Here is a 288,358-nt window from a genome sequence, read left to right as displayed (position 1 = left end):
CCTCTCTGAGGTTCATTGTTTTATTGATTAAGTGAGGAGGTTGGATTAGAAGAGGTAGAGCAAGTATGTGCCACATACTCGTCTAGCCAAAGCCCAGGCAGATATTACTAATCAATCACAGGACCCTTCCCCAGCAAGTGGGACAGCACAGTGCTTCAGGTAATTGCTATGAGCAGACCAGAGCTGGCACATGAAGTAAATAAAACCTATCTGCCATTTCTGAGCTAGAGGATTTCTAAAGCAGAAATTGGGAAATCTGGGGCCTAGTCCTCACCCTGCCGTGGGCTTTTGATACCTCTAAGAAAGTAAAGCAAAAATCTTGGTCTTTGTTTCCTCATCTAAAAATTAAGAATAACAATTTTAGGGTTTTGTTTTTTTTTTTCAGGATCTTTGTGAATATAAATATTAAAATCAAAACATGTGGAAAAGTTTCCTAAACTGAAAATCTGCTAATAATTGTAGAAGACTAACACTAATTAAGTACCATACTAGGTATCTTGAATTTATTTCTTGTCTCATTTAATCCTCACAGCACCACTGTAAAGTTGGGTTTCTGGCTCTTGCAATCAAAGAAGATCTTACTAATACACTGTGAACTCCTCCAGAACAAGACTTCTTCATTCACATCTTTGTCCCAATGCTCAGCCTGGAGACTTCAGTAAATATGTATTGATACATATATTTCTCTGGAGAAAATTGTGTGACTACTGAAAGAGTAATTACAGACATATCTTGGAAAGCGAAGCATGACTGTTAGTATGTGTTGGGCTGACCTAACAGTGGTTGCAAATCCTAATGGTGGTTGAGGTTATGGTGCGTGGTCTTGACCTCATGATCCCAAGATGGCTGCTGCAGCTCTAACCATCCCATTCTCACAATGAGTTTCCAAAGCAAGAAATCAAGGGGTTGGCCAAGGCAGGGAGAGAGAGCTCTCACTGAGTACTTATCTGCTTTTATCAGGGAGAAAATCTTCCCAGGCTGACTTTTCCTTATGACTCACTGGGTCGCATGGGAATCCCAAAGGAGGCTGGGAGTATAAGCACTTGGGAGAAAGGCAAGAGAGGAAGGTGTTAGGACCAATCATTAGGTAGCCAAGCAGTAGGGTTTGCCATAGGAAGTATCTCAGCTATTCTCCATGTATTAGCTTCATACTGCAACTATAACAAATTGCCACAGACTTAGTGGTAAAACAATATACATTATTATCTTACAGATCTGGAGGTCAGAAGTCCAAAACAGGAAGACTCAAGTATGATTGTGTTTCTTTTGGAAGCTCCAGGGGAAAAGCCACTTTCAGCTTCTGCAAGCTGTCTTTTACAGCCTCTTCTGCCACCTTCAAAGCCAGCAGCATAGCATCTGACTCTGGCTCCTGCTTCCATCCTCACATCTTCCCTGATCTAATCTTCTGCTTCCTCTCCCAGTTTTTAAGGACCCCTGTGATTACATTGGGTCCACCAGGATAACCCAGTATAATCTCCCCGTTTAATCACATCTGCAAAGTCCCTTTTACCATGTAAGGTGACGTAGTCACAGGTTCTGGGAATCAGGATGTGGTTACCTTTGGGGACCCATTATTCAGCCTACCACACCCCACATGAATCTTTGCAAACCTCTTCTTCCTGAACACGGGCTAACTGTTCCTGTAGCTGAAAAGAAAATGAAACCACAGGCTCACCAGACACGTTATACATCTATCCACTTAAACGAGGATGCTTAACATTCAAGGAGCACAGAACGCTAGGTCAGGCCATTGTCCACCTTGCTACATTCTCCAGCCAGTTCTTGAGAGGAGAGACACAAAATAAGACTTGAAAATAAAAAGAAATGTCATTCCTGGGTTAAGGGAAATAACTACTTTTTAGACTATCCGACAGCACCCCCCAGTGCCACGAAACAGAAAGAGGAAAAGAGGTGCTAGCAGTTTGCCAAAGAAGCAGAATACTTAGCCCTATGGGTTCACTGAGGCTCAGGTGCCCAGGCCTAATCTCAAAGATTCAGATGCAAATGATCTAAGGCTGGTCACAGGAATGAACGTCTAACCACCCACCCACCCCCCAAAGTGACTGTATGTTCAGCTAGAACCTGACTTCAACATAGCACTAAAAATGGTCTGAAAGGCCACTAGTCCCTGGGTTTTCAAAAATATGATAAGGTTCCTTCCCCCATCAAATAGCTTCCAGTCTAGATAGAGTAGGAGAGCTGGAAGAGACACTGGCCACAACTAACTCTGTGACATAAAGTAAATTACTTAAGCTCTCTGTGCCAGATTCCTCATCTGTGAAATGAAGGTGAGGCCCTGCCTTACAGGGTTGTTGAGAGTTACATGATATACTTCAAATAAAGCGCTTAGTAGGGTGTCTGATACAACATAAGCACACAAGTGTTAGGGGTTCCCAGCAAGTGCCAAGGATAGAAAATACATGACCCATATGCTGCCAGTCCCCTATTATCAGGGCAGAAACCACTGACTGGACGCCCTTTCCTACTGAAGCTGGACAAAGCTTCTGAATTCTTCTCCATGTACTTCTCCTTTGAGGGGGGTGGGGAGGAACCCTGCCATGCAAACTCCCTCTGCATTTTTTATTTAAGGAAGCAGAGCCCAGGAAGGCCAGGTTCATTGGATGAGCCTATGCAGAACTGGGAGGAGGGTCCAAATTTTCCAGGCCAGGTTCTCTGTGCATTCGACTTTTCAGCTCTCACCAGCTTGCTGGACTCTTCTTCAGCTACAACATGTTATACTCACAGGCTCCTTCTGGAGAGGGCTCCTTGCTATTCTTGTGCTCTCCACCTGCTGTCTCCTGGGTGTTAGAGCCTCAGAGTCTCTCTGTGGGCCACACACCAGATGTTGACATTGTTAAGAACTCACACCCAGGGATTAAAACCACACTCCTACTAACAGAGCCCTGGCACCTGCAAGTGTATCTGATATATCTCAGGTAACTTCATGTTGATCCTCCCAGGCAGGGGTTTTCTTAACCACTGGTATAGATTAAAAACAAAAAACAAAAAACTGAGGCTTAAAGAAGTTTAGTGTTTAACCCAAGCTAAAATTATTAAAAGATAGAAGAAGATTCAAACCCAGGCCTGATACCACAGAGCTTAACCATTGCTGCATACATTTTAGCTGTACATATCCATAAGTTCCTGAAGCAAATTCATTAAATTTTGTCACGTTCCTCAAGCCCCAAGGCTTCCCCCCTCCATCATAACATTCACTACATTACATTGAATTTGTCCTGTCCATTTAAGGGTCTCCCCAATAAGACTGAGATCCTTTAGCCACTACTCCCTGGCACCCACACATGTATGGCATACACAACTTCTCTCCCTATAACCTACTCATCTTTCAGTTTTATGCTTATAAGTCACTCCTCCTCCAGGAGGCCTGCCTAGACTGTTAGATGTCTCTGCTGCATGCACCAGTATCAACCTGTATTTCCTTTGTCTCAACAATTGTCAAACTATATGGAATATGTTCTCTGAATTCAGTGTAACTAATCTAATTATTATAAGTACTCATAATGTGAAAATTAAGAAACTGACAAACATTGCATAATCTCACTTATTTGTGAAATCTGAAATAGCCAAACTCATAGTAACAGAGAGTAGGATGTGGTAGGGAAAATAAGAAGATGTTAGTCAAAGGACACAGACTTTTAGTTAAAAGATTAATTCATTCTGGAGATCTAATGTACATCATGGTGATTGTAGCTAATAGCGCTGTATTGAACACTTGAAATTTGCCAAGAAGGTAACTCTAAAGTGTTCTCACCACACACACACAAATGGTAGCTGTGTGAGGTAACAGATATGCCAATTAGCTTAATTTAGTAATCATTTCACAAGTTATACATGTATCAAAATATCATGTTGTACACCTAAAATCTATACAATTTTTATTTTTCAATGATCCCTCAATAAAACTGGGAGGCAGGGAAGAAACACTAAATTATACTTAGTTATAACAGCTGCCACTTACTGAGCTTCATGCCAGACACTCAGTATACTAACCACTATATATGTAGACACACATGCATTATATATACTCTCATTGAATGATTATGCCAAGCCTCTTAAGTGACTATTATCACCTCATTCTACAGGAGGCGGTGGTGGAAGTCAGCAAGAATGACCCTGTGAGCGGTTAAGTGACCAGCACAAAGAGGTGCAGATACATATGTCTCAAAACCAGAATTTGAACCAGGTCTGGAGCCCTAGCTGTGGACGCCCAGGCTACATGGCCCTGGCCCACCATGACTTACGCTCACAGCTTTGCTCAGCGGCCCTCTGAGCACGGGTGCAAGCCTGGGAAGGTCTCCTTTCCTCCTCTTCTTGCCATGACTTCAACTACTAGAAAAGTTACCAAGGCTGTGAATGGTTTACTGAACTCAGCGTCAGAAGTTGTTACTAAATAATAAAGTATTCCCAGAAATGGATCTGAAAGAGATCACATGTTGGAGGCAGTGAAAGACAAGGAGCTTCCAGGCTTGTTCCCAGCTCCAAACCTTGAAGAGGAGCTATTGAAGCAAATAAAGATCCAGCCCATCAGACTACCTATACATTCACCTCCCACTAGAAGCTGGGCTTGATGAGACATGAGATGGCTTTGCTCCTGGCTGCCTCTGCAGAGCCTCGAGAACTGCCTGACACAGAATAGGTGCTCAAGAAAAACCACTACTGAGTAAGGGAATAGACTCCTATTAACCAGTTCCGGCAGCACAGGAGTGGTGGTAGAGACCACGGGTAACCCAAAACCACTGTTAAAAGTTGTCCAAATGTGGCACAAAAAAATTGTTTCATGTAAATTTAAAGGTCAAAATTAAATCTACTTTTTAGGAACTACTTTGTCATCTTTTCTTATATCTTCCCTACCAAAATAATAAAAGTTGTTCAGTATCAAATACACTGATAATACACAATACTTTCCATCTCACATCCTCCCTAACAACAGTAATAAAATGATATATACATAAAATAAATGCATAACAGATCACATTAATTGATGAAAAACAGCTAACAGACCGCTACCATCTTTCTTGTGAAAGGGCCAGTGAAACTCTGCTGAATAAAACGGGACAGAAGCAGGTGTGCGATAGAAAAAAAGGCCAGGAGGGTGCTCAGAGGAAGCATCTGAGCAAAGGCTCAGAGATGTGGCAAAAGGTGGGGGTTGGGGGGCAAATTCCAAGCAAGTGGCAGATTAGGAGATATTTGGAAGGGTTGTCCAAGGGGAAGGCAGGCAGCACATTCTCACTAACTCAGCTGGATGCAGAAACTTTACTCCCTTGTCCCCAGGGCCCGGCCTCTGCTCTGTTGGCTCTGCATCCTAGGGGCTGATTGATAGCCTTTAAATTCTTTTTCCTAAATGCTCTGCCTTATTTTTAATTATGGCTATTCTGCAAAGCAATTAATGCATCCCCTTCCCCTCATCATGTAAACAAATTAATGACCTCAAAATAAGAATGCACAGGAGCTAAGAGGAGGTATCTACTGAGGGACGCCAGGAAAAGGGAGATGGCCATCTTCTGAGAATGGGTGGTGCAGCCTTTCCTACAATTGATTGAGCCACCTCTTGAAGTCTCATTCAGTCCTGACAGTAGATGACAAAGAAAAACACCCTACAGGGACCATAAAGTGACACTTCAGCCACAGTCACAGCTGTGCTCAGGTCCACAAGAGGGCAGTGGTGCATACAGCCAGAACCCAAGTCCTCAGGCTAATATCCTCATTAGGGATAGCAATTATAAGATCTAGCATCAGGAAGACAGGGATCTACACCAGACACATAATCACACGTACACATACATATACACATGTACACGTGTATACACTCATATACATGTACACGAACATTATACATGCAGGTATGCATGTACACACCTGCACACATAGAGGTGTGTGCATACGTACCCACAATAGCACACACATGTGCATGCACATACAAGTTACGGGTAAGGCATTGAGCCCAGGGAGGATTTGCCTATGTTCTCACAGAAACAAATTACAGAGCCAGACCTGCTTCCTGCATTAGTGGTGCCCATGTGGAGTTTCTGGTAATGCAACACTGGGTCCCACCCAGACCCAGTGATCAGAGGAGACTCAGATATCAGCAGTTTTTAAAGCACCCTTGGGTGAAAAAGCCCTGCTCATTGCTGCCTCTCAGTGCAAGGGGTGCAAAAGAAAGAAAAATGTGAGTCTTCTGTACTTCAACAAGTCTCATGACACAAAATGGAAAAAAGGCAAGAAAATAAGCAACATAATGAGGAAATGTATAAGAAACAGCATACACGTCAAGGTCCCAGCAGAATACAGATGCCTCACTCAAACTAGGTAACTTGGGGAGAGGTAATAAAGAAATTACAGAAGTATAATCAGGGAGTGGAGAAACCACAAAGAACAGTGGATCAGTACCTACGGGGACATTTTCACCCAGGCCAAACCAGAGGACAGAGTGGGTATCAGAACGCTGAGACAAAGCGGGCCACGGGGAAGGGCCCCGTGACTGGAGCTGCGGCTCTCAGAGGGAGGCAGTCAAGGGAGTAAACACTGTAAACCCACTCCCTCTGAGCTCCTTCCAGTCCCTCTCATTGAGCCAAACTCAACCTGAAACCAAAAGGCAAGGAAGCCTTGAGAGAATCCTAGAAGTCAGCTTCTGGGACAGAGAGTAGATCTGGAGTCCAAGCAATCACACATCATTCAAGCAATTGATCGTTCAACAGAAGCTGGGTGAGCAGTACTGTATAAAGACACTGTTGGATGTAAAACACCTTGACTTTAAATCTCTGTGGATGAGCAATAGATATATTCTTTGCTGGTTTGAATACAATCTAAGCAGTGTCACTTCTAGGAAAATGATAATAGGGTTTTAGTTGGAAAAAAAGAGGAACTCCTACACAGTCTTACTTCTCTCTTTTTAAAAAAATACAGCAATCAGCAGCTTTTCTTAGAATTGGACAACAGGAGAAATTTTCATTAAATTATAATACAATGGAGTTGGTAACTTCCTAGCTGGAACTATAGGATCTCCTTTTTGAGGCTTAGAAAAAAATAAGTTTCTTATATTTATTATTCAATACCTGCCTTTCAAAGAAGCATCATATCTTATGCCAATTTTAAGGTAGTATCCTTATTTACCATCTTACAGATGAGAAAGCACATATACAGAGAAGTCAGATCATTGTCAAAAGGTCAGCAACAGAGGAGGAGACAAGGAACAAGGCCAGTCCCTCTGATCCCCTACCCCAGACCCCCAATACCCCGTGCACTGGGGTGGTTATCTGACCCTGGAGGTGGGGTCAGGGGATTACAGTCAAGAACTCAGCAAAACTGAGTCCCAGCTCTAACATGACCTCAGTGGGTGAACTTGGGTCAGTCATTTCCTTCTTTGGGCTTCAGTCTCCTTAACCCTAAATGAGGGAGTTGGACTGGAACCATAGTTTTCAAACATTTTTAGCAGGAAAACTCTTCCCAAATAAATCTTACATGACAACCAACAATATAGTAATAGATTTCGTAGCTCTTTTTATTTAAAGCAGCATCCCCTGCCCCCTGCACTGTTGCCCCTCAGGAAATTCTAGAGGACTTTTCAAAGTCCATCCAGGTCTGTGTTCTGTGAAATATCAGTTCCATGACATAGTAATATAAGCATTTAGGGGAACCAGCGAAATTCAACAGATTCCTTTACTGCAGACATTTTCAGGGCCTTCAATGCATTAACGTTCTGTCATTTTCCAAGCTGGAGATTTAAAATACTGTATAGCTGGGAAAACCATAATCTAGACAAATGTTTCTTGATCTGTGTGTTAGCAAATCCAGTCACAAATACAATTTATATCATGACCCAGCACACATGCAGGTGTGTGTACACATGCGCACACACACAGAAACAAACATTTTATCAGACAATATTTATCTTTACTGCACTCTGATACTGTATAGTCCATTTTATTTCCTTTTCCAAATGTGTAAATTATATTTAAGAGCATACATGAATGTATCTGTGTGTGTCACTAGATCATGATGCAAAACTTACTTCTCACTATAGGCTATAGTCAAAAATGTTTGAAAACTGCTGTCATGGCCACTCTCAGCTCTCTGACTCCAGCCACAGAGGCCGCAGGCTGCTTGTGTGGAGGTCTTCGAGACACAAATTAACTGACCCTTTTTAGGGCTTAAAACATGGGAGCCTCTGTGCCTCTCCTCACAGCTGAGTTGGACCAGAGACTGTGGATGGGATGGAGTGAAGACAGCTGGCACTGCCCTTGTCTGGGAGGTACCCCTCGGGGACAAAGAAGGAGTTTGTCTCAAGGGCTGCCAATCCCGCCTCATTCACAGGCACTAAATTCATCCAGCCTCCACTGGCCTGCAGGCATCCCCTCTCAGCCTGTGGGCCTGCCAGCCACTTCTACAAGGGGTTAGTGTCAGATCTGGGCAGCTCTCCCTGCCTGATGCGACGGGCATTCAGGTCGTCCGTGAGAATCGGAAACGAAGTCGCTAGTGCCCGTTGAAAAACAACATCCCTCCCCCCATCACCCCATGTTCTCCCTGCTCCCATCCTCACCCTCAAGGAGACCCAGAAACAAGCATATCTTGAGATGCACATCAGTCGTGGGAAAGGTCTCTGGCTGGCCTGGCCACTGTGTGTGGGTCACCAGAGGTCATCACTCTCCACTTCCCTTCACCCCTCTCCTTCCTTCTCACCCTGAAAGGGCTGCCTTTCCACTTAGTCACTCTAAGCAACAGGATCAGGAGAGGAGGAAGGACAAGGAAGAAATCCTACCTTGTGCCAGACAGCACCCTGGGTATCTTATATCATAATCTTACAGTATGCCCCTTTTTGTATAGATGAGGAAAATGAGGCTTAGTAGGTTTAAGATCTACTAATCCATGGGGAAGAAGGGAGGAGCCAGGGATAGCAGATCAAACCTGAGTCCAGGGATGCCTCAGACTTAGGCACACTGGTCAGCCACTCACAGAATGAAGACCCAAGGAGTCTACATGTGGACAGTTGAATACAGGCACCATGTGAGTTGTAAGCTGAACACTAGTGATGGGGACAGTGGCGTTAGGGCACTCATTTTGCAACCACATAGACTCAGGATTGGGTTTTTTTTTTTTTTAATTAATAGACAATTTTTTAGAGCAGTTATAGGTTCACAGAAAAATTTAGCAGAAAGTACAGAGTTCCTATATAGCCCCGCCCCCTCCCCCACAGCTTACCCCACCCCCCTCATCAGCATCCCCCATCATAGTGCTATATATGTTATAACTGATAAACTGCACTGATCCACCATTATCACCCAAAGTCTATGGTTTGTATGAAGCTTCACTTTTAGTGTTGTACATTCTATTGATTTTGACAAATGTGTAATGACACGTATTCTCCATTATAGTATCAGAGAGAATATATTTACTGCTCTAAACCTCTCTGTGCGCTATTTATCCCTCCCTTGCTCCCCCTGAACTTCTGACAACCACCAATATTTTTACTGTCTCCATAATTCTGTCTACTAAATGAAACTGAATTTATTTAAACTCTCCAAAAACAAATATCCAGGCCTGAATGTTTTCACTGGATAATTCTACTAAATGTTTAAAGAAGAATTAACACTAGTTCTACACAATCTTTTCTGTAAAATAGAAAATGGAGTAGGGAACACCTTTCAGTTCATTTTATGAAGCGAATATTACCCAGATATCAAAGCCAGACAAAGACAATACAAAAGGAAAGAAACTACAGACCAGTATTCATCATGAATACAGATGCAAAAATTCTTAACAAATTATTAGCAAATATAATTTAGTAACATATAAAAAAGTACTATATACCATGACCAAGTAAAATGTATTCCAGGGATGCAAAGTTGGTTTAATACTCAAAAATTTACTCTGACAACAGACTAAAGAAGAAAACTTACATGATCTTATCAATCAATAAAAAAAAAAAATCTTTTAACAAAATTCAATACTCATTCATGATTTAAAAAAAAAAAGAAAGAAAAGAAAAGATAACCTCTCAGAAAACTAGGAATAGGAATAGAAGAAAACTTCTCCACAAGAGCAACTATTAAAAACCTACAACTAGCATTATAGTTAATGGTGAAAGGATGTGTTTAACACCATGCTGGAAGTTTTAGCCACTGCGATAAGGGGGGGAAAGGAAATAAGAGGCATATAGATAGACAGGCAAGATGTAAAGCTGTCTCCATTCGCAAATGACATAATTGACTATGTAGAAAATCTCAAGGAATCTACAAAAAAACACTATTTTTAACTCTTAGAACTAAAAAGTTCAGGAAAGGCATAAAACATAAGAAAACATACAAAAATCATTGATAATTGTATAAACTAAAAAATTACAAAACACATTTCCATTTACAATCACTCAGAAAAATGAAGCAGGTATAAATCTAATAAAACATGTATAAGACTTGTGTGCTGATAATTCAAAATTATGATGAAAGAAGTCAAAGACAAATGAGAGACGTACAGTGTTCAGGGATTGAAAGACATAAAGATGACAGTTCTTCACATATTGATCTATAAATTTAATGTTATTCTTACCTAAGACTGTAAATTTAGAGAAGCTTAATTCTAAAATTTGCATGGAAAAGCAAATGAACTAGAAAAGCTAAGACAATTTTTTAAAAGAATCATATGGGAGGACTCAGACTATCTGCTCTGAGACTTACTCTATAGTTACAATAATCAAGACTGTGTGGTATTTATTGGCAGAGGGATAAACACATAGATCAATGAAACAGAATAGAGAACCCAGAAATAGACCCACATAAATATACCCATATGCCAAAGTCATCCAAAGGAGGAAAAATAACCTTTTTAACAAATGGTGCTGGAGTAATTGAACATCCAAAGGAGGGGAAAAGTGAACCTCAACCCAAGTCTCACACCTTATATAAAACTCAACTCAAAATGGATTACAGATTTTAATATATAACACTAAGCTATACAACTTGGGAGGCGGCAGGGGAGGGGGACATAGGAGAAAATCTTCGAGAGCCATAAAAGAAAAAATGGATAAAATGTACTTTATCAATATTAAAAGCTTTTGTTTTGCAAAAGATCCTGTGAAGAAGCCGAAAAGACAAACTGCAGACTGTTAGAAAATGTCTGAACCACATACCTCACCAAGGGCTAGAATATACACACACTGTTCAAAATCCAACAGTTAAAATAAAACAATTAGAAAATAATTCAACTAGAAAGTGGCAAAAATATACATAGACATATTTCACTGAACAGGATATATAGATGTTAAATAAGCATATGAAAAGATACTTAACATTGTTAGCCCTTAGGGAGATGCAAATTAAAAGCACAGTGAGCTATTCCTACACATCTAATCAAATGGCTAAAATAAAAAAGAGTGACAACACCAAATGCTGGTAAGGACTCGGAGAAAATGGATCATGTCACACATTATTGGTCAGAATGTAAAACAGCACAGCCACTCTGGAAAACAGGTTAGCAGTTTCTTTTAAAATTAAACCTGAAACCACCACATGAACCAGGAATGGCATGCCTGGGCATTAATTCCAGAAAAAAATTAAAATTTGTATTCCTGTAAAAACCTGTACACAAATGTTTTTCAGCAGCTTTAGTTGCAATAGTCAAAATAGAAACAACCCAGATGTCAGTCCAAACATTTTACAAATACCAACAATGCCACAGTAATGACCATTCACGTGACAGGTCTCCCTGTACACACATGAGAGCTTGGCAGCCACAGCTGGATGCCTGCCCACAATCCAGTCTCACCTTCTAAGGTTATGTTAATGAGTAAGACAGACATAATCCCTGCTATTATAGAATCACAGTTTGGGGGAGAAATAGACAAATATATACAATTGACTGCTTCAGTAATGGGTTGTTATAAGCCCCTGTTTATAACTGCTACCCCAACCCAAAAAGGTGCCAAACTCAGTCACTGACTTCCCCACTTTGAACAGAGGAGTTTAGAATTGTTTTATATTTTTGTGTGAAACTCATCACAAAACTTTCCAAAGAGGTGGTAGGAACCCTAATTAAATTCATCTGACTTAATTAGAAATCCAGATGCTGTGAGGGTATCTGATCAGTGGAGCAAGAAACAGTTTGCCCAATTTAATTATTTTGTAAAGTGTCTAGCCTTTCACCTTCTTCTTGGATCCATGTTAGTGAGTCCATAGAGTAAGTACAGCTATTAAGGGCCCACACACCACAGTCAGATAATCCCACTTTCCTCACATCTTCACAGTAAGTAACCTTAACTTCTTGAAGCCTCAGTTTCCCCTCCTGTAAAAAAAAAACTTTATGAAAGTACCCATGTCATAAGGCAATTATATAGATTAAATGAAATAATGCATATTAATGTACTCAGCACAAAGCACATAGCAATTTCTCTGTACTTTATATGATAATAGTGATACATTTGGATTATTTCCTTAGGATAATTCTTAGGACTAGAAGTACAAAGCAAAGAGTGCAAACATTTTTAAATCTCACGAAATATACAATAAAATTATTTTTTAAGAATAGCTGGGCTTATCTACATTCCTGCCAGCTCTATAGAGAGCACCTATCTCTCCTTATCCTTGCCAGCTTTGTGCACTCTTATTTTAAAGTCTTTGTAATTTGATAGATGAAAATTTATATATTCCTTTCCTTTGTGTTTTGTTGATGATCAGCAAGTTTGAATGATTTTTTAGATGTCTATTAGCTGTTTATTTTTCCCTCTCAGTGGATTGTTGGTTAATACCTTCTACCTATATAATTATCAGGGTCTTGGTTTTTCATTGTTTTGTAGGAGTTCTTTATATATTAAGGATGTTCATTCTTTGTTGGCAGTGTGAAATTAAATAACTACGTTTGGAAGGGGTGAAATCAGTTCTACTGCTTTGTCACAGGAATGGTGAGTAATGTTTATGAGCTGATGTATGTGACCTTCAAGTCTTTTTAATTCTTTCTTTCTACCATTTCTTTCTTTCTTTCTTTTTTTAAATTACCTCTACATCATTTTCCATCCTTCATAGACCTAAAGATACAACTTCGTTTATCATGTCTCAGGGGCAATAGTGGGTCATGCTGGTGCCTCTCTTCCTACCCAGTAAATATGAATACTGCTGAGAAAATTCTGCCTCCCTCTTCTAGACAGAATGGTCCTGGACCAAACAAGAACATCCTCATTAGAGAGGCAACATCCCTCCCTCCTCCACCCCACCTGTTCACAGACCTCAGCCAATAAATGATTGGCATTTGGGGACAACAGGCCCACTCCCTTACTGAGTTGAGACTAACTCTGTGGCACCATTTGTGCTCCAGAGCTTCCCCCCAGGAGCAGAATGAAGCCCACGTTCCTGCTTAGTTTTCCTCCCCTGCCCTATGCCACTTGCCTCTCTCCCATTCTCCTTGTCACAGGCTCTGCTTCCAGAGAACCCAGCCTAAGGCACCGGCTTTTTCAAGGAATAAACATTCCTCCCCAACCATTCTGAGCCGCCTTTTTTTGTGGTCACTCTGAGTATGTAACTACTTGCCTTTCCTTGATGGTTGAGTAAACCAAGTGGTGAGTGCTTTTGGTAGCTTGTCCAAGAGCAGCCAGTATGTTGGTTAATATTTACTGTGACCTCTGAGGCAAAGTAATCTGAATGTGAATTTTTGGCCATTGGCAGCTGGAGTCATTGCTCGGCCCCTTCCCTGATGCACTGAAATCTCACATCTCATTCCCAACCCCACGATTAGCCCCTTCTGAGCAAAAAATGATTTATACCAACTCAGCAGCTCCAATACAAAAGGTACTGAAAATGTCTCACCTACAGGCCAAAGAGGCTAGAAAACACTTGTTTACACAATTTTACAGTTAGGACTGGGGAATACCACAGTAATTCTGTAACTGTACAGATGGGTAAACTGAGGTCCAGAAAGGGAAAATTAGTTATGGTAGTAATGCTATTGCAGGCCATTCTGGTCTGGGGAGAAATACAGACCTGACCATATGTCTTTGCTGTTGATGCATCCACAATCTAGTAATCTAGCAGCCCCCTTTCTGCCCCTTCCTTGCTACCCAAGCTCAGCCCATGGTTAGTTGGCTTGAAAGAGACTCTTCACCTCACCACCAACCTTGCACTCCTCCCTCAACTGCCTCAATTGGTCTTCTTGGTTCCTGTACCCAGCTCCCTAGCGCTGCTGGAGAAACGTACGGGCAGACTGGTTCATGGGCTCCCCTTCAGCTGATCTGGAGTTTGACAGCCTTTTGCCCATTTGTAGTTGGCTCTCCCTCTTATTCCCATCACTGCCTTACCACCTAACACACATACTCAGAACAACTTCTTTGAGGAAACAGAGGCAACAATGTATGCACCCTCTGAGCCTCGTCCTGTTGCAAGAGAATTTATATCTGCACACAAGTACTTCATCTTTCCTTGGCCCTTTTCCTTTTACCCCATCAGCTCCTAGTCCCTCGAGGCCCAACTTCCTGAAATATACCATATCCTCTCCTTGTTGTCTCGCCTCTCCTTTCAATAATAATAACCGTAGAAAATTGCTCAAGTTCCCCCTATCCTAAAAACAGACCAACAACAAAATGCACCCTTGTTAAAAAACCCTTCACTCAAAGTCAGTGGCCCAGGGGCCTAATCAGGTCAGAGTGTTTCTGACCTGGTCCCTGCCTCCTCCTCAGCCTCATGTGCTCCCGGGCCCCGCCTCATACTTGCTCTTCTGGTCCCATTGACTTGCTTTTAGTTCCCTGTGCACACTAGGCTATTTCTTGCCTTACCATCTTTGCCAGTACAGACGTCTTTTTCCAGAACATCCTTCCTCTCCTGCCTTCTCTCTTGGTTCAGCTGTTTTTCCTCCAGGAGGACTTGTTTGACAGCCTATGTCCTTTAACTGCCAAGCTCGGTGGAGTGCCTCTCTGCCTGAGTGTCCTGCTATACAGACCACCACCCATCCACTTCCTGCATTGTAGCAAAACTTTATTTCTGCGTCTGCCTCACCCACTAAGTTAGAAGCCCCAGCGGGCCAGGGCTGCGGCTTATCCCTGTTTGAGTAGGGTTCTGGCACATGTACACGGTCAGGTCTCTGAAACTGGCTTTCTCCTTGCCTCCCTGTTAGGTAGTTTATAGGACCCCTCTGCCTTGTTGCTGTCACACCCTGATGCTGTGACAATGCTGTGACAATACAAGTAACACCATTACCCCAACCCTGCTACAGAGTGCTGCCACTGTCATCGGCACTGAGCTCAGCTGCCAGAAAGTGATTTCTAAATACCTCAAGCCTTTTGTATTTTCTAACACCCTGAAGAGTATCTGTGCAATGAGACAGTCTTTGAAGTCATTTCCCTTTTTCTCTCTTCCATGTTCCTGATATGTCACAGCTGCTTCCATACTAATGTCTTCAACCCTCCTCACCTTTGCTCTCACATTCATGTCCTTCTCACATCCCAGTGGCTCCAAAAAATGAGACTGGCAAAACCCCAGCCTCTGCAGGGCAAAGAGGAAGAGAGAAAAGTGGCATCTTTTGCTTGGGTTGGAGGCGGCGGACAAATTGAATACACATTGAGTTTTACAAGTATATCTGAACTTACCTACCTATTTGCCTGGTACTTCTGGTGTTTCTGATGTTTTGCTGTTATAAAATATGTTTCAAAGAACATCTTTAGCTAGAGATGTTTGCTCTAGCGTCTCCACTAACTAGCTTTTTGATTTTTGACCTTGAATGGGTTTTTTAATCCTCTCTGTGCCTTATTTTCCTTGACTATAAAATGAGGATAATAATGCCTACCTCACAGAGTTTCTGTGAGGATCAAATGAGACCAAAAATGCAGTTTTTGTTAGGTGGTGGTTGTGATTGTTGATTTATTATTATGAAGCCTTTCTTTCCTGGTCTGACATTTCATCTGACCACAGGCTGTTATCTTGATTTGAATATCCCACCGGCATCTCAAATACATGATGTTCAAGATTCCGTTATCACCAGACACTACCTACCTCCCCTTCTGCTGTACCACCCATGAACCACCTCCTTCTGCATCCTTCCTCTCAATAACTGCCAGTGCCAAACTCCTCCTCTCCCAAGTGCTGAGCCCAGGAGATGCCAGCCGTTCCAAGTTCCTTGGGACCAAGGAGGTTCCCAGGCTATAGGACTGTGCCATAAAACTGGTAAAGTTCCAGGCAAACAAGGCCAAGTTGGTCACCCAATTCTTGACCTTCTCCCTGACTTCCCACATCTATTGGCCACTAGCTTCTGAGAACTCAACCTTCTGAATCCATCTCCCCATTCCGCTGCCACCAATAATGCCTTATGACAGAACTTCTTGTCTCCTGTCTGTGGTTTCCTTGAATCCTCCTGTCACTTCCCCTAGAGCTACTAGAGTGACCTTTTTAAGAGCTGTAAGTCTCATGGCATAAATCTCCTACTAAGACTCTTCAAAGACTCCCCATCATCTTACCATTAGTCCCAGCTCATTGCTAACACTGGGCTTCTAATTTACCAAAACTCTACTAATAGACCACTGTTTATAAGTACTTTTATATATTTTTTATAACTACATGTTTTTATAAGCACTCCTTTTGCATAGAATGGCAATCACAAGTGTTGTATTGGCCTAGCACTCGTGAAGGAGAAAACGTTTTAATCTGAATTTCTCTTAAGATGAGTAAACTTAATCTCTATTGGCAAAGTACAGTGATAAGTGCTTGGGTTGAGGTTGATTTGTTGCCCTCACATAAAACAGAGGAGGAATGTATATGTGGGCCAGAAGGAAGACAACGGAGGAGGCTAGAAAACTGGAGGAAATGGAACTAGGAGGAGCAGACTATATGTCTAGGATGTGACCCCAAGTTGCAACATTTGCCCATATAATAGCATTACTGAATTTATGAAAGGATCAGTGTGTGTGGATTATTTCTGGAACTGGGTGGAAGGGCTGGGCTTTGCCTCTGTGTTGACTTGGGCTAGTACAAAGCAGTAAGTACAAGAAGAGGTCAGAGCCAGAGATAAACTCTATGGAGGCCTTGTGAGGTCATAGGCTATAAAATTCGGGTTTCGGTCAAGGTTACCCAGACTTCCTAGGGATGGGGAACCTCAGCTGCTATCTAAATTGCACAATCCCCTACTGAAACACATTTTCACCCCTGCAGGTCCTGGTTTGGATTCAGATGTTGCAATCTACCATCCAACTACAGCACAGAGAGGAGAGGACAACAATCTATCTTCAGGAAGGGTCAGACCTCAACAAAACGTGACCCTCACTAACTGATCCTAGTGAAAGCCTGTGGTGGCTGCAATTTCCCCGTCTGTGCTCTGCTCAGGTCTCCCACTCTCCTCATCCTTATCAGACGTATCTCTCTTGTGTCTTCATCTTCAGATTTCATCACCGAAAATCCCTGTCACTTCTCCTCCCCTCTCACCCATATTCTGAAAGATTTTATTGACTGATCTGCACTTACTCATAGTTCATCAATTTTTCCCATATTTTGGCAATCAGAAGTTTGTACAATTGTCAATGGAGACTTCAGATTTGCTTGAGATAACAAAATTACAGCTAAGCTGTTACAACTTCAGATCAAATCAAAAGAGCTGTACAGTTTAATAATAGCTAATGTTTATAGAAATCTCACCATGTGCCTGGCAGTGACCCACTGAGACAGGCGTTATTACTAACCATGTCTTACAGACAAGAAAAGAGAATAAATTAGTTTGCCCAGCATCACTTAGCAAGTAGGTCACAAAGCTGGGATTTAAACTCAGCTGATTAAATAACAGGGCCCAAGCTCTTACATCCTTTACTGTTGCCAAATTTACTAACACACAGTTAAAATATACAATTTCTGTTATGTTTTGTGAATTATAGCATAGATTTCGAACCCTCAAATTCCAGGTGAGAAAACACTGTGATAATATCTCCCTGAAGACAGTAATTATCTTCTGTTTCAGTGTTTTCTAAAAGCTACATTTACTGATTAGCAGATATTTGGTCCTGTCCAAATGTTTCGGACAGAACATTTTGGTGTGACCAAATGTCCTGCAAGAGTTTTAACATTTAAATCTAGTTAGATTTTTTTTAAATCTATCTCCTTTTGTTAAAAACTTGGTTCAATATTCTTTATTTCTTTTTAAATGAATACAATAATTAAACCGCTCTGCCCCAAAATACAAAGAAGCTTCATCTACTAATCATTTGCATGACTAAACACTTCTGGTCCTTATTGGTAGACATGTATGAATTTTCTCTAAATTTGAGAAGTATGTATATACTTCTTTGTGGTACTATTTTGCATTCCATTCTTTTTGCTAAATATAGTTTCAGATTTTCTCTCATGATATGATTCACGTATTCCTAGTTTGAAGTCAGGTATACTGCTCATGTGTGGCACCTCTCCACCTTCCAGTTTGGGATTATATGGCCATGTGATGAATAGAAGCTATAATTTTTTTTGTTTGTTTTGTTTTGGTTTTAACAATTGACCTTCTTTTCTTTACAGTTTTTACTTGGGACATTTTCCCAAAAGTGGGACTGCCAGGCCCAAAGTGCAGAAAGGCCTAATAGGGTAAGTATGGCTATTGAGTTAGGCTGTACTTGAATTCTTTTCCCAACCACTTACTCTCTGGTTGCCTCAGACATGTTGCTTAATCTCTTCCTAAGCCTCATAAATCAAGTGATAATAATACCATCCCCACAGCATAGCCACCAGGATTAACAATAAAGTAAAAGACATTAAACGCATAATAGATCCTAACTAAATGGAGGCAGCTGTTGTGAATGTTACTAACCTAAAGCTTGTTTTTTTTTTTTTGTTTTTTTTTTTTTTTTTGCGAGTTACCATCTTACTTTCCAGCTTGCACAATAAATATCTTAATGATTAATTAAGAATTAATAATTTAAGATTGATGATAGTTTAATATGTTTTCCCTTTAAGATATACCTTAGCTCAAATGTAAACAGTGGAATTTAACAGCTAATAATAAAATTGGGGGCTAACAATAAGTATTTGGGTCTTCCCTTTATATCAGTGACATATTAATAGTTACCATTTTTTGTCATTATCTACATGCCAGGCATCAGAAGGTTTATTATGTTTTCTGACTTAATATTCACAACTACATGAGTTATGAGTCACAACCACCCTTTTAATGATGACAAAACTGAGTTACAGTGAGGTTATATAGGCTGTATTGGGCTGTACAGAAAGAAGAGTGAGTTCAGTTTCAAAACCAGGTCTCTTTGACTCTAAAGCTCATGTTCTCTCTTTTACACCAGACTGCACCCCAATGAACTGGAATAAGCATCTGCAAAGTCATCATTGACTCATGGACAGTTGGCGAATACCCTGGGTCATGCTTGAATCTCTCTAGATTCCGCTATTTTGATCATTACTCTTTACTGGACCCCTGCACTGGAAACCAGAGTGTGATTTGATAATCTCATTCCCAAGGGAAAAGTTTGAGCAAGGACTCCCATCTTCAGCTATAAGCCCATCTCTGCCCTTTTTGACCTTGAGCAAGTTTCTTAACCTCCTCAAACCTCACCTTTCTAATCCAAAAAAGTGATAATAATAAAAGAACCTAACTCAACGTGCTGTAATTAAGAAAATTAAATGAGCTAATATATGTACAAATCTCCTAGTATAGTACCTAGGACCTAGTAGATGTTTAATAAATGTGAGCTATTATTATAAAGATACCATGATTATAAAATGAGTGACTAACCTACTTTCAGCTTTGGTGCCCTTACACTGATCTTTTCCTCCCCTACATGGTGCTCCCATCCTATCCCCCATGGTACAAAAGCTGTTTGGAGACTATTTCTTCCCAAGGATAGGAATTTGAAAAGAAAATATAATTAAACCAATCAGGCTACAAAAACTCCTCTTTGCCAAGATGGCTTTGAGCCAGGTCTGCTGGCAGTCAGAATGTATGAGCCAAGGGGAGATGAAGGGTACAATTCCCTTCAGGAAATGCTGCTGCCAGGATCAATCTCTGGCCTGAAGTCAGAGCTCACCTCCTCCATGACAGGATGAGCTGGACTGGACACGTGGCCTTTGTTGCCCCAGAGGCCCCTATAGAGGTCGGGCCTAAATCCTCAAGTGTCAAGAAGCCTGACTTTTCTACAGGGAGAGAGAGAGCAGAGCCAGGGCCACCAGGTGAGCTCCCTCTCAGGCTGGGCAGGCCTGGCCAGCATGTAACATCCATTCCCAAGCAGGGCAGAGGGGTGCTTTGTCCATGTACCAAGAGGCAATGTAACAGGGTAGTTCTGCAGCATAGTCATGACCAGAGCCGAGGTCAAGGTGGGGAACCAGAGTCCAGCCTTTCAGGTAGAAGAAAAGCAAGTGAAAACATCCAGAGGGAGAAAGGTGGATAGAAGAGTGGACAGAAATCTCTATTAGCTGGACAGCAAAGAGCTCAGAGGAGAGCGGTTCCAGGTAAGACTAGTGTGGTGAGGGACTGATCACGTGGGAACTTCTCAATGTGTTGGGGATTTTAGTTTTTATCCTAAGTAAATGGAACATTTTAAGCAGAGGAGAGTCATGATCAGATTTGCATTTTTAAACAATTCACTCAACAAATATTCTTAAGCACCTACAAAAGTTACGCAACATACTAAGAATAGTAATAATGGGGGAAAAATGACACTTGAGTGTTCAGTTTAGCAAAATAATAAGACTACTAACCAAATAATCATAATATCATGTGGAAAGATAATGTGTTATTAGAAAAGCATTGTAAACGGTATCTATGGAATTCAAAAGCAGAGAGAGTATTTCTAAGCGAGGGATCTGGAAAGCTTCACGAAGAAGATAGAAGCTTTTATACACGTAGGTATACCGTAGCCTAGTGTTGCAGTGTAAACACTGCAGAGTGTAGACACTAGCGTTTGATGGCCTGAGCCCGAAGGCTGGCTCTACCACTTACATGAGAGTTATGAGACCTTTAACAAACTGCTTAAACTCTCTGCTCACTACTGTTATTTTTATTTGAGAAGAATGATTTGGACATACAGAGATGGGGAAAGGGCGAGTCAGGATGGGGGAGGGCAACAGGAGCAAGAACATCAGTAAAGATGCAGAGGGCTTAAAGGCAAAAGAACAAAGCAGCTCCATTTGGCTGGGACAGAGTGCGTTAGAGAAATTTTGGAGTAGAAATGGGTATTCACCATTTCGTCATTTTTACCAGGTGCAAGAACTCTGCACATGTTAAATACACTTAATCTTCACAACAACCCCACAAAGGGGAGGTGGGATTTCCTGCATTTTACACACACCCAAGAGTCTGATGCTCTGAGACACTGAGCTTATAAGTGAGAGAGAGGAGATCTGAACCCAAAGCATCTTGCTCCAAAACTCAAGTCAGCTCACGGTGACCATGTTTCTGCCTCTCCACACCCTCCATCAGAACGGGCTAGAATCTTCTCCGGAGCTAACGCCCTAAGCCCCCGCAGCACATAAAGCTGATCTCACAGAGGACATTCGAAAATCTGATGCACACCTGGGAAGGTCATTCTGAAAAAGGTGTTCCAAAAAATGTTTTGAGAAAAAAAAAAATACTGTCAGATCAAGGACACTGCTCTTTGAGGAGTTGCACATTCATTTGTTATGTAGGATCTCCGGTGGTTTTTAAAACATCAGTCACATTATTTTATATTCGCACCTCTATGTTACCTTGGAGGAGTAGCCAATTAAGCCAGAATTAGCTATTCACACTGAATGACTTTATAAAGTTTGCTTGCTCTCACAGCTTGGCTACTTTAAATGCAAGCTAAGTGCCTAAGGGAACAGATACGGCGGAAACTGCACAGATCACCCAAGATCCCGGATCCTTTACTTCCAGAATTCCTTTCTCGCCAATTCTCTTAGCATTCAGTCAAAGAAAAAGGAGTACGGGTGAGAAAATCAATATTACTTCTGTCCAAAAAGACCCATTAATGACTGAAGTGTGCCTTTTACATTGTAGAGTGAATTCTGCCAGGAAAATAAATAAACAAACACACCAGCATGTCTTTGGAGAATGAGAATTGGCAGTTGAGAGAGAATTGACATTTGGCAAGTTTAAAAATAGATATTTCAACAGAAAGCACATCTGCTGCTGAAAATATGAATCAACACGGGGGCCTACTGCACTCTGAGGGCTCTGACCGGGTTATTAGGCTATTCGATAATGCCCTATTTTTAGGGCTGTGGATCCAGGAAAAACAGGCTGGCTTCCGTGGCTCAAGTTCACATGTAATGCACGGACATGCGGAGTATGTCTCCACAGTACCCAGAAAGAAGGACTTATAAAATGGAACTGAGTTTCTGTGGCAAAGCAATGATGTTGTAGCTTTTGCAAGGTGCTGAGGTTCATGGAATGGGAGCTGAGGTGATAACTGGATCCATTTTCATTTTGCTGGTGGACCCATGGATTGTCAGCATTCAAGGGACCTTAGAGACTGCCTAGTGCTGACATTTGAAGTTGATCAGCTGCCCAGGATCTAAACCCTCCAATTCCTACCATGGGGAAACTCTCCATTTTAGTTAGGCGTATTGATCAGCAGATCCTGCTTCCCTCTCTATGAAGCTCTACTTTTCCAGTTCCCCTGGCAGCTAGGGATCTAACGTATGACGGAGCTGGGGGTGGCAGGTGCACCTGCTCAGGTTTCTGAGTCAGAAGTTAGTGACGCCAAAAAGCAGGGAGAGTGGAGAATTCTTTCCACGGGTAGCAGCAAAGGCAGCAACATTCAGTTCTCAAGGGCAGTACAGCCAGGGTGTCAACAGGTGTGTCCAGTGCCTGCTTCTGGGAGGGGCAGGAGCTGTGACGCTCAGCATTTAATGGCACAATGGCTACAGTGGCTGGTGGGAGTCTGGTTCCGCACTGAGGTTCCAGCCTGGGTTTTGCTTGGGTTGTCTTCCTTGTTCTTACCAGTTCTCTAAGTCTAGTTCTTCAGGCTTCCTGGTAATCCTGTGAGCCAGCCAATATCCTCCCAATCAATGCATTTTCTGTTTAAACTGCCCAGAGGCAATATTTGTTTTTTGCAACTAAGAACCCTGACTACTATAATAATCCAACTCTGTTATTTTACAGTTGAAATTTAAAATGAGAGGGAAAAACACACAGCTCATTAACAGCAAATCTAGGCCTTGAAAGCAGGTGCCCTGACACAGTTTAGTGCACTCTCCCCCACATGGCCCCACCTTATAGAAGCATAGAGAGGGTGCCTATGGCCTCTGTCCTTGATATGCCCTCTCTGTGCTCTCCTGCCCAGGAGTCACTACTGTCGTAGCCCACCCAACAAAATGTCTACATTTTTTTCAAGTCTTTCCAAATGTCATAACCTCCCAAACTTCAGTCACTTTCCTTCTGGGCATTTCCAGGTTACAAAGTCTTTTTAGGCTTCTTTCTTCCAAAAATAATAATAATTTTTAGATGTAAATTTTTTTAATTTTTCAATTATAGTTGACATAGTATTTCATCTTTGTTTCAGGTACACAGCATGGTGGTTAGACAATTATATAATTTACAAGTGATCCTCATCTGGCACCAAACATAGTTATTACAATATTATTGACTTAATTCCCTATGCTATACCTTACATCCCCATGACTGTTTCATAGCTTCTTGGTCCTTCCACCTTTTTCACCCATCCTCCAACCCCTCAGTACATCCTATAGTGAGGAAAACAGAAATGGACTCATATATCATGAATATTACATCATCAAGTTGAAGCCAGATATGAATAAAATAATCATGCAAGCATCTAATTAAAGACAATAGCTTTAAAGTATATTGACTGTTATAACAGCATTAACTTACGTAGTCTAGAGTTCAAGAACAACACCCTGAGGAGGTAATATTTAAGCTGAGGTCTAAAAGTCGATTAAACCAATTTTGTGAAAAGAGGGAACAGAGAATTCTAGGTCCTAAAGCAGAATCACAAAAGTAGGAATAACTGAAAGAAAGCCAATGTGTCTGAGCAAGGGGAAGAATGAAAATAGCTGGGCTACTGTGTGGGAGGGCAGAGCTGGGTCTTTAAGGGCCCATCAGCTTTGTTAAGAATTTTGCTCAGGGTAGCAGGCAGCTGCTGAATGATGGTAAGCAGAAGAGTGACGTGATCAGCTGTATTTTGAAAAGGTAGCTGTGGCTGCCCTATGGAAAATGAAGGAGAGGCAAGAGTGAAGGTATGCAAACAAATTAGCAGGTCATTGCCATTGTTCAAGGGAGAAGTGGTGGCAGCTTAGAGTTAGGATATTGCATTGAAGATGGAGATATACAATCAGACTGGAGAGATATTCCAGTAAAATCAACAGCACTTAGTGTTTAGAAGATTGAAGAGAAAATGTTAAGAAAACGCTACATATCTGAATAGATAGTGGAGTTACTCTCCACAGTAGTCACAATAGAAAGGCCAGGTTTGAGATGGGATACCACGCATCTGGTTTTAAATAAATTGAGTTTTAGACATTCCATTGGAAATGCCAAAATATACGGACCTGACTCTCAGGAGAGAAGACTGAACTACAGATACAAATGTGAGTGTTATTATTGGCTAGAAGATCATTGAAGCCATGTGTGCAGGTGAATTCACCTGGGGAGAGAGTACAGAGAGGCAAGAGAAAGAGGCTTAGGAAAAAGCCTTTAGGAATTATAACATTTAAAGATGAGATAGAGGAGGATAGTCTAGCAACATTATTAAGAAGTAAGTGAAGAAGGAAGAAGAAAACCAAGAGAATGTTTCACAAACGCCAAGTTAGGAGGGGAGCCACTGTCCACAGCATCAAACATTACTGAGAGGCCAAGGAAACTGAGGACTGAAACATTGCCAAGTAGCTCAAGCAACATGGAGGCCATCACTAATTTTAGTGAGAAACATTTTGGTGGCATGACAGGAGTGGAGGCCAGGAAGAAGCGAGCTGAGAGATGAGAAGGTCATGGAGGAGAGGAAGAAGACAATTCTTTTGAGAAGTTTTACTATGCAGGGAAAGGAGAGACATGGAGTGGCGGGGAAAGTGCACTCAAGAGAGAATTCTTTGGGATGTATAGGCTTGAGCTTACTTACATGCTGAAAGGAAGCATACATAGGAAGAAAGAGGTCAAGTACCTTCTATAAAATTGATCTGAAAATTGTGAATGGGTAAAGTTAACACCACCCACCTCCCAGGAAATATTGTTGCTTTTATATGGGTGTTTGGTGACTTAATTCAAGTAATAGATGATGTGGGATTTCCTAGTGCCATCGCACTGCCTCAGGCAAAGTTAACAGCTCTTGTCATCTGTCACCAACATTTGATTTGTGTCTGTTGCAATCCTCCCAATGTGGCAATGTGATTTACCATCTGTCTTTCCCACTCATTCTATATTCCTAATTTTGTGTTTTGTGCATTGTATGTTCTGCATTTTATTTACCTTTATACCCCTGGGCCAAGTATAGAGGCTAACAGGGTCATGACATTGCAAAGGTCAGGGTATGCTAGGACTGAGTGATACAGTGGCCCTGCCTGACCCACTGCATTCTAAATATTTATTGAATGAATGAGTAGATAACAACAAAAGCGAGGTACAAATAGGTCCTCTGAATGAGAACACTGGAGTTCAGAAGGTACTTTCACCTTCCATGTAATCTTACCCACCCAGATCAACTCTAACTCCATCCATACAGCTAGCCCTAATGTAACAGAACCCTTGGGCTGCTCTGATTGAAACAGAACCCATGGGCTGTTTAGTTAGGGGCCCAATTGCCCGCCGCCAGAATTATAACTCTCAATACCAGAATTTAGTGAAAAGAAAATGAACTGTTTATTTAACAGTTATATAGATTTAATTATTTGCGGATTTCTGCCATTAAGTCTTATGTTCTTTAAAACACCCACAAACACATAGTTCTGCCTCCCCCTACCAAACCAAGCTAGTTTTAGAAAAGTTAGAAATACCGTTTCCCTACTTCCTAGATACAGTTCAGCTTTACCGGTAGCTGCCAATCATTCAATTCTGATTGGGGAGGTCTTTCTGTGCTGTGGTGCCCGCCAGCTTTCAATCCAAAACCATGTGGGTTCTCAGCCTCCTTGTAAACTGCCTTCTCAAAGCCACGTGGTATTTCCCTCTCAAAACAGCATGGAGAACGTTCTCAAAACCGCATGGAGAACTCAGCTTCTTTAATCCGCATGGGGAGAGAGAGCTCCTTCTTCCTGCAAACCGCGTTGATCTCCTCTCCTTCCCAAAACTGCGTGGTGCGAACCCCTTCTTAAAGCAGCATGGAGAGCCCCGTTAAAATGTCTGCAGCTGCTTTTTAGATCCCTGACTGCGTCCTCTGACACATTGGTGTGGCAACAAGTTCTGACCATTCACAGAACCCTATGCAGGCTCTGTAAGCTCTTTCAGTACCATCCCACAGCCCAAGACCCCTCCCATCTTCCTGGGCCCGGAAGCATCAAAGCCATTTGCACAACAAAGTTACCAGCCACTAGCCCCAGGCATGCAAAGGCATCCTAAAAGCTACTTCCTTTTTCCCATCCACAAGCTCTGGGGATTTTTTGGACACCCCTATTCTGTAACACTAATGGCAAGGTAATTCCAGTCCTTACTCTAAACAGTATGACTTTCGATCAGCACTCAATAACCATAACATGTGCTTGTCAGGCTCTGCGATGGGTGCCCCAGGGAAAGGATGCCACAAGGCTTGTCTTCAAGATGGACAACATGTGAGCTAAGTCGGCTCTTCTTTGGCCAAGACAATTTCTCAGAGAACCCATGCCTCTTGCAAAATGGAACCATGTTTTAGCAGGAACAGGCCAGAAATTCTCCCAAACTTGATCCAATTTCTTCACATCTGGACCACCTGCTGCCCTTGGAGATCACTCTATAGTGTGTCATCTTCTTTTCCTCTTTCATTACTCACATAGCCCAAGTCTAGACAATTTCATTGCTCTTTTCTCATCCACTTTTTGAAGAGTACAAGTATTTAAAATAATGACTGAAAATTAGTTTGTTTTCATTTATTAGTTATTTGACATAAGGTGGTGATCAATATCTTATCAAAATGTGCAATTATGAAAATACTGGGAGTATCAGTCCGAAATTTAAACGATTACACTTTCTAAACTAAGTTCTTGGAATTTTTACTTTAAACAGGAAACACAATTGTTATAGAACTGCTTGTGAAATGTCACTTGATTTTCAATAAACAAATTATTTCAGACAATGCAGAAAATATGATGTATTATCCTGTAACAATATTTTACATGTTTAAATCCTAATCTAAAATGTTTGCACAAAAATTTATTTTAATAAATTCTGAAAACTTATTTTAAAAAAATACCCTCCTGAATGGTACTATCCAGATGGAATCTGCTGAGTCCAATTTTTCTCTCACCTGGAATACTAAGGGTACTGATATTAATTGGCAAGCTTCACTCATTTTGCCACCCCCCCACCCCCCGGTATGCTTGCCACCCTCTTGGGTGCTTTGTGTCCCAGGAGCTAGCTGCTATGGGCCGTATCCCCTGGGCTCTCTTGTCTGGGTTCCTTGGGTTTGGCTAATGGGAGACACTGTAGGGAGTTTGAAAGCTTCACACATGGTTCTGGTAATGGTTGTGTCCCTCCACAACTTCAGCATCCTCCCAGGAGTCTGCCCTTACAAATACAGCTCTGAGGGACCCTAACAGATGGCAGAGACTTCCTTTGTGGCTGCTCCTGGGAGGCCTCAACAGCCCTTGTGTTTTCCTTAACTTGCCCTTCCTCTGAAAATCGCCCCATTGTCCAGTTCCCTTCCCAATTCTGAGTGTGCTTGTGCTTCCTTCCAGGACCCTGACAGACAATTGTATCCCTAATGAAAAGGGGGCAAGGGGATAAACAGTTTTAAAGTTGTATGGCAATATGTGTCCAAAAATAAAAAAAATACATGAGAGGAGATTAAACACCTGTCAACCAGGTGTTTCATCTTTGTACCTTACAGAAGTGGATTCCCAAAATCGGCCTCAAAAAATATTTTATTGTGGGTTATAGGGTGTCACTTGTGTTTTTCACCAATGTGGACAAGTTTCTGACTAAAAGACATTTTCAAATGTTAGCTGATTTAGTTTTAGTTGGTTTTTTTCTCTCCAACACTAATCAACATTGACTAATACGGAACAATCTGTAAATTTTCAGTGAATTGGTTGCTATAAATAGGCATTAAGTAAAATTCTGAAGCAAGTAAAAATCTGTGGTTGCCTTTTCTTTCCCTCCCTTCATGCTCCTCTGGGGTTCTGGGGCTCTTCCAAAGGAGAGCAAGGAGAAAAACTAGTACACCAAGCTGTTAGTGACTTGTGACAGCTCTTCAGAACCCCAAAATGATGCCAAAATAGTGTGTTTCCTTTCATACAGCAACCTCTCAGTCTTTTATTCTTTCGGTGTTTCTTTCTCCCTCAGTCTCACTCTCTCTCTCTCTCTCTCTCTCTCTCTCTCTCTCTCACACACACACACACACATACACACACACAAACACACACACACTGAAGCAGTTGACAAAGCAAGGTGTACAGGTGGGCTTAACCTCGTCTAGTGGGCACAGGCGAAACCAGAGACAGAAAAAAATCATGTATATATGTAGTCCGTCTGGAAAAAGTCCAGCCATTGTTAATATAATGAGAGCAGTTTGTGCAACAGAGTGTACTGGAATGCACACGCGTGAACAATGATGACTTCACTGTATTAGACAGTGGGGGTGGTAGATGCCATTGAGTGAGCACGGGTACTGTGTAGTCATCACATTTACTATGAGCAAGTAGAGCAACGGATCTGCATCAAGTTTTGCATTAGGCTTGAACATCCTCTGTGGAAACTATTCAGGTGATTCAGAAGGCCACAGCTATGGGCAACTGGTGATTGACAGCTTCATCACAACAACACACCCACTCAGGCATCACGTCTCGTACAGAGGTTTTTGGTGAAACATCAAATCACCCAGGTGACTCAGCCCCCCTACAGCCCAGATTTGGCACTGTGCCACTGTGTTTTCCCAAACTAAAGTCACCTTTGAAAGGAAAGACTTTTCAGACTGTCGATGAGATTCAGAAAAATACAATAGGGCAGTTGACGGCGACTGGAAGAACTGTGTAAGGTCCCAAGGTGACTACTTTGAAGAGGACTGAGGCATCATTGTCCTATGTACAATGTTTCATGTACCTTTTTTCTTCTTCAATAAATGTCTCTATTTTTCATATTACATGGCTGGATACCTTCTGAACAGACACACATATACACACACATACATGTATATAAACTATGAAGAGAGAGAGAAATAATGTAGAAACAGTCAAGAGAAAGTTGCATGTATGTGTTCAGCAAGATTGGGTCAATATGATCATTTGGTTAAGAAGAGAGACGTCATTTCAGCTTAAAGGTTTTCTTTTTTAAGGTTGCTAAAGTTAGGGGCACTCTTTATCCCTCATACTTTTGTCTATCTCATATTCCACCTAACCCATACTCCTTTCCTCTGATTCTGCTGACAATTACTTTTTTTTTCTCTTTTATTCATAGCTATAGCAGACTGTTCCAGACAGTATATCTATTTGTCTCCCGAAAACTCATTTTCCATTAAAGGAAATGTGGCGGTGGTTTGTTACTCATATATTTTCTTTTATTTTTTCAATTCCACTTCTGATTAATATGGCACCTTAAACTAGCTGACAAGTAGACATGTTAGGTGTGCTTTTATTATTTTAGAAACAAGAGAGTTGTGGTAAAGACAAAAACTATTAAGGCTGATGGATTGCTTAATACTGTACCGGTGCTGAGTACTGAAGTGAGCTTAGTCATAGAAAAAGCAATCACTCGTACTTCTTGCAAATACTGAAAATAGCACGTAGGTAAATGAGCAGATGGAGGTGGATAAGAAGGTGTACGACCACCCCAAACTTCACCTTGAACAGCTTCCCAATGCCTTGGCCTGGCATTTGAAATTTTCAGCAGGCTGCCTCCTCCCCGTATCTCTAACCTTCCTTACCGTGGTTTGCATCTTAGCCCTGTACCCTTAGATCAGCAGGCCAACCTCTACACCTTCTTCCCAAACCCAATATGAGAGAAGACTCAGGAATTCATCACAGCCCTTATGTGTTCCCTCTTTAATTCACAAAATATTTATCATGCACCAATGTTTCAGGCGTTGAGGAAGGAGGAGCTAATCCAGTGCAGAGCTGACTAGGACTCAATGGAAAAGGCTGCCTAAGTCCATCACCAGTAAGGAGTCCACTGCCTGAACTAAGCTTCCAAATTAGCCCCTATCAGTAATAAAGGTGATAGTTTCACCCTGTCTTTACCCTTTTATCAAATTTCTTGAAATTGTTCAGAACCTAAAGGAGGAAGAGAGGTGCTACTTATTGAGAGTGTGTGGAGGGGTGGAGTTTCTTTTGGAGTTGAGTACCAGCCACTGTCTAAACCACAAGAGATAACGCTATGAATAAGATAGAACGAATGTAGGATAATGGACTTTACATTCTAATGAGGAAGACAGTTGATGGACAATGACGAAAAGTAAATTCAGATGCCGGCTGGAGTTAGAAAGAAAATGAGCTGTGTGATGGGATGGAGCGTAGCAGAGCAGAGGAGAATGAACACTTCTGACAAGGCCTAAGGGGAAGCTTCTCTGAGGAGCTGATGTTAACATAAGGCTAAGTGATGACAAAGCATGCAGATGAGATTTGTGAGGAGCTTCTCAGGAAGGAAGCAGCAAGTGACACATCGCGGAGGTGAGAAGGAACACAAAGAGCACCATGTGTACCAGGGAAGATTGGTGGGGCTTCGGTTTAATTAATAAGATGAAGAGAGAGATGAGGTCGGAGAGACAGGCAAGGAACAAATGACATAAAGGTACTTGGATTTCCTTCTAATTGCGATAGGAAGTCTTCTAATAATTTTAAGCAAGAGATCTGATGTATACATTTAAATGTTTTCATTTCTAAATATTACACATTCACAGGAATTGCACAAAAATGTACAGACAGTTCTCACACACCCTTCACCCCTCCTGATTCAATATTAGCATCTTACATTACTCTAGTACCATATCAACACCATACCATTGACATTGCTATGGTCCCTGAAGCTTATCCGGGGTTCACCAGTTATGCGTGTACTCACTTGTGTGTCTATGGTTCTGGGTAATTTTATAACACATGTGGCTTCACATAAGCAACACCACAATGATGACGCAGACCTGTTCCATCGTGTTACCTCTTTGCAGCCAACCCTCCTCCCTCCTCCCAAGCCCTAACCCCTGGCAGCCACTCATTTGTTTTCCATCTCTATAACTACAACATTTCAAGAATATTATATAAATGAAATAATATAGTATATAATCGTTGGGAAATCCCCCTGGCTGGTTTGGCTCAGTGGATTGAGCGTCGGCCTGCGAGCTAAGTGTCGCTGGTTCGATCTTCCAGTCAGGGCACATCAGAGAAGGAAAACTCTGACTCCAAAAAACCTCCGCTGCCTTGCGGCATACCTCTTCAGGGGAAAGGCTAAGGGAGTAAACCCCGACAGAAAATCCGGAGCCGGAGTCCCTAAGGCGGTTTGACGTTGTAGTCAACACCGGCAACTCCTGCGGCGCACCTGAAGCCAAGCTGTATTGACTCCGTCTTTCCCTTGGACCCTTCAGCTGCGAAGAGAGGGGGGGTCTGCTGCATGGGCAACAGCAGACCCTCCATATCACCCTGCCCAGGCTCTGTAGCTTCAGCTTCACTGGAGAGGACACTCCAGCGTCATCGCAAGATGTCAATTCAACACGGGAGGAGACAGATACCGTGTCACTCCCGAGTCGGACTGCACAGCCATTCTCGGCGGTGCAGATAGACTCTTAAGAAGTTACACCATCGTCTCTCGAGACGGACGGCTGCCGACAATAGACATTGAGAGAAGAGAGCAGTTAAGATAAGGGCTATGAAGAGAATGTACAAAACATAAACTCCTTGAAAATAGAGACCATATTTGATGTTGCCTGGTTATACTCAGAATCTAACCCATATTAGGTATTCAGTGGGTGTTTATTAATGATGATAGCAGCAATGAGAGAGAACAGTGTTGTCTGAGAATGACTATTAAGTATCAGAAGCTGAGCAAATTACCCTTTCTTTGCATTCCTGCAAAAAGAAAAGCAACCTACAGAAGGCATTTTTATTATGCTGGTTTAAAACACAGGAAACCATCTCTTTGTGTGTTTTATCTCTGGAAGAGCTCTGAAATTTGTTTTGAAATGCCTACCCACTTGACTCAAATGTGCATGCATTTCCATCTTCTCTCAATCTTCTCTGCATAGTGGTGTGCTGGTAAATATTTAACAACTGACTCTTTCTCAAGAAAAAAAAGTTGTAGCATTTGCCAATACTCTCACTGTAGCAATTTGAAGTTATCAACATGCTGTTACTAAGCACAGAGGTGGGAAGAAATGAACAGTAGCACATTTTTAAAATACCATGGATAGACACAGTAGACATGAACTCGAGAGAATAGTAAATAAAATGTAGTAAAATATTAGGAAGTAAGAGTTTTAAGTACTTATTATCTTTTTCAATGTAATGTATTTGAATATAAATTCATATAATTCCATTTTTAATAATGACTATATTTATCATCTAGCTCACAATATTCCTAAAAATTTAACAATTGGCTCTCAGGAGACTGTAGAAACCAGCTCCAACACCCCACTGACTGTGTAGCTTAATAGACCCATATATTTTCCAGATGGGATCCAACTATGTAAAATTGGGTCTTCAGTTAGACAAAGGGGAGAAAGCAAAGTTGAATCTTGCTAACTGACACCAAACTCCCTTGCCCAGCTCTGCAGAACAGCTGAGGGTCATACTGAAAGCTTCACTGTGACATTACTTTAAGTTAGCTGACCAAAGACCCCTTCTTGCCCACCACATTCCACAGGGTGTCTGCCTCCACTGTAAAGGCTGGGAAAGCTTGCCTTGATTTTGCATGAGGCTGAGTGCTGAGAACTGCTGAGGATAGAGAGTGGCCTGGAAAAGCTTTTTGTTTTCCTGATAAAAGGACTAGATGGGTCTCTTACTCTTCCTTCCTGTCTCAGATGTGAATATGATGTCTGGAGCTGCAGCAGGCATTTTGGGGGCAATACGCATGAGGAAAGGCCAAGAGAATTGAAGAGCTATTGGCCATGGTTTCAACAGGCTTCCAGATGAAAACTAAACCATGCAGATTCTGTCAGACTTAATGTTGTGTGAGGGAAAAAGCTATTTCCTTAAGCTCTTATGTTTAATGCTCTGTTATTTACAGCCAAAAATCAATCCTATCCCATACACATAGGAATTTCATCTGTTCTGGCTTCCATTACCTTAACAGCTGGAAAGCAAATAAGAGGAAAGGCAACTGATATGCCAAGCATGGTGCTGGGTGGTTTCCACACTTCATTATCTTTAAGTTTCATAACAACACTATGAGAGATGGCATTTATAAAAATGTATAATTTATCAAGGCTAGTCATACTTTATGTTTTAAAGGAAGATTTGACAGAGCTGCAGCTATATGTATCTTAAAATTTTAATTTCAGTGTAAATTTGCAAAGGTTTGAACACTTGTCCTCCTTTAGCAAATTAAAAGTACATCACTTAGACATTGCTTCTGGGTAAGTTAGATGCAAACTGCCTACTAACTATATAGCATTGCATCCATACCTACCTCCTGCCAAGGGACTAAGGACACTGTGTTTGATTAACAAACACTAGGAATACTCCCTTTTATCAAAGGTAACCTAGGTTTCAAAGAGATTAAGGCAAAATTTCTCTTCCTTGGGGCTGGGTGGTAGCAACCACTATGGAAGAGGAGGAAATGGTGATTTTTGTGGTGTGTGCTGATCATCTTGTGGGCAGACCAGAAGCCTGTGCTTCCCAGGGACCTGGAACTCTCCCAGTAAGAGTCCAGAAAGAAATGAAGGAAAGAACTGTACTTCCAGAGCTCAATCAGTCAGTCAACATGGGTCTTCATTATGTATGGAAGGTGGAGCTTTCCCTGGTATGAGTCAGGGTGACTGGTAAGCTGCAGATGATGCCAAGGGAGAAAAGCAAGGGCAGGATGTCAGAAGCCATATCAGAAATTATATAAACAGCAAAGGGTATATTCTATCTTGAGCAGTGAAGACCTGCTGTTCAGTCATTCCTCAGTCATTCTTCAGTCATTCCGAGTGTCTACTATGAACTAGGTCCTGGGGATGGACCAGTCAATTATTAAGCAATCAGTGAATTACTAAGCAAACATAGGTTCTGCTTTCATAATGTTTATAGTCTAGTGGATTAAAAAAAAATAGTTAAAACAAATTATAATAAAGTGAGACGAGTCTTACGATATATGAATGTTATTATTTATATTCATCCTCTTCCCTATTTATTGTGTTATTATGTGGTAACATGGAATGAAGAGCATTGGACAAAAGCATCAAGTGAGTCCTGGTTAGTTTGGTTATAGATAGTACTCAGTTGTATGTCCTTGGGTAAATCTCTCCACCCTTTCTGTGTTTCTTTTTTGTCAAACTAGATGGCTATAACTCCATTATTTTCACTAAAAGCGATAGTTTTGCCTTCTAATAACAGCTCCCACTTCTGCTTGTGATCTCCCCATTCTAACTAGTACCATTTATTTTTTTATTAGTGTGTTCCAAAGTTTGTTCCAAGGAACACAATATTTTCCAAGCCTTTTCTCTGTCTACCTGCCTCTGACTTGGGTTTCCTGAGCCTTCCTTGCTAATACTGAAAGAACCATATCTGAAGTAATCAGTTTGCTGCTGAAGATACCAATATTTCACAGCAAAGCTAGATCTTTTGAACTGGGTTTTCTAGATAAGTACATTTTCAAAGCACTAATTCTTTATTTTTAAGATTTTATTTATTTATTTTCAGAGAAAGGGAAAGGGAGGGAAAATGAGAGAGAGAGAAACATCAACATAAGAGAGAAACATCAATCAGTTGCCCCTCAAACACACCCTCACTGGGAACCAAACCTGCGACCTAGGCACATGCCCTGACCAGGCATCAAACTGGCGACCTTTCATTTTGCATGATGACACCCAACCAACTGAGCCACACCAATCAGGGCTCAAAGCAGTAATTCTTAACTCAAATTCTTAAGTATCTTGGAAAACTATGGACACCTTTAACATGCACGCAAAAAGAAATGCATGCAAAATTTAGCATGTCTGTGTATGTGTGTGTGTACGTATTTGGGGGATAAAGAGTTCACAGGGTTCATAGATCTTCAAAGGTGCCCATAATCCAAAATAACTAGGAGCCTCAGTCTGAAGACTATGGTATGATCATGATATGATCTCTCCATCTTTTGAATGCCCACTGCATGTGTACCTTTCACTACTCTTACTTCAGGGATATGCATTTTTCCAACAAGGTTATTTCTTCCTTAAGAGTGCAAATAGTATCTTATTGAAACATCACAATGTAGAAGAAATATATATACTTTGGGGTCAGGTAGTCCTGGGTTCAAATCCCAGTTCTTCCACTTACTGGCTATGTGAGCTGAGACAAGTTAACTTTCAAACTGATTTGTTTTGTCTGAGTCCCTTTCTGATCTTTTTCTGAAAACATCTTCCTTGTCCATAGCAAAGAGCATGAGATTCAGTCTAAACCAATCGCAGTACCATTTTCCCAGCCAAGGAGATAGACAGCAGAAGAGCAAATGACTGCTGCTGGCCAATAGACTTCCTCTCCAGCACCTGGCTGTGTCATGCTGGCAGAGGGGAAACATCCTTTCCTTTCTGGCTACAGAGTGGTTGGGGAATGAGCTGTGCAGTAATGTCTCCATTCTTGTGAGGACATCTGTCTGTGAAATGAATGACTAGCTTGGCAAACAGAGAGAAGCAGAGATAGGAGAAAGAGAACCTTGCCGGTTTCAATGTTTCAAGCTTCTCAGTTATGTGAACTGATAAACACCCTTTACACTTAAGTAAGTTTGAATTCAGTCTGTCATATGAAACCAGAGTCTTGAACTCATCTGTAAGTAAGGATAGTAATATTTACTCCTAAGGTTTTGTTAAGATAAAATAGCATGTACTGAAGAACCTAGCAGTAAGATTTCACCCTGCTTATGACTGCCCCATTTCAACAGGTACCTTTTATTTGTTCTTCAATGTGTTCCAAGGAACAATAATTACTAAGTTTTCTTTAAGTTGAAAGAAAAATGATGAAATACTTTGAGAAATGCTTGGTTAAAAAAAGGAAGATTCTTTCCCTGGGGACTTTTCATTCTCCAGTCTTCTAATTTGCCTCATGCATTCCCAACCGGACCGAGTAATATGGCCACAGAACCCTAGTCAAGGAGGACCTCTGAACACATTTTGGGAACTACTCCCTGTGGGGTTAATTCAGTAATTATACTTTGCAAACACTGCTTCAGTGAGAGTTTGTCATCGCCCTGTTCCTTTTCTATGCAAGACTAATTCCAGCAGATTCTCATCCCAGTTCTGATAATTACTAGCTGTGGGACATGGGGAATCCCTCAAATTCTCTGAGTCTCAGCTTCTTCATCTGTAACTTGATGATGTTAGATTCCATGACCTTTAAAAACCCACCCAACTGTACAAGTCTGTGCTTATGGGATTATAAAAGGTTCTGGGAAGATTGAATATAGAGTGAGTGTATGGCTACTCTGGGCCTATGAAGGCCAGGAAAGGCCCAGGCTGTTGAGTGGGGAGAAGAGAGGGGACCTGGTGTACTGCAAGGAGGGCCCACAACACCAGAAGTAGCTCCACTTTGTAAAGGTTTTATTCCAATATTCTAGCTTAAACAATCTCTGCATTACCTCTATTTTTTTTAAATTAAGGTTTCTAATGCCACTAGATTCTATGAGCTTATACATTTTAGGTTTAGATGGAACAAAACTAAAGCCTCATAAAACAAAATATTGTTGTGACTGAACACCTGTCCCATGGAACTTCAAAGGCCAAGGAAACCTAACAGAGATAGGTGGAGAGAGAAGGCCAGACAATTCAGACTCTGACTCCTGTACAACTCTGGGTTCTTTACTTTCTTATTCAGTTCAGATTTAAGTAAAATAGTTGGGAACCAAATCCTCTTCTCTTCTATTGTCCTCAGCTAACCAACAGGGAACCTTCTTAGAGATGCCTAGTAAATATATAAAAAAATGAAAATGGAGAGGATTCTTTGAAAACTGCAAAGCACTATACAAATATATTATTTCTATTATTCACAACATTTAAAGTGTAATTTTGGCTTTACCACAGACATGACTTCAGGCAAGCAATTCATCAGCTCCTCCCTTCATATAAAACAAATACAGTAGTGGATGAGAATGATTAACTAGAAAATGGTAGTGGACACCTTTGAAAATTGAGGATCACTGCAATACTTACTAATTAATAGTCATCATATAATTGTGAAGTTATAAATAGCTCTGCACCCGAGCAGAACCTGGAGTGTCCTGCTCCTTTTACACTTGTGGCCATTTGATTGAGTCCATTAGCTTTACTAGCCTATAATTAGCACATCACCCTGGAAAATTAATCCAGTCTGGTGAGTCAACATTAGGGAAATGAAACAGACTTCTAAATAATGTTGGAATTAAGCTGAAGCCTGAGAGCCAGGTCCTCCTGGTGTCAGAGGGAACTAAAAGCCTCAAATCCTGATTTTTCAGCAAGAGATAGGGGAGCCCATCTTTCTATTTTCAACAACTGAGTTTCAACATTGCTAGCAAAATAAACATTCTTCTCTGGCTGGTGTGGCTCAGTGCATTGAGCGCCAGCCTGCAAACCAAAGGGTCACCGGTTCAATTCCCAGTCAGAGCACATGGCTGGGTTGTGGGCCAGGTCCCCAATGGGGGACATGCGAGAGGCAACCACACATTGATGTTTCTCTCTTTCTCTTTCTCCCTCCCTTCCCCTCTCTTTAAAAATAAAATAAATAAAAGTTTTTAAAAAATATAAACATTTTTTATTAGAGTTTTCAATTAATCAGAGAACTATAAGCTATTACATTATGCGTACATATTCCTCATAAAATGTGGCTTTGGAGAAACTAAGCCTGATAATGTAATTAAAATAAATTGCCCAAATCTCTATCTACTGGCAGAGATTCTGGAGTCAGACTGAGCACAAGGGTTATGGGTAGCTGCACTGGCAGAGGAAGCTTTTTATTAGAAACTGTGAGAATGCCAAAATCTGAAATACCAGGGATAAACATATTCACCATGCAGGAAGGGGAATTGCATGTTACTATAGTCAAGAGGCCACAAGCAAGTTAAAAGCAATATGGAAAGCTGGCATATGGAACAGGCTAGCTCCTCACAAACAGGGAATGAAAATGAGGAGCAGTGGGGTAAAAATGGGAGTGTGCATTTGGGGGCACTTCTCCCAGAATGAGCTTTGCTTTCCTCAGCTGGCATGTAATGTCATGTGTAGGTGAGTGTGGTGAGTTAAAGACCAGGCCATCAGAGAAATAAATGGGGCCTTTCATCTAGTTCTTTTTGTGAACTCTTTCAACTTTCCAAATTAAATAGCCCCAGTGTCCTTTCCTTGTAATGCTTATCACCTTTAACTGTTTTTATTTCCAATTGCATGCATGTGATATGATTAGGGAAGTCTGCAGACAAACTTTTCTAGTTAAATGTCAACTCACCGAAGGCCAAAGTCATCATCTTTCTTTCTAGTCACACCCTAACTTCAGGATCACCCAGTCTTAAAAAATAGGAGTATTTCCTTGTACTTGATCATCAAGTCCAATTGCTAAAACCTAAAGATCTACTTTATTTCTGCATATTTTTCACTCTCACCCATAGTTGCTTATCTGCTCTCTTATGTTCAATACACTAATGCCAGTATAATATTAAAGCATATCTTTAATCATTCATTCCCTGACTCAAAATATTTAGTGGCTGCCCACTGCCTAACAAATTAAAGAAAATTCCAGTTTGGCAGTCAAAATCTTGGCCTTCCCTCCCATGTCCCTCTCTATTTGACAATCCAGTAGCACACATTTCTTTCTACTGTGGCCTGCTGAAGTCAGTCTGCATGTCCAAGGGATAACTTGGCCCATTAGTCATAGGGGCTCATGAAAACCTATTGCTGCTGCTGGAAATATACCCAAAGTACCTGGATTAGCATCAGGTCAGTTGCATCATTTTCTTAAGTGAACGATGATACCACATTAACTTTTAAAAGATTTCCCATTTGGCAAAATATTCTCTTAGTAAAAGGGGTGGAAGGAAACTTGAACTTAAAAATTATCTTTTCCTCTTCTTTCTGCTAGCTTTCTCCCTTCTTTTTATTTATTTATTCATTTATTTATTTATTTATTTATTTGCAGCAAATACTTAGAAGTTAGAGTCCTGTAAGGGTAATTGCTTTCTCTCTCTAATATTACCACTGTATTTTTAAACAAAATATTAGAAAACTGAAGACAGTAACATGTATAAAGTATTAAGTACCATGACCAAGTGTAATTTATCCCAGAATGCAAGTTGGTTTAACATCTGAAAATAAACTGAAGCACTACATCATATCAATGGAAGAAAAAATAGAAACCACACGATTATCTGAAGAAAAGAAGAAAAATCATTTGACAAAATCCAACGCCCTTGTATAATAGAACACTCAGAAGACTAGAAATAAAAGGAAACTATTTCAACATAATAAAAGCATACATGAAAAACCCATTGCAAACATCATACTTAAAGGTGAAAAGTTAGATGTTTTCCTCCTAAAATCAGGAACAAGACAAAGATGGCTGTTATTGCCACCTCTATTCAACACTGTACTGGAGGATCTAGGCAGGGCAATTAGGCAAGAAAAAATAAATAAAAGGCATCCAGATTGGAAAGAAAAAGGTTAAAAAAAATCTCTATTCACAGATAACATAACCTTGTATAGAGGAAATTCTGAGAAACCCATTAAAATATATTAGCTTTCCTGGCTGCTGTGGCTCAGTGGATTGAGTGTTGGCCTGCGAGCCAAGTGTCACTGGTTCGATACCTAATCAGGGCACATTATTAGGTTACATGTCAGGTCCTCAGTTGGGGCACAAGTGAGAGGCAACCACACAGTGATGTTTCTCTCCCTCTCTTTCTCCTTTCCCCTGTCTCTAAAAATAAAATAAATAAATAAACAAAACAAATAAATAAATTATTTAAAATATATATTAGGTTTAACAAGCAAGTTTAGCAGGTTATAGGTTACAAGATCAATGTATAAAATTCAATTGTATTGAAATAAAATTCATTTGCAACCAAACAATTCAAATGTGAATTAAGAAAACAACTCCATTTATGGTAGCATCAGAAGAGTAAAATATTTAGAAATAAATTTAGCAAAATAAACATAAGACTTACACTCTGAAAAGTATAAAACACTGCTGAAATAAGTTTAAAAAGATATAAATAAATGGAAAGATATCCCATGTTCATGGATTGAAACACTTAATATTGTGAAGATGGTAATGCTCCCCAATTTTGTCTATAGATTCAATCCAATCCCAATCAGAATTGCAAATGACTCCCTTGTAGAAACTGACAAGCTGATTCAAAAATTCATATATAGTTGCAAGGGACATAGAATGGCCAAAACAATCTTGAAAACAAGGAACAAAATTGGAGGACTAACACTTGATTTTAAAACTTACTACAGGAAAAACAAGATGGCGGAGGAGTAAGTGGAAGCTACACTAACTTCCTCCTAGAACTAGTCTGGATTTACAATGTAATTTTGGAGAAATCATCTGGAATAACGAACCGAACACCAGCTGGAGAGAAGTCTTATAACCACGGAGAGACAGAAAAGGCCGCTACATCACAACGTGACCGGTAGGGAGTGCGGAGACGTGGAAGGGCTGGCTGGGCTCCCACGGGTGGCAGCTGAAGGGGCTGAGAAACAGCTCAGCAGCCGGGGATTCCCCCTGAGAAGGGCAGGGTCTAAACCCCCAGCTGGGCTTCCCAGCCTACAGCGACAGAGTGGAAAGTAAAATAGTATCAGCTGTGAAAAGCGAAAAGCCACAGGCTTTCTTGCTAGCCGGAGAGAAACAGCTGGAGAAAAAGAGCTCTTAAGTGGATCACATACGAAAATATTTTGGCCACCACTTACCCTGGGCTCAAGCAGAGGGAAGGCAGAGAGGACTGGAGACACTTGGGGAGAATTTGGCACGGTGGCTTTGAGGGGAGAACTGGAGGAGCAGCTGACTGGGTCCCAGTGCTGACTCATCCCCAGTACTGCGGGTAGACCATTCCCCTCCAAGTGGCGTCAGCCTGAGGGGAAGCAAAAGCCCTGCCTACAGGAATTAAGCTGCCACACCCACAGTCCTTAAGCCTGACAGCTAATCACAGATTGAATAGATTAACAATCAAAGAAGACAGACAACAGCAGTAGATCCCTGGAAGTCTCCAACAGGCTGCCTAGGGCCAGACTGGTACATGATCTGACGCCACCAGAGGCAGATCCAGGAAGTGCAGATCATTCCAAGAAGCGCCAACAAACAATAGGAGTCAAAAAAATGGAGAGACAGAGAAACAACCTCCCATCAAAAGGAAAGGTAGAATCCCCAGAAAGAGTGCTAAATGAAATAGAGGGGAGCGAACTATCAGATATGGAATTCAAAACATGGATTATGGAGAAGCTGAATGAGCTCAGCGGAAACTTCAAAGAACTCCAGAAAAACTACAAGGAACTCACAGAAAATTACGTGAGCATGAAAAAGGACATAGAAGCTATCAATAAGAGCCAGGAGGAAATGAAAAATACGATCTCTGAATTGAAGAACACAGTAGAAGGAATTAAAAGCAGGCTAGAGGAAGCAGAAGATCGGATCAGCGAGCTGGAGGACAACCTACACAAAAACTCCCAGACAATGCAACAAAATGAAAAAAGACTGAACAAGACTGAAGAGGTTCTAAGACAGCTGCAGGACAACATGAAACGTAATAATATCCGTATCATAGGAATTCCAGAAGGAGAAGAAGAAGAGCAAGGGATAGAAAACCTCTTTGAAAAACTAATGACAGAAAACTTTCCTAACATGACGAGAGAAAGAGTCACGCAAGTCCAGGAAGCACAGAGGGTCCCAATGAAGATGAACCCCAACAGGCCCACTTCAAGACACATCATAATTAAAATGCCAACATTCAAAGACAAAGAGAGAATCCTAAAAGCAGCAAGAGAGAAACAACTAATAACATACAAGGGAGCTCCAATAAGGCTATCATCAGATTTCTCAGCAGAAACACTACAAGCCAGAAGGGAATGGCAAAAAATATTCCAAGCAATGAAAAACAAAGGCCTACAACCAAGAATACTCTACCCAGCAAGGCTTTCATTCAAAATGGAAGGTGAAATAAGGAGTTTCCAAGACAAAAGAAGGCTAAAAGAATACATCTCCACCAAACCAGCATTGCAAGAGATGCTAAAGGGTCTGCTTTAAGAAGATGAAGAAACAGAGAGACAGAGAGGAACACGAGTACAAAGGGGGAAAATGACAATGAATAAGTACTGAAAGAAAGAAGGAACTTCTACCATTTGCAACAACATGATTGGAACTAGAGAGAATTATGCTTAGCGAAATAAGCCAGGCAACAAAAGAAAATTACCTTATGCTGTCACCTGTTACAGGAAACTAATGAACAACACAAACAAATGAGCAAAATTGAACCAGAGGTATGTAAACAAGGAATAAACTAACAGTAACAAAGGGGGAGATGGGAGGGAGAGAAGGGGTAAGAAGGGGAAGGGTCTAGTCAAAGAACATGTATGAATGACCCATGGACATGGACAACTGGGTGGGGACTGACTGTGGGGGGGGGCAGGGTGCAGGGAAGCAAGAGGGGGAAAAAAAGTGAGACAACTGTAGTGGAAAAACAAACAAACAGAAAATTTTTTAGTGGGGGGGGGAATAAAAATATAAAGAATAGAAATGCAAGTTCAGTGAATATTAGAAGGACAAGGATTTTCCTTCCGATAAGACAGTCCTACAGATTTAGAGACTTGTATGTGGGTTATGTTACATAAATTAACATGTGTTTTCTGTTTTCAAAGGGCATAAGCCTACAATCTCATTACCTGAGTGATTATCTGTATGCATAGGCCTCACTTAATCCTGTCTGCATTGCTGCCTCCTGAGACTCAATGGTTTGGCTGAACTAAGTGGCTGGGTTGGTGAAGAACGGGGTGGTCTGTGGGCTTCACTTTAAAACTGGTTTCTCTTTTCTATCCTAATGGCTTGGACAGAAAAAGCCCAGAGGCCTGAGATGGGGGAAACCTAAAATATTTCCCTCAGTCCAAAATAAGTATAATGGGCAAAAGGGTTTTGGACAGGTGAGATGTACCTGGCACACCTTCCTCTAAAGAAGCCCTTCTTTTCCCTAATGTGGGACATTGAAAAATTAATACCTGTCTTTTGTCATCTAGTGGTTACGGATTAAATGATGTCCTTTAACCCTGTTGCCCCCAGAATACAACAAGGATGCCAGCCTGTCAAACCAAGCATGCCGTTGTCCAGAGACAGCCAACCAACCTGGAGTCTGCACGATCCTTCCCCTTGTGGGAAGGCCACCCTCCCCTCCACATCCCCACTCTTATTAGGGATTTCTTGACCCACGGGTAGGTAGGACGACGACCATGTCCAGCTTGAAGCAGCTAGAGGAGCTCGAGACCTTCATCCATTGTCCTTTATAAGATTGTAAAGGGTCTTAAGTCTGAGAGGGAGGAATTGTTATTTTTTATTGTTAAAATATTTAACTAATTAATTAATTAATTTTAAAAAAAGAAGAAGAAGAATATATGAAAGGGTGAGGCGGGAGAGCTTGTATGTACGACCCATGGGCATGGACTTGGAGAGGGGATTGTTGGGGAAGGGGGGTGCTGGGCGGAGGGGAGCAAAGGGGAAAAAAAATTGGAACTATTGTAACAATATAATCAATAAAATATACTTAAAAAAAAAATTAAATAAAAAAAAAAAATCCAATGAAAAAAAAAAAAAATAAAACTTACTACAAAGGAACAAAAGAGTGTGGTATAGGCATCAAGATAAACATAGAGGTCATTGGAATAGAATTGAAATTCCAGAAGTAAACCTATGCGTTTATGTTTAATTTGATTGTTTGACATGAGTGCAAGACCATTCAATAGAGGAAAGGATAGTCTTTTCAAAAAAAAAAAATTGAGACAACTGGATAGCCAAATGTAAAAGAATGAAGTTATCTCACACCACACACAAAAATTAACTCAAAATAGATTAAAAAAACTTGAATTATGAACTAAAACAATAAAACTCTTAGCAGAAAACATAGATGAAAAACATCATGACACTGAGTTTGGCAATGATTTCTTCAATGTAACACCAAAAGCACTAGCAACAAAGGGAAAATAAAAGACAAATTGGACTTCATCAAAATTTAAAACTTTTGTGCTTCAAAAGACACTATCAAGAAGTGAAAATACAACCCACAGAATGGGAGAAAATATTTGCAAATCATACATCTGGTGAAGGACTTGGACCTAAAATATAAAAGAACTCTTACAACTTAATAATAAAAGCATAACCCAATTCAAAAGGGGCAAAGCACTTGAATAGACATTTCTCCAAAGAAAATATACAACTGACCAATAAGCACATAAATAGATGCTCAACATCATTAGCAGGGTAATACACATCAAAACCACAAAATACCACTTCACACCCAGGATGGCTATAATCAGAACACCAGTTTATAAATATTAGAGAAGATGTGGAGAAATCAGAATACTCATACACTATTGATGGGAAGGTAAAATGGTTAGGGCACTTTGAAAACAATTTGGCAGTTCCTCAAAAAATTAAACATAGAGTTGACATTACACCCAACAATTCCACTCTTAGGTATATACCCAAGAGAAACAAAAATATGTACACACACAAAATTTTACATCAATGGTTATAGTAGCATTATTCACAATACCCGACTGGTAGTAACGATTCAAATGTCCACTATTAATTGATATACAAAATGTGGTATGTCCACATAATGAAATATTATTCAGCTGTAAAATGGAATGACATATGGATACATTCTACATAACATGGATAAAGCTTGAAAACAGTATACTAAGAAAAAGAAGCCAGACCAAAAAAGACCACATATTGTAAGAGCCCACTTACATCAAGTTTCTAGAATAGGAAAATTTACAGAGACAGAAAGTAGATTAGAGGTAGTTTGCTCAGCACTGGGGGGGCGGGGGGCGATGAGACGAAAGTAGAGGAATAGTTGAAAGGTAATGGGCACTATTTCTGAGGTAATAAAAATGTTCTAAAATTATTATGGTAATAGTTGCACATATCTATGAATATACTAAAAACTGCTGTACACTTTAAATGGGTGAACTATGTGGTATGTGAATTACATCTCAATAAAGATGTTATTCTTCATCTCTTCCCAGAAAAATTAATGCCCAAGAACAGTATTTTTTTTTTTATTTTTTTTTGGGGGGGGGGTTACATTTTTTTTTTTATTTTGGTTTTTCAATTACAGTTGTCCCCTTTTCCCCTAATTTCTCTCCCCCACCCAACCCACCCCCTCTCCCGCAATCATATCCCTCCCCGTTGTCCATGTCCATGACTCTTTTATACAGGCTCTTTAATTAAACCCTTCCCTTACTTATCCCCCCTCCCTCCCTCTCCCCTCCCCCCTATTGGCTGCTATTCTGCTCTTTGTTCTATTTAGTTCCTTTGTTTGTGTTGTTCTTTAGTTTCCTGTATTAGGTGATATCATATGGTATTTTTCTTTCTTTGCCTGGCTTATTTCACTAAGCATAATTCTCTCTAGTTCCATCCATGTTGTTGCAAATGGCAGGAGTTCCTTCTTTCTTTCTGCTACATAGTATTCCATTGTGTAAATGTACCACAGTTTTTTGATCCACTCATCTACAGATGGGCACTTAGGTTGTTTCCAGCACTTAGCTATTGTAAACAGTGCTGCAATGAACATAGGAGTGCATAAGTTCTTTTGAATTGGTGTTTCAAGATTCTTCGGGTATAATCTTAGTAGTGGAGTCGCTGGTTCAAAAGGCAGTTCCATTTTTAATCTTTTGAGGTAATTCCATACTGTTCTCCATAGTGGCTGCACCAGTCTGCATTCCCACCAACAGTGCAGTAGAGTTCCCGTTTCTCCACATCCTCGCCAGCACTTGTTGCTTGTTGATTTGTTGATGATGGCCATTCTGACTGGTGTAAAATGGTATCTCATTGTGGTTTTTATTTGCATCTCCCTGATGGCTAATGATGTTGAGCATTTTTTCATGTGTCTATGGACCTTCTGTATGTCCTCTTCGGAGAAGTGTTTGTTCAGGTCCCTTGCCCATTTTTTAATTGGGTTGTTTGTTTTCTTGATGTTGAGTCGTATCAGCTCTTTATATATTTTGGAAATCAGTCCCCTGTCTGTGATGTCATTGGCAAATATGTTTTCCCATATGGTTGGTTTCCTTTTCATCTTGCTGATGTTTTCTTTTGCTGAGCAGAAACTCTTCAGTTTGATGTAATCCCATTTATTTATTTTTTCCTTTATTTCTCTTGCTTTAGGAGATGTATCCATGAAGAGATTGTTACGTGAGATATCTGATATTTTCTTGCCTATGTTTTCCTCTAGGACTTTTATGGTGTCGCGGCTTACATTTAAGTCTTTGATCCATCTTGAGTTTATTCTTGTGTGTGGTGTAAGTTGGTGGTCTAGTTTCATTTTTTTGCAGGTCCCTATCCAGTTCTCCCAGCACCATTTGTTAAAGAGGCTCTTCTCACTCCATTTTATGTTCCTTCCTCCTTTATCAAAGATTAGTTGACCATAGAGGCCTGGGTTTATTTCTGGACTCTCTATTCTGTTCCACTGATCTATATGTCTGTTCTTATGCCAGTACCAGACTGTTTTGATTACAGTGGCTTTGTAGTATTGTTTGGTATCTGGTGTTGTGATTCCTCCTGCTGTGTTCTTCTGTCTCAAGATTGCTTTTGCTATTCGGGGTCTTTTTTGGTTCCATGTGAATTCAAGAACAGTATTTAAAGTATGGCTGTTGATGCCAATTTTCTGGTGGTTTAAAAAAAATATGTCCTAATATATATAATGGATGTGAATTTGCATCCATCAAAATCTGGTACATCAAATATCATTTTACATTAATTTTTGAAACAAATTAAATCTAATTTCAACCCTTATTTGTCAAAGTATCAAGATGTTAAATTATAATGTACATATGTGCAACTATCACCAGTCAATTTTAGAACATTTTCATTATAATTAGGGTTCCCTCCTCTGCAGCTGGGGGTATTTATACAAGTTACAGGGGTCTTCTGCAGTCTAGAGCATCAGGAAGGGCCCTCTGGCCGGCCCTTGGCCTATACTATTCAGCATTGAAAATGTCACAGTCTAAGCCTGCACATGCTAAGGTCCTTTGAATGAAGGTCGTTCTGCTGTTTCCCTGTCCTGCTAGAGATTGGGAGAGTATGGAAAGGTGATAATCCGGGGACCCAGGCAGTCATTTCTCTTTGAGCTCTTTCTGCTTCCCGAAGCACTGTCAGGCAGCAGGGTAATGATGCAATCTGTAAAATATTAATCTCTTCCCAGTCTTGCAAAATCTTCTTCTCTGTCAGGGCCTGCTCCTTTTACCTACCCCCTATCTTGAAGTGTTCTCCATCTTCTACGCTTTTATGGGATTTCTGATCCCAACAATGAAGATATGCTTAAGATCATCCCTTCTTACTGAGAACAACTAGACAAGCTGGTCAGAACAGAACAAGTATCTGTTTAAAAGAATTGAAATGTTTTTAAGTAAGAACTTGAAGGGTCAAATTCCAAAAGAATGAAAGTACAGAGAGGTTAGCCCATCATTTGGCACTGCTTTTCCCTTTGATATATTGGCTGATTCTTAATCAGCAACCAAGAGAGCAAGAAGCGAAGGAGAGCTTTGGATAGTCATACAAGAATTCCAGAGGTGGTGCGTGGTAAACACCCCTGGCTTTCATTTCGATTGGTCATTTGTTACATTGATTGTTCCCCCCGACTCCCTATTCCACGCCAGTAAACCATACGTTTTAGTATTCATACCTTTCAGTGGTCACTCTTCACATTGGCTTTGGGGTTGGCCAGGTGATTTGCTTTTATGAATAATCCATCAATAAAAGTGACACAGAAAGATTTGATAAGCATTTACCCAAAAGGCTTTGTACTTTTGGAATTACTCCTCTTAGAAACCAACCTCCATGCTTAAGAAAGTCCAGGTTATCCCAATGGCGAGATAGGTCATGTGGAAAAGCCCTGGAAAATGGGGTATGATGCGGAGAGAGAGGTCATGTGGAAGAGCACCAAAATATCCCCTGCCAAGCTCTCAGATGAATGCAGCTTTATGAATGATCCCAGCCAACACCAAAGAGTAGAACTGTCCAGTCAACCTAGAGAATTATGAAAAATAACATGTCGTTGTTGTTTTAAGCCACATGTATTGGGGTGGTTTGAGAGACAGTCAAAAAAAAAATGTTTGGGACCCTAAAGAATACTAAGAGTAAGGGTTTAAAAAAAAAAAAAAAACCCTTACAAAGCTGAGGGCTGAGGTCTGGTTTCAAAAGAATAGAAAAGAAAAGAAAAGAAAAAAACTACCCCTGGACACATTATAGTAAAACTGCCAGAAACCAAGGGGGGTTGGGGGGGAATATTGTAGATTGGATAAGAAAGCAAAACAAAAATATGCTTATTAATAATATTTTTCTATTTATCTGAATCACTTCAAAATAAAATGCTTTAAGCAAAGAAGTTTGTTTCTTTTTCTTTTTTCCTATCCCCCAACCCTGCCCCTTTGGCAATCATCACATTATTCTCTATTCGAGGGGTCTGTTTCCATTTTGTTTATTCATTTGTTTTGTTTTTTAGATTCCACATATAGATGAACTCATATACTATGCCTTTCTCTGATTTATTTTACTTAGAAAATACTCAGTACTCAAGTCTTCATTTCAAAGTGGTTACCTAGGAAGGTTGGTTGGTCTAATCTCCTAACCAGATTCTCTACCTTATTCTTCCTCCCTTCTAGACTATTCTGTATGCTGAAGTTAGGTTGATTTAAAATTTAAATAATAAGACCTTCTGTGTGAATGTTTAGTGGCTTTCCATTCCCTCAGAATCCAGCTCAAACTTCTTATCACAGTTTAACTGGCCCTCTCAGATCTGGTGTCTACCTTTCCAGATTCCTTTCTCACTACTACCTCTCTAGAACACTACACTCCAGCCATACTCCACTGGCTTTTAATTCCTCTAAATTGCTTTCCTCTCACCTACTCCAGGGTCTTCCTGCATGCTGTTCCTCTTCTTTGGAACTCTCTCCCCTCATCTCATATTCCTTTTCCTGGCTTTCCTACTTCCTGTCAGATTATAGTTTACATATCATTTGCTCTTGGAAACTTTCCAGAATTCCTAGATGAGGTAATTTACCCCACAGAGGGCAAGAAATTTGCCCCTTACATCCTCAAATTTCCTCCTCACACTTTATAATTACTGTTTATTTGTCTATGTCCTTGTAGAGACAGTTCTAAAAGGGCAGAAACCATGCATGTCTGGCTCACAGTTGTCTCTCTAGTCCTCAGCCTGGTTCAAAGCAAGCATTCAACAAATATTCTTAATTAATAACTAATGTTAGAAAACCCTAACATCTTATCTTCAAGAGAATCTATCTCATTTCTCTTGCAGACCTAGTCATTTATATTTTGTCTTCTATGAATTGAATGTTATTTAACTCTTCTGTCCTTTTAACATTTTCAAGAGTTTGCTGCAATAAATATACAAAGTAAAAAAATAAATAAAAATGTAAGTGAAAGTTTGAATATTCATTCCATAGGCCCTTCCTCTGCTATGCCAATTCAAGAGTTTAAAGTGCTCACTTGCTTTCTTACATGCAAAAAAGTGTAATTATACTACTTGCATCCTCAAATGACACTCTGGCTTTTCAGTCACTCCAGGATCCAGTTCAAAAATGGCCTTCCTTGTTTTTTGTAGCCTTGGTGGCTCCTTTCCAATTTTTATCACAGAGTTTGTTTTTCTCTGCTTCCTCTTCTCAGCTCAGCACAGCTTCCTCTGTCGTGTTCTATAAACCTGCCACTGTTGATGAGTCTTTTTACGCGCCATCTGAATTGGTCGGCTCTGTCTCATTACCTCTTGGGTTCTATTTTGAATTTTAGTGGCAAACAATTTTTTCTTTACTTGTTACTTTTCCTCCCCTTGCAACTCATTTTTTAACTTGGTCACTTAATTAACTGTTCATCTGACAAAATTGAATGCCACCACTTTGCCACCATCAAATTTTGTATGCTTTGTTTTCTGTTGCCAAGAACAGTACCTACCGGGCACCTCATCCATACTCAGTATATATTTGTTGAATACATTAAATAATCTTGGCATGTACTCTATGATAGGCCGCTTGGGCTGATTTAATTACCTTTGTTCTTCATATGCTACAGATATTTAAAACATTACTCAGTACCTAAAACTTGGTAACACTTATAGAATTTCATTTCAATATATACGTTGTGCCCTTGCTGGATGGCTCAGTTGGCTGGAGCAACACCCCATGCACCAAAAGACTGCAGTTTCAATCCCAGTCAGGGCGCATACCGAGGTTGTGGGTTTGATCCTGGTCCAGCAGGTGCACGAAAGGGGAAGCAACCCATCGACGTTTCTCTCTCATGATGTCTCTCTCTCCCTCTCCCTCTCTCTCCCTTTCTTTCTCTTTAAAATCAATAAACATACAATCTGGTGGGGATTAAAATATATGACACACACTGTGATCTAATCCAATTATAGGCATTATTCCTTTAGAAGGTTCTTTCCTGCTGTTCAGAAACTGAGACTTTACTTCCTTTGGATATTAAACCTAATCTTTGGTTTATAATCTAGACTTTAATCAGTACAACAAATACAGATACTTCGTTTAAATGCAAACAACAGTGATACATTCACCCTGTAAATCAAATTCCTGGTGTTTACAAATATAGGCAGCAAGTACCAAGCAAGAAGGGTCCATGATCCAGGGGGAAAGCTGCTAACGGAGAGAGAGTAGAGAAAATTTATCAGTACTACCTCTGATTTAAGACTTGGGATAGTGACTGCTGGGTTGGCAATAGGAGGGGTTTGATGGGATTGAAAAGAACGGTTCGTTGGTGGCCCTCGGGGTTCTGGGAGAAATGAGGGTGAGGGCATTAGAAGATGAACTAAGTTAGCAAGTACTCGGTGAGATAAGAAAAAGGCATGTGACTTTGGAAGAGAGTGAGGCAAGGACCTAGAACCAGCATGAATTCAAGGAAATTGAAGGGGGTGGGGGGAGACAGCAAGCGCCAGAACTTAGATGGTAGAGTCAAGGGGAATGAAAAAGATACGGTCCTTGAGCTCTAATGCCAACGGTGGAACGAGAAAGCAAATAAAGCAAGTCTTAACCGAGAAAAAGACTGCTCAAAAATAGAAGGAAACAGGGAAGCCCCCAACAAGGACTGCAGCAGTGTGGTGGGTGGGTCAGCATCAGGTGGGGAGCAGAGTCGGTGGCTGAAAGAAGGGGATGCAGTCCGCTTTTTTTGTGTGTGGAAATTCTCGTAGAAAGCATTGGGATTTAGAGTTCAGACTCTCAGGGGATTCAGAGTTTGGTGGCCACTCGGTGTTGGTTGGAAAATTTAGTGAGGGTTGGGACTTAATTTCAACCGGTTTAGGGTGATTCCAGTGAGATATATGGAGGAACTTGGACCAAGTGTACGTGGGGGGTACATTTCAACTTGGGTATGCCGATGTGCCTGGTTTGGGGATGAATTATGTAGACGTTGGGGTATATTTCTGGCAGCGTGGCAGGTGAATTTCCGTGGGGATCCGGTGAATTTCCTTCTGGACAGGGGACATTTCGGGGGGGGGGGGCTGCAGGTGGAACACGGTCGCGGCCAGTGAGTTGCATTCAGGACCCGCTGCGTTTCCGACCGCGCTGGGGCGAGCGAGTCCGGGACGGGGTATCTATTCTAGCGGGGACTCCAGCGCTTCGGATGCGAAGCGGAGGGAACCGCGGTCAGGGCCGCGCTGGATTCACTGCTTGGGGACGTCGGGGGCGCTCCGCGTCGCGAGGTGCACTGCGCTCCCGCCCCTCCAGCTCTCAGGGGAACCTGTTGCTGGAGAAATGGGCGGGCGGCGGCAGTCACAACGGAGGGCCCTCCCTCGTCTCCGGCGGGGCCTGTCTCCGGCCCTTCTACCGTAGAGACGCTCTTCGGCGTGGCCCTTCCTTATAGAAAAAAAGCCACCCCCCGCCTTCGCCCAGGAGCCAGCCGGGAGCCGGGTGGTGGCTCGTGCCGCTTCCGGGAGCGGAGGCGCGGCCCCGCGGTGGGAGGTGGAGGAGGTGGCGGCGGCGGCGGCGGAGGAGGAGGCGGAGGCCAACATGGCGGCGCGCAGGGCTGGGCCGGACCGCTGCCGCGCTTGAGCGCCCCACCGCCCTTGCTTGGCTCGCGGCTCCCACGCCCGCACCCAACCTGGCCGGGCGGCTGCAGAGGGCTCAGGCTAGGAGCGCAAGGGCCCGCCGGAGCTCGGGGACGGCGCCGAGGAAGCGTCGCGCGGCCCTTCAGGCCCGGGACCCGCAGCTTTGCCGCCCGCCGGTCGGCACGGCCCGGAGGCCGAAGCCATGGAGTCGGAGGAGGAGCAGCACATGACCACGCTGTTGTGCATGGGCTTCTCGGACCCTGCCACCATCCGCAAGGCCCTGCGCCTGGCCAAGAACGACATCAACGAGGCCGTAGCGCTGCTCACCAACGAGCGGCCGGGCCTCGAATACGGCGGCTACGAACCCATGGACAGTGGCGGCGGCCCCAGCCCTGGGCCCGGCGGGGGCCCGCGGGGCGACGGCGGTGGCGACGGCGGCGGCGGCCCCTCCCGCGGCGGGAGCACCGGGGGCGGGGGCGGTTTTGACCCCCCGCCCGCCTACCACGAGGTGGTGGACGCCGAGGTGAGGAGCGGCCACCGTGACTCCGCGGGAGCGGCCAGTGGGCTGGAGGGGACACACCCCACTGGGCCAGGAGTGCGGAGGTAGTATAGTGCCGGGGGAAGGCCCAGAAAGAGAGCGACTGGAGCACCGGGCTCGTCGGGGCGGAGGTCACCGCACTGGGGTCTACTGGGGAGACGGGCCCATTGGACAAGAAGGGCCGAATGGGACTTGGGGGTGCCGGGCGGGGCTGCGCGGCCCGGTAAGGAGGGGGTCTCCTAGACTTCGGGCTAAGCCCGCCAACGGAGCGAGCCCGGGTCCGGGATGGGCCGGGGATGGGCCGCGCCGTCCGAGCCTAGCGTCGGAGGACGCAGGAGCCTGGGGTGTGCGAGGACGCGTGTTTCGGGAGTCAAATGGGGTACTAGAAGACTAGGTTAGCGGCCAAGATTTCATGGCACCCGGTTTCAGTGCATGAGTGGGAGAAGCACCAGATTCAGAGTCGGAGAAAAGTAGGATGGGCTAGCCGGAGTAGTGGTCCTTTGCTAGGGACAGAGGAGGGGTGCTAGGGTGAGGAATGGGGTTTGGGTCTTATTTGGTCAAGAACCAGGAAGAGAGAAGATGGGCAGGACCTAAAATGAAGAGGCACTGTCAGGGACTAGGAATGACAGGTCTTGATAGAAGGTGGGGGAGGGGCACAGCTGAATAAAGTCTGGGTTGTGGGGACAGGCGTGGATAAGGTCAAGCATTCAAAACGGTAGGGATTGCACGGAGGGAGGTTAGAGGTGAGAGGAGGGACTGGGCAGTGATAGGGACTGGAATTGAAGGATGAAGCTAGGGCCAAGTGTGGGTAAGGGCAGTACTTGTCATAAATGAGGGAAAATCAGCTTGGGAAAGGAACTGCGTGCCCAGGAACAGGGTGGGCGATACATGGGAGTGAGGAGTCTGTTAAGGAGATAGTGCCAGCGAGGTGAATGGCTTTGATGATAAATCTCGAGTCTGGGTAGGACTGTTTGGTTTGGGATGGGAGCAAAGAACATGGCGGGGGCGGGGAAGGTGGAATGAACTTAAACTGCAGTTTAAAAAGCGGTGAACCAGAAGCAACATGGCAGCTCGTGGCAGGAATTTTGGTCAGTTTCGTTGGTTAGGGTATTTCGAAGGGTCCAGTACAGCAGGTGGGCATAATCACAGAAAAACACAGATTTCCCGTTAGTGTTTTGTGTTCTTAAATAGATATAGGAATTTGGATAATTCTTAATGAAAGAATTTTTCCTAAATAGCGTTATAGTTTTTAATTAGATGCTTTGCAGCGTTTGCTTGGGCTGAAGTAGCTTGGGAAAGAAGGCACTTCAAAAAACCAGATTTCTTCACCAGATTTCTTTGGTTTTCAGACTGCCATTCACGTGATTGATTGCTTTGTGTTACCCAGTGTCTCAGCTGTATCAGTGACTAATGTGTGGAAGTAAAGATTGTTATTCCTACTTAGGGAATTTTTTTAAATTCTATATCATTAACTAACCATACCTAAGTCACTTAAAGAAATGAACTTCTTTTTGCAAGCCCCCATTACTCCTCTTCCTGTTCCTTCCAGTTTTGACCCAGTTTTGAAATCAAGAAGAAAGCCATTGCTTTTACTGAAGACATTTGTTTAATTCTGCAAAGCTCACTGTCTTCTCTTTTTGTGAGAATTTTTTTTCTTTTGTCACATTTTAATTTCCTGTAGTTGAAAAGTTAAATTAAATTATAATGCTTGATGGTATGACATTAACTGTAGTGCCTGTACATTTAAGTATAAAGTATTGGGACTGGCTTCTTTTCACGTGATTGTAAGCTGAGGAGTTTGCTTTCAAGTAAAATCCATAGAAACTATATCTTTTTGAGGAGTTGTGTCAAGCTTTTATTTCCTCTTGACCTGTCGATTTGGCAGGGGGGAGGCTGCAGCATTTAATATTGATATCTCCCAAGGCTGGTGACCTGAGGCTGCTTTGCCCAGAAGCATTTTGGCAGGAATGCAGGCAGACACAGGAACCTGGTGAAAATGTTCAACCCAATTTCTTCCTCTGTAGTTTTATAAATTTTGTGTGCCACCTGTGCAGTTTGTTGGTCATCTTTGCTATAGTAAGAAACTAAAGGTTTTGATCTTGGGAAATAAGGAAAGATGCTGATTTTTCTTGAATATCTACAGCATGTCTGGCACTGTACTATCAGTTAATTTATACAGTTTATTTAATCCTTAGTGAGATAGTTAATAACCATTTTAAAGATATCATCAGTTAGTGGCAGTCTGAATTTAAACCTAGTCTCTAACTTCGAGTGTGTTTTTCATTCTGCTCAACTCATTCTTTTAGGAATGCATTCATTTTAGGATAAGAAGGAAAAATAAGGAAGGAAAGACATTTGGGGGCTCTTTTATAAGTCTAGGAATGATGTGGCAAGAACTGAATCAAGGCATTAGGAATAGAATAATGGGTAGAATGAAAGGAGAAGAATAGATTTTTAAAGCAGAAGACTTTAAAAATTAATAATTAGTTCAGCTGCCTTGTTTTACATATGCAGTCTTGCAGGCGCCAAGGGGAAGTGGCTTGTCCCCACAGATCCAGTTAATGGAAGAGGGGACTAGAGCTCAGGCCTTCTCACCGCAGGTCCAATGCATGTTTTCTTTCAAAGGAAAGAGGCAAGACACAGTCGTAGGTTAAAGGAGATGAAGAAAAGGGAAGTGTTACAGACTTAATGAAGTTTGTCACTTCTTGCATGATTTACCCATTTTATTTCTAAAAAATGGGAGAAAAAAAAAGATTACCTTTAAATTATAAAGCTTTATTTGTTGAATAGGAACTTTTAGTTTCAGTGTCCTCTTAAAAATGTTTGGAAATATACAGATTATAATCTAATTGTTAAAAAAGAAAAATGATTCCATTTATTTTTATATTTGTAGTTTGGAGACAGGAATGATCCTGTCATTAAGTAAACCACAAATGCCTTCCATGTACTGGGGCTGGCAGTACAGTGGTGAACAGAACAGGGAGATAATATTCTAGTGGATCCTAGGGCAAGTCCTCTCATTTTACAAGAAGTGACCTCCCAGAGTCATGTAGCTCATTAGGGAAATCAGTTTAGTAATTGGGGCCCATAATATAATCAGAATTTGTTTTAAAAATTAAAACTTGGAAAGTAAAAGCAGTTAACTTCTAGTTCAGTAGAAGCCAGGAGATTGCAGATTTGAAAAGACCCAAATATCTAGCAGAACACATAGAACTGCACAGAAGGCCACCTTTTAGATATCTTCCAATTAAGTAAAGGTATTGTTTTGCGGAAAGTTGTGTTTGGTTGTTACTGTATTGTTGGATGTAGATGTATATATACGAGGTCTATCCGGAAAAAGTCCAGCCATTGTTAATATAAAGAGAACAGTTTGCACGACATTGGTGTGACCTGGCAGCCAAGGATAGTGGACTGGAATACGGATGTGTGAACAATGACAACTTCATTGTACTAGTCAGTGGGGGCAGTAGATGCCCTTCAGTGAGTATGTTTACTCTTTGGCCATTGCATTCAAAATGACTGAGTGAGCAGAGCAATGAATGTGCATCACATTTTGTGTAAAGCTTGAACATTCCTCTGCGGAAACTATTCAGATGATTCAGAAGGCTTGCAGTTATGGGCAACTGGTGACTGGCAGCTTCATCACAACAACACTCCCACTCAGGCATTACGTGGTACAGAGGTTTTTGGCAAAACATCAAATTAACCAGCTGACTCAGCCCCACTGCAGCCCAGATTTGGCGCCCTGAAACTTCTGGCTTTTCCCAAAACTAAAATCACCTTTGAAAGGGAAGAGATTTCAGACTGTCAGTGAGATTCAGGAAACTATGACGGGTCAGCTGATGGCAGTTGGGAGAACTATGTGAAGTCTCAAAGTGCCTACTTTGAAGGGGACTGAGACATCATTGTCCTGTGTACAGTGCTTTATGTATCTTGGATCCTCAGTAGATGTCTTTGTTTTTCGTATTATATGGCTGGATACCTTCTGGACAGACCTCATAATTCTTAGTCTCTTGAGTCTGGAAGGAACCTCAAGAAGCTATCCAGTTTTGATTTTAAATAGCATTTTTTCAGAACCTTTCCAAGGCTGGTATGAGTCTGTTCTAATATTAAAGAGAGTGAGGTCTTCCAACTGCTCTAAATAACTTACCCTGATATTTAACAGTCCCGCCATCAGAGCTCTTTACTGTTTCTTATAGAGCTAATATAAACCTGTCTGGCCACTGCTCATGCCCCACAGTTCTGCCCTCCACAGAGCAGGGAGAGTTGGTCCTTTCAGAATTGTGATCCTGATTCAGGGACCCAATAGAAATCAGAACCAAGCATGGCTGTGGACATCTTAGAAAATTTAACAACTGTGAAGTGTATCTTATTTATTATTAAGTCTCTTTATTTGTCTTTAGAAAATACTAAAATGGTTTTTTTTTGCAAGGAGATTGCAATTAACAGCTTAGAAATACTTTCCTGTGATAATCTACATTGTTAGAAGTGACATTTAATAAGGTGGTCTAACAATATTGTGAACTTGTTGTGTTCCTGTTTTAATGTGGACATTCCTTCTGGAGTTATTTTGTCAGAAGTGTTTGCGAGATTCCATTGCTTTTTTAAAGAGCCCCAAGGTTGTTCCTGCTATAATATTAATAGATCTAAATCACATAAAAATAAAAGTCACAACAATTTGTAGTCCCATAACTTATTTCTGCCTCTCTTCCCCCCCCTTTGATTGTAAGTCGTAGTTGTAAGTAAATTAAAATTATAATACCATCAATATTTATATTAAAGTATATATTAAAATTTATGTTCTTTTTTCCCTAAGCCACACAATCCTAGTATATTTAAGTATGATGTGACTATCAAATAAATTTTAGTTAATTATTAGAGATTTGAATATATGGCCTATAGATTATGATTTCTTGTGATTTGGTAATATTTTTAAACGTCCATTTAAAGGTTTTACAGTAAAAAATAAGATTTAAAAATCAGTTGAAAGGAGATGAAATAAAAATAAGGAGTCTGAAAGATGTAGTCTAATTTTTTAAATAAAAATTTCTTTATAATTTAGTGTATGTGTGTCTATGTGTGTGTGTGTGTGTGTGTGTGTGTGTGTGTGTGTGTATCCTTTGGGAATTAGGCCTGTGAGTTCTTCTGACAGGTTCTTACCTTGTGATTACCTGGCCATATACTATTAGAATGAATGTGATTTGTAATGAAGGAAGTACCTTTAGTGCGTCAGTCAGTGTGTAGTTGTAGTGAGATCGTAGTAGGTAGTACAGCTATATACAGCCTAATAGTGCTGTTAGCTTAGAATTTGAAACCAAGTAAGTTATGAGAAAAGTAAATTAACGTTTTAACAATCTGAGAAAACACTTCAACTCTAATACAATTAAATAGTAGTCTTCAATGTACTACATATTTTCACGCCTACTGCTCAAATATTATATAACATTTATTTGAATCTGAATGTGAAGGTGGAAACTTTTGACCTTTTATTAAGAACAATTATGTTTAGAAAAATTTAGTTAAATAATACTTTTCATATCTGGAGTTCAGTTTTTCAGTATATTTTTTTAACACCAGAGATAGAAGTTAAAATCCGTAAGAATAAACCATTTCAAACCACCCACATACATTTAATGGACTGAAGCTCATACTTCTCACTCATTTGTGTTTTAACTTTTTAAAAAGGTTTTGTTTATTTATTTTTAGAGAGAGGGGAAGGGAGGGAAAAAAGAGGGAAAGAAACATCTATGTGTGAGAGAAACATCTATCAGTTGCCTCTCTATGCGCCCCAACCAGGGACCTGGCCCGCAACCCAGGTATGTGCCCTGACTGGGGATGAACTGAACTGGCAACTTGACGACCTTTCACTTTGCTGGACTTTTATTTAAAAAAAAAAAAAAAAGTTCAAATAATATTTAGTATTAGGTTTCTTATCAAGTTAGAAGGGTTTTGTAGTAAGTAGTCCAAACATGAGGTGATGAGCTGTTAGAGGCAAGCACATTGACAATAGAAGTGAGGGAGCAAGCTGCTCAATGGTGAAGGAGGGGGATAGGAAAACTTTAGAAGCTGACTCCATAAAACAGGCTAGCCAATTTGTATAGAGCAGTATGAAACAGCTTTCTGGGCTTCGCAACCCTGAAACGATAATTATTTTTAACGTGCCACACTCAAGAAAAAGGTTCCAATATGCTCTATTTAAGAAAGGTCAGAATGTGTAACACATTTTAGAAAGGTTTTAGTTTAAAAAATATATAAGAAAGAAGTTGGGCACATAAAGAAGTAAGCTTCAGGTTTGGAAAATTCTGAGGCTACTAGAATGCATGGGCACTACTAAGAAAATTAGGCTTCATTTTCAAAAGAGTCAGTGTTTTATCGCACTTCCTTCAGGGGAGTTTTACTTTCTTTCTTCATTTGTTTTTTTTTTTTTTTTCTTTTTATTTATTTATTTTTTAATGTGTTTTATTGATAATATTACATTTTTGCCAATTTCCCTTCCCTCTGCTCCCCTCCACCCGGTGGCCCCCCTCCCTCCAGTTGTCCCCCCCTTTTAGATCATGTCCATTAGTTGTGCATACAGTTCTTCTCAATCTTTCTTCATTTGTATTTCTCATTATCATAGGAACTTTATCATTTATTATTGAAACATTTTTTAATCACAACTGACAAATTTTTTCTTACGCTTTTATTAGTAGCAATGTTACTGTTGATAATCGCTGTGATGAATTTTTGAATAGTATTTATATAATTGTTTCATTTTTTATGATATGTTTGTGAGTTCACTTCTCTGTCCAACAGTGAAAAGTCTGGTTTCCACCATCGGTGGCTGACATTTTTGAATTTCTGTATGTGGCGGAGGATGAAGGAAGTGGAATCGACTTGTTTTAAAGATTAACCTTAAATTAGTTAATGGAACAAATCACTGTAGGTTTGGTTTATTTTTAAGTGTTCTGAAGAAAAGAACTAACACAATTAAGTCAAAATTTTATTCTGATAATCTTTCCAGAAGTTGAAATGCAAAGATCTGTGGAATCTTTTTTTAGGGCTGACTTGAAGATTTGATTTTTTTTTTTTTTCTCTTAGAGATAAATAATATCTTAGGTGCCCACCAAAGTCTTCTCACTTACAAAGAATAGCTTCATTGTTCTGGCACACAGGTTGCTTTCCCGTGTTAACTTAGCTATTTGTATTGTGAAATTCAGTTTGACACTATTTGATATGCTTTCACTTAAGTTTAAGGTGTTTGAGTTAGAAACATTTTATTTTGAATATTAGATAGTTTCTAATTAGTTCTTGTTGTAAGAAAATTGGCTGGGAAAATGTGACTCACCAAGACTTTCCAAATTTGAGTCACAGTTTAAGCTTTAATGGAATTTCTATTTAGTTGCTTTTCCTGCCTTTCTCTTTTTCTGCATGCTTTCCCCAGTTCTCACCTAATATCTTGTAGCATTTGGTCTTATTCATTGCTTTTAGGATAATATTGTTATTTATGACTCCAGTGTGACTTGATTGGCCTTTAGATTACCTGCCAGCTTTTTAGTACTCTCAAAGGTCTGTGACTGTATTTTAAAAACAGCTATAGGCAGAGCATAAATTTGCTTTGCCAAAAGGATGCAAAAGAGATACACACCGGGCCATCATGGTTTTCTCTTGTCACCTCTGTTTCCTGTGACCTATAGCAGTGTTGTGATGGTTGGACTGTTGGTAGGCTCTAGACTCAATCTTACCTGTTGTTTTCAAGAAGCTTTCTATACACTTGGCTCTGTTCTATATACTTTGTCGTGTCTATTCGCTCATTTTTAAGAGGGCAGGACAGCTTTTTGTGGTATTTTCATTAAATGGAAAATACTATTTTTAACTCTAGATTTATATTAAATAGTAAAAATCACATTCCAATGATAAAAACTAAAAATGTCAGAGCAACAAAACCAGTTCATAGGCCATTTAAAAAAACAGCCATTCATTTAATAGGTTTTTATTAAGCACTTAACTGTGTGCTAGCCACTGAGCTAGGTTTTAGGAGTACAGTGGTGAACCAGTCACACATAGTCCCTTCTCTATTACAGTTTAAAGGCTGTCTGGATTTCTTTTGCTATGATTCTAATAAATTGTAATTCAGAAACTAGAGGCCTTGAAGAGTTGAGGCTTAAATATGAAAGAGCTTAAGTCTATCAAAATCATTTTAATAGTGCCTCAAGAATTTTTTGTGATGTAATTTGACCTTTAATGGTATCCATTGCCAGAAACCAAGTGATTTTTTTTTTCCAAGATATATTTGTTCGGTGCTATGGAAACGTAGGTTGATGATTCTCTCAACTAGTATTTTTTTTTAATTGTGCTAATTATTTTAATTAACTATCATTACATTTTTTTGTTCTAAAATCATTAACGTTAAACATTTCTCCCAGAAAAGAGAAATTACTCTAGGAACTAGTCTTATTGTAGGCTAGAAATCTCTTATGATTGTTAATAATACAAATAAACTATTTTAAAGCTAGAGGAATATTGTTGATTTTAGAAAGACTTATGATAGAAGTATTAGTGGCTCTATAAATGAAAACTGGTCTGGCATTAGTAATATTAGAAATCCTTATGTTATGTTATTTATTATTAGTTTGTGTGTGTGTGTGGTCAGTTTTATGTTAGAGTGGACTTTCTTTGCTAAAATAATACTTTGAAAGTGTTAATTTTCATTTTTTAAGATTTACTTCTCATGATGTCTACTTCAATTGAAATGTTTTGGTGAGTTGTAGTAGCAATAGGTCATCCTACATATCATATTTGTTTTTGAGAAAACATCAGGTATCCTTGAACAATCAGTACTCAGTGTTGAAATTATGCCAGGCAAAGATCTTAAATATATATAAAAATTCATATCATAATGACAATTGGTTCATGATATACTGACATCTGTAGAGAATAACAAGCAATTCCTGTTTGCTTTTCATTACTTTGAGAGTATTATGGTTGGAGTATAAAACTTATCTTGGGTAGTTATGGCCAGGTGGGTCAGTTGGTTGGAGCATTATTACATACACTAAAAAAAGTTGTGAATTCAATTCCCAGTCAGGGTACATACCTAGGTTATAGATTTGATCCCCAGTCAGGGCATGTGTGAGGGGCAGCCAGTCAATGTTTCTCTCTCACATTGATGTTTTTCTCTCTCCTTTCCTCCCTCTAAAATCAATAAAAACATATCCTTGGGTGAGGATTAAAAATAAAAACAACTTATCTGTGATAAAGGAATTCCAAGCATTTTTACAAAAATTAAAGATCAAAATCAATTCAGAGTTGTTATACTTTGGATTCTCCCAGTTCATAGTGATTATAATATGGGAGAAAAATATCAAGAATACTTAGCAAGAGCCACTCCATAAAACAAAAATACTCTCTGTAGAACTGAATTTCCTGCCTTCTGCTTTCCCTATTCCAATAAACAAAACTAAAAGTTGTAAATTTAAGGATTAAAATTGAAGAGCTGGAAAGGACCATGGGGATCTTATGGTACTAAATCTTGTCAATTCAGGGAGAGGACCTCTTGAAACATTAGCAAAGTCAGGAAGGGAACCCTGCCTTCTGCCTCACAAGATATATTTTGTATACTTTACCACACTGTCTTTCCGACATGAGGAAGTCTTTTTCTGTAGGTTATCTTTAACACACCATCCTTCTTCATAAATTTGCTGTATTTTAATAACCACCATTTCCTTTGTTAGATATTAGTTTGGGTGAGGGGGACAGAGTAGACATGTGATTTGTTTTTCCCCCTCAGGGGTATGTATCTTGTTTATCTTGCTTTCCTATTCACCTTTTTTTAATGTCTACAGTTATTAATACATTTTTTAAAGGTGGTGGGGGTTGAGGGAGGGAAGGCTGAGCAAGTGCTGTCGCTTGTGAAGGTGCTGTGTCTGTCTACTTAGTATTCTTGTAAACCTGGCAAGGATTAGCAAACTCATGCTTGAGTCTATCCACAGCTGCACATGGGTACTGGGTATTTAAAATAAGCTTAATAGTCACTGTATAAATCTCTTGAAATCTGTTTCAGGGTGTATCTCTTACTGCCTTAAAGTTGTCCTTTTGTTCTCTATCAAATATGGTGTTTATCATAAATCTCAATTAAGACATTATATAGTTGCAGCTTTGAAATAAACATTTTGAATGATACCTTGGAAAAGTGTTAATATGCTAAAAACAATAACAGTTGTCTTAGATGATATATTTTAATGAACACCAAAAAACTTGGTGTGTATTGATTAACTCTTAGGGGATACCTTTAAAAAAATTAGTCTTGAAATATGCCAGGTCCTTTTATGACTCCTTGCCTGTGTACATGTTTTTCTCCTACCTGGCATGTCCTCTTTATCCCTCTTCCCCCTTTTCTTACTGTATTAGATTATGAGAATCAGTTCACAACACTGTGACATCAATTTGACCCTTGCACTTGATCCTTTCTCCATGAAGTAGGGTTAACACTGGCTTGGAGTTGGCAGAGATAGGTAATGAATAACCCTTACTTCAGTCTAGCAAGTCCCATGAAACTTCAAATGCTAACATACCGCAAGCAGTGTTAATCAGGTTTGCTTGGTACCTTGCATTTTACTTCTTTCCATTCATTGTTCCCCTCCTCCTAGTTAAAAGTCCCTTCTGAACTTGGAATAGAAACCCTTTCATATCTCTGTCTTAGCATTTATTGTATTTTATTGGGATTACTTATTTGTCACCCAGACTGAATTTTAAGTCTTTTGAGAATGGGTTCTGCTCTTCTGTATTTCCCATAAAATCCAAGGTTATACTTGACACAGCAGGTGCTAAATGAAATGAAAGAGTCTTGTTTGGAAAATATTTGCATTAGCATTTTGGAACACATTTTCCTCCATTCACATATATCAAATATTCTCTTAAAGCTAATTTTACCTAAAATAACCTAAATTGTAGCTTGGAGGTACACATATTCTGGTAGTCTTTTAATAGATTTCTATCATGGTTTTTACTTCTTTTATAGTTTGTGAGAAGGAACTTCTTTTGAACTGTTGCCTTTATAATGGGCACTATTTTGTACATAACACATTAAATCAGAACTTTGGTATTTGGTAGCACTGCTTTGTAGTTTTTTCCCATAGATCACATAGAAGGCTATTGCACACAGGAAGGAGCATAATACATGCTAAAACAGGCAAACTTAGTCAGCCTTTGGTAGGACTGTTTGCCAGTCTGTTTTTAATATAGGGTTGTTACATGGCATATTGAGCTATACCTTAGTAAGGAGAAAATTATTTGCAGAGATTGTCATTTCTGGAGAAGAAAGAAAAACACGCCATGGTATAATTAAAACAGAAAACTGATTTTTAGAATTGTTTTTTTTGTTTTGCGTTGTCCTGTTTGTTTCATTTATTACTCTAATAATGATTAATGATGTTACTATTAATTCGAATTTATTTTGAAGTAAAGCTACTGAGACACTGTTCATTTTTTTACCCCTCCTTTCTCACCCCAGTGTTAAAAAGGTGGGGGTGGTGTAAAGGGGAAGGAGGAGGAGGAAAGAAACATAGTATGGGAACCCTTTGTTTAACACTGAACAAATATTTATTGAATGCCTTTGACTGTGGTCTGGCTTATGATTACTAAGTAAGACACAGTACCTGCTCTTAGGAGTTCATAGCCTACTGCAGTAATTCTGAAGAGCAGGGATGGCCAGCACCTGATCAGAATCACTGGGGTTGTTTGTTCAGAATAGCGTGTCTCCAGCAGCGCCTCCAGCCATCCCAGGAGATTCTGACACAGTGGGGAGTACTGGGTAGAGTACTTAATAAAGTGCTAGAAAAGGTGTGTGTGTGTGTGTGTGTGTGTGTGTGTGTGTGTGTGCGCGCGCGCGCGCTAGAGTCAACTAAAATTCCAGTGAGGACATAATTTGATTTGTATGCTAGATGTGTTTTTCCCAAGTTTTTATCTTGAATAATTAATAACCTATAGAAAAGTTAAAAGAATAATACAAAGAACACTTGCATACCCTTCACCTTGATTCAACATTTGCAAACATTTTGTCACATTTGCTTTATCTCTCTTCTGTCTCTAAAGACATACAGATGCACACACACATGCACACCGTTACTTTTTTTTTTTTTTCTTCTTTAACCCTTTGAAAATAAGATGCAAACATCATGGCACTTGACTCTTAAATACTTCAATATAAATCTCCCAAGGACTAAGACAATTCTCCTACAGACCTACAATACCGTTATCTCACCAAAAGAATTTAACAGTGATACATTAATACTTCTTATTATTTTGTTTATATTCAGTTTCCCACTTATATCAAAAATATCCCTTATAGACATTTTAAAAATTAACCCAAGATTTAATCAAAGATTATGCACTGCATTTAATTATCATGCCCCGAGATAAATAAGTAAAATGTAGATTCTAGAATAGTCTTTACATCATTTTAGTCTTTTAATATATTTTTGAAAACATATTTTTATTATATTCTCTTTTATTATATTTTTAAAAGATTACATGAGTGAATCATTTAAATTATAAAAGGAAGTTTTATCATTACCTATTAAGGTAATAAGGGACACTGAACAAAAATATTAACTTTTTTCGTGACATAACTTGTTCCTGCTTAATAAGACTGCACTTTTAATCATCTTGATTCAGATCTTTTATATAACTAGCATTTTTAGAGCCAGAAGGGATCTTAGATCTAAAGGTAAATGTTTTCATTTATAGTTGAAACTGAAGTATGGGGAGAGATTAAGTCTTATATAAGACAGTGGTTCTCAACCAGGGTGATTTTGTTCCCAAGAGCTATTTGGCAATGTCTGAATGGAGATCTTTCCTGTTGTCACAATTAGAGGGGGTCCTACTGGCACAAGTGGATAGAGTCCAGGAATGCTAAACATCCTGCAGTGCACAGAGCAGCTCCTCTCAGTAAAGAATTGTCCAGCTAAAATGTCAGTAGGGCCAAGGTTAGGAAACCTTGGTCTAACATCACACAGCTGTTGGTGGGTCTTAAAAGCTGTTTCCTGACTCAATTCTGTGTTCTTTGCACACACACACACGTGCGCGCGTACACACATACACATAGTGCCTTGCTTTCATTCTCATCATCTTCATCTTCTAGCTCTTCACTTTGAACTTTTTTGTTAAGCCTGATGAATTATTTTATGGCTATAGGGACTAAGCTGAATTAGAATATAGTGCTAGAAGGAACATGGAGTATCTTTCTAAAAGAGAAATATAAAAGTGCTTTCAGTGGAGTTTTATTCCTTTAAGTAAAAATTTATGCAGAATAATAACCTTTTAAAAGCAGTTTTGGTAACTATAGTAGCACTCTACTTTTATTTATATGATGTTCGAATTTACAGAGCATTTTCACATAATCTTATTTAGTACTCACAAAAATCCTTTGTAGTTATAAGCAAAGCAAATGGCAATCTCCTTTCACACATGAGGAAATGAAGATTTACAGAAAATAATATATCCCATGTGACTGGTCAGGTAGGTATTAGTCAAAATTACATAGAGAGAGGTTTTAATTGAACTTTTATCTGCAAAAAGATCAGCCAGTCTCAAAATGTCATAACTGCCTAATCACTAGACATTTAGGCAGAGGCTCTGGGATATTTCTAGAGATGTAAGAAGGGATTTGGGTATCAAATAAAAGTTAAAACACTGAAAGTAGGAGAATTAGCAGCTTTCCTCAGTGAGTAACAATCTAATTGGAGCACCATACCTGTAAAAAGTTTCATACAATTCAGTATTTGGTGTTATGGAAATAGAGGAAAATACTTTAAATGTACCACACGCTCTCTTTTGTGGCAGACCCTCACACATACAATTCTCAAGAATTCCTTCCCCTTCTCTTTCATTTCATAAGTATTAGGTGCTTACCATTTATTCATTCATCAAGTATTTATTAAGCAACCACTCTGTATCAGGGACTATTGGCGATAATGCAACAGACAACACAAAAATTATTCCCTGGTGGAGCTGTCTCCCTGTCTCCTCCCATGTTGAATCGACATCTTGCGATGACGCTGGAGTGTCCTCTCCAGTGAAGCTGAAGCTACAGAGCCTGGGCAGGGTGATATGGAGGGTCTGCTGTTGCCCATGCAGCAGACCCGGGAGACAGACAACAACCAAGATAAGTAAAATGTAGGATGTCAGATGATAAGTGCCGTAAGGAAAAACAAAGGAAATAATGGGGAGGGCATTCTGGGCTAAGGTGGTGGGTATCACAGGGCTGTTTTTTAAGGCTTCCCTGAGAAGGTCATATTTCAGCAAAAACCTGAAGCAGGTAAGGGAGCAAAGTGCATGGTTATTTGAGGGAAAAGTGCTCTAAGTCAGGGGTCAGCAAACTTTTGGTAAAAGGCCAGATAATCTGTATTGCAGCTATCCAACTGCTATTGTAGTGCAAAAGCAGCTATAGACTATTTAACCAGAGAAGCAGATCTGTGTTCTAGTAAAGCTTTATTTGCATAAAGAGGCCATGAGCTGTATGTACTTTGCTGGCTTCTGCGCTAACTAGGCATGGCTGCCACCTTTGAGGAACAGCAGGAAAGCCAATATGGCTGGGACTTAATAAAGGAATGGAAGAGTGGGAGATGAGGTCAGAGATGAAGGCGAGGGCAGCTCCTCTCTAGGGCCTCATAGGCAGCTGTAATGATGATTGAGTGTTCTGAATAGGGAGGTGACATAATCTGGTTGGAAAGCCTGGAGTTTGTTTTTGGGCGTGTTAGTATAAGATGCTTATTAAATATCCTAGTGGAGATGTCAAAGAAGGAGTTGGATAGATGTGTGGAGTCTAAATCAAAAAAAAAAATCCGATCGCAGGTAAGAGCTAAAAGGTGAGAGCCTTCAGCTTAGAGATGGTAGTTATAACCATTAAGACTGCGTTCTCAACAGGGCTAGTATCCCTCCAAAGGGTGCATTGGATCTTGGGGAAGGGAAGTGGGAAAAAATCTTAGGTATTACAATGGTTTGCTCCGGAACTCACCCTACCCAGAAGAATCTTTATTCTTTAATTAATGGAGATGGGATAATTGAGGGAAAAAATGTTTAAAAGGCTCCTTGAAGGAGCACTAATAAAAACAAGATTGAGAAATATCGTGTTAGATTTGACTCAATGAGGCCACAAAGGAGAGTATATATAAAGAAGAGGCCTGAGGACTGGCCTCCAAGTTTTTCAGTATTTAGAGACTGGGATGATAATGAGGAACCAGTAAAGGAGATTGAGGAGTGACTAGTGAAATGTGAGAGGAACCAGGCAAGGGTTCTGTCCTAGAGGCCAAGTGAAGGAAATGTTTCAAGCAGGAGGGATGGTCAGTTCTTTTAGATATAGTTGATGGGGTAGGTGAAATGAGGACCAATGATTAACCATGTATTTGAAGTTATAGTGAAGAAGTTAGGTGCTTACTCAGGTCTTAGTTTAAATGTCATTTCATTTTATAGGCTACCTTTGACCATGATTATACTAGGTTCCCTTCTTATTCTTCTCATTTTTTAAAAAATTATTCTAAAAAACATAATATAAAATCTGTCGTAACCATTTTTGAGTGTACAGTTCAGTAGTGTTAAGCATATTTACATTGTTATGAAACAAAGATCTCCAGAACTTTTTCATCTTGCAAAACTGAAACTCTAGACCCATTAAACAGCTACCCGTTTTCTCTTGCTAACCACTATTCTACTTTGTTTCTATGAATTTGACTACTTTAGATACCTCATATAAGTGGAATCATACACTGTTTGTCATTTTGTGATAGCTTATTTCACTTAGCATAATGTCCTCAAGGTTCATCCATGTTGTAGCATGTGACAGATTTCCTTCCTTTTTAAGGTTGATATTATTCCATTGGGTTCCCCTTCTTCTATACTTTCATAGCACTCTGTTATAACATTCCCCTTATAAAAAATTGTAAGTTCTTATTTGCCTTCTGTGCTAGGCAGTGTTCACGCTTTAGTGATAGAATGTGTTTATCTTATTCATTAATGTAGTTGCAGCCAATGGAAAATACTGAATGAGAATTCTGTATAAAAATAGCACAGAAGAGCTTATTTTGCAAGGAGGAATCTTGAAAATTTTGTTGAAGAGGTGATGTTTGAACTGATTTTTAAGGATGTCTTAAGTCTGTTTGGGGTTCTGTAACAAAATACCATAGACTGTGTGGCTTATAAACAACACATTTATTTCTCATAGTCTGCAGGCTAGGAAACCCCAGGTTACAGCCCTGGCAGGTTCAGTGTCTGGTTAAGGACTTGCTTCCTAGTTCATAGATGGCTGCTTTCCCGCTATAACCTCACACATGGTAGTAGGGGCAAAGGAGCACTCTGTGGTCTCTTTATAGCAGAGCTCTCATGACTTAACCTCCCAAAGGCCCCATCTCCAAATACCATTACATTGGGGATTAGGTTTCAACATACGAACTGGGAGAACACAAACATTCAGTCTCTAGCAAAGAACCAAGGCATTCTAAGCACAGCAAGGGCAGAGGAAACAGCACAGAGCTGTGTGTGGTTTCATGACAAGGCCTTGTGTACTCAGGAGCTGAGAAGTTCAGTGGGGCTGTTTGCAGGGTCTAGTCAGATGGTGAAGAACCTTGCATGCCAGTGCAGGAAACTTGCTTTTATTTTCAAGGCACCTTTAGGCAGCTGGGACCTAATAGAGGTTTCTGAGCAAGTGAGTGATGGGATCAGATTTCTTTTTTTGGTTTGGTTTAGTTTAGTTTTTTGTTTTAAAAGATTACTCTGGTGGCATTTTGGAAGGGGCACAGAAGTGGGATAGAACCAGGGCCGGGAAGACAGTTACAAGAATGTTGCAGCAAGAGCAGCAAGCAACCTAAGCAACATACAGCTAGGACCTCAGCTAAGGCAGTGAGTGGTTGGCTAGGAGAGACTTTTGTGGAATATTTTTTGAGGTAGAATCATTGTGGCATGGTGACCAACTAGGTGGGAAGATGAAACAAAATTTCAGAGATTAGGACTATTGGAGAAGAAAGAGATTTGAAGCAGAACACTGAATTCTTTGTGTATGTGGTAAATTTGAGTGCCTTTGGGGCACTGAGATTGAAGAGTCTGACAGGGAGATAGAAACGCTCAGCTGAAGCTTGAAGAGAGGTCTGGGCTACTGTTTAAGGGGTGCCTGTTTGTTATAGTTGGCCTTCTACATGGATTAGCCCTCATTGGCCTCTTAATTCTGCAAAGGAAACACTAGTCGGTTGTGTTGTTGTTGAGAAAACTAGGGCACATAGAGAGGTTTAAGAAGCTTCTTCAAGATCACAGCCAACAACCAGTAGTGACAGAATGAACATTTACCTCTGACGTGTAGAAATATATAGCCAAAGAAATTTCAACAAAATTAAGAATAAAAGGTAATTGCTTATGCTACATAACTCCTTATTTAGAATTTTAGGAATATCAATGGATTAAGAAATACTAATGCTTTGAGGGGAAAAGAAGAAGTGCCAATTGGTAACCAATCCTCTTTTTACCTTCCCAAATCTTGGTTTAGGGTACATATATAAGTTTATTTGTTTCATAAAAAATTTTACTTCCATTCTGGAGTGGACCTTTTGGGGGCTGTGCCGGGTGCCGTTCTATCAGTTTTGGGAGAAATTGGAATACCTTCAAGTATGCTTGTTCTAGAACCTGAGATTTGGAGAAGCCTTTACTTGAGCTCTCATCCTATTCTGAACACATGAATGACTATTGGTTTTAGGCAAGAGGCCATAAGAAATATGACTTGGAGTGAGTAACTTGTCTTAATTTGAGCCTGGTTTGCTAATCTAAAAAATGGAGGTGGTAATTCTTGCCTGGAGGGGTTTGGCCCAATTCCTGGCACATAGTAGCTAAGTACACAGTAGATATATCAGTTCTCCGTTTCTCACTCACTTCCTTTTTCTCTCACCCGAATATATCAAATTCCCTTTCCATCTCTCTCCTTCCTGCTACTGAAACTGAAGGTCCAATTCAGCAGCTCTCTACATTTTGTTCCTGGACCTCATGATCTGTAAGTCCCAAACCTTAAATCTAAATGCAAGGATAAATTTTATATGTAAGATATCACCTTTGAATTACAAGACAACTTCTCATGAAAACCTTGTTCCTATGTATTATAAATAAATGAATAGCCACCAAGGATTATGAAAGAAAGGGATCACAGGAAATGTCAGCCTTCATAGAAAAGTTAAGAAAGTATCTATTTATGACATGGAATGAATATGAATTCCAAGAAAACAATTTGCACCCTTGAGACACAGTGTATTAGTAACTTGAGGACTGCCTGCATTTGCCCATGTCTTTTTTCCAGGAAGCTATGTTTTAGGAATCATTTCCTCTAACCTGAAATAAGAGAAGGAATATCAGATCTGCATATAACTATCTCTGAATACTTTGAAAAAATATTTAATAAATAAGACTAACAATTTCAAGAATTAATAAAATTATTATAAATTAATGACTTGGAATTAAATGTCCATGTTTTCATGTGTTTCCTTAACTACTTGATGTATATGGTACTAATTGCTTATTTTATGTAATAGACAAACTCATGTAAAATCATCGTGGAGAAATCAATTTGGCATCTTCATTTTTCTATACAGTAATCAGGAAGAAGCTCTTTTGAGTACATTGTTGGCTAATAAAATAGTTCAACAGTTGAATTTAGTATTAAAATAATCTTTTACAACACTGTCAGTCTCATACCCGTTAAGCTGAATAATCTTTATCTGTATTTGTTGAGTCAGTGGGCAGACAGGAACTTATCTCTAAACTAACAGGCAGTACCCAGTCCAGTAGGTTTTGCTTCTTTAAACAAAGAAGGATTACATTTTAATAATATAGCCTTGTTGAATTCAAGAGCAAAGGGTTTGTTCTCTTTTTTGAAACTCAGTGAAGATAGTTTTCAATATAAATATTAAACTTTATTACTAACTTAAAAACTCATGTGATGATATTTTACAGCTCATTTGCAAGGGTTAAGTAAATTACGTTGTTTTGTGTACTCAGTTATTACCTGCACTTACATTGGTTCATCTGTATTTTTCAGATATGGGTAGTGACATGTATTAACGTGCCTTATTATAAATATAAAAAGTATTTTGTAGAAAAATATTTTTCCCAAAATAATCTACATGTTAAATCTAAAGATTTGTGCTAAACTCTGGAGGGGTAAATTCACACTTTACAATGACAACATGTATCAATTTCGTGAAACACTTCTTCCAACAATTAAAAGTCCTCATTTGTCCTTTTAAGTATGTAAATAGTAAGCCTTTATTCTGAACAGTTTGCCAAGTAGATAAAGGTATAATCACAACTATCTTAATTCCTAGTATGTTTCTGACACTATCAAGTATTATGGGAGTTACAGAGGACTTGTTTATGTTTTCACTATATAGGCATAAGGTTACTTACTTAAGAAATAGTCTTAATTATGTATCCAGCAGTGTTAATGGTTTGGATTTGAATTCTAAACTGGCTACTTAGGAAATCATAATTTAATATAGTACATTAGCTCATCTCTTACTTTTCTTGGATGACCAAATACATGAGATTTGGTGTTACTAGAAATTTTTCCGGTTAAAGGTGGCATTCAAAAGTTGTTTAGGAGATTCTTTTCTGCAATGATAGCATTGTGATCTCTTAACAAATGCTGAATTTACGTTAATATTGCAAAATAAATTTTAAAATTAAGTATTTTAAACTTTTAAATAAAATTGATGGACTATTATAATAAAAATAAAAACACTGCTTCAAGTAGTCAAAAAGGCAGAAAATGTTAACGTTTTATTACTTAATATACTTGAAAAATAAAGTAATACTGTTCTGAAATAATACGCTCTGTAGCACTCTGCCTTGGATACTCTTTCCCTTCAACGGCTTCAGCTGCGTGCACACCCAGGCCCATTGCCGACGCATGCGCAGCAGCCACAGCCTGCTCTTCACAGACAAGAACCATGTCCTTATCTCTGTCCCCAGCATTTAGCACCTTATCTGGAACATAGTGAGCTTTTGATAAATGCGTATCTAATCAATTTAGAATCAGAAATCATTAATGGTTACTTAGGTATCATTTGAATTTGGTAGTGAATGAGAAAATAGAGTATTACATTCCAGAGTTCATATTAAAAGCCCGATAATACGTTATGTCTCTGGGGAGCTATTTTGCAATAGAACAGTTCTGAGCAGCTTTGCATGTGTTCTCTTGCTCAATATATAATTTTTGCCAAGGACAGGCTCTACTCACAGTTATGACTCAAAATATTGTCAGCCTAAACATGGACTCGTGTCAGTAGTTCATCCCCTTGTGTGATCCCTGTCTCTCTGTGTCGGTAGCACCTTCCTCCGAGTGTAATGCTGCATCTGTATACACCATGTCTGTTCCCTCCTTGTTCAAGACCAAGAATGTTAATAGAATGAGATTTTTCACCTTTTAGATTTTAAATATATTTCTTTTTAGATGGCTTTAAAACTTTAATGGGCATTTGTATCATTTTTATTATAGATCATTAGAAATAAGTCTGTGTTTTAAAATTCTTAGATATCGTCGGCACCCGTCCGTCTCGAGAGACAATGGTGTAGCTTCTTAAGAGTCTATCTGCACCGCCGAGAATGGCTGTGCAGTCCAACTCGGGAGTGACACGGTATATGTCTCCTCCCGTGTTGAATCGACATCTTGCGATGACGCTGGAGTGTCCTCTCCAGTGAAGCTGAAGCTACAGAGCCTGGGCAGGGTGATATGGAGGGTCTGCTGTTGCCCATGCAGCAGACCCCCCCTCTCTTCGCAGCTGAAGGGTCCAAGGGAAAGACGGAGTCAATACAGCTTGGCTTCAGGTGCGCCGCAGGAGTTGCCGGTGTTGACTACAACGTCAAACCGCCTTAGGGACTCCGGCTCCGGATTTTCTGTCGGGGTTTACTCCCTTAGCCTTTCCCCTGAAGAGGTATGCCGCAAGGCAGCGGAGGTTTTTTGGAGTCAGAGTTTTCCTTCTCTGATGTATATATATATAATGGCCATACCACCCAAAATGCACCTGATCTCATCTGAAATTCCTAGATAATGATGTTTATATATTCACTTATGTTTAGTGACTGTAGTCATTGAACTCATTTTTGTTAATCTACTTTTTAAAATATTAAATTTTATTGAGTTATAAGGTACATAACAGAGTTCACTCTTTCCAAGTGTGCATTCACAGCATTGTGCAGCCTCACCATTCTTTAATTTTAGAATAATTCATTACCTCAAAAAGAAACCTTGTATTCATTAACAGTCACTCTCCTTTTCCTCCCTCTTACCATTCTCTGGCAGCTGTGCCAGCAGATATGCCTAGTCTAGATATTTCATATAAATGGAATCATATGTCATGTGGTATTTTAAGTCTGGCTTCTTTTATTTAGCATAATGTTTTTTGAAGTTTATTCATGTATAGCATGTCAGTGCTTTGTCCATTTTTAGCGTTAAAAAATACTCCATTGGCCCTGGTTCTGGTGGCTTAGTAGGTTGGAGTATCATACCATACACCAAAAGGTTGCAGGTTTGATCCCCAGTCAGGAGTGTATGCAAGGCAACTGATTGATGTTTCTCTCCCTCTCCTCTCCTCTCCTCTCCTCTCCTCTCCTCTCCTCTCTCCTCTCCTCTCCTCTCCTCCCCTCCCCCCCTCCCCTCCCCTCCCCTCCCCCCCTCCCCTCCCCTCCCCTCCCCTCCCCTCCTCCCCTCCCCTCCCCTCCCCTCCCCTCCCCTCCCCTCCCCTCTCCCCGCCCTCTATCCCTACCTCCCTCCCTTCCTCTCTCTCTTCCCGCTCCCTCCCTCCCTTCCTTCCTCCCTCTCTAAAATCAATAAACATGTCTTTCGGTGAGGATTAAAAAACTCTTTAAAAAATATTTCACTGTATGGATACACCACATTTAATTTATTTAGTCATCATCTTTGATGGATATTTGATTTTACCACTTTTTCACTTAGCAATACTTCTATGAATACTTGTGTACAAGTTTTTTGTGTGGACATGTTTCATTTCTCTTGGGTATATTCATCCCATAGGCGTATCTACTAGTAGGATTGCTCTGTCCTATGGTAACTATGATTAACTTTTGAGGAACTACCAAACTGACTTGTAAAGAGGCTGTACTATGTTACAAGGTCTGTCCAAAAGGTGTCCAGCCATGTAATATGAAAAAGAGACATTTATTAAGGACTATATAAAATAAAAGAAACATTGTTCATAAAACAGTGGCACCTCAGTCCCCTTCAAAATAGGCACCTTGGGACCTCACACAGTTCTCCCAATAGCCATCAGCTGCCATGTTGGATTTTCCTAAATCTCTCGATGGTCTGAAATCTCTTCCATTTCAAAGGTGATTTTAGTTTTGGGAAAAGCCATAAGTCACAGGGCGCCAAATCTGTGCTGTAGTGGGGCTGAGTCACCTGGGTGATTTGATGTTTCGCCAAAAACCTCTGTAACCCACCCTGTATATGTACCACAACTTTTTATCCACTCACCTGTTCATGGGCACTTGGGTTGCTTCCGTATCTTGGCTTTTGTAAATAATGCTGCAATGGACATAGGGGGACATATATTCTTTCAAATTAATGTTTTGGGTTTCTTTGGATATATACCCAGAAGTGGGATAGCTGGGTCATAAGGCATTTATAATTTTTTTTTTTTTTTGAGGACCCTCCATATTTTTTACCACAGTTGGCTGCACCAGTCTGCATTCCCTCCAACACTACTGCCAGTTGTGGAGCTAATTGAGTTGTAGTCTGAATCCTGCCACCAGTTATGTTGGTTCTGGAGCCTCTTGGGAGGACTCCAGTGCAGGACAGTGTCAGTCCGCACCTGGCTGCCTATGTGGAGCCACAAAGTGATTCAGTTTGTGGTTGCTTCTTCTGGGCCTGGGTCTACTAGGAGGAGACAAGCTGTGCACAAACGCTAGTTTGCACCAGCACCAAGCATTCTAGTATGTATGAAGTAATATCTTGTGGTTTTGATTTGCATTTCCCTCATAACCAATGATACTGAATGATGTTCTGTTGTGTGTATATATCACATTTTATTTTATTCATTGGCAGATACTTGGGTTGGTTCCGTCTTTTGGTTATTATGAATAGTGGGTGTACAAATATCTGTTAATGTCCCTGCTTTCAATTCTTTCAGATATATATCCAGAAGTAGAACTACTGGATCATTTGGTAATTCTGTGTTTAATTTTTGAGGAACTGCCATACTGCTTTTCACTGTGATTGCACCATTTTACACTCCTAGCAGCAGTGCACAAAAGCTCCAATTTTCCTACATTTTTGTCAACCTTTGTTATTTGTGTTTTTGGTAGTTACCATCTAATGTATATGAAGTGCCTTTGTATAGGGTAATGCTGGCCTTGTAAGATAAGCTATTGTATCTCCCTTTTGGGGGAGTGGGGCGATGAGGAGTTGATTTTAATTTTTCTTTGAATGTTTGGTAGAATTCACTAGTAATGGCATCTGATCCTGGGCTTTTATTTATGGGAAGCGTTTAATTTCAAAGCATTCTGTTTACTTGGTATGGTACTATCCAGATTTTGTTGAGTCAATTTTGGTGATTTATAGCTTTCTAGGAATTTGTACATTTTATCTGGATTATCTAATTTGTTGGCATACAGTTGTCAATAGTATTCCTTATAATTTTTATTTGTGTAGGATCTGCCTAGATATTCCCTCTTTCGTTCCTGATGTTAATAATTTGAATCTTCTCTCTTTTTTCCCTTGGTCAGTCTAGCTAAAGATTTGTCCATTTTGTTGATCTGTTGAAAGAACCAACTTTTGTTTTTGTTTTTGCTTTTTATTGTCTGTTGCTTTTCTGTTCTCTTTTTTAATATTTTTTATTTTCAATCACAGTTGACATGCAGTATTATATTATTTTCAGATGTGCAACATAGTGGTTAGACATTTATATAGCTTACAAAGTGATTACCCCAATAAGTCTAGTACCCATCTGACACCATACATAGTTATCACAATATTATTGACTACCTTAGATCCCATGATCTACTCTCTCTTTCATTTATTTCCATTTAAATCATTATTTCCTTTCTTCTGCTTGCTTTGGGTTTAGTTTGCTCCTCTTATTATAGTTTTCTAAGGTGCATGGTTAGAATATTGATTTGAGATCTTCTTTACAAAAATATTTCCCCCTAATCACTGCATCTTGTAAATTATGTTATGTTGCATTTTAATTTTAATTCATCGTGAAGCATTTTCTAATTTCCTTAATGAGTCCTTTTTCCCATTGGTTAGTTTAGGAATATGTTGTTGAATTTTCACATATTTTTCGATTTCCCAAATTTCCTTCTGCTGTTGATTTCTAACATATGCTTTATCCTGGAGAATGTTTCGTGTGCACTTGAGAATGTATATTCTGTTACTATTGTGTGGAGTATTCTTTAAATGTCTTTTAGGTATAGTTAATTTGTGGTGTTATTTGACTCTTATATTTCTTTGTTGATCTTTTGCCTACTTCTATTATTGAAAGTTTGGTACTGAAGCCTGCAGCTGTTCTTGTTGAATTGTGTATTTCTCTTCATTTCTGTCAGTTTTTGCTTCCTGTACTTTGGCTCTCTGTTGTTAAATTTATATATGTTTATAATTATTGTCATTTTAAAAAAATATGCTTTGTTGATTATGCTGTTACAGTTGTCCCGATTTCTTTTGCCTTTGTTCCCCTCCACCTAGTGACCCCCCCATGTCCCCCTTAGTCCATGCCCGTTGGTTGTGCATATAGTTCTTCTCAACATCTTCCTTTCTACTCCACTCCCTCCTACTATGCTTCTTAATTCCTGTACCATCTCCCTCCCTTTCCCCATTCCCCCTCCCCACTGACCTCCCCCTATAATGTTTCCCATACCTATAATTCTTTTCCCACTCTCATTGCCTACTTAGTTTGCCTTTGTTTCGGTTCCCTAGCTTCTGTTGTTGGTGATTGTGATACAGCTTTCATTTTAATGTTCATAGTTTTGATCCTCTTTCTCTTAAACAAGTCCCTTTAACATTTCATATAACAGTGGTTTGGATCTGATGAACTCCTTCAGTTTTACTTTGTCCTGGAAGCACTTTCTCTGCCCTTCTATTCTGAATGACAGCTTCACTGGATAGAGTAATCGTGGTTGTAGGTTTTTGCTTTTCATTACTTTGAATATTTCTTGCCGGTCCCTTCTTGCCTGCAGCGTTTCTTTTGAGAAACCAGCTGAGAGTCTTATTGGGATCCTTTTGTACGCAATTCTCTTCTTCTCTCTTGCTGTTTTTAAGATTCTCTCTTTATCCTTAATTTTTGACATTTTGATTCTAATGTGTCTTGGTGTGGTTCTCCTTGGGTCCAGTTATTCTGGAACTTTCTGTGCTTCCCGGACCTGTAAGTCTATTTCCTTCCCCAAGTTAGGGAAGTTCTCCTTTGTTATTTTTTCACATAATTTTTCCATTTCTAGTTCTTCTTCTTCACCTTCTGGCAACCCTATTATTCAGATGTTGGCCCGCTTATAGCTGTCCAATAAGTTTCTGAGCCTCTCCTCAGTTTCCTCACTTTTTGTTTCCTCTTTCCGCACTGGTTGACTGTTTGTTCCTTCCCTATGTTCCGATTTGTTGATTTGATGATTTGATCCCTGATTTTCTTTCCCTCACCACTAGTTTCGTATGTGTTTTTGTTCATTTCAGCAGGACTAGCCTTCATTCCTTCTCCATCTTAAGATCTGCTGTTAGGTCTGTAAGCACTTTTATAACCAAAGCTCTGAACTGTGCCTCAGAAAGATTTCCTATCTGCTGAGCCATTAGATTAGATATTTGCTGTCTGGTCACTTGTGCCACTGGATCTCTATCATGATCTGTGCCTGACAGTTTTGTGTTTACCTTTGCTTCCTGGGCGGGACTGTCACACCTCCTACGCTATAGGGGGCGGAGACCCGTGCACTCGTCACAGCTGGGTGACCCTTCTCACCACGCTGTGGCATTTTCTGTTGGGGTGAAGGTGCAAGATGGTTTCCTGCCATTCACTCTCCGCTGAGAGACCGGGAGCCTCCTCCTCCATCCCCACACCCTCCAGGCCTCACAGTCCAAGGCAATGCAGGTCTGCCTTCCCCAGCATTGGAATCACAAGTTGACGGGTCTGGTCTGCAGCCTGGTGTGCCCCCCAGGCACTTCTCGCCTCCCCTTAAATACGGGTGTCTGTGGTTACCACTGTCCTGCTGCCATCACTGCAGCTGCCACCGCCAGCACAGCTTGACCTCTCTGCCCTGGCTTCGTCCCTCCTACCCATCCAGACGAGCACCACTTCTTTATAACTTCATACGTTGGACTTCCATTTATTTTCTGGAATTTCTGGTTATTTCTGGTTTTGTGGTAGTTGTATTTCTTCTTAGTTGTGAAGGGAGATGGAGTGTGTCAGTCTAGTCCTCCATCTTGACTGGAAGTCTCTTTTATGTCTTTCTGATGTATGTATTAGCTCTTTATCATAAAAAATTTCTCCCTTGCCTCTAGTAAATTATCACATGACTGTTTTCTTTCTGATATTATTAGTATAGTCACTCAGCTCTCTTTTAGTTACTCTTTTCATGGTGTGTCTTTAATAGTCTTTTAATTTATCTTCCTACTATATTGACCTTTATATTCAATATGAAATGTCCCTCTTTGTCTTAACATTTATTCTGTTTGATATTTCTTGTCTTAACATATATTCTGTCTGATACCAATATAGCTGCTCTAGATCCATTATATGTGTATGATATATCTTTTCCAGCCTTTAATTTCAGCTTCTTTATGCCTTTATTTTTTTTAAGAGTTTTTTTTTTTTTAATTGATCTTTTTTGGAGAGAAAGAAAAACAGACATCTGTTTGTTGCTCCACTTATTTATGTATTCATTGATTGCTCCTTGCATGTGCCCTGATCAGGGAGAATCCGCAACCTTGGCATATCAAGATGACGCTCTAACCAGCTGAGCTACATAGCCAGGACTCAACCTCTTTGTGCCTTTAAGTTTAAAGTGCATCTGTGGTATCAGCATATAGTTGGATCATTTTTTTAAATCCATTCTTCAGATCTCTGCCTTGTGATTAGAGTAGTTAATCCATTTACATTTAATATATTACTGGTAATTATAATTTAATATAAGGTTTGCATCTGCCTTTTTGCTATTAGGGTTCTTATGCTCATATGTCTTATGCTTTTTTGTTCCTCTAATCATCCATTACTCCTTTGTTTTGTATTAAATTGGTATTTTCAAGTATACAATTTTAATTTCTGTGACTTTTTTTTCACTATATATATTCACATTATTTTCTGTGTGGTTGCCCTGTGGATTACAATTAGCATCTTAATTTATAGCAATATAGTTTGGATTAATATGAACTTAATTTCAATAGCATATAACACATTGGTCCAATATAACATTGCTCCCTACCTGCCTTCCTTGTGCTATTATTATCAGACTATCAGAAGGCGGGGCAAAGGTGTAATGGCCACCATAATGAGAAGGACTCTTCAGACTGAAAAACGAAGCAGGTATCTTCATAGAACATTAAAAAAAAATTATTATAGAATGATTTACATAGAGGAAAATTAGGTCAGAGCAGAACGAATGACCCAGCAATTCTGCGCAGATTATTCTCCACTACAGATTCCTGTTACTGTCTTTTTTTTATGGTATGACTCAGGTAGTAATGATTAACAAGCCAAAGAAGCAGAGAATGCAGTAGCTCCAGGGACCACATTATAGCTACATTTTAAGGAACACAGATAATCATCAACTAGAAGGCTTTGATATACTTACTAATGACAGTGAGGTTGATCAGAGGTCACAACATGAAACTTAAAGATGAAATCCAGGACACAGTTGGAATTGATGGTACACATACATTGTCAGATCACATATTTATGTATTATAAGCCCATTAACACAGGTTTTTAATTATTGCTTTGTGCATCCAGATAGAACAAGAAATATTAATACTGTCTTTATATAAGAGAGAATGATGAGGGACTGTGGAGGTGGTGTCTGAGGTTAATGTCACATTTGTGTATTTTTAAGAAAAAATTTGTGAAGAAAAGCTTTTACTGGAAAAATATTAAAATGTCTGATTAATTTTTATGTGGTGGGACTAATGATGGGTTTTATTTTTGCTATTCATATTTTCTATATTTTCTAAAAAGAACATGTATTCTTATTTGGTAATTTAGGACAAAAACATGGAAGTATTTAAGAACCAAATTATGTTACCAATAGAATGGGCTTCTTAAGAGGTGTAATTTAACCCTTTTTACCATTCTTGACATAAGAAACATCAAACCTGTAGAGAATTTTTATAAGAGTTTACTTGAGCCAAACTGACAACATATGCCAGGGAGCAAGATCTTCAGTGCTCCCAAGAATAATAGTTTACAGTTTCTCTTGTGCATTTGAAATTAAGGAGGGAAAATAAGGAAGATTGTGTGAACGAGAGAAAGCAAGGCAGGTATTGGGTTATAGTACATACTAGAAGAAGGAGTCCAAAAGGGCTATTGGGTATTAGAAGGGGAATCTGAAAGGGAGCAGTTCAAAGGTGTGCTAACCTAGATGCACAGGAATAGTAGACAAGTTTGCTTCAGGCTAGGATAAGCCTTTTAGTAAAGAAGTTACATGCCTGGAGCATGACCACCCACCATGACCTGCCGGTTAGGAATCTGTGGTCAGGTCATCTTGTGAGGCTACTTCCTGTTGAACCCATTTTGGTCTACAGCACTATAGATGACTCCCTGCCTCTAATTCATTAGGTGCGTCCATTGTAAGAATTTAAAGTAATTAAAGGAATATGATGTAGTTAGGAAATTCTGGAAATGCTTCTCTGGCAGTTATGAAGGAATAGTGGCATCTCTGTGGAGATAGAAGTAGATGAATTTGAGAGAAATTTAGGAAGTGTAATCACCTGGTCTTGGGCGTGGAGATGGGAGAATGGGGCTTTAAGAATGAGTCCTAATTTCTGTCTGTGCTGCTAAATAAACATGGTGCCATTCTCTGGAGGATAATGAGAAGAGAGAGTAGCATTGAGGTTTGAGACACTCCAATACTTGATGGCCAGGGAGGAAGGATATACCAGAGGGGAGGTAGAATAGAACCAGCCAGACACACGAAAAGGGAACAGGGAAGTGTGCTGTTCTGGGAGATAAGGGAAGCAAATCTAACATACCAAGAAAAGGGAGCAGTCAGGTCAAATGTTCCTGAAAAGTAAGATAAGTGCTGAAACATTTCATTGGATTTAATGATAAGAATTCAGTGGTGACCTTAACAGTAGCCAGTGTAGGAGAGTAGGGACTCTGGAATCGCTACACCTGAGTGAGTCAGTGGGGAGGAGCTAGAGACCTCAAATACAGGTAACTATTTGGAGAAATTTGTGTCTTCGCTGAAAAAAAAAAACGGGGGAAGATAGGATGGCTGTGGGTGAAGGTAGGGTTGATATTTTATAATGCAAGTGTTCATTTCTCAACAATGAGATGAGCTCGCCTTCTGAGGAAGTAGGACTGCCAGTATAATAAAAGTTGAGAATACTTGAGGTAGTCTTGGTGAAAGATGTGATGATGAGAAAGAAATGTGGAATCCACACTATTGGTATTAATAGCTACAGTACCATTGATTAAACATCTGCTCAGTGTTAAATAAAAAGTTTTTAAAGTAATCACTAATCTGTTTGGTTTTAACCATAATCCCTTTTTGTCAGAAGAATGATGAAAATGGAAACTGCTCAGGGGAAGGAATTGAATTCCCTACAACAAACTTATATGAACTGGAAAGCCGTGTTTTGACTGATCAGTGGTCCATCCCTTACAAGCGAGAAGAATCACTAGGCAAGTGCCTGTTGGCATCTACCTACCTAGCAAGACTTGGTAAGTTTACAGACTTCAGGACACATGAGCAGATTTTTTTTTTTTTTTTTAATAAAATGCCTGGCTTTCATCTTAGCTCTTGTCATTGTCTATCTGTATAATCTTAGATCATTTACTCTCTTAGTCTTTGCTTGTCCTTTGTGGAATAAAAGCTTAGAATTAAATCAGCTCTTTTCATCTAGCTCCAATAGAGTAAAAGATTCTTTAAAATATAATTGAAAAAGCATTATACAAATTGAAATTAACTTTTTCCACAGAAGCCTGGAGCACTTCAAGTCTTAAATTCAGTGGCTTTTTTTTTTTTAAGAGAAGAAAGTAATATTAATTTAATAAACATTCTGTGCTTATTAAGTGCTTGGCACGGTCTTAAGTGGTTTACAAATATTAAATTAATAGAGTAATAAAACACTGGGTTGGAAGAATGGATGTCAATGTTAAGGAAGTTTCTATAGAATATATTAAAGAGAAAATGATTTTTTTTCATATTGAATTCAATTGTAAAATAAGAATTGGGCCACTGTTTGTGATTCCTCCCCCCACCTCATTAAAAGTGTGCATAGTTACCCCCATGGTTAAATATGAGGCCCATCAGTAGGAAATGTTTTCACAAGGATTAGACTTAATCCTAATAGGCAATTTTCTGGTATGCTTATTACTAGCTTTGCAGCAGCAGCATTCATTGAGTGCGTGTTAGGATGTGGGTACTGTGCCTGGCAGTGGGTCTGAAAAAAAGAAAATGTGTTCAGCAGTATTCCCAATGATAAGCAAAATCCGTTACTGAGTTATTGGTTCTTTTTAAATGTATTCCAGAGAATAAACTTACAGTGAACTTATTAATTCACTTAACAGATTTTTATCACCTACTGTGTTCCAGGCACAGTTCTGTTCATTTTATTACACAGAGTTCATCAGTTTGTTTTAGGGAAGAAAAGTGATTGGAATTTATTGAGAATATTTGTGTTTTTACAGAGTTGTTTAGGAAAATAATAATAGTGAGTAAAGTAGTTTCTGGTGGTGTTTTATTAGTTATTTAATCAGATCGTTGAAGTTACTCTGGCATGGAAAATGAGTCCAACCATTTCAGTTCTAATTAATATTTGTTATACTATTAAGAAATATTTATTAATAATAAACATTAATAAAAATGTGCTGTTAATAAATAAATACTTATTGTTTCTCAGCATGTTCCTTCATGAGAATGTATATATTCTGCTTTTAATAAACCCTTAAGAATCAAGGTTTCTGTAATAAATAGATCCAGATGTGTGAATTTGGAATGATACATATGGTCTCTATAAACTACCTAAAATCTAAGGCATATCTTTTTATTTATTTTGCTAAGGTCTTTCTGAGTCTGATGAGAATTGTAAAAGATTTATGGATAGGTGTATGCCTGAAGCATTTAAAAAGGTAAGAAATATGTGCTCCGCTGATTTCTTTTTTGCTGGGCATGAAGGCGAACAGTATTTTTGTTTTATGTTTTTATGTGTGAGACTAGTTTATGAATATTGTTCAACTGAGGAATCCTCTAATATGAAAACAGTAGCTGTGAAGTGATTTGCTTCTCTTATATTTAATTGCTTGCACATGTCTTTGATTGACTGTCACTTTTACTTCTATTTAATTAAGGTTAAGACTTTATACTAAGAAATTAGACATGAAACTAAGGATTGTAGCACTTCGAAAGATAATATTTTTCAAACTACAAGCCACTTTATATTTATTCCACTGTGATAAAAGCAAAAAATTTGGCTTAAGTATTCTTACTGGTAAAATGACATGCAGATGGCAGCCTATCTGTCTGGACTAGAGCGATACATGCTTGCTCCTGTCCTGGTCACATTTCTTGAAAGCAATTTTTCTTAACAGTGAGAATAGAAGATCACCAGACTTGTATTTCTAACCCAAGCAAGATTCCTTTTTCAAGGTATGAGTCCTGAATTCCCACAAGAATGGGAACAATATCATAGACACTATTTTCCCCAGCATGTAGCCAGTGTCTAGCTCAAAGAAAGAACTCAGTAAACCTTTGTTGAATGAATAAATGAGTCCCCTGCTGTCTTGTACTTCTGGATTTTGACATCCATTTTTGCCCCATATTCAAGTAAGTCACTAGAACTACAGATGGGCGAAGTTTGTGCTTATCTTAAAATCCAGTAAAATAAACTGTTCACTTGCAAACTGTTATTCTCATTTGCATCTTGATGACAGACTCTCCTTTAATTCAAAGCTTAAAAACTAACAAAATTAATTATAGGAACAAAAATAGCTTAATCTTTGAACAAAGGAAATCTTTTTAAATTTTCATTTGATCAGGGATTATTTGGAATCAAGAATTTATCTTCATTTTGGGTGAATTTATTGACCAATTTGTAGCTTAAAATTATTTTCAGCTTTTAAGAATTCTTTTAGAATTAGAGTACCTTTTTAAAAATAGCAGAATTTTTATAATGTAACAAACTGTGAGACATATAATGTATGCATATATTTACAGAGAAAGGAAATACAAGTTTATTCAGTTAGGGGAAAGGATTTATAAGTGTAAGGAAAGGACCTTTAGGTTGATGATTTCCAGATCCAGAGAGCCCTGTCAGTTCACCAGCAAGTTGCATTTTGGAATATGATACTCTAACTCTATGCAGAGATGCTTCAGAGAACTGTTTTATATTATGCCTTCAGCTATTGGTTATTGTATAAATAATGCTCAAGGAGTTGTTAGGGGATTTTTCTGTAAAACTGTAAGTCCAAAGGCACCCTGTATTATATTATTCTTCACGGTTGTTTATATAAAAATGCCTGTTAAAGTCCCTTAATTTTAGAACTGTTAAAAAGATTCTCCTCCTTATCAATAAAGCATTCTTTTTAAAATTAAACCAGAAGGGCTACAGAATTCTGTGTGCCTTTAGACTTGGCTGCCAGAAAACTCAGTAGTATTTTATACAGTTTGGCCTTGGTTTTCTTAGATGTGTTTTCTGGTATGATGACTCTGCTCCCTTCTCTAGGTTTTTCTTACAAGCTGCCACAAATTTTTTTCGACGGGAATAGGTAATTAAGCAGTTGTATGAGCTTTGTTGTCATTTCTACTTCCTTCACCTTTCACCTTCAGGCCAGCCTGGATTCTTTACTAGTATATTGAAGCAGCACGGGGAGGTGGGGGTGGGGGTGGTCCCGGTGTGGCCGTAGTACGTAGGTATGGTCAAACCATGTGTGCATCTTCCGCACCAGGTGCTGCCTGTCCTTCCCCACCTCTTCTGTAAGACAGAACTCTGTTTTCAAATTAAAAACTGAATAAATGAGATGTCACCATGAAACTTCGTAAATGTTCATCTCTGCTTCATTTTGCTTTAATTTAATTTTTAAGTATTTTTAAGAGTAGGCAGGCAGGCAAAAAATATGCAAAAAACAGTAATTCGTTGGTCTATTTAAAATCAGTCTTATGATTATTGCTCATTTGAGCAAATAGTGCAACTAATTGGTATTTAGAAAATCTGGAAGGGAGGTATTTCTCTGCAGCTAAAGAAGTTTTAGCTCTTTTAGAATGCTCTTAAGAGCTTCTTAATGTGGCCAAGATGAAATTTTTACTGCACTGTATTTTCTCTTGAAAGGAAATCTTATGAAAAAATGAAACCACCATGCCAATTGGCCATTATTTTATTAAGTGAAATCCTTTGATTTCTCATTCCCTGTTCTAGCAGTTGTTCCTGAATTAGACTTCCCAAAGGAACAGAATACTGAGGATTGGGGAAATTCAGTAATGATTTTAGATTCATCTATGTGCCATTTCCCTTTTTTAACAAATCTAAGATGCTGAATATAAGAAGCATCATGTTTTATATTTCATGCTCATATTTTAGGAAAAATGGCTACAGAGTAATCAATATTACAATGCCTTATCATATAGAGCTATTTTAGATTTACTTAAACATTTTTAAAAGTTGACTATTACTTTTATACAAACCAGAAAGAGAAATACAAGCAAAATAAATTGGTAAGGTATTTCTAAAACTTTTTTTCACATTTGAGTCCCGCTGTCATCTGGTCAACAGGTAGGAAGATGCAGTCCTGTTTCTGAGATATAAAACACATGAAAAAGTCTATATTAGAAACCATGAAATACAGTATTCATTTCTTAGATCGCAGCAATATTGATTAATGGTGACAGCCAAGGTATATTAATAATAATACCTAGCTATTTGTAAAATAGTTTCACATTTGTTATACCTTTTGATACTCATAACATCTGTGTAAAGTTGGTAGGAATTTTGCCTCTTGAGAAATGAGAGAACTGAGCCTTTGAGAACTGAGGTAAATTTGTCCAAGGCCACATAGCTAAAAAACAGCAGTGTCTGGAGTTGATCTCAGGTTCTTATTTACTCTATACCACTTAACCTTCCCTGGTAATATTAAAAAATAGAGGAGCAAATACATTTTTTCAACTAACTAATGTAAGGAAATTAAAGTTCAAAAACGAAACTCAGTGTTGACTGAACTCCATGAATGAGTAGGTGGACTATAGCTATGGGTCCTTTAAAGCCAGCCGTCTACATAAAAATGAGTATTATGGTAAGAATCTCTTGATTATTCGAGACTAAACTGATAAAATGTAGACTGTTTCCTTTTCAAGTTAGACTCCAAACTGTGCTTTATGTTTCCCTAGCTCCTGACATCAAGTGCTGTTCATAAGTGGGGTACTGAAATTCATGAAGGAATCTACAACATGTTGATGCTATTAATAGAACTGGTTGCAGAAAGAATAAAACAAGATCCAATTCCTGTTGGTCTCCTGGGTGTGCTTACAATGGTATAGTATCTCTAAAATAGGAAGTTCTTCCAGAGTCATGGAAGCAAGGAACAGACTGACAGTGACCAGAGGGGTGGGAGGAGGGGGAAAAGGGAGAAAAGAAGGGGAATGGTCTGGTTAAGGAACATGTATATATGACCCATGGATGTGGACAGCAGGGTAGGTGGGGATTGACTGGGACTTGGGCGGAGGGGGCATTGAAGAGCATGGGGGAAAAATTGGGACAACTGTAATAGAATAATAATAATAATAAATTCTGAAACAAAATAAAATATGAACTTCTTTATTTTGATTTTAAAATACCTACCATCCTCTGACTTGTACTTAATGAGTGACAGTGATGTTATCATTAAAGATATTAACTTAGCAGTTAGGGTCCTTGCCTTTTATTTTAAAAGCAAAGAAACCATTCTGCGTTTTCAATTTTAAAGAAATACCTTTCTAATTTTAGTAGTATTTTCAGCTCTTAGACTGATTAAATAGCTTTCCCTTATGTCTTCCTGATTATTTATATCATAAATACTTTCACATAGGCTGTTCATGTAGTTTGCTTCTGGCCTTTCCCCCTGAATGATAACAATAGCACATGAAGAAGGGGTACTAAGTTTCCCCCCCTAACTTTTGTCTTTACTGCCTTTCTGCCTGTGGCAGCCCTGGGACCTCTGGAATATTGGTATCACCTTGATTGAATCAGACCTCTCGTCCTGTTACTGCCTCCTCTTCCCTCACAGCAAATGTTGAACAGGACGGAAGAGCACCACTTTAGTAGTTTGTTCTTCTGTACCAGCTAAAGAATATGCTTTATGCAGATATTGAAAGATCCCAATAATAAGGTTGCATTTTATTTTTTCTAATGCTAATGAGTGTTGCTATAGAAATAGATAATAATAATGTTTTTCTGTTCTCTTTGTATCTAGGCTTTCAATCCTGATAATGAATACCATTTTAAAAACAGAATGAAAGTATCTCAAAGGAATTGGGCAGAAGTGTTTGGAGAGGGAAATATGTTTGCTGTTTCACCTGTATCTACGTTCCAAAAGGTAAACAGTATTGTTTCATCTTTTTATAAAGAAATGAATTGCAGAAGATTTTCTGTACTATAAGAATAACAGTTTACAAAGAAGGAACAAAACAGTCTCTGGAAAATGGCAAATATTTCATATAGCTCACAAAATTGCTAACCTTTTTTAAGATTCTGTATTTTTCTGTAGCTGTTAACTAACATCATGAATTGTATACATCTGAAATGATGTTTGATGAAATGAGAAATGACTGCATAACATCAATGCCCTATTTAGTGAATTTTCAGAGCCCCAGTTTAAAGGCTGTCCCAGTTTCTTAGAGATGTTTGAGTGACTAGAGCATTTGAAATAATTTGAAATGACTAATCATACCTAGAACAAATATTCTAATAGTCTCCTGGTATAATTTTCTTTTACACTTCATAAGCATTAAGTTTTGTTTTTTTCAAGCACAGAACCAATATCTTATATCTTTAAGGTCCTGCAGTGTGCAAATAGCATTATATCCACAAGGAGTATATAATGTAAGCAATTCCTTGATCAAACACTGTTTGGTTTTAAGAAACAGTTGAAAGAAGTCAATTTAGTAGATTAAAAATCTTGTCGCGTGCTTTAGCAGAAGTAGAGATTTAGTTCAACAATCATTTATTGAACATTTACTGTGTGTCTGACAATATTCTAGGTTTTGGAGATCTAAATTAAAAGGCCCTTGTTTTTAACATAAAGAGTGATAAGCTATGATTCATAACTTACAGCATAATGGAGGAAATGTGAAAACAAAAAATTACTGTATAATAAATAATAGGTATAATTATAATAATACAGACTTATAGACTCCTAAAATTATTATAGTATTGTCATAGATTCACATTAAGAAACATTTGGAAAAACCTTTCAAAATATTTTTCAAATTTTAATACTTTTTTTTCCAACATTTTTTAAAATAAAAGAAATACAAAGGCTAATGGGGAAGTTTTTATATTGTGGTCTTAATTTCTATTTTCTTTTCTCATAGGAACCTCATGGATGGGTTGTAGATTTGGTAAACAAGGTATACAGCTTTTATTAATAACTTATTTTTATTTTTCTAATGAAATTTCCTAGAATTTGGTATTTTAAGTAAATGACAACTACACAGAAAATCAGAAGTTTTTCCTAAGGAGACAGGTTTTATAGTTCCTGTTTTTTATACATGATGTTTATGCAGATGAACATCAACCTTGGGACTTAGCACATCTGCAGTGTATCACAAGAACATTGGAATTCCCTTAGTGATGACTCTCAAGAGCAGTGATATAGAGCACATTGATAGAGTAGAATGTTAGCCTTAGTTCCTTAAAATATTAATGCATAGCATTTTGAAATTAATTCTTACCTTTTTTCAGTTTGGAGAATTAGGTGGATTTGCAGCAATCCAAGCCAAGCTCCGTTCGGAAGATATAGAACTTGGGGTAAGTTAAACCACTCTATGTGCCTGGAAGTTCACTTTATATTTATATTGGTATGTAACCTAAGGGACATGGTCTGGACACATTAAATTAAATGTTAAAATATGATTTAATCTTTACAGAAGCAGCTTTCATGGTTCTGATAACCACAGAAATGTTTACTCTTAATCATAATAACCAAATTTCAGTATAGTGTGTTTTGGTTTTATTATTTTACCAATTTTCCTTTGCATATGCATTTTTCTCTTAATTTGTGATGTTTACATGAAATTATCTTTTTATTTAAAGACAGTTGATATATGTGGCAAGTATTTATGTACATAACAAGTTGATGCCTCAGTTAAATCAATTTATTTCATAGGACTGGACACAAATAAAATATTTTAAGGTGGTTCAGTAAACTTTCTGGTGTTACAGAAATTCATAGATAACAGGCTATAATAGGAGCTGAGAATCATCCCTCAGGTGAATACCGTTCATCTCTTCATGTCAACTTTATTTTCTCAAAAAAATTTAACCTTGTGGTTAGGGGAATAACTTAATCTTTAATTTTGCACAGATTGCTGACATGTTTTTAACTGAGATCATTTTGCTCTGTTCTCTAAGTAATTAGTCATTCAATTAAAAATGATTATGTACTTACCATGTACAAGACACTGTGTTAGCTAGCGTAAATAGATGAGAGCAGAAAATGATGTAGTAAGATAATATACTTAAGTGAGGCAAATTGTGGTTAGAGTAGCATTTATTTACGTGGGACAATGCCTAATCTTTGCATGAGGGAAATAACAGTCAAGAAGAGAGATTAATGCTGTGGTTGGTAATAGACTGACCCTTTCTTGCCACCTTGTTTATCCTTGAAGATCAGATGTCTGCCAGATCATAAATACTTCCACTGACACTGATTGGGGAGCCTCTTCCACCTTCCCTGAACATTAACTAGGTTGTTAGGCTGTTGTTAATGGATGAAGTATGTTAGAAATGACTTTATTGACCTGGAAGGTAATAGACAATAATTTTAAAAAGCAAAATTAAAAAAAAAAAAAAAAACTGTTAAGATACAGGGTTTGATCTAGCTCCCTTGTCTTTAAAGAAGTTGCCGTATAGGTCATTTTGGGGGTGATACCAGAAATTAACTTCATTTTTTAAAAAGGTTAAAATACTCAATCATTTCTTGCAGTTAATTTATTTGAAAAAACAAATACAGAGCAGACCGAAGTTTCTCTCCTACTTGGATGAAAATTGACTGAGGATGGAAACATAGGAATCCAGGCTTAATCTCATTATTGTCAGATGACTTGAGGTTCAAAATTCCTCCAAGATTTTTTCCTTAGTTCAGACCATTTTTTTAGAACAGTTGTGTTGTTTTTCACAGTTGATATAGAATTATTATTGTTTAGATTGTCTTGAAGTATGGTAAAAGTATGGGATTCTAATAAGTATGATGAAAATTTCACAATAAATGCCTGGTTTCTGACTAGTTAAGAAGGTAACTGTCCCAGAATAAATTTAGGCCATATGATAAGATGGAATACAAGTAAATGATTTATTTTACATTAACATTTACATTCATGTTAATTTTTTTTTTGAATATATATTTGAGGATATGTTTATTGTTTGTTGTTTTCTGTTTTGAGAAAGAGACAGGGTGGGGGGCGGGAGATTGACATCGATGTGAGAAACATCGATTGGTTGCCTCTTGTACACGCTTGGACCAGGGATCAAACCTGCAATCTAGGTATTTGCCCAGGCTGGAAATTGAACCTGTAGCACTTTGATGTATGGGACAACACTCCAACCGAGCCACCCGCCAGGGCCACGTTAAATATTTTTGAATTTGAAAAATACTGGGGAGGGAAATTATTCACAATCCATATGTTAAAAAATACCTGCACAGAGTAAGAAATGGAAGTTGCCTTTCCTCTACTCTATCCATACTCATACAAATATACCTACTTCCTAGAAAGTGGTTACCATTGGTGCTTTAGCCTTTCTGAGTTTTTCTAAATTTATGTGAAATATATCTGTACATATTCTTTCTCTCTTTTAAAACTAAATTATAATGAAGCTATACCTGATAGCATATTTTCATTTAGCATAATTTCATGGACATCTTTCCAGGCTAGTACTATCATAATGTTTTGAGTGGCTGCAGTGTATCCTACATGATGCAGTCACTTACTAATAAGCATTGGATTATTTCTAAGTGTTTGCTGTTGCAGAGTGTGTTTCATGGAAATTTGTCTTATATGTAAATGCAACCATTTCTGAAGGCTAGATTCCTGGAAAACAGGATTTCTGAGTTAAAGATAATAAACATTTTAAAATTAAAATTGATAGTGCTAAATCTTTTTTCACAGTCATTTCCTAATCCTCTCATTAATGCTGAATATTTTCAATCTTTAATTTTCCAATACGATGAACAAGAAATGATATTTTGTTATTTAATCTGTAATGCTGTGATTTTCTGTGAATTTGAGCATTTCATCATATGACTATTGGCTGTTACCATTTCTTCTATAAATTGACTTAGTTATTTAGGTCTCTTTTGCTTTGTTTGTTTTGGTAAATTTCAGGAATTTTATTTTTATAGTAAGCTTATCCAAGCCATGTAAGTCTAATTTGTCTGTTTAAATTTTTTTTCTCCCAGTCTTTTGCTTCTCTTTTAATTTTTATTGATGGCTACACAGAATCTTCAAGATTTTATGTAGTCTTTATTTTTCCTAATGGCTTAAAAGATTCATAACTTACTTGGGGAATGATCCTCCATCTCAAGGTTATAAAAACACTGATTTCATTTTACATTTTATAGTTTTATTTTTTAAACTTAGGTCTTAAATTTATTTAAATTTATTTTTATATATTGTGTAACATAGAGATCCAATTTTATTTTCTTCCAAATGGATCACTAATTGTTTTAAGATCCTCTAATGAATAATTCATCTTTTCTTTACTACTTGATTTGTTGACTTTATCATAGGTCACTATCCCATATGTACATGGGTTTGTTCCTGAACTTCAGTTCCAGTCATTCATTTGTTCGTTCATTCTTTGGCCATTTGTCTACTGCCTCACTTGTTTTAATTATCGGTAGGGCTGATTCTTCCTACATCATTCTTTTCTCAAATTTTTTTATCATTTTCATTTTTTACTCTTCTGCATGTAGTCAACCCATTGGTTCTCCTGCAGAAAATCTTAACTGAGATCGTGTTTGGATTTGTATTAAATTTATAGGTCAGTGTGTGGAGAAGTTACATTTTTTCAGTACTGGTCCTTTTTATTCAAGTACATGGTTTCTCATTTACTTGGACCTTCTTGTGTATATTTCGGAAAAGTTTTATAATATTCTTCATGGAATTCTTAAATATTTGTTAAAGGCACAGTTCACTGTTTCCCCAACTGTTCTCTCTTTTTTCAAATAAAAATTTTTTGTGTTATATAATATGAACTTCGAATCATTTCATCTAGTTCTCCAAAGAAGTTTTATTGGCATATTGCTACTTAAATTGCATTAATTTTTATAATAATTTAAATGGATTGACATCTTTATATCAATTCTTTCTGTCCAAGACTATAGTTTGTCTAGTTATTCCTTTGTGACTTGATCAAACTACTATTTAAAATTTTCTTCAACATAATGAAGGGAATTTGTTTAATGTTGAAGGAAAACACCCACTTACATTTATTCCTAACCTTCATTGTCTTTCCTCAGGCAGTCTCAGCATTGGTGCAGCCCTTAGGGGTATGTGCAGAGTACCTCAATTCCTCAGTGGTTCAGGTAAGGTTGGGCCATTTTACATTTACTTCGGAAAGTGATCTAAGAAATACAAAAAGTAATAATTATCTTTTTATCAGAGTTGTTCAGAATTGTGCCTAATCCAGAGTAACTTCTAGTGAAAATATTATCAGAAGAAACATAAAAAAATGATTAATAATCTAAAGTCTAGGAGACCTCTGACATTTGAGGTTCTTAACTTTTCAATTTATTATTTTATAAATATAATTTATATATGTTAGCATATATTTTTTTTCCGTTTTCTTGTCTATGAAATAAGCTGCATAAATCCCACCCAGCCCCACAGAATTGGTTAAGGATTCAGTACCATTATGTATTAAATTATATCAATGTTGAGCAGCCCACTAGGCTCACTTATTAGCTAAGTTTCTCACTACTGAATGACAACTTAACAGCACATCTTATCTGATTTCCTGCCTCTGCATGTTGTAAGTCAGCAGGTCATAGAGTACTCAAAGCTATGAGTGTTCAGTTTTGTAGTGTTTAAGGCCTGTTATACTTTCTTGTTTCCTTTCCATTTCATTTAACAAGTTTTACTGAATAAAATATCACACTGGAATATCTCCATTTATTATTTTCTTTTACCCTGGCTGGTTTGGCTCAGTGGATTGAGCGTCGGCCTGCGAGCTAAGTGTCGCTGGTTCGATCTTCCAGTCAGGGCACATCAGAGAAGGAAAACTCTGACTCCAAAAAACCTCCGCTGCCTTGCGGCATACCTCTTCAGGGGAAAGGCTAAGGGAGTAAACCCCGACAGAAAATCCGGAGCCGGAGTCCCTAAGGCGGTTTGACGTTGTAGTCAACACCGGCAACTCCTGCGGCGCACCTGAAGCCAAGCTGTATTGACTCCGTCTTTCCCTTGGACCCTTCAGCTGCGAAGAGAGGGGGGGTCTGCTGCATGGGCAACAGCAGACCCTCCATATCACCCTGCCCAGGCTCTGTAGCTTCAGCTTCACTGGAGAGGACACTCCAGCGTCATCGCAAGATGTCGATTCAACACGGGAGGAGACAGATACCGTGTCACTCCCGAGTCGGACTGCACAGCCATTCTCGGTGCTGCAGATAGACTCTTAAGAAGCTACACCATTGTCTCTCGAGACGGACGGCTGCCGATGATTATTTTCTTTATAAATAAATGTGTGAAACCTATAACTTCCAGAGACTTTTTTTAATAACTATAAATGATTCTAAAAGTTCAGTGTCCTTTCGGGGCAGTGTTTTGTCTGTACTATTCGTTCTTTCTAAACCTAATTTACTTACATTTTAACAAGGAGGACATGACTTTTTTAGTAAATTCTAGAAATTTCTTCTATTTCTAGGTGTTAAATGCCTTCTTTAGATGTCCAAGTAATACTGCAAGATTTTCAAATGAAATAGAATGACTGCATTTCTTCACTCTGGATATTAAACTCTTTAGAAACATCTAGTGTTCTTTCAACTTATTAAACATATAAATATAATCATTAGTTCTGTACCTGAAACAGTAAGATACAAAGAGGCAAAATAATTATTAATAGTTTAATAATTGGCTTTTCAATAACAGGGTCAAGATTGGATTTTTAAATGCATGCTCTTTAGCCATGCATTGCTCCATGGAAAGAGATTTAGCATAAATATTCCAGTTGCTAATTAATACTAAGTTCTTTCGAAATCTCAGGTTTTATAAATAAGCATATTGTACTTTAAAAAGAGTAAAAAAGTATGTGAATTTCCAACCAAAGCATATTTAACCTCATCTTTATTTATTTATTTATTTATTTATTTATTTATTTATTCATTTATTTATTTTTGCAATGCTTATGTAACTCCTGTACCTTGGCTGCCTTGGCTGTAAAACAGTGATGATAATCATGCCTATCTCACAGAGTTGCAGTGGGAAACAGGTCTGCCACATGCTGGCAAGAACAATGTGACTCGCCTTTTCCTTGACAGCCCTCAGTCCTCATTGTACAATCAGTGCTAAGTGTAAATGAAGAAATGCTATTTGGTTAATTGCCTGATGTTATTCTAATTCATTGCTATGTCTTCTTGGCTTTGACAGCTAAATATTGTTCATCTTTTCTCATCACTAGATAAGTTTTAAAAACCATTTTACTTGGATGGAAATGATTATATATACCTAGCTAATGTTTGACTACTTCTCACATACTGTTTAGAGTTAGTTGTCTGAGTTTACTACCATCCTGGAGTAGTGTATTGTAAGAGTCTCATCTATGGACGCCATTTATATCAGCAGGCGAAAGTAGTGAATGTAACAGCATATTTTTTGTGGTCTGTGCTTATATTCGTTTTTTAAAAGCAAATGCAACATATTTACTTTGTTATAAAAATAATACATATTCATGCTTAATGTTTAAAAGTTAGCCCATGTGTCTTTGGTTGCTCTTTAAAATTGCCATTATAAGATAGTATTTAAGATGTTGTACCCATATGACATTAAAGAAGCTAAGGCATAAAATCAGTTAAAGTTTTACTTGGCATGGTATTAGTGAGTTAGTGGCAGCTCTGCTATTAGAATTGCACTCTCTTCTTTGTGAAATGAAGAAGTATCTCCTCTCTAATTTTAGGACAGATTCAGGACCTTTTATTAAGGTAGTTTTTTTTTTCTGCAGCCTATGCTAGATCCGGTCATCCACACTACAATCCAGGATGTGCGGAGTGTGGAGGAAAAGGACCTCAAAGACAAGGTAAGTGCTGTCTCCAGCAGGTAGGCCCCAGTGTCTGTTGGTCCCTGGAGGCAGTGCCAGGACCTGGGACCCGGTTCACACACCATCGTTCTTTGGATTCTGGTCCCACACAACTCACATCAGATTAATTTTACATTTTCTAACTGAAAGATGCTTCTTCCTGAAGCACCAGTGGTTGATGTTACCTCAGTCAATAGAATGAATATAGAGTTCTCATGATAATCAGAATTTGACTAACGTGTTGATTTGGATAATATAATTTGTATAGCAATAAAGAAGCTTTAAATAGATCAATACTAAAAGTTTATCCAAAGTTATTTAAAGCAATTTTAACATGTAAATTTAACATGATTTGTCTGCCTTGAATTTCTCGTAGGACTCTTTTCTTTCTTTTGCTCACCCATGTTTAGAAGCAAAATGTAGCTAATTGACCATGTGGAGCATCAGATACCATCAGACCATTGTTACTTCGAAAATGTGCTCTAATTCCTCTGTGTGTGTATAAGAATTGGGATGAAAATGTTTTCATGTTTTCTTTTTTGTTTTTGTGTGTGTATATGTGTTTTTAATAAAAGAGATTGGTTAGCATTCCCGAGCTCTTGTCTGCCATTAAGTTACTTTGCATGCGCTTCCAACCGGACCTGGTGACCGTCGTGGATGATCTTCGACTAGACATCCTACTGCGCATGCTGAAATCACCACATTTTAGTGCTAAAATGAATTCCCTCAAAGAAGTAAGTTTTTCATTTGTATCTAGAAGACTTAAAACACAGACACTTTAAGTTCTGCCAAAACTTGTGGTTATTAATATAAAACACTGGGATATAAAGAAGAATAATTTCTCATAATTATACAAAAACAAGATATGATTATTTGTGAAATGGTATGTATGTTTATAATTGTTAAGATAAAGTGATTTTTTTATATTACATTCAAATTTTTTCTCTGAAATGTTTGAAATATTTAGTGCTTTTGTGAAATCTCCTACAACATAATTCCTTGGCACATATTTATTTGATATTTATTTTTTACTTTAAAGGTACAGTTCCTCTAATTATATTTCAGATATGTGTTTACTTAAACCAAATCTTCTAACTGGGTGAAACAAAACCAAAGTAACTACAACTGTGATGATCTAAGCAAAATGACGGAAATAATTTTCTATAACTTCCCAAACTTTATATGAGCATAGTTGGTTTTGGTGACAGATGGAACCAATACAGTTGAGTTATAATTCCAGTGTCTTTCCTTCAGTTTTGTATTAATTAGGATTCTTGGCTGTGAGTGAAATAAACTCATCTTAAATCCTCTTAGGCTGAGAGAAGTTTCATGAAAGAAAGCTGGGCTATTTCACACGAATGAAGGATTAATTAGCCATACCACATAAGGGGCAGGAACAATTAAAATTTGAGACCTGACCACATCCAAGACCCTTTCCAAGTCTTAACTCTGCTTTTCTGAGCATGTTGGCTTTGCTCTTCCTCTACCAGCAGAGTGACATCTTTCATATGGTAGACATCATGGCCACAGACCACCATGGAGGGACTGGCACGTTCCCTCTGGTCCCAACTATAGAATTTGGATGACATGCCTTGATTGAAATTTGGGTCAGATGCTTATCTCTGAACCAATCAGCAGTGGCCCAGGAAGTATGAACTGTAAGAATGGCTCCATATGTTTTAAAAAAAGAGACATCATAAGTAGTCTGTTAACTTCTGATAACTGACCTTTTATACATTTTAGCTAATTATTAGATGATATTGCAACACTGTAAGTCACAGAATGTGTGTGTGTGTGTAAAGATTTTAATTATGCATATTTGCATTTGTTTTAGTCACAATAATCCTATTTTTTTAGGTAACCAAACTAATAGAAGATAGCACTTTATCCAAATCTGTGAAGAATGCTATAGATACAGACAGATTGTTAGATTGGCTAGTTGAAAACTCAGTTCTGTCAATTGCACTGGAAGGTAAGTTGCTTAAAAAAAATATTACCTAACATAATTATAAATAATATATTTTTGTATAAAGTTAAAAAAATTGTTGCTTTGACTATATTAGCCTTTGAATAATCTTATAGGAAGTTAATATTGCTTTGAATTACTAGCCTGTCCCTCTGATGTTTCTTCTCTTAGGTAATATAGACCAAGCACAGTACTGTGATCGTATAAAGGGAATTATCGAACTCCTGGGCAGTAAATTGTCTTTAGATGAACTCAGTAAAATTTGGAAGATACAGGTAAGTTGATTAGACTGACTTTTGCCTTTTTCTGACATTTTTGTCACAAAGAGGGAGGAGAGTAGAGAGTGAGCAGGAAAATGGAACTTCTGTTTTGCTTTAACCACAGCAGCTCCTCTGAAATTTTACAGCTTAGCGTTCCTATCAAGATTGTGTGTGTAAGAAGGATCCCTCTACTCAAAGGTGTAAGACTGCTGACCTAGTCTAGTCTTCTCATTGGTGAGATTAAAAATGAAAGCCTTACTGTGGGTTATAGAGCAGTTAGTGGCAGAGCTAAGAACAGGTATGTCCTTTGCTTATCATTCCAGTGTTCTTTTGACTGTATTGCTTATCAATTTTCACTGAGGTTTTTCCACTTAACTCTATTAAATGAAGATGATAGTGATACTTACTTAGTTTATAGATCTCACCTTACCAGAACTCAGCATCTGTGACAGAATCAATTATACCCTTCATTTTCTTTTTCCTCCACTTTGTTAATAGTCCATTCTCCCACTTTTCTGGCATTCCTTCTTAAGTCCTGCTTCCTACCTTATTGTCTTCTTTCTTGTAAATATGAGTTTATTTTAAGCCTTAGTCCTGAGCCCCTTTTTCACTATATCATCCTTCATTAGTCAATTCCATTCACTCTTTTGGCTTCAACTACATTTGAATGCTGCTGGCTCTCAGAATTATATCTCTAATTCAGACCTCTTCTTGGAGCTCCAGGGCAGTATACCTAAATGCATAAGTGTTACATGCTTACACTGGTTATCTCATAGATGTCTCAAGTTCAGCATGTCCAAACAGACATTTTCCAGTCTGTTTCAGTAATAGCATTATTCTTCATTTAGTTGCTAAGGCAGAAAGAAGCCTGGGGCTCACCTTGGCAAGATCTGCTTAATCACTGTATCCATTAGAATCTAGTCAGGAAACAGAAACAATGCTAGGTATTTCAGAGGGAATTGAATACAGGGCATTGTTTGCAAAGGTGTTGCTAGGATGGAAGAGCAAAGAAGGGAAGTATGAGTGTTGGAACAGCAAAGTGGAAAAAGAGGTATTAAGTCCAAGGAAAGGAAGCTGCTTTTGGAGGTTCTTTCACTGCCAGTGCTGAACTGTCAAAGAGGTGAGACCGCAACCAGGGCTTCTAGAATCCCTTGCTGCCACAGATGCCAGCACCTGTATCCAATCTCTGAACATAAACCAGAAACACTTCTTTCTTCCTGTGCCTGCTCCTCCCCCAGCAATGCCTCGCATTGCAAGAATACAATGGGAGTGCAGCTGGCAGAGGAAATGTAACTTGCAGGCTCCCAGCCTGGCATTACAGAGCAGACTATAGAAAGTTTAGGTGCAGGACTGAAAAAGAACATTCCTGGGTCCTATGAATTTTACTTCCCATGTCTTGACCTTAGTTGAATACTGTCATATAATTTTGTTTTGTAAGTTTTGACTCCACACAGGTTGAGGATTAGAGACCATGATATATATATATTATATATCCCTACTACATTCAGTGAATGTATGTGTATAGTAGATACCGAGCAAATTCTCATAGAATTGAATTTTTAAAAGTCCTCCTGCCTTTTAAGTCTCACATGGTGAAGAGCGAGGCATGATGGAGTTGTAATTGAGGTTTGAAGTGAATTTCATGACCATGGGGTCTACTTCTCTGAAGCAGAGACTTATTGCTTATGGGATAAATAAACATTAATTTAAATGATAAAATACCTACAAGCAAAATAAAAAATGAGGCAGATGAAACCCTCAACTGAGGCCATCAAGCTCATATGTGAAATACCAAAAGTGAGTATGTTTGTACTGTAATATAATCAGTTTGATTATTTTTTTGGCCAGTTAAAAATATTTTTGTTTCCCTGTTTAAAGAATGTCAGATTGAGGATTTGATTCTCGTCCTTTTTTCACATTGTATTTTTAAAGACTTAATCCTGCTAGTAATATAAACAAGGCCAACTGGTGACTATTAGTAGTGGCTGCTTTGTGTAGTCTTACCAATATATTGTGCAAGTGGATGCTGAGGAGACTAGAATGAGTTTGTTTTTGTTATTGTTTACTTCTGTGAATTGCCGGGGAGAAGACTTAGGTGTTTCGGAGTTCTAAGACTTGACTTTCTCCTAATGTCTCTTTTCTAGTCAGGACAATCATCTACCGTGATCGAGAACATTCATACTATTATTGCCGCAGCAGCTGTCAAGTTTAATTCAGATCAGCTTAATCATCTGTTTGTTCTCATTCAGAAGGTATGTGTTCATTCAGACATCCTTATTTTAAATTTTTCTAAAATAAACTTATTTTGAGGTCCCCTCCTCTAAATTAGTAGAATTTAAATATACTCTTATTTCATTAAACTTTTTTTTAGCTCAAGTCTAAAGTTTTGCATATTTTGCCAGTTTGATGACACTGCCCAGTGCACTGAGTCTTGTCTTTTCTGTCCTACAGAGCTGGGAGACGGAGAGCGATAGGGTGAGGCAGAAGCTGTTGAGCCTGATTGGGCGCATAGGCCGGGAAGCTCGCTTTGAGACCACTTCTGGAAAGGCAGGAGAATCAAACACATTTTTCTAGCTACAAATACAGCAGTTTTACTTGTGTATTGGCTGGTTCATCATCTGTGTTATTATCGTAGGTGTTAGATGTGCTCTGGGAACTGGCTCATCTTCCAACCCTGCCCAGTAGCCTTATTCAGCAAGCCTTGGATGAACACCTGACAATCCTTAGTGATGCCTATGCAGTGAAAGAAGTAATCAAGCGGAGCTACATCATCAAGTGCATAGAAGATATTAAAAGGGTTGGTCTTACCTTTGGTCTGGTTTTTTTGTTAGAACATAGCACTGTCTGAATAATTAGAGCCAAATAATTTTCCTCTCCTATTATGCAATTTAAACTAAATGTCTTCTCTGGAAGCTCTTAACCTTTAGAGCCCAAGATTGTAAGTACTGCTTTCACCTAGTCACTTATATTTCTTCTAAAATAATTTTTCAGCCTGGAGAATGGTCAGGTTTGGAAAAAAAGAAGGATGGATTCAAGGTAAGAATTTGCAGGTGGAGCCAACTAAAAGGTACACTAATTTAAAATTCCTTTTAATAAATTACATCATAATTTAAAGATAATATGTTTTAGTTCTTAGACTAATGTGCAATACAAAGTGCTGTTTAAATATTTATGACCTATGCTTTATTATTTAAAGCTTGGGGAGTTGTTGACTCTCAAAGGAGAAAAAAACCTAGAGTCGCTTTCAGAGTTATTGTATGTTATTTTCATAAAATTATAAGAACTTCAATTTAGTCTTTCTTTTTTAAATTACTTTCAAAATACAGACAACTTTAATAAGTACAGTGGATTGTAAGTAAATAAATGGAGGGACATTCGTAGAGTAAGAAGAAAGAAAGATCCCTGGCCAGGTAGCTCACTTGGTTATAGCATCGTCCTGCTACGCCAAGGTTGCAGGTTCAGTCCTCAGTCAGGGCACATACAAGAATCAACCAATGAATGCATAAATAAGTGGAACAACAAATTGATGTTTCTCCTTCCCTCTCTAAAATCAATATATAAAAAAAATTTTTTTTTTTAAAAGAGGTTCATTCAGTGATGGCACATGGTCATTTTTTTAGGCACTTAATTCAGATGTGTCCCTAATGTAGTTCCTTAGACTTATAGTTAATGGGCGAGTGCCTGCTGCTGGGGTTCCATTTTAGAAGGAGGTAGGCTGGGTAGTAGCTGCAAGTGGAGCTGTCTGTGCACGCCCTAAGCTTCGGGGCTCTGGCCTGCTGGTTCTGTTGGACTTCTGGGCTGTCCTTTGAAAGGGTGGTTAGCAGAGGAACTAGTGATCATTGTTGCTCTCCTGCTGCTCCAGTCCTCACATGTCAAGAGTCTCCGCTGAGAGGGCTGAACAGTGTCTGCTCACTGGAACTCAACATCCCATCTGAGTTGCCGCAGCCTCAATCAGAGCAGCCGTGTTCTCCCATGTAGGCCCTCAGGTTGCCGAGACCAAATGTCAAGCCTAGCAGCAAGAGGGATTGCATTTTACTGTTAACATAAAAGTTTTGGGTAAATAGCTAATGGCTTAGTAATTTCATTGGTAAGTCACTTTTCTTGGTTTTCACTAAAGTATTTCTTTAAAGATCTTGATTACTGCTAATTGTCATTGGTATATTCAGAGACTCAGCTCTTGTTACTTGGCTTTGGTGATTCAGTGGGCTTTTAAGAACTTGGTGTTTTATATTTCTGACACTGAAATTTGATCAAGTGACTTTTCTGCATGTTATCTAGCTTTAGAAATTTTAAAAGTTGTTCACAAACTGGAGCTGGAAATGCTCAGGTTATGAGGAATTACTCCTTCAATTCAACAATGCTGCTTTCTTTCTCCGCATATGCAATTTGAATTTTTCCAATTTTCTCAGCTCAGTGAGTCAGATAATTTAGCAGTCTCTGTCTTTATGATTGAAACTCATCCAGAGTTAAGAAGTTCACATCCTCAATAGTAATAGTTAGAGGAAAACGGTATCTGTAGAAAAATAGTTTTTCTTCTTAGTAACAGATACATTTCTTTATGGATAATGAAGGTCAAAGCTGACAGGACTTCTCCCCACCTCCAGGAAAATGACTTTTAAAACCAGAAAAATCTTCCTGACCTCTGTTCCTTCCTTGTTACAGCTAAGCGTAAGCTCTTCTAGCCAGTAGCATCACTACATCTTTATTGCTTCTCTTTGCAATCACTTCATTCTGGTCGTTGTTTCATAACAAAACTCAAAAAGTAACAGGGAAAAAGTTGGAGTCATTTTGTGAGTCTTGAAAGGAATATTCTTCCTTTTATTTCCCACTGCTCCAAGTAAAGAAATTCTGATGTATCGTCATTCCAAATAATAATATCTTGCATTTATATAGCACTTTTCAGTTGACTAAGTGCTTTCACAGATATTCTTTTAAAGTACACATGACTGAAGGGGGGCAGTGGGAAGATCTAAGCCCCCTGGATATGACTCCAGGCAGGGAGGTGAATTATATACTGCCACTAAAGGTGTTTTTCTGTGCTATGCCCTTTCCTGCCAGGCAGCAAGGTGGGCTGACTGGGGATTATGTCTCCCTGCCAGGCTACACAGAAACTAAGCAAAGGGTAAGACAAGATCACCCACCTCTTACTCCCCTCCCACCCTCAGCTGCCTCTGTTCCCCCAGCTGATTCCCTTTCCCTCTGCTTTTGACACTCTTAAAATTCCCAAGTTCCACTGTTGTGTTCAGAAACTCTGCCCTTTATTGCTTAACATTATTTCTGTAGATTTGCCAGGATACCCTTGGCTTCCTTGGTCCTCTTTCCTTTGCTTCCTTTATACCTTCCACTGTCTACCCCAGCCCTCTCCATCTTATTTCACTTCTTTCCTCCTCCAATTAAAAAGTTTAAATGTACTCATCCAAAAAAGAAAAATTACTAAACCAAAAAAATCATATTTACTCAATTAGTGATGTTTGCATATTCCTTAAGTCATAATCTTAGATCCTCCTAGTGCAATGCCAGACAGCCTTTCAGTACTTCCTCTTACTTCCTCCCCTTCACCCTGCAAGTACACTAAAATCATTGCTTACCCGTAGTTGAGTGGCCTCTACTTGCCAAATCAAGTAACTGAAAGTAAAAGTAGCAAAATGTCCTCGGTACATTCTCACAGTAATGTGGTTAGCACAGGAGGAAATACTTTTTTAAAAAAATGTTTTCCCATGTAAAGTTTAACTTTGATTTTAGATAAATTGGTAGATCTGGGTAAACAAGACAGAGGAGCAAGTGGGGATGTTCAGCTTTGAGAAGAGAGAACTCAAGAAAGAATATGAAAGTTTTCTTCAGGTATTGAGAGGATTGTTATAGAGAAGTTACATTCAACTCAATTTTTTATGGCTCCTAAGAAGTTATGGGATGGCATGTTTCAGTACGATAGGTCAATAATATTGAGAACAGCCTGAAAGGGAATGAATGCACTGCCTCCTGAGTTCCTCATCAGTAGGAATACTAAAAGACTAGTCATTTAACATGAGCAAGAGGAATGTAGGCATAGATTCGCAGGCTAAACTAATCAACCTATAAGGCTTCATCTTATCTTAAGAGGCTAATATGGACATACCATATACTCCTACTTATGAAACCTCAGCTCCATCATTAGATATTATCAAATATGTTCATTTTAACTGTTCATCCTGGTCTTTTGCCTCTTCTGTGAATGGAGAAGAGTAACTTAAATTTTTCTTGTAATTTAGCAAATGTCATAGATGTGAAAATAAATAATATCTGTCCTATTTGCTAAACTTTAGAAAGGCCATATCAGAAATACTTTTTTAATTGCAATTTTATCTTTTTTTCTTTTAATTTTGATAGTGAGCTATCTTCAAAGGATAATTTTTAATGTTAAATAAAAAGGGGTGGGGAGAGCAATGGGGAGAAAATGGGACAACTGTAATAGAAAAACAATAAGTAAATTTTTTAAAAGTATTCTAATCATAATTGACTTAATTGGTCATGATGATACTTCTTAATATATCTATAATTATTGCTAAAAGGTTATATTTATATCCTTCTGTTTGTAATCCTTTTAGAAGGTATCAGTTTAGGCTTAAGCCTTAGAATTTTAATCCCTGTCATTTTGCAACTTTTATATTTTAGCAGAAATATTCTAGGTAGTCTTGTAAATATTTGGCCTTTAATACTGGGTGGGGCAAAAGTAGGTTTACATCTGTGAATTTACAAAACAGTTTATTCTGGTATTATTTATTAATTATTGTATTACAACTGTAAACCTACTTTTTCCCACTCTATATATACCTTATTTCTCAGATTCTAAGATGTAGATTTAATAAGTTTATAAAGAAGTAAAAAAGAAACTACATTTAACTCTTACCACATGTCTGCTTAGATGTGCATTCAGAGCTTGTCTCAGCTTCCTTTTGACCAGTATGTCCAGCTTCCCTGTGGCACGCTACTTTTCATTATCTATCACAGGATTTCTGACCTCTTTGAAATCTTTAAGATTGACTCTGTTTTTGAGGCATGTTGAAGATTATGGAGTTTTGTGTCATCCTTTTTCATAAAACTCAGGCTGCCTTTTTTATTTCATTAAATTGTGTATACTACATGTTAAATAACTTCTCTGGAATTAAGGTACAACTTTAGACAGAGACGTTCAGTGCTCAGTGATAGCGCACTTCACAAGGTATATGAGTCTGTCAGGCCAAATTCCCCTGGCTTTGAGAAATGATTTAGTAGTCTGAGAACACTGGCAGTTTTCTTTGCTTTTAATTGAATTAGCAGACATATGATAGGCTAGTGTGTTTTACACTAGAGTGTAATCTTTTTGACAGCATTTAAGTAGCAATCAGTGATCTAAATTTATGTTAAGAAGCCTTCCTTGGTTGGTGTTTCCTATACCAAGTGATAAATAAAATGACAGGTAGATGAACAGAACAGAAATTTTTTTATACAGCTAAGTTTGCACATACTTAGGTAAGGACAGCTATATCATAACTTATTCCTATGCCTAGAGGCTAGTAAGTTGATTTTGACATGCTGTAAGAAACATCAATTTCAGAACTGTTGAAATTTAAAAACCTATCTTAGAAATCCAGGAAATATGGTATTGGCTGATTTATTAGCTAGTCTTTAGGAAAGCCAATATTGTTTTGTCAATAGCATTCTCACATTTACATATTCAGTAGTAGGACATTTTTCTACCAAAGACATCAAAAGTATTTGTCATAGATATAAATACTCATAAAGGTATTTATCTTACAGAAAGATTTGAAGAAGCAAGGCTTTAAAAATAATTTTTAGCCTTTAAAATAAATGCTCAGGGCTTAAACTTATACTCAGATATTTAGACTTCATTGATCAATTGATTAATAGTTTTTAACCTGATATTCTTAAAAATTTTATAATGAAATCTCATAGTTTGAAGATGCTGTTTATTAAAAAGTAATTCTCTTTTTAAAGATGAACATCATACTTCTCAGAAGTGTACTATGCAAATCTGGATTGTCCTGTACCAGTTTCAGAAATAAAACCTTTGAAAGTGTTCTGAAAAATATAAAGTAACTAATAATTAATAAAATTATTTCTTATAAAATTGTTTTAACTCAGAAATACAAGCAGATTGTGAATGTTTAATATTTATACCACTGTCAGTATCTTGATTATATTATTGATATCTATCATATAAATATAGTAAACTATATTTTTATACCATTTTATCAGTCAGTTCAGCTTATTGAAGTTAAGCTATTGCCACTATTGCCATTGATTTATTTTATTATGTCAACATGTTCTAGCAGCCTGTGCTACTTAATCTATCCTCTGAAGTTGCTAATTTCTTGTTGTCTGTTTTTTGCTGATGTGCCCCTGTACATTTGCTGTCACTTCACATTCCTGTTTGCAGTTCTTGGCCTTAGGAAATTGCATGCAGAGTAAGAAATTGAAAGCTCAATTATGAATGCATGAAGATAAGCTATAAATGAGCAATGTGAGGAAGAAAAAAATAGAATGTGCAACAATGAAGCCTAATTGACTTGGAAATTTTTTATAGCTAATAAATTTTATTTGCCATTTATTTCTAAATTTAATTAATGTAACTTCTTTTCAACTCTAGTCATCTCAGCTTAATAATCCTCAATTTGTATGGGTGGTACCAGCTTTGCGTCAGCTCCATGAAATCACCCGCTCATTCATAAAACAAACCTATCAAAAGCAAGACAAGGTAAGAGGATAGTACAGCTATATCTGATTATGATACAATTATTTATATAACCTTTTAAAATAAAACATAATTAAGATTGCTGAGTCACGTAGTCACTATTTTACATTTTGTGGTTATTAATGTATTCATTTGTATTACTTAATAATTTTGAATTTAAACATCATTTTGCTTTTATTTCTTTCGAATGATTCTTTGCTATATTCCTAACTGATTTTCTTTTTATTTCCTTAATGTATTGAAATAAGCCAATTTTTAAAAGTTAGAGTGCTGATTTTGAAATTTGTTTGAAAAGACTCACACACATTTTATATTGCAAAAAGATTAGTGTGATTAAGGAGCTGGAACTTCCTCATTGTGATAGATTTGGGAAGAAAGATCTAGAAAGGTACATAAGAAGTGAAACAGTTTTGTTGAAAGAGTTACTTTTTAAAAAAAAGCATCTCTTTTAGAAGCAAAATTTAGCAGATAAGTTTACTAATTCTCTAGTAAATGTACATACCAGATTGATTTTACTTACTTTTATGTAAGAAATGTGAGTGAAGAAATCAAAATAACTGTAAATTCTCCTACCATTTTTGTTTTTTTTTTTTTTTTTTGCCAAGAGCATTATTCAAGACTTGAAGAAAAATTTTGAAATAGTGAAATTGGTAACGGGAAGCTTGATAGCTTGTCATCGGCTTGCAGCAGCTGTGGCTGGACCTGGAGGCTTAACTGCTTTGACACTAGTGGATGGCCGGTACACTTACCGGGAGGTATTGGAATTGTGCTTTTTCTTTCATGATTTGCACGTTCATCTGGACTTTTTACTCTTGAACTGTTAAAATAATATTTATTGGATGTAACTTGAAGAGGCAACATGAGGTATCTTTATAGTGATGAAACAACTTTTTTTTTTAAATCCTCACTCGATGATACAGTTATTGCTTTTAGAGAGAGAGGAAAGGGGTGGAGAGAAAGAGTGAGAGAAAGAGAAACATTGATTAGTTGCCTCCCTCACGCACTGTGACCAGGGATCGAACCCGGAACCTAGGTGTGTGTCAGGACCGGGAATCAAACCATCAACATTATGGCTGGATAATGCTCCAGCCAGCTGAGCAACCCAGCCAGAGCAAATAAAAGTTTAGAAAATTGATATTTGCGGATAAATTACCTAAGACCTGCATATGATAAAGTAATAAAAATAAACATCTTTTCTTTGACTTTGACATGAAATACCAATTGTCAGTTCTGTGGATAGTTGTTTTTGTTTTTAAATCAAATGATTAGTAGTAGTATTTTTTTTAAGTAGAAAAAAATCCTCACTGACCATTTATGAGTTTGTGGTGTTTTACTTTGAGACTGATGAAATTATATTTTATTTATTGTTAACTAAAGTCAGCTGAATTTTTAATAGACTTGAAGTAGTTTCTACTACATTGTACTGTCAACTTGTAAACAGATTTCTCACATTTACTGTACCCTAAGTTATATCACAAAGCATTAAATAGACCTTTTTTTTTTTTCTTTTTTTAAGTTTTGATGTTTTGTTTGTTTTATCTTAATTTTGGTTTTAGGTATGAATGCCTGGAGTTAAATAATTATCATTTCTTTTTGCAGTATTTAGAGGCCCATCTAAAATTTCTGGCATTTTTCTTGCAAGAAGCTACTCTGTACCTGGGTTGGAATCGTGCCAAGGAAATCTGGGAATGTCTTGTGACTGGCCAGGATGTTTGTGAATTAGATAGAGAGGTAAGAAAATGATATTGTGGACAAAGTAAGGCAGAAGTGGGATTTAATATTTCACATTGTGTGTGTGTCTCAACATCTTTGGTTCCAAACACTTTTCAATTTATTAAGCATACATTTAGTGCTGGAAAAATATTTTATATATGTTTATATCCAAGATATAAATAAATGTGTGAGTACTTCAGTAATTTTGATACCATTCTGGATAAAACCAAAATCAGCCAAGTTAAGTACAGCTAAAGACTTCTCAATATATTTTAGGTTTTTTTTTTCCTGTCACATGAAACTAACTTAAAGTTATCAAGAGAAAATTGAGTTCCTGTAATGATGTTGTAGCCCAGAAATACCAAAGAAGAATGAAAGCCTAGACAGATTTTTAGAACTATAATTAAACAGCTGAAAATAGGTTAAAACAGGAGCTCAACACCTGTTTTGACATTTACTAGCAGTGAATTGCTGTTTTTTCCTCTCGTTTTATAGAATAATATTAATTATTTAATGGGATTATTGAAAAGACTAAATATGTGATAGTGCTTAGCATAGTGCCTGGCACATAGTAGGGCTTATTAATAAATGTTTGTGGAAAAACCCAAGTATGTATAAAATTCAAAGAAAAGCATGAGTATATATTTTCATTATCTATGGGAAAGATTGCTGTTAATTTAATGCTTTATTTAGTCCAGAGTTCTAAGCATATCAGTTTTGAGTAGTTTTAACCATTGGCAATATAAGTTTTTGAAGAATTAGAAATAATTTATCTTTACTGTGACAATTTGGAATATGTATTTTCCTGACATGGATTTTAGTTATAGGATCATATTTGTCTTGATCCACAGATGTGTTTTGAATGGTTTACAAAAGGGCAACATGATCTCGAGAGTGATGTTCAGCAGCAACTCTTCAAAGAAAAAATTCTTAAATTGGAGTCATATGAAATCACTATGAATGGTAGGAAAAAAAAACATAGATTTATTTTTTCAGTTCTTTAAAAAATTTTATTCTTTCCTCCTTTCATTCTAAGCCAACTTCTCAAAAGCAACCAGTTTGTAGTATCTTTGTGATATTTATATACACAGATAAATTCTTTTCTACATAAATATTATCTTACAATAATTTTTTAATTATATGGCCTGATAACTAATTATCAAACTATTTTTTCTTGGAAGTTACTTAGTACAAAAATGATTCATTTAAAGTATAAATTTATCAAAGTATAGAAATCTTTCTTTTAGGCATTTCTTTTGATTGAAAATTTTTTATTGAGATATAATTCACTTTTTAAAAGTGTACAATCAGTGGCTTTTAATATATTCACAAAGTTGTTCAACCTTCACCACTTTCTAATCCCAGGACATTTTAATCACCCCCAGAAGAAATCCTGTACCGATTAGCAGTTGTTCCCTGTTCTCCCCCTACCCCCAGTCTCCAATCTGTTTTATGTCTATGGATTAGCCTAATCTAAACATTTCATATAAAAGGAATTGTACAATATGTATTTGGCTTTTTTTACTATACTAAGACATAATATTTTCAAGGTTCATTCAAGTAGCATGTACTTCATTCCAGTTAGGTCGAATAATATTCTGTTGTAAGAATATACCACATTTTATTTATCCATTCATCAGTTGATGGATATTTGGGCTGTTAATCACTTTTTTGTTAGTATTAGTAATGCTGCTATAAACACTCATTACAAGTTTTGTGAACTCAGGTTTTCATTTCTCTTGAGCATATACCTAGGAGTGAAACTGCTGTATCAGATAATTAGCATTTGAGGAACCACCAAACTGTTTTACAACATGGCTGCACTATTTTATAATCCTATCAGCAATGTATGAGAATTTCATTTTCTCCTCATCCTTACCACTATAGACAATATTTGTCTATATTTGTTATTTTAGCCATCCTGGTGGGTATGAAGTAGTATCATATTGTATTGATTTGCATTTCCCTAAAGATTAATGATATTGACTGTCTATTCATGTGCTTATCAACCATTTGTATATATTCTTTGGAGAAATACCTATTCAAATGTTTTACCCATTTTTAAAATTAGATTATTTGTCTTTTTATTGTTAAAGAGTTCTTTATGTATTCTTCATGCTAGCTTCTTATCGGAAATATGATTTGCAAATTTTTTGTGTCATTCTTTGTGTTGTATTTTCACTTTTTGGATAGTCCTTTGAAACACAAAAGTTTTTCTTTTTGATTTAGTCCAATTTATCTATTTTTTATTTTGTTACTTGTGCTTTTGGCACCATACCTAAGAAGCCATTGCCTAATCCAAGGTTTTAAAGATTTGGGGCTATGTTTTGTCCTGAGCATTTTGGTTTTAGCTCTTGATATGCTTTGAGTCTTTTCATTGACTATCTGTGTTACTTATTGTGCATGAATTTATCTGGCATTCTTTAATTTCAGGTTTTAACTTATTTAAGACTTTTTTTGAAAATGTGAATCTATGTGACCATCGATTGAAAAGACAAGGAGCTCAGTTGGTAAGTACATTATTCTCAAATTTGGATATTTTAGATAATCTAGTAAAACTTGGTATTCCACAAAAATGTGTTATCGAGATAAAACATGAATTAATCTAAAGAATGGGTATCCTTTACCTGCCGTTTTCTGCATTGATGACAACTGACTTCATGAATCTCTCTGCTTCTTACTGATCTCTTGGGCAGCCAGCTGTCCCCTTTGGCTAGGTAAATGCAGAGTAAGGTTGTTCCATCTACCTTCCAACTCCTCAGATCAGTCCACGTATTCTTTAAAAAAGTAACAAAAATCTTTGCTTCTGGGATCACAGTGGCAATGATTTAGGGAGAAAAATTTCAGAGCAGACAATGAAGCAGAAAATAATCTATAGAATGTATACAACTGATGTTTATATTTACATATGAAACTTGAAAAAAAAAAGCAAAAAAATAACTTCTTCCAAGACTGTTCATGACCTGGCTTCCTGGATGGTAAGAGTTTTACAGGAACATATAAGCTCTTGGAAAGAACAGATTGAGTTCCAAAGATCAGTAGCTACTTCCTGCTTGACTTCATTTCCTTTTGAAGAGAAACTCCTGTAGACGGCACCCATCTCACACCTCTGTTGTTTCTGCATCAGTAGTTCATTTGGGTGGATGTCTGGTGTGGATGTGGGGTGTATGCAAAAAAATCTTCACATCTCTCCTGGTTCCCTTGGACGTGGCCCAGTGTTTGTGCTATTGATTGGTTTTTGTTTTAGAGTTACATATTGGTACAGTTGTGTTCTCATATAGCTTGGTTCTTGCAACCTTAATTCATATTGAACTAAAGAGGTATGAACTTACAATGTAATAGAGAATCGTTGTAATTTTGTGACCCTGGTGTACTATATAATTTTTTTTCTTTTGAACAGTATGTAGAAAAGCTGGAATTGATAGGAATGGATTTCATTTGGAAAATAGCCATGGAATCACCTGATGAAGAAATTGCAAACGAAGCTATTCAGTTAATCATAAACTATAGTTATATTAATCTAAATCCCAGGTTAAAGAAGGTGGGTATCTAGGGAAGTAGGTGCTCAAACACAAAAGGGCAAAAGAATGTATTTTTTATTCAAAAGTTGGCATGCCTGAAAATTGGCTTCTTTAATTTGACATTTGTCCTTAATGATTACAGCTAAATGCCAGACTAATTTTAATTTTCATGTACTTCTTTTAGGATTCTGTATCATTACATAAGAAATTCATTGCTGATTGCTATACAAGATTAGAAGTGAGTAGCAAATTTTATTTAACCAGTTTTTTAAATGAATGTTTTTGTTTTTTACCTTTCATAGTTTTATATTTTGAGATTGTATATAATGTTGATATTTGTGACTGGATCCTATTGAAGAATTTGTGAATAGTACCATAATGTAACGTAGGGAATAGACATTTGCCTCAATGCCCCAGTATAGGTCATTGTTTCTTCTCCCTCCATCACCCCTCTTCCCTGCTTTGCCCACCTCCCATTGAGGATATAGGAACCTGTTTTCTGTCTTAAGAAAACAGATCTACTCTGCATTCCACATTTCTAATAGATTCTTTTTCTCCTTTTTACTTTTTAGTCCAGGAATTTTATATAAGCACCTGCTTCTTTTTCTATCCTTCCCCCTGTTTCACCTAGTTTATATTATAAATGCTATTAAAGGCCACAGTAGGACACTCACTAAGGAGATATTGATTGTCTTTGTCCATTAGAAGCCTGCTGTGTAATACTATCTCAGATATAATGGCTTATTTCCAGCATGATGGTTAAAACATTAAACATTTATTTTCTTCCTTAGTTTGTGCTTGTTTTTTATATCTAATGAAGAGTATTCCAAAAATGTAAAGAGCTACTGCCCCCAAATGTTAATAAGTTAAACATTTTGGTGATGAATATGTGCTGGAATCTGTAGAATTTCCCAAGTCATGACTTCCATCCAAATAAGTCTTCATAAAAAACATTTAAAGTATTCAAGTACCCCTAAGTGAGGTACTGTGTATTACATATATTACATATATAGAACAGCAGTTCTCAACTGGGGGTTATTTTGTTTCCCACGGATCATTGGCAAAGACTGGAGACTTGTTTTGTTGTCACAATTAGAGGTCCTACTGGTAGCTACTGGTAGGTAGGTTGTGAGTAGAGGTCAAGGATGCTGTTAAACTTCTTACGATGCCCAGGACAGTCTTTCACAACAAAAATGTTTCCAGCCCAAAATATCAGTAGAGCTGATGAGATAAAGAAATCCTGACATAGAATAATTATTTCTTCTTCCATAGGCAGCCAGTTCAGCACTTGGTGGCCCCACTCTGACACATGCTGTGACCAGAGCAACAAAAATGCTTACAGCAACTGCCATGCCAACTGTAGCAACATCAGTTCAGTCTCCATATAGGTAAGAGATTTCAGAAGTTAAATACACAATGTATAAATATGTATCAGTAAAAAAAATTAATTGGCATCTTTTTTTTCCTGTGGAGATCTCTCTATTTTGATTTCCTCATTTTACTTTATAACTTTTGCAAATAGCCATGTCCTGGGAAATTATATGTTTCCCACTGTACATCCCAAATTTGTATCTCTAGCAGATTTGAAGGTCATCATCATAACCACTCAAATATTGCTCTGCTCCTCCCCCTCTACCTAGTGGATAAGGTTTGATTTTTTTTGATTCATTTAACTTTTACACTGTGTAATAATAATCTCTATTATGATGGAATAAAGATACAGTCATTGCATAAGGAATAACATTTTTTAAGTTTGAAATATTTATTTAGATATCTGATAAATTATGTCCTTGAATAGTCAAATCCAAGGCATTAATAGCATAATCAAAATGAAGTGGAAGATGATGATTAATTAAAACTGTACAGTATAATATAATCATAGTTAAAATATTATTTACTTTGAGTCCTTTTTCAAAGTATTTTTTTTAAGATTTAATTTTTAAAGAGAGGGGAAGGGAGGGAGAGAAACATCAATGTATGGTTGCCTCTCACATGCCCCCAACTGGGTACCCGGCGCACAACCCAGGCATGTGCCCTGACTGGGAATCGAACCAGCAACCCTTTGGTTCACAGGCCGCATTCAATCCACTGAGCCACACCCACCAGGGCTCAAAATAATTTTTAATAAGAACTTTATCCCCAGATATTTGGGTTTGTTTGTTTTTTTCCCCTCAATATGTTTTTATTAATTTGAGAGAGAGAGAGAAAGAAACAAACATCAATCAGTTGCCTCCTGCAGCCTAGGTATGTGTCCTACCAGGAATCAAACCCACGACCTTTTAGTATATGGGATGATGCTCTAACCAACTGAGCCACCTGGCCAGGGCCAAAATTCTTGTATTAAAACTGAACTGGCATTGTCTCATAATCACATTGCCGTGTTTATGTTTTTGAATATTATCAGAGAAATCTGAGCTCAGTATTTGCTATCATTCTTTGATATAGTAAGTAAAATAGATAAACATTTAGAACTATTAGACTGAAGTAACTAGACCATTTTCGTGAGGTTCTGTGAGCCTTTCATTTCTGGTAAGCTGTCCCAAATCAGTGATACCCAAGAAATGTTGGCAGGTGCTCAGAGAAAGTCTCTGCACCTCACTATGCTGCCCTCTAATGATGGTACTCATACAGTCTTTCTCAGCTCCTAGAATGACTATGTATGTATGTATTTATTTTTATTTACAGTTGAGCATATTCCTTTTATTTTTAAAGCCTTCTTTTAGAAATGGAATCTTTGCTTACAGTCTTTGTTGTCTTTTAAAAAATGAATTGAGTACTGTATAATGATGCTTTATTAATATGAAAGAAGCCAAAATAATTCAACCCTCTAGAACCTCTTTTTTAAATGGCAGAAGGTGATTACAGATTGAATTCCTGATAAGAACACTTAACATGACTTTTGCATTCCCACATTCTTAGAAGTATGTCTCAAATAGACTTTCATTTAAAATGTGTATTAAGAATTCCTAGTTTGTATTTATAAGATGTAATCTGTCTCTGTGACCTAGGTTCTTAATGATTTATTGTCAAACAAATCAGAATAGAAATGCATTTATGAAGTGTTGGATTGGGATTTCCGTACTTCTATTCTTTAAACAAGTGTGCTTTTTTCTTTTTACTAAGTGCTTTTTATTCTAAGTAATTTCATAATTGACTCCAGAGCAAAACCACATGAAAGTTTTTAAATATTCTTATTATAAACTTGAAACAGTTAGTAAGAATGTAGTGTCAAAATTGAATTTGACCCAGAACATTGTTTTTATCTTATATTTTTAGTTTTGAAAGAACTTTTTAGTGACCATGATTGTTCCAACTTTTGGAAAGGAGTTTTTCTCTCACCTGTACAGTACGTTGCAGTGCTATCTGTGGTTTAATTCAGTGTCAAGGCATAATTAAAACAGTGCAGTCAACAATTCATTAATAGAACTTAGACACTTCCTAAATATTTTTCATCTGAACATAAAATTCTTCTGTTTCCTGCTCATAGACAGAAAGAATTTAGAACTGTTCAGTGTATATAATGAAACTGTTAATGTGTTTAACCAACTCTTTTCAAAGTGAAATTTCCCATACTGCTAATCAAGTGTTAGAAAATGATATTCCTCTTTTCAGTTTTAGAAATATATCTATCTGAAATACCTAGACTTTCTGGAATAGCAAATATTTAAAGGGATTTGGATTTTTTTTTATCTCTCAATGTGAACACATGTAGCATTCTCTTTATTAAAATATGGAGCTGCTGAATGTGGAGTCCTATTACAGTTGTCTCTTGGTACCCAAGGGGGATTGATTCCGGGACACACAAATGCACGCACGCACACACACCCCCCTCCCCAAGGCTGCTCAGGGCCTTTATATAAAATAGTATGGTATTAGCCTATATTTGCATATAGGCTACTGCAGGGTGTATCTACACATCACTTCATTTGTGTGGATTCAGTGTAGTGTTCAATTCATGGCAAATTTAAGATTTGCATTTGGAACTGTCTGGGATTTTTTTAAAACAGTTTTGATCCACAGTTGTTGAACCCACAGTGCAAAACAAAGATATGGAGAGTCGACTGTATTTCACATGATAAGTAGGATTTCATTAGTCTGACCGAGAGAGTCCTCGGGTCTCACTTTCAGAGTCTGTTAGGGCTCCATGTGCCCTAACTGTGTATTTTCTGTCCCAGAGGTGGTTGTGTCTCCTGGTATGTGTTGATTTCTTAAGTACTTTGAAAACCCGTAGGATTACAAATTCTTATTTTTTAAGTTTGAACTATACAGAATGTTCACAGATGAACAATTGTTTATTCTTCCTTTCTTCCTTATTCTTAGCCTAATTGAAACAAGTAGTAACCTAAGCATTCATCAGTAACTAAGTGGATAAAAAACAGGATTCTGCCATAAAAAAAGGATGAAATCCTGCCACCTGCAGCAACATGCATAAACTTAGAGGGTATTGTGCTGAGTGAAATAAGACAAAGACGATACCATATGATTTCACTTATATGTGAAATCTAAAAATCAGAGTAAATGAACAAGTAGAATAGAAACAGATTCACAGATAAGAACGTTTCGATGGTTGCCAGATGGGAAGGGGTTAGGGAAATGGTGAAAAATGTGAAGGGATTAAGAAGTACAGATTTGTAGTTACAGAATAGTCATGGGGATGTAAAGTACAGCATAGGAAATAAAGTCAATAGTATTTTAATGCCTATTTATGGTGCCACATGGGTACTAGTTTTATCAGAATGACCACTTTGTAAGGAATATAAAGTCTAATCACTGGGTTGTACGCCTGAAATTAATACAATATCATACATCAACTGTAATTGAAAAATAATTATTTCTAAAAACAAATAGCCACTTTTATTTATGGAATAGTTCCAATTTGCCTTCTAATTGTCAGGCAGTTTAGAATTTTTCCTGATCCCATGTGTTTACAGAATTATTGGCATATTCTAGTTATAAGATTATGATACTCAAACTTGATGATTTTTCATTCTTGGTAGATGATGGATAAAGAGGTTTGGAGACCCAGGTCTTCTTTTTATGTAATAACTGTTTAGAAAGAAAAGGAAGAAGGAAGAAAAGAACAGAAAGGAAATGTAGGGAGGGTCCCTTATTTCATCTGTGCGCTATAGCTGTGACCTGGTTGAATTACTTCCTCCTTGAGTGAAAGGGAAGTGTAGCCTTTGCAAATTTCAGTCTTTGACCAGTGAGTGCTAACTCTGAAACAGACTGGAATTGAGCTCAAGTCAGCAATTCAAATGTGTTTAAAAAAATGTTTTTAATTCCATAGATCCACTAAACTTGTAATCATTGAGAGACTGCTGCTTCTGGCAGAACGCTACGTGATCACTATAGAGGTGAGCCTCTCTTTTTAAAGCAATTGAATCATCCCGTTACTAGACTCAGCATGTTAGCCAAGTATTTTTGAAATGTTTTAACAGTGGCGCTGTGTATCTGACTTGTTTGACTTACTTTTTCAAGGACTTTTACTCTGTTTCACGAACTATTCTACCTCACGGTGCCTCGTTTCATGGACATCTTTTAACTCTCAATGTTACTTACGAGTCTACCAAAGATACCTTTACTGTAGAGGTAGGTTTACATTAAGCTCTGTAGCCATTTTCATATTGTCTTGTTATTTTCATAACACTATTGATTAAGATATCTGAATGAGTGACTATTTTATTGAAAAAGCTATTTGGTAAACAAATTTAGAATAAAGACCTGAAATGACAGGAAACTGATGGAGTATAAAGCAGACACATAGATGAATATGTAATACAACATCAGTTGGTGTTGAGTATTATTAAGAATAAAGCAGAATAAGTTGGTAGAGGTGATAGTTATACGTGAAAAACCATCTCAGATGAAGATGAATGAGGAAGGTCTGAGTTAGTGACATTTGAACACAGACTTGAATGAAGTGACATAGTAAGCCATTTCTGAGGAAGGACATTCCAAACAAAGGGAGCAAAAGGAACATAAGCCCTGCAGTGGGAGTTTGCTTGGCTTGTTCAAGACAAGCAAGGTGGCTGGTGTGACAGTGAGAAAGGGAAAGAAGGAATGGAAGGCCTGGTATGGAAGAAGGACTTGATATTTTATTCCATGCATGATGAGGAGGAATTGGAGTAGGGAATAGAACTTGTACTTAAGCAGGAGGGAAGCCCCACAAGGGCAAGGATTCTCATCTTTGGTTTTTTGCTGTTCTTAGCCTATACAACAGTGCCCAGTACACAGTAGATGCTTGTTTAAATGAACGAGTAAATGAGTTACAACAATGTGGAATTTCATTTTACAGGCCCACAGTAATGAAACCATAGGGAGTGTCCGGTGGAAGATAGCCAAGCAGTTGTGCTGTCCTGTGGATAATATACAGATATTTACAAATGATAGTCTGGTAGGTTTAAATAAACTGACTCTTTAGCCTGATAGTACTACTTTCCTCTTCCTTTCCCTCTCAGTAATTAAGAAACCACTTTTTGCAGCTGACAGTGAATAAAGATCAAAAGCTGCTCCACCAGCTGGGCTTTTCTGATGAACAGATCCTCACAGTGAAGACGTCTGGCAGTGGGACCCCATCTGGGAGCTCAGCAGATTCCTCTACCAGCTCCAGCAGCAGCAGCAGTGGGGTTTTCAGTTCATCATATGCCATGGAGCAGGTATTGACTGATCAATTTGTTTTAAAACAAGGTTTTAATATCTTTTTGCCTTTGGCCCATATAGGTTTAGATGATTATGTCCTTTCCTCTCAGACAAATCCTGACTCTTCAGAACTGTATCACTGAGAAGCACTGGGCATCAGTTGGGAGAAGATACATATTTATCAATCTCTTAGACCACAAAATCTTCTGAGTTTCTGAATCATTCTGCCTGGCCACCGCTTACTGCTCCTATCATAACATTTCTCTTCATTGATCATTAATTTTCCCTGTACTGGGTCATTCCCATTAGCAGTCACACATGCTGTGTTATTTTTACCACCTTAAAAAAAGCTCTCCCTTCTCCCCAATTCCATCTTCATTTCCTGCCCTAGTCTCTCCTTCCCAAATCATCAAAGCTCTTTGAAAGAATTGTTGAAACTCTTGCCACCCTCTTTTCTGGATTTTTTCAAGGTTATTTGTCACTTTCACCTCTCAATCGTTTTTTTGATACTTCAGCATATTTGATATATGTGATCACTTCCGCTTGAAATTCTTTCTTCACTTAGCTTTCAAATCTTTGTGTGATTGTCTTTTTAACTTAGCAAGAACTCTTCAGGGTTAGGATTAGCATTGTAGATTTTTTAAAATAACTATACAGTGCTTAGGTATAGCAAGAACTTTAAGAAAGGAATTCCGTTCAGAATAGTATTATGACAGTGAATTGGCAACAGTATCTATATAGCATCTTCAAATTTACTATTTCATATTTATTCTGAATTTATTAAAAATATTCTCCTATATAAATACATTCTATAGTTGATGTCCAGTTTCTTATTCCTTCTAACCAGAAAATAGTACTTTAATCACAGCTGAATTTCTTCAGTGCACTTATATCCATGTTTTTCTTTTCTTACCTTCAGAAAAAAACAGGGTAACTTCTTTTTCTCAGCCTGGATTACACACTGGGGGGGGGGGGGACCCAAAAAAACTGGAATTATCTTCTAAAGGGTAGGCCCCTTGTAGTACAGTCTTCCCTGCTAGGTGAGTGTTCTAGGAACTCATCTGTGTCAGTGTACCAGCTGGCAGTGTTGTGAGAGGCTGTGTTCAGCTTCAGTGAATTATTTTTTTAAGAATTTTTTTCCAGTGTATTTGCCTATTTCATAAGAGGTGATTATGAGCACATCGCGCTGAGTGTTTAGCAGTTTTTTACCAAAAACAGCACAACCCCCATGTCTTCCCATCCCTATTAATCCAGTCTCACTCCAAGCAACTTTTTTTTGTTTCCCTGGATGAAAAATGTACTCAAAGGGAAACATTTTGCCCATGTTTCCACATGGAAACAACAAATGGCAGAAGCACTAAAAGGCATCAAAATCATTGAGTTCAAAAACTGTTTTGAGCAGCAGAAAAAAATGTCCCAATTAGTGTATTGCATCAAATGGAGAGTACTTTGAAGGTGATTGAAGTTTAAACATGTAAGAATAAATAACATAATTTTTTATAAATGAATTCTGGTTTTTCTGGGTCCCCCATCATGTATATCTATATATTGTTTGTGAGTGTATGTACATATATACTACTTTGATTTTGCTCTTAAGTCATTCACTGCCTTGTTTCCTAGTGATGAGCTCTGGTAAGCTTTCCACTCTCCATTCTAATCATTCTACCTGCCTTTGTTTTACCTCTCTTCTTCTGCCTGCCATTTGGCACCATAGCCCCCCACCAGCAGGTGGGTACGAGAAGAGAGCCCAGGTAATAAGCACACTGGAAGGGAGGAGATCCCTAACTGTGTATTCACCTGTCTCAATGTAGATGAGCACTGTGCTCCCTTCATGTTTTATAGTGACCAGTCTTTTCAGAACTGATATTTTTCTTGTTGGTACATTTGAGTTAAAAAATTCTTTTGTAAATTTATATTTGTATTTTGCATTTTTTCCTTCAGGAGAAATCCCTTCCTGGTGTTGTGATGGCACTTGTGTGTAATGTATTTGACATGCTTTACCAGCTTGCCAATCTAGAGGAGCCAAGGTAAATGAAATATTTATAAAGCATAAAAGACAGTTATAAAGATTAGGGAACCAAGTGACCTTTCAGTTGAAATGTATTTTATGTTACATTTCATACTAAATGTTGTTGAAACTGTGGCTTATCTGAAAAAAATTTTATTTTGAAAAATTTAAGGATAACTCTACGAGTACGAAAGCTGCTGCTCTTAATACCCACTGATCCAGCCATTCAGGAAGCCCTTGATCAACTTGATTCTTTAGGAAGAAAGGTATGAGCATCTTTATAGTTATTTAACTGATGTGGAATTTTATGTGATGATTCAGCGAAAATACAACATGAAATCACATTAAGTCACTTGATACCATCTTTCCCATAATGGGTTTTCTTCTTTTGAAAAACTTATGTAAATGGAAATCATAACTTCATTGGCTTTTAAAATAGATAGAGTCAAAAGTTATGTCAGATTTTAAAACTAGAATAGTCTTTAATATCATCTACTTCTACTTCATGTTATGTTAGGAAACCAAAGCCCAGAGAGATGAAGTGTCTTGTCCAAGATCAGACTCTAGTTCTGATTCTTCTCTCATGATGCCTCTCTGATTGTGATTGTTGCTTATGTTTGAGTTGCTTACATAAATGGATTATCTTTTAATTTATTTCACTGTGATATTTAAAGTTCATTGTATTTAATTCTTAGGTTATTGTTCCTTTATGTATATATTGAAATTGTGTTTTATCCATAATGTTATGTTCTCAGAATAAACTAATTTATAGCAAAGTTGTTAGAATTAAGAATTTTATATTTCAGTGGTTGGTGTTTAGATCAACTCTGTCTTGTCATATTTGACTTACATATTAACTTGAGGGAGAAGAGAACTAATATAATAAAATATTTCACTAAGTACTCGTTCAAAAATTCTCAAAACTACCACTTTTGCAGTCTTATAGTTTCATCATCGATATTTAGAGGTACAGGTTTTAAAACACAAAAACAAATTAAGACTGTACTGATGTTGCTTAAAATAGGATTATAATGCTGTTGAGCACTTACAGTTTGTGTAATAGAGTTTGATGTCATTAATAATTACAGGTTGATGTGGTTTTATGAGATTAATTTTTAGAAAAGGTCATTGGTTTGGATTTATTAAAAAGGAAAAATATATTAGAATACAGATTTCTGTTCTTTTTTTTAATTTGTGATTTTAAGACATACATTCTTTTTTATTATTATTTTTTTAAACTCAGAAAACATTGCTGTCTGAAACAAGTTCTCAGTCTTCAAAATCTCCATCCCTCTCTTCAAAGCAACAGCATCAGCCAAGTGCCAGTTCAATATTAGAGAGTCTGTTTCGATCTTTTGCTCCAGGAATGTCCACCTTCAGAGTGCTTTACAACTTAGAAGTAAGAAACTTAATTTCTTTTCATTTTGTTTTGGCTTGCAGAATCATGTTTTCCAATGACAGAAATAAGTAAACAGGCTTGATCTGTAAAAAATTCACTTAAAAAAAAAGTACAAAATAGAATATAAATTGAAATATTTTGATTTTTGCCTTTTATTTTTTTTATTTTTTTTATTTTTGGTTTTTCAATTACAGTTGTCCCCTTTTCCCCCAATTTCTCTCCCCCACCCAACCCACCCCCTCTCCCGCAATCATATCCCTCCCCGTTGTCCATGTCCATGAGTCATTTATACAGGTTATTTGACTAAACCCTTCCCTTACTTATCCTCCTTCTCTAAATGCCCAGTTTTTTCAATTTATAGCTGTGTATGTTGTTATACTTACAAAATAGCATCTAAATAATTAGGAAGCCTTATCTTTAAAATATGTCCTCTACAAGTTTTACAAGTAGGTATAATATCAATTATTTTTTAATAAAGTCTATTTTTTAAAGATTTATTTGTTTATTTATTTTTAGAGAGAGAGAGACATGGAGGGAGAAAGAGAGAAATATCAATGTGTGGTTGCTTCTCACATGCCCCCAACTGGGGACCTGGCCTGCATCCCAGGCGTGTGCCCTGAGTGGGAATCAGACTGGTGATCTTTTTGTTCACAGGCCAGCACTCAATCTACTGAGCCACATAAGCCAGAGCTGTATAATATCAATTATTAATCCTAAGCCTTCTTGTTATTAAATGCATTTAATTTTTTTAATATTATAATTTGTTGATATTAATGAAGCTTTATGAGCAATTTGTCAAGAGACATGTTGACATTATTATTATTTTAGGGTTAAAAAAAGCCATTGGAAGAATTGGAACAAAAGAATATTTTTATTTTCTGCCGCCCTCCCCCAAAAAGTAGCTTTAAATTAATAGTAGATTTCATTCATTAAACATTTATTACAAGTCATTGTGGTAGTTAAGAGGTCAGAGTTGAAAGACAAGATATTTGCTCCAAGGTCTTATATTCATAAGACATAGGGGAGGCTGGGTATAAGGAGTCTTGAAAGCAAAGCATTAACAAAGCAGTATGGGAAAGTAACCAGGTAAAAACAGTCCTGCTCTTGGAGGGTCAGGAGTCAGACCCTTGTGCCATGTTAAGTCTGGAGAAAATAAAGCCCTAGATGATTTTGCTTTGACCCAGGAAATTATATTTAAGAATTCATATCGATACCTAAACAGCCTTAGTTATCAAATTATTGTTTTCTTGAGTATATTTTAAGTCATAATAAAAGTTATAATTGCTAAAGGGTACCTGCTTGGGCATTTTTTCCAAGTTTTATTTCATCTGATAATCTAATTGGAGTATATTCATTCATTTTTATGGTCTACTTGTTGCTTATATGTTCAAGCTGTGGTAACATTTCATATTTGCCTTAAACTAGTTATTCTTATCAAAAGCTGTATTGGATTCAAAAGTAGAAAATATTTAGCAAATATTTTTAAAGTAAAGCCTATACTTATTTAATGTGGACATTCAAAATAGGTATAATATTCCAAAATGAAAATTGCTTAGAACTTTTGGGCCAATTTAAGCTTATAAATATTGAACTTTACATTGCTCCCAGATTTGTCGTTTTCTTTTGAATGATTGTCTCAAAAAAGTTGAAGTATAAATCTTAATACCCATGTTTGAGAGCACCTAGAAAAACGGAATGGTCCACCAGAGGGTCTCACTGGTAATCAGCTAGTTAGGTGGCATTATCTTAGAACCAAAAGACTTAGCAGTAAAATAACTCCGGTACAGTTTTAGGACTTCTAACTGGAAGTTCCTTTGGTAGGTTTTCTTTTGCTTTAGACAACAGAAAACATTTGGAAAATGTAGCACTCCCAGAGCTCTTGTTTTTACTGTGACCTGAAAGGTTAAATTTCTTTATGTTTCGATCTTTAGCTCACGTTTGCCTACTAGGAAACCTCAGAGTGGATATGTCAAATACCCATTCCTTGGAAGCAACATTTCATTTTCCCTGAATCGTTGTCCATTGAGCATGGGGAGTGGGTGCGTGTGGGTATCAACACACAGGAAGGGCTAGAATTACGGAGGGTTTCCTCGTTCCCCTGCCCGTAATCCAGGGCTGATTCCTAAGGAGCAGTTTAGGAAGAAGCGTCTTTTTTTTTTTTTAATTTTACATTAAAAATCTACACTCATAAGACCGCTGTATGTTCACAGGAGCAGATTTTTTTAGAACAGAAAAGGATCTTGAATTATATGTAGTTTAAAACCTTGGGGAAATTGTGACAATGAAGTCTTTCTTCTTCTTTTTTTTTTAATCATAATAACTAAATAAGCAATTGTTTACTGAGTAATTGAAAAAGTGCCAGTGCTTATACTAAGCACCTTAAGCTGTGTTACTTTATTAAATCCAAATGATCCTCTGGTAAAAGTAATTATTATCCTAATTTAGCTGATAAGAAAACTAAGACAAAGGGGAGGCTTACATGCCTGAGATCTGTCAGCTGTAAGGGGTAAAACCAGAATGTGAGCTAGATTTGTAGTCTCATACTATAGTTTAATTATTTATGTGAAATAATTCTCTGCCATACCAAAATATTCAGCTAAGTTTTCCTATAGGTAAGTATGGCACTGTTGTAAAGGGGGCATTGATACTAAAGCGAGGCACATTTGGATTTAAATTCTCATCATATGACCTTTGATGGGAGGTCACTAAACCTCACAGATAGTGGTCTTTACCTATAAAGTAAAATATGTATGCCATGCATAGTGAGATGAAGAGAGAATACATGTTATGCACCTCCTCTCAGGCCTGGTACATTGTAGATGCTCAATGAGTAGAAAAAAGTAAAGAATCATTAGTAGGGAACTCATTTAGCATTTTTAGTAAATGGGCTGTTTTATAAAACCTAATTTATATGGTTTTTCAAGAGCATATCTAGCACATCATATATAATGTATCTATTCTTACCTAAGCCTGAGAGACTGAGACAGTCACGTTTGCTGGTTTAATAAAAAGAACACATCGACTTTCTTCAGAATATATTTTTCTAGCTAGGTAAATAGAACTTGGAAAATGTGATTATTTAATTGTGAAACATGAGCTTCCTTATACTTCTGGGAGGAAAAATGGCATGCAGCATTTAAAGAGATTGTGACTTGAGTTGTGTGATTATTTAGTAAAGGAATAATTTCTGCTGGAAGTGTTGGGATGATTAATTGTGCTTATCTATTTCTAAGGTTCTAAGCTCCAAACTCATGCCAACAGCCGACGATGACATGGCAAGAAACTGTGCAAAATCCTTCTGTGAGAACTTCCTCAAAGCAGGAGGTTTGAGGTTAGCATTTCAATACAGTGTTATGTGAAATGCAAGAAATGATTATATTATTTTGATTAACGTCTTTTGCCAAGCTTCACTTATTCCTACAAGGTGCTATGTGAAGCATTATGAGAGTTATAATAAGAAGGAATGATGTTTCAGCCTTTGGAATACTTTAGTTCATGTATGACTTCTGATTATTTGGAAAACTTAGAGAAGCACATCTCTTTCCCCTCTGGTAGTGGGGAAATTCTCAGGAAGAGTAGAGGATAGGAAGCTATATCCATTTCTGTTGATCCCCACATCAGTGTGTGATAAGGTGAATTTGATTCTCAGTAGTCCATGTTGTATAAGGCATTAGTTCTGAGGATACAAAGATAAATTAGGTATTATCCCTGCCCTTAAGAGGCTCATGATTTAATAGTTATTGTAACTATTCATACAGAGGCTTATACAAAAGTGCTGTGGCAGTTAGGGCAATAAGTAGTGGTTAAATTGATTAAATTTGATTAGAGGGTGTCATAAGATTAGGAAATGCTTCACAGAAGTTGACATTTGAGCTGGGGATTGCGAAACGAGGAGTCATTCCCTAGGTAAATAAGCAGGGCAAGGGCACTCTTAAGCCAGAGGCGGGGTTGGGGACAAGTGAAGCACAAAAGTAATGGCCTCTCTTGGAAACTGCAGTTGCCTGGTGAGGCTGGAGCCAAGGATAAGGGAGAAAAGAAGGGTCACATTGAGGAATTTCAACATTATCTTGTAAACCATGGAAAAAGAGGAAGTTTCTAAGCTGGGAATTAGGTAGAACAATTACTCTGCCTGCAGTGGAGAAGAATAGAAGTGGGAGAGACTGAAGGCAGGGAGAACTATTAAGAGCTGTGGCAGTGGTCCAGAGAACAGACGACAAGTTCTAAATTTAGGGCAGTGGTAGAATGACATTTATGAGGTAAAAATAGGCACGTCTTGATACTTAGATACATGACTATGGTAGGAACATGATTGCTAGCTTGGGAGAATCAATAAATGGTGACTCTCTAGTCCGTATGGAAAATAAACATGGAAGGAGATGGAGGAAACAGAGGAAGTCAGAAGAAATGAATTCAGTTGAGTATGAGGCCCTTTGTGGGTCACGTGAAGTGGATGGTTTGGATGCGGTGCTCTCCGGAGAAGTGGAGGATGGCGTTAGAGATTTGGGGGAGGCATCGTTGTGGAAGCACAGCTGTTAGGGCATAAGCAGGTGGCAGAGTTGAGTGGCAGGTATGAGAATGGGATGTACATTCTGTCAGTGGACGTCTCTGCCTTACAGTGAGTGACAAGAAGGGAGTGACAGTAACTTAGTAAGAGTAACGAAGGGGGAAGTTTACTACTTCAGTTTTGTTTTTAACTTGTAGAAGACTTGATTCTCTTTATAGGCAGACTAGAAGGGGCCAATGAAGAAGAAACGAGTAAAAATGAGAAAGGGGTGATCGATTAAGGGGCTGAGTTCTACTGCAGTTGAAAGGAGATTTGCTCTAGGAAGAATTAGGCATGCTATTTCCTCCAGGAGTGAAAACTAACTTGAAGTTTGAGCAGCAGATAATTGAAGAAATTAACTGTTCGGAGGCCTTGAAGGAAGACAAGTTGGGTGAGACCATGAGGAGATAAAGGGGAGGAGAAAGAGAGAGAGAGAACTGAAGAAATTCCCAAGCAAGCAGAATGCCTAATGCACATATACTGTAGTTTTATTCTTTTTTCAACATTGTAGAGATGTTCTTGTAACAACTCATTTTAGTTTACTCAGCCCATTACAGCCTTCTGCTAATAAAGGCATTTTACTTCTGACTTCTTGTATGTCAGTTAATTTACGTGCCAGTCATTGTTCTAAGCAGAGGGAACAGAGCATTGAATAGATTAGACAAAAACCCTATCCTAGTGAAGTTTACTATCTAGAGAGAGAGATAAGCAATACAGGCAGAAGTAAAAGTGTATGTCAGGTGGTAATGAGAGCTGTAGAGAAAAATAAGACAAGGAAGAAGGGGGTGGAGAGGATTTTGATTTTCAATGGAGCGGTCAGGGAAAGCTTCACTGACAGGGTGATATTTTACAGAGATGTGAAGGAGGTGTGGGAGCGAGACCTTGAGATAACTGGAGAAAGCCGTCCACAGGAGCAGCCACTGCCCCTTAGTGGGGCCGGCCTGATGTCTGCAGAGACCAGCAGGAGGCCACTGTGGTTGGGGCAGAGTGAGGCAGGCAGCAGTTACAGACATACCAAAGGTCAGGTTATGTGGGATCTTATAGGCTACTATGCAGATTGCCTTTTTTTTCTCTGTAGGCAATAGGAAGCCATTGGAGGAGTGCCATATCTGACTTAGATTTTAAAGGGATCATTCTGGTTGGTCTCTTGAGACTAGATTTTGGAGGTGGAGCATCTAGAATGGTAGCAAGAAGAACAGTTGCGAAGCTTCTGCAGTAATATAGGTTGTAGTGACTGCGAAAAACAAATTTTTTTGAATGCCCCAATTCTGGGTATATGTTTGAATTGATAGTTCTACCGGTGCTTCAGCAAACTGAAACCAGTTAGTAGAAAAGGAACTATGCAAACACTATGCTGGGTATCTTTTTTTGGCTTAATAAGGAGTCTGATTCTAAATGGACCAGCAGGATTATAGGTATCATAAGCAATCATTACGATAGAGATATGTATGGTTCATTCTCTATGTAAGGATCTTGTAGAAATTTTGAGTTACTGATAACATTTTTTAGCAATTAAATTACTAACAGAAAATTTCTTATGAAAGAAACACGTCTTTAATATCCTGCCTTTTTTCTCTTTTTTGAAGTTTGGTTGTAAATGTCATGCAGAGGGACTCCATCCCATCTGAAGTCGACTATGAAACAAGGCAGGGAGTTTATTCCATCTGTCTGCAGCTTGCCAGGTATGTTAATACATTGTGTTAGTCTCACGAGGCAATACTTGACTACTTTTCTTACCAATCCCATCACTTTAAATAGTGTGAACTGAGTTTGAGTAAGTGTACCTTTTTATTTCCTTTTAAGATTTTTACTTGTCGGACAAACAATGCCCACATTATTAGATGAAGACCTCACCAAAGATGGTATAGAAGCACTTTCTTCTCGCCCATTCCGAAACGTCAGCCGGCAGACCAGCAGGCAGATGTCCTTGTGTGGTACGCCAGAAAAGTCATCCTACCGACAGTTGTCAGTGTCTGACAGGTCTTCTATCAGGGTTGAGGAAATCATCCCTGCTGCACGAGTTGCAATACAAGTAAGTGATTTGTGTATTCAAGAATTATTAAGTACCTCCTATTTAGAAAGGATTGGTTAAGGGGAGGGGCTGTTCACATATAATTGAGTATTAACATGATCATTGCCTTAAAGAAATTTGTGATAAGAAAGAGGCCACTAGTGTAGAAATAATTATAATTCAAGGTGGAAATGTCAGTTGTTAAAGAGAACTACAAAAGCAAAAAGCATTCTAGGGCCCTTCAGACGAAGTGGAATAATAACCTGTGGCTATCATGAATGATTTTATGTAGGAGGGGGCATTTGAGGTAGGCCTTGAAGAATAGATGAGGATTAGATATGTAGAGATAAGTATGGAGAGTTAGAGGAAGGAGAGTTGTTCATGCAAAAGGGAGGGCATGAGCAAAGTTGGGGAAAACTGGAGGCTTATGGGCAGTCACACAGTAGTTCACGCAGGCCAAAGTGCAGTGTGGGGAAGGGGAGAAAAGATAAAACCAAACTGGTAGCAGTTAATTTAAAGCCAGAGCATGGAGATCAGTTTTTGTTTTACAGGTAACAGAGATATCAAGTCTTTGAACAGCATGGAAGCATTAAAAAGGTGGTCCTCTAGGTGATCTTGAGGGGAAAGAGTCTCACAAAACTGAGAACATTAAAAAGGTTATAGAAGCCAATGGAATGTGTCCCAGCACTACCTTTTCTCTTAACACTCTTTCATGCTTCTTTAGACAATGGAAGTAAATGACTTTACTTCTACCGTGGCTTGTTTCATGAGACTGTCATGGGCTGCTGCTGCAGGACGGCTTGACCTTGTTGGGAGTAGCCAGCCAATTAAAGAAAGTAATTCTCTGTTTCCTGCTGGAATTCGAAACAGGCTCAGCAGTTCAGGTACCGATTAAAAAGAAAACCATTACAAAATGGGACAAGAAATAGCTGTAAGAATCATATCTGTATAGGTTGTGCAGTCACAAAAAGGAGAAATCCTTTTCTCCTGCTTTTCAGCATTAGTAAAAATTCATCAAGCTATACACTTAAAATTTGTGCACACTACTGTATGTATGTATATATATCATACTTCATTTAAGAAAAAATATATAAACACAGAATACATGGGAAAACCAAATCAAAGAGAGTTTTTTATGTTGCTGAATATAAAATGTCATGAGGCCAGTAATTGTGGCTGTAATAAAAATTTGTCTGGAATTCCTACCTGGAAAGTAATTTTTTTGGTTGAGCCATTTATTTTCTATTAGACCTTTATAAATAGCTTTACTTTTCTGCTTCATTTGGTTCCCCTACTCAATCTATGTGTGTGTATACCTCAGTAATAAAAAAGTTTTTAATATGTGTGACATACATAACTGTTAAATGTACAGAATTTTTAGGATTTTTACATATTGTAACCCATCTGCATCAAGATAAGGAGTATTTCTAACATCCCAGGAAGAGTCCCTCATATCTCCAAAACTGCAGTATTCTTACTTCTATCACCTGAAATTAGTTTTGCCTCATAAACACATTTTTAGTGCTTCGAAATGTGTTTTAGGTGCAAAGCAGTCACATAAAGTGATTTAAGTCTTTTCTTGTGTCTTAAACCAAAGTGTCTTCTTGAACTATATGATTTCACTTGAGGATCCTGGGGAACACAGTAAAAGGATATTAGAGTATCCTGCTGGTCCTGTAGGATCTGCAGTAGCCTCCTCTTGCTTGTTCCAGGAAGCAATTGCAGCTCCGGGAGTGAAGGGGAGCCCGTCGCCCTGCATGCGGGCATCTGTGTGCGGCAGCTGTCTGTGTCCACCAAAGATGCCCTGATCGCCGGGGAGGCTCTGTCTCTTCTCGTGACCTGCCTGCAGCTTCGAAGCCAGCAGCTGGGTATGCAGAGGGCTGCTTGGGATTCATCTCCTTTAGGAGAAAACTGGGCTTCTGCAGGAGTTATTTACATTCCTTTGTAGATAAAGTCATATTAATAGAAAAGAAAAGGGGGGAAAGTTGGCATGTGGAATAAGTAAGAATAGTGCTAGAATAGGTAAATTTTGAGTATTTATTGAGCACCTACTATATACAAGCATCCACAGTGGGTGTTACAAAAGGTAGTATGTTTGCTCTCCCGGAGCTTACTGTCTATCTAGTTGAAGAATTTAAAAAAACCAAATTTTTAGTTCATAAACTATAGAATTAGAATTATATATCAATTCCTAAACTGATAATGACTCCACTTAAAAATTATGAAACTTAAGATTTGCCCTTTTAACTTTATTGTTGGCTTTAGCAAGTGGAGCTTTTATTAATCACACTTTTCAGGTTAGAACACCACAGGGCTCAGTCCCTCATCACTGTCTTGTCACTGCCTACATTCCTCCTCTCCGTGATCTCATCCACCTTCACGGCTATAAATTCCTTCTATATGCTAATACCTAAATGTGGATCTACAGCCTGGACCAAACCCCTGACATTTCCACTTACAGATCAGATAGACTTTTCAAACTTACCATGTCTAGAACTGAACTATTGATCTGGCCCATGTCAGCCAAGAGTTTTCCCAATGTAATTATTAGCAGTTTTTCTGTGGCCAAAAACCTCGGAGTCATCCTCGATTTTTTTTTTTCCACACCCTATATCTAACCTATCGGCACATCCTCTAAATTATACCTAGATTCTACCCCTTCACTAGTATTACCTTCGGATTTGCCATCATCTCTTACTGGGATCATAGCCATAGTGCCCTGCTTCTACCCTTGCAGTTTATTGTCCACACAGTCACCAGAGTGGACCTTCTTAAATGTAAGTTAGATCCCGTCACTCTGTTTAAAACCTTGCAGTGGCTCTTCAGTTCACACCAAGTAAATCAAAGTCTTTACTGAGGCCGTCAAGGCCCGGCACAGTCTACACCCTTGATACCTGTGTGCCTTCACCTTTTCCTACTCGCCCCTCACCACATGCTTCAGTCTCTGCTGTTCCCGGTACACCAGGCACTTTGCTGCCTCAGAGCCTTCGCACTGGCTGCTCCGCCTTCCTGGTGCATCCTTCCCCCATCTGTCTACGTGGCGCTCTCTTCCTCATTTCCTACAAGTCTTTGCTTAATGTCACTTTTTTAATGAGACTTCTCTGACCACCTTTTTAAAAAAAAATCACAGTGCTCACCTGCCCCAGCACTACCTAAACCCCTCACCTTATTTTTTGCTTTATTAGTTATCACTTTATAGCATATAATTTATTTACTCGTCATGTTCATTCTCATCATCCCTTCCACAGTTAGACTGTAAGCTCCATAAGGACAGAGACTTTTGTCCGTTTTCTTCCCTACTGAATCTCCAGCACCCAATACTGCCCAGTGTGTAGCAGGCCCTCAATAAATACTTATTCAGGAATGAAGTCTTAACAGCTCCACTTTTAAAAATTGTGCCGACACACAAGAGCTGTGTTCTTCACTGTTATTAATGATTCAGGCTGCTTGTTATGTAGGATTGGTGATCATTATGTATTTACCCTAACATCCAAGTTCGTTATACAAGATAACCAAGATATACGTATAGAAAAGGTTATATATTTATGGCACATCACAGTAGTATCTAAGATTATTTACTTTGAGCAAGAGTGCTTTCGAAGGTTTATATATGAGCAGTGTGAGTCATGACATGCTTTTGATCATATGCCATACTTAGTTCATTTTTCCTACAATTAGAGGTATTTTAAAATAAAAATGAAAAGAGTTACAACTTCCCTTAAGCTTTTTTTTTTATCACCTTTAAATCTGTGATAGGGTATATTTTATAGTTCACAAATATTGATAGTCTGTCAACACAAGGCTTGTTTATTCTGTAACTCGTATGTATGAGGCATCATGCTAAAAATGTGGAGGTACAAAGATGACCGAGAAGTGGTCCTGCTCTTGAGCATTTTAGAACCTCACAGGCATGGAGGCGGTTATCAAAGTTTCTGAATTTGCTTCCATGTAGAAGAGATGAATTTCTGCTATAGTTAAGCTTAAGAAATTTTTCAAAATTTTAAAAATTTTGAAAATGCACTTCCTAACTTAATTTTCTCCCTACCCACAATTCTCCTTATTCCTATCATTAGCATCTTTCTATACCTTGCCCTGTGTTGCTGATTTTATCATTGATATTCTGCTTGGATCACCAAGTGCTGAGGTAAGGATTGATTACATTACTTTTTTTTAAGATTTTATTTATTTATTTTTAGAGAGACAGGAAGGGAGGGAGAAAGAGAGGGAGAGGAACCTTGATATGTGAGAGAAACATCAATCAGTTGCCTCTCATGTGCCTCTGGCCAGGGAACAGGCCACAACCCAGGCATGTGCCCCGACCAGGAATCGAACCGATAACCTCTATGTTTGCAGGCCGGTGCTCAGTACACTGAGCCACACCAGCCAGGGCAGTTACATTACTTAAGAAAAGAAAAGAAAAGAAAAGAAAAGAAAAGAAAAGAAAAGAAAAGAAAAGAAAAAAAAGAAAAACCTTTGGCCCTATTCTGTCTCTGGCTCTCTGAATTCTTGTGACATTATAGGGAGTACAGAGGAATGGCATTTAGTCCACTCAGGGATTCATACAAAGGGGCCGCAGACAACTTTGTAGCAAAGTGACCATTTGGACTACCTGCCCTCCTTTCTAGTCCCATCTTCCTCAAAAAGTTAAGAGACTGGTGCTACAATTAATTTGTGTTTATTACAAACAAAATGTTACAGCCAGTGTTCAACACCCATAGCTGTCAAAGGCAGCTGACATTCAGCATTAACATGTTGGTCAAAATCAAGAAAGGTCAATATTAAGCCATGAACTTTTATTTGATTTTATAGTTTCGATTTTCTTACACAACCTTGAAAGTTAACTTTTCTTACTTTCGTTTACATTAAATTATAAATCTGTTGATTAGAGTAGAATAATAGAGTAATTTGGGAAATCACTCCCTAGAACACACTTGTTTTAATCCTAGTTTATTCAATGTAACCTTTATCATTAATGGTTGAAACACTCAAACTTTTGTAGTATTCTTCAAAATGTAGATTTTGAAGGAAAATTATTTTTTAAGCAATCACTAAATGTTGATTGGTGGACGTTTTTTGCCACTAATATCATTTCAGATTCGTCGTGTTGCCTGTGATCAGCTATATACTCTTAGTCAGACAGATACTTCAGCTTATCCAGATGTACAGAAGCCAAATCAGTTTCTTCTGGGCGTGATTCTCACAGCTCAGCTGCCTCTCTGGTCTCCAACTAGTATTATGAGAGGAGTCAATCAGAGGTACGTAATAAAGATGAGAAAGCTCACATTATACAGAAAGAATAATGATTTGTATACTCTTCCCCTAAAGTCCATTATGCATTATTGAGATGATAGAAGAGTCTCTCCTTTGCTCTTCTAACATTTGTACCTGAAAGAGGGCATTTCAGTGTTTTCCCCATTCAGGACAGCAGTTAGAATAATCCTGGGCTTTCTTCCCCTGTACCACCCCTCAACTCCCACCTCCACCTCACCTAGTTAGAGAGAGCCTGAAATAATTAAGCCAGATCACTTGTGTAAAGGTCACCCTGCTCATGTCCTTTTGTATGTCACTTTCTCATAACTCCACATCTGGGTGTTCCCAGGGTACCCTTCTAGCTTGCTTTCTGGGTTTTATACATGCCTGCACATGTAAGAAGGCTTGTGATCCAGGCTCATAGAATCTCATAGGATGACTTGAGTAAGTCCATTCTGCCTACCCCATCTCATCTCTCTGTGCTAGCCTGCATACAGAGGTACCCCAGCCTAGGCCCAGGATGGGACATCCCAAGCTAACCTCAAGTTGAAGCTACTTTCTCCAACTTGCTGCTGCCATAGCCTTTGCTGTGGGGCTTATAGGTGCCACAGAGATTTGGGAAATCTGTACCTACTTTCCTTGTGTATTTGCTTTATAAATTGTAGCCCTTAAAGGGAAGAAATATTAGAGCTAGTCTCAACTCCTAATATATAAACAACCAAACTTGGTTGTTATTTATTTTAAAGTGGTAAAATATACATAACAAAACTTAACATTTTAACCATTTTTAAATGCACGGTTCAATGGCATTAAGTATATTTACATTTTTGTGCAACCATCTTCACCATCCATCTGAAGAATTTTTCACCTTAAATTGAAACTGTATACCCTTTAATAAATCATTAAATAAAAGACTGATTAAAATTTCCTATATGGAAAAAATATCAAAGTCAAAAATCAGTTAACAACTGGCTAAATAGATTTACAGCATATATGACAGGCAATAAACTAATTTTGATAATTATAAAAAAGGTACTGTAAATCATTAAACAATGAGTGAATATTTTTAAAAGATTTGTTAGAATTTTTCTTTTTACTGTGGCAAAATATACATAACATAAAATGTACTATTTTAACCATTTTTGGGTATTATAATTCAGTGACATTAAGTAATTATACATTATTGTGCAGCCATCACCACTATCCATTTTTAAAACTTTTTCATAATTCTAAACTGAAACTCTGTACCTATTAAAAAATAACTCCCCATTCATTCCCGACTCCCCAGAGTCCCTGACAACCACCATTCTACTTTTTGTCTCTATGAATTTGATTATTCTAGATAGCTAGTATGAGTGGAATCATGTCCTTTTATGTCTGGTTTATTTCACTTAGCCTAATGTTTTTAAGGTTCATCCACATTGTAGCATGAGTGTGAACTTCATTTCTATTTAAGACTGAATAATACTTTCTTAAATGTACATATTACATTTTGTTTACCCATTCATCTGTAGATAGACATTTGGGTGATTTTCACCTTTTAGCTGTTATGAATACTGCTAAGAACATGGGTAAACAAATGTCAACTTGAGTTCCTGCTTTCAGTTCTTTTGGGTATATACTCTGAAGTGGAATTTGCTAGAGCATGTGGAAATTCTGTGTTTGCTTTCTTGAAAATTCCTGTGGCTGTACCATTTTATATTCCCACCAGAAATGCATTAAACATTTGTTTTTTATAGTAACCGTCCTAATAGGTGTGAAGTGACATCTCATTATGGTTTCGATTTGCATTTCCCTAAAGATTAGTGATGTTGAGTATCTCATCATGTGCTTATTGGCCATTTGTATATCTTCTTTGAAGGAATATCTATTCAAGTCCTTTTCCCATTTTTTTAAGTTTGATTTTTTTGTTGTTGGGTTGTAGGAGTTCTTGATATATTCTGAATATTAATTCCTTATCACATACATGACTTGGAGATATTTCCTTCCCATTCTGTGGGGTTTCTCTCACTTTTGTCATAATGTCCTGTGATACACAAAAGTTTTTATTTTTAATTAAGTCCAGTTTATCTGTTTTCCTTTTGTTGCCTGTGCTTTTGGTATTATATTCAAGAAATCATTGCCAAATTTAGTGTCACGTAGTGCTTCCACTGGATTTTCTTCTAAGAGCTTTACGTTTTAGTTCTTATATTTAGGTCTTTGATTCATTTTGAGTTAAGTTTTGTATATGATGTAAAATAAGGGTTTAACTTCATTCTTTTTCATGCAAATAACCAGTTGACCCAGCACCATTTTTTAAAAAAGATTTTATTTATTTTTAGAGAGAGGGGAGGGAGGGAAGGAGAAAGGGAAGGCAAGAAACATCAATGTATGAGAGAAACATCAACTGGTTACCTCTTTTCCTCTCCCTCCTTAAGATTCCATATGAATTTCAGGATGGATTTTTCAATTTCTGCCAAAACAGCATTGGGATTTTAATAGGGATTGCACTGAATCTGTAGATTACTTTGGGTATTATTGGTGTCTTTACAAGATTTAGTCTTCTGGTCCATAAACGTCAGATATCTTTCCATTTATTTATGTCTTTCAACATTGTTTATAGATTTCAGTATACAAGTCTTTTGGTTCCTGGGTTAAATGGATTCCTAAAGATTTTATTCTTTTTGATGCTTTTGTAAATGGAATTGTTTTCTTACTTTCTTTTCCTATTATTCATTGTTGGTGTTTAGACATGAAACTTTTGTGTCTTGATTTTTTTATCCTGCAACCTTGCTGAATTTATTAATTTTAAGAGAGAGAGAGAGTGTGTGTGTGTGTGTGTGTGTGTGTGTGTGTGCCCTTTTTAGGGTTATCCATATATAAATTGTGTCATCTCCCAATACAGATAATTACTTCAGTCTTTCCAATTTGGATGCCTTCTATTTCTTTTTCTTGCCTGATTGCTTTGGCTAGAACTTCCAATACTATGTTAAATAGAAATAGTGAAAGCAGGCATCCTGTTACTGACCGTAGGTAGAAAGCTTTCAGTCTTTTAACTATTGAGTATGATGTTGGCTCAGGGTTTTTTATATATGGCCTTTATTATATAATGAGGTATTTTTCTTATGTTCCCAGTTTGTTGAGTGTTTTTTTTGTTGTTGTTGTCTGTTTGTTTTTTTCATTTAATGAAGGGCATTAAATTTTGTCAGATTTTTTTCTGCCTCGATTGGGGTAACCATGGTTACCTCGATATAATATATGGATCAGTTTTCATATTTTGAACTGTCGTTGCATTCCAGGTATCAATCCCACTGATTCATGGTATATAATCCTTTAAATATACTGCTGAATTATGTTTGCTAGTGCTTTGTTGAGGATTCTTACATTTACATTCATGAAGGATATTCGTCTTTGGTTTTTCTTTTTTTAATTTTTTTATTATTTTATTTTTATTGTATTTTTTTATTATTATTTATCCCCATATACCCTCTTCTACCTCCACCCCCCACCCCCATTGCCCCCACAATCACTGCTCTGTTGTCCATGTTGTTTGCTTGTAGTGTCTTTTGGGCTTTGGTATTGGGTAATGGATGGCTTGATAGAATGAGTTAGTAGTATTCCCTCCTCATCAGTTTTTTTGAAGAGTTTCAGAAGGATTGGTATTGACTCTTTTTAAATGTTGAGTAGAATTCACCAATAAAGCTATCAGGTCCAGAGCTTTTCTTTGTTGGGAGATTTTTTTATTACTGTTACAACCTTCTTAATAGTGATAGATCTATTCAGATTTTCCCTTTCTTCCTGATTCAAACTTAGTAAGGGTTATGTTTCTAGGAAATTTTCCATTTCATCTAGGTTATTTAATTTTTGGTATACAGTCTTATAATCCTTGCTGTAAAATCAGCAGTAATGTCCTTACTTCCTTTTCTAATTTTAGTAATTTGAATCTTCTTTTTTTTCTTAGTTATTTAATTGTTCTTTTTGAAGACCCAACTTTTGGTTTTGTTGATTTTTCTGTATTGTTTTTCTTTTACCTATTTATCTGCAATCTAATTTTTATTATTCCTTCCCTTTTACTAGCATTGGAATTAGTTGTTGGGTTTTTTTGGTTTTTGTTTCATTTTGGGTTTTTTTCTGGATTTGTAGGTTGATTTGAGATCATTCTTCTTATTAATGTAAGCATTTACAGGTCTGAATTTTCCTCTTAGCATTATTTTCAAAACATAACTTTTGGTATGTTGTATTTTCATTTGTCACAAGATACTTTCTAATTTCCCTGTGATTTCTTCTCTGATCCATCAATGACTTTTGTGATACCTATATTTTCTAGTTATAAGATGCATAATCATCAGAATTTCCTTGAATTGAGTTCTATTAATATCAGTTTGCAAGTATTCCTCACAGGATTTAACTGTGTGCATCAACCTTTGTTTTGTTCTCAGGCACTTTCTCACACATTGTGGTTCCTGGCCCAACACCTAAATCACAATTGAATATTATTTTGAAACATTTAACCTTCTATTTTAACATTGTAAATTTATGAATAAGGAAGAAGTCAAGATTTCGGTTTCTGAAATAAGATCACCAAGTTAAAAATTTAGTGAAAACTTACATTTATGTTACAGTTGACCATCAAGACATAACATGAATAAGATGTTAACTGTGTATTTCTGGTAATGCAAAGTAATTTTTTAATGGTGTAAAACCAAATTTCAGAAAATGATTTTTTTCCTAATAAAGAAATCTGGATTAAAAGCTATAGAAACTTTTTTGGCACTTGTATAATTTTTACTTTAGAATTTAAACTTTTCCTAGTTGAAATTTTTCTAAAATCAGATGACCCTTCTATGGTCATGTAAGATAAATGATTCTCTAGTTGGAATTTGTTGTGCTTAAATTTAGTTTAAGAGTGAGATTATTTAATATAACTAAATATTAAGAGTCTGATTTGATATTAAATTTCTGTAAACTTGGTAAAGAAACAGAAAACATTAGATGAATTTTTAACATACACTTTCAAAGAATCTCTTGAATGTAGAACACTTAATTTCATATAAAATTAAAACTTTAATTATGTGTTTTACAATTTTGAAAATGGTGTGTTACAACTTTTTTTAATGCCCAAGTTTGGAACATGTTTTCCCTAATAATAATAGTAATGATGATAGTAGCGGTTACCATGGGCTGACTGTATGCCATAGAGCATGCTAAACTATTTGCATATATTTGCATTTAATCCTCACAATAGCCAAAGGAGCGTGGCAGTTTTTTTATCCCCACTTTTTTAATAATGATAAATCTTGGTTCAGTATCTATTCTCATTATTGGTGAATTTTTGAGCCTTTTATGTATGTGTTTGTGTGCATGGTTATTTCTAACACTGTCATAAGCATTTTAGAAATTAGAAAACTGAGGGAGCTGAAATAAATTGTCCCTAGACACCTAGCTGTAAGTAGTGGAGCCAGGATTGAAACCAAGGTTCCCCTGACTTTAAAACCTGTGTTCTTCACTGATCATCCTAGATAAAAGGGTTTACTTTTCTCTTTTTTCTCTTACTCTGCTTTGTTTTTCTTCTTAGCACATATCACCAGGTGACATATGTAGGTATTTTTTATTTATTGTCTATCTTTTTTTGGTATAGTTCCCCTGAAACAGTTCCAAGCATAGTGCTCAATGAGTATTGGTTGATTTTTGAATGAATAAATGAATGTAATCAGCTCATTATATATTCAGTCAGTGTGTACATCAACATGAAATATGATAGATTTAATATTTCCTCTCTTTACACTACTATTCCTATAGCGTACCTGTATTAGGAAAATCATTAGTATACCTCTTGCTAAAATATTGAAGTTGAATTAATATAACAGTAGTTATTTTATCCTTAGGATAAGTCTCTTATTCAATTGTTCTATGAACTTATAACCAGGAAAAATGCTTTTTATTTTTAAATCAGCCTCTTTTTAATAATTAAAATGTATTTATTTTTTAGACTATTATCTCAGTGTATGGAGTATTTTGATCTGAGGTGCCAATTATTAGATGATCTGACAAGTAAGTAAACGTCTAACTTTGATGTGTGGGGAGGGAATAGAAAAGAAAACCAAATGGACATTTCTAATTCTGACTTAATGTATCTCAGATATAAATGAGATTATAATCATTATTTGGAGTTGAATTTTATTTTCCTGAAAATAGCATGTAAACCCATGTGCTAGTTTTCTGTTATATATCCAACTATTATTGTGTTGAGAAGATTTGTTGATTTTAAAGATTGTCAAAGGCTCATACTTTAATTATACTGATTCAGAACTGCTAGGAATAGTTTTCTCCAGTGTAGTCAACGCTGACAATTTTTTAAAGGTTGATTGTTGAAAGAAAGAGGGACTATCTATTGTTGATAGTAATATGTTGATAGTAATAGAAGTGAGAGACAAAAGTAGAAACAGGATTCATTTCATATCCAGTGCTAGCTCTGGCTGAGCCTGAAATATCCCTTTTTACTTCCGCATCCAGGACCCTGGTAGCTTGTGGCTTATGGTGCAGTGGAAGTAGAGCATGATCACTCTTCCTCTCCACCCCAATCCCAACATCCAATATGGAATCTTGTTTTAAATCCTTATTTGGAGGGGAAGTGAGATACTTAATACAAAAGACCAGAGTAGTTCTCTGGACTTTGACATACTGTTTGGAAACCTGGACTCTGCTGTTATGCTGCTGACCTCTATCCTTTGCAGAGCTCTGCCTTCTCTTGGCTTAGGTGACATTGCCAGAGCATGGCTCTCCTCATACCCTTTCATCCCTTCATTCCCACCAAGCCAGGAGCCTCTTTGGAACAAGTATTGTCTCCTTCATATTAAATCCCCACCATTTAGCACAGTGACCTGCACAGAGGAAGCACTCAACATTTGTTTGGTTTATGACTGCGAGAGTGAGTGAGGGAGGGAATAAATGTGCATGAGCCTTCATAGTTCCTGTGGGCAGCCTGCTAGTTATTAAAGACAGGGTTTTAGGGGTGTTTTTTGAGATCAGTGAAGTGAAAGATTGGGGCTTGACTTTGCTTACTTTAATTCAGGATTTTGACTTCATGAAAGGAAATCCTTCTTTCTTATAAATGGATTTTTTTCCCTAAGCTTCAGAAATGGAGCAGTTAAGAATCAGCCCAGCTACCATGCTCGAAGATGAGATTACTTGGCTGGATAACTTTGAACCTAATCGCACAGCTGAATGTGAGACCAGTGAAGCAGACAACATCTTATTGGCAGGACACTTAAGACTCATTAAGACCCTTCTTTCGCTCTGTGGGGCAGAAAAAGAAATGCTGGGTAATTACTGCTTCATCTTGTCATGGGACAGAATAGCTCATTTTCACTTACTGCCATAGTATTGTGTGTAATTGGGAAAATAAGATAGGTGCCAAGTGTTCCATAGAAAATTGACTCTTCGGGCAACAGGAGGTTGTCTGGATTAGTGCTTAACAAATGTAAACTGTATTTTACCTGTGTCACTAAACTGTATAGAGAATTTCACAGAGTTTAAAAGCGTTGGATCACATAACTTCTTAATACCAAGTAAAAATTATAATTCAAAATAGGTTTTTCTCTTTTTGCTCTTATGTACTTTATAAAATACAATCTGTTATATATCTTACTTCTTTTAAGGGTCATTTTCATCCAGGGAGGCAGCCTCTATTCACAACCCCTGGAGGATGGATGAGTCTTCCTGGGGTACACATTTAATTTGTAAAAGCACACTTAGTATTATAATTATATTCTGAAAACATTAATTATCACTTTTCTCACACAAACTAAAACTATAAAAATCTTCTTCGCTACTGGGGATACATAGAAAAGAGTGATTCTAAACCAGGGTAAGATGGGCAAATCATTTTTACCTAATAGAAGGCAAGATATTAAAAGTTTCAGAACCCTTTATGTGGATTCCTCTATGCCCAAAGTATGAATTATTCACTCAAACCCATCTACCTTGTGGTGTTTTTGGCATTTGATTTTCCAAAGTGAAATTTTGACTCCTTTCACTCTGTTGTAAACTCATAAAGGAAGGTACCCTCATTTGTCTTTCTTTGTATCCTGTCCCCTGACCCTACCAGCCATCCCTACCTCTCTGCCCCAAGAGCTTTGCCAAAAATTAAGCCTTAAATGAAATTGAATGCCCTGCTGTTGGGGGCCTTTGGGTGCCTTTGCCTCTGCTGCTCTGATAGGAAAGTGCAAGACAGGATCTTTTAATTAAACTGTGTTCATCCTCAACATGAATATTATGCTCTGTTCCAGGTTCATCACTCATTAAACCATTGTTAGATGACTTCCTTTTCCGAGCTTCTAGAATTATTTTAAATAGTCATTCTCCAGCTGGCAGTGCCGCCATCAGTCAACAGGACTTTCATCCAAAGTATGGAAAATGCACGTTGTGTTCAGTTTGGGTAAAAATTCTAATTTGAAACATTAGTCCAAAAAGATTTTCTTAACTTGGAGTTTATTTTCTGTCTTGTGAGTGTGCATAGCTTATAAGATATTATCCATTATATTTTAAAGTGCATGTAAAGAGGCTTAGGATAAAGAGCCTGCCTGGCACATAGTAAGTGCTGAGCAAGTATGCGGGTACCATTATCATCATCGAAATGGAAGAATAAGTAATAATGTGGTTAACTTGGTCAGTAGCAAACTAAGAGAAACTAAGGTTATAAGATATAGTCCAAAGTAAAAGTCAGTAGGCTCTGAGTCTTGAGGGTTTCTTCTAGAAGAAATGTGTAGGTGCTTTAGTGCATGAACCTTGTGATTTGCTGAGTATTAACCTTGTCCTGATAATTAAAAATGTTAGTGGTTGATTACAGTGATAATTTTAGAATCAAATTTTGTGTTAGTTTCTATGGGTAGATATTTGGAAGATTCTTTTGTAATGCTAACCCTATTTGGGTGATGTTTAGGTTCTTGGAGATTGAAGGAGATTATTTGCTCTGAATCTAATTTAATTTGTTCTTTTCTCATGAAAACCAGTTAATTGAGTAATCCTGAAGAAACTGAGAATTTGGTATTTAACCAGTGAAAAAAATTCCCACATAATTCAGTGGTTAATGAAATGGGCAAGGCATAATAGGCAATATTTAATGCAATCTTGCGAGGAATCTTATGTATGAATATTTCTCTATTTAGAGTTCCCTTATTAGCAAAAATCTGTTTTAGGTAATAAACCTTCATTAGAACTCTTGGGGTGTCCCTCAAGCTGTGACTTCAGTCCTTACCCTTGCCCCTATCTTGTTCTGGAAGATTTGGTGTGAGCTCCACAGGAGTCTTATTAAAGCAGTAGAAATACATGAGTATATCAATTTTTAGTGCACAGAGAAAATAAATCTTCAGTTTTACTGAAATTTTTATTCATGAATCCTTCCTTTTATATTTATTAAAAGTAACACCTCCATCCAAAAGGAATTTTATTTTAATCATATACAATGCCTTGAATAGAAAAGGAAACATCTTATTTTCTCTCTCCCCAGTGCACTGAATGGTGTCCATTTGTCAAACCACCTCTCAGCCATTTCCCACCTAAATCCTAAAGCCAGGAAGAGATTTAAAATACACAGAAACTTTTCACAAGTAATACTATTCTTATATCACACTACCAACAAAAGAACTTCTTAATGTTTAGCCTGTGTATGTGACACCTCCTATTCATTCTTTACCTGTCTTTTGCAACCCAAAAGTCATGGCCATTGTCCTCAGTGCGTGGCACAGTGCTAATCTCAAAGCCTCACACCCACATCGTGAACACATTTTCCGCACTTCACTTCGTAAGTGTTTCTTTCAGAGGTTGGGCGTCCTCTTTTCTGTGTATCCTTCCTAACCTGTGATCTCAGGATTGCAAGGTTGGCACAGGTGACAGTGAGAAATTGCTATTTATCCCCAAAAATGATTTCCATTAAAAGTGGGCAGTTTAAACAGTTTGAGCAAATTGTGTATTTTTGTCTCCATTTTTCCAGCAAAATGGAAAGTTGATTAGTTTCCTTGAAGAATTTTTTATCTGGAAGCACATATAAAATGTTTATGGGCATCTATTCTGATCTGTATAGCTTTGTTTTTCTGCCATTTAGGTCTTTGAATTTTAGGATATCTACAAAAACCTTTCTTGCTATCTACTTTAATTGAAAGAAAGTTATTCTCATGTGTGGTTTTGGTAAAATTTTCAGACTCTTTATCCTCCATTCTTGCTGATCTATTCCATAGATAAAAATACTCTGGAATCATAAGTGAAAGATTTTGCTACTTTATCATCCGGCCAAGAAGATATTTAAACTCTAAACCATATTCATCCCTCCATCATTGATGGCCTCCTTTGTTAAGTCAGCACTGCCCACTAGATTTGCTAGAGTTCTACCAGCAGACCTTACTTAACCTAACTGGGGAAGTTCAGCTCTGATTCTTTAATTTCAAACGTTGATTTAAAGGAGTATGTATAAATGATCCATGAACATGGACAACAGGGTGGGGATTGACTATGGGAGCAGTGGGTTGAGGCGATGGGGGTGAGCAGGGCAGGGGAGAGCAACAGGGAAAATTGGGACAACTGTAAAAGAACAACAATTTTTTAAAAAGGCAAAAGAAATTTGGTTTAAATTAATGAGCAATTTAAGTAGATAATTTATTGTTGAATTGACTTGTGTCTTTTATTTTTAGGTGCAGTACAACAAATAGCCGATTGGCAGCCTATGAAGTCCTTGTAATGCTGGCTGACAGCTCACTTTCAAATCTTCAAATTATTGCTAAAGAGCTACTTTCTATGCATCATCAACCTGACCCTGCTCTTACAAAGGAATTTGATGTATGTTTTCTAGACCTTGATGCACTTAATTTTTAGAGTGGCCTCTTAAACATAGAATTTTTAAAACTTCATTTTTCTAATCACAAAGTATTATTCTTTTGCTTATCGTGTTGACATACTCTCAACTATAACCTACAGTATATTACTAAATACCCTTTTAATTAATTAAAGGGGATACATTTTCAAGTTGGTTGATAATTACTCCGTAAAAAGTAGCATTTCAACCTGTTTTTTGAGTAAGTTTTTGCTTGGCCAGGCACTAGAGATAAAAACTTAAACAATGGCTATCATACTACGTCTATATTCAGTTAAATTTAACTAAGATTTATTGAGTTCACTATGCCCTTAGAGGTGTGTTGGGCTTTTGGAACTCAAAAATACAGATTGATCCCAGCCTCAAGGTCAGGGTATAATGGAAGAGACAGACCCATAAGCAGATAATTTCAGTGTAATGTGACAGAGTTTAAGATAGAGGTATGTCCAAAATGCTCTACTAAGAGACCAGATAGTGGTGTCTTAGAAGGCTTCTCAGGAAAAATGGAGTTTAAATTGGGCATGAAAGATTGGTGAGCCTATTGTGTGAAGCAAGGTGGCAGGGTCATACCAGCAATGTGGGCAAAGCTGTGGAGCCATGAAGCAGCCTAGTATATGTTGGAATCTTGAAGAGGAAAGCAAGTTGCAGGTGCACTAGAATACCAGACCAGGGTGGGAGGACACCTTTAAAGCTGCCTTTACGTTCTCCACTGACAGTCATTTGAGCTGAGTATTACGAAACATACAGGTTGGGTGGGAATGGAAGTGGGAATAGGTGTTCCAAATAGAGAAAATAGCACTTGCAAAGTAAAATGTAAGTGCATAAATTGGGAACTGTTCCAGTATCATAATGTTTAGTTTATAATACTTTCATTTTACATGCATCAAATCAAAATGAAAAATTTATTTTTTTATAAGTCAAGGATTATATCAGCATAATGAAGAAGATATCATATATAAATACTTATATTTTTAGCACCGTTAGAAACCAGTTTTCCTTATTTTGTAACTTTTTTTTAACCCATGCTTTTGACTACAAAGAAATTACAGTGGTAATTAGATCTTAGAAATCACCCTGCTCTAAGTATATGTTGAATGTTAAACATATGTAATACATTACTTTTGGTCCAAAAGAGCAACAGGATCTTGTTAGTTGGTTAGTTATTACGTACATACAGATACTTGATATATGCAGATAATGTGATTCTGGTCATGGCATTAGAATCAAGATTCTACTGTAATAGCATTTTAGAGTGTCATTACAAGATCCTTTTCCACTTGGAGAAGTGCCATATTGAACCTTATCCAAGATGTCTTTCCTTGTAGAAAAGCACTGTGCTGGAATCTGCATTATTTTAAAACAACTTTTAAGTGAAATACTAAGGCATTTACCTATTTATTTAATTAGTATGCTTATTAGAGGAATTTCAATAGAAGAATGGTACCTTCTCAAAAAAGAAGAAAAAGTGTATGTACCTCCCTTGACCATTTTAGACTGGTCAGGATTCTTCATAGTAAACATTTCATAAAACACTATTCTTTTCTCTTTTTTTTTTTTCCCTCGGAGTACTGCCTCGATTGGTAGATATATACTAGTGTATTTACTTGATTAATGCCTGTCTACCCTACTAGATTATGAGCTTCTTTGAGATCAGAACCAAGTACATTTGTCCTTTCTCTTGTGTCCTGGCACAGTTCCTGGCACATAGTAGACTCTTAATAAATATTTGTTGAATGATAATCAAGTGACTGAATGCATGACTACATAATGGATAAAAATGCACACTTACATGCTGTGTACTTCATGAACTAAGAAAAAACATTGAGAGAGTAGTATTTTATAATTGTGTTAGCATCTGCAGAGGTATTTCACGAACGTAGATTTTGCAAGCACGACTCACAATACGCTGGATGGATGAATCTAGTTTATCTCTCTTCCCCCTTATACATCTTATATAGCTATGAAGAAGTGTGCTGGTGGCAGAGACGCTAATTCTCTCTCTCCTATTTCTCCTCTTTCCTAGTACCTGCCCCCTGTTGACAGCAGGTCCAGTGCGGGGTTTGTGGGACTGCGGAATGGTGGTGCCACGTGTTACATGAACGCAGTCTTCCAGCAGCTCTACATGCAGCCTGGTCTCCCCGAGGTGCTCTTCCTCCTTCCCACTTGGTGTGATCAAGAATGTGTACATTGCCTGGAAATTGCCCCACATTCATATGGGGCATTTTGGGCTACTAAAATTAGACATAGAGTTTCTTTAGTAGCTTCTGAAATATGTCCAGACACCTTATTGCTTATAGTCATACATTTTTATACATCTGCTGAGGTAATATGTTGCCTGTTTGACAGATGAATTTGACATAATGTGATTTTTGAACTCCTAAGTTAATCTTAAATTCTGGTCCATAAAATTACTATCATTTTTTAGATTTTAGAAATATTTAGGGTCTATCTATCATCAGCACTTTATAATAGTTTACTAGTATCTTGTGATACAGCAGTAAATAATCTGAGAGTATTTTATGTTATTGTGTCACACTCGTCTCTTGTAAGAGATTCTAGTATTTACTAGTTCCAGTTTTTCATAATTCAGCAGAGGCTCAGAGATACTTGTTAATGATCAGATAAGCTAGAAAGTGTTGAAGCTAACCAATGCCGAGTTATAGCTACATTCAACCATACATAGCATTCTGAAAGAACAATGTGCGTACTCGCAGTGTATAACTCAAGGTTTTCTCTACAGCAGTTGAATATTTCTAACGTAATAATTTTTGTTTCTTTTCAGGCATTGCTTTCAGTGGATGACGACACAGACAATCCAGATGATAGTGTGTTCTACCAAGTGCAGTCTCTCTTTGGGCATTTGATGGAAAGCAAGCTGCAGTATTATGTACCTGAGAACTTTTGGAAGGTATTTCACCAGTAACTCTTGTTTTCGTTGGTTTGTTTGTGTTTTTGTTTTTACTTTTTTGTTGAATTTATTGGGGTGACATTGGTTAATAAAATGATATAGGTTTCAGGTGTACAATTCCATAATACATCATCTTTATATTATATATTGTGTTCACCACCCCAAGTCAAGTCTCCTTCCATCACCATTTATTCCCCCTGTACGCTCTTAATATCTCTCCCCAACCCCCCTTTCCATCTGGTCACCTCATACCTTTCAGAAGGTTATCACCAATAAATCAACAAACAAGTGCTGGCGAGGATGTGGAGAAAAGGGAACCCTTGTGCAGTGTTGGTGGGAATGCAGACTGGTGCAGCCACTGTTGAAAACAGTGTGGAGGGTCCTCAAAAAACAAACTCACCAGTAACATTAGATTCAAAGATGTTAGATATTTGGAGTTTGGCTACATTCTTTCTCTAATGATAATTGTCTCTGATCTTTATTAACTGGACTAGTCGCATTGCAAGAACCTATAAAGGGACTGACTGTATATACCGTTTCTTAGTTGTTTGTAATTTCTGGGGATTTGCTAATTTAATTATTTCATATATTTCTCATGATTCTTACTTTAGCTGTTTGAAATATTTGCTCAAATCATTCCTCAGAACATATGCCAGTTCCACAAATGCCTGTATATAAAGAATGTTCTTTTTTAACATTGCTTTACTGTGTTTCACAGGATGAGTAACGTGTATTTTCTCCCACAGGTTAGTTAGTTTCTAAGAGAGGAACTCTGTTCCATGCTCGGCCTTTGCTCTCACCCTGTGTGGTTTCATGAACTTGGGAGGTTACGGGGGCCAGAGATAAGCATAAGTGGCTGAACACAGACTCAGCTCACTGCATTAAAAACTTCTGTGTTTTAATAGTGAACTTAAATTTTTAGAAGCATTTAGTGCTTTTTTACATTCTCCTTCTACCATATTCAGAAATTGCAACTTTCCCTTTAATGATATATTTAATTCTTGTTATGTAGATTTTCAAGATGTGGAACAAAGAACTTTATGTGAGAGAACAACAGGATGCATATGAGTTCTTCACTAGCCTCATTGATCAGATGGATGAATATCTTAAGGTAGAAAAAGTTTTATTTTCCCTCTAACCCCCTCAAATTCTAGTATAAGAATAGTGGTTTAGGATTTGGGACTGCTGTGAAACTGACATCACAAATTGATCATCTTGAATATCACTACTATGTGTCTTCTTGGTTTGAACATCCAAATATACACAAATCATGGAAGTTACAGATTTCTTTTTAATTCATCTAGCACTTGATAAAATATGTAATTCTTGGTTTATACTCCATAATAGCCATTTGTATCTGCATACTCTTCCTTGTGTGCATTAAAGTAACCTGGCTCGGAGAAGTGCTATAAGCACTGGTGAGCCGATGGCCCCACACAGAACCATCTCACTTTGGCAAAGAGAACAAAAGGACTACCTTAGAAGTTGTGTGTGGTGATGTTTAAACCCAGATGTTTTACCTCTACCCAGTGAAACACGTGACAAACTTCCTAAATGGTACTACCGCCTTTTAAGTTACTGACAGCCTCCCAGCGCTGCCAACATGGGCCTCTCTTCTCATCAGTAGGCACAATTTACCTACTTCTTTTTTAAAAAAATAACTTATAAATCTGTAGCATTCCATCTGCAAGAAAAAAGAAAAGACCGTGGAGAGTTGCTCCCAACTTGGTAGTTGTGGCAGGGAGAGACAGACAGAATCATCATGGGGAATGCTGTCCTTGTCCGCAGCTCCCACTGACCCCCCTCCTCCTCTTCTGATAATCTGTGTAACGCTGACAGTGGGTCTGCTGGGTTACACTCCGTCATCAGTTCTAACATGAAACTATCAAGATGACTTATTTAATTTTGATGGTTAAGTTAACATTTGTGTTTAGCTTAGTTAGGTCTAAATAAAATTCTATATAAACAACCAATAAATTATAAGTGTATCAACTAAAATTTTAACTTTTTATTCCACCAGAAAATGGGGAGAGACCAAATTTTTAAGAATACTTTTCAGGGCATCTATTCTGATCAGAAGATCTGTAAAGACTGTCCTCACAGGTTAGTGAAGATATAATATTAAAAATTGTTTTTTCAAGTGATTCTTCTAGTAGGTTATGAATTTTGCATTTGTTGAGAGACTTGCAGATATGTCTCTCAATGGATTATGAGTGTTTATTGAATTAACTTTCTTTGCTTTCAATTTCTAAAATTTCTTTGTTGAAATTCATAATTTTAAGTAATTCTGAATTGTCAAAAATTAGTGTTTTTATTTGGTAGTGTACTTTTTAAAGGATGAGGGAAATTGTTAATTTCCCTGATTATGAACATAGTTCTGTGTTTAATCTCAGGTATCGTGATAATTTCAAAATATTTAAATTTTGTTGCTGATCATGGTTTTCCTGTTATTCCTTAATCAGATATGAACGAGAGGAAGCTTTCATGGCTCTCAATCTAGGAGTTACTTCTTGTCAGAGTCTGGAAATTTCTTTGGACCAGTTTGTTAGGGGAGAAGTTCTAGAGGGAAGTAATGCATATTACTGTGAAAAGTGTAAAGAAAAGGTATTTCGTTTGTCCATTTTTGTAAAACAAGATTCATTTGTTATTCATGTGTTATTCATTTATCTTTGTGTTTTTATGCAAGATCAGTTTTAAGCTCCTGTTGTTACTTTGATTAGATTGTATTATCACTTCCGTTCACATGTGTGGAAAAGCCCTATAGAAATTATGACCTTTGTATTAATTATGTGGCTGTTTTATTTTCTCCAAGGCAATAATTGGGTTTTGCTTTTCTTCAGAGAATAACAGTCAAAAGGACCTGTATTAAGGCTTTACCTAATGTCTTGGTCATCCACCTAATGAGATTTGGATTTGACTGGGAGAGTGGACGCTCCATTAAATATGATGAACAGATAAGGGTAACTTATTTTTTTCCTGAAAGTTCTTATAACCATTTCTACATCACTCGCTTTTTATCATTTTCTTTTAGTACTTTCAAATTTCATTTAAAATGTGAAAGGCTATGGTCTCAGCATTCTCAAAAGTATACAGCCCTTTGTCTTAGCCGCTGCTGCTAGTGGAACTATATAGTATTACCTGTAAACAATTGCCTTTATTTCTAGGAGGCATCCTAGTGTCAGCTGTGAAGTAAAATGCTTTCCTTAAGGCTCAAACAAGAGATAACTTGTACTATCCCAGACTTGTGAGCCATTCTGAGATTTTGTACTTGAATTGGAGAGGTAGTCCTAGCTTAACCTAGGAAAATACATGTCTCTCTTCTTTGTGTCTGACTTAATTGGGTATGGTAGTGTATGTTATTGATCAATATTAATGTGCTCTTTTTGCTTTTAACTAGTTTCCCTGGATGTTAAACATGGAGCCTTACACAGTTTCAGGAATGGCTCGCCAAGATTCATCTTCTGAAGTTGGTGAAAATGGACGAAGTATGGATCAGGGAGGTGGAGGGTCCCCACGAAAGAAAGTTGCCCTCACAGAAAACTATGAACTTGTCGGTGTCATTGTACACAGTGGGCAGGCACATGCGGGCCACTACTATTCCTTCATTAAGGATAGGCGGTAAGAGGCCCGCCCAGCGATCCCTCTCTGCCCTTCCAGTGTCTCTCCTCTGCATTCCCTGCCCAAGCTTTTGCATTGTTCTTTAGTGTTATTTCACATTGAACTTTTAAACTTATTGTAACTGTTTTTACCCCTTCAATTTGGAAAGTTGTTTTAGAAATTAGAATAACTGTTGCTATATTTTTCTTAGGTATTTTCAAATGGTAATCACCTGCTGTATTTGTAGACAGTACAAAGAGATGAATACTGGCTATGGGATGTTTGTGTTTTATTATAGTGTCTATTTTATCTCCGGGCTCTAGGGGATGTGGAAAAGGAAAGTGGTATAAATTTAATGACACAGTCATAGAAGAATTTGACCTAAATGATGAGACTCTGGAATATGAATGCTTTGGAGGAGAATATAGACCAAAGGTTTATGATCAGAGTAAGTATTTACAAATGGATATTTTCCATGAGCTTCATTTTTTGTTTATAGTTAGAGTTTTCTATCAAATTAGAAGCAGGGGTTTTTATTGTTTTGTTCTGTTTTTGCATAAAAATAGAATAGATGCTGTTTTTGTTTTTTTTTTTAATGTACTGCTGCTCTAACTATATAGACCCATGAACTCTAGCCAGAGTGAAAATGTTTAAGCTGCTTACAAAAAATTTTTTAAATACTATCTTAAAACAGTGTTCAAGGGATGTGGGGGAAATATAAGTTAAATGAAAGATGAATATCAGCGAGAAACTAATGAAAGCAGAATTTCAACCTTAAAAGTAGTTTCAGAAGCCCTGGCCAGGTGGTTCAGTTGGTTGGAGCATTGTGCTGTGCACCGAAAGGTCTTGCATTCAATTCCCAGTCAGGGCACCTACCTAAATTGCAGGTTTGATCCCCAGTCAGAGCATGTATAGGAGACAACTGATCGACATTTCTCTCTCACCTTGATGTCTCCCCCACTTCCACCATTCCCCCTTTCCTCTCTCTTTAAAATCAATAAAAACATATCCCTTGGGTGAGGATTTAAAGTAGTTTTCTTTTTACTTATATAGAGGTATGATTAATTAGAGACGACATTTCTAGCATCTGTGCTTTTAAAACCATACTTACTATGCTATGGCAAAGGAATCTTTCCACAGCCCCTACCCCCAGGAGAAAAAATGTAAGAAAAAAATACAGCACGGAATCTAGTCAGAATTTGCTATTTAAAGAAAAAACATTTTGCAGAGACCTTAGCATTTCTGAAACATGATTCTCAAATATTCTGGGTTCATTTTAAAATTTCTACCTGTATTAGCTTCACTTTATTAGATTTGCTATCATACCATAGTAGTCATGCATCTAATGTCAGTAAACCCCAATGGTTGAATATAGTATCGTTGCCAGAATTTACCCAGATTAGGCTGTTCTGCACGGTAGTGACTAAGTGAGGCCAATTATAATCCCATCCTGGGCCACAGAATTGATTTTTAAATGTTACTTGCTTTTTGATTAAACTTAGACTTGCCTAGGAATATTTACCCTCTTTCCCCTGTTCTGTTACCACACAACCCTGCCCCGTACTCCCTGTCCTTCTGTATCACCTTCTGAATAATTCGAAGCAGTGCTCTGAAAGAGACACACATTTTACTTACACTTCGCATCTAACTACTAGTAAGTAGTTATTTGCTGGGTATATGGGTTCCTTGTTTTAGACGATCAAGAAAAGAAAACTTTATTTACAAAGACTTATTTCTTAATGTCTTGTTATAAAGCAAACCCATATACTGACGTTCGCCGAAGATACTGGAATGCCTATATGCTCTTCTACCAAAGGGTATCTGATCAGAACTCCCCTGTGTTGCCAAAGAAAAGTCGAGTCAGTGTTGTACGTCAGGAAGCTGAAGATCTCTCTCTGTGAGTTTCTTTTCCTTGTAATTTGCTATGTCATTTCAGTAGGTGATACTGTGATCTTTAGAGTGTACTGTTTGGTTTTTAAATGTTACTGGCCAAGCTAGAGAGAAATTCTAAAAAGAAAATAAGTAAATTGCTCTACCCGTTTCTTTCTTATTGCTACTTGGTCATTATTTCCTTGGCAAGAAGTTATTTTATATTTAGAAAAACGTGTATGAACTATTTTATTCTAGAAGTGAAATTTTTTTCATCTCAGCATTTATGTTCAATGCATAGTAATCACTATTTCAGCACTGTCTGAAAGGTTTGTTTGTTTTTTACCCTGTTCTCTGTGATCTTTAATTTAAATTATTGAATTAGGAAAGTATACAATTTACTTTTTAAGTCTAGTACCCTGGGTATGTAGGATTGTCAGGTTTCAGGAACTACTGAACAATAGCCGCTTTATTACAAGACAGTTTTCGGGTTCCATCACTCAGGTCAGCTCCATCTTCACCAGAAATTTCACCTCAGTCGTCTCCTCGGCCCCATAGGCCTAACAATGACCGGCTCTCGATTCTAACCAAGCTGGTTAAAAAAGGAGAGAAAAAAGGACTGTTTGTTGAGAAAATGCCTGTTCGAATATATCAGGTAAGAACTGTATGAAAAATTCTAAGGGGAAGAAATTTACTTACTGTCAAGATCTATCTCATAGGTCCAGAAGTACCCCATCTGGTCATCTTGTGTACTTAGTCATACCTATAGCGCACATTGTACCCACCTTGTGCCACGAGACTTTTATGTCAGATCAGAGGCAGCTACAGTCTCAGGACTGGCCATGCCATCACCACTTGCTGTGTGGCTGTAGGATGTCAAAAATAAATAAGTAGAGGGTGTGGGCAGTAAAGAAACACAGTGCTAAAATTGACTATTGTATCTAGAGAGAAAAAGAAGTTAATGTTTATAACTTTGGAGTAAAACTAATATGACAGTGGTGACCGTTATTTATTGAGTACCTACTCTGCTACAGCTTTAAACAAATCCCTAATTCCTAAAACTCTTGTGGAGTAGGTTTTCTTCCCATTTCTCAGATGGAAAAAATTAAGCTCAGAAAAGGAAAAATAACCTGCTAGTGCCTCAGAGACAGGATTAAAACTCAGAACTGTCTAACTACCCCATCCAGACTCTCCACACTAAGTAATCAGAAGCTAAATAGCCAGACCAGGGAATTGAAGAAAACTTTGGAGTCTTTCACTAAGAGCGATTGTCAAGGAGAGCATGGAGTTGGTTGTACTTGGGAAAGCTCTGCTTGTTCCTTCCTACCCAAAATAATAGGTTAGAATTCATTTGTCCTTCACATGGTGGTTTTTTAAATTTCCCGAAAGGATTTGGTTTAACAAATAATAATCCCCCTTTCTACAACTTCTTATATATTGAAATGAAGATTTTCCTCTCTTTAAAAAAAATAAAATTCAAAGCTTGAGTGTAGGCTTTTTATGAATCCTTTTTACCCAACACATCACTAAAAATGTCTTATACATATTGAATTTTTACCCTGTTTCTTTAAAGTAATTGCCAGTTTTCTTTTGTAGATGGTGAGAGATGAAAACCTCAAGTTTATGAAGAATAGAGATGTATACAGTAGTGATTATTTCAGTTTTGTTTTGTCTTTAGCATCATTGAATGCTGTAAGTACTAGCTGGATTATTACTGAAGTAAGAAAAAACTCTTAAGAATTAGTCTTTCAACTAAAGTGTTCAGTGACTCATGCTCACTTTCACTTGTTAGCCTTTTGATTAGATGCAAAAAATTCCCACAATGTGTAACTTTATTGAGTGATATTAAAATATAGGCAATATTGTCATATATGATACAGATTGTGAATGGGTGTGGGTTTCTATGTACTGGCTTTTTTAAGTGCCCTTATTTAAACTCTATGATGACTCTGAGGGTAGCCATGAGGTGATGTCAGTGGATGTTGGGCTTTGTGGGGATCAGTTTTTCCTAATTTGTAATCAGATATTATCAGTATTTCCAAGTACTTCTTTTTCTTGAGTATAATTATTATAATTTGCTAATAAGGGGGAAACTTTCTTAATCTATTGGTAGGTTACTTAACATCTTGGGATTTAAAGCCTATTTTGAGAGGACTTCATAAAAGAAATGAAGATGTCTTTCTTAACCTTTTTTAAAGTTTAACTGGAACATTTTCTATAGTGAACTGGCAAGATTTTTTTTCTTAGTATTGAACTTTATAATATGTGCATTTAGCTTATAACAATGTGTAATAATCTATAAAACTTCTGTGAAAAATATTCTCTCTTTTTTTTCTCCCTCTCAGACTAAATTAAAGCATCCATACTATCCTTGCATGGCAAAGGTAAGCTTACAGCTTGCCATTCAATTCCTTTTTCAAACTTATCTACGGACAAAGAAAAAACTCAGGTAAGAAGTGATATGTTTTGATAGTCATGGCGAAAAGCACTGATTAATTCCATTGAAGTTGAATTTTTTAATTCAACTTTTTAAAACATTGTTTTAGGTAGTTGGAAACTACCTAATGTACTCAGATGATTAACGGCTCCTGTCTTTAGGGAATTTCTAATTCAGCAGGAAAGATAGGTTAAATAGACAATAACTGTGGTACAAGGCATAAATGCTGTACATCTTTGGAAACTGGGCAGAATCCTATCAGATATGGGGATCAGGTTGTCATTAAAGCGGTGATCTTCTCAGGATTTTGAGAGGCAAACGTAGAGAATCAGTTATTCTAGGTGGAAGGAAAAAACCTAAGTAATGGGCAAGACTTGCCTGAGAAACTGTGAATGACTCGAGTTTGACCCATACATTTAAGGGACTCGTTTGAGGTGAGGTGGAGTGTTGGGTTTGGGTGAGCTCACTGAGTGCCCTGAGGACGGGAGAAGGGAGTCTGGGCTCCGTTCAGTGGAAGGCTGGGGAGGATTTTTGAACAGAGGATCAGCGTGTCCAGAGTGATGCCATAGAAACTCTCGACTTTGATTGCATCTTAGTCATCATTGGCTTTTATCTTTAGTGCCTGGTAACGTGCCTGACACATTCTAGGCTTGTGGGTAAATAGTTTTTCTATAAGTAAGTGAAGGATGAGGGATAGTATGGTTTGGCTTATAGGATATACCTGGAGCAAGAAGTGGGAGGCTCAGGATGAGGAGACCAGTTAACAGAAGACTGTGAAAGTTCTCAAGTTTTCCTCTCTCTCTAGAACAATGAGCTTCTCCAAGTATTGAGAGGTTTTTGGAAAGATTTTGCAGTCAAGAAACTCTTGAGATAGCAAACATGACATTTTATTTTTATGGATAATAATTAAAGATACATTAAATGATACCAGTCTTTATTATTTGATTGAAAAAAGAAGAAATAATATGTTTCTTGTAATGTCTGGCATAAGATTGACTAAGGAAATTTATTTGGTTACTTTTATTTGTGAAATTCGCTCAAGCTGCTCAAACATTACACCCTATATCCAGTTTGCGTGTTTACCATTTGGGGGCATGAAGGACTGGAGAGGGGTGGCGTAAAGTCATGGGCAGTATAGTCATTAGAACTTTTTTTGCTCTTCAAATATTTTTATTTCATAAACTATAATATTAATGATTGTAACAATAGAATATTAAAGTGTAGGGAGTAGGCATTTTGTGAACATCAATTAATTAAGCAAAACAAAATGTTCAGGCATTTTTTTTTTTGCAGCTTAAGTGTTTTGAAGACAATGCAGACAGCTTCTTAACACCTTTTTCTTTTGTGGGGTAGAAGTGATCCGTCACGTCTCAAATATGAAAGAATGCAAGGCACTGGCTTCTGAGGTGCAGGAGTCATGTTAGTTCACAGTCACTGAGCATTTAACTTATCTTCTACCCACCCCACCCCAATTTTTTTTTCTTTTTTCTTTTTTTTTTAATGGAGTGACACTCCATGGAGTTATTTACTGGGGCTATACGTCTAACATCACTTTCTTTGCTTTTTTTAAAGGGTTGATACTGAAGAATGGATTGCCACTATTGAAGCATTGCTTTCAAAAAGTTTTGATGCTTGTCAGTGGCTAGTTGAATATTTTATTAGCTCTGAAGGACGAGAATTGATAAAGTAAGTGTCAAGATTTTTAATTAAAAAATATGTGTTTCTTTCAGTAATTTAGAGCTGAAGTTTCTTGTAGCTCTTTTTATTTCAACTTGAAATTATTTTTCTGATTGGAATCAATTTTAAACTGTCTTCACCGATGAAGCAATGAAGAAATTATTCAGATCACTTCAAAATCATTATTTTCAAATCATCTCTGTTGGACTAAACAAGGTGTTCAGTGGTGCAGGAAAACCATGTGTGCGGATGGCCAAGTGCTAACAGGCAGCCATGTCCTGAAAACCCTGCTGTAACTTGGGGGTTTCTGAAACACAAGTCACTTCGCCCACAGGCTCACAGTCTGGTGGCAACTTAGAGATCGAATTGTGAAACTTTTGATCCCATATCCCCTTCATCTTTAGGTCTGTGCTCCAGACATCGTGTATTTGCCTGCTTGATGTACCTACCTCTCCTTTCTCCCATACACTCCATACAGCAACAAAGGTGTTATTTTTAAAACAAATTAGATCATGTTACTTTTCTACTTAAAAAAGTTTTAGTGGATTCCCATTCCACTTACAATAAAATCCAAAAGTTGTATTATAACCCAGAAGGCCTTACTTGAATATGGTTTGTCTGTCCTTCTCGGCCAACCTCGTTTCACTCTCTGCGTGCTTGTCCCTCACTAGCTTGTTGATTCCTTCCACACATGAAGCTTTTTTTCCTGCCTAAAGACCCTTGAACCTAATACTCTCTCTGTCCAGAACATTCTCCCATCCACTCTGCATAGTAAGCGCCTTCTTATCCTTCAGATGTCAGAGAGGCTGCTGACTCCATCATCCAGTCTGTAGTGAGTCTTCCCTGTTAATCTGCTCTGTTGTTTTACCTACCTCCCCCACCAAACTTGAGCTTCGTGAGGGCAGAAGCTACATCTGTTTAGTTCCCTACTCTACACAGAGCCAGGCAAATAGTAAGCCCTCTAATATTTGTACAGCATACATGCATGCAGTTCATAAAGAGAGAACAAATAAACATTTCTTTGAAGCGTTAACATGCCTGTCTCTTTAGAGTTTGCATTAGAGATAAACATTCACCCAATTATTTAGTTTAATTCCAAACTTATCTCCCCATTAGAAGGACTCTAGAATTATCATCTATTCGGAAGGAACATGGCAAGTATTTAGTTCATTCCCTTGTATTTGAACAGGCTTGCTTTTAAATATAGTCAAAGAAACTCAATAACTTCTTTGGTAATATGTTTCAGTTTCTTAGAATTCCTAATGATAAAGAATCCCCGTGAATTATCTAATCTAAGTTTTTCCTAGTAAAGTTTATTATATTTTGTCTATTTCTTTATAAAGCCCATTACTCATTATGTATTGCCATAACTTCATATTTTTGAAGAATTAATGATCTTCTTTCTCTAATGACTTCTTTAGAAATTTTCAGATAACTTAGGTTATCACTGTTACAACTAAACAACAAACATGAACTAGATACTACCCACCAGCAGTGTAAAGGATTGAATTAGATAATGCATTTGTGGTCCACAGTGTAGTATCTGACTGTAACACTGAAAGTGTGGATGCAGTAGAAGTTGCCTAATGAACCTTAACTGTTATAACCAGAATAATCATAGAAGAAAAGAGGGAAGCAGGGCCTTTTCAGCCTCAAACACTTTTTAGGACTGAATAATAAGTAAGTGTTGGGGAGGGGAGGGGAGGGGAGGGGAGGGGCGAGGAGAGGAGAGGAAAGGACAGAGACGTTAAGTGCACAGGGGGATTCAGAGGTGCTGTCTTGATTCAGAACTTTAGTATCTTACTCTGAGAAATTCAAGGGGTGTCAGGGAGAACTGCTCCTGAATGAACAGAATTTATAAAATTTTAGGTTCTTTCATATCTCTCTAAGTTCAAAATTACATTTATACAGATAATCATTTTAGGGGAACAGAGGAAAAAGAAGGAGAAACTTCACTCTTCAGCATTCAGGGGTCTTGTTTTCCTGGCAGGCCTTCCCCCTTCACAGTGGCCTGTGGGCTATGCGGAAGCTCTCAGAAGACTTGAACTAACACCTGGGAGTCATTCTGTTTCTGGGACTGCAGGTGGGACCCGTGTTGGGAAGGCTGATGTAGAGAAATCTGCTTTGCTTTTCACACCACCCTTCTCTTTATTTTAGGATATTCTTGTTGGAGTGCAATGTAAGGGAAGTACGAGTTGCTGTGGCCACCATTCTGGAGAAAACCTTAGACAGTGCCTTGTTCTATCAGGATAAGGTCAGCCTTGTTTTTACATTTTTATACACTCTGTTTTTACCCAACATTTACAATTGCACCTAATAACAAAAAGAGCCTGGGATTAGAATCTGGTAATCATACCTCATAGAACGCACCCTCTGTGAACTGACTTTCTAGAGAATGCCAGGGCAGAAGGCATTCTGACTTTTCCTCCTCATATCCCAGAAACCAAGGTAGGCCAGGAATCGAGATCTGCTTGGGTCTGCTTCAGAATTTTCTCTCCAGGATGCCCCTTTTCAAAGTCTTCTCTCAAGAGTTTGTATTAGATCTTTCTGAAGTGAGTCTAACCTGAGTGCAGAGGCTCTAGTCTAAACCCATAGACACTGGCTTTGGAAGAGACTGGCTTTGTCTCTTTCCTTATAAGCTACTTTTGTGATCTATACCTGCATTTGGCTACCAGATCACATAGTGGCATTTATGCAAGGGCATTGGCCAAGTAGTTCCTTCATTGGTTTTCATTATTCCCTAATCTGTTCCTGTTCCTCTGAATTTCTTCTTCCTAATCCTATTTTCTGGCTCACAATTCTATACGCCAAAATAGACCATGGTCTTTATTACCATCCTTGATCCCCAAAGATTTTGAGACTTAGGGAAATTTTAAGTCTGATGATTCAATCTGGTATTAAGTGCTAGCAAATACAGCAGTTACTTCCCAAGTTTGCTGTTTCAAACAGCTGACACTACATGGAAAACTTTGAAAAATGTTACTATCAAACTAATTGGCTCCTTAAAAACATTGGCTGGAGGCACTGTGTTTCAATAAACTAAATGCAAATTCTAGAAATTGCTACTTCAAATTCAGTTGTTGACTTTGTTATGCAGCCTTGAGCATGTTCTTTAAGGGAGATGATTAATCCATATACAGTGCCTGACACCCAGGCAATTAGTTCTTTCAACTTTGTCTGACCAAGGATGCACTGTTAGACCAGACAGCCTCAGGATCTCTACTCAGTCCACAATGAACAAGAAGGTCAAATATGCCCCTGAGGAAGGACCTAGGTAGAAGACTGTCTCTCAATTCCAGGAAGCATAAGAAAGTTGAGGTGTACTCGAAGGCAGTGATTTTCAGTCACCTTAAACAACAAAACTATTTTCCAAGCAAAACCTTACCTGGATGCAGGAGATATAAAATACGTCATTGGGAGCTGCCTAGGACAGTTTGGATACCATTGTTCTGGAAGTTTTCTGAGATGTTTTAACCTAAAGACCTTCCTATTCTTCTCCTTCCTCCCATGTACCAACCCAGACAAAAGATAAAGCTAGAATTAGTGCAGTCTCCCTACAGAAGGGGTCAGGCCACACCACATACCCCCACCGACCTCTAAAGGCAGGCCTGCAGGTGGTGGAAAGGGCAGGGAGTGGTGAAGGATGTAAGCATGGAAGCCTTTTGCCTCAGTAAGTTCTCTTTGATATCCAGATCCAGCTGATGAATTTTATGTCAGTTTTTCCTTGTAATGGAAACAGTGCCTCTTGCCACCCACTCTGTATTGTAAAGTACTTTGAAAATTAAATGCTATATAAATGCTAGATTTTACTGTATTTATAATGGGTGTGACAGGATGGATGGGAGTATTTTAACAGTCTAGAACACCATCTTCAGAGGAAATAAGTCAACAGGAGTAGTAAGCCTGGTCTAATCCTCAGATCACAGATGAATTTCTAGGGAGTTGTCCCCAAGCAGTTGGGTGGGAGGGAAAGAAGAAGTAATGTGATAACCAAAATGGTTTCTAAACAAATAAAATGTTTTTCAAAGCTTTCCATGAGGCGTCAGCGGGCTTTCAAGTAAGTTCACAGTTGAGTCAATATTGCCGTTGTCATTCTGTCAGGCTGTTGCTCCATTTGCTCCATCAGCTTGATTTCTGGCCCCTCTGCCTGTGTCTGTGTTTTTTATTCTTTGCATCTGTGATTATGTGAAGAAGTAGCATAGTAGAGGGAGTTACTCAGAAATATGTTTCCTCTAAGCCCCACCCCACCCTGCCTTTTTTTAAGAGACAGAGAGAAGTTGGCTCTACAGAAAATGTGCCCATTAGGTGGTAGAATTGTGCCCGTGACTGAAATCTAGGGAACAAAACTAGGCTTTCCTTGTAATTATTTCTATAATACCCATCTTCTCTGGCAGGTAAAATCGATCATTCTGTTTTTGCTCTCCAAAGCATAAATCCATCTGAATCTGAGTCTGGATTGTATCAACCAGGCTTTTCTTTTGTTCTTATAATGATTTACTTAAAATTAATCCTGTTACAAATGTCTGTCTTACATTGTTTTTCTTTATGTGATTTCATCTTTCCTCTAACCAGTTAAAAAGCCTTCACCAGTTACTGGATGTTCTACTTGCTCTGTTGGATAAAGACGTCCCAGAAAATTGTAAAAACTGTGCTCAGTACTTTTTCCTGTTCAACACTTTTGTGCAAAAGGTAAATGATATTTTTCCTAATATCTTTTCTTAATACAGAATATTTTTAGTCTAAAGGAATTTTCCACGTGGGAAAAATATACACTGGTCAGTACTGGATTTATATGAACAAGTATTTTCTATATGTAAATTATAGCATTTAAAAACTGAGTGACTCCTTAAAACTTCTCATTTAACTATGTTTTTAAAACTAACTTTTGTCTGGATGGGACTCTAATTCGTCATTTTCAATATCTTATGACAGCAAGGTATTCGGGCTGCAGATCTTCTTCTGAGGCATTCAGCTCTGCGACACATGATCAGTTTTCTCCTGGGGGCCAATCGGCAAAACAATCAGGTAGTGCCTACTTCTGTAGCCCAGTGGGTGGCCGTTTATAGTCACTTTACTGCTCTGTTTGAGTGATACTACTACATAGACTTCAAAATCGTTTATTGTTCAATTATTTTTATAGCTTTCTCATAGAATTTCCTAATAATAACAACCCATGGAAATTACTAGAGTATCATTTAAAATGTGACATGTCATGGGAGGAAAGATTGGTTCTGGTGCGATGTGGGGAGGGGTGCAAAACCCTACAAGGACTAGTGGCATTGGGTCTTGCACTTGCCCTCTGGCACTATGTGCAAGGCTATTTGGGATGCCGATAACAAGGCCCGAATTCAAATGTGAAATTGTACTGTTATACACCAAAAGATGTTGCTGCAGATATACTGGTGCTCGTATTCAGAAAATGAAAGGGAAGCTGTTTTGTAATAATAGGGTTTAATATATGTGAAAAACTTCCTTTTTGAAGTTTCTATATCGGTATGTTTCTCCCATCCATTATACTTCTTTTGTTTGAAGGATTTAAAATACATGTAATGTGAATATACAATAATGATAAATACTATTTATAGAGTGCCTATTAATGTGCCAGAACAACTGGTCACTCTATATGTTATACCACTGATACAGTTCAATAAAATAGGCAGCTTCATCCCCATTCTCAGGCAAGAATTACAGTGCAAACAAGGTAAGTGACTTGTTCAAGGTCACAAACTGAAGTGTCTTGGAACCAGGATTCAGACCAGCTCTGGTGCACCCTGTATTATGCATTGCATAGGAATTTACTTCCGTTGTTAGGGGCGACAGACCTCCTCCCAGGCTTAGGCCTCCTCCCCACTGCAGTCTGCCACAGTGCTACTCTCACTCTTCAGTGCTAAAACCGAGCTGTGGCACCATAGCCTGCTCGGGGCAAGGATATTATGTTAAAAGGTTTATAATATCCATTTTTCACTTAAGCTCTTCCACTTCAGGGACCCATTGGCAATGGTGACTGATTTAAATTCACTGTTATTCAGCTACACACATGAACGATACTGTTTTGCATTCATGGAGCACACAGCATTCAAAGCATTTTCACTTTCAAGGTTTCGTTTGGTTTTCACAACCACAGAGTGACAAGAGCAAGTAGGTTATCTCTGCCATTATCCAGAGTCAACAGTGTAACTGTAAAGAACTGGCCCACACCCACACAGCACGCTGAGGGGTGGAGGAGGGCCAGGCCTCCCGGTAGCCAGCCTTGTGGGTTTTCCCCATTACAGTATTTCCTCACTTATCGCAGGTATTACATTCTAGACCCCCCCCCACCCCCCGCAAAGTAGGAACCTTCCATATATTCTACTCTTAAACATATGTAACTTTAACAACATATGTATACAGTACCACAAAATCCTGGGATATAGCGAAAAAACCTTGATAAATAATTAAATATAATATTTGTTAAAATCCCGCGATAAGTGAACCATGATATAGAGAGGGACTACTGTATACTGAGGCACGGGGAAATTACCTGCTACATAGTAAGCACTCAATACCTAAATTAGAATGTGTGTGAATGGATTTGTTTTAGAATATGAGTTAATATGTCTAAGGGGGAGAACACCGTTAAGCTAGTTTAAAACCTATGACTTCCTGTACTTTGACCTCTTTTACTGTCAAATAATCGTGGCCCAAATGATCATGAACCAGCACACCCTTTCCCTTCCTCCTCATGTTATTTCTAATCAAAACATGAACATCCACTTCATCTTCTCTGACAACAGATACGGCGATGGAGTTCAGCACAAGCACGAGAATTTGGGAATCTTCACAACACAGTGGCATTACTTGTTTTGCATTCAGATGTCTCTTCCCAGAGGAATGTTGGTAAGCTTTAACATCTTTAGTACATCAGAAAAATGAAGAGATACTGAATTTGTCAATAGTGCATGGAGGATAATGTTAGCAATTCATTGGATATTACTTGTTTCTCATTAAGCTATTTGATATTGTTTTAATTCATGTTGAGTTTGACTTTACTAGTTTGTCACAAGAGAAAGTCAGTCATTTATTCGGGGGATGGGGTATATAAATATTCAAAAGCTTCTAGAATTAAAGGCTAATTTGGAGTTCGTTTATTACCTTAATTGGCACAACTGATGTAGTAGTACAATTGCCAAGGTGTGGATTGGAGTCTCCTATCTGTGTGCACTTCACCAAGCCGCCTAACACTCTGATTCTCAATGCAAAATGGAAATATTAAAAACATAACCCTACAGGTGTACTGAGGATTAATGAGACAAAATGTTAAAGTACTTTGTAAAAACGAAGGGGATTTATCTGTAAATTAAATCATTGAAATGTATTTGAATATAAGCTGTAGTTGATAATATTTCCTACTTTGTCACTCACAGCCAGTATTTCAGTTCTCATTTAATAGAGCCAACATAGATTGTCCTACATGGTTATCCACTCCTCTCCCCTGTGTGTACTATGTTTTTATACTGTTCCTAGACCTTGTCATGACAGCACCAACAATAGCAAAGAGAATATAGCAGAGCAGCTAAAATATGTTCAGTGTTTTCTGCCCTTCCACTTATTTATTTTATTTTATTTATTGTGTTTATAATCCCCTCAACAAACCTATGAGAGGGATATTATTCCCTTCTGTGAATGAGGAAATTTAAGATACGGAGAGGTTTAGTAACTTCCACAAGTCTCACAGCTAGTCAGAGCATAGCAGCCAGTATGTGAATGCAGGTCTCTGACCCCAGAGGCTGTGCCTGCGTTTTCGTGCCATCTGACCAGTAAGAACCAAACACAGGAAACTAGATAAAATATCACAACGCATCACTCTGATCTGGGAATGCGTACTGACTCTAAAGGAACCTTGGGGGAGCACTTGGATTGTTTGAGGTACAGTTTGCTACCTAAATCTGATTCATTCACCTAAAAAGACAAAGCTTCCTAATTAATTAGTTGAGATAGATTTGTAAAAGAAGACAGTGTGCATTCTTTTTTTTCTGGCAAATGGGGTAACCCTTCCATATGAGTTAAATCTTAGCATCGGTAGTATTTGAGGAACAGAAGTATCTCATCCAGTGTCTCTTCAGAGTCTCATTGGACATTTTTTCCATATACAATTTTTACTGCTTTGAAAGATTGTCTTGCGTGGGAGGAACAGTATCACCAGGATTCTAAAGATCTTAGTAGGCATACCTACAACTTAGGTAGACATTGAAATAAATAGGTAAACATTTCCTCCTGTCTGCATGTCTGGGTTCCTCACTGGACTGTGAGGGAACAGGCTGTAAGCATTCAGCAACTGTGTGTGTGTATCTTGAGAGAATGGCTTTACCTTGTAGATGTCAATTTCATGGAATAACATTAAGTGAGACAGGTTTTGTTTCTCTGGTCTCCTGAAGCTCCTGGTGTATTCAAACAACGGCCACCTATTAGCATTGCTCCCTCAAGCCCTCTGTTGCCCCTCCACGAGGAAGTAGAAGCCTTGTTGTTCTTGTCTGAAGGGAAACCTTACCTGTTAGAGGTATGTACTTATTCTTTGAAAGCCGTTTTCTTTCTATTTCTGTAATTTGAGGAAATACACCTTTAGTTATTAGTTACATTTTGCATATTTTTCTGATGAAGCAGGGTATTATTAAGAGAAGAAATGATTCTTTCAAATTAATTTTTCTTCCTATGTATTACATATGTCAAAAAGAAATAACCAGATGAAGAGAAAGTTATTAGTTCTCTCTTCAACCAACAGTTGGACCTCCAGGTCCAGCCCAGCTAATTTCCCCTCTACGTTCCAGTAGGTAAATGGCACTTCACCCATCACAGTTACTCAGTTTATTACCAGAGGTTCTGTTCCCAGTCTCTTGTATATGTTCCTGGTCCTGAAATAGTACAACTGTGCAGCACACAAGTTTTTTAAACCTCAGGAGTATGGAAGCAGGCTACTCACAGCACCCTGTTGTGGCCTCTCTGCAGTCCAGATCGCTACCCCTTCTTGAGAATTTAATCTTCCAATTCTTCCATAACTTGATTTTCATATATATATGAGTCTGTGTATCATGGTGATTTTTAAACTACGTTAACAGTGCTATGCTATATATCTCTTTTAAACTGAACATTATGTATTTTTTGGATCTATGAATAATTATTTTAGTTTGGGCAGGGCATTTACCTTTGAAAATGTGATGAAAATGACTCAAGAAAAAAGTGCACATTTGCACAGTTATGTTAAATTTCAGACAGACCTATATACCCTGCAGTCTATCCATGGAGCTCTAGGAGTTAAAGAACCCCTGTTTTGAGTCAATGTTGATGATCTTAAATCAATCTGAGTAAATTTTCTTTAAAGCTAGAAACAACCTATTGGCAGTTACCTGACAGGAGAAGAGCTTACTCCTTTTCCATCCTCCCGTAGGTCCTGTTTGCTCTGCGAGAGCTCCCAGGCTCGCTCCTGGCTCTCATGGAGATGGTGGTGTGCTGCTGCTTCTGCAACGAGCGCTTCTCCTTCACTGTGCTGCACTTCATTAAGGTAGGGCCTCGGGTCCGCGGCGTCTGAGACGGGCAGAGCAGGCCTGGGCTCCCGGCTAATGCGCTGCTTTTAATTACCTTAATTGTTTTTCCGGATCATAAAAATAATATAGACTCATTTTTAAAGAGAACTCAAAATTCCCATCATTCACTGATAATTACCATGAATATTCTCTTATATTTCCCTTTTATTTTCTATACATGTGTTTTAACATAATTGGGATTTTATTGTCTTTATGATTTTGTGCTTTATTTTCACTTCACATTATAAATATTTCCCATATTATTAAAAGTTGTCTGTGAGTATAATATTTCATCCTCTTATGTACATGATTTACTTAACCATTTCCTTACTAGCAATGCATTTGCATTCAGTTCAATTTTTAACTGTTAAGAATAATACTTTATAGTTAATAATGCTGTGGTGACCATTATTGTGTAAAATGTTTTCCAATTTCAGGTTATTTCTCCCTTGGACATTTTAAAACTCAAAAGTAGTTTTTTCTCACCTGAAATGGTGATACAGTTCATTATGAAGCTCTGCTCAATATACTAATTACTGCTACTTCTGTGGCACTTACAGGATGGCCAACAGTGTTTCAAGCATTGTACATGTGTAACTCACTTAGTTCTCAGGTAGTCCCATACTATTTTATCACCCTTTTACAGTTCAAGAAACTGAGGCACAGAGTGAATAACTAGCCCAGGGTCGAACAACTAGTAGGTGGCAGAGTGGGAATTTGAACATGGGCAGTCTGGTTCCAGGGCTCTGCTCTAAACCATACTGCTTACTGCCTTTCTAGGGATTACTTGAAAAGCCTTTAAGCCTTTAAGCCTACACATGCCATTTTATAAGTTTTAATCTTTAATTACATGGATAATACATGACTGCATTCTCTTTTTGAAAAATTAAAGCATACATCATTGACCAATGCCGACCAGTCTTGTCCCCTTTCTGCCCTACCGCAAGGACCAATATTGTCACATTGATGTGTGTCCTTCCAGGCCTCTTTATGTAAATTTACACCATATATATTAGTTTCTGCCCACAGAACTTCTGCCACACCCTCTTACCTGCACCAGGATTTATAATAGTAATATAGGTAGTGCTAACAAGTTGCAGGTGATTAGTGGATTATGTCTTCAGACCTTTATTAGAATGTGGTTTTCCCTCAGCCTTTTCTGTACAGACCTTGTGATTGAGTTTCTCTCTTTACTACTTAACTAATTATATGACCTCAGGCAGTTTCCTCCTCTGCAAAATGAGACTTGACTTCAAAGATTGTGAAGACTAGCTGAGGTCTGGTGTGTGAGGTACTTACTTAGCACCAGGCCTGACGCCTTCAGAGTATGGTGTTGTAATGCAGTGTCCTTGACAGTCCCCTATCCCTATATATGTGTAAGGTTCTTAAAATACACAAAGCAGTGTGAATTTTCTGAACCTTGTTTTCTGTACTCAGTGTGTCTTCACAGATTTTTCTTTTTATTTACTTAACTCATGGCATACTTAGAGCATACCCATTTGCATTCTCATCCTACTATAGCATAGTCTGGAAGACAAAATAAGATATACAATATATAAGTGGAATATAAATTTGAGCTTGTTTAGTGACTTAAAATTCCCTGCTGCCTTTCCTCCTCTCTCCTTCCTAATTTCATAGTAAAGTATCAGAGTGTTGCAGCCGGGAGCACTGCAGAGGTTGTTTGTTTCTCTCCCCAGATTTAGCATTTGGGGAAATTGAGACCCCCCAAAGAGAGGACTTGACTTTGCCCAAGGTCAACCAGATAGTGGTAGAACCAGGGCTTGAATCTAGTATTGTTGACTGACACTCCAACATGCTTCCCACAAAAGACTTAATGGAATTTTTATGCTTTTAAAAAACTTTTCAGAACCAACTAGAAACAGCTCCACCCCATGAGTTAAAGAATACGTTCCAGCTACTTCATGAGATACTGGTAAGTCATAAATGTTCTGATTCACTTGTATTTACATATGTATTAGCCAGCATTGCCTATACATAAAAAGTTGTGTCTCCTTATATTGTTTTTCCATTTATTGGTCTGCACTTACTGAATCCTCTTTATATCAGTCACTACTGAGTGAGCTTTAAGCAGTAATAAGACTCTACCTCCTAGGGGCTCACAGTTTAGTGAGGGAGCTGGACAGGTACACAGGCAATTGCGGGGCAGAGATCAGAGGAGCGATGGAGAGCCCCGCCATGGGTAGGGAACTGTGCTAAGCACAGTACTATCATGTTTAGAATTCACAATAACCATCAGAGTTAAATTGTTGACTCTACAGTTCATTCAGATCTGAATGAATGATTGTGTTCGTACTAATAAAATTATTTTTTATGAGCTATTAGGACTGAAATGTAATTGACTATAGAATGCATCCCAATTTTGAAAATATAAAAAATGAGGGGAAACTTAGTTATAATCAGCAAACTACAATATCCAGTAGAAATTAGAACTTAGGTAGAATGATTTGCCCAAGACCAACCTGTAATAAGTCACAAAGCCAGGATCTGAACCAATAATTAGCCCCATAGCGCATGCTCTCCACCACGCCCTAGATTGCTGCATGAACTGCAAGTAAGTGGTGTGACTAGACGTAGTGGAAACTGAGTGGAACATGGGGAAAGAAGCCCCAGCCAGATCATGAAAGGCTTCAGGTACCAGTGCACGTAGACCCTTTCCTACAGGACAGTGCTTACACACTGGTGCCTGGTAGCCAAATTCTGTCTATATTCCTGTTTTATTTGGCCCAGATTGTTTTGTTTTGTTTTCTGATTCCTGGAGTCAGCCTCTGTTCAGAAAGCAGGTAATCCAATCTGGCCACATTGGTCCCATTTCCTGCATGCCACAGTCACCCATAGCAGTGGCAACATGCCCCTTTTGCTGAGGCACACGAGCTTCAATTCCCCGCTGTCCTCACTACCCCCCATTATCTGATACCTGCCCATTTTGCTCCTTTCTTGCCATCCTAGCCTCTAGACATCTTAAGTTTGCAGTTTCTGCTGTCGGTGACAGGGTGCCATGGAGGGGTTTTAAGCAGGAGAGTTCTGGGACCTTATTTATATATCAGAAAGAGTCCCCTGACAGGTGTCTTGAAGGGTGGACAAAAGGAGATTGGAATTGGAAGACCATGAAGAAGTCTGTGGCAGTGACCTGAGTCTAAAATAACTGGTCTCTCAGGAGAGACCAGTGTCGAAAGGGGCAAAGGGCATATCGAGAGGTGTTTGGAAGGAAAACCAATAGAATTTGGTGAGTGGTTGTAAGCTAGTGAGAGAGACTAGCCCAGAGATTCCTTAAAGAGATAGAGGGAGGGGCCAGGATCCCTGAGACTTAGTAGAGGCCTTGGCACCAGGTAGGCATTTAATAAATGCTTTCAAATAAGGAACTACATCATGGATGCCATTTATAAAAAGTCTGTCTTTCTGGTCTTTACCTCCTTTCAGTCCTAGTGCTTTTACAAACTTTGTAAGGTTGTTGTTCCTTAGGAGCAGGGCCATGTATTGTTCATCTGCTCGACCACAAACCCATTTAGTTTACTGCACTGTGCACAGCTAAGTGCGAAGCACTAGAAATACAGCGAGAGTGGGACATAGACCCAGCCTAGGACCCGTGACATAACCCTCCCCATCAATTTGTAGATCTGTGTTGTAGCAAAACTTGTTTTAGTAAACCAAATAGGCCATAAATCTCTTATCCTGGGGATCATGAAATGCATGTCCTTATAACCCACAGAGAACTGTAGGTGTTTGGTAAAAACACATTGATAGGAAATAAATGGATCTTCAGGTGTTACTTAATAGCTTTTCATCTATAGTTTAAAATTTAAGATACTGTCGTACTGGGTTTTATTAAGTTAGAAGCTAAATATCTTGAAATTTTCTTTTTAAGGCGCCAGTGGCTATAATACAAGTTCCTTCTTTCATTTACCAACGTTTGTTTCCTTCCTCTCACAGGTCATAGAAGATGCCATACAAGTAGAGCGGGTCAAATTTGTGTTTGAGACAGAAAATGGATTACTAGGCAAGTATACCTGGCCCTATTGGGACACGTCTGTAGTAAGTGTGCCGAGAGCCGGTCTCCTCCCGCCCGGCTTCCCTGGTCTAGAGGAACCCCGCAGAAGTCTGATTAAGGCCAGTGGGTTCCCTCACTCCAGTCATGAGAATTAAAACCAGAGGGCCTGGTTGTCCTAGTCACTCTACTGCTTTTAGTCAGTAAAGTGCCACATTGGGTCCGTTTACTGGGTCAGGTAAGATTCAAGGGTGCTGTGACTTTTTTCAACATGGTAAAGATACCTTCTGGCACAGTTATTCCATTCTGTGGCCGTTGGGGAGGAAAAAACTAAAAGCTCAGACTCTGGATATCGTCAGACTCATGGAATGTAATGGCTTTTTTTCTGTGGTCTGAATGCACCTAGATTTCTATTGTCTGCTCATAAAAGGTTCTTGGCAGAGTTTTCCTTTGCAAAAAGCTGAAGTGGCTTTAATGAGCTATTTCTTAGAAAAAGTTTGGTTAAAAATAGTCTTATCCAACTCCCACCAACCACCTGTATTTCCAGTTAATCTGAGTTATTTCACATTTTGCTCATGTGTTAAGAGAAGATTTAGGACCTCCTTTATTGCAGAAAAGAAATCAAGCTAAAAAAGCTCTGTAGCCGCAACATTCTGGGCCTCACCCCTCAGAGTGGCGTGCTCCCCTCAGAGCGGCTCCCGGTTCTCAGGAACCCACAGGCCGTCATACACGCCTCAAGAGCGGGGACCAAACGTTATTCTCTTTAAGTCCCCAAAGCCCAAAGCAGGAGATATTTGTTGATCTGAACTAATACCACGCGTTTCCATTTATCCCACTAATAGTGTCTAACTACCCTCCTGCCAGTAGTGTGGTGGGTGAAGAAGCTTTGAGGTCTCTGGGTGAATAATCAGCAAGTATAAGTTTTAGTTCCTTTCATTTCTCCTAAAAGTCACACTTTCATCACCACCTGTTTCTTAAATACTACTTAGTATTTCTGCCCTTTAGAACTTGGGGGACCCTATTGAGTCAGCACCATGCTTTTAATTTAGTTAGTTACCTGCTTATCAGAGTAGTCCGGTGTCAGTATTGGCACAAGAGAGCTGCTGTCACTTGGACCCACTTCCGCCGCAGCGCGTCACTGCTGACGTTTTCTCCCCCTGTAGCACTGATGCACCACAGCAACCACGTGGACAGCAGTCGCTGCTACCAGTGTGTCAAATTTCTGGTGACTCTTGCTCAAAAGTAAGTATGGGCTCAAAATGCAGGGAGGAAATGGTTACAAGTCAAATATGACCAGAAAAAAAAACCTGTTTTAGTGCCTGCAGAGCCTGGCTCGGGGCATAATTGCCAGCACGGTACAGCAGCCTATGCGGGTGATCTCCGAGAGAGGGGAAGGTGGGGTGTGAAAAGAATGCAGATCTGTGGGATCCGAGGAAAAAAGCCAAACCAGCAGGCTTAATGCAGGAAGGGTAGGAACCCAGGTGTGTGTTGGGGGCCATAAATTCAAGAGTTCATGAGCCTTCACTCAAGATATCGCTCATTAATGTAACTTAATTACCAACTCTTTTATGTTTAGGTTCCCGCTTTCACAATAGTCTCTCAAGACAAAATTATTTTATAGCTACTTACACTTACGAATCCAGACACTGTGCTAAATCCTTTACCTGTATTCTCATTTCATCTTTGCGACGACTTTACGAGGCTAGGTACTACTACTAGTCCCGTATCACGGAAGGTTTAGGTGACATGCCTGCAGTCAGAGCCGGGACTTGAACATAGGCAGATTGACTTCAAGCAAAGGTTCTTTTTTTCTTTTTTATTTAATTGTGTTAAAATACACATAACATAACAGTCACCGTTGTAACCATTTTTAGCTGGACAGTGCAGGGGCGTTAAGTGCCTTCACAGCTCTGTGCGCCATCGCCACTGTCCGTACCCAGGACGTCATCTTCCCAAACCGAAACTCAGCACCCATTCAGCATTAAACGCTAACCCCATTCTTTCGCCCTCAAGCCCCTGGCAGACATCAGTCTACTTTGTATCTTTATGAATTTAGCTACTCTGGATACTTCATTAAGATGGAATCATATAGTATTTGTCCTTTTGTCACTGGATTACAGTAGTCCCTCTCTATATCGCGGCCTCACTGTATCGCGGGATTTTTAAAAATATTATATTTAATTATTTATCATGGATTTCTCACTATATCGCGGGATTTTGCAGTACTGTATGTGTATGTTGTTAAAGTTACGTAGGTTTAAGAGTGTAGAATAAATGTAAGATTCCTACTTTGCAGGGGTGGGGGGGTTGTCTAGAACGTAATACCTGCAATAAGTGAGGGAATACTGTAGTTCACTTAGCATGATGTCCTCAGGGTTTATCTGTGTTGTAGCGTGTCAATTTTCTTCCTTTTTTAAGGCTAAGTAATATTTTATTGTATGGCTGTAGCACATTTTGTTTATCCGGTCATCTGTCAGTAGACACTTGAAATACAAAGGTTCCCAATGTTACAAGGAACCTTGGTGGGTCGCTACTTCAATCCCCCTGTTTAGTACAGAGGCGAACAAAAGCTCGGAGTGACTGCGCGATGGCCCATGATTACTGAGCAGACTATACTGCCATCTCTGAGCCTTGCACTGAGCCTTCTTTATAGCTTACTTCATTTTGCTTCAGATTTTTGCTGATTCTTAGGCATGGGTATTACCATCCTTGGACTTGTACCAAAATAAGAATAAGAAATCTGTTTAGTGGGAGCCCCACTAAAATAATGCATGGTCATCTGTTTCCATATAACGTAGCATTGTGCACACAGATGGAGAACATCCTGCCACAGTTGTGGGTTCATTAATTAAGCTTATTATTGGCAGCATGTTATCATAAGTACTTGCCTAAGAATGGCATTTCCAAGCAGTGTTGTAGCCACATAGTATGTCTGATGCCAGCAGACACAGCCCAGATACCAGTGTCTTTGCATGTACTTCCATATCCTTCATATATCTGTTTTATATACAGTCACTAGTGACACGGTTACCATCAGTACTATCTTCAAATATGAAGGACAGCTTCCAAGAAAGGCATATAAAAATAGAAAGAGAGAGGGTGGCTCTAAGACCATGTTTAAATATAAAATTCTTTCTTATTCAAATCACAGAAACTAAAGACTAGTTTGATTATATCAAGAGGCCATTTATTAAATATACTATTTGTTTATGCAGTTTATTATACTTTTCATTCTCAACTTCGAATTTTAATAGAACTGAGTAGATGAATTAGAGATGAATAAGAGAATTTTCACTACATATTTACCTTTTATTGCCTTTTGAAGTATAACATGAACATATCCAAACCAAAAAAGAAGTAAAAATGTACAACTAGACTTCAATGAAAGTAGCATTTGTGTTTCAAAATAAAAAGGTCTGTAAATTAAATGTATATCTGCAAAGAAAGTATTTGTCTAATAAGCATCTCCAATGGCCAGGTGCCCTGCAGCTAAGGAGTACTTCAAGGAGAATTCCCACCACTGGAGCTGGGCTGTCCAGTGGCTGCAGAAGAAGGTAATTGTATTGTGAATTTTCTGGTCAGAACAGGAGGCAGCAGGAGCATGTCTTATCAGGAAAGATCTCCTAAACTTAATTTGAAAGTAGCCTGAAAGTATTTTCAGTCATAACTTTATAGGTAAAAAAGTGGGGATGATTATATAAGTAGTAATATTTTACTGAGTTTTGGGGGGTGGAAAGAATCTCCTGGTGTGATAGAAGGTCTGGGTAGATTTATTTACTGTTTTAGATGCTTTTATATTCTGTTACCTAATGGTAGAAATTGTGGACTGATGTGGGCTTATTTGTCATCTCTGATGATGCTTTTGACTTTCCATCTCAGATGTCAGAACATTATTGGACCCCGCAAAGTAATGTCTCTAATGAAACGTCAACTGGAAAAACTTTTCAGCGAACAATTTCAGCTCAGGTGAGGGTTGTCTTTTGGTTTTGTGTGGCTTGAAATCCCTTAGGTAGGATTTTTAGCAGCCTCCAAGAAGAAAGGCATAGGTTGAAAATGGGAAAGGGCAAAATAAATGAATTAATTTCTATGAAAAAATAGCAAGTTGGTGCACAGTATGCAAATTATGGAAGAAAGGCAGTTTGGGTTGGTCATTCTGGCCCCCATGTGGCACAGGAGCTGAGGGGTGCTCTGGAGGCTGCCATGAAGGCGCCGCCCTCAAGGCTCCCAGTGCCTCCAAAGGTCAAATGCGAAAGGTAGTCTCCTTGGTGGTGCTGCTGCTGCCACCGCACACTTCCTAACTTTTTCCTCTCATGTTTAACTCTCCCACAGGACACGTTAGCATATGCCACAGCTTTGCTGAATGAAAAAGAGCAATCAGGAAGCAGTAATGGTTCGGAGAGCAGTCCTGCAAATGAGAATGGAGAGAGGCATTTACAACAGGTATAACTGGAGCGTGTCCCTGTGTGAAAGGGCAGTGCCTGCTCTGAACTTTTCCAAAAAGCATTTCCATAACCAAGAAAAAAGGAGACACCAGCTCCATCCTCCTATTATCTCTGTTCAAGACCCACTCACAGTGTGCTTACAAAGTAAAATTCATTCAGGGCTAGTCTGATCAGGTTGGAGAATCCTGATAAAGCCAGGCCACAGCTGTATGCATTCCAGCTTATGCCGGGTTATGAAATTCACCCCCTCCAGCTTTTGCTTTCACCAGCCTTCCAGGAAACATGGACATTTGAGAGGAAGGGCCTCATGACATGAAATCTATCTACCTGTTGGGAGAGTTAAAGAATAACTTTAAGTTTACTTAAAAAAAAAAAAAAAAAATTCACCCCTGGCCAGTGTGGCTCAGTTGGTTGGAGCATCAAACCAGTCACAGGTTCGATTCGCAGTCGGGGTACATTCCCAGGTTGCTGGTTCAGTCCCCAGTTGGGATGCATACAAGGAGGCAACCTATTGATATTTCTCTGTCTCTTTCCCCTACCTCTCTCTCTCCCCTTCCACCCCTTCCTGTCTCTCTAAAAAGCAATGAAAAAATAATATTCTTAGGTGAAGATTTTTAAAAATATTTTTTTATTTCAATACTAATTACTGTAGTAGACAAGGAATAAAATCTTTATTAAACACCTACTATGTGCAAAGTAATAAAGCAGTGTAAATGTAATGATGTATATGTGTCTTCTCTACTCTGTACCCTTCCAGAAAGGCAGTCTCCTCTGTGGCTCCATAACAGGGCTTGGCAGAGGCCTCATTAAATGAATCTTGTTGATGTTCTGTGTGTCTTTTTTTTTTTTCTTAATCTTTTAAGTTCCTCATGACAACCTTGTGAGGTTGCTATTACCCTAACTTTACAGAAGGGAAACTAAGCTTCACCTACTTTATTTGCAGCCAGAATAGAAGTTACCAGACAAGAGCTCCTGCAGCTGCTGGATCCTAGACTTACAGCCTGCCTGTGTTCCTACCCACACTCCCGACCCCCACTTTTCTGAGTTGTAGATACAGCAGCTTTCTTTTAGTTTATCAAATGTAGTTCTTCCCTCCACCTCAGGCCCCACCCACTCACCCCATCTGACTCCCACTGAGCCTCCCGGTCACTTTACAGGGAGACTCTTCCTGTTCCTCCCCACTCCCAGCTAATTGAGTCTCAAGACACCTGGTAGGCATTAAGAACTCTTAGTGTACACGGTGGGGCAAAAGCAGGTTTACAGTTGTGAGTACGCAAAACAGTTCATTCTTGTATTATCATATTTTCCATACAAACAACTGTAAACCTACTTTTGCCCCACCCTGTATAAACAAAGGCCATGCAATTGGTGACAGAGGCAGAATTCAGACATATGAGTAACCCGGAGCCGTCTTTGGCCATGTGGCAGTTTCTAGCACAAAGTGGATGTCTGGACAACCAGTGCCTCTCCCTGCTTGATCCCATTGCTCCCGAGTTCTAACGAGCGCTTCCTGCACTGTTGCATGGTAGTATTGTAACTTCAGGCGAGCCACTAGTTTGCTTCAATGACTAAATGAGAACATAGAAATTTTAAGTTTTGCATAATCAGGTGTTATAGTTATGTTTTATTATTGGTAAACAATAAGTTGTTAAATGAGGACATGTTTAAACTACAGACCACAAATAAGGCAATCAGCATAGAATAACCTTTTCCTCTAACTTTCCAATGTGGAATTTAACTTCCTTTTCTTTCTCAAAGGGTTCAGAATCACCCATGATGATTGGCGAGTTAAGAAGTGACCTTGACGATGTTGATCCCTAAGGGAATACGCCCAGCCCACGATGAAGAGTCAAATCGCAGTTACTGGATGCCCACCACCTTTTTGAAATCAGAATATCATTTTGAACCCAATAAAAAAGCCAGACATGGGGCTGGAGGAGCCTGCTGTGGCCTTGGAGGAGCGTGTGTTTAAGGAAAGCACTCTTTGGCCAGAAGGGGGAGCTGTTTGGCAGTGGGAGAACTCCGGCCTGTGGATGAGCTCCCAAGGCATGATCCATATGTGGATTAACATTTCTGTGGATTTTATAAAATAAAGCCGGTGGCAGGCTTCTGTTACATGAACATACAAGAGTGAGTGAGGGTAAAGCTGTTGCTTTCTCTATAATGCTACAAAAGAAATTTCCTTTGGTTTTTATATTTTTTTAAAGCAAGCTGCCTTTAGATGTGTGGGGGCAAATTTGTAATCTTGCAGGAACATTGATTAGGAATATCCAATTTAAAATAGTGTAAAAATATGTGATAAAATTCCTTTTCATTGTAAAATAGTAAAGAATTCAGTTTACACAGATCTTTGTATTTAATATGTCTCCCTATTTGTATAGAATTTCAGATGAGTTTGGAAGAGAGTCCTGGGCATACACTTGGATCTTGATGAAATGCTACCAGGATCAAAAAGTGCAAAATTATTAATCTATTTAAGGTATTTTTTCTGATATAATTGAGATTGAAAAGAGCAATAAAAAAAAAAAAAAAATGCTGTGTTCTCCAGAAGTACAGGGTGCATTCTTTGACATCAGTCACTAAAGAAGTTATGTTATTCCCAAAACAAATTTAAAACACAGCAAAGTAAAAAGCACTTTAAGATATAATTTTATTGAGTTTGACTACATAGAATCATCTTTTTAATGCTTGGAGACATATTGAATAAACTGTAGTCATAAATCGTGATCTGCAATCGTATGCTTTTGCTTAAAACATAATTACTGAAACCCTTAGTGATGGTTATATATGAAGTTAAATATTTGAATTGGGAGATCTGCTTGGTGAGTTTCTAGTCATTTTAATGCAGACAAGGAATTTGAGACTTTGTTTCTCTTCAGCATGAGTAATTAACACTGAAAAGATAGGGACAGGATTTATAATATTTTCCCAGAAATAACTAGAAAGCAATTGAACAACTATCATTTAGTTGTAATTCCCAAGTATAATACCATTCACTCATTTCAGATTAGATACCAGCTCCCCGTTTTTTGGGGGCGTACATATTTAACATTTTGTGTATTGTGTACATTTTGTATTTTGAGTTGCTATATAGATTTTCAACCCTGTTTTGCCTTTAGTTACATGTTCTACCTTGTTTTCAGCTCACCATGCACAAGAACTAGGGGAGCCTTAGGAAGTGCCAGATTGCTGCTCTCAGATTTGCCAAGTCAAAGAGGCGTGTCCAGCCCCAAGTGCCTTTTTGGTGGCTTCTGCATTATGTGGGCACGTGACAAGACAGTCAACTCTCCATTGCTATGCACTGTCAATAACCCAGGCATTTCACTGTTGTAGGCTGAAGTTACCGTGCAGCCAGTGCGAGAGGTGCAGTGGGTGATCGCGGAACCGCCTACAGGCGAATGGGGGCTTTTGTCAGAGCCACTGAGTAGGGGGAGGGGCCTGCATTTAGGAGCAGAACCGCGCCTTCAGAAAAATGGTCAGAGGCGGTTGGCAAATTTTTATGGTTCTGATGTTCTTGCAGTTTTGAAGGTGATGTTTTAAAATTGACTTTGAGTATGTGAATATCCCATTCCCTACTGTTTTTCTCTACCCCACCCCACCGCCATCCTCACAAAAAGATTGTGTGGGACATGACATTGAAATGCCGGTGATGAGATGTGTTGGGATATCATCGCTGGCAGCTGCACTCAGGAGCCCAAATTCAGGAGTGAGATCACCACTTCTAGTCCCTTATTTCCTATGGAAACAACGCCCTCCACACCCCCAGCACCTGCTGTCCTCACTGGAAAGCTTCGTCAGGATCGCTGTCACAATCGTGTCACACGCTCTGGTTAATTTTGCTTATGTTGTTGCTGCAATGACCATCCCTTCCACTCAGCCAGTAACCACTTGATTGCCGACGGCTGCAGTCTCTGAACCTGCTGATGACTTTTTTTAATGTAGTACGACAAAGAGACAGTTGTGACAGGCTTACCTTGGAAGAGTTGTCGTTTTTATTGCCAACTTTTTTGGATGAAGATGTTTTTATAAATCTTTCAAAAAGTAGGAATTGCACAACTAACTCAATGCTGTGTGTCCCCAAGAAGCTCCCTTCGCGAGGCCCACTGCAGATGGCCATGTCTGAGCATCAAAGGCGTCCTGGGAAAGAGAGCATCCCAGCGGGCATCGCGCCCTGACTTCTCACACGGCCACTGACAACTAGAACGAGTCATAGGACCTGGAACACCATGTCATCAGACTGTCCTGTCTTGTCCCCAACCCCACCCCCCGCTATCATTGAGGTGTGTGCAGTTACCTTCTGAGCTTGGAACAAGCAGACTGGAATTTTCCTCTGCTACCTCTTGTGTACAGAATCTTGTTTATAAAATTTCAAAAGGAAGTAGATGAACAGGGATGAATTTTAATAATTCAGTTCACAAGTGGCAGCGTTCATAGCTTCTAAGGGTATAAAATAAATTTTTCAAAAATGGAGAGATGGAGTCTCACTGATCTCTTTCTGCGGATATCAGAGAAAAGTGCAGGGTGGGCACAGCGGGGTAAGGGGCTGGTGTGGGAGGTGCTGTGATTCCTGTACCCTGTGCCAGTGGTATGATGAGGGCCACTCTTGAATCATGAGAGGGCGATGGATCTTTAAGCCTTTTGCTGTTTTTTCCCTCTGGATAACCTGACCACTTTAGGATTCTTCTGCACAGCTTGGTTAATGGTGCTGAACTCAGGCTGATGATAGCTGACAGGCATCTCCCCCATAGCTCCTAAGTCTCAAGTCGTCCCCAGCAGAAATCATGTCCCTGGTCAAGAAGGGTTTCTTGCTAGACCCCACCATTCTCAGTCTCACTCCTAAAGTCCCATGTTTGTGCACATGGTACCCTTCCCTGGGATGTTTGCTGCTCCAGATCTTCCTCTTCTGTGGCCCACGCCATCCTCCCCGATTCCCATGAACCTTGCTGGCACCTGCAAGAACCAGGCCATTTCCTTCTCAAGTCATGGAGCTGTCAGGGTGTGGCTATCCAGCAAACTGACACGTGACTGCCATCTTGGGGAGGGAAGGAGAGTCTCTGCCCGACAGGCGGAGGTACTAGATACACAGTTCTCTGGCATTCGGGCTGTTTGCATGTGGCAGCTCTTGAACGCTTTCCATGATGCTAAATTGTCAGGAAAAAAGGTTTGGGAGGACTTTTTTCTTTGCCCTGGCCTCCTCACCAGTCCTGCCTCAACACCCACGTGCCCGTTTCTCACCACACACATGTTGTCCACAACATGGGCCCCACGGCCCCTCAGTACCAGCCCTCCTCATAGGCAGCGGTGATGTGAATCTGGAGACAAGGCACACGGAGGGCACAGCGCACCACCACGCAATCCTGAGCTCCTCAGCTTCCCCAGCACCCACTCTTCCCACATCTTCCCATCCCAGTCCATGATGACACCTCCAGGAGCAAAGCAAAAACCTTGGGCTCACTCTCGACTGCTCCCACCTCCATTTAGCCCGCCAGAACTGCAGGCTCTTCCTTCAGGTTCCAGTATTCTCCATCCTCCCACCCAGGCCTGGAGAGTCGTGGTAGATGGCCACTTGTCCACAGCCACTTCCCTGCTTTTGCCTGTCACCTACAGTCATCCTAGCACAGCAGACCGAATGAACCTGCACAAAGCCAGGTCAGTACCCACTTCCCCACCCCATCCCCACCTTTGGCTCAGAACCCTGCATGGCTCCCAGTTCACTCCAGCAAAAATCAGAGTCCTTACTGTGGTCCTCATGCCCCACTGTAGCTGGTCCTGTCCCCTCTGGTTCCCCTTCATTTGGTTCCCAGGTGACTGGCCTCCTGTCTGTTCCAGCCACCTTCCAAGCATGCTCTTAGCTCAGAGCCTTTGTCCTGGCTGTTCCCTCTGCCTGAAATACTGTTCCCTGTGATGTTCTCAAGGGAACACCCCCTCATTCCCTTCCCTGCTTTATTTTTTCCCATAGCATCTTTTTTTTTTTTTTTATCCTTACCTGAAGATATTTTCTTCATTTTATAGAGGCGGGGGGCTGGGGGGACATCAAGGTAAGAAAGAAACTTGATCGGTTGCCTCCCATATGTGCCCCAACTGGGAATCGAACCCGCAAGATTTTGGTGTAGGGGATGATGCTCCAACCAACTGAGCCAGAGCCCCCTAGCATATTTCAAGTACTCTGTAATAACTACTACTTTGTTTCCTGTCCTCCTCCCCCACTGGAATGGACGCACCAGGAGAGAAGGGCTTATCGGGCTCGTGTCCCCAATGCCTAGGACAGTGCCTGGAATGCCACATCTGTCAGTTCATGCTGAGGAAGTGCACTGGAGACAGACCTTGACCTCAGGAGTGCATCATCCAGACCAGGATCAACCCAGTCCTGTGCTTTTGGAAACCTCTTCTTAGTTCACTAAAGAGTGGACTCCCCAGGGCTTCCTCTTCAGAAACTCCCTCTGACTTTTCAGAGGAGACTTAGCGAGCAGCTGCTGGCTGCACTCTGCGTGCTGGTTTCTGGGGGCCGGCACAGGCCCAGGCCTCTGTGCGCGCCTTCCCCTCTCTGCGTGCCCTCCCTTGCCTTGTTGAACACCTTCATTCACCTTTGGCACTTGGCTCAGGTGTCCCCTCCTCTGGATCATGGCTGAGTCATCTCTGTGTCCCCAGGGTCCAGTGGGGCTCCTGGCCCAGAGCAGCCTCCCAAGCAGATGTATTAAGTGGGTCCACCAAGGATTGCGTGTGTACTGCATTTCTTTATGCAATATTCATGCATAGTCTCCTCAAGGGGGAGCAGGGCGCCCAAACAGCAAACCTCACTAACCTGGCAAAAGCAAAAGCTGGCCCTGCCACCTACCTACCTACGCACGCACGCACGCACATGCGCACACACGCAAGTGCTGTTCACACAGCTGTCAAAGCTGCTGATAACATCCACCCCACCCCCCTGCAGATACATGAGGGGATGATGGTGACACAGATGCTAACATGGGAAAGCCGCACAGGAAAGACATGTGCTCCCTGCAGGGTGCCAGGTGCCTGTCCCACCCACCCCCACACGCTTCCTCCCCTCTGCAGGGCCCAGGGCTCTGCACTCTCTGACTCTAAACTCCAGACTCAGCATGGCAGCAGGCAGCAGCATGGACGCTTGCCTCCTCATGGCCCACACACTGGTCATGCTGACCTCCTGGCCTCAGCACAGGCCTCCAGGGGCTGCCAAGGTACTCCACTACCCACTGGGAGCTGCAGCTGGGGCAGAGGAGGGCTGGCTCAGACACTTGGATACTGGGGGCCCTCCGTCTCTTTAGGGTCTGAGGCCAGAGCTAGGAAACCTGGAAACAAGTCAAGGTAGAAAACAGACTGGCCTGAGCCTCGGGACTCCTGGGTTCTCAAATCTGTCACTGGGCCTGCTATGTGACCTTGGGAAAGCCACTCACCCTCTCTGAGTCTTAGTTTCTGGGAGAAAACATTGTGTTCTCTTCACTCAGAGATGGGAAGAATGCAACAGGCCTGAGAAGTTAGATCAGGAGATGGAACCCCCCCCCCCCAGGCCCCTCCCTTCCCAGCCATCCATGTAGAAGTTCAGAGTGAGCCTGAGGTCGCTCAGGGACACTTGGGGCCTCCTTCCCTGGGCTTGGGAGTCAGGCACACAGCCCTGGCTATGAGACCTGAGAGAGAGAGCTGCTCAGCTATACTAAGCCTCAGTTTCCCTCTGTGTAAAATGGAAAGAGTCACAGCACCCCCTCATAGGGAGGCTGTGGAGATGAAACAAGGAGTAAGCATGAAACGCAGCCCAGGCTGCAGGTTCAAACCCCCAGTCAGGGCACATACAAGGGTCAACCAATGACTGCATCAGTAAGTAGAACAACAAATCGATGTCTCTCTCTCCCCGCCCCCCCCCCCCTATTCTCTAAAACTAATAAACATATCCTCCAGTGAGAATTTTAAAAATGGGTTATATATTACCCTGACCAGTGTGGCTCGGTTGGGCATCATCCCACAAAGCAAAAGGCTGCCAGTTCAACTGCCAGTCAGGGCACATGCCTGAGTTATGGGTTCGGTCCCCAGTTAGGGTGTGTAAAGAGGCAACCAATAGATGTTTTCACATTGATGTTTCTCTCCCTCTCTTCCTCCCTCCCTTTCATTCTCTCTAAAAAATAATTTTTTTTTAATGGCTATATATGTATATGTAATGTTTGCCTCTGCATAAACAAAACAAAATCAAAGTTATAGACCCTCAAGTGGATTAGAGGGGCTCTCAATATCTATGTTCAATGTTTGGAATAAAATAAACACGATGTCTCTCCTACTGCCACTTAGAACTTCTCACCTTTGCCCACAGCCTTGCCCTGTCTTCACACTCACTGTCTCATTTGCCCCAGCACCATGAGACACACTGAGCTGGGATTATCATCTCTGCTTAAAAGATGACAATTTGAGGAGGCTGGGGAGGGGAGCACTTCATCAACATCAACATTGCAGAGCTATGAGTCGAAGTGGACCCAGACCCCTTTTCTTGCTGCTCCCTAAAGGCCAAGGTGCTCTAGGGCCAAGTCCACTCCAGGCCACATCACAGAGCCCAGAGCAGCTGAGCCGGCTCTTAGCCCGGTCAGCAAGTGGACCTCTGGGTAGTGAAGGGGGAAGCGGGCCTGCGGCTCTCTGCTTGAGTGCCCTTCCTGCCAAGTACAGCAAGGGCTGCATCAGCAAGTGACAAATGGCCATCTGCAAATGTCACTGTCAGGCAATGTGTCTGTTTCCCCCATGGGCCTGTGAGCTTGGCATAGTCAGGGACCCTATCACCTTGTGTTCCTCAGCACCAAGCCAGAGCCTGGCATGTATACCCAATGACTGATCTAATTAATTACCAAACACCTACTATGTGCCAAGTTCTGTTTTAGCTGCTTGGAGACAGCTGTGAGTTAAACTCCCTGCCTCCATTCAGTCCTCCCTCTAGGAGATTATAATGACTCACCTGTGTGAGATGGCTACCAGGGCTGCCGAGAAAAAGAAAAAGGGGAGAGGATCAAATGTGGCAACAGGGTGAGGGAAGAGCTCGCCAGGCAGGGAACAGCCAGTGCACAGGCCCAGAGACCAGAGCGAGTGGCGTGAAGGGGACAGGAGGCCAACCTGGCAGCCGCAGTCTGGGGTGCAAATCCAATAGGAGCACGTGGACCATCCTGGGGACTCTGGCTTTCCTCTTGGAAGTTTTTGATTGAAGGAGTGAAATGTTCTGATTTACTTTTTTTTTTTAAGTTTATTGTTTTTAGAGATGGGGAAGAGAGGGGAAAATTGAGGGAGAGAAGCACCGATGTTAAGAGAGAAACATCGATTGGTTGTCATTCATTAAGTGCCTCAACCAGAGACCACACCCGCAACGCTCGCACGTCCCCTGACAGGAAATTGACTGGCCACCTTTCTGTTTGTGGGATGACATCCAACCATCTGAGCCACACCAGCCAGAGCGTGGTTTACATTTTTAAAGGCTGCTCTGGCCGTCTGTAGAAAACAGTTGGTAGCAGACAAGCCAGAAGACTGTGAGCGCCAGTGGTGGCCCAGGGGTGGCTGCAGGGCCTTGAGGGGATGGATTCTGGATGTACTTTGAAAGTCGAGCCTGTTGCATTTCCTGATCATTTGGATGTGGAATGTGAGAGAAAGACAAGAGTGGAGGTTCAGAGGTTTGGCCTTGGCAACTGGAAGGAAGGGGTTGCAACTACTGGACTGGGGAAGTGCAGCAAGGAGAAGAAACTTAGTGGGGCAGCTGTGGGGCTCTGGTCGTCCCTGTTTGAGCCATTCACCAGACCTCACGTCACATCAGCAGCGCGACGTGTGGTCCGCCGAGTTCAGGGAGACGCCGGGCTGGGAGTGGTCAGCATGTCGATGATATTCAAAGCTGGTGACTCTCAGACATCACCAAGGGAGCGTTTCCAGGAGAAGGAAGTAATCAACTGGGTCAAGGAAGGAGAGGGTGGAAAATTGATTTAGTAGATCCAATGACAGGGTCCCATGATCCGATTTAGCATGTAGAGATCACCGGAATGGTCTCATTGGAGAGGGCTCCAGAGAGAAGGCAGAAGAGGAACTGAAGATGGCCAGCAAGTAGACAGCTCTTTAAAGGAATTTTCCTGTAAAGGGAGCACCAAAAATAATAATAAAGTTGGGGTGGGGTCAGAGGGAGCATGAGACCAAGAGAGTTTTTTCCCTAGATGGGAGCTACCAGAGGAAGCCTGTGGGCTGATGGGAAGACATAGCAGAGACAGAGAAGTTGGCGGTGCCAGAGGAGTGGAATTTCTCAAGGATGTGAGAAGGGACATTTTCTGGTCCATACGTGGAGGATTTATCCTCGAGATGAGACAGGGCACAGACACTTTATCCTACCCCAGGTGGGGAGGTGGAGGAGGAGGGGAGAGTGCCGGCAGCTGGATGGATGTGGGGCGGGAGCTGCTGGAGGCTCTTAATCATCTAACTCGCCTTGAAATGGGAAGTAAGGCAACAGCTGGAAGGGAAAAAGGGGGAGAAGGTTCCAAGGGTTTAAGGAGAAAGAAGAAGATACACATGATCATGTTTGGGAGTTAGGGGCATGGTCTCCAGGGGCAGCTCACTCAGGCTCCTCCGTGCTTCCACTTCCTCATCTTTAAAATAAGCAATAAAGTAAGTCGAGAAAGTGATGGGCTCAGAAAATGCATGGGCTTGTAGGACAGCCTCCAGGTGAAACCAGAAAGCATGGAGGTTTCCTGCTGGAGCAGTTGGGGGACCGTTGCATGTAAGGGGGGTGGGGCTCCCCCTCACAGAGTACGGTAACAGCAGGGCAAGGGAGTTGTTGGGGTGAGCAAGGTGTGGGTGTAAGGTTGAGCCGAGGAGTCTCCGCTGGTACAGGTGAAATGTGTGAGGAGGTGCATTAGAGCCACAGGTGAAAAGTCAGCCTCATCAGCGTAGGTGTGGTAGCTGTTGATGAAGAATGTGGGAGATGGGAGTGTGCTGGAAAAAGGGAAAGTGAAAGCGGGGATTTGAAATTGAGGTTCTGGAGGAGATAGAGCTACAGGCAGCAACAAGGTCAAGAGTATAATGGAGAGAGTGTGAGCCTGAGAAAAAGTGGTGGGGAGGCCTTTGGAGGTGGAGAAAATGGAAGCCCAGAGCATGTTGGAATCACCCCAGCAGGAGAAAGTGGCCGTGAGCTACGTCTCCAGAACCTAAGGGGTATAATCTGATGACAGGAGCTTCAGTGTTGACAATTTATGGAGGACAGAAGGACACTGATCTGGAAGAGGCAGTGAGGAGCAAGGGGACCCCTACCACAGCTGGGCCCCAGGTAAAGGGCTGTGGGAGAAGGTAAGGAAGCCATGTGCTAGGGAGAAGGGGCAATTGAGACAGAGCAAGAAGAAGAAGGAATGTTCTGAGGGGCGTTTGAGGGCAAGGGTGTTGCTGGTGATGGACCTGGATTTCAAGGGCCCAATGAGGGTTTCAGGAAGGAAGGGAGGGAGGAAAGGGACCCAAGGCACAAGGCCTCTCCCAGTGGCTCTGGAGGAGTGACCATGACCAGCTCAGCCAGCAGAGGGCGCCCAATACATGGCATGAGAACCCAAGGTCTAACCACCCAGGCCAGGCAGAGCCGAAGCATCTCTGGTGACCTGCTCTAGCCCCTGGGACAAATGAGACTCTGCCCTGTCCTTGGAGAACAGAGAGCAAGGCAGGTAAGGACACAGGCCTTTGTGGAGAAGTAAGAGGACACTGTCACACAAGGTGGGAACAGGGTAAGTGCTGTGGGAACCCAGTTGATGGACACTGGATCCAGGCAGGCTTCCTGGAGGAGGCAACCCCAGATTTCTAGTCCAGCTATAATGGGGTGACACATTCAGGAAACAGTGCATGGCCCAGCTGGGGATGTTAGGACAGGAGACTGGTTTTTAATGTCTCTTGAGCCCCTTTCCTGTGGTTAGGGTTCTGGAAGATTCTGAACAAAAGAGGGTTATGACGAGAGCACCAGCCTCACTAATGTTTTCACCATATCCCAAAGGCCCCACTCAGGAATTAGTCCAGACCCACCATACCACAGCCTCTCTTCCCAGGACTCCCTTGCCTGCCACTTCATGAAGAAAGTGGAGGCCAATGGCACCCACCTCACATGCTGCCTCTTCCCCTCACACTCACTCCTCTCTCTGCAGACTGAGAGGGAGGAGACATCCAGCAGGCTGAGGGCCCAGCCTTTGCCCAGCTGTTTCCAGGCACCGTTCTTTGACATTCCGTTTCCATTTTGTACACACCAAGGCTCGCTGTCCCCTTTTCCTGCCAGCCTCTGAGCACACTCGGGTATCTTCCATCCTAAAAAAAGAAGTAAACATAAACAAAACAGAACAAAAGCCCTCATGACCATCTTCCAGGTACTCTTCTATGTAGTCACTGGGTTATATACATCAGGTCAGACAAACTCCTGCCCTCATGTAGCCCTCACACTTACAGAGTAAACCTAATGAACAAGTCAAACTTGCACTGTGTAAGCGAGTACCAGGAGCTGTGGAGAAAACTGAGGAGCGAAGGGGAAATGTGTCAGCAGGGAGGGGGCTGGGAGCGCTGCGCTGCTGGGTGTCCAGGAGGGCCCAGCTCCTGCTGGGGCTCACTCCACACACCCCCACTCCACCCCTGCACACCGCTCTGACCTAGTCTCCTCAGTCCTGCTGTGTGTCTCCAAGATTGGCCTAGGGACCCCCTGCTTCAGAGCTGTGGGGTGGGGGTGGGAAACCAGTGTGTGAGAAACGCAGATGCCTCTGACTGGCCTGAAATTCAGGAATCTGCACTTCTAGGCTCCCCAGGGGATTCTGAGACAGTCCAAAGTATGGGAACCACAGTTTCTCCCTGAAAATGTAACACTGCTTAGAGCAGTCCAGATTGCCCAACTCCACTCTGCAGCCACCAGGCAGGTCCAAGCCTCCTCACATGCTGTTCCCTTCTGGAGTGCCCTTCCCAGCATTCTTCACCTGATAATTCCTGCACATCCTCAAGACCCACCACAGAGTCACCTCCTCCAGGAAGTACTCCCAGGACAGGCCTGAGCAGGCGATGAGACAGGACCCGGGGCTGGGATGTACAACACAGTTCTACATCCCAGCTCTGCCACTAAACACATGGTGTGACCCTGGGCAAGCCACAGCCCCTCTCTAAGCCTCAGTTTACTCATTAGTAAAATGGTGACAATAATTCTGACCTTTCTGAGGAAATGTGGGACCAAATGAAATGACAGTTCTGAAAAGGCTTTATGTTCTCTAGCACAAGCGAAGGACAGGCACTGTGAGGGGTCAGATGGCTGCCCTGCTCCTCCACACAAACACCCAACTGTATCACTGGGCTGGATCCAAAGCCCTCAGGGCTGGGGTACAAGGAAAGAATCTGCAGCAGCCCTGGGGCCCCAGGGCAAGTGGGGGTGGAGACCAGGAGGAATGTGCCATTGGCAGTTTCCAGGGCCACTAGCCCTCACCCCTGGCCAAAATATTTCCATTACCTCCGGGGCTGGGTATTAATGGTTCAGGGAAGGCAGCCATCTGCTTGAGAGAAGGGTCAGCAGCCCTGAGCCCCAGCACAGCCATAACCACCATAGCCCAGCTCCCAGGCCTCCTACCGGCCCTGTGAGGCGGGTGGAGGGGGCTGCTGTCAGTTACAACGGTGAGCAAAGGGAGGCTGGGGGAGATCCCACGAGGAATAAAGGCAGGGTCTGGACCCTCTTCCCCATGCAGGGAAGATCAGAAGAGCTCTGTGGGAAGGGGTGGGCGGCGTTGACTGGCACCCTGATATTTTGGTGGGAAAACTGAGACTCCAGCAGATGGCTTGGACATCATCATCAGAGAGGAAGGCTGAAGGAAGGAAGAGGCGGAAAAGGAAGTAAGACAAGAAACCTGGAGTCACTGTGGACAGCAAGCTGACACAGACTGGTCTCCCCATTCTAAAGGCACAGAAAGGGGGTGACATGGCTAACAGCCAGATTCCTCATGGGAGTGAACGTCGGAGTGAACCACCCTGATGATCCAGTCCCTCCACCCCATCAGGGGTCCTGGCCGCTGGTGCTGTGTCTGCCCCTGCTGCTCCTCCACTTTTCTCGGGGCCGATTCTGGTGGCGCTCCCACCTGGTGGACATTGTGTTAGCTACCTGTGTCAGTGGCTGAGAACCGCGCCCTGGTCACACAGAGGATTCTGGCTGTTGCAATGACAGCCTGAGTCTCTGACAGCACAGAGGCCGTTGGGGACCGTCTGCCAAGCACAGAATCAACACTGGTCCCTTAGTGCATTTTCCCTTTCATTCTCTGCTGCCATTTTTTTTCTTCCTCAGCTTTCCCCCAGGGTCACTTTCACCGAGATAATCCTGGGTTTGCTGTGGGAAGAGATGGCAGTGTTGCTTGTTGCAAGCCTGTGTTTACAGCCAATACAGGTGCTGCCCACCTGCATGCCCCACCTGCAGACCCCACAGCTGCCCTGTCTTCCTGGGGTGTCAGTTCCACACCCTCAGGTCACCCTAGTGTGACCCTTCCTCCCAGCCATCTGGTTCTCTGCTCTGAGAACCAGCTTGGCAGGGCTGCCCAAGGGGAAGGCCCGGAGGCCTGAGCTCAGGATGAGGGCCCTTATGTCCCATGGGAGCTGGGGGCATGCCCAGGTCAGGAACAAGCACCTGGCCTCTGAGCCCAGAGGGAGATGTGGAGCCTTGGGGGCTGCGGGGGTGGGTGGGAGTGAGAGGACAGGAGGGGGGCCCTGGAAGGCAAGTCCCAGCCACAAACAGCCACACCGGGGACTTTGCCAGGGTCACTTCTCCTAACAAAGCCTCAGGTTTGCTGTGTCCCTGGAACATCTGCTCCACCTCCTTGATAATGTTGCAGCCACACACTGTTTTAGAGTCCCGGCAAGTCTCCCACTCACTGTTTGAATCTGGGCTTTAGGATGCCCACAGGTGGTCAACAAGCTTCCTTGGATTCCCTGATTGGGGGTGAGCTACTTCCTGGAGATCTAATATTTTGTTTATTTTTTAAAAATAGAATCAGAATGCCCTGGCTGTTGCGGCTCAGTGTACTGAGTGCCAGCCCATGTACCAAGGGGTCACCTGAGTGATTCCCACTCAGGGCACACGCCTGGGTTGCAGGCCAGGTCCCCAGTTGGGGAAATGCGAGAAGCAACCACACTCTGATGTTTCTCTCCTCTCTTGCCCTCTCTATAAAAATATATAGATAGGTAGATAGGTAAATAAATAAATAAAATAGAGCCAGAGTCATGTTTATTTTCTGAATGTAAGTAAGTTATTTTCTGATCATTATTTACAGGCTCATAAAAATGTCATAAAAAGAATCCCATCACTCAGAGATATCTCTTTAATTTTTTCTATTTATATCTGTGCATAGGCTCATATTCTTTATCTTTTGGGAGTAAGTGCAGCTGCAAGTAGAGTAGCTTAAATGAATAAGGGCTAAATTTTCTCACAGAGCTAGAAGACCAGTGTGGCTGCGAGCCTTGGTTCCTGAGTTCATCGCTCCAAAATCTGTGTGATTCTCTGGGCATTTCCCTCATGGCTGCAAAACAGCTGCAGCAGCTCCAGCCACTGAATCTATAGTCAAGGCCAGCAGAGCCAACTGCTTCTGCTTCCTTATCAGGGAAGTTTTTCAGATGTGACCCCAGCACATTTCTCTTCAGGTCTCACTGGCCAGACTGGCAAGGGGAACAGGATTGTCATGACCGGATATGGCTCAGTCATAATTTATCACCTGGGAGTGGGCATGTCATCCCTCCAAACAAAATCAAGGAAGGAGGGAATTAATAATGTTTGCTGAATTCCTCTTTATAATCTTTTTATTAATTATATATCATAAACATCTGTCCACATCAAGAAATATAGACTCAGGGGCATGGGCGTTTGGGGAGAGAGATTTTACAAAGAAAGAAAGTGAGAATGGTGGTTGCCAGAGGCTGGGGTGAGGGGTGATAAGGAGTTAGTGTTTAATGAGCACGGAGTTTCAGTTTGAAATGGTGTAAATGGGGACGGATGGTGGTCATGGCTGCACAACAGTGCGAACACATTTAATATCCCTGACCTGTACACTTAAAATGGTTAGTATAGTAAGTTTTGTGTTATGTACATTGTACCACAATTTTTAAAAAATATGGACTCAGTCACTTAATAACTATTTTGTGAAAGGCCTACTGTGTGTTTCAGAACCTTTGCTAAGCGCCAAGGACACAATAAGAAACAAAATAGGTAGAGTCCTTGCCTTCCCGGGGTCAGCTTCTAACAACTCATGCAGAAAGTCATTAAAGAAATTCACAAGTGTGTAATCACAATGATGATATATGTTGCCCAAGGAGAGGTACCTGGCGCTACGAGAGCAGGTGAAAGGGGATTTGATGCAGTCAGGGGGGGTCATCATTTTAATGGCCGCGTGCCATTCCCTGGCATTGCTGCAGTGTTGTTTAGCCAGTCTCCTATTGCTGGATATTAGATCCTTCCCACATTTGAACTATCATAAACAATAAACACCCTTCTCTAAGTACATCTTGGCACACCTGTCTGGTTATTTCCTGAGGATACATTTCTGCATGTGGAATTGCAGAATCCAGGGGAGCCCACATACTGAGGCAGTAACCACACACTGCCATAGGGTCCCCCGAAAAGTTGTGCCATTTCTATTCCCCAAAACAATGGAAAATAGAATCCTGTTTGTCCGCATTCTGCTGACACTACCCATTATTGTCATCTTTATGAAATGTGGCCAATGTTACGGGGTGAAACATTGTTTCTTCTTGCTTTAATTTGCATTCTTTGACTATTCATGAGGTTGATCATGTTTTCTTGGCTTCTTTTATGGGGTCACAGATTCCTCCTGGGGCTGCAATCTTTTTTCTTTTCCTGTCTTCTCTCTCTCTCTCTCTCTCTCTCTCTCTCTCTCTCTCTCTCTCTCTCAGAATTGTGACCTCTGTCTGTCAGATGTCCTCCGGGCAGCTCTGAGTGTTACAAAGTCCTCCTTTTATAGAAACCTAGAGCTGTGTCCTTGACACTCCAGCTGCCTGAGGCTTTCCCACATCCTCCAGGGCAGTAACCATAGCCCATGCTGCTCAGGTGCCCAGCCCCCACCCCATGTCCTCTCCAGCCACCCTCCACACCTACATCCCTCAAACACAGTGGGTGACTCAGGGGTCCCAGACTTTGTCCAAGCTGTCCTCACTCCCCTTTCTTCCCTAGTGAAGACTTCAGGACATAGCTAAGTGCAGTGACCTCTCTGAGAAGGACTCCCCAGGCAGGGTCAGACCCCACCCCCACTGTGCTTCCCTCTGCTCAGCACTGACCACGCTGACCTGTCACTGTTCATTTTACAGTTATTCCGTGGAAGTGGGCCCCCCCACCCCAGACAGGCATGGGTCAGAGGGATCTCTCTGTCCCCAGAGCTCGGCATGGGGTGGGGAGACACCAAGCAGGTGCTTAGACAGTGTTTGTGCTCAGAAGGAAGAAAGGAAAGAAGAGAGGGAGGGAGAGGGGGAAGGAGGGGATGGAGGGAGGGAGGAAAGAAGGGAGGAAGGAAGGAAGGCTGGCTGATCAGACATGTGAAGCCTGCAGTTTTCCAACTACCCACCACCCCAGGTCCGCTCTTGCCTGGGATCAACGTAGAGAATATGCAGGTGACTCAGAAATTTTTACTATCTGAAGAATCAGCTGGGGGCGGGGGGGGGGCACCATCTGACCTGGGCACTTCCTGGGTCACTCGGACCCTCACCTGCCCTCCCCCTGGGCTATCTTTGAACTGGGCACTGCCTTAGCTAGGCTCTGGTGTCCTGGACGGAATCCATGGGGTTCCCCACTCTGTCCAGCAGGGTTTGTGGTCAATATTGACAACTCTGGGACACTGGCTCCACCAAGCTTCACCTGGGGCCAACCTCCCAGGTGGAAAAAATCTTTCTCTGGCCAGGCTGGGAACTGAACTCCTGCCACAGGCTACAAGCCAGGCTTCTCGCCACCCGGAGGTTCCCCTCCATTCCCTTTTGCACCTGTCCCCTTTAGCTTCATGTCACTCCTCTGCTCAAGTACCATGAATGGATCCTTCTTGCCCATCAGATCAAATCTGAGCTGCATGGTGGGAATTCAAGGAGCCCCATGACCAAGCTCCAGCCTCCCTCTCTGACTTGGTCCACCCACACTCCAGCCAGGCTAGACTCCTGCAGGTTCTCAGGACCACCTCTCCGCCCCATCCTCCTCTGCTATAGGGCTTTGCCTACACTGTGCCTCTGCCTCAGATACTCTTGACCCTTCATTACCTGTTTAAATCTTAGTTTGCAACCCACACAGTTTCTGGGTTGTCCTCTGAGTATTCCAGTCCTTGACAACCCATTTTTTAAAAAACCCAAAAACTAAGCTCTTGTGTGCTTTGGAATCACCTGGCTTGCTTATGCAAAAGTCAGACCATCCCAGCTCTCTCTGGGAGTGGTTTTAAGACACGGCTTTTAAAGCTTCTCAGGAGAGTCTGATGCTACCAGCCCAGCCAGGTCTACTGACCTGCATTTTTGCAAAGTGCTCATGAGACTAGTGCTGGATGCCAACCCCAAGTCTACACTGACTCCCAGTGTCTACACACTGTACACACTCCCCTCATCTCTGCAAATAATAGTGATGATAACTACTATTTACTGAGGGCTCACCAGCCACCAAGCACACGCTGAGCACTCAGTATGCACGAGCTCATCTAATCCTCACGAGATGCTATTAGGTAGATATTATTGACCTTGTTTTATTGATAAGGACATTAAGGACCAGAGTGGGTAAGTCTTTTGGTCAAAGTCACAGAACTTGACAGGGGAAGCCAGTCTCAAACCCAGACCAGATCAAGCCAAAGCCAGTGCCCCTCACCCTTGCTGTGTGGTCTGTGTGCCTGGGCCAGCGAGCCATCCAAATGGGCACCTGGTCCTGGTCCGGGTCAATTCAGATCAGTTCCATCCTGTTCCACCAGCACTATTGCCACTTGCTTTTGTTAAGTCCTGGAGCTAGAAATGTGGGTAGGAAGAGGCTTCTGCCCTTGAAGGACCTCCCAGTGCAGGTGGGGAGACGGGCGCAGGCAGAGCCAGTCACCTGAGAAGGGCTGGGACTACAGTGGTGCACACGTTAGAGAAGGACCTGGAGGAGAGGGTGGGTGGGGAGGGGTTCTGCCCCAGGAGGGGAGAGCAGGGCCAGGTGAGGCTCCAGGGCACAGGTGGAATTGAGCCAGGCCTTCAGGGGTGATAGAAAAGAGGATGAAGGGCATCGGGCGGTGGGAACAGGCAGCGTGGCGTGAAGGATGAGGTTTCCAGTGGCTGCTTCCATGGGAGGAAGTGGTGAACAAATCAACTGGAAACGGGGGTTGGGGCTCGATCATGAAGGGCCTCAAATGCCAAGCTCAGAAATCTGGCCTTATCCTGTGGGCAATAGGGAGTCATGGAAGGTGTTGGGAGCAGGGGTGCGTCTGCCCTCAGCACTAGCACAAGTAGGTGCTCAGTGGAACTTTGCTGCCTGGTTTGTCGGCAGATCTCTTCATCCTGTCCTCCCTGGAGTTAAAATGACCTGGGACTACTAGACCATTCCTGCCAGGAATCGAAGACCCTACAGCTATACCTCCACCTCTCCATTCAGCTCTTTGAGAGGATGGGCAAATTGTTCAACCTCTCTGAGCCTCAGTTTACTCGTCTGTAAAGTGGGGACAGCACACCAGCCTTGCAGGTGTTGAGGATGAGATAAGATCATGTGAGAACAGCCCAGTTGGTACATCATTGGGTTGTTCCATGTGTAGACCAGGTGACAGAGTGGAACAAGCATAGACTCAGAGGACCTACCTTTGAACCCCAGCTCCGCCCCTGGAATGACCCTCTCTCAGGGCTGGTGGGAGGATTCAATTCAGTAAGCTAATAAACGTGGACCACCCAACACTCAGCAAATGCTCAGTAACTCTGCTTGCTGCCTGCTGGACCAGGCATAAGCAATCCTGCTTCTCCTCCTTGCAGCCAGGACGCTGCCACTCTCGCTCAGCACCCTGCTCCCTCCTCCCCATCCTGAAGGAGGAATTTCATTCCTGCCTCAGCTCCCATTGCTGGTTGTCAGCTGACCTGCCCCTTGGCACCTGGCTCACTGAATCCGCTCACTATAGGTTCATAAGCAGGACAGAGTTGACCTCTACCTTGCAGATGAGGAAACTGAAACCTTGAGAGGGAAGGAAGGAGACTGACACCCTTGAGCACCTACGACATGCAGGAGACATCATACCCATTAGTTCTGTCACAACAGCCTGAGAGGTAGGAATTATCCTCCCCACTGCATAAATGTGGACATGGAGGCTCAGAGAGGGGCAGTGACTTGTCCAAGATCACACAGCTGAGGGCAAACCCAGGTTTTTCTGACTCCAGAGTCTGGGATTCACAACAAACATTTGCAATGTGGGGTCAACAGATTTCTTCCCAGAGCTGTTACAAGGACCAGAGGGGGCAAAAGGCTTGAGGGTGCCTGGCACAGTGCTTAAGGACAGGGAATAGAAGTGGAATCTTGTCCACCTCCACCTAATCAATAGAAAATGGGGACAGAAGTTCAGAAAAGCTGTGACATGCCCAAGGTCACAGCAGGCAGTCAGCAGGAGCCCAAGCTCCCTGCCCCCAGGACTGCTCTCTTTCCCAGGTAAGGACAGGGGCCATCCCCTCATCCCTCCAGGGCCTTTTCTTCACAGAGAGTGGAAACTTCCAAAGTCCCTCTGACCTTACAGGTGGGTGAAAAGAGCAGGAATTTTTGCCATGGTACACAAACCTAGAACCTGGGGCTAAAAGCAGAATCCCAGGGTTTGCCAACACTGCTCCTCCTGTCCCTTCTGCACCCCACTTGCCCTGGGGACCTGCAGAAAGACCTCTCGCCCTCCCAATTTATCAGCCAGCTAGAGGGACCATCCTGGAGGGCTGTATTCTTAGGGGAGACTAAAAGGAGGTAAGGCCAAGGGAAAGGGCACAATGGTGGGATTTCAGGCATAATAAGCCGGTAAGACAGACCACGGAGCTCTAGACAGTCAGAGCAGAATGGAATAGGAGCCCCCTGCACCCGTCCTTTTCAAATATTTAAAAAGCCACTGATCCTTCTCTTCAAATGAAATCCACATCACATTCTACTCCCTACCCCTCCCCACAGTCACTAGCAGGCCCCGAGGAAGACCCACCAAGCAGTGAGCCCAGAGAAAGAACAGCAGCCTCACAGCCAGGAGCCTCCAGCCTCACAGCTAGGCCTGGTGTTCTGCTGAACGTGAGCCAAGTTCACAGGCAAGGCCACTGTGTGACCATGATGGGTCAAGATGAGTTAAGACCACTCGGTAACCATTGGCCCTTGTCAGAGCCACATCACCAAACATCCCCCTCTCCTGGCTGAAGGATGGCGGGTGCTTCTCTGCGATTTACAGTTTCAGCTTGGGGCTAGTCTTCCCCCTGAGAGATCAGGTGGGTGAGGATGCCGCGTCACAGAACTAGCTCTGCTTCCCAACATTATCCCATCCAGAGCAGAGCCCTGCCTCCTCGCACCCTCCTCCAAATCACCGCACACAAGCCCAAATCCCATAAGTCCTTCCTCACACCCTCCTGCAGAGGTGGTCCCCAAGGGTTCTGTTCTCCTCATTGCAATCAGTCATAAACCCTCCTATCAGCAACAGGCGAGCTCCTGGTGGTCTCCTGCAGGCGCTGGCAGATGGACTTCATCAGATAGCCCCACCGCCTAACCCTGCAAAACTCAAAGACAGGGGTACATCATCATCTCCCTCCACCCATGAGGACACTGAGGTACACAAAGGCAAGTGGACTTGCCCAAGGTCACAGAGTAAGGTGAACATATCGTTTATCGTCCAAATGGGGTCTGTTTAAGAGTGAAAGGGTGCACCACTGATAACTAAGCAGGGACAGTGGGCATAAACCAGGACTGTTGTGGGCAGACTGGCATGTGGTCTCCCCATCACACAGCAAGAAGGTGGGGATCCGGGATTGGAGCCAAAAGCAGAGTCTCGCCCTCTCCCTCCGCGGCCCCGAGCCCTCCGCGCAACTTCCGTGGACAGGGTCGGCGTCCACCTGCTGGTGGGCCTGCAGCCAGCGGCTCTCAGTTCCCTGGGTGAGGTCTGGAGACGGCCCTGCCGCAATGATTCAGGGGCACTGGGGCCACTCCTGGGAGGCCGCACCACACGGCTGTCCCACATGGTCGCAGCGCTGTGTGTGGTGTTCCCTTTCCAGCGGGTGCCCATGGTGCCCGCCAGGCATGAAGCCTCATTCATCCTACCCAGAGGGGAAACAGGTGGTTTTACACCAAAGAATGTGCAGGTGAATGAAGGTGACCTCTTTAAATGTTGAAAACATTTTAATTTTAACCATTCGTGCTGGTGCTGTTTCTGATTCAGGTCACCCCCCTCCCCGCCTTAGTAAACAGGGCGCGGAAACACACTGCCCCTCGCCTAGTCTGGCGGCTCGGGTCGTAGGTGGGAACATCCGTCAGGGCACAGGGGGTGTGCCCGATAATGCTTTCACTACTGAGGCCTTCACACTGGAGGCAGACGACCCAGAAAGAAGAGAGAGTGTTGGCGGGGCGAGGGGCTGTGCCCTTCTGACGCAGCACGGAGGGCTTCCCTTTCCCACTGCCGGGTCTCCCGGTCCTGGCGCCGAGTCCCAGCCCAGGAGAAGTTCTCCCCGTTCCAGGTGGCCCAGAGTGGAAGCTCTAAGTGTGTGGAGCTGGTCTGCGGTAGTGCCACTGCCCCTGGCTCCGAAGCAGCTGCCATAGCCCCAGGGCTGGGACGCTGGGACCCGGCAGAAAGCAGCGTGCTAACAGCGTTACTCGGGATGCTATGCTGCAGGGGTATCTTCAGGGGCTGCTGAAGCAGGTCGAGTTACTACCGCAGACTTGCTGGCCCCACATGTCACTCAGCTGCCTCTGGTGTGCCCATTTTTTATTGTAATTTCTCTGTTTCCACCTTGGCTCCTGCTCTGCACTCTGTTCCTAACTTGTAAGAAACCAAACTCACTAGATTGTGAGCCCTTTGAGGGTAAGAACTGTTCATCACATCACGTCTCTCTCCCGCTAAAGATTCTGGCTTGGTGTCTGGTACGCCTGACTGCCACCTGAATCAAATTAAGCCAGGAAGCTTCATTTCACCCACAATTCTAAGCCAATGCAGATGTATTCTGCAGGGAGGGGTTGTTCTGGGGGCTTTTGCCTGGCTTTATGACTCCTGTGCAGGCCATTTGGAAGTTTGAATGCCAGAGCATCAAGGGGCTGGGAGTCTGAGAGTTAGAGGTATGGTGGAGGTGTCTAATCTGCACAAGTGTCCTGGGTTCTGGTCAGTTCCATGCACCCTCAATGCCCACTGACAGCGGACACAGGAGACACCAATGTGAAGGAAGCAAGGGTGCTAGCCTTGAACAGTCATGCTCCAGTGGTAAGTGCACAAGACCCAAAGGTGTCACCAAGGGGCCAGGACTAATTTGTTGCAGGAAGCGGTGCCATCAGGAAAGGCTTTCAGAGGGGGGACATCCACACAAGGGTCTGAAGGATGAGCACAAACTTGCCAGGCAGCCAGCAGGGCAAGGGCACAGGCAGCAGGGTGAGTGTGAGGAGCAGAGGGTGTGGCACAGGGCTGCCATGCGGAGTAGGCTGGGAAGTCAGCAGAGGTCAGTCATGCAAGGGATTGGATCCCTGAGCAATAGGAGCCCCAATGGGGATGTGGGCATGGACCCATGGTTAGCCCTGGGTGACGACAGATCACGCCATGCACCAGGCTCAGCAGGAACGGGAACCCTGAGAGGCCTTCACAGAAGATCAGAGAACCAGGCGTAGCACCAAGGAGGGCTCCTGTTCAGAGGCCATCTTTGGGGGGAGGCAGAGAAGGCGCTTGAGGGCCCCAGTTACTTTGAATCTTCTTAATGAATCACATTTTACCTTCAAAGTTTTAACCCCCAAAGTACCAATTGGAACAGCAAACGCCCATTGAAGTAATCATCCCTTCCCTGCGTGGTTTTTTACAGTTTCCAGGTGCTCTAGAATCCACCATACAACCCCAGTTTGCAGACAGGGAAATGGAGGCCCTGTGGAATCATACAGGGCTTGTGGCTGGTGCCAGGCTAGCATCCAGGGGCAGTTCCATCTAAGCCCTGGCCATTGGGCTCAAAGCCCAGTTCTTTGTCTGGGAGGGGGTCCCCAGGGCTGTCCGGGAGCCCATAGTACAAGTCTTCCTCCTCCTGCTCCGGCTCCTCTGCCCCTGTGTCTGAAGCCGCCTCGTCCTCTTTTGTTCTCGGGGACCGCTGCCAGTAGTTGGGTAGGGCTCTGTCCTGCCACTGCTCCTCTGCAGGTGTGTCCTCCGACGTGGGGGCATCGATCAGAGCAAAGTCATGGAAGCGGTCCAGTTGGCACCTGCAGGCCCAGAGCTCCCGTGCTGGGGGTCCAGGCTCCTCCCCCTCAGGTGGAGATGGGTTGGGGCTGCTGCCCTCACTGGACCCCACATCCAGGTCATCTTGGAAGGAAGCCAAGGGTGCAGGGCCCTGGGGACAGGCTGGGGGGCTGCAGGGGCAAAGCCAGAGAGAGCAAGGGTAGCTCTGAGTCAGATGGCCTGGGTCTAAACCTCAGCCACTAGCCGCAAGGCAAGGGGAGGTGAGCTCACCTGTCTGGGTCTCAGTTTCCTCCCCTATAAGATGGGGAACTAACAGTATTCACTCCTCTGGTGTCTCTGAGGTGTACAGCAGACAGTGGGCTAAAGGCTTTATGCTTGTCAACCCCATTTATTCTGAACAACACCTTTAAGCAGAATAATTGTTCCCGCTTTTCAAAGGAGGACATAGCAACAGTAATTAGCAGTGTGCAAAGCACTTTGCACAATGCCTGGCACATATTAGGTGCTCAAGGAATGAGCCATTATGTTGTTATCCAAACCAGCTCACTCTTCTGCTTCTCCAATAACTCAGGGGTCTCCTCTGGGCCCTCAGCCCCTATCACTAGGTGTCACTTTCTGTTCCCTCACCTTTCTCCCCTGTTGGACAGGGAGCTCCTAGACAGTGGAAACCATCAAGACCTTGCAGGGATCAGGAGCCCAGTAACAGTGGTAGGATGAGTGCATAAATGGATGAATAAGGAACCCAGTTAATAAGGATCCAGGGATGGGTGGGGTGGTGTGGGGAGTGACCTATCTGAGGTCACAGAGCACCTTAGTTGGCATAGTGTGGATTTGAACTCAGGTCCTCTGGCTCCCTGCCCCCCTCTACGCATAACAAGCATTCAGATAGTACAGAGTTCCTACAGTGTGCCTGACACTTAAATATACTGTCCCAATCTTCACAACGCCCCTGTGAGGAAGGAGAGCTTATTCCCATGTGGGGAAAACTGAGGCTCAGGAGGCTAAGAAACTTGGTAAGGTTAAACAGCAGAGCTGCTGGGATTTGAACCCAGGCCTGTCTAAGCCCAGATTCATGCATCTGCTACACCTGCTGCCTCTCGGGGTATCCTCACCCCCACTGCCCTCTCTACTCCCAAATGTACCCAACCACACCTCAGTGGCCCACAACCCAGAAGCGGGCATCATTCCTGCTCCTGCACTCTGCACACTCACCCAGGACTGCTCTGAGCTGGGTTTCTTTCTCCCTCGTCCTCATCGGAGCCCCTGTGGACGACCACGGCAGTCTCCATCCAGGCCTGAGCCCCACGAGGGCCACCTTCCCCTCTGTCATTAGCTTCCAGATGCTGCTGCCCCAGCTCAGGGGCCAGCAGGGGGCGGGGATCTTCACTGAAGCCCAGGACCTTCATCCGGATGTGGCTGAAGTCAGGCAGGCTCTGGTCGTAGGCAGCTTCCTCCCACAGCCTTACGTAGGGCAGCTGGGGGCTAGGTGGGGGCACAGCAGACAGCAGGAGAGAGAACAGGCAGGTGAGCAAGGAATCATTCAACAGATGTCAGTGCTGTTCCCTGGCCCACCTGGTCTGGCCACCTGGTCTTTCCTGATGTCCAAGAAGCCCTTCGGGGCCTTTACTGTACCGAGTTCATGATACAGTAAGGTAAGGTAGGCGGCAGAGCTCAGACTCTTAGTCCAGTGTTGCATTCACTCTGTGTCTCCAAAGTCCACCCCAAGGGTGCAACTGCAAAATGAAGTCCAGTCTCATTGACTGAGAGTTTACTGGGTTCCAGACAGTGGGCTAAAGGCTTTGTGTTTGTCACTTCGTTTATTCTGAATGACACCTTTAAGCAGAATAATCATTCCCGTTTTTCAGATGAGGACCTAGCAGCAGTAATTAGCAGCTACTGAGTGCTCTTTGCCTGCCAGGCTCTGTCAGGTAGTTCATTCAACCCTCGCCCTAACTCTGGGAGATACTGAAGGAAACAGGCACAGAGACTTCAGCGGGCTGCCCTGATGCCTCAGACGCTAGGTGTTGGTTTTCTACCTCTCCCTACAGTCCCTCCAGAAAGTGAAGTTCAGAGACGAGGTCCCTTGCCAAGGGTCCCACAGCTGGGAAATGACAGGGAGGAGCCCAGAACTCAGGGCAGCCTGAGCCTCCCCAGGTGATGGGTCCTGAGGCCCCCCATGCCCACCCAGGTTCTGTCACCCCATTTCCCCGGAACATCTGGTCACTCTGTGTGCCAGGAACATAAACTACCATCACGACCTCCTTCCCCAAGCCAAGCAGAGAGAGTTCCAGAGCCCCAGACACCGATCCAGGGCCTGCAGCCTGCTTCTGAGCGTGGAGTTACGGCAGGTCCCACCCTCTCTGCCATGTCCTGGAGAGCCATGCCGAGGCACCTGCTTATGTAGCGGGGCAGGTCTGGTCTGGTCTGTCAGTGACTGTCCGTGAGGTTTGGAGCTCATCCTTGCACTTCCTGAGCCTCAGTTTCCACATCTGTATAAAGGAATCGACAACCCCTCCTCCCCCCCACATGTGAGGACTGAAGGAGGTAATGGGTACAAAATGTCTGATTTGTAGGGGCCTACTGTGCACCAGCTTCTATCCTTAGTGCCTTGTTCATATTATTGTCTCACTGAATCCTCCCTGAACCCCCAGGAGGAAGGTGCCGTTAATAGCCCCATTCTACAGAGGAGGCAAAGAGAGGTACGTCACTTTCCTGAAGTCACACAGCCAGTGAGCGGCAGAGGCCCAGGGCTGTGCCTTGGCCATCATCCTGCCTCTTCCTGTTTGCTGCAGCAATAGTAGTCATAGCTCTTTGGGATTTAGTGTCAAACCTGATTTTGATTTTTGGCCTGCCACTAGTTCACTGGAAGACAGGATAAAGTCCCTGAGTCTCAGTTTCCTCATCTGTAAAATGGGGATAATAAGGCTTGCCTCACAGAATTGAGAGTTCAAGACAATCCATGATTGCTAATAGTATAGTCTTAGTTAAGTGCACAGGCCAAGCCGGAGCCTGGCCCCCACCCCACTCCCTCACTCTCCTGTGTAAGGGGCGAGGGGCTCACTGCCGCACTGAGGGGCTCCCTGCCCCTCCCCTTCACCCACTCCTCCAGGCACAGAGGGCCCAGCACCTACCTCTTCATCTCAGCAGTGAGTCCGTTCTCAAGCAAGCCTGGCAGCTTTGAGGACACAATGCCTTGGAATTCAGAGTCAGCAGGGATGAAGGCGATCTGCAGGGCAAAGCGGGGAGATGGCTTCTCTGCGGCTGCCCTCACGTGCCCCTGGCCGCTGCTCCCCACAGAGCACAGGCCTAACCTCTCCACATGCCCTGGGAGAGAGGCCCAACCACCGAGAGCCTCCCCTTCATGACAAGAGAGGGGTCTGCTCAGGGCCACCACCAGTGGGTAAACAGATCCCTGGGCTCCTGCTCCCACCTGGCTCTACATTCACCCAACATTTATCGAGTACCTGCTGTGTGCCAGGCTCTCTTCTAGGCCCTAGGGGGCAGCAGGGAGTGAATGAGACAAACATTCCTGCCCTGGAGTTGCTCACATCTTGTCATTTACCAGGGTCCCCATCTAGTGCCCAGAATGTGCCTGGCACCTCACCCATATCTGACGAATGAGTGGAAAGCAGGTCACTGTTGTGTGTTTCCTGGCGCAGAGGCTGCGGGGGGTGAGGGATGGGGAGTGGGACAGATGACTGGGGTTGTGCCCACCAGTCTCTGTCCCTGAACTTTCAGGGATCAAGAGGTCTCTGCAAGTGCAGCCCCCGTGCCGTGGGCACAGGCTGGTGCATGGGGAGGAGGGTCATGAAGAAGGCAGTGGAATGAGGCAGGAGGAGCCTGCCCTTGGGGTCTGGGAGACTGGGTGAGAATCCTCCCTTGGGCAGGTCACCTCCCTCCCTGGGCCTCTCTGGCCTTCTCTGTAAAATGGGGCTAGCCTCAAGAGGTACATGCTGCACTGTTCACAGCGGACAAGAGGTACAAGCAACCCAAGCGTCCCTACATGGATGAATGAATAAACAAAATGTGGTCTATACATGCAATGGAACATTACCCAGCCTTAAAAGGGAAAGAAGTTCTAACAAGCTACAACATGGATGAAATTTGAAGAAATAAACCAGTCACAAAAAGACAAATTCTGTATGATTCCACTTATATGCCTTATCTAGAATAGTTGAAGTCATAGAGACAGAAAGTAGAATGGTACTTGCCACAGACTGGAAGGAGGGGGATGAGGAGTTATTGTTTAATGGGTAGAGTTTCAGTTTTGCAAGATAAAGAGTTCTGGAGATCTGTTTCACAACAATGTTAATGTAATTTACACTTAAAAATGGTTAACATGGTAAATTTTATATTGTGTATTTTACTACAATTAAAAAAAAAAAAAGAAGACTAGCAATGCCTGTCTCCTGGGGTTGCTTTGAAGACTTTATGAGATAATATATAAGGAATCTCCCAGCACAGTGCCTGGCACATAGTAGCTGTTCAGTAAATAGTTTGATGCAATTGAAGATGAAGTTACCTTCTGAGACTTGCTTTCCTCCACTGAAAATTTTTCAACAAATATTTGATGAGACCCTTCTGTATTGTACCAGGTTCATAAATAGCATCACCTTTTTTCCTTCTCACAGAGTGCAGTAAGAGACACTTGTCTGCAACAAAAAAGCTCCATCCAGCTGGGGAGACAGGAATGATGGATGGAGGGATTCTTAGAACTCCTTGAGGGGTAAGCTTCCCCCAAATGTTTGGACATAAAGCAGGGGCCTGTATATCTTCCACACCCACTGAGGATGCCCTGCACTTGCCAGCTGACTCTGTACTTCAAAGAAGCTGCCCCTTCCTATGCCTCAATATCTCATGACCCAGTTATTATCTTCCTCCTTCTTATCATCATCACCATCATCACCATCACCAACATTATCAACATCATCATCGCCATTGTGAAAAGCCTGGAGGAGAAGCTAAGACTGGAGCACCTTATAACACAAGTCCTTTTAAGAGAAGGGAATAGGCAGAGCTGAAGCTAGGGAGGGGAGATCAGACCATGAAGACCCCAGAACATGAGACTAAGGAGTTCAGGCTTTATCCAGAACAATGGGAACCCTGGAGGAATTCTCAGCTGGACAGTGCAGACAGATCTGTGTTTAGGCAGCACATTCAGCAGTCCCCAGAAGGAGAGAGCAGAGGAGAGGAGGGAGGCCCATGAAGAGGACAGATCCACCAACCACCAGCCAGGGGCCTGGTCCTGGGCTCCAGCCAATCAGGCAGGAGTGAGGAGGGGGTCCTATGGGCAGAGGCAAAAGGTGGACAGGGAGAGGCACTGCTTTCCCTGCCGATCCTCCCTCTTCTTGCAGCTCCCCTGCCCCATCTCAGCTAACAGGGGGCAGCATCCCTCACTGCCCCACTGCCTAGACTTGCCCTGATTTTTCCTCCTCTCTCAAGCCAAGACCCAGCTGACCACCACATCTGCCCAAGCCTACCTCAGAAATTCATTGAGATGGGCGAGATGGAAGAGCCACTGCCATGTCCCACTGTGGCAGCTATTATACACCTGATGAACTTGACATGTCTTCTCAATTCCTACAACCTTGGGTTCACATTCTGCCTTAGACCAGGAGACCATCATCTCTCACTTGTACCAAAGAAGGAGCTTCTCTGACTGGCCTGGCTGCCCCTCTGGCTCTTCCTTCTCCCCACATCAGCCTGATTATTCTCTTGAATTGCAAAGTTGATTATGTCCCTCTCTTGTCCCATCAACTCAAAGGTAAGATCCAAATTCCTTAGCATGGCATCCCAGGCTCTGCAAAGCTGAGTCCTATTCTCTCTCCTCCTTACCCTCCTCCCCTACCCCCATAGCCCTGCTGACCCACCTGCCTCGCTCTTCCACCTTGTGTCTTTGGGTGCACTACTCCTTCCACCTGGAATGTCTTTCTCATCTTCTCTGCCTGGTGAACTTCTACTTAGCCCACCGAGCCCAGCTCATCTCCTCTGTGAAGCCTACTCCCTTCCCATCAGGCAGAAAATTGTCTTTCCTGCGAGACCCACAGCCCCTCAAAGACAGGACAGCTTAATTCATGTTGGTACTGGCTACCTCTAACCCCTATATCTTAATTGGCTGATTCCAGTCCCTGATATTTATATTTCTTTCAATCTAGGAAGTTCCCATTTATTAGGCATTCAGAGGCAAGGGAGGACCCCAGCTGGAGGATGGATACCAGCATTTGCTCAGCATTTGGGTGGCCCTGGCACCAAGGAGACAGCGTTGCAGACAGGGCCGCCCCCTCTAACGCGCCTCCCTAGTTCCCAGCACACTTCCCTCCCTCCCCTCGCTGTGCTGGGTCTAACACCCACACAGAGCCACACCTGGACTCGCACAGACACAGTCCTGAGAATAATGCACAGAAGCAGTTCTGTGCCTGGGGTGATGCTGGGTCCCCCACATATAAGGCCCCACTGGTTCCTCCCATTCGGCTTGGAAGGTGGGGAGACTCCCTGCAACAAGGTCACAGAAATGGGGCAGGAGAGAGGAGGGATTTGAATCTGGGCCTGTTGGACACTATAATGTGTTTCCACCCCACCCTGCTGCCTCCACAGCACAGGAACACGTGGATCTCTCAACAGTTACTCATTAATACACAGCAATATTCCCTCTCCCCTCTCTCTCCCTTATCCCGCACGGCCACCCGGGCACTGCCCCCCACCACCCCAGAGCCACCTCTGGCAAACAGGGATCGGGCAGGAAGGACACTACTCTCTGTACCCCTGTTGCCCCCAGGGCCCAGCCTCATCACTGGGGGGAGGAGGAAGCTGGAGGTGGTGACGGGGTGGCTCAGGCCCCAAGTACCTCTTCTCTAGGTGACCTGTGCTCAGAGCATTGCACAGACAGAGGCAAGTTGACTGTAAACTGCTGGGTAAATGACTACAAACCAGCCAGGGCCGCCCCAGCAACAAACATTCCGACAGCCTGGGGCTGGCCCATGGAGGGGGCAGGGCAGGGGAGAGCCAGGCCCAGGCCCCTGGGGGTCTCCTCCCTCCTGCCCCTCCCCCCGAACACCAGCCCCAGCACAGCCACCCACGTGAAAGCTGAGGAGGGGACTGCAGGTGGGGCCTGGCTGCCTAGGCCTAGAGCCCTAGATGTCAGGACCAGCAGTGCCCTTTGGTGCACCCCCTTTCCCACCCCTTCTTCCTGACTCATACATTGTACAGATGAGGAACCTGAGGCTCAGAGTGGGAAGGGACTTGACCAAGTCTTCCAAGCAGTTAGAGGCAGAGCCCAAGTTAGAATCCATGCTTCTCTTTTTGTCTCCCCAGGTCGGTCTGAGCAGCTGTGTGACCTTGGAAAAGCCACACAACCACTCTGAGCACTAAAGGCTTACAAGTCCTGACATGTGCATTCCACAGGGTTGCTGGAAGGATCAATACCAGTAAGGGTGATGGCCGTTCACCTAAATATAACACTCTACCGTTCATAAAACATTCCTACATCCTATCTTTTCTCTGTTCATAATAACTCTGTGAGCTAGAAGAAATAGGGGTTTGGGGCTCCATTTTGCAGATGTAAGAAACTGAGGCTCAGAAATACAAAGGTCATCTCTGTTTGGGACAGAGCTGGAACTAGAACTCAGGACTCCCAAACCAATGCTCTTCCCATCACTAAGTCACCCACAAGGCTAGGAGTACATTGAAACTCTGAAGGATAGGGCGGGACCCAACCCTGACCCACCCAGAGCTCTCAGCCCCTCTGGGACAACATGGATAACCCTCCGAGGTGGACTGTCATCTGAGATGTGGACACACATCTGAGCTCTGATGTCTGACCTTTAGGTGCTGTGGGACCTCGCCTTTCTGAGCCTTGGGCTTCTCCACTATAAAATGCAACTACAGAGGTGCAGAAAGCTCTGGAGGAGGACTGATCTGCACCATGAATGCAGGTGTGACTGGCAGGTGGCAAGCACTCACTCACTTTGGCTTCAAGCACACCTATGATTGTGTGTTGGGTTTCATTGTGTCCCCTCAGGGGCCAGATGCAAGGGGGCTTCTGATCAATCCTTATGATAAGGGATGGATGGATGGATGGATGGATGGATGGATGTGTGGGTGGGTGGATGGATGGATGATCAGGAGAATGGAGAGATCAGAAAGTACAAAGGGAGAGGATGAAAAGATGATTGAAGAATGGGGCATTATGCCTGGAATAGAGGCTCAGCCCCCTGCCCTCCTGGCCCCTGGCCCCCAGCTGACCCTCCTCCACCACCACCTACCTTGGGGTAGCACTGGCACATGCTCCAGATGACGCCCCCGATCACCATGACGCTGCCCATTGCGTAGAACGTGCCGTAAACCTGGGGCCGGTCGTGGCTCATGAGGAACGTGCCGAGAGCCAGCAGGAAGAGCCCCAGCACGATGAAGCCGATGCGGAAGGTCTTCTCATCCGCCATGGCTCCTCTGCCAGGCCGAGGTCCGTGCACGGCCCACAGAGGAGTGCCCGCGCACCAGCGTGGACACCACACACCTTACACCCCTCGGAGGGAGGACGCTCCGGGATCAGTGCAAACCTGGACTTGCCGTTGAAGAGGGGACAGGTCCAGCCGCAGCTCCTGGGCACACAGGCTCACCAGGCTGCAGGAGCTACGCTTCAATGGCCCCTGCCCCCACCACCCACCTTCACTCCCTCTCACCTTCCCTCTGGGCCCGGCTGGAGTGTGTGTGTGACTCTGGGTGAAGGAGTAGCCAAGAGGGAGAGGGGGTGGTTACACGAGCTGGGCCCCAGCCAAGGCTTTGACATCACCTCATTTGCCTGTGTGGGGCTGAGCTGGGTAGACAGGAGGCCCCACACCCGCCAGTCATAGGAAGCCAGGTCCAATGCCCCAACCAAAACACATCAGAATGTCGCTGGAAGATTCCAGGATCCCACAGGCTGGCATTTTAGAATCCTGAAGCATTCTAGACTCTTCAAAGTCATGTGCCCACCTGAGGTTCAGGGATAATAGCCCCTATTTACTGGGTGGTGCCTGCGTGCACGGCACTCTTCGAAACACATTACAGATATTACTCATTTAAGGGGGACCCATGAGGCAAGCATTACTAGCTCACTTTATCAGGACACCAATGCATTGACAAATCACTTGCCAATTTGAACCCAGATGCCATGCCCCTACCCACTGTGTGATACTCTCTAACTGTAGAAGGAGGGGGTTGAATTTCAGACTCTGGGGACCAGGCACAATGCCTGGACTTGGATTCTGGGTCCTCTACTGTGGGCCAGTGTGGCCTTGATCAAGTTACTTCCCCCTGCCTCAGTCTTCCTCCTTTGTAAAATGCAGATAATTATAGCACCTCCCAGGACAGAGCCAACTGCTGGCCAGGCCTTCCTGGATTCCTCTGTGACCTGCCCCCCAGGAAAGGCTCAGGTGTCTTAATGCCCTTGTAGAGTCTGACTGACTGACAGCAATTTCCCTCCCTTCTAATCTAGGAAGTCCGCTTAATGCTAAGAATGACACTGTAACGGTAGAATTCCAGTTCTGGGGATAGTCTGAGGGGGGAAATCAGGTTCCCTTACAGGATTATAGGAAAATGAGAACCATCAGCGTCTCTAACAGAAAACGTTAACGTGTCATCTGTACAGGGTTTGATCACTAATGTGGAGTATGGCTTCTATTTGGCATCTTGAATTAGCAGACCGGAGATTTTCCTGTGTTGTCATCACCGTCTCCCCCCTCTGCAAGAGCTGTGCTTCCAGACACCACACCTACGCGCACACCATGCCCTCTGCCTGTTTAGCCCACACACACTTTTTCCAGCAGTGGTTTCTCCTTCACCAGCCCTGAGATCCCACCGCACTTGCACCCTGCAGTTTGCAGGGGAGGTTCCCTGTTAAAGAGCTCAGGAGACAGCCTCCCAAGGAAAGGTTGCTGAGGATCTTAGAGAAAGGCTGAGAGTTACTAGGTCATGTCTAGGTCTGGTTCCCTCAGGTGGTAGCTACTCTCTTAGCTTTAGTTTTGTCACTTAAGGACTGAGGAAGGTATCAGGGTCACCTCCCTGGTATTGGGCAGGTAAGTGACCTAATGTAGGAGAAAATGATTTGTAATCTGTGCTTATCAATAGGGCAGGACCTGCCACAGATACCCTATTGTCATCAGCAACAAGTGCCCTGCCCAGAAATGGAAACGGAGGTACAGAGGGGTCTCTGCCTGCCCTCTCTGGTCCTGGCTTCGGTGGGTGGTGGGAACGGATCTCAGCGGTAGCAGGCCAGCAGGAGTCTCGGGCGGCCTCTTGTGGCGGTGTAGCCTGCACTGGGCAAGGAGCTTTCATCCCCTTTGGGTCAGGCCCCTGTCCCTCCGCCTGCCCGGAAAGGGACGCAGGGGAGGGATTATATCATGCCAACTTCACAGGTGAGGAAACTGAAGCCAGGGAGGGGAAGGGACTGGCCAAGATCTTCCCAAACTAAGTAAGTGGCTGAGCGAGGACAGGGACCCACACGGCCTCAGCCCCAACGTAGATGGATCTGGTCCTTAACTCTTCCTTCTCTCCCCACCTTTCCTTTCCTCTCCACAACTCAGTCTCCTTTCTCCTTTCTTTCTCCTCTTAAAAAAATTAAAGATGTGAGTAAGAAGCTTTGGGATAAGTAGGTGCCCAATAAAATGGGTCTATTCTAACCTGTTCCTCACAGCCGCGGTGAGAGAAACTGCACTGCTGGGTTACGTACCCGTGGTTCCCATTCCACTCCCACGGGCCGCTGACTTTTACCCCGCCCCGCACCCCCTGCAAAGTGCGGAAGAATGGGCGGTGTGGTTGAGGAGTCTGTCACCTTCCAGCAGAGGGCGCGCTAACCACTCTTTTCTTCCTGTCCACGGAATTTCAGATCTTCCCAATACCCTCAGAGGCAGGGAGGGGAAAGATCACACCCATCTGACAGATGCAGATACTGAGGTTCATGGAGGCAAGGTCTCAGAACCTGTACCTACTAGAGCCTCAGCCTCCTGTGGAGCACCTGCTATGGGCAGGGCACTCTGAGGTATGAGGTGTTCCGATAAACACGGGTTTTCAGAGTGATGGGATTTGGTCCTACCTTCTGGGGAAAAATATAGTAAAGGCTGTGAGATAAGTGTGAGATTCAACATATGTGCAAAGCAGAGAGAGGGATAGATTGGGGGACTGGGGTGAAAATGGAGAGATTCACAGAAGGGAGCCTTGAGGAGTCAGCTTGGTTCTTCTTCTTTTTTTTTTTTTTTTTTTTTTTATATAACTTCTCAAGTGACAGGTTCTCAAACCACTCCGCTTGGTTCTTCTGTCAGGGCAATAAAAGCAGTTCAGACCAAGAAACCAGCATGTGCAAAAGTCCAGGGACAAGTAAGCACTGAGACATGGCTGGAGACAAAACTCTAAACACAATGCACACACTTGTCTCTACACTGCATAGTCCTCTCTTCGCTCCTTCCTCCCCAAACCTTCTCCTCCCAGGTCAACTCCATCCAGGCCAGTACCTAGATATCCTGGCTGACATCCTCACCTCCTCTCTCACACCTACATCGTCTTGGCTCTACCACCAAGGTATAAGAATCCCATCACTTCTCACCCGTCACTACTGCTCATCAGCCTGGTCTGAGTCTCCATCATTTCTGTCCCACGAAGTGCTCTCTGTTTTTACCATTGCCCCCTGGAGTCTCTTTCCAATCCAAATGCCAAGTCAGACCTTGCCACTCCTGCTCAGAGCCCTGGAATGACTTTCTGTCTTACCGAGTGAAAGACAAAGACCTCAGAATGGCCTATAAGACGTTAGATAATTTGCCCTTGTTGCCCACCCCATCACGCCTCTGAGCTCATCTTCTGCCATGGCTCCCCTCACTCACTCCACTCCAGCCACCCTGGACCCACGCTCTCCTTGTAACACACAGGCACCCCAGGGCCTTTGCACTCGCTGCTCCTGCTGCCCAAAATGTTCTTCCTCCAGATATCTGCATGGCTCCCCCCCTTACCTTCTTCAAGTCTTTGTCCAAATGTCAGCTATACCGTGAGGTCTTCCCTGATGTAATCTCTCCACCTCCCCCACATGTTCCCTATCCTTTCCAGATTCACTTTTCTCCATAGTATTTATTGCCATCTTTCATACGATATACATTTTTATCTTGTCTCTTATCTATCTCCCCTCAACTCAAATGCAAGTGCTCACAGTGGGGACTTCGTTTTGTTCACTGTGTTATCCTCAGGGGCTAGAACAGGTTGGGTTCTGGATTCAGATTTGGGAATGGAGGGATAGGTATACATTCCAGAGGAGAGAATGCCAGATAGAAGGCACAGGCTGGCACCTCCTGGTGTTATGCTAAGCTATCCAACATCCTTCTCAGCAGTCCACAGAGAGCCTCTAACAGCGTTGTGCAGGGGAATGACACACATCAGATTTTAATTTTACAATGATCCTCTGGTTCCGAGATCAGGTTGGAAAAAGTAAAAAGAGAAGGTGGGAGTGAGGAGCAGTTGCCAGGCTCTAGCAGAAACCCGGTGGGACAAAGACTAAAGCGAACAATTCTTAGAAGTAACTATTTGCTGGGGGAGAAGAGAGGGTGGCATGAAATTTTACAATTGGGAAATTTCTGACTGATTTGAGGTGGAGAGCTGCAGGGGTCAGGGTCACCAGCCAACCCAGAGGATAAGGTCAAGGAAAGTGTGGGAGAGGCCTGAGCTCTGAGGGACACTGACGTCCCAGGCCTGGTGGCAGACACTAGATGTGGGCTCTGAGCAGTGGGAGTAGAAACCAAGAGCTGGGCCCAGGAGGAAAGAGACCAGGAAGCAAACTGGTACCTACTGGGGGCTAAGGAGTGGCAGACTGGCCTCACATGGCTCCTCCACCCCACTGTAGCTCAGAAGGGTTAGGTGGCTTGCCTGGCAGGAGACAGGCTCCATGGCCCTGGTTCAGCCTCCAAGGCATTGGTGACCTTGAGCAAGTCTTTGCCCCTGCTGGAGGCTTTCACATATTAGTTGGTATAGGGAGAAAAGCAGAAAAGCTTTTTCCAGTCTTCTAGCCCTCCCCACCCTCTACACCTTCCAGCTCCTGCCCGGCAAAGGTGGTGCTTCCTAGTCAACTTGCAACTCATTAACCCACCTGCCTGGGGAGATTCCTCACTTTGGGGTAGGAGGGAGGGAGGATGGGCTCTGCTTCTCAGCCTGGAACTCTGTTAATGCTTTAGGAATTTCAGAGAGCCTGATAAACACTCACCCCTATCCTCGGAATACATATGGGAAACTGGGGGAGGGGGGGTGTATAAAAGAGAGAGGGAGTGAAAGAGACCAGCTCAAGGTCAGGGCCAAGGCAAGAGTCAAACCTACAAGCAAATACTCTCCCTTGGCCACAAAACCAACACCCTCTGCCAAGTGTCCTTAAGATCACATTTGCCATTAGCCCTCAGTAGCTTTCTTTTTCAATATAAGAAATAAGCATTCCCTGGCTGGTGTGGCTCAGTGGATTGAGCGCTAGCCTGGGAACCAAAAGTTCACTGGTTTGATTCCCAGTCAGGGCACATGCCTGAGTTGTGATCTAGGTCCCCAGTTGGGGGCATGTGAGAGGCAACCTATTGCACATTGATGTTTCTCTTCCTCTCTTTCTCCCTCCCTTCCCCTCTCTCTAAAAGTAAGTAAATAGCCCTGGCTGGTGTGGCTCAGTGAATTGAGCGTTTGCCTGTGAACCAAAAGTTTGCTGGTTTGATTACCAGTCAGGGCACAGGCCTGGGTTGTGTGTGGGTCAGATCCCCGGTTGGGGGCGTGAGAGAGGCAACCACACAGTGATGTTTTTCTCCCTCCCTACTCTGCTCTCTAAAAATAAATAAATAAAATATTTTTTTAAGTAAATAAATAATTTTTTTTAAAGAAATAAGCATTCCCCTTTAAGCAACGCTCTTCCCTTCCCTTCCCTCACCCTGTCTACCGGAGACCACCTCTCCATCCCTCCCTTTACAGTCTGCAGTTAAGTCAGAACATTGGTAATGGATGGGAGTCTGCCTTCACCAGGGGCGTGAAAATACCAACAGGTGTAATCTCCCAAGAAGCTCGCATTTTTATGGATCTTCATATTCTCCAATCCTTTTTATTTATTTATTTATTTATTGCTCCTACTTGAGCTCAGTCGGCTCCCCAACCTTAGCAGTTGATAGAACACATGAAAAGTATGGTGTTCTCTTTGAGATCTTCATGTTTTCAATTCCCTTGTATGGCAGTTTTATAGAGGAATTGCACTTAAATTTTCCATTTATATTTATTGACTTCAGCCAAAGGAAGCAAACACAAATAATCATGGAAACAGACACTTTCGGTTAATTCCCGGTAGGGACCTGCTTCTCCTCTGGGTGCTGTGTCTGAGCAGCGTAAAGATTCTGAATTTAGGGTGACTCCTCAGTCCATGGGTGAGGACAAATGGCGGTTCAGGGAGGCTGGAGTCTGTGAGTGATGGTGTGTCTCTCACTTCCAGTCCAGGAAGGTGCTGGAGGTGGTTACAACCTTTATCTGTTATACAGAGAACCGCAGGGGAAAGAATTTAGAACTCCGGAGTGGATGGGCGGGTGGCCGCCGCCTGGTCCCGACGGGTAAGCCAAGCCCGGCAGGACGCACGCTGCTCCTCCACGCCGCACTGTCATTCTTAGACATGAGGCTCATTTTGAGAGCGAGGCACTGTACTGCTGTAGGTTTCATGACAAAAGTACGTTGCACCCCTGGCTTATTCCTAATCACCAGGACCAGTGAGTTGCATTCACTCTCCTGTCCTCCCTGTCAGAACGAAGCCACTTCGCTGGCCTGAGGTCGTGGTGAATTCTAGAGGCCACAGTTCGTGGCGGGGCGAGAGCCAGGTTTTGAGGGCTCTGGCCCTAGCGTTTCCTAGCAGGAACCCTGGGACGTGATAACAGAGTGAGACGGAGGGGAATACACCGACTTTATTGACCTGCTGTCGTAGTCTGCCGAGGCTTCTGTAGCAAAGGACCGTAAACAGCAGCTTGAACAGACATTGATCTTCCCTCACAGTTCTGGAGGCCAGACGTCCAAGGTCAAGGAGCTGTTGGGGCTGGTTCTGTCGGCGGTGCTGACCGGGGACCTGCTCCAGGCCCCTCTCCCGGCTGTCCCCTCCCTGAGCCTCTTCTCATCTCCTTCCCTCTACACGAACCTCTGTCCAGACTGCCCGGTTTTACGAGAACACAACTCATACTGGGTTAGTAGTCCCTCCCCCATGATCTCACGTTAACGCGTCGCCTCTGTAAAGGATTCACCTCCAAATACGGTCACATTCTGAAGACAGGAGACAGACAGGAGAGGAGAGGAAGGAAAGGGGGCTTGGATGGGGATCCAGGGTTCGATGGTGGGGAAGAGACGGGAGGATTCCAGAAGATCCATGAGATCTGGCTCGGGTGGCTGAACGAGGGCCCAATAGTGATCATTACAGCTGACATTCATTAATTCATGTGTTCAGTCAACAAATGTCTACCAAGCATCTTCTTCATGCCAGACACCATTTCTAGGCTTTAGATATACAAACATAAAGGGAAGAAACAAAAAATTCCTGCTCTCAGAGAAGTTGCATCCCAGTGGGGAGAAACAAACAATAAACAACCAGATAAAAATCAAATTTAAAAAAGGAAAATGTTAAATGTGGTATAAATGGGATTACAAACAAACAGGGAAGGACGGAGGTGGGGAGTGCAGGGGGCTAGGTAGGACTCAGTTTTAAACAGCGTGGTCAAGGACAGCAGCATGAGGAGGGACAGAGCAAAGGTACAGCGGAGTGAGGAGTGAGCCCTGGGGAGGAGAGAGAGGGAAAACACAAAGAGCCACATGGGGACTGACTGCAGCAGAGAGCAAGGGAGGGGTTGCTGATGCCCTGGCCCACACCCACACCACTGTAGAAGATTTCATTGTTCCGACTGAGCTGGGAGCCACTCAGGGTTCTGAGCCCAGGAGGAATGTCATCTACCTGGGTTTGATCAGGCCATTCCTAGCTGAGAAGGGACTGCAGGGGACGCTGGAAGAAGTAGGGAGACTGGATGGGCAGCTACTGAGACAGTCCAGGTCTAAGGGAGGGGATCCCAGTCAGAAGCCCAGCCAGGCCTGCATGAAGATACTGGCTCTGCCTTTATTCTCTGTGATGTTGCCTCCCTGAGGCTCAGTTCCCATGCCTGTTAAATGGGAGCATCACCTGCAGCAGAGCAGGCTTGAAGACATACAACTATGGCCGTGCACCTGACCCAGCATACAGTAGGCCCTCAGAGAATGCCACCCTTATCCAGGTAAGCCTCAGGACTTCGAACCCCTGCTTGCTGTGTGCCCCTGGAAAGGTTACTTAACCTCTCTGAGCTGGTTTTCCACATCTGTGAATGGAATGGTGTAGAGATGTAGGGTTGCTGAACGGAGCTGGACAAAAAGCAGACATTTCTGCCGTATCTGGAAGGTAAGGAGGGGTAGCCAGCTCCCTGTCACAGGAGATATGGGAGCAGAAGCTAAATTTGTACTTGGTGAATTTGCACTTGTTACCTCTGCTACCAAACTCTGACAATTACTGACACCTGCCACTGGGCTGAGAAAACTGCATTTATTATTTGATGCATCAGCACTGAGTCTGCACACTCAATGTGAGCTTACAGTGTCAGCTGCTGTCATCTCATTTCATCTCCACAGCTCAGCTCTCAGAGGTAGGAGCTGGTGTCGCTGTGATCCCCAATTCCCACTTTACAGGCAAGGAAACTGAGGTAGAAAGAGGTAAAGTCACGTATCTAAGGTCAATCAGCTGTGCATGGTAGAACCCAGGCACAGGTGGTCTGAATGCGAGTCCATGTCCTTTTGGTTACAAACTCAGTGTGTGACCTTGGCCAGTCCCCACTCTGCCTCAGGGCCCCGGGTTCTCATCTGCACAATAGACTCTTCCAGCTGACAGCCAGCTCTAACTGCCAGCCACATGAGTGCACCATTTTGCATGCTCTGGCCCAGCTGGGACCCTGATGCTGGAGCCCCACAAACATCATATGGAGCCGAAGAGCCACCCAGCTGGGCCCAGGCAACCCAGAGAGTCAGGAGAGAGAATAAAATGGATTTATTGTAAGCCATTTGTTACGCAGCAATAGATAGGTAAAACAGCATTGAGAAACAAACATCCATTGAGTGCCTGCTGTGAACCAGGCACTGTGTGGGACACTAGGATTTGTTTCTGGATTCAGAGCCTGGTGGGGCCCTTTAACTTCCTCCTACAATGGTCTGAACTGGCTGGGCAGCAGCAGGTACCATCTCTCCACAGATGGCATTGGCAGCAAGGATGACGCTCTCATAGCTGGGTGGAGGCAAAGCGGCCTGGGTCCCAAGCAGAGCTGCCCGGGAGGCACTGTGTGTCAGGTCTTCCTCTGTGGGGTATGTAGGAGGTGCCAGGAGCCCCTCAACCGGTGGGCAGTGCACTGCCTCCTCATAAGTGGGGATGGCAAGCAGCTTTTGGGTCCTACAAGGACAGGAGAAGAGAGGCTGTTAAGCAGGGGCAAGGGCAAAACGGACTGCATGCCAGGGAGAGTGATAAGGGCTGGGGGCAGAGAAGACTGCATGCCCTGGTCCAAATTCTTTGCGGGCCTCCAGGCTCCCATATACACACTTGGAGCTTGGCATGAGCTGCCCCTGCCAACCTCAGCTCTGCCATTGACCCCACCTGGTTGTCTTCTAGAGAGGCTGTCCCTAGCCCGCGGTCATTGGTTTGGAGCTGGTGAGGAAGCTCTTAAGTCTGCACCAATGGGCCTGCCTATCTAGACAAGGGGCTCACCCGGATGGCAGAGGCTGGCCTAGAGGACAGAGAGGAAGTGGAGAGGACTTTGCTCCAGGGGAGAGTGGGGGTGCTGTGTGGGGGATCTGCTGATGCCCCTCTTGTGAGCACCCATCACCCGCTGGGGATGTGGCCTGTCTCTGGGCAATGTGTCTTCTCAGTCCAAGCCCACTGCAGCCCTCAGAGCAGCTCACTGGAAGGCAGGCTTGCTGCTCCAGCCACAGACCAGGTCATGAAGCAGGTTCAGGGGAGCCTGGGATTGATCCCCAGCCTGTGTGCCAGTCTGATGGAAGGCACCCGCCAGGCGCCAAATCTAGTACACCCCACCCAATGCTCTTGCAAACATCTCTCATAGACCCTCCTCCTCCAGAAGCCAGTCTGGGAGCCCTCAGCTGAAAAAGCTGAAAAGGGACCTCATCCTTCATTGCAATCCCAGCATCCTTTGCAGGTGAGAGCAGGCAAATATTATTGCTCCTGGAGGCAAGCAAGCCAGGCTCTATTGCTGTGTGACCTACACTGTGTTCACAGCCCTCTCTGAGCCTCTTTCTCCTTATCTGTAAAATGGGGGTAACAATTTTCATTTTATAGATCCAGGGCAGGGTAAAATGGAAATATTTAACACTCATAAAAATGTAGGTAATAAGGCTTCCAGAGCCCCATATCTCCTGCTCTGCTTACTTCTCAGCCACGCCTCTGCCACTCCCCCTCTTCTCCAAGCCTTGGAGACATGACACAGGCATTAGGTATGCTAGAGGCCACCCCAGTCACTAACTGCTGGCAGGGCAGGGCATAGGGGAGCTGAGCCTGCAGCAGGAAGTTTGCCTAAAGGGCAGATGTGGAGAGGCCCTCGTGCTACCCACTGGTCCAGCTGGGCCCACCCAGTCCCAAGTCTCCACTGTCATAGTCCAGAATGTTGGAACTTGGGGACCATTACGGGGAGGGTCTGTTCATGATGTATTCTGGATGTGGCACCCTTCACTTGTGTGGGGAGGGCTGTCACTATGGTCCCCATGCACAGGAAGCTCCATTGAGGCTGGGACTCACCCACTCTCTGGAGCCTGCTTGGAGCAATAGACCTGACCTGGTCTTGGCTCCTCCGCCCTTGGCTGAGTCAGACAAACATGGTAGGAAAAGGGGAAGGGACAGGCATGAAATGCTACTTGCCCAACACTTAAGCCCTCAAATCTATTATACTTCACATTCATGACAATGCTGGGGGGTAGCATCTCTCAGCCACTGTACAGATGAGTGAAAGTCACACATCAACCTAAGGAACGTGCTCAAGGACACACAGCTTATCAAAGAAAGAGCAGAGACTGAAACCCTTAACATCTGAATAGGACCATGCTTTTTCTGCTGTACTCACTGAGGGTGGAGCCCCTGGGGAGCCTTCTGTCTAGCCACCTTATTTGGGGGCTCACGATGAGATGGGAGCCCTCTGAGGGCAGGGGTTTTATTTGTTTTCGTCCAGTGTGGTTTGTCAGTGCCCTGCACAGGACCCACCACACAGGAGGTGCTCAGTAAATATGGTTAAATGTGTGAAAGAATAAGTAGATAAATAAATGGAGAAAGTGAGATCCTACAGGGGAAAAAAGCCTGACCAGGCCTCTCTGGCCTGGGTTTACCCACAGCGTGGTACCTCCAGGGAGTGAGGTGCCTGGGACAGGAACAGCAGAGTGGCCTCCTCATGGGGGCCAAATGCTGGTCTCATAGGCCGCAGGGCTGGGCTGAGTCAGCCCAGGGACAGTGAAGAGCCATTAGCAGAAGCAGCCTCCCTGACATCCAGCCAGCCAGTTCTGAATCGAAGACTTGGGTCTCCAAACCGGGAGCCCTCTGCCGCCTCCTGGGCAGGCCTCTGCCCTGGCCTGGCTAGGGATGAAGGCTGGGTGGCCCCGCCTGTAGCTGTGGCCCAGACCCTGTGGGGTCAACATGGCTGTGTGTACAGACAACACTCACCCACCCCCACACTCAGGCCACCCTGGACAGGGAGGGACAGGCACATGGCCAGAGTGCCCTGAGGCCTGGCCTGATTCCAACTGACCACTGGCTGACTGTGACCAGTTAGGTCACTGGTCTCTCTGAGACCCAGGCTTCTCATCCGAAAAGTGAAGAGTTTGGCCAGAGAGTTCCCAAGGCCCTGTCCTTCCCTCTAACTGTCAGGTCAAACCACGGCCTGCCCATGGGACTAAGTGGCCTCTGATGAATACCCTATTGTCCCTGACTTCAAAGACTCACAAGCCAGTAGTGGGAATAATCTGTTACATTCCTTAACTCAGAATGCACTTCCCCCTTTAACCAAGGGAAGAAGGGCTCCCAGGTCCCAGGTCAGCTGACAGATGTCTGGTTTAGCCTCTAATGCATCTGACCTTCTGAGTGGTATGGAAACGCAGGCTTTGCAGCCAGCAGGCTTTGCCACTTTTTAGTTGTTCCTACCCCCTTCTTCTTCTTCTGTCAAGGGCAACAGTAGTTCTCACCTTCCAGGGGACAGGAGGGCTGGGGAAGATGTATGCAGGCCCTTACCATGTAGGTACACCCAATATTTGGGTGAATGAATAAATACATATCGTCGGCAGCCGTCCGTCTCGAGAGACGATGGTGTAGCTTCTTAAGAGTCTATCTGCACCGCCGAGAATGGCTGTGCAGTCCGACTCGGGAGTGACACGGTATCTGTCTCCTCCCGTGTTGAATCGACATCTTGCGATGACGCTGGAGTGTCCTCTCCAGTGAAGCTGAAGCTACAGAGCCTGGGCAGGGTGATATGGAGGGTCTGCTGTTGCCCATGCAGCAGACCCCCCCTCTCTTCGCAGCTGAAGGGTCCAAGGGAAAGACGGAGTCAATACAGCTTGGCTTCAGGTGCGCCGCAGGAGTTGCCGGTGTTGACTACAACGTCAAACCGCCTTAGGGACTCCGGCTCCGGATTTTCTGTCGGGGTTTACTCCCTTAGCCTTTCCCCTGAAGAGGTATGCCGCAAGGCAGCGGAGGTTTTTTGGAGTCAGAGTTTTCCTTCTCTGATGTGCCCTGACTGAATAAATACATAAGTGCAGGCATAATTTGCTTTCTCAACAGAGTAAAAATTGGTTCTTGGTATCTTGGTAATATAAAGCACAGATATACATACAGAACATAAACATATAGTATATCTGTGGTACTTAAATTTCATGGGGGAGAATTAAGAAAAAAATACCTAAAAGCCTCCCTAGGGGGAGTAAAAATGAAAACTAAGGTTGAGAAATGTTGTCTAATGTGAGACCTTGTCTCTGCTCCCCCATCCCAGCCCTGAACCTTTCTTTGCACACGCCCTTCTGTCTGCCTAACCCACCTCCCTCCACCTTAGCCCCTTGAGGAAAAGTTGACCTTCACTGTGCACCTGCTGTATGCCAGGAATGGGGCTAAGTTGTACCTATATGTCACTTCACTTAACTCTCCCTGTGTCCCATGAGCTAGGGAGTGGATGAGAGGAGACACTGGGCCCATGTCCTGGCCCTGACATACACTACCTGGGAGTCCTGGGGCAAGTTACCTAACATCTTGGTGCCTCGATTTCCTCATCTGTAAACAGAGTTCATAACCAAACCTACTTCAGAGGGCTGCTGTAAGGGTTAAAAGAGTAAATATGCGAAAAGCACTTGAATCAGTGTCTGGACCATGGTATGTACTCTACTGGTGTTTGCTATTATTATTGTTGCTGTTCTTATTATTCCTGTTTAATTTCAGATGGGCGAGCTGAGGCTCAGGGGGGGTTGTATGATCTACTTGAAGTTCTACTGCTGGTTAGTGATAGAACCAGGAAAGCATCCCAGTCAGTCTGACTCCTATGCCTGGGCTCTTAACCCCTGTGCTACTCTGCCCCATACCATGCTAAGCTCAGCTTCTGCCCCTTTCAAGAAGCCTACTGGATTTCTCCACATCTCTACAGGACCATGTGTATACCTCACAGCTCTGATCTGTCATGGGGCTTTTAACTCCTCCAGGACTGTGCTGATCAGCTTTCAAGTCCCCAGGGCATAGACAAAGCCTGGGCCAGAGGAGGAACCCCATGAGAGCTGGCTGAGCAAATGCATGAGGATGTAATGGTGCCCCACCTGTGGCCCCACCCTGCCACCCCCACCTTTCTCCACTAACCTGCAGCTCTCCTTCTCCAAGGGCTCCACAGTGAGGTAGTATAGGTCTCTGGAGAGGTGATAGGGGTCCCTTCGGGGTGGCCCCCAGGTGCTGGCCTTGAAGGACCATAGCAGGCCAAGGAGCAGCAGCAAGCCACCTGCCCCGCAGCAGAAGAAGCTGATGGACTTGAGCAGGGGTCTGGGGGGCTCAGGTGTGGGGTGCCCAGTGGGTGGGGCTGGCTGGCTAGCTTGACCACCTGTATCCTCTTCACTCCACCAAGCGAAACAGAGTGTCCCAGCCACCAGAGCCACCGTGCCACTGACCATCATGCAGCAGCGGAGGGTGGAGGCCACTCGGCCCCTGTCACAGTTCTAAACATGGAGAGAGAAAGAGAAGGAAAATGGGCATGTAAGTGGCCTGCTGAGTACTGGAGACCGGGTCTTAATTCCCTCCACCTGAGGTTGCTGCACAACCCTGGGGAGGCCATTTCAGTTCCCTGCCTCAGTTTCCTCCTCTGTGAAATGGAGATGCTGCTGCTGACTTTGCAGGGCTGTTTTGAAGGTCACAGTTACTGCGTCCGAAGTTCCTAGCACCATATCTGGGATCAAGTCAGAGTTCAGTAAGTGTGGCTAATGCTCACTCTGCGCCCCTCTCCAGGCCTCAGAGGCCTCACCTCCCTGGTGGACACGACTCCCCACTGCATCTACCCCAGGCTGGGAGGGTCCCCCAGGCTTGCCAGGATTGGACTGGCTGGTTACACATTACCTCACTTAACCCAATCACAGTCCCGAGAGGTCAGCACTGTCATCTCCATTTGACAGAGGAAGACACCAAAACCCAAGACAGGCAAAGGAGCAGTGTGAAGGAGGGCACTGAGAAGCCTGAAGGTAAAATCCATGATATGAAGCAAAATTCTGCAAAAAGAAAAAAAAGTTCACTATGGCCTTATTTATGATGATCCTAATTTGGAAAGAGCCAAAATGTCCAACTGTAGGGAAATGATGACTAAAACATGACATAACCTCTAGATGGAATGTTAATGACTTATTTTTAAAAAACAAGCTCAGCACAAATGTTTAACAAAAAGGGGGAAAATGTTTTTAATATCTGACTTCTTTCAACTAAGTATACCTAATTATGCATATAGTGTTACCTCAATTAAGTAAAGAAAAAATGCACAGGAGAAGAAAAGGCACACTGGGAGGAAACCTGGCCCCAGACTCTACAGAGAGGAAGGGGCTGAAACACACAATATAAATGCTGTTCCCTCTGCCTGGCAAGGCTAACCTCGGCCCCCACCCAAGACACTTTAGACACCCAATGCCCTCAGCCTTATTGGACCACAGCACTTACCTCTCTGTGGTTAACTTCTTTGCTGTCCATATTGGCCCTGTTCACTGCTCTATCCCTCAGTGCCTAGCACATAATAGCTGCTAAATAAACATTTGTTAAAGAAATTTCCTTAAACGAGGGAAAGTTTTGCTGGCCAAATGTTTGCTGTGTGAAAAGACTGCTTCACAGCTGGGAGGAGCAGAGTGAGAGGAGGATTCCCTAGGATTCTAGCTGCTTCAGCACCAGCCATGAAGCGGAGGCCTGGCTCTGGTCCCCACCCTGCAGCTTACCACCTGTGTTCTGGGATAAGTCTCTCAACTGCTCTGGGTCTGTTGCCTTATTTATACAAAGAGCAGGTGCTCCAGCAGGCTGCTAGAAGAACTTAGTACGGCACCATCTCCTCTTCCAAAAGCTGAGCCAGAGAAGCGGGAAACTCACAGACCTCAGAGAGACTTCAATGACCAGAAACACCTTCCACATGGGAGCTTGCCCAGCATCGGAATGATGCCTCGCTGTGCAGCTGTTCAAATGCATGCTCTTAGGGGAGCAGAAGGGCGTGCACAATGCTCAAGACACAGTAGGTGAAGCATGAGATTTCAGAAGAGCGTGTTCCCACCAGAGGGGTGGGCAGAAGGGTGGAAAGTGGGGAGGGAATTAACGTAAGTCACAGGTATGTAAAGTACAGCCCAGGGGATAGAGTCAATAACATTAAGTAAACTATGTGGAGTGGCAGATGGTTACTAGATTTATTGTGGTGATTACTTTGTAAGGTATATAAATGTTGAATGACTATGTTGTACACCTGAAACTAATATAGTACTGTATGTCCATTATAGTCTAAAGGACATTAATTTTTTTAAAGGGCATGTTCGCAAATGTGTCTGAAAATGTGCGTGTGGTTAAGAAATAAATCCACCCATGTTATCAAAAAAAAAAAAATGTGGGGGGGGGCATATGTGTGTGTGTGTGCACCTGTGTAAGAGAGAATCTATACATGTAACAAGGTACTCTAGCAGTGGACCCCAATTCTTTTGAGCCCCCAGACCACCAAAAGTATATAGAAAAACACCATTTGTAAATTACCTGCAGTTCTCTTCCTACAAATATGTCTTTGGGGCAAGTACCTCCTGTCTCCAGCTCAAGGCGTTTTTATGGAAGGAGAAAAAGAACTGACTACCCCCTTCCCAAAGTCAGACAGCTAGGAGAGGCTGACAAGAGGAAAAGCTAGAGAAGCCAACTTTTAAAAAATCCAGCAAATCAATCATCATAAGCCCTGGACTATATGTTATGGCACTTGACAGTTGCCCTTCATACCCAGCATCTCACCTGAGTCCCCACCACAGGGCAGGGAAAGAAATGCCTGTTTTGCAAACGAGGAAACAGGAGCGAGAAAGGTGAGGGACTTTTCCCACACCCAGATACAGCTGGGTTTCTTGACACTTGAAGAACCCACTCCTGCGTAAGGTAACTTAATGATGCTTTTTACTGTGGGAAGAGGAAAAGACCATGGGAGGGTATAAAAATGCAGAACAGAAATTATCATTCGGCCTGCTCCTCAGATGAGCTGATCCCCATCTAGATGTTTCCTTTTCATCTCTCCCTCAGCCTACGTACCCGGTGGTGGTGGTGGCAGGTGTGTGCTGGGCATTGACACAGGCTGGGCCCCACACCAAGCACTTTACAGGTGTCCCCTCCGTTAATCCTCATAGCAGCAATATGTCCTGAGGGCAAGTGGCTGTGAGAGCAACAGTCTATCCAAGGTCAGAGCCCAATTTGAACCCAGGTCTAGTCTGATGCAAATACCTGTGTGTGTGTACGGCTAGATCTATCTATATTTTTTAGTATGTCAAGTGGAGACCTTGCTGTGAAGAGCTATATGTGTAAGTCTTGGGCACAGGCAGTCCCCATTCTCCTCAGACAAGTCCCTGCAATGCCCTTAGCGTGTTCTCACAGGCATGGTCATCTCCCTCTCTATGTGTCTCCCTCCTTCCATGTGGACCCCGCCTTGGACAGGCAGGCCACAAGCTAACCTGCCCTCCCCAGGGGACGGAGGGTGTCAGTGTCCACTGGATGAAGGACAGCCTGTTCTGTTGCTGTGCCGTGGTTTTCATTATTATTACAGATTGGAGCTCTGATTATCAGCAGCAAGGTGTCCTAGCTCAAGATTCCCCTGACCTGCTTCAGAGAGTGGTCTTTGGGCAGCTTCCTCACCTCTCACCTCTCACACTTGTGTGCCCGTACCTGAAGGGGGAGGAAGAAAGAGCTCCGTGCCCTGGAGGGAATAACCGCAATCCCAGAGAAGTCCCACCCCTGATCTCGGCACTCAGGCAGGGCCCTCGAGGCTGGCCCTCCCCCTCTCCTCCCTCACACTCCCACATACAACCCATCCAGACTCCGGCCACATGGGGACCTCTAGACCTGCTGCTCTCTCAGCCTAGGGAGCCCTCTGTCCATATTCAGGGCCCATATCATGGCCCCAACCCTTCAAAACCCAGCCCAACACCTCATCCTCCCGGAAGCCTTTCAGCAGCTTCCACCCCCACGTCCCACCAGCCAGAGGAGGCCTTTCCCTGAGTCCGATCTACTGCCTTCTCTGACTATAGCCATTCTACCTGTTAGCTCTGTGACCTTGATCAAGCGGCTTGACATCTCTGAACTAAAATTCCTACCTCCCAGGGAGAAGCAAGTTGTGAAGATGAGATGCCAAAATGGCAAGCTGTAAGGGAAGCATGGTGACACAGACACAGCTGGACAGAGGGTGGACCCAGGCTCCGACACTGGGCATGTGACCTAGCTTCTCCTTGCCTCCCTTCCCTCCTCTGTGAAAGCGGCACAAGAACACCGTGTTGCGTTCTACCAACAAGGGAACTTCAGGGGCCAGTTTTCTGTAAAGAACTGAATCATCTCATCTGAGCAAGAAGTGGTCCAAACCATCTCGACCTAACCACCGGGTAAACTGAGGCTCAGAGCGCGACGACCCAAGGCCACTCAGCGAGTTAGAATGCAGGAAGAGACCCGAGTGTGCAGACTGCCCACCAAGCCTCCGTGGTCAAGGGAAAGGGAAAGGGTCCAGATGGGGTGGACTGCAGGAGGAGCCGAGATGCTCCCGAAGGAAGGAGAGAAGGAAGCTCATACCCACCTGGGGCTCAGCCATGGCGCGCCTGGCAGTCAGGCGCCGTCCAGGCGCAGGGAGCCCGGCGGGGGTAAAGGCATGGTGGCTGTCGGACCGGAGAGCGGCGCGAACCTGGGAACGGCGTCCTTCGGGTCTGCAGGGGGCTCCAGCCGTAAGGGGGTGGCCCTGGCGTTGGTCCTCTAGCCCCACTCTCCGCGCCCCGCAAAAACGCTAAGGTCAGGCTCCGGGTCTCATCCCGGGGTCTCACAGTTCTCCTACCAGCCAGCTGCCGTCTGTCCCGTCCGCTCCCGCCGCCCCGCACCCGGAGCAAAGGTGCCGAGCCCGACTTCACCCGGCAGGCGCGGGTCGCAGTGCTGCGCGGGCCCCCGAGGGCGCGCGACGGTGGGCTTCGCCCTCGACCCGCGAGGTGACCGACCCGGGTCCCGGCCCTGGCTTGGCCGACTGCGGCTGGGCCGTCTGGGCTCTGGCTCTGAGCGCGGCCCGCCCCACCCCTCCTGGGATCCGCGTCTTCGCGGGACGCCGGTCCGGTGGAGACTCCGGGGACCAGCTCTGGGCGGCTCCAGGTGCCACGCCACCGCCCCGCCGGCCCCGCCCGACCTTAAAGCCACAGCGCGAGCGGAGCTGGCGGGGGCTAGGGTTTCCCAGCACCTGGGAGTGGTGGGACCACGGTTACATCAACGCTCAGTCAGAGCGGGTTCCAGGATTCAGGAGCCCACACCTCCTCACTCTCATTCTACAGCAAAGGAAACTGAGGCCCAACGCGGGAAAGCCACAGGCCTAAGTGTTTTACCGCATACTCCGTTCACGTAACTGGCTTTTTCTTCTCGCAGAGGTCAGTCTGAAAGTAAGCCCATGGAGAACCCCCAACACCTCACTTGCGGAGGAGGAAGGCATTCTCAGAAATCATTCTCAGAATAATGGCCCGCATTTAAGTGCTTCCCTCAGCTCCTACCCCAGGTGCCTAACCGCAGCCGGTGGGAGGCCCGGGAGCATGGCGCTTGGGAGAGAGCAGGGCCTCCCACCCAGTGCGTGTCCTCGCTTCTCTGAACCGTCTTTCTCCTTTGTCAGAGGACTGAAGATCCCAGCTCCCAAGTCTGTGCGGACTGAGTTAAGTAGTTCAGCGCTGGGCCATTATAACAAGTACAGACAAAAAGCAGTTTTTGTGGACAAGTGATTTGGGCACCTGGGGGAAGGTCACCAGGGGGTGTGTGTATGTGTGTGGACACGCGTGCGCGTGTGAATTCTTCTGTGGGAGGACACCTGAGTTGTCCTAGAAAGGTGGGAATGGGGTATAGTGTCCAGGCTGGAGGAGTATCTCTGCAAAGGCTGGACAAAGCCACAGGCTGGTTAAACCTTAAGTTCAAGCAGATCGAAGGGAGCCAATTCACGGGCCAGCCTGGGTCTCGGTTTTGTTTTTGTCTTTGCCTGCTGCTCCCTCCCATAAGGCAGGAGACAGGGCCTGAGTCCCCTCAGCCATGCCAAGGATACCCCACAGAGGTACAGAGGGTGTACTCCAGAATTACAATGGCTCAGTTTGTGAATCTTCTTAGTCAGAGGTGACCTCTGTGAGGGCAGGGACCAGATGCGACTTGGCTCAAGACCCAGCCAGGCCCAGCAGGGCCAGTACCACTAGGTCTAGGTCCCGATTGGAACCAGGGGATCTGGCCTAGTTCTCCTGCTTCTGTCTTCCTCTTCCCTACCTTTTGGGAGTTCTGGGGAGCCCCACAGGCATGGATATCCTTGCAGACTCTGAGCAAGCAGCTTCGGATGTTCCCTGGCACTAGGTTGAAGACTCAGAGAAAATTGGTCACCTCTTATTACAAATGTCACCAGCCAGCCATTTTTCTTGAGTTTTTTTTTTTTTTTTTTTTTTTTTAGGGAGAGAAACATCTATTTGTTGTTCCACTTATTTATGCATTCATTGGTTGATTATTGTATGTGCCCTGACTGGGAGGTCAAACCCACAACCTTGATTTTCAGAAGTATGCTCATAACCAATTGAGATACTTGGCCAGAGCTCGTGTGTGTGTGTGTGTGTGTGTGTGTATTTAGTTTTTTTTTCAATTACAGTTGACATACAATGTTATATTTGTTTTTCTTGTTTACTTGTCTCTCAGCAAAATCATCAAGTCTGAGAGACAGGTGTTGCCTAGGGTCACACAGCTAATAAACAAGTGAGGGGTCCTGAGGGAAGGTGTCAAAATCCACACCAGTCTGAGTTTTCCAGATCCACATGCAGAATCTCCCCCTTCACAGCTAAAGAACAGTTGTTAATCTGCAAAGAAAGAAAAACATTTCCCTAAGTGCAGCCTCAGTCACAAAGGCTCTGTCCACCCCCCTGGGCAGGTGATTCTGGGGCCCACAGCCTCATTTGGAGAAGCAATGAGAAATAAGCACTGGAATCAGGTCTTTGCAGTTGTTATGAGGATTAAAGGACTTATTACATAATATGCTTAGCAACAGTACTTGGCTTATAGTAAGTACTTAGTAATATGGGCTATTTTTATTATTGTTATTATTAATCTGTAAGTAGAAGAGAAACAATGAGAGAATCCATGATCGTCTTGGTAGAGCATGCTCCCTACCTCCCTCCTCCACCTCCTACCTCCAGGACAGGGTCCAGCATCCTTTTGCAGGATCACAACCTATAGACAACAAACTACTGTAACATTTTGATATAACTCTTTCTAAATGTGTACATTTACAAAACTCTGGTCATACATCGCATACCATTTTTAATAGATTTTCTCTTCATTTCACACACTTCTTCATGAACATCTTCCCAAAACTCACTGCATTCTAGTTATCTGCTTAATATCTGGCTCCCCTATAGACAGCATCTCGAGGGCAGATATGGGCATCTGGTGTCCTATCCCAACCCCACCCTCCTGTGTCATCTCAAAGCTGGCACACAGTAGGCCCACCATGAATAGAAGCCATGAACAGCATGAGGTGTACAATAGTGGCGGGTTGTTCTGTCCCCTGCCTAGGCGCACACTCATTTCTGTAAGGAGGGAAGAAGACTCATGGGGTAGGGGCATCTCAAGGTCTGCCAGCAATGCAGCCAAGGCTGGTCAAGGTCTACGTTGGAACTATGTTTAAAGAAAGATCTCGAGCGCATTCATTAATGCCAAATAGCAACAGGATTCTGAGGCTTGGCTTCCTGAAAGAGGGGTTTAGACCAGTGTTCTCAACCCAGGGCAATTCGACCCACCCCCAACCCCCAGAGAACATTTGGCAGTGTGTGGAGACATTCTTGGTTGTCACAATTGTGATAACTATGGTGGGGGGATGCTACTGGCATATCTAAACATCCCACAGTGCACAGGGCAGCCACCTTAAAGAATCATCCCATCCCAGGTGTCATGTGCCAAGGCTGAGAAGCCCTGGTTTAGATATCTTAGTTACACTTTGGAGACTAAATGGTTCAAAGGATGTCAGTCTGCAGAGAAAAGGGAAAATAAATATATGATATAAAGAAATATAAGAGAAAATAAACCTGGGATCCTAAAAATTGAGCCCTGTTTTTCCCATATGCCATAGAAAAGTATTAGAAACTAACATGTAACTTCTAAACCAGACCTCCCAGGATGTCTCTTATACATAAGGAGCAGAAAGGGTGGAGTGGGCAGAAGCAGGCAGGGGCCCTGGCCTCTCTCCCAGCCAATCAGAGCATGTCCCCTTTTTCTTTCTTTCTTTCTTTCTTTTTTTAAGATTTATTTATTTATTTTTAGAGAGAGGGGAAAGGAGGGAGGAAGAAAAGAAGAGAAACATCGATTGCTTGCCTCTCGCACGCCCCCACTGGGGACCCCGCCCACAACACAGGCTTGTGCGGGGACCAGGAAGCAGGCCAACGACCTTTCCGTCTGCAGGCCTGTGCTCAATCCACTGAGCCACACTGGCCAGGGCGTTTTTATTTTACTTTATTTTATTTTTTAGAATCAGTTTTTGATGCTAGAGTTCTGTGTCAGTTTTTTTTAGGAAGGGGGTGGGGAGTGGGTAGAGAAAAGTTTTAAATATCACTGATCTGCTTTGGTTTCTGTTTTTGTAGGCCCAGGAAAGGAAAGTGAATTGCCTGAAATGACACAGTGAATCTGAAGTATAACAGGGTCCCAGACATAGACTTATGACATCCAGAGCCTTTTTCACCAGCCTCTTAGCTACTCTACAGAATCATGATATTTGGACTAGGATTCAGGCACCTGAGGTGGGGGTGTTGGCAAACTATGTCCCACAGACCAAATTGGGTCCACTAACTGAGAAGATTTTTACATTTCTTTTAATGGTGAAATAACATCAAGAGAAGAAGAATATTTTATGACACATAAAAATTTTACAGAATTCAAATTTTAGTGTCCATAAATAAAGTTTTATTGGAACACAGCCAAGTTCATTCTTTACATATTACTTTTGTGCTACAACATTAGAATTAAGGAGTTGTGACAGAAACCATAGAGCCTAAACTGTTTGCTATCTGGAGCTTTCTAGAAATTGTTTCTGACCTCTGCCCTAGCGTCTTCTCAGCTCTGCCGATAATGGGCTGTGCGATCCTGGGCAAGTGACCACACTCTCTGGCCCTCCTCACTTGTAAAATGGCAATAAAACTTTTCTCTACAGGTGGGTGCCATATTAATTTTCTGTTGTTGCATACAAATTACCACAAACTTAGTAGTTTAAAATAACACCCACAGTTATTTAAATACTACAGGGTTTAGGGGTGCAAACCTACCCTCTGAATAGTCAAAAATCTAAGAATAACTTTTGACTCCCCCAAAACTTAATTACTAAGAGCCTATTGTTGACCAGAAGCTTTACCAATAACATAAACAGTTGATTCACACATATTTTGTTTATGTATTATATACTGTATTCTTACAATAAAGTAAGCTAGAGAAAAGAAAATGTTATTAAAAATCATAAGGAAGAAAAAATTCATTAACAGTACTATAAGTTTACGTTGTTTAAAAGATGAAAAAAATCTGCATGTAAGTGGATCCACACAGTCCAAACTGTGTTGTTCAAGGGTCAGCTGTACTTACTATCTCATAATTCTGTAGATCAGAAATCCAGGTAGGTTCAACTGAGTTCTCTGCTTAGGATTTCACAAGGCCAAGGTCAAGTCAAATAGTGCGTGGCGCTGGCCTTTTATCTAGAAGCTCTGGGGAAGTATCCTGCTCCCCAGTTCATTCAGGTTGTTGGCAGGATTCCATTTCTTGTGGTTGTAGGACTGAGACCCCGTTTCCTTTCTGGTTGTCAGCCAAAGTCTTTTCTCAGCTTCCAGAGGCCGCTCGCAGGGGGTGCCCATGGAGCTCTCCACCTCAGCAATGGAGAACCTCCCTCAAGTCAAGTCTGTCTCCAGCTTTGAGTCTCTCTGACTGCCTTTCTGCTACCAGTGGATGAAAACTCTGATTTTAGGCCAACCCATCTCTCTGCCTTAACGTCAGCTGATTAGTAATCTTAATTAGGTGGACAAAATTCCTCTTGCCATGTAACCAGAGGGCAAAAGTCATGAGGGCCATCTGAGAATTCTACCCACTGCAGGTGCTGTGCCAGGAAAGACAGAGTATGTGTGTTGTAAACACTTTAGTTACAGGATCATGCCCTCTGTGCCAGGTGCCATGCTGGTCACAGAGGGCAGGTCACAAGGAGTAACAGTGTTCACAAGGAATTGGGAATAAGCCAGATTGTGAAAAGAGCTTGCCTCTGAATGTCTGTTGTTTGGGGTACTACAGAGAATACCCAGGATTTTGAGGTAGACTTCTAGGGAAACTTCACAGAGGTTGCATCCAAGCTGGGTTGTGATACAGACTGGATTTCAACAGGCAAAGAAAGGACTGGGATGGGGAGTAAGGGAGCACAATCTGCTCAAACCACCACATGGGTTACCAAAGGCTACTCCATTCTTACATTGACAAGGGACTTCTTTTTTTTTTTTGAAACCCTTTAAATGACATTTTTATACAGTATTTCATTTTTCTTTCTTTTTTTCTTGATGCAGATACATCTTTTTTTTCTTTTTATTTTTTATTGTTGTTCTATTACAGTTGTCCCAGACAACAGACATATTTTTAAGCGTTTGTATAAATCAGCCTATTAAGGATTATCAACAAAATAAAAGTTAGCATCCACTGACCATCTATCAAATGCCAGACACTATGCTAGATCGGTATATTGTATCCATAGGCCATTTAATTCTCAAACACCCCTACATGGTAGAATTGGGTGTTTTTTTTTTCAGCTTTACTGAGATACAATTCACATACCATAAAATTCAGCCATTTAAAATGTACACTTCAGTGACGCTTAGTGTATTCACAGAGATGTGCCTCCATCACCATAATAAATTTAAAACATTTTCATTACCCTCAAAAAGAAACCCCACACCCCTTAGCCATCTAATTCTTTTGTTCTTACCAGCTTTAGACAACTACTAATTTACTTTCTGTTTCTATAGATTTGTCTATTCTGGACATTTCATGTAAATGGAAATATATAATACGTGGTCTTTTGTGTCTGGTTTCTCTCACTTAGCATAATGTTCAAGCCTCATCCATGTTATAAGTTGATTGACATTCGAGGTGTTTCTACTATTTGATTGCTATGAATACAGATGCTGTAAACACTCATGTACAAGTTTTTGTGTGGAAGTAATGTTTTCGTTTCCCATGGGAATATACCCTTGGAGATTTGCTGGATAATATGAAATCTCTATATTTAACCAACTGAGGATAAGGTAGGAATTTTTATCTCCACATAAGACTCAGGGAAGTTAAAACAGCCACCCAAGATCAGAGAACACAGCAGGTTTAAATTCTGGTCCACCCAACACCTAACCTGCCTTTGGTTATACATAAAATAGTACAAAGGCCTCTTTTAATCATTCCCCTCCTAAAATATTTATTTCTTGAGATCAGGGATCTTTGTTTTATCTGATGTATACAAAACATTCTAGTGCCTAGAAGATGCTTGACACATAGTAGATGCTTAATAAATACTTGTTATGTGGAGGGGAGGATGAGTCAGTGAGCATGATTTGAAGGTGGGTGAGTGAGTTTATGGGAAATCCCTGAGATTCCTATTGGTCCAGAGTTGCACCAGCTTGGGCACCAGGATGGATTTTTCAGACTCTTGGAGCTGTCTTCAGCCACTCTGCAACGGACTTGCCGTTCCCTTGCAGCTAACCGTGACAGGCCTACAGCCCTCCTCTCTAGTGGCCCTACAGGTTCCTGGAATTCTATCCCTGGGATACAGTCTATTCATGGAGAAGCAAGGAGCTTCTGTGTCCTCTGCATTCCCTTTCTAAAAAAGGAAACTGCCCTCTGTGGGTAAGAAAGAGATTAGAACCTCAAGGCCTTCACTTCCCTGGAAGGTATTTTCTGCCTAAATGAGATGGTCCGGGACTATTCTGGGGCCTCTGTTCTGGGAAGGCCAAGCCTGGGCCAGCAGCCTTGGGAGGGGGGCGGATATGCTGGCCATTTGGAGGAGGAAATCTTGTCTGCCCTCTGAGACAAAGGGCTGAGAGCCAGGAGGGTATGTGGATGGAGAGCTGGCAACAGCCTTGACTCCAGGGGTGACCTTTGGGAGCTCAGGCAGACACATGAAAGGGCTCAGATTCTGGGAAAGAGCCAGCTGCTCCCTCTGTTTCCAGAGATCCTGAGAAAGATACTGCAAGCTGGCTATCGACAGTCAAGAGCTATTCTCAACAGGCTGAAATGGGGTGGAGAGGAGGAGCCAGGCAGACAGGAGGCCTGGTTTGGGGCCTCTTGGCCTTGGCCAAGTCTCTGCCACCTCTCAGCCTCAGTTTCCCCATCTGTAAAAAGTTGGGGGCCTTTCAAGCTGTGGGATGCTGTTCTAGAGCTTAGTACTCTTTCTTCCTCGCCTTCCTCCTCTCCCAAACTGCAGTCACTAATCGGCAAGTTCCCAACCAAGTCTCATAGAAATCTGGACTCTGATTGTTCAGAGTCAGTGTTTTCTCTACAGGTTACAGACTGTTCTGGAATCAGCTACCGCTAACCCAGGATTTCTGAATAGCCCCATTTCCTGCCTCAACTCCTGCCTCCTGTGCCACTCCACTCCCAACTCCAGCCCCACTCTCCCAATGGCTGATAGCTCATAAAAACCTCCCACTCAGCCTGTTCAAACCTAATCTCCATGCTCCACACACCCACCCACCCCCGCCCCAGGCTGCCCTTTCTCCAGTGGTCAGTGGTCAGTGAATGGCAACCCTACCCACCCAAGTGGGGACACTAGGAACAGCCAAGCCAGACTCTGGGAGAAATACTGTCACCTGCTATCCTTTCTGGGCCTGGTTTCTCAACAGTTGAATAAAGGATTGCACCTGACAGTATCTAAAGTTGCTGACAGTCCCGAATGCTCTGATTTTACTCCCAAATCTGCCATGAGCCTGCAGAGTAACCTTGGCCAAGTCATTCTTCTCCAATTGAGATGGTTGCACTAGATGAATTTTGGACCAGGGGGAGTAGAAAAAATACTGACATTGGCAGCAGGAGATCTTGCTTCACTCCTGAGCCCCTGTAGGGTGGCAAGGTCACTACATGAAAGGACCCTGGGTCCTCAAGTGACTGTGTGGACGAGACCCCCTCACCGTGTCTGGCCTGCATTAAACTGCAATGGGAGTGAACACTTCCCAGTGTGGTGAAGTGCTGAGAAGTGAGGGTTATTCGTTAGAACAGTCAGTGTCATTTACTCTAACACTCCCAGTGTCCTGACTCCCAAGTTGGGCAGATCAGAGTGAGGGGGCACTGAGAGGCAGCTGAGGGCCTAGGAGCCTGGGACCAAGGGATAGGGAGGACAGCAGAGGATGCTTCAGCCGGGGGCTGAGGACTTGGTTGCTTTTCTGCAGCAGAAGTGACCTGGCACTAGCCACTTCCTCACAATGAACCTGTTTCCTCGTGGGTCACATAAAACTGAAAGTTACTACCTTATATGGCTATTAAGAGTGTCCAAATGACATATGTACCAATGCTTCGGCTATAATGCTGTTTTATAAATGTCCATGTCCCTTGCCCTCTATGGCATCCCCATCAACTCAGGGCAAAGCAAGGCAGGTAGAGAAGATACAGAAGAGCTCACACATTTATTATGTGACAGACACTTTTCACGATGAGCTCATTTCATCCTCACAGCAGCCCACTTCTCAGAAGGGGCAACTGAGCTACAGTCAGGTTAAGTCACCTGCCCAAGCTAGTGAGTAGTGGAGTGAGATTTGAACCCACTCAATCTGGCTCCAGGGTCTGTGCTCCTAACCAAAATGCTACAATTCTAAGTGAGTACATCCTCTTGAAAAAATACAGAAAGAGGCACTGATACCAGATACCTGGGAAGAGGTCTTTATAGCCCAGTCTGACTTCCTGTCATTCCCTGACTGAGCAGACATCAAGGAAAAGCCAGCCTCACCTGGTGCCTCTTTCCTAAGAAGAGAAAGCAGACCAAACTGTCTATACAGAGGGGAACTCTTCAGGGGAACTTCATTCAAGGAAAAGTGCACACGTGACCCACCGTCCAGGAGGCCCTGAGTCATCAAGTTATGGTGTTTGCAAAGGCTCAGACCTACAGGAAACCACATCATTTCTGGAAGTAAAGTGACGCTGCTTTCTTGTAAATCCCTATGTTGGAGTTTGAACTGGGGCCTCACTCACCAGGACCATCCAACCTCACGCCAATGTGTTAACAGGCATTGTGCAGGTATCAGAGGCAATCTTGCCCAAGTCACTCTTCTGAACCTCTGTCTCCTCAGACTGGCAGTTAGGACACTCTGGGTCCATACCCAGGTGGACCACACACTGGCAGTGAGACCTCGGGGGCATCACTTACAATCTTGGGTCCAGTGAGGACTCATCTTCATGAGGCATTCCCCCAGGCTGTAGGCCCCTCAGGCAGCCACTGCCTCACACCCATCTTTGCCTCCCCAGCAGCCAGCACAGGGCCAGGTATGGGGAGGGGACTCTGTAAACGATGGCTGACGAATCCAGTTGGAGTGGTTGTGCCAGGCTGGGTTCGAGGGGCTCTGATAAAGAAAATAATACAGTACTGCTTTCATTTGCTCTTACTTTCCCCAAAAACTATATGAGAGAGGAATGATTATTACCCTCATTGTTTTATTTTAGGAAAGCTGAGGTTCCGGGAAGTAAATGACTTGCCTGAGACCACACAGCCTGTCAGAATGTTGTGTTCTTATGCCTTGGGGGTCAGCCATCCAAACTGAGTGGTTGGTTTTGGTCTGGGAATGCTGGCCTGTATTTCCCAGTCCAGGGGTAGTTGCAAACACCGCAGCTCCTTGGAGGCAGCTTCCTAACTTGTGAAGACTAAGTCAGCGTGCTATTCAGCAACACAAAAGGAATCCCAAATGCCTCAGGGGCCTGGATGGAATAAAAATAAAGAAAACCTATGAGCGCCACCTTGTTGTGAGCCCTGCCATCATACCTCTGTGGGGCTTGGGCAATTGAAGACATTATTCTCTGGTTCCCAGAACACATGCGCCACAGGAAAAGTAAGGGCTCCAGTGACCTCCACACGGCCATGTCTCCAGGGCCAGGAGCCCAATCGCTGGGCACAGACAGTTCACAAATTGTCTTCAATGACCCAGGGCGGAGGCCCCAGGCACAACCCAGACACTCTCAGGCACAATGGGTTCAGTTGCCCATCTGATGGTCCCTATCATACCACCTCTCAGGGCCCAGAAGTTCAATTTCACTTATTCTACACGCACTTACTGAGGCGCGGTGCCAGGCTCTGTACCAGGCGCTGGCTGCCTGGTTGACCCCAAAGCCTGACCCCTGGGGTGCCCTGTCCTGTGCTCCTGCCAGAGCCGCCTCTCTCCTCCCTGCCCCAATCCCCGCCTCCCAGTCCCACATGCCCATCAGTGGCACCCATTTCCATCCTGGGAATCCCCCTGGAGTCTCCCTTTCTTCCCAGTCCTAATCCCAATCACCACACCTAACTATTGTGGGCACTCCTCAATTTTTTCCCTTTTCATCACTGCCCTAGTCATAGCCACCAGCTCTGTCCTGGACAACTTCGAAGGCCCGATCACCGGCCTCCTCTCCCCGACTCTTAGCACCTGCACTTGTTCTCTGCACTATGGCCAGGGTCGGCCTGTGGGAAGGGAAATCTGAGGCCTGGGCATTTCTCTAGATATCCTCCAGGGCAAATTCCCAGCTCTATAATAACTTAAGGGGGAAGGGTGATAGAATAGGGAAAATGTACAAAATGGATACATAAAGGACATGTAAAAATTAATATATAAAGAAGTTATGTTTAAAGTGCCTGGTGCTTGACACCTAGTAGATGTTTAATACAGATCCACTAAACCTTTTCTTTGCTCTTTAAAGTGAGTCCACGACCAGCTGCATCATATATCCCTGGGAGCTTGTCAGGAGCATAGAATTTCAGACCCACCCAGGCCCCTGAGTCAGTATCTGCATTTTATCGCACTCCCCAGGCTTCATGGGCAGCAGACTAAAGCCAGTGGTGGCAGAGCCCATACTTCCTAGTTTAAGGTCCCCTAATGAAGTCAACCAGCACCCCCAGCGCTCCCGCCAGAGAAAAGGAAAGGAAGCCTGTGTCTTGCTTTGATTTGCTGCTTTGTGCTGCCACCTTGTGGCCTGACAGGGAGAGCTTTTATTATTTTTCACCCCAAGTGCCCAATGACTTAAAAGAGTTGTAAAATTGTTACTGGACAATTACCCCCGGGTCCTTGACTCGCCCAGGACAAATGTCAAGGACGAATTGAAGTGAGAACAAAGCAAGTTACAGGTAGAGAAAAAGAAAGAGGCTAGTACGTGGCGCCACTGTGAAAGAAGCAAAAAATACTTGTCTGAGTGGACACGGGCCAACTCAGGAGTGAGTTGCTCACATGGTCAGTTAGTTCTTGGGATTTTTATGCGTTTCCAAGGGAGGGGGGTTGTCTTCAAGCTTTATGGTGCCAAATTCTGGCTCTGCCTTCTGGTTGGGGGGTGGGAGAGTGGCTTCTTGTTGTGACTTCCTCCACCACCACAAGGGTTTCCTGCCATCAACTGCTTCCCTTTGATCATGCCCGGAGGTGGAAGAGGATGTTGGCTCCTACTTCCTCACTCACTGGTCGGGATCCTTCCACACCTTCTTTCTATCCTGCCTCAAAACCAGCCTGAATGATTTAATCATAGTAAATATACCTTCTAATTCCACTAAAAAAAGTATACTCAGGCGCTAAACAGCAAGAGGCCACCAGTATGCTCACACTGAGTTGCAATTTCAACCAAAGCCACAATTCATGGTGCTTTCAATAGTTTATGAGCCTGCCTGTTACTGTAGGTAGTTAACTAGTTATTAATAAGAAAGAGAACAAAGGGAATTAGGCATTGAGCTTAATAAACTGGGGAGCTGGAGCCTGTTTGCTTCACCCAGAAGCTACAGCTTCACACCCCAGGGGATCATACCATTGCTCCATCAAGAGGATTTACACTCATCCCTTCCCCATTCCAGTATGGTACAGGATTGTTGAGGGGTGCAGGAGGAGGCTTGTCAGCCTAACTAGGGGTGAACCTATCAAAAACATGAGAGAGCTTGGGAAGTTGGTTATTTTGAAAGAGCATCTGATCTGTCCCAAACCCAAGCTAATACAGCCCCAGGGGAAGAAAGAAGCGCTCACTCATTCGGTGACCCGCGTTCGCCCCCCATTCTTTCATGTATTCTCTCTCTTGCCTAGGAACACACGCAACCATGTGGGCCTAGCAACCATGTGGGCCTGCAGCAGACCACGTGGGCTCCAAAAGACTAACCTTTAATATGAAACAGAAACTCTGGACACTGGCCTTTGTTTCGGGCTTGCTGAAGACATGGTTGGACTTTTTCCATGGCTCTCTATTGATTTTGCATCAAGCACCCAAATAAATCTTACCACCAGACCTTATCCTCCCTTATGGGTCACCCAAAATGTTTTTTCTCACAACACTGCAAGGATTCCACTTCCACCAAAACACCCCCTGTGGGTAAGTGTATGATTTATACCACAGCTTTCGGATCTTTGAGAATCACCCATTATGGGTGAGGGGAAGAGTCTACCATAGCGTAGATTAAATAGTCCAGGCAGTCTAGGCTGTTCTTTCTGTGTTCCAGGCACTGTCCCTGGATGGAAGAACAATGGAGAGTAAAACAGAGCTGGTCCTTATCATTGTGGGGCTTAGACCCTGGAGGCAGAGACTGGTCTTAACCAAATCATCACATAAAAATATTATCTCAAACTAAGATAAATGTACAGAAGAAAATATACATGCGGCCAGAAAAGCAAATAACAGGAGAATCATTTCTAGTTTGGGAGTCTTGGGGGAGTGACTTTTGAGCTGAGATCTGAAGAATGGGTGATGATCAAGAGAATAGCACAGTTACGGAGTGAATTATGTCCCCTTCCCCCAAATTGAGATGTTGAAGCTCAATCCCCAGTGTGACTGTGTTTGGAGATGGGACCTTCAAGGAGGGGATGAAAGTTAAACAAGGTCATAGGGTGCGGCCCTAATCCAATAGGACTGGTGTCCTTATAAGAAAAGGAAGATACACCAGATATCTCTCTCTTATGGGAGCACCAAGGAAAGGCCATGTGAGGACGGAGAGAAGATGGCTATCTGCAAGCTGAGGAGAGCATTCTCACCAGAAACCAATCCTGCTGACGCCTTGATCTTGGACTTCTAGCCTCCAGAAATGTGAGAAAATAAACTTCTGTTGTGAAGCCACCCAGCCTGTTTCATTACTGTAGCCTGAGTAGACTAATACAAGTCTGCACAAAGGTCTTGAGGGGGCAGGAGTCTGATTCATTAGAGACATTGAAAGAAGATCACTGTGGAGAGAAAAGGAAAGGGGGGCAGGTCCAGTTCAGTGAAGTTGGAGGGGACCACTAGGGGATCAGTAGGCCAGGTCCATCTTAAAGCAACAGCAGACCAGTGATGAACTGTAGGCAGAAGACTGACATCAGGTGCTGTTACTATAGATGGTAAGTTAGTTATTAATAAGGAAGGAAGCAAAGGGAATTGGACATTGTTGAGCATAATCAGCCAGGAAGCAAAGTCTGTTTGCTTCACCAGGAAACTACTGCTTTACCAGGAAGCTACAGCTTCACACACTCCAGGGGATCACAGCATTGTCTTGCCAAGGATTAACACCCCTTCCACTGCCCCCTCTGGTACCAGATTGTTGGAGGGAGCAAGGGGGAGGTAAGCACATGTACAGTAGAAGTCAAAATGGCACAGGGGGAGGTGCTTGACCATAGAGACCTGTTAGCCTAATAAGGGGGTGGGCCAATCAGAAGCCCACAAACGCTTGGCAAGTTGGTTATTTTGAAAAAGCTCCTGGTCCTTCCTGTGATGATATAATCCCAGGGGAACAAAAAAGAAGTTCTTCTCTCTCTCTCTCTCTCTCTCTCTCTCTCTCTCTCTCTCTCTCTCTCTCTCTCTCTCTCTCTCTCCCTCTCTCCCTCTCCCTCCCTCTCCCTCTCCCACCCTTACCCCAGCACTTCACGTTCTCTCTCTCCACTGCCATGTGGCCTTAGCAACCACATAGCCAACAGCTGCATGGACTCCAAACCCAGGCTCCAGGTGGGGGCTTAGGTACAGCAGCGCAGCCAGGAGCACAAGCTAAGCCAGGCAGATGGTAAGAAAGGCTGAACTGGACTAGCCTTGGCAGGGCACAGGAACTCTGGATACTGGCCTTTGTCTGGCCTTGCTGAAGACACAATTGGACTTTTTTCCTGGTGGGATGGATGGAGATGGGACACAGGGGAGCCTTCCACCTGAATAAATCTTGCCACACCACAGTATCTCATGCATGGGCAGTAAAATGCTTTTCTCTCTACCCAGTGAAAGAGCCCCACTTCCACTGGTAATAATGCTTTAGTTAAAAAACAAAAAACTGCCCTGACCAGTTTGGTGCAGTTGGTTGGAACGTCGTCCCATAAACTGAAAGGTCACAGGTTCAATTCCTGGTCCGGGTACATGCCTAGGTTGCAGGTTTAGTCCCTGGTCTGGGAGCATGTGAGAGGCAACTGATGGATACTTCTCTCTCACACCATGTTTCTCTCCCTCCCTTCCACTCTCTAAAATCAATAAGCATGTCCTTGGGTGAGGGAAAAAACAACAACAACAACCCTGGTACAATCTGGAAAATGAATTGAAGTGGGCACAGTGGCTTCAGGGGAAGACCCTTGAGGAGGTTGTTGAAGGACCAGTGAGAGATGGTGGCAGTTTGTACTAGGGAGACAACAGAGAGAAGTCAGCCAACCTCAGGTATACTTAGAAGGCAAACCAGCAGTGCTCGATAATAGATACAGGGAAGGGGAGTAGAGAGGATCACAGTGATAACTCCTAGATTTCTGGCTTCTCCAACCCAAGAGACATGATGCCACTTCCTGAGATGAAGTCACTAGAGGAGGACTGAGCTGGAGCTGGGGAGCACGTGTTAGATTTTAGATGGGTTGCATCGGAAAGGCCCAAGGGACATCCATATGGGGATGATGGGGGTTAGGGACTGGCCAATTTGGCTACATACTATCTCTGTGACTTTGGGTAAGTTATGGAACCCTTCCTATTCCCCATTTTCTAAGCTGTCCAACAGAGATTTAAAATAAAAACTATCACATTGAGGAGTCGTAAAGGCTTAAATTTGGCAAGAAGATTAAATGAGCATAACGATATTAATATGGAATTTTTGAATAGGATTCCAAGATACAATTGAGAAAAAATACCAGGGGCTCCAGGAAGAGGCGCCTAGGTAACTGCAAGGGAAGGCATTTGGGGGAAGCAGGTTTTTACTAGTTAGCACAGAAATATTTCAATATTTTAACAACTAGCAAAGCCACCAGTGAAACATCAGTACTACATAGAAGGTGGGAATCCTAAAAATGTCCCCCTATCTTAATCCCTGGAACCAATGAGTATAATGAGATGTCACGCCATGATTATGTTATATGACACAGTTGACCTTAAGAATGCATGGGCCTAATGTAATCACTAAGAGCTGTCTCCAGCTGGTAGCTGAAAAGAAAGGCAAAGAAATTCACAGCACAAGGGAGATCTGACATATTATTGCTGAAGATGAGGGAGGAGGCATGTAAGAAGAAATGTGGGTGCCTTGAGGAGTTGAGAGAGAGAGAGGCCCTGGCCAACAGCCAGCAGGGAAACAGGGCCTCAGTCCTGCAACCTCAAGGAACTGAATTCTGCCAAAGACAAGCTTGGACATGATTCTTCCCCAGAGGCCCAGCCCACCAACACCTTGACTCTGACCTTGTGAGATGCTAAGCAGAGAACCCAGTTGGCCCCTTCTTTCATTAAAAGTTTATATATGCAAAGCAGCACCCCAAACGCTGAAGAATGAAGTAGACAAGTCCAGCTTGTCAGTTTATTAGTTAATGGAGAGCTTAGGTACAGAAACATACTCTTGGGTGGCAGCAACGTTGCTGGTGGAAGTGGAGTACTTGCCGTGTCACAAGGAAAGCACTCCGGGGGGCCTGCCAGGGAGCATGAGGTGTGGCGAGATTTATTTGGGCAGAAAGAGAAGGCTGCCTCTGTGTCCCTCCTCAGTCCATCCTGCCATGGAAAAAGTCCAACCACGTCTTCAGCAAGGTCAAAACTAAGGCCAGCGTCCAGAGTTTCTGTGCCATCGTTGGGGCATTAGCAGAGTCTCCGTCTCAGTTCCTATCCAGGTAGCTTAGCGCCGTTCCTGACTGTGCTGCTGTACCAAGCCTCCCACCTGGAGCCTGCATTTGGAGCCTGCACAGCCATTGGCCTCGTGGCTTTAGACCCACGTGGTTATTATGGCGAGAACACGCAAACAAGCAGGGCAAGCATGGGTCACCCAGTGAGAGAGAGAAGTCTTTGTATTCTGGGATTATATTATTTCCAGCTTGGGGAGGACTAGGCGCTTTTTCAAAATAACCAATCAACTTCCCAAGCTTTCACAGGCTCCTGATGGGTCCACCTCTGACCAATCTATTTACCTTTTCCAGGCTGGACTGACAGGCCCCTATTCTGGCCATCTTAGCAGTCCTACTGTGCACATGCTTACTTTCCCCCTTTATTATTCTACCCCTTCCCCAGTGGCCTGTGGGGGACACACCAGTGGCTCCCTGGCAAACATGTGAAGCTGTAACTTCCTGGCGAAGCAAGCAGGCTCGTGCTTCCCAGTTTTATTATGCTTAATAATGTCTGATTCCCTTTGCTTCCTCACTTTAATAGTATGTATCTACCTATGCTAACAGCAAGAGATCAGATTTCAACACATTTCCACCTCCAGACCATCTGTTTATATACCCTCAGCAAACAGGTCTGTGTGCTAGGAAAGGAATGCCTGAGTGATCAAAGAGAACAAAGGGACCAGACACTGGAGGACTTTGGCACTGGAGTGAGTTAAGAGATAGATAGCATTGAGGGCTTCTCACCCCAGAGGAAGGACTAGTAATTAGCCCAGAGCCTCAGTACACGTGTACACGTTCTAGAGCCCACCTGAAGGAAGAGGAGGAGGTCAACGGTGTGTGCTCACTCAGCTGTGAAGATGATCAGCTCCAGGACAGACTCATTTTTTCAAGAGGAAGTCAGCTGTATTCACACAGCCATGTTAACTTCTGCCCTGTGAGATGCAGGACAGTATATGTGTTTGGCTTTATGCTGTTAGATTGGTGGTGATTTGTTGCACAGCCATAAAAAACCAATACAGAGAAGGATCTGAAAGGGTGGGCTTGGAGGGAGTATTCTCAAAGAGCTTTCTTTAGAAACAGCGGCAGGGGTATTGTGCTACTTCCTTCACCTCACCTTCAAAGAACCCCCTGGCTGGTTTGGCTCAGTGGATTGAGCGTCGGCCCGCGAGCTAAGTGTCGCTGGTTCGATCTTCCAGTCAGGGCACATCAGAGAAGGAAAACTCTGATTCCAAAAAACCTCCGCTGCCTTGCGGCATACCTCTTCAGGGGAAAGGCTAAGGGAGTAAACCCCGACAGAAAATCCGGAGCCGGAGTCCCTAAGGCGGTTTGACGTTGTAGTCAACACCGGCAACTCCTGCGGCGCACCTGAAGCCAAGCTGTATTGACTCCGTCTTTCCCTTGGACCCTTCAGCTGCGAAGAGAGGGGGGGTCTGCTGCATGGGCAACAGCAGACCCTCCATATCACCCTGCCCAGGCTCTGTAGCTTCAGCTTCACTGGAGAGGACACTCCAGCGTCATCGCAAGATGTCGATTTAACACGGGAGGAGACAGATACCGTGTCACTCCCGAGTCGGACTGCACAACCATTCTCGGCGGTGCAGATAGACTCTTAAGAAGCTACACCATCGTCTCTCGAGACGGACGGCTGCCGACGACGACCTTCAAAGAGGAGGCCTTCTGGCGTCCTCTCAGCCCCCTGGAGTTTTTCTTGAGACACAGCAGCCTGTGGCCTGACTCTGAGCTGAAGGGCAGAAGAGGCTGTGGCAGGAGGTGAGCAGCAGGCAGCTCTGAAGACTCAGAATGTTCCTCAGCACCCCCGGGCCACAGTCGGAGCCTGCTGGAACCCTGATTGATAGGGGACACTCAAGAGTTAAAGATTTAGCTTCAGTCATAGTTGATAGGCTTAAGTGATTAATGCATGTGGAAAGCTGTTATTCCAGGAACTGGAATGCATGACCTAAGTGACCCCAGGAGGTGACAAGCAATTCAACCTTTGTGCTCCAGGGGGTCTGCAAGCAATGGCAACAAATCGGTATGTGAGGCATTTTGTTCCAGAGAGGAAACGTCTGTCATGCAGATAAAGAATTGTTGATCAGCAGATAAAGAAATACTAGGAAAATTCTCCCAGGTCTGCAGCTCTTATCTAATTAACCTTTTTCCAAACCCCATCCTTACCCTTTCCTTCTCCCTATAAAGAGGTCGGCTTGAGATGAGATGTTAAGACGGTTTTTGTGGTACATAATCCACTGTCTTCAGAGACGGAAAACTCTGACCCCAAAAAACCTCCGCTGCCTTGCGGCATACCTCTTCAGGGGTAAGGCTAAGGGAGTAAACCCCGACAGAAAATCCGGAGCCGGAGTCCCTAAGGCGGTTTGACGTTGTAGTCAACACCGGCAACTCCTGCGGCGCACCTGAAGCCAAGCTGTATTGACTCCGTCTTTCCCTTGGACCCTTCAGCTGCGAAGAGAGGGGGGGTCTGCTGCATGGGCAACAGCAGACCCTCCATATCACCCTGCCCAGGCTCTGTAGCTTCAGCTTCACTGGAGAGGACACTCCAGCGTCATCGCAAGATGTCGATTTAACACGGGAGGAGACAGATACCGTGTCACTCCCGAGTCGGACTGCACAGCCATTCTCGGCGGTGCAGATAGACTCTTAAGAAGCTACACCATCGTCTCTCGAGACGGACGGCTGCCGACGAACCCACTGTCTTCTCAGATCACCAGCATCTGAATAAAGCGCCCATAAAGATTCAATTCTTCTTTTTACTTACTGGTTCTGGTAGTGACAGGCAGCAGAAACGCAGACTTTTCTGGTCGCATGATGATCCCTGCAAGGGGCCCACCCAGGTGGTGACAGGCTCCAGCTGAGGACCTTTAGCTGCGAAGTGTGGGAAAACCAGAGTCTGAGGAAGAGCAGTAGCCAGAGAAAGAGAATGCTGGAAAGCACTCCAAAACTTTCAGATATAAGATAGAGCCTACCTTACAGGTAAGAGTCTGCTTTATGCTCCAGAGAAGGCAAAGCCAGCCTCAACCTTGTCAGTCAGGTAAAATCTTTCTTGTACTCTCCTTCCCTAGCCCTAGCCCTAGTCCTAGCCCCAGCAGAGGGGCCTCAGCAGTTAGCAAGCCTTATCATTTATTGAGCACATCATTTCACACATCGCACAACTCTCTCAGGAGGTCACTTTACAGATGAGGAAACTGAGGCACAGAGCTGTGAGGGGATTTGCCCATGATCCCATAGTCAGTAAGAGCAGCCCTGAGATTCAAGCCCTCCTCTTTCCAAAGTCAAGACCTTTGCTATGTTTATTGTGCTATAAACCCTCGGGAAGACAGGAGTGTGGAGGAGAATATGTGATGCAGACACTCAGTGAACAGCCTTTTACGTGTTAGGAAGCACAGCTGTGTATGAACTATCTCACTTCATCTTCATAGCATGATTATTATACTTTATATATATGTAATTATACTTCCTGATTTTTCTGATGAGGAACTTGAGGCCAAAGTTCTTTTTCTTTTCCATCCTCACCTGAGGATATGTTTTTATTGATTTTAGAGAAAGAGAAAGGGGGAAGGGAGAGGGGAGAGAGAGAGAGAGACATCAATCAGTTGCCTCCCATACATGCCCTGACTGGGGATCAAACCCGCAACCTAGGTATGTGCCCTGATCAGGGATCAAGTCCACAATCTTTTGGTGTATGGGATGATGATCCAAACAGCTGAGCCACCTGACCAGGGTGGATTAAGCTCTTTGCCACCTCTCTGATGCCACATTCTTCCCCTTGCTCTGGACTCTTTACCCTCAGCTCAGACAGCAGCAATGAAAGAAGCTTCTAGAAGGTAGAGGGAGCCAAGATAAACTGGAGAGATAGAGCAGATTTGGAGATACAAGATAAGTGGAACATCTGGGTAGAAATGGCATGAACAAAGCTTCTCAGATAAGAAAACCAGCACACAGAATATTGTGGAGTAGTCAGGCAGGAATGACCACGTGCCAATCACAAGGAGGCCCTCCATTTCTCCTGCCTAGTCTGGCCTCATCATTCTTGCGTGGACAATGACCGTACCTCCTACCAGGCATCCCTGAGCAATCCCACAGGATGCCAGATAAAAGCAGAGGCCACAGGGTCAGGCTGCCCGGGCTTGATCCCTGGCTCTGCTGGTTACTGAGTAACTCACTGCATTACCTCACTGCTCTGTGTCTCTGTCTCCTCACCTGTAATATGGGTGTTGATCACAGCCAGCACCTGCTGTGGTCTCACTCCGTGCCACCTACAGTGCTCAACACTTCGCGTGCACACAGGGCTTTTGTGTGGATAGGAGCCCATTCATGGGAAAGACTTGTAACAGTGCCTGGCACATAGTAAGTGCTCAGCAAATGTGAACCATTATTGTTTTTGAGGAGTCCAGCTCCAGGCCAGAAAGCTGTGCGACCTTTCAGGCTATGCCTTAGGCTGTTACAAAGCTTTAGGGTACAGGCCTCTGGGAAGGCTGCCCTCTCACACCAGACCACATGCACAGCGTGTGCACAGCATTCTCTGAGTGGAGTTACAGCCAAGGACTCAGAGCTCCCCACCCCCCGCCTGCAAATCTCTTCCACTTAGCTGCATCTCTATCCCAGCCCACCCCCATTTGGAGGCATCCCTCTGGGGGGCCTTCAGCATGTACCTCTGCTGAGACCTCCTTATCAGCATGGAGCTGGGGACATAGAAGACAGTTTTCTCCACTCTGAGGCAGTATTTGGGATTTTCCACCCCAGCCCTTCCTCTCTCCCTCTCCTGGGAGGAGCCTGTTGGTTGGGGATCCATCTCATCCTCCATGCCTTTGCTGATCCATCACTCCATGGAGGGAAATGGAACAGAGCTTAGCCCCTTGCGTATACTATCACAGTAAGTCATTAAAGGCTTGATGATTTCTTTCATTTAACTTGTATCTTAATCATCTACTCAGTTCTCTCCAGGCAAATGACAGTTATCAATAATAATACCCCCTGCCTCCACGCATTGTCCCCTCTGTCACCAAAATGAAACCCTCAGAGCACAAGGCCCACCCTGTCACTGGAGCTTAATGCCTTCTGACTCTGTTCCTAATGGCATAACGTTCGGACGTCTTCCTCAAGGCCACAGCTCAGCCCCTGTGGCCCTCCCCAGCCTCAACTCTGCACTTCTAGGCTCCCCTCCAGGGACCCTTGCTAGGTCTGCACACAGGAGGGCCCTCTGCCTAGCTGCTTTGTCTAGCTCCCACTTGTCTTTCAAAAACAATAGGCCTTTAATAAAAGGTAATAATAATAACTCGCATTTATTGAGCACTTAATACGCGCTAGGCACTGTGCTGAGCATTTCCACACATTATGTTATGTATTATCCCATTTTACAGATCAAGTCCACCTTAGACCTGCTCAACGCCACACAGGTTACAAGAGGAGGAACTAGAATTTGAACCCAGATATGTGTGTCTCCTGAACCGCTCAGCTCTTTTCCCAGTCAGAGCCTGAGCCTCAGGAAAAGGCATGTGGTGCCAATGAGTCAGCAGTATGGGTTGTGGAGGGTGAGACAGGAGGCAGCGAGGCCACTTCAGTAGCAGGGTGTCCTCCAAGCTTTACATGCCTGGTATTCTTTTGGTCTCACTTGTCCCTTATTACATTCTGAATTCCTGAGGGCAGAGCCGACTTCCATCCACTTTGTAGCCCCAAGCCCCCGGCCCAGGGTCCAGCACCCAGTAGCCGCTTGGGGAGGGAAGTAGAATGAATTGATTCAATGTGTTGTGTGCTTCCAAAACAGCATGCCCAGCACTGGGTCTGGCAGCACGTAGAGGGGCCTCGTGTCTGCGAGCTGACGGGCCCTCTGTAGTCACTGGGCTCCTCATAAATTCAAAACCTCCGAGAAGCCTTTACACCTGACTCCCTCCCTGTTTACTTCAGAAAATTAGCCCCCATTTATCTCATCTTCATGGACAACTGAACTGTCCCATTTCACCAGGTGCTTCTGGTTCTTCTCCGCTGGAACCTGATTAGACCGGCAGCTTATCCCCTGTGAACACACTGTGCCCTGGCAGCTCTCCAAGTGTGCTCTTTATCCGCATCACTCCTCTCTCTAACAGTAGCCCAAAGGTATCGATTTTAATCTCCATCTTCCAGAGGAGGAGACAGAGAGGAAGTGGGAGCAATTTGCCTAATAAGTGGAGGGACTATGATTAAAAGCCCGGGTCCTGTTGAGTCCAAAACATGAACTGTTTTTCATTTCTTATCACCTCAAAGAAGCCAAAAACGTATTTTTAGTTGAACCAGCATATATTTTATAATAAGGCCCTTCTGTGGGATGAGCATGAAAAGTATATAACAGCTTCATCCATTCTGTGTGTGTATTAGCTGCTATGCTCCAGGCTCTCTCTCCCATAGATGCTTGGCTTAATGACACAGTAGCTGCCCTCCAGGAATTAAGAATCTAGGGGTATGTTTTGCTAATTTGTAAATTAACATATTATGGAGTATATTAGACAAGTTCCAGTTATTTTAACAGAGAATTTAGTATACAAAAATGTAAGCTGAGTTAAAGTTGTTGTCTCAGTCACTGAAAAGTGAAGAAGAAAACACTTAGCTATCTGGGAGGGAGCCCATGCAAGAAGCTCCCTCACTCCTAGGGCTGGGGTGACAGGGGCAAAGGGAAGAGGTTGGAATTGTCACCAGATGGAAATGAGGCCCAGAGCGAGTCTGCCTTGGGCCGGCCTCTGGTGCGTGGGTTCTTGACTTCATGCAGGAAAGATTTCACAACACGAGTCAGGTGATTTTGAGAGTATGTTTACTGAAGCCGGGGACAGTGAAACAAGGAGGGTCTTAGGACAGAGAAGCAACAGGAGAGAGCCTAGGCAGGGCTGCTTTGGCTCCCTGGAAAAGTTACAGGGAAGAAGTGAGCCAGGGCAGGCTGCTGTTAGCTCAATGAAAAGACAGAGAAAAGGGGCCCTTAGGGGCAGGTTCAGGGGGTCGGCCCTGGACAAGCTGCCGCTGCCTGCTGCTCTCCTGGTTGCTAGTCTCACAGGGGCTGTTCGAGTTTAGGAGAAAGTTCACATCCGAGAATGAAAAGACGTGAGCGTGCTCCAGAAAGAGCCAGGGCTGGCATCCTTTGTCTTGAGGGCTTTCATGTCACTTTTGTAGCAGGAACACTGCAGGGTGGGGGGGTTCAGGGGAGGGTTTCAGCAGAATATTCATCAGTTTCCCAAGTGTGTTTCTAATAATATGTTCATGTACCAAAATGAGTGCATAGAAGGATGAGTGTGATTTTCTGGTGAGCTTTGCCCCTATCTTGGATTTGTTTGACTCTAATTGGGTTTTTTTCTTATTTATTCCCCTGACTTCATCTTCCTTGGGTTTGGCTGTCACTAAAGTGCTAACTGGGTCTCTGTCATCTATCTCCCTGACCAGGGCGACTTAAGTTATTTACTCTCTGGATAGGGAGGAGAGAAGTAAACTATTTGCTCTCAAGTGTCCTTGGTTAGGGGAGATGCAATCTTGTGATTTACTAGCTGGCTATAAATTGTTTGACTTGTCTGGCCCTATTTGTTGAACCATCTGCCTCAGTTTCCCTTTTCCCACTTGTCAAAATTCTCCTAACAGCTAACTACCCTGCCTCAGAATACTAAAAGTAAAAACTTGGGGGAGGGCCCTGCAACCTGGCACCCAGCTCTTGGAGAAGAGGTGCTGGTTACTGGTACTGGTGCCTGTGAGGCCAAGGCATGATGAAGACATTCTACAAGTACTTGGGAAACTACAAACTGGATCCATTTTCTTCCTACGGGAGAAAATGCTACTGAGACAGAAGTATTGCTGGGTGATGCTCTCAGGAAAAGGAAAACAGAAAAGAGGCCTCAGGAAGCAAAAAGGAAGAAATCCTTCTCCCCACCCCACCTCTAGCTGATGGCTGAGTAGTCTCTCTCCCCACCCCCTTTTCTCTCCCTCTCCTGTCTCGTTAGCATGTGCACAGATTCTAACATGGGGCCAGTGGGCTAAGAAGGAAAAAGTGTGGTTTGCACAGTCCCAGCTCCAGCATCCAAAGCCAAGTGTGGAAAGGTAGGATTGGAGCTGAGAGGCAGTTGCTTAACAACCGGCAACACAGCATAGGAGATGTCCAGTAGCACTGCATAGATAGATAGGGGCACCTTGGAATACAGGACAGAGAAGGGTCATGGAATGAGGGAGGAGAGAGCGGGACTGAGGGCAAAGGTGGAAAAACGATGGGAAGAGAGGGAGATAAACAGGAAGGGTGAGGTGGCCCCATCTTAGGTCACCTTGTGACTACTGGTTTGAGGAGCCTGTGTTTACCCAGAGAGCAAGGAGCTCTGGAGCTGGTTGAGCAAGGGCTGATAGGGAATTAGCTGGGTGTGCAGAAGGTTCACTTAGCTGGGGCAGGTTCATGCCACAGAGCTGAGGATCTCTGGGGTTGGCCTTGTGTTTTAAGCTGATTTATCACGTGATTATCAATGATCTAATTAAGACATATTTCCACACTTTGATCTGTCAACCCTGCCAACTCCACAGTGAGCTGAGCAAACCACTGTGCTACTGAAGAAAAGTAGGATTTGACCTGGGCAAAGGGCTGTGTCAGAAACATAAATAGGCCAGTTTTGGGGGAGATCAAAATGTTTAACAACTGAATAGGGTGATGGTTGCACAGCTCTGTAAATACACTAAAAAACCATAGAGCTGTACACCTTAAACAGACAACTGGTATGATATGTAAGTTCTATCTTAATAAAACTAATATGCAGCCTCCTGTGAAGCACCAAGCCAAGGGAAGCAATTGGTGTTTCCACAACAATGACAGAGCCCATTGTGCCTGGGAGCTCCGACACTCCCAAGCTGCCTGCACCCATCCTCTCTCGTGCCAACATCAGAACAGTGTCTCCCTCGCTCCTGCTGCGGTGCCAGGGCTGGCTGAGTTTTTGTTTCTATGGAACAGAGTTCTAATTACAGAACATCTGTCCTATTCACTGTGGCATCTGCATCTCCTAGCAGACCACCTCACGCATGATAGGTGCTCTGTAGATATTTGTTGAATAAATGAAAGCATGACTCAGCTGGAATGAACATTAAGGTTAATTAATATCACTAACTTTAAGGATAAAAGCACTGATGCTTAGAGAGGTTAAGCAAACTGAGACCACTTAGCTAGTAAGAGACAGAAAGTTTGTTTCAACACGTATTTATTGAGCGTCTGTATATAAAGAACTGTTCTAATCACTGTGGGTGATAGGAACATGGTGAAGATGCAGTCCCTGCTCTTCACAAACAGGGGCTGTAAGTCATGACACGTGCGCCGGGGAGAAGGGAAATGGATGCTGGAACCACGGGACTTCTGTCTCCTACTCTCCTTTAGTCTTCACAGATTCCATATGAGGGGGATTTTATCACCAATTTGCACATAAGGAAATTTAATCTCAGGGACATGATACACTAATTAGAGGGAGACTCAGAATTTAAACCCAGGTCTATCTGGTGGCAAAATCTACATTCTTTTTCTAATATTTGTATGATTCAAAACAGAAAGGCCAAATGAGTTCAAAAATAAGAATTCAGCAAATAAAGGCTGAATGAGTTCAAAAGAAGAAGGTGCCCATGCTCTTTGCAAGTTGTAGGAAGTGTTTCATGAGAGAAATAGCACTGGGTCATTGGAAAAATTTTGACAGAGAGCCATGGGGCAGACAGAGAGTGAGGTGGAAACGGTGGCCATTACAGACAGAATAAATGCAAGAGGAACTTCATGTCTGAAGAAAATCCCCTATCTTGGTTCAGCTGGAACCAGAGTCCATGTGGGACAACAGTGGGAAAAAGGAGGGAAGGGGAATTTAGGACCGTATCAAATACAGACCCTTGAAAGCCTGGAAGAGAAACTTGAACTTAATCTGAAGGTGGTGTTTCAGCAGGGAGACAACACCACAATCGGAACTGACCTTTAGGAACGTTACCTTTTTAGCATATGTAGGCTGGCTTCTGTGAGTCAGAAGCTGGAGAGAGAAAATCAGTTAGGAAGTTGCTGAAATAGTCCAGGTTCAGGAACAGGTGAGTGTGCAGCGGAGCTGGAAAGGAGACCCTGATTTATACTGCTATAATGCACACGTATCTGGATTCAACTCATCTGTATTATAATTATATAATTGCTGAGTACAACTATTCAGTAATAATAACAGAGATACTTACCAAGTACTCACTATGTACTGGGCACTTTGCTAAGTGCTTTATCAGCACTAATTTATCACTACTCATAACAGCCCTATGATGTGGAGGTTATTATTACCCCCATTGTACATGGAAATTAAGGTTTAGAGAGAATAGGAAACACATCCAAGGTTGTATACTTAGGAACTGCAGACTACAGAACTCCACCCAGATTTTTGGATTCCAGAGGCCACACTCTTCCCAACATGTTGCTTACTCAGCCCTCATGGCCATCTCTTCCTGGCTCAACCTTCCCTAAAGTAATAAGATTTTGATGGAAATTTAAGGGCAGCCTGGCATAGTGGAAAGAGCATGAGACTTGGAGCAATATGCACCTGAGTGTGGAATCCTGGCCCAGCTACTTAACAACTGTTACTTGACCTCCCTAAACTTATTTTCTTTCTGTAAAATGGAGATATAGGACCAACTTCCCAGGGTTGTTGAGAAGATTAAAAGTGGGAAAAATGGAATACCCCTAGGCAGTGCATGGCAAATGGTCACAAGTATTCAATAAATGATAGTTGATAATAATAATAATAATAATAATAATAATAATAATAATAATAATAGGCATCCGCTGAGAGTGATCAGACTGAAGGAGGACTAGAGATCAAGCCTCAAGAGAGCTGAGCTTACTTGGAGAAGGGAGCTCTAATAGTCACCTTCAAATATATGCAGTGTGGTCAAGTGAGCTTAGACAGAGAGGACTCATTCTATGTGGCTCAAGAGAACAGAACTGGGTCCAAGGAGGCTAGTCTAGGAGGAGTTTCTAACCACCAAAGGTGACCTCAGTGGAACAAACTTTGTGAAGTGGCGGGATCCTGTTATTGGAAGTTTTCCAGAGGAGGTGGGAACAATCCATCTAGAAGGGATGCCTTCTAACAGTGGCTCTCAGACTTGGGTGTGTCGGAATCACATGAGGGCCGGTTAAAACACTGATTGTTGAGCCCACATCCAGGATGTTTGCTTCATCAAGCAGGGGAGGGGAAGGGGGAGCTGAGAGTTTGCACCTCTGAGCAGTTCCCAGGAGATGATGATGCTGATGATGCTGGCGGGGGACCGGGGACGGGGGTGGGGGTGGGGGGGACACATTTTGAGAACCATTACTTTAGAAAGCAGAACTTTCTGAATTCCAGGCCGATTTGGTTGGTCTGTAACAACGCTTCCAGAAGTTACAACAAAGTCAGAAAAGCTATGAAATGCATCAGGTGTTTCACAGTGCTAAATGTGTTCAGTTCGAAGGATTGTCCTTTATTCTGAGGCTGTGACCCTCTGACTTTTTCTGACATTAAAATTCCCTTTCTTTCGAGAAAAGATTATGATGGTGGGTGGTGATTCTTTTGTTAGTTTGTTTCTTGTTTTCTTTACATGGCAAAATAACAAGTTGGCAACCCTGGAATGGTCCTCAATTTTAAAAAATCTTTTTGGTCCATGTACTTCTTAAATTGAGAACACACTGCTCCTGGGCATGTAAGAGTTTAGCCTATGTGGTTTCCCTTCCAAAGTTAAGCTCAGGTGTCTTTTAAAAAGGCATTGCACACCTCTTTGCCTGCCTGAACAGCTTCCTTGGAACATATCTGACCTTTCATTGATGCTTCAAGTGATCATTACGCACATCTATTACTATAAAGAGTTGTCAAACCCACAACCATGCCCTCTGAGAAACTACAGAGAAAGGACTCTTTGTCCCTCAGTAAAGACCGAGGCTGCTTTCCTGTTGATGTGTAGCTATCCTGCTGCCTCTGCAGTTCCCTCTCTCCCCATCAGCTGTCCTTTTTCCAGGTGTCAACTTGTTCCTTTACGCACCACCCCAGAACGTCAGGCGACCAAGCTTATTAAATCAGTGGTTTGATTTTACACATCAATTTAAGTCAATAGTTTGTGACTTTGAGACCATTTACCTCTGCCAGAGAATGAGGACATAGGCTCAGTAAATGACCAAAGACATTTTCCACCATTCTGCTGAGAAATGGTAATGATACATAATACTCACTGGAAAATTACCATGTGCCAAAACTTATCTAGAGTGTGTAAGTAACTTGCCCAAGGTTAATAACATGAAAGAGTCAGGTTTCAAACAAGAACTATCTGAATGCAATTGTTACGGCTAACCTTTACTCTACTTGGCTTCACCAGTATTTTTTTAAAGATGTTATTTATTTATTTTTAAAGAGAGGGGAAGGGAGAGAGAGAAACATTGATGTGTAAGAGAAACAGCGATTGATTGCCTCTCGCACACTCTCAGCCGGTGACCTGGCCTGAAGCCCAGGCATGTGCCCTGACTGGGAATTGAACCAGTGACCTTTCAGTTTGCAGGCTGGTGTTCAATCCACTGAGTCATACCAGCCAGGGCTTTATTAGTATCTTTAATAGTGAGCTGATGGAAGTTTGATCACTAAACAAATGAAGATATATAGATGCTTTTGTTTGTATATGATGCCTTTCACCAATAGTTTTTTAAGGGCTGTTCTGACTTTTTCAGAAGAAACTGAAATTATTCTGATTGAAGAATCAAGCTGGAGACCAGTTGACTTTGGGACTGGGCACACAGATTAAAAATATTAAAACAGATAAATAACAGGGTCACAAGCTAATGCATGGGAGCTTTATGATCACTCTGTTCAATAGATATTTTATGGTTTATTAACTGATTTTTAAGTACATGAGTGTTGCAATCAAGAACATGAGTCAGAAAGTTGGTGGCTCACCTGAGCACAGAGGAATTGCAAGGACTGCCCTTGGAAATGATGGTAAAGTGTGAAAACGTCCTGGGCTGACACAGCTAACAACAGAAATGACAGTACCCCTGATTCCTGTTGACTGCCTCTCCATCGATCAATCGATTGATCACCAGGACTGTTCAGTCAGAAACAGTCACTTCAATCTTTCCTATTCCGGAAGCACTGAGAACTGGACATGATGGCAGACTGGAAAGAGTGGCAGCTGGATTTCCTTTACGGTGTTCTGGTCTTCAGCAAACTACGTACATGTGCGCTGTGAGAGATACTGACAGGCCAAAGGGCACAGCCAGCTGCAGTGTCTGACATTCCTACCACCTGAGCAAACATGAGAGACCATGTTGTTAGTAAGAGCGCGGGAAAATTGCTCTTCTTATATCCTGTGAGTAAGGTTGTTGGGAGAGCAATTTGGCGTGGATTTTAAAATATAAAAAAATTTTAAAAGATTTCATAAGTTCAGAAACATGTGTGATCATGAAAATTTGTTGGAACTTTGCTCATTGTAATAAAATTTTGGAAACAAATGTCCTGCAATAGAGGACTGATTGAATAAATTAAGCTACATACATGCATGCACTATGCACACACACAAACATACACATTGGAACACAAATAACAACAAAAAAGAATCCATTAAACATGTCAATAGCATATGGTTAACTTTTTAAAAAGTAAATTGTAAAGCCTATGTTGAGTTGACCTTGTTCTGTAAAATTATATATGTATACGTATGTAGACCTACAGATATGTCCAGAAGGATAGTCATGAATATGTGAACCTCAGTTATCTCTGGATGATTAAATTGGAAATGATTTTTTACTTTCTTCTCTGTATTTTCCTGTATAGTTTAAGTTGTTTGTTGGCAAAAGCAAGAAAGCTATTTTACATAAAAATATAATAACTTATAGCTGTTATTAATCACTTTAAAAAAAATATTGCTCCAAGACAGCCACGCTTTAGTAAGGGCTAATTTGTCAGATTCATTCATTAACATCTTGGAAAGAAGACAACAGCGCCCCAGAGGGGAAGGAAACAGGAAATCAGCTCTCATTGCTGGTCTACTGCTCACCCCTGAGGATGTGCAATTGTTATTTCCTTGTACCAGACCCAATGAACTCTGACTTATTGTATCGGTCAGTTCAGCGTGCTGTAACAGAATACCATAGATGGGGTAGCTTAAACAACAGACATTTATTTCTCAGAGTTACGGAGGCTGGAAGTCTGAGATCAGGGAGTCCTCCTCTTGGTTCATAGATGGCTGCCTTCTCACTGTATCCTCACATGGTGGAGAGAAAGAGTTCTCATCCCTTTATCTCCTTATAATCTCACCACGGGGGCTCTACCCTCACAACTGCATCTAACCCCATTTACCTCCCAAAGGCCCCATCTCCTAACACCATCATATTGGGGATTAGGATATCAAAAGATAATATAAACGAAGCCACTTTAAAATTGAGCTGGAGCTGCCATCTTAGAGGAACTTCCTTGCATGTCTTGTGCCTCAAAGCTTTGGGTGTTAAAACAGGGCAGAATAACCTTTGGACTGGATCTAAGCAGCCTGGTGCCTTGAGAAAGGACTGTTTTCAAAGATAACAAAAAAGCAGTTACTATAGTGGATTGAAAATTTAAAACAGCATTTAGAATTAACATCTATGTTACATTGGCTGCATGGTAGAAATGCCTTCCTTCTATCGATGTAGTTAGTTGTTCACCTTCCCCTTCTCATAAATTGCCTTTGTCTATTAATCAGAACACTATTTGGGCTTCTGCCTAAATCAGTATCCCGAATAGCTGTTCTTACTGAACTCAGATAAACACTTGTTGCTTCTCACTTTAGGCGGACTTAAAATTTTTTAAGCTAACATGGGTTTCAACATATGAATTTGGGGGATACAAACGTTCAGTTCATTACACTTATCTTTGCTCCTACTCTATCCCAACTATATCCTCTACCTTGCTGGTAAACAACCCCATCTGCCTTGTCATCCCAGCAAAACACCCAGAAATCATCCTGGACTCCTCTTCCACTTTTCCCTACTTTCTCCAATCTCTCTCAAACCTTTCTTCTCCCTGCCGGTTCTACTGGTACTACCTTAGTTTTGTAATCTCATCGCTTCTCACCTGGTTTTTGCCATGACCTCCTATCCGTGTCCTCAGTTCTGCTCAGATTCATTTTCCTTTCTGCAACCAGAGCAATCTTTTCAAATGTAGGGGTGAAAAAGGCTCTCTCTCTTCTAAACTTTGCTAGTGTTTCCCCATTGTCTATAGAGTATAAATTCCTTTCGGTTGCCCAAATATCACATCTCCTCTCCGCCTCTGGGCTTTAGCGCATGGTATTCCTCTCCAGGAATGCTCTCATTCCTTTATACCAAATGCTTCACCTGGCTAACTCCTGTTCATTTTGTGGTGTCTCTGCTTAGTTAGCAATTCCTCTAAGAAGTCTTCCTGGGCCCTATGTGTGCGTGTTGTGTGTGTGTGTGTGTTCATGCGCTTTCACAGTACCCTATAATTCCTTATTAGAGTACTTAACACATTGATTTATCATTACTTAACTGATTTGTCTAGGTTTCCCATAATGATCTATCAGGGCAAGGACTGTGTCTATAGTTCACTACTGTATCCCCATTACTTTGCACAATTCCTGCACATCAATAATCACTGAATGGGTATGCTGCAGATACAGTTAATTTCCATCTAAAATTGATTCTCCTTCTTCTGCTGAATGTTGCTATATTTGATGGAACACTGGAACGGGAGGCCACTCTGGTCGCCGTCAGGGAAACTAATCTGGGAAACACAGAAGATAGGAAGAACTGGGTCTGTCAAGATGTCATTCAGTTAATGAATGACCAACTCTGGGTCACCCTACATTCAGACTTCTTGTTACATGGGAAAATAATCATCCTTGTTGTGGCTCTTTAGTTACATGCAGCCAAATCATCACAAGCGAGGGATTGAGTAAATGAATGAATGAATGAATCAATGAGTCCATCCACTAGCATAATAAAGTCAACTCCCCTGAAATTGAGTTAATGTCTTGTTTTGGAGATTTCAAAAACTGCTTACTGTTCTTAAAAGACTCACGGTAGTAAGACAATAAAATCTTTTTTTAATATTTTATTATTGATTTATCTTTTAGAGAGAGAGAGAGAGACATCGATTTGTTGTTGCACTTATTTATGAATTCATTGGCTGATTTTTGTATGTGCCTTGACGGGGTATTGAACCCACAACCTTGGCTTATCACGATGACACTCTAACTCAGCTATCTGGACAGGGAAAGATAAATAAAATCTTGATTATCAGGAAGCTTAGCGTATTATAGTTTTCTGAGTAAATTTGGCTTTTAGGTGAAAACTGCACTTTGCAAGGGAAAAGAATCTCTTACTAGGGCTTTGTTTTTTTTTAAGGTAATATTTTAGAGAAGTTTCAGAGTCAATACACATTCAGTCCAATCTCCTAAATGTTAGCATGCATGGGTATAACTTGGAGACCTTTTTAAAAAGAGCCAATTCCTGAGTTCACCTGTAGAGATTTAGATTCATTGAGATGAGGTGGAGTCCAGGAGTCTGCATTTTAGCCAGCATTCTGATGTGGCTGGTCTGCACACCACACACACTTCAAGAAACCCTGTTCTAAAACTTCTGCTTTATATCAATGGAACTGAACCATGAGAAACAGTGTTTCAAAAAATAATGGAGGGAGCAGGTTCAATTGATAGAAAGGTCAGAAGATGGGAGCCATATCTTGGCTTCTCTATTCACCAGAATAAGACAGTAATTGGGCACATCACTTAAGCTCTCTACATCTGAATGTCCCCATTTATTAAAAACAACACAGATTAATGGTTCCCTGCATCATCACCCCCAGACTGACTGTAAAGACCAAATGATTTCAGTAGATGTGCTGTACAAATATAAGAAAATGTTCTTTGTTAGAACCCTCATGTTTATTGAGATCCATAATAAAAAATTATTTGTGTTCATTAGACTCTATTCATTAAGAAAATAGTGGAGACTCACATTTTTGAAAAATTGCTACATGGTCAAACTGTAAAGGAGGTTTTGCTTAATTTCAAGTTAACCTGAGAACTTGTTAATCAGAACATCGTATTTCTAAGCATTCTGAGTTTTCATGTAAATAATGTACAATTGTTAACAATACCTGCATTTATTAGTAGACTCCCTGTCAAAGGAAGCTTCCTTGACTTGGGCAAAAATTAATGGCCCAACAACCCACAGAATGGAAGACAATATTTGCAAATTATGTATCTGATACAGGATTAATACCCAGAATATATCGAGACCTTCTAAAGCTCAAAACAACAACAAAACCCACCTGGTTCAAAAATGGACAAAGGATTTCTATTGATATTTCTCCAGAGAAGATATATGATTGGCCAAAAAGCACATGAAAACATGTTCAACATCACTAGTCATTGGAAAAATGCAAATCAAAACTACAATGAGATATCACCTCATACTCATTAGGATGGCTACTACTAAAAACGGCAGAAAACAACAAGTGTTGGCAAAGATGTGGAGAAATGTGAGCCCCTGTGCACTGCTGATGGGAATATAAAATGATACAGTCACTGTGGAAAACAGTAAGGCAGTTCCTCAAAAATTAAACATAGAATTACTATATGATCCAGCAATTCCACTTCTGGGTATAGAATTGAAAGTGGAGTCCTGGAAAGATATTTGAACTTCCATGTTCATAGCAGCGTTATTCACAGTAGCTGAAAAATAGAAGTAACCCAAATGTCTATTAATGGAGGACTGGATAAGCAAAATGTAGTACATAAAATGGAATACCATTCAGCCTTAAAAAGGAAGGGAATTCAGCCCTGGCTGGAGTAGCTCAGAGGATTGAGTGCCAGCATGCAAACCAAAGAGTCACCGGTTCAGTTCCCAGTCAGGGCACATGCCTGGGTTGCAGACCAGGTCCCCTGCTGGGGGGCACGTGAGAGGCAACCACACTTTGATGTTTCTCTCCTTCTCTTTTTCCCTCTCTTCCCCTCTCTCTAAAAGTAAATAAATAAAATCTTTTTTTTTTTTTTTATAATGGAAGGAAATTCTGCAATATACTATAACAAGGATAAACCTTGAGGACATTATGGTAAGCGAATAGGACAGTCACAAAAAGCCAAATACTGTGCAATTCCACTTTTATGAGATATTTAGAGTAGTACAAATCAGAGGCACAAAATAGAATAGTGGTTGCCAGGGGCTGGGGGGAGGGGAGAATGTGGAATTACTGTTTAGTGAGTACAGACTTTCAGTTTACAAGGAAAGAGTTATGGGAATGGGTAGTGGTGATGGCTGCACAATAATGTGAACATGTTTAACACCACTGAACCATACACTTAAAAATAGTTAAGATGGTAATTGTCATGTTATGTGTATTTTACCACAATAAAAAACATTTTTTTAAAAACATTTACTTTGCCTGTGACCATGGGTGAGATTCAAGGCCCAGAGCCACCAGGAGCCTCAGCTCACCGCCCACTCGGGGTGGGGAGGTGAAACCCAGGCCCCAACGCGCATTAAAAAATAATAATAATTAATGGGGCCAAGATTACATACTGCATGATTCCATTCATATGACCTTCTGGAAAAGATAAAACTATAGTATAAGAACAGAGTAATGGCTGCCAGGGGAGAGAGGAGGGGAATGGGTGTGACTACAAAAGGGTTCAGGAGGGAGTTTTGGGGGAGGTGGAACTATTCTTTACCCTCATTGTGTTGGTGGTCAAAAGAACCCTTGCATGTACTAACATTTATACACTATACACAAAGATAAACACTTCTACTATATGTTAACTTAAAAATAAAATGAATTAATTTACCCAACTCATAGTAACTGTTTTCCTTGCCTAGATAATAGCAACCCAAATAGCTGGAGTTTGTGGAGAGAGAAAAGAATAACGAGAGGCACAAAACAGGCAGGAAGGGAGAATGAGAACATGCATGCTGCCTAAAAATTGTTCTGAGTACTTTTTTATTCCTTCTCTTTTTAGAGAGTTGTCCCCTAAAGATTAGTCTTATGTATTTCTTGCGGCTTTCTCTTCCTTTTTCCAAGTGTAAAACTATTCTGATTACCAGTAATTTGTTGTTTCTCTTACAAGGCACTAAACACCTTGGTCCAATGTTAATTTTTAGGGTGAACTTTACTTTCCAGATTACCTCATTCCCCAACAATACTCAGGGTGGTTGAGCCTTCAAAGCAAAGCCCTCTCTAACAGCTCCAACATTTGAATTCAGACAGAACCATGGGAAGGGCATTTTCTGCTGCACCTTACCTCTTTACTCTCCAATTACGCCCTCTTGATCGGAGCTGCTAGAGATATAATGCAAGACAAGTATGTAATTTTTAATTTTTTAGTAGCCATGTTAAAAAGTAAATAAAGCAAGTGAAATCAATTTTAATACTATTTTTATTTAACCCAATATATCAAAATGTTATCATTTCAATATGCAATCTATGTAAAAATTAGTAATGAGATATTTTGCATTCTCTTTTTTGTACTAAGTATTTGAAAGCCACTATATTTCACACTTGAAATACATCACATTTGGCCCTGGCCAGGCGGCTCATTTGATTAGAGCATCATCCCCATACGCCAGGGTTGTGGTTTTGATCCCTGTCAGGCACATACAAGAATCAGCCAGAGAATGCATGAATAAGTGGAACAATAAATCAACATTTCTCTCTCTCTCAGATCAATAATAATAATAAGTGTGCATCACAATTTGAACTAGCCATATGCGAAGTCCAATGCAAACAGCCTCTTACTATTTGGACTTTGATCATTACTGAACATTTGAGCCTCTGCCTACATTCTTCATTTATTCATTGGTAAACAAACACTGGGGTGTCTACTATGTACCAAGCATTATACTGGAAACTGAAAATAAAAATGTGAATCAGACATTGACTGCTGTAAAGCTCAGTTTTTGAGGGGGAGAAACACATGAAGAGACAATTATAAAATAATGTGAAAGAATCATGCATGACATAGATGCACTATTTTATCAGCACCTGAAAGGGAAAGGAAGTGACAAAAATGTAATTTTAGAGGTGGCCCTGCGATGGCTTCAAGAATGTGTAATCTTAGCTCTATGAAGGGGATGGGAAAGGGCATTCTGACAGTGCCAGCTTGAGCAAAGGCACTGAAACACGGGAGACTGGGGCCCACGGAGCCCCCTAAGAGTGCATGTTAAAGCAAAGATGAAAGAGGAAAGTGGATAGGTATGCAATGCCAGTTGAGAGGCCTGGTAAGTTATATTTAGCTTCTAAAATAAAAAATCTCCGACACTTCCTAAAATTTCAGAAGGGATGAAATGCAAATGACACCGGATTTAGGCCTTTGTGGGTAACAGTCACCGCTTCTCTGGGTTGGCTGCTCCATGAGGGCAGGGCCATCTGCTTTTATTCCAACCCCAGAGCCGGCAACCTTGCCTGGCACAGAGCGGGCGCTAGAGAGTTTACAGCAGCTAGAGTTCCCTCCATCATTCTTGCCCTTCCAGTCCCCCACCCCCACCCCCCAACAGAGTAGGAAAGGTGGAAGGTTGCCAGCCGGGCCCGGAATCCCCAAGCTGCAAGGTGACTAACCCAGGACCGTGGGGCACCCCCACCCCATGACCGGACTCATGACCGCTTCACCCGCCTCTCGCAAAGGCGCCACCTATGGAGGTGGGGAGGAGGAAGCAGTCACGCCCCTATGCTGAGGAGCGGCCCTGACAGTCCCCAGGGCGGGAAGCCCTAGTCCCCGAGCCCGCGCCGCTGGAGACCCCACGCAGCACAGCGCAGTCGACTCCGCCAGTGTGTGGGTCCCCGAGCAACCCCTCCCGGCGCGTCGGCGAGGAGAGGAGGGTGGAGCGGCCCGACTCCCGCAGCCAATAAAAGCAGCGGGTTCCTGGTCCGATCTCCCGCGCGGCTCGCCATTGGTCGCCACCCGGGTCTCGGCCCACCGAACCTTTGCAACCCGAGCCAATCGCTAGGCAGCGAGGCGACCCCCGGCTCCCTAGGAGCGGGCTACTGGAGCTGGCCGGCGCAGGCGGGCGCTGAACGGGTGGCGGTGACAGGCGACAAGAGCCGGCACCCACTTCCCCGCGCGGCGCGCCGCGGGCCCCACCATGGAGCCGGCTGTGTCGCTGGCCGTGTGCGCGCTGCTCTTCCTGCTCTGGATCCGTGTGAAGGGGCTGGAGTTCGTGCTCATTCACCAGCGCTGGGTGTTCGTGTGTCTCTTCCTGCTGCCGCTCTCGCTCATCTTCGACATCTACTACTACGTGCGCGCCTGGGTGGTGTTCAAGCTCAGCAGCGCACCGCGCCTACATGAGCAGCGCGTGCGGGATATCCAAAAGCAGGTGAGCTCTCCTGGGCGGGCATCGGAGCCCCGGGCCCACCGGATTGAATCGACAGCGTGTAGGCGGGGCGCGGGGTGTTGCGATGCTGGGGAAGCCCAAACTGCACGAAGTAGGTGACGTCTGAGGGAGATTTGGACTCAAAAATGTGATGGTGGGGGCTTCCCTGTGAGGGACTGGGGTAAGCAAAGGCTTGGAGAGAACAAAAAATTGCTCCGATGTTTATGGAGTTCCCGCTCTGTGCAGAATGCGTGAGGATACCAGGAGGAATATAAAGAATCATAAGATAGGGGTTTGGTGGGCAATGTACAGGTAGCTAGCTATCACCAGGCCCTAGCGTTTTCAGGCAAGGAAGGGTTTCCGGGAGGTGGAGCTGGCTGAAGACTGGGAAGTAGGGGAAGTGACTGGGGAGAGGTGTATCTGGTGGCAGGTCCGGTGTGAGCCGAAGGCTGAGTTGGGGAGAAGGTTGGAAAGTCAGTCTGGAGCTAGGTTATGGAGGGGCCTGGAGTTTAGAGTTTACTCTGTAGCAACAAGGAGCCTTTGGCACGCTTAGAATAAAGGACGAAGGGGACAGCCTCTGAGCCAGGCGTGTGCTCCTGGACAAGACAGCCATGCGCCTCCCAGTACCTCTCTGTACATCCTCCCATGTGTCAGCGCCCACAGAGCCTTGCCCTGCTGCTCAGAGCCGACCCGCCTTCTTGTGTCCAGGACTGACGTGGGCATTGGGCCTGAGCAGGTTCTTGGCTCCCTCTGCCCCTACTTATGTTCCTCTCTTACTGGAGTCGGGTTGCAAAGGGCTTCTGTTTCTTGCTATCCCTCTCGCCACAGGTGTAGCAGCGTCCATATTCTTTGTGTACCGTGCTGGGTGCTGCAAGCAAGAGTGTGGAGATGGATGCTGAGAGCGTTCATTCCTTTGCCTGGGCTGCCCTGGGTTTGGCTGGCCACAGCCATGGCTCCAGAGCCCTGCTTACCCTCCCTCCACAGCTGCACCCGCTTCCATAGCTCTTTAACATGCGACCAGATTCTCCATTTATGTGTTTGTCTCTCCCATCAGAGTGTGTGCTCCTGGAGGGCAGGGACTGTGTATCCAAGTCACCTCCGGCCCATGGGACCTGGCCCAGAACAGCCCCCTGAGCTCCTGTTTATTTAAACTAAACCTAAGTGTTCACTGCGGACAGGAAAACAACAGGCCCTGGTGACCGGGCCTACCGCCCTGGACCTGCGATGTGCTCCCCCCGTGCCACTGATGTTTATTGTTTCTAATCCTCAGGGCAACCCTGGTAGGTCTTATACCTGTTCTACAGATGGGAAAAATGGAGGTTCAAACTGCAGGTCAGCTGATTTCAGAGGCTGAACTCTGACATTTTTTCTTTCCCATTCCATTCCATTCCATTCCATTCCATTCCACCCTGTAGGTCTGGTTCTGTTGCCTCATACCTGGCGTGTTGTAATAGCTACCAGACTAGTTTGCCCCTCTCCTGCCCCCACCTCTTTTTGTTCTGTACATAGTCACAAGGGCCACTCTCCACAGTATTGCCTCTCTGCCCAAAATCTTGATCGGCTTCACTCCAACCAATGTTTCAGGCTTTTTGGCTTCCACACTCACTTCATGTCTTGTGGCCCACCCTCCAGCTTGAATGTAGCACCCCCAATCCATTCCCCATACCTCTGAGCTTATATTGGCCCTGGGACTGCAGAGTTGGGCAGGGGCAAGGCCTGCCTGGTCATGGACTCCTTCCTTCTATGTCTTCACCAAGTCACAGGACCCCTTCTTCAATAACTCCCCTCTGTTCAGACACCTCTACTTCCTGGCACCCTGGCAGCTGATCATAGGAAAGTTCTTACACCCGTTGAGCTGCTTGCTCGATCAGCTTCAATGCAACCTCTTCCCGGACTCTTGGTTGCCAGTGATAGAAACTCAATTTAGACCGTTGAGCAAAAAAAGGGACTTTGTTGACCCAGGTCCTGAAACGTCTGGGAGTAAAACTTGCTCAGGCATGACTGGGTCCAGGATCCCCATCTCCACCTTTCCATCCATCTGCCATCTCTTGGCTCTGCTTTCCTCTGGGTTGACTTCATCCTCGGGGAGAGGGGGGGGCTATCTCCCAGTGGAGCCTCCAGCAGCTTCTGGCTTACAGCCAACCAGCTTAGCAGCCCCAGTACAACGAGAGTGCTACTCCTGGAACCAGTCTTATTGGCTTGACTTGGATGGTAGGCACCATCCATGAACCCGTCACTGGCCAGGAGGATGGACTCAGACCTCAGTCATATGCCCACCTCCTGGGGCAGGGGGAGAATCAGCATCACCTGGACCAAAGGAAGATGGGAGCATTAGAAGCAGATAAGGAGGAAGTGGATAGTCACAGGTTACAGCAACAGATAGCCACCTCTCTGCTCTTGCCCATCTCAGCAGGAAGGTAGCACTTCCTCCCATGTTCCTGATGGCTTTTCATCTCCTGGGCCATTTGTTCTCTGTGTTTTATGCTCTGGTCACTTACAGTAGAGGTTTTTGCAAAGCTCTTCCTTCCATTGACTTGGTGGTCCTTCCCTGCCCCTTCTTTCCCCTACAAGTGGTACATGAGTTAACACATGCAAATGCTTAGAATAGGGCTTGGCATATAACACCATACATGTTAGCTGTTACTCTGTTGACTGTTAATACAAGCCCATCTGTCCTTCCAGAAGTCTGACAGTCCTGATTATGAATCTGGGCTCTGCTCTTCATTGGTTGTATGACCTTGGGCAAGTTATTCTGCATCAGTCTTCTCATCTGCAAGAAGAGATCAACCTAACCTCCTGGGGTTGTTGTGAGAATTAAATGAGAGTGCCCAGCACAGTGTGAGCACCTAATAAACAGTCCTCGTTTGTATGGTTGCCACTAATACCATTATAAAACCTTCCCTGACCTTTCCAATTAGAGTTAATGTTCTCAAAGCACTTTGATCCTGTATTTTAGCCCTTTCTTCATTCTGTTTTGTGGTGTGGCAACACCCAGCTTTTCTCTCAGTCTCACTAGCCAGGGAGATTCCAGAGGGTAAGGCCAGTGGGCCTTGCGGTGCCTGGAAGAAGACCAGGGCTCAGCAAATGTTTGCTGACAAAGTGAAGGTATCCTTCCCAGCTCCTCTCCTGAAAGCAGGGCTGTGAGCTGCTCTGCAGATGCAGGTGGGGCTAGCTCAGCCTCTGTCCCATGGTTGCAGGTTCGAGAATGGAAGGAGCAAGGCAGCAAGACGTTCATGTGCACAGGGCGCCCCGGCTGGCTCACCGTCTCCCTCCGGGTTGGGAAGTACAAGAAGACACACAAAAACATCATGATCAACCTGATGGACATTCTGGAGGTGGACACCAAGAAACAGGTGAGCGTGGCATGGTTCCTTGGCTCTGAGAGTGGCCGGGGCACTGCCCCTGGTGCAGGTGACTTGCAGAGAGATGATTTCAGCCAAGGGCGTCCCAGAGTGGACAGAGTGGTCATCACAGAAGGCTCTTCTTGCCATTGCTATCCTCCAAGGCCTCGCAGCTTTGAAAGAGATTAGTTGTAGCCCCACAGCACAGAATGTTTTTCAATATATTGAGATTTACTTTGTGGCCCAGAATATGGTCTATCCTATATCCAAATATAGGATTACTTCTATAACCTAGAAGAAAAATAAACTAAGTATTAAGTGTAAAGATATTTGCAAGGACAAGATCAAACAGTAGCAAACCCAGATTCAGAAACCCCATTCACTGGAAGGAAAGAGGCTAAAGGATGAGTAGGAATCTGCATTGATTGTTTGGGAAGGTTTGAAGGACACCTTCTGTGCGCAGACGCCCCCGTTAGGCCTGGCAGCCTCCTGTGACTCAGGGTTTCTCTTATGTCAACAGATCGTCCGTGTGGAACCCTTGGTGACCATGGGCCAGGTGACTGCCCTGCTGACCTCCATTGGCTGGACGCTGCCTGTGCTGCCCGAGCTCGATGACCTTACAGTGGGTGAGGACTCAGACAGTCTGAGGATCAGAGCGGCTATTTCATTTCTGAACAGCTCAAATGATCAGACAGCACTTTCTGATCTCTTGCTCGAATGTGCTTCCCTATGGCATAGCCATGGGTCCAGTTCTGCCGTGAGGAGCACATAGAATAAGTCCACTCTCTCATTCCTTCTGGAGGACTCATGATCCCCAAAACCTTCTCCAGGGAAAGCACCTTCAGTTCCTTTAACTCTTCCCATGGGACACAGCTTCCTGCCACCCAAACAACCCCCCTTTTCATTAAGGTCCGTCTGAAAATGAACGTGCATAGGTTTGAAGGTTGGGTCTGGCCAGAGATGGGGATGGGAGCGCCCTAGAGAGGGTCCGTTATCCGGCCCCTTCCTCTGAACAAGCCCTCATGCCCTCATCTGAGCCCTTCCTGCTCTCTCCTGCTCTCCAAATCCACAGAGATGGGAAATCTCCTCAAGTGGACAGCCTGTTTCTGTCAACCCTGTCATATCACATTTGTGCTATGAGCTCCCCAGCTCCAGTGAAGTGCCCTTTACCCGGTTCCCCCCAACCCCACACCCCACAGCTCCTCCTGGCTAATGCATGTGTCTCTGCAGGGGGCTTGATCATGGGCACGGGCATCGAGTCTTCGTCACACAAGTATGGCCTGTTTCAGCACATCTGCACCGCCTACGAGCTGGTCCTGGCTGATGGCAGCTTTGTGCGATGCACACCGGTGAGTTCAGAGAGCTGGGGTGTCTGCACCTGCCTGCCTTGGGCATCAAGGACGCTGGCACTGGGGAAGTGACACCTTGGGGGTGCTTCATGGCAAATACAGTTGTTCAGTCTGGGTCTGTATTCATAACAACAATAAAGATTTATAAGGCCCCTTTATGTGCTCAGATGCTGTTTAAATGCTTTACATATATTAAGGCTTTTAATCCTTCAACAACTTTATGAGGTAAGTACTATTACCACGTTTTACAGATAGAAACTAAAGCATAGAGTGGTTAATAAGCTTGCCCAAGGTCACACAGCTGCTAAATCCCACACAGCTGGGATTCAAATCCAGGTTTTGTCAGGCTCCCAGATTAATGTCCTTAGCCATTCATTACACCATACTACCTATGTAGGGAAAGTCAGGCCTCAGTATCAAAGCCCTATGCCAAATGGTGTGGGGGCGGGTAACTAACAGTGGCAAGTAAGAGAGGCTTTTTTTGAGAAATAAAAAAACAATTCTATTGCCAAAGTGGGACCCAGACATTTAAGGCATTTATCCCAAGGAGTTGGATAGGACTGAAACCCTTTTAAAGAAACTCAGATCTCCTCAAGCGTGTCTAAGGGGCCCCTGAAATGGGCGTGACAGTGCGACCCTTCAGAAGCAGGTGTTTCAGAGAGCTGCTGGAGTCGCTGTCCTCACAGAAAAGTCCAGGGCAGGACCCTGGCTTCGGAGCTCAGGTCTTGCACAAGAGCGACCCCTTTCACATTATTTTCGTGATTTCCCTGAACGGTCAGGACCCTGCCTTCTAACCTATTTATTACCAGCAAAGAGAGGAGACAAACACTCATGAATTACTTAACCTTCTCTGCAGCCCAGTGTCCTGTGTGACAGATGCATTGTCAGGAGGAGAAAGTAGATGCCACGTGGGAAGCTCCTAGCTTAGAGCTGGGCCCGCGGCAGACGCCTTGTTACTGCTGCAGTCTGGCCGTGAGATAAATGTGTGGCCCCGATGGGAATCCACTGCCCATTTCGGCTGTGCCAGAGGCTTCAGCCAGCCTGCTGCAGAGCTTCCCTGCTCCAGCCCCTGCCCCGCCACACCGAGGGCAGCACAGACCACTACCCAGTCGAGGCTGGACTTGTTCAAAAGACCCTTTATTGGAATCAAAGAATCAGAGTTAGAATGGCCAGATGAAAAGCTGGTTGTCTTGTCTCTGAGACAATTACCAGCACAAGAAAATGAGGATGTTAGAGCAGATTTTGGGAAACAGATGAGGCTTTGCAGGCAGAATGCTGGATTGGGAGTTAGGCGATTGTGCCTGAGCCCCAGCATCATGGCACGCACAGTGGGGAGACACGGGTGAGCTGTGCAGCTCTGGGCGCCTCATTTTCCTTACCTGTCCAGCTGGAAGCGTTACTGCTCTCCCTAGGCTGTGGGGCAGGATAAGTAGTAAACTAAGGCAGGGAGGAGGAAGGAGAACATGTCTCACCTGCTACTCAGCATCCTGAGCCTGGTCTGATAAGACTGCTGGGTGTTCCGACCATCACAAGCAGGGAGAGCGAGGGAGGAGGGGGGTCCTTGAGACTCTGTGCTAGAAAAGGGAGCCTCTGTAGCAATTTCACTAAGACAAAAGAGCATTTACTAGCTGAGAAAGAAAGCCTTTGTAACTATACACTATTCCCAAGGCTTAGAAGGGGGAGAAGGAGAGGTACCTAGAAGCTAGCTAAGGTGTATAACCCCTGAGCCCCAACATTGGGGAACTCAGTTAGCTGAGTGCCTACTCGTAGCCTCAGCTCAAGTGTATAGAACAAACTTACTAACAACTTTCTTTCCTCTATATGTGGGGCATTCAGGCTAGCCCAGTGCCTGCTTGCAGCTTTGTGCTCATGTGTGTCTCATAAATAAACTTGCCATCTCATTTCCACTATACATGTTTGTCTCTCACTTGAATTCATCTCTTGAAAGCAAGACAAGACTTGAGGAACAAGCTTTGCGGTGGGGGTGGGGGGGGGTCCCCTGACTCGGGTCTTTCCCTGGTAGCAATTCCATAGCTAATGGACAGGGAACGGCTTGGTAAATATGGCTAATGGCCCAGAAGGGAGGCATTTTAATGTCTCCTGGTGACCATGACCCTCAGTAAGGATTCAGCTCGTTGTTTAGCTTGGCCTGGGCTGGCCCTTAGTCCCCCATTTTTGGTCTTGGGTTGTGCTGGCAGTGGCCTCTTCCTGGGTAGCCTGTGGTCTGGAGACTGTGCCTAGTTGGAGGAGGGAGGCAGTGCCTGGAGCACACAGGGAAGGGTGCGTGTCATGCAGAAGCTGCCGCAAGAAAGCAGAGGCCCAGAAAGCTCAGTTTGTGAAGAGCCTTATGGGGTTTACACAGATGGTGGCAGACAGGAATTTAGTTTAGGCCCCTGGTTCTTTGTGCTGCTGTTGACAACATGCTGCACTAGGGGACCACGGGTTCAAGTTCTCAGCATGTGTTGACTCTGCTCCACAGTCAGAAAACTCAGACCTGTTCTATGCTGTGCCCTGGTCGTGCGGGACCCTGGGCTTCCTGGTGGCCGCTGAGATCCGCATCGTCCCTGCCAAGAAGTATGTCAAGCTGCGGTTTGAGCCAGTGCGGGGCCTGGAAGCGATATGTGACAAGTTCAAGCATGAGTCCCAGCAGCAGGAGAACCACTTTGTGGAAGGGCTGCTCTACTCCCTGGATGAGGCTGTCATCATGACAGGGGTCATGACGGACGAGCTGGAGCCCAGCAAGGTATGCCGGGGCATCAGCTGCTGCAGACTGAGGCCTGGGTGGGGGTGGGGGGCAGGGAGGAAGGACTGGGTGGGCTGGGATGGAGCCCATTGCCTGACCCTGACTCTGACAGCCACCATCTTCAAGGCTGCAACCTGGGTCAGCTCACCTGGGATCTGGGCAACAGGATCTGTAGTCAGAGCTGTTTTAGGCAGTGACAAAGGCTTTCATTTCCTCTGCTCCTACCACCTGCTAAGTATGTGCATGTCCCTTGATAGGTGTAACCTTTGATCCTCACAGCAATTCCATTTTATAGATGAGGAAACTGAATTCCAAGAGGTCGTATAAAGTGCCACAAGATAACAAAGCCAAAATTTGAGTAATTGATTTGATGCCACAGAATCCAGTAGGACACTTCTTCAATTTACTGTATAATTTTCTAAAAATATTATATCTATTTATTTTTAGAGAGAGGAGAAGGGAGGGAGAAAGAGAGGGAGAGAAACATCAATCAGTTGCCTCTTGCATGCCCCCACCCAGGAACCTCAACCCAGGCATGTGCCCTGACTGACTGGAAATTAAACTGGCGACCTTTCAGTTCACAGGTCAGCACTCAATCCATTGAGCCACACAAGCCAGGGCAATTTAATATATAATTTTTAATAGCAGTTTTTATGAGAGTTTTTATGAGTTTTATTATGAGAGACTTGGAAAGTACAAACACGTGATAGGAAGGGAAAGACTCTACCTGTAAACATGACCCAAAGCCAGCTGTTGCTAACGTGTTTGATATTTTTATTTCGTCTCCTTTTTGGTGCATAGATTTTTTTTAAAGTTTTTAAATGACAAAAGTAGTGGTATAACAGTATAACAATGTTGAAATACGTAAAGAAAAAGTTAAAATATGTCTCTTTACCCCCAGGTATACAACCACTTGTAATAGTTCGGGTGTGTGTTCTTTAAGGCCTATTTCTGTGTGTGTGTGTGCGCGCGTGTGTGTGTGTGCGTGTGTGTGTGTGTGTGTGTGTGTGTACATGCCCTCATTTCATTCCATAGAATCCCACAACTGCATGTAAATAATTGACCTCACTCACTGCTTACTGATGAGTATTTATATTGTTTAAAATTATTTGCTCTTAAAGTTACACTTACAGTGAAGATTCTCTTACATTTATCCTTTGCCTCTTGTACGAGCGTTTCTGTAGGATGGAGTCCAAAAAGGACTTCCTGACCCCAGGGTTTGAGCACATTAAATATTGATAGTTTCGGCCAAACAGCTCTGCAGAAAAGTTGTACTCTGTCCATTTGCAGCAGCCATGTGTGAGAATGCTTTTCCCCTCCATGGTTGCCAACACTGGGTAGTATCGCTCTTTCCTCTTGCCAATCTGATAGGGTTAAAAATAGTATCTTGCTTTATTTTGCAGTCCTCACGTCACTTGTGAGGTTAAACATTTCTTTGCCCCATTTTTCAGTTTGTTTGTCTTCGGCTGTGATCACCTGCTCAAATTTGTTTTTCTTGTCTAGAATGATAAGCATTTTTCCATGTTTTTACGTTGTCTTCAAAATTGTCCTATTTAACGACTACAGAATGTTGCCTTTAGTGAATGCCCTGTCGTTGATTAAACCCCTGCCCCATAGTTGCAAATTTAAGTTGCTTCCAGTTTTTCACCATTTAAATTAATGTAGCAATGAACATCTTTTGTTTATAATTCAAACACTATCTTAAAGTAGAATTAGCACAATACATCAAAGAATAGGCCCTCTTAAGGCGCTTCATCTATACCTACATACTTAAAATATTTTAAAATTAGAAGGGACTTGAAAATCATCTGATTCAGTTCTGTCTTCAAATAAGGAGATGAAGCCCAGAGGGGAAAGAGACTCCTGCGGACACACAGTGAGCACTGGGCAGATATTAATTTGGGTCTCTGACTCCTATTTCAGTGTTTCTTCTCTTCCATATCAGCCTCTAGAATTCAGCATCATCTTCAGATATTGATTGAGCACCCATTTCTTGTGGGACGCTGGTGAGCACGGGATGGATGGGGATCCTGGCCTGGGAGTGCCCTGGTGCTTCCTAGGCCAGGCCCAGTCAGCATGTGTCACCTAGACACCTGGCAAGGACTTCTCGTTCAGAGCTTTTCCAGCTTATCTGAAGCATCCCCTTCAAGACTGCCAGTGGCAATAAGCTGAGGGAGGGGCTGAGGAGAACCACCGTCCCCACTGGACCAACTTCTCTGTCACCTGTTTAATGTGTAAGATGCCACTTAAGCTTACAATTAGATGGAGGGGGTTGGTTGTACAGCTTTTAAAATGTTTGAACACCCTGACCCTTTTTCCCAAGGAGAAGACCAAGACCCTCCCCAGAGGCTTGTCAGGTGTCCTGGCAGAGGGGCTGGGGCCCCAGGCCACAGCCTCTGGCAGAGTTCCTGATAAGCAAGACCCTGATGCCTAGCAGAAACAGCTGGGGGAGGGGAGTGATGGATGAATGTGCGGACATTTCCTGTGAGGAACATTTTTTCCACATATTCCTGTTTGGAAGGCTGCTCAGGAATTTGTCCCTGTGTACCAGGCACTGCAGTAGGCCCTCTTCAGGCCCTGTTACCATGGAAGTCTCACTGTGGCCCTGGGAGGAGGCAGCCCACCTCCGCTTTTCAGGGGACCCCAGAGATAGGAGGCAGCTTGCTACCTAAGTGCCAGGGCTGGAACTGGAACTCACGCGGCCACCTGGCTGCCCCAGCTGTGTGCCCTGGGAGAGGTGAACAGTCTGGGGTCTTGACCCTGTCCTGGACTTCTCTGGCACAAAAGGATCCTGATGAGTCAGTCCGTGAGTGCCAGGAACACCTGCCTCCAGGTACCACCAGCTCTCAGTTTCATTCTGCAGCTGGTGCCGCTGGTAGGTGTGTGGCCAGGCCCCACCTGGGTAAGAGCAGGTTGCTGTGCACCTACTAGACTCAGTCTTCTATACCTCAGCAGGCAGAGGCCAGTGCACGGGGGTCTTTCGTCCTGACCCACGCTGTCCTCTCAGAAACTGGCTTGGACACACAGGCTCTGTAAACCGTTTCCTGGTATACCGCAGCCCCGGGTTTCCTCCCTGCAGAGTGGCCTGCATGAGACGGTGACACCCAGATAAGCAACCACCCAAAGGGTTGGCTGGTTCCAGGGTGAAGGGGGTTGGTGAGGGGATGCAGGGGGCGGAAGGCCAATGGGGCCAGGAACTGAATACTGAGCTCCCACTGTGGGCAGAACCTTGCGTGGCACTTTCTACATTACCTTTTAGTCCTTCAGCCGCTCCAGGAGGTAGTAATGTCTCTGGTTTGCCCGCACAGAAAATGAGGCTCAGAGAGGCTAACCCTACCCAGGGTCAACCTAGCATGTTGTGTGATAAGTAAGACTATGCACCAGATTGTCCCATTTTTATAAATCTGAGTGTGTGTGCACAGAAAATAAAGCCTAATGAATGCACATTATGTTTAGTAGCTACAGGACTGAAGGTAAGGCTGCAGAGGTGTCTCTTTCCAAGTTACATATTTCCGCAGTGTTTCAGGTTTTCACAGCACGTATGTTGCTTTCAGAATCAGGAGAGAAGTTAACGGCTTTTTTGTTTTGTTACTACAATGCCCACATTTCAGAGTCCAGCATTCCAGGTCCTCTGCCCTCCCACCCTAGCCTTGCGGTGCAGCATGGGGTGCGTCCTTGCCCTGCTTCTCGCCAGCCTGGTGGCCTTGGACCACCTGTGCAACCTTGATGAGTCTCGGTCTCATTGTGAAATAGGGACAGCTCTGCCATGCGAGGTTGTGGCGGGGATAAGGGACGAACTCATTAGGTGCCGCTGACACTGCCTAGAACATGGCACTCGGCATGCACTGTGATTATTCTCCACCAGCTACTCTGGGGCTGGCTCACTTCTTGCCTCTGCTCCTGCCTTTCCCTCCCTGATGGTCCCCTGGCCACATTCTTCCTCTCCTAAGTGGCCTCCACTCCCTACTTCCTAACCCTTTGCCGAGCCTGCCCAGCTGGGTGTCTCACCTGCCCAGAAAACTCTGCGCCTCTCCTGGCCCCCAGGGAAGCTGGTCTCCGTGGGGCCCGAGCATCTGCAGTGTGTATGCGTGTGTGTATCATCTCCATAGGCACCAAACAAACTTCCAAAGAGCATATATTTTTAATGCCATTTTGCATGTGAAGAAAGAGGCTGAGAGAGTGACCTGCCCAAGCTCACAGAGCTAGTGGGTGACTGGGCCAGAGTTTGGCCCCAGGCACCCAATGCTGGAGTCCATGCTCCTTCAGGGCTACTGTCCCAACTCACTCCAAAAGCATCTGCCTGCAATTAGTCTCCCGAGTGAGGGGGCTGGGCTCCAGAGAGGCCAAGTCATCCTAGGGCTGAAGAAAACATCAGCTAAACAGAAAATTAGGCACTGAGGGCCACAAGACCCAGGACTAGAGAAGCACACGGGTTACTCTGAGCTTCCTCCATTGATGGTGGCTGCGTGCGGTGAGCACCATGCTCAGGGCTGTGGGACTTGGTCTCGAGTGGCAAGGAAAGTGCCGCGGTTAATTAGTGCTGTTGGCCTTGGGACCCGGCAACGAAGAGAAGACCCAGCTCAGTGTCTGTGCCAACACCGGCCTAGTGGAAGGCAGGGGGCAGGGAAGGGGGTCCACCTGCGTGGAGCACTGCATTGGGATAGATGCTGGTAAACATTTGCTCTTTGATTTTCTCATTGAGAAGGAACAGCATGCTAGGTCAGGGTTGCTGAGCCCTCTAGACTGTCAGAAACTAGCTGCTGTGCCCTAGGCACACCACTTAACCGCTTTGAGCTTCTGCTTGCTCTGCTAGAGAATACCCACAGTTCTTAACCTCGCCAGGCTTTCAAGAGTCTCGAAGGTGATAATAGACATGAAAGAGCTTTGAAAAGGCCAGGCATGCTGAACAGAAGCTGGGTATCGCTTTTACAGCCTGATGGCATTTGGAGCTTGTCTGTGGGCTGACACAATGCCTTCTGTCATTTCAGCTGAATAGCATTGGCAATTACTACAAGCCGTGGTTCTTCAAGCACGTGGAAAACTACCTGAAGACAAACCGAGAGGGCCTGGAATACATCCCCTTGAGACACTACTACCACCGACACACGCGCAGCATCTTTTGGGAGCTCCAGGTGAGGCTCAGATTTCCCTGTCGTCCTGGCTCCTCCTGGCCTGCTGGGCAGGGAACCAGGATAGCCACACTCTCTCCATTAGGGAAAAAGCGTGGCTTTGTCCTAGGGAACTGGAGCACCCTCTTACACAGCAACACAGCCACTTCTTTCTGAGGGGTCAAACCATCTTCACTTAAAACAGCAGGCTGTCACCCAGCACCTGTGAATGGGGTGCTGGGCGAGTACTTTGGGGAACACTGACTGGTTCTGTTGCTGAGCAATTGTAGCCTAGCCAAGCAGACAGCCTTTGCCCTGTAAAGGGCCATAAGAAGGGGAAAAGTAAGTGGCTAGTCCACTTCTGTCGAGGGTTGGAGGTAGCCAACAAGCTTCGGCTTGGCAGGTGAGCAAAAATTTGCTGTTATATGCCGATAGGTTGGGAGCAGTGACTTTTAAAAATTTTTTTAAAGATTTTATTTGTTTACTTTTTTTTAGAGAGAGGGGAAAGGAGGGAGAGAAACATCCATGTGCAAGTGATCAGTTGCGATTAGCATGCCCCCAACTGGGGATCAGGCCCATGACCTAGGCATGTGCCCTGACTGGGAATTGAACCAGCGACCTTACAGTGTGCAGACCTGCACTCAATCCCCTGAGCCACACAAAGCCAGGGCGTGACATTTTAAATAAGGGTATCAAGGAAGGCCTCTCAGGAGATGACTTATGAGCAGGGATCTGAACACGGAGGACAATCCATGTAGTGCCTGGGAGAGAGCACTCTAGGCCAGGAAAGTATACAATTTAGTGGCATTTAGTACATTCGTGATATTAAGCAACTAAAACCTCTATCTAGTTCAGAAACATCACCCCAAAAAACAATCCTGTACCCATTAAGCAGTCACTTCCCCTTCTTTCTTTCCCTAGCCCCTGCCAACCATCAATCTATTGTGTCGCTGTGGATTTACCTGTTTTAGATTACTTCATACAGATGGAACCATACACTATTGTAGCCTTTTGTGAATGGCTTCTTTCACTTAGCATACTGTTTTCAAGGTTCATCCTTGTTGTAGCATGTAACAGTACTATTTCCTTTTTATTGCTGAATAATACTCCATTGCATAGATAAAGCACAATTTGTTTATCCATTCATCTGTGGTTGGACATTTGGATTGTTTCCACCTATTGGCATTGTGAATAATGCTGCTATGAGCATTCATATGCAAGAATTTGTTTGAGTACTAGTTTTCAGTTCTTTGGGGTATATGCCTACGAGTGGGCTTGCTGAGTCATCTGGTCACTTTGTGTCTAGCTTACTGAGGAACTGTCAAACTTCCACAGTGGCTGAGCCATTTCACACTCCCAGCAGTAGTGTTCAGTTCCTCCATATTCTCACCAACACTTGTTATATTCTGGGTTTTGATTATAGCCATCCTAGTTGGTACGAAGTAGAATCTCATTGTGATTTTGATTTGCATTTTCCTAATGACTAATGATGTTTCACATTCTTCTTGGCCATTTGCATATTTTTTTGGAGAAGTGTCTATTCAGTTCCTTTGCCCATTTTTACTTGCATCGTCTTTGTTACTGAGTTGTAAGAGTTTATATATGCTGAATGCTAGACCTGTATCAGATATATGACTTACAAATATTTTCTCTCATCCTATAGGTTGTCTTTTCACTTTCTTCATAATATCTTTTGATGCACCAAAGTTTTTCATTTTGATGAAGTCCAGCTTATCTTTTGTTGTTGTTGCTGTTGTTGTTATTCGCACTTTTAGTGTCATATCTAAGAATCCATTGCTAAGTCCAAGGTCATGACAATTTATTCCTATGTTTTCTTCTAAGAGCTTATGGTCTTAGCTCTTCCATTTAGGTTGTTGATTTATTTTGAGTTAAGTTTTTTATATGGTATAGTCATCCATTTGTCACAGCGGGTTGCGTGTTTTTGAAAAACAGCAAAAATCCCCTGAGCTAAGAACCGTGGTGGAAGATGAGGCCACCCAACAGCCAGAGCCTAGATCATATGTGCCCTCATGGGGCGAGGAAGGACTTCCTATTTTAATCCAAGGGTGATAGGAAACTGGTAGAGGGCTTTGCACAAAAAAGTGATGTGACCTGAGTTTTGTTTTAAAAGAGTAACTTTGACAGTTAAATGAAGAGTGCCTGGGGAGGAGGGCGTGGGGTGGCAAGAGTGGAAGAGTAGGAGAAACATGATTTCTGTTGTCCAGGGTGGTAGCAATGGAGGAGGAAAAAATGTTAGATCGGGGGATTCTGTGAAGGTTGAACCAACCAACCTTCCAGACAGACTGGCTATGGGTGTGATCCTGAGGTTAGAGGCCCAAGCAGCTGGGAGGCTGGAGGTGGGCATCATGGGGGAAAGGTCCGGGAAGGGAAATGGGAAGTCTGGTCTAGATCCTTTCAGACATCTAGGTAGGACACCAAGTGAGCAGAGAGCTTGTTCCATGTCAGGGCGTCAGAGTGAGGTGAGGCTGCAGACAGCAGTGTGGGCATCATGAGCAGCACGCTGTGTGATCACTACATTCATGTCACACCCAGGCCAAGCCTGCCTGGCCCAGTCCCTTCCTCTCACCCAGCTTGTGACCAATCAGCAACATCTGGGGTCAGGGCCAGCTACATAATTTTCAGGACCCAGTGGAAAAAGCAGGAAAAGGGTGTCATCAAAGGTATTAAATTACAAAGTATTTTCCTTTCTTCCGTGGTTTCTCCCTTATCATAAATCTTTGTTATTTTAAGTAAAGAACAAGTACACATTTAAATTATTAGCATGAGTTTTACTATTCATCTTTTACATACAATGTAAGAGCGTTTAACTCCTCATGCATATGTATTTCACTCTTAAAAGGGCAGTGGAAATTCTGCACAAATCTGACTCAACTGTTTTCATTTCCCTTCCTGATAACATTCACATTCTACCAACACTGCATCTTGGTGGCTGGTGAGTAAGGAAGGACTGAAAGGCAAAGGGACTCTGGGCAGCCCTGTCTTCCCTTCCCTCTGACGTCCTTGTTTTAAGCAGTGTATATGGTTGGCTGATACAGGGAAGTAAGGAAGAGTAGATAGGTCCTTGGTTGTTCATGTTCCTTCAAGTGCCATTGTCACAGGACCTGCCTCTGGGGTTTGGGATCCTGGGCCAGGCTGAACCCATTGGACAAGTGCCAGCAGTGGGACCCTGCAGCCCAGGAGAGCAGAGAAGGCCAGTGTGAGCTGGACACAGGTAAAAGCCAAGGGCAGCTATAAAGCATAAGCCAAGGAGGGAAGCGGCTGTGATGAGGAGGGGAAATGTAGACGGCTTTTCAACATAAGAAAGGTGATACAGTCTCACTTGGAGTTAAAAGCGGGCGAAACAAGACTACGGGAGTCTCATGTTCTACCTGTCTGAATGAGAGATGCTCAAGTTTGATAACACGCATGCCGGCCAGTGTGTGGGGAAGCGGCAGTCTCCTCCGTTGTCTGGGAGAGTATAAAGTGGTACAAGCTCTTGAAATAGTACCCATTAAAATTGCATACACTGTCTGAAGCAGAATTTTCCACCTCTAGGAATCTATCTTACAGAAAAAAATACGTGTAAATAGGCAAGGACACGTGCACAAAGGACATTCATTGGAATAGTCCGGAAATAATCTAAATGCCCATCAGTAGAGAGCTGATTAAATAAACTGGGCTACATCCCTACAGTGGAGCAGAGGTCAGCAAACATTCTCTGTAAAGGACCAGGTAGTAGTTTAGGCTTTATGGACCGTGAGGTCTCTCTAGGGGCAACTCTGCACTTACAGCCTGAAAGGAGCAATAGACGGTCTATAAATAAACGGTCATGGATGTGTCCCAATAAAACTTTGTTTACAAAACCAGAGGACGGACCAGATTTGTCCCAGGAGCCATAGTTTGTGGGTCTCGGCATTGCAGCAATAGGCTCCGTGATACAGAACACAGTGGTGCTCTGGGTGCTGGTGCTCAGGATACAGTGACAGGCAGGGAGGAGGCCATTAGAAGCCACCGTTTGAGAGCTGTGTTTTCGTAAAGCCTATCTGCTTGGCTACATCAAATGTCTCTAGAAGGTACACCAATAATTCCTAAAAATGATTGCCTTAGGGACAGGAAAGAGGGGTCAGAGATGTGAAAGGAGCCTTAACAATTTGGATTGTTGGAATTTCTGCTGTGGGCATGTGTGGCTTTTTCCAAAAACAACCAAGGAAACAATGTATTGCAATGTATTGTCCCCTTGTTGTGTGCCAGGCATCGGTGTAGGTGCCGGAAGCCAACAGAGAAGAGAGCAGACAGTCCCTCCTCCATGGGTGTGGTCTGGCAATCAGAGAGGTGATTCTAGGGGAGTGGAGGGGAGGACTCGCCTGGTGGCTTCTATGGGCAGCCTCCCCTGATCCGTAGTCCGACGGGGACCCTTTTATAAGCTGCCTCTGCATGTCTTTGTCCCAGCTCTTTCCATACTGTAGTCCTGTGGCCTGTCTTCCACACCTGAAGACAAGAACCATGTCTGTTATCTTAGTGTCCCCAGTGCCCAGCACAGAACCTATACCTGACCTCATGGGTACCTCATAATTGTCTAATGAATGAAAGGATGTCCTTGACATCGGGCTCAGGAGCTGTGAGAAGAGGGTATCGGGAAGACACTGGTGACCCTCAGGGAGACAGCAGACGGGAGCAGATCTTCACTGTGGCTGGTGGGCAGGATTGCGAGCTGGTGGGAGCACAGGGTGTCTCTGGAAGGCAGTGGTGCTGGGTGAGGTGGCTTTCTCATGGCGATTTGAGGAACAGATAAGGAAGAGCAGCCTCTGCTCAGGGGGCTTTCTAGGGAGACCAACTGGAGTAGGCAGGTGGGGTGGCGCTGTAAGGGCCACAGGAACACGAAGAAGAAATGGCTAGTCTTGTTCAGGGTTGAAGGCAGGCATTGAGCTTGACCTTGAAAGGTGAGCAACAACTAGAACAGCAGTTATAGCTACTTACTTTGCTCCAGGCACTGGGCTGAATGCCTTGCATTTGGTATGAAGTCACTATTCTCAGAAGTCCCATTTTATAGATAAGGAAACTTGAATTCAGAGAGGTTAAGTAACTAGCCCAAGGTCATCACAGCTGCTGAATTCCAGAGCAGAGAATCAAACCCTAATCCAACTGGGTAAAAATCCTGGGTACCATCATGACCCTCCAAATAAGAGGGGTGGACCCTGTCATACGTGTCAAGTGCTGAACGAGGACCTGGCCCCTGGCGCAGAGACACTCAGCCCCTGTTGGTTCCTTCTCCCCATCTTCAAACTTTGTCTTTCAGGACATCATCCCCTTCGGCAACAACCCCATCTTCCGCTACCTCTTTGGCTGGATGGTGCCCCCCAAGATCTCCCTCCTGAAGCTGACACAGGGCGAAACCCTGCGCAAGCTGTACGAGCAGCACCATGTGGTACAGGACATGCTGGTGCCCATGAAGTGCCTGGAGCAGGCCCTGTACACCTTCCACAATGACATCCATGTAAGTGGGGCAGGGAGGGCCAGAAGAGAGCCATCTCATGGAACCCACGGTTCTCTCCGTGAACCATGGGACTGACCTTGGGCATACCAGACCTCTGGGCCTCAGTTTCCCCACTGCAAAATGGACCTGCTCAGCTATGGTCCTGATGGGAGGGAAGTCATAAGGCCCAGAGAAGAGCACTTCTGTGAACTGCTCAGATTGTGTCCTCTAGTGTGGTGGAGTTGGGTGCTTTCCACCAGGGCTTGGGGGTGAGGGTGAAGCTGTGGGTAGCCAGAGGAAGGGCCCCGTGAGAGTGTTGCACGCCTTTCTATGAGTAGGCGTGGGGTGGACCAGCTATGGGCCTGCCACCTGTTGGAGAAAAAGTACCAACACCCTCCTCCCTGGTCCACCCAGGTCTACCCCATCTGGCTGTGCCCGTTCATCCTGCCCAGTCAGCCAGGCCTGGTACACCCCAAGGGAGACGAGGCCGAGCTCTACGTAGACATTGGAGCTTACGGGGAGCCACGCGTGAAGCACTTTGAAGCCAGGTCCTGCATGAGGCAGTTGGAGAAGTTTGTCCGAAGCGTGCATGGGTGAGTAGCTCAGAGCATGGCACAGCCCTTCTGCTGCCAGCCCCAGGGGACTGCTGCACAAGGGTGCAGGGAGGGGGCCCAGGTGGCCAGCTCTGGAGCCAGGCCAGCCGGTTGCTTCAGGACCCTGTCACCTTGGCAGCCTCTGCTTCAGGAAGTACCCTGTGAAAGGTAAGGAGGAGGGAGCACCAGGCTTCTGACCCTCTTCTCGCTGCATCCCCCTCCTCCAGGCAGCGCACCTGCACCCCCACAGCTGCTTGCCCCAGGGCAGATGATAGGGTGGTTTGCCGTATGTTCAGGGGCTGCCACTCCAGGTTAGAAGACCAAAGCTAAGGAGGGAGGGATTCATGCCTGTGAGAGCTGCTGAGAGGCCTGGGGAGAGCAGTGCTCAGAAAATGGCCTGGAACAAGCTACTGATCTACGTAACGCAGACAGATCTCAGAAAAACTGCTGATTGATAGAAGCCAGAAGAGAGGAGTACTGATGTTTCCATGTATAAAAGCCCAAAATCCATGACAGAAAACAGACCTGCCCGGGCTGATAGAAGGTGATAACACTGGGGCTTAAGGACTGTTTGGGAGGTCGTTGTGGTCATCTCAACTGAGGTTGTATACATATGTCAAACTTAGCAAGTTGTATACTTCCAATATGCACAGTTAATCGAACATCAGAAAAAAATGAAAAGGAAGGCAGTTAGCGGCCCCATCAGGGAGGCAGTGTTCGGGACACAAGGGAGAAGTCAGCAGTCTGAGTTCTCCTCCTGACTTTGCTCCCACTGCCAGGCCACTTAATACCCTGAGCCTCGATTTCCCACCTGCAACATGGGGATAAGAATTCCCACTCCACCCTCCGCTACTAGGTCACTAGGGGCCTAAACAAGAGAAGTCCTCCAAAAGTGCCTCCTGCCACTGCAAAGCATGCTACACATAATGGCAGTTGGGGTTCTCTCTCCTCCCCTCCCCTCTCCCTCCCTGTCCCGCTGACATCACCTCCCTATGTCCTCACCCCCATCTTTGCTCTGCAGGTTCCAGATGCTGTATGCCGACTGCTACATGGACCGCGAGGAGTTCTGGGAGATGTTTGACGGCTCCCTGTACCACAAATTGCGGGAGCAGCTCAATTGCCAGGACGCCTTCCCTGAGGTGTATGACAAGATCTGCAAGGCCGCCAGGCATTGAGCCTGAGCCCGCCTACAAAGAGACAGACGTGTGCGTGAACACTGTCCCCAGGGCCAGGAGGCATCTTCCCTTCACTCAAGCTTGGCTGCTCTCCCAGATCCACCTTTTCAGAAACAAACTCCTCCAGACATCCCACGCAGACAGTCCCAACGGACTGCTCCCAGCTTCTAGGGGCCGCCCAGTGCAGAGGGAAGGACATGGGATTTGTAGTCAGATGAACCTGAGTCCAGTTCCCAGTTCAGCCACTCATTAGCTGTGTCACTCTGTGTGAGTCACTCAGCCCCTCTGAGCCCAGCTCTTCATCTGTTGACAGGGGTAACAGTATCAGCCTACAGGCTGTGAGCATCACAACTGACCGAAGTGCTTTGGATTCGGTGGTTGAGTACTAAAGGCTCCATGTTAGGCCGCCTGGGCACAGGCTTGGCTAGAATGATGAAAGCATGTCCTGGAGTCGCACTGCCATTGCTCCAGTCAGCCAGAATTGCTCCTCATGGGGGAAAGGGAGGGTCCTCTCCATCCCTGGGGTCTCAGGAGGGCAACAGATGGGCAGGCAGATGGGCCCAAGACGTGCTGTGCCAAAGCCAGGTCCAATCCTAAAGCTTTCTCTGCCGTCCTTGGTGATGATGTCCTGTCCCTCCCCCCTTCACACTCAGGCTTGCATGTACCCCAACCCCCACAGCCATCACCGAGTCTATTCCTAGAGGACCATGTCCCTGGGAAGACATTTCAGGGTTGAATCCTGTCCCCAGCCTAGGCCTGGAACATGCACCCAGCTGGAATAAGTGGTTTCTGCTCTGAATTGGATCCAGAGGGTCTGGACTCATCCTTGGCTTTCTAACCCTCAATGTCTCTTGTCCCAAGAACCCGCTTAGTTATGGTGGGGTGCGTTCATGCTGCTCTGTGGCATCAGGGGTGAGGGGGACTTCACCCGCAGGAAAATGGAGCCTGCTATTGTTAGGTTCCATTGCCATCGCCATGGGGCTGACAGAATAGAACGTCAGTTTGATTTCTCCAACCACTCATCCCCTTTTCATCCTTCACTCCCCCTCCCCCAGCTGTAGTTAATTTCAGTGCCTTATAAATCCTAAGCTCAGAGAAAAGTTAGCTCCATTTCCGTTCCAGAGGGAAGGGACCCTCCCTAGGTCCTTTCCCACTTATGAAAGCTTGGTCGTTTATGCAACGCCATCGGAAGAAATGCCCAGCCTCAGCTAAGGACCCGGAGTCTGAGAAGGAATTGTGTCCTGTAAGGGAAGCTTGAATTAAGCGAGCTGTGCCAGGCAGTGACCTTCTGAGAGAGAGAGCACACTGTACCAGGAGTCAGGGGACCCGGGTTTCAGCCCCTGAAGTGTTGTCAATGAGCTCTGCTACTGTGGGTAGGTCATGCTCTCCTCCGAACTACAGTTTTTGCTCATCTGTCAGGTCAGTTACAGGCAAGACCTCCCTGGGGCCGTTCTGTTATAGAAGTGCATGGCTGTCTTAGCCCCCACGGTTGCAAAACCCATGGGAAGCCTCATCTATGTGGAAAATCAGGAAAAATAAATGATCAAGCGGATATCTGGCGGTGGTCTGCTCTCACCGCATTTTCAGGAAGGCTTGCAGTGTGGTCACTGCAGGTTGCCAGAGCCCTCATAGAGTCACACTTTGATGACATGCTCACCCACCCCACTCAGGGCTCGGCACGCTGCGAAGTATGCATTCATGGCACTCAGGAGGCAGAGGAACCCCCTTCCCATTTGGCCTCTGGAGAGGGCATAGGAAAAATATAAGAAACCTCATTCTCTAGCTTGTATGCAAAGCACATGAATTCTGGCATCAGTTCTCATAGTGGGCCTGTGTGCTTCCCGCTCGGGGTTAAACCGATGATCCTACTTGCTGTAGAGGAGTGGTTAATCCGGGCAGATTAACCCAAAAGTCAAGGCTCCATTTCACCAGTGGGGCCTCCATCCCAAAGCCACTGGGAGGGGGCCAGAGAGGCCAGCAGCCTCTGTTGTCTTTAGCCCCACAAACCAAAATCCTGTCCTTCGCAGACCTCACCTGCAACCTGAGGCTTGGAAGGGACGTTCTTGGGATTGTACCAGCCTCGGGTTACGTTTTGCTCCAATAATATGTTGCCTGGAAAGGGCAGTCTTCCAAGCACGGTGAGCTGTCGGCTTTTTCTTGTAGCCAGTCCCTTCACCGTCCAACCTCGTGGTAGTTTCAGACGACGTTGAACTTCACGCTGAGGGGCAGGGGGCAGTGTATGGAAAGTAAAAGACTAGGCCTCTCCCTCCAGAGCCATGAGTTTCTTGGCTGTATGAGGGTTTTCTGTAAAAGCAATTATAGCGAGTTTCTTTTGCTGGAAGGATGCATTGTTTCATTGGGTATTACGAAACAGGAAGGGAGGGATGGGGATGTTGTGTGATTTTTTTTCTCCTCCTTGATCATGGGGTCCAAGGAGCAGGCTCTTGCAACCGCAGGCACTATGCCTACTGTCCAGAATTGTTCGTGTCCCTGCGGCTGTGTGGCTGCCGCTTCTGTAAAAATAAAAGTGTGACCTGGAAAGTAGCCTTTGTTGTTTCTTGCTCTGAGGACCACAGTGTGGAGTCAGATCTGGCTCAAGTGCAGGCTCTGCCATGCACCAGGTCAGTTTCCCTCTGAACCTGAACAAGGTCTGAAAGACAGCATAGGGGAAGCGACAGGTTTGTTAGGGCGGTGGGGTCATGGGTGATTTTCTATCACTGGTCAAAATGTGAGCTGGCTTAGATGTTAGCAGAATCTCCCATCTGCGAGGTGGCGAACAGACTGCAGTGGGAAGGACAGAAGCCAGGAGACCAGAAAAGAGGCCTGGTGAGATGGTGAGAGGCTGGTGGCTCCAGACATGGTTGTCAGGAGCTGTGGGCTACAGTCCTGGCTTTGTCACCAGGTTGTGGCCTAACAAATTTTGGCAAGTTAACCTATTAAGACTATCCCCTCACCTACAAACTGATGGAGACTACTAGCTATCCACTAAAATCCATTTCTCCTTTGCTTGGGCACTGCTGGACTACATTTCCCAGCCTCCCTTGCACTGAAGTGCATCCTTGAGTTATAGTTCTCTAGAAGAATATGAATAGAGTGGTAAAAACCTATGTGAGGTTCTCCTGGCTCTGGCCCCTTCTATGAGGTAGATGTGGACGACAACCAGGCCATAGGCATGGCAGAATCACAAGTTGGAAGGAGACTGCACCCCTGAGTCACTGGAGAACAGCCCATAAACCTGCAGCCTGGCCTGGTTTTTTATGGCAGCAAGAAATAAAATATTTACCATAGTTGAGTCACTACATATCTGGGATTACTTGGTAGAGCAATTTAGCTCACCCTAATTGTTAGAGGGTTGTCAGACTTAAATGAGCAGGGATAAAAGAGTTGAGTTTGGTGCAATGACGTTTTATGCAAATGCATAGATATGCATGATGGACGCTTTCTGAAAACGTGCATGATGCGCGCGTCCCTTCCTAATGTTAGAGGAACCTTTTAGGAAATTCCTCTTCCAATTGTTCAGTTTCACCAATTTGGATTTTGTGAAGTCTCCATAAATGAGGGGAAATCTACAATGCTCCTTAAAACAGATTTTGTAGTTTAAGCCTTCAATCGCACCTTACTTTTGAATTACACACAAGATGCAATGTCTCATTTAATCCTCACAATCCTGTCACAGAAGCAGGTCAGTTTTGATCTCCATTTTACAAGTAAGGAAAGTGAAGCTCAAGGAAGGTCAGGTGATTTGCCCGAAGGCCACGTTGAAGCTGTTAATGAGTTAAACAAGAATGCAGACGCATAGTCTTACAACACCAAACCACCCAAACAGCCTTAGCCCAGACAGCTGAGACAGGTGCTCCAGATCCAGAAAAGGTGAAATGAAGCCTTCCACGGCGGCCAGAGAGACTTCCACTCCATTCCAGTAGGTGGCTGTCCCTTCTCGGCATACGTGACTTTTGTAACAGA

The 288,358-nt window shown here is 42.4% G+C and overlaps 4 protein-coding genes and 1 non-coding gene across 6 annotated transcripts; 3 read left to right on the top strand and 2 right to left on the bottom strand.

The window, feature by feature from the left end:
* Positions 1-52,371: 52,371 nt before the first annotated feature.
* Positions 52,372-180,412, top strand: USP24 (ubiquitin specific peptidase 24). The gene is made up of 68 exons (XM_090269535.1): positions 52,372-52,927; positions 82,652-82,817; positions 84,160-84,227; positions 87,475-87,618; positions 88,536-88,658; positions 89,656-89,691; positions 90,026-90,091; positions 93,801-93,866; positions 96,494-96,568; positions 97,144-97,302; positions 98,426-98,540; positions 98,706-98,809; positions 100,939-101,046; positions 101,246-101,341; positions 101,430-101,591; positions 101,786-101,830; positions 107,421-107,528; positions 108,131-108,280; positions 109,125-109,256; positions 110,090-110,201; positions 111,672-111,748; positions 112,639-112,779; positions 112,944-112,997; positions 114,032-114,147; positions 118,047-118,113; positions 118,238-118,348; positions 119,055-119,153; positions 119,242-119,415; positions 121,340-121,425; positions 121,579-121,672; positions 122,650-122,805; positions 126,039-126,136; positions 128,935-129,030; positions 129,152-129,380; positions 130,084-130,243; positions 131,072-131,227; positions 133,433-133,503; positions 134,454-134,614; positions 140,578-140,639; positions 141,719-141,910; positions 142,877-142,994; positions 145,274-145,418; positions 147,476-147,595; positions 148,235-148,360; positions 149,373-149,471; positions 150,381-150,463; positions 150,823-150,964; positions 151,201-151,320; positions 151,758-151,978; positions 152,281-152,405; positions 153,713-153,854; positions 154,331-154,481; positions 155,423-155,518; positions 156,172-156,275; positions 157,836-157,949; positions 160,098-160,194; positions 162,513-162,629; positions 162,873-162,965; positions 164,714-164,816; positions 166,355-166,476; positions 167,362-167,475; positions 169,365-169,430; positions 171,446-171,512; positions 172,664-172,742; positions 174,979-175,054; positions 175,380-175,466; positions 175,830-175,940; positions 177,701-180,412. Exons 1-68 carry the CDS (start codon positions 52,607-52,609, stop codon positions 177,761-177,763), a joined length of 7,857 nt encoding a protein of 2,618 aa, XP_090125661.1. The 5' UTR covers positions 52,372-52,606; the 3' UTR covers positions 177,764-180,412.
* A 17,868-nt stretch (positions 180,413-198,280) lies between these two features.
* On the bottom strand, positions 198,281-208,933 carry BSND (barttin CLCNK type accessory subunit beta). The gene is made up of 4 exons (XM_090271641.1): positions 208,548-208,933; positions 203,418-203,512; positions 201,499-201,768; positions 198,281-200,456 (listed from the first exon to the last, which is right to left on the bottom strand). The coding sequence occupies exons 1-4, from the start codon at positions 208,722-208,724 to the stop codon at positions 200,021-200,023; spliced, it is 978 nt and encodes a 325-aa protein (XP_090127767.1). The 5' UTR covers positions 208,725-208,933; the 3' UTR covers positions 198,281-200,020.
* Positions 208,934-217,331: 8,398 nt separating this feature from the next.
* On the bottom strand, positions 217,332-227,157 carry TMEM61 (transmembrane protein 61). Of its 2 annotated transcripts, none has more exons than XM_090271640.1 (3): positions 226,629-227,157; positions 222,179-222,528; positions 217,332-217,744 (listed from the first exon to the last, which is right to left on the bottom strand). In XM_090271640.1, the coding sequence occupies exons 1-3, from the start codon at positions 226,641-226,643 to the stop codon at positions 217,489-217,491; spliced, it is 621 nt and encodes a 206-aa protein (XP_090127766.1). In that variant the 5' UTR covers positions 226,644-227,157; the 3' UTR covers positions 217,332-217,488. The 2 variants fall into 2 exon arrangements, with proteins under 2 accessions (XP_090127766.1, XP_090127765.1); XM_090271639.1 differs by lacking the exon at positions 226,629-227,157 and adding an exon at positions 223,511-223,573.
* Positions 227,158-261,670: 34,513 nt separating this feature from the next.
* Positions 261,671-261,791, top strand: LOC150014961 (small nucleolar RNA ACA64). Its single transcript, XR_016510141.1, has one exon. It is a non-coding gene; the product is annotated as a small nucleolar RNA ACA64 (small nucleolar RNA).
* A 2,385-nt stretch (positions 261,792-264,176) lies between these two features.
* On the top strand, positions 264,177-285,944 carry LOC150014960 (delta(24)-sterol reductase). The gene is made up of 9 exons (XM_090269533.1): positions 264,177-264,616; positions 267,811-267,966; positions 268,475-268,580; positions 269,185-269,303; positions 271,783-272,046; positions 277,035-277,178; positions 282,451-282,648; positions 283,042-283,220; positions 284,242-285,944. The coding sequence occupies exons 1-9, from the start codon at positions 264,386-264,388 to the stop codon at positions 284,393-284,395; spliced, it is 1,551 nt and encodes a 516-aa protein (XP_090125659.1). The 5' UTR covers positions 264,177-264,385; the 3' UTR covers positions 284,396-285,944.
* Positions 285,945-288,358: the final 2,414 nt, after the last annotated feature.

The sequence above is a fragment of the Furipterus horrens genome, unplaced genomic scaffold (genome assembly GCF_987537825.1).
Source record: "Furipterus horrens unplaced genomic scaffold, mFurHor1.1.pri manual_scaffold_3, whole genome shotgun sequence".
Lineage (NCBI taxonomy): Eukaryota > Metazoa > Chordata > Mammalia > Chiroptera > Furipteridae > Furipterus > Furipterus horrens.
The sequence above is the reverse complement of the archived record's forward strand: the minus strand, read 5'-3'. Positions and strand labels throughout refer to the sequence as shown.

Coding starts and splice junctions, on each gene's coding strand:
- BSND (XM_090271641.1), bottom strand. CDS start 208,724: ATGGCGGATGAGAAGACCTTCCGCATCGGCTTCATCGTGCTGGGGCTC. Junction 203,513..208,547: donor TGTGCCAGTGCTACCCCAAG/GTAGGTGGTGGT, acceptor TTTGCCCTGCAG/ATCGCCTTCATCCCTGCTGA. Junction 201,769..203,417: donor CTCACTGCTGAGATGAAGAG/GTAGGTGCTGGG, acceptor GCCCCCACCTAG/CCCCCAGCTGCCCTACGTAA.
- USP24 (XM_090269535.1), top strand. CDS start 52,607: ATGGAGTCGGAGGAGGAGCAGCACATGACCACGCTGTTGTGCATGGGC. Junction 133,504..134,453: donor TTGGATCACCAAGTGCTGAG/GTAAGGATTGAT, acceptor ATATCATTTCAG/ATTCGTCGTGTTGCCTGTGA. Junction 152,406..153,712: donor ACCAAAGGTTTATGATCAGA/GTAAGTATTTAC, acceptor CTTGTTATAAAG/CAAACCCATATACTGACGTT.
- LOC150014960 (XM_090269533.1), top strand. CDS start 264,386: ATGGAGCCGGCTGTGTCGCTGGCCGTGTGCGCGCTGCTCTTCCTGCTC. Junction 268,581..269,184: donor GCTCGATGACCTTACAGTGG/GTGAGGACTCAG, acceptor GTGTCTCTGCAG/GGGGCTTGATCATGGGCACG. Junction 272,047..277,034: donor ACGAGCTGGAGCCCAGCAAG/GTATGCCGGGGC, acceptor CTGTCATTTCAG/CTGAATAGCATTGGCAATTA.
- TMEM61 (XM_090271639.1), bottom strand. CDS start 223,540: ATGGACAGCAAAGAAGTTAACCACAGAGAG. Junction 222,529..223,510: donor AAGAAGTTAACCACAGAGAG/GTAAGTGCTGTG, acceptor CTCCATGTTTAG/AACTGTGACAGGGGCCGAGT. Junction 217,745..222,178: donor TTGGAGAAGGAGAGCTGCAG/GTTAGTGGAGAA, acceptor CTGTCCTTGTAG/GACCCAAAAGCTGCTTGCCA.